This window comes from Cucumis sativus, chromosome 6, assembly GCF_000004075.3.
Source record: "Cucumis sativus cultivar 9930 chromosome 6, Cucumber_9930_V3, whole genome shotgun sequence".
Taxonomy (NCBI): domain Eukaryota; kingdom Viridiplantae; phylum Streptophyta; class Magnoliopsida; order Cucurbitales; family Cucurbitaceae; genus Cucumis; species Cucumis sativus.
In genome coordinates, this window is record NC_026660.2 from 22,726,667 (window position 1) to 23,003,728 (window position 277,062).

The 277,062-nt window shown below is 32.1% G+C and overlaps 36 protein-coding genes, 4 long non-coding RNA genes and 1 pseudogene across 75 annotated transcripts; 21 read left to right on the forward strand and 20 right to left on the reverse strand.

Annotated features, from left to right (window-relative positions):
• Positions 1-10,241: 10,241 nt before the first annotated feature.
• Positions 10,242-14,625, forward strand: LOC101216571 (cytokinin riboside 5'-monophosphate phosphoribohydrolase LOG3). Its single transcript, XM_004143202.3, has 7 exons — positions 10,242-10,648; positions 11,184-11,281; positions 11,489-11,519; positions 12,168-12,267; positions 13,546-13,616; positions 13,765-13,908; positions 14,156-14,625. Exons 1-7 carry the CDS (start codon positions 10,529-10,531, stop codon positions 14,225-14,227), a joined length of 636 nt encoding a protein of 211 aa, XP_004143250.1. The 5' UTR covers positions 10,242-10,528; the 3' UTR covers positions 14,228-14,625.
• Positions 14,626-16,789: 2,164 nt separating this feature from the next.
• On the reverse strand, positions 16,790-18,957 carry LOC116404323. The gene is made up of 2 exons (XR_004217153.1): positions 18,824-18,957; positions 16,790-17,441 (listed from the first exon to the last, which is right to left on the reverse strand). It is a non-coding gene; the product is annotated as an uncharacterized LOC116404323 (long non-coding RNA).
• On the forward strand, positions 17,249-20,246 carry LOC101216806 (laccase-11). The gene is made up of 6 exons (XM_004143203.3): positions 17,249-17,389; positions 17,523-17,674; positions 17,756-18,000; positions 18,560-18,688; positions 18,786-19,709; positions 19,810-20,246. The coding sequence occupies exons 1-6, from the start codon at positions 17,279-17,281 to the stop codon at positions 19,938-19,940; spliced, it is 1,692 nt and encodes a 563-aa protein (XP_004143251.1). The 5' UTR covers positions 17,249-17,278; the 3' UTR covers positions 19,941-20,246.
• Positions 20,247-33,684: 13,438 nt separating this feature from the next.
• LOC101217039 (auxin response factor 18) lies at positions 33,685-37,645 on the forward strand. Of its 3 annotated transcripts, none has more exons than XM_031886495.1 (4): positions 33,685-34,429; positions 34,509-35,659; positions 35,912-36,828; positions 36,930-37,645. In XM_031886495.1, exons 2-4 carry the CDS (start codon positions 34,550-34,552, stop codon positions 36,997-36,999), a joined length of 2,097 nt encoding a protein of 698 aa, XP_031742355.1. In that variant the 5' UTR covers positions 33,685-34,429; positions 34,509-34,549; the 3' UTR covers positions 37,000-37,645. The 3 variants fall into 3 exon arrangements, with proteins under 3 accessions (XP_031742355.1, XP_004143252.1, NP_001295772.1); XM_004143204.3 differs by having other exon boundaries at positions 33,686-34,429; positions 34,526-35,659; NM_001308843.1 differs by lacking the exon at positions 33,685-34,429 and having other exon boundaries at positions 34,562-35,659; positions 36,930-36,999.
• A 4,726-nt stretch (positions 37,646-42,371) lies between these two features.
• Positions 42,372-44,983, forward strand: LOC101217284 (CASP-like protein 5A2). Its single transcript, XM_004143205.3, has 3 exons — positions 42,372-42,874; positions 43,895-44,027; positions 44,585-44,983. The coding sequence occupies exons 1-3, from the start codon at positions 42,660-42,662 to the stop codon at positions 44,774-44,776; spliced, it is 540 nt and encodes a 179-aa protein (XP_004143253.1). The 5' UTR covers positions 42,372-42,659; the 3' UTR covers positions 44,777-44,983.
• A 6,779-nt stretch (positions 44,984-51,762) lies between these two features.
• LOC116404698 lies at positions 51,763-53,227 on the forward strand. The gene is made up of 2 exons (XR_004217707.1): positions 51,763-52,341; positions 53,007-53,227. It is a non-coding gene; the product is annotated as an uncharacterized LOC116404698 (long non-coding RNA).
• A 2,379-nt stretch (positions 53,228-55,606) lies between these two features.
• LOC101217515 (ethylene-insensitive protein 2) lies at positions 55,607-63,797 on the forward strand. Of its 3 annotated transcripts, none has more exons than XM_011659348.2 (8): positions 55,607-55,996; positions 56,908-57,627; positions 58,203-58,289; positions 58,449-58,559; positions 58,638-58,850; positions 59,127-59,309; positions 59,428-62,070; positions 62,620-63,797. In XM_011659348.2, the coding sequence occupies exons 2-8, from the start codon at positions 57,379-57,381 to the stop codon at positions 63,001-63,003; spliced, it is 3,870 nt and encodes a 1,289-aa protein (XP_011657650.1). In that variant the 5' UTR covers positions 55,607-55,996; positions 56,908-57,378; the 3' UTR covers positions 63,004-63,797. The 3 variants fall into 3 exon arrangements, with proteins under 3 accessions (XP_011657650.1, XP_004143254.1, NP_001306890.1); XM_004143206.3 differs by having other exon boundaries at positions 55,608-55,996; positions 59,124-59,309; NM_001319961.1 differs by lacking the exon at positions 55,607-55,996 and having other exon boundaries at positions 57,379-57,627; positions 59,124-59,309; positions 62,620-63,003.
• Positions 63,798-65,208: 1,411 nt separating this feature from the next.
• On the forward strand, positions 65,209-66,189 carry LOC105435881. Its single transcript, XR_969840.2, has 2 exons — positions 65,209-65,335; positions 65,803-66,189. It is a non-coding gene; the product is annotated as an uncharacterized LOC105435881 (long non-coding RNA).
• A 7,524-nt stretch (positions 66,190-73,713) lies between these two features.
• On the forward strand, positions 73,714-77,018 carry LOC101217907 (phenylalanine ammonia-lyase 1). Its single transcript, XM_004143207.3, has 2 exons — positions 73,714-74,224; positions 75,118-77,018. Exons 1-2 carry the CDS (start codon positions 73,830-73,832, stop codon positions 76,865-76,867), a joined length of 2,145 nt encoding a protein of 714 aa, XP_004143255.1. The 5' UTR covers positions 73,714-73,829; the 3' UTR covers positions 76,868-77,018.
• Positions 77,019-83,336: 6,318 nt separating this feature from the next.
• LOC101218144 (phenylalanine ammonia-lyase) lies at positions 83,337-85,826 on the forward strand. The gene has a single exon (XM_031887954.1). It carries the CDS (start codon positions 83,518-83,520, stop codon positions 85,654-85,656), a length of 2,139 nt encoding a protein of 712 aa, XP_031743814.1. The 5' UTR covers positions 83,337-83,517; the 3' UTR covers positions 85,657-85,826.
• Positions 85,827-88,505: 2,679 nt separating this feature from the next.
• On the forward strand, positions 88,506-90,920 carry LOC101218382 (phenylalanine ammonia-lyase). Its single transcript, XM_011659349.2, has one exon. It carries the CDS (start codon positions 88,715-88,717, stop codon positions 90,839-90,841), a length of 2,127 nt encoding a protein of 708 aa, XP_011657651.2. The 5' UTR covers positions 88,506-88,714; the 3' UTR covers positions 90,842-90,920.
• A 1,731-nt stretch (positions 90,921-92,651) lies between these two features.
• LOC101218617 (phenylalanine ammonia-lyase) lies at positions 92,652-95,100 on the reverse strand. The gene has a single exon (XM_004143210.3). The coding sequence runs from the start codon at positions 94,940-94,942 to the stop codon at positions 92,801-92,803; it is 2,142 nt and encodes a 713-aa protein (XP_004143258.1). The 5' UTR covers positions 94,943-95,100; the 3' UTR covers positions 92,652-92,800.
• A 2,259-nt stretch (positions 95,101-97,359) lies between these two features.
• LOC101222092 (phenylalanine ammonia-lyase) lies at positions 97,360-99,836 on the reverse strand. The gene has a single exon (XM_004143308.3). It carries the CDS (start codon positions 99,648-99,650, stop codon positions 97,497-97,499), a length of 2,154 nt encoding a protein of 717 aa, XP_004143356.3. The 5' UTR covers positions 99,651-99,836; the 3' UTR covers positions 97,360-97,496.
• A 1,447-nt stretch (positions 99,837-101,283) lies between these two features.
• On the reverse strand, positions 101,284-103,820 carry LOC101218856 (phenylalanine ammonia-lyase). The gene has a single exon (XM_031888304.1). It carries the CDS (start codon positions 103,702-103,704, stop codon positions 101,587-101,589), a length of 2,118 nt encoding a protein of 705 aa, XP_031744164.1. The 5' UTR covers positions 103,705-103,820; the 3' UTR covers positions 101,284-101,586.
• A 1,503-nt stretch (positions 103,821-105,323) lies between these two features.
• On the reverse strand, positions 105,324-107,781 carry LOC101219091 (phenylalanine ammonia-lyase). The gene has a single exon (XM_004143212.3). It carries the CDS (start codon positions 107,694-107,696, stop codon positions 105,579-105,581), a length of 2,118 nt encoding a protein of 705 aa, XP_004143260.2. The 5' UTR covers positions 107,697-107,781; the 3' UTR covers positions 105,324-105,578.
• Positions 107,782-109,445: 1,664 nt separating this feature from the next.
• On the forward strand, positions 109,446-113,566 carry LOC101219331 (isocitrate dehydrogenase [NAD] catalytic subunit 5, mitochondrial). The gene is made up of 7 exons (XM_004143213.3): positions 109,446-109,711; positions 110,442-110,762; positions 110,841-111,002; positions 111,102-111,176; positions 111,438-111,547; positions 111,623-111,695; positions 112,962-113,566. The coding sequence occupies exons 1-7, from the start codon at positions 109,526-109,528 to the stop codon at positions 113,151-113,153; spliced, it is 1,119 nt and encodes a 372-aa protein (XP_004143261.1). The 5' UTR covers positions 109,446-109,525; the 3' UTR covers positions 113,154-113,566.
• A 1,899-nt stretch (positions 113,567-115,465) lies between these two features.
• Positions 115,466-122,660, forward strand: LOC101222329. 2 transcript variants are annotated; one of them, XM_031886731.1, is made up of 3 exons: positions 115,466-116,392; positions 121,242-121,330; positions 122,319-122,660. In XM_031886731.1, exons 1-3 carry the CDS (start codon positions 115,727-115,729, stop codon positions 122,356-122,358), a joined length of 795 nt encoding a protein of 264 aa, XP_031742591.1. In that variant the 5' UTR covers positions 115,466-115,726; the 3' UTR covers positions 122,359-122,660. The 2 variants fall into 2 exon arrangements, with proteins under 2 accessions (XP_031742591.1, XP_031742592.1); XM_031886732.1 differs by having other exon boundaries at positions 122,322-122,660.
• LOC105436017 (indole-3-acetic acid-induced protein ARG7) lies at positions 119,284-119,912 on the reverse strand. The gene has a single exon (XM_031886733.1). The coding sequence runs from the start codon at positions 119,791-119,793 to the stop codon at positions 119,419-119,421; it is 375 nt and encodes a 124-aa protein (XP_031742593.1). The 5' UTR covers positions 119,794-119,912; the 3' UTR covers positions 119,284-119,418.
• Positions 122,661-129,773: 7,113 nt separating the features above from the next.
• Positions 129,774-138,624, reverse strand: LOC101219571. Of its 9 annotated transcripts, XM_031886745.1 has the most exons (10): positions 138,470-138,624; positions 137,088-137,170; positions 135,914-136,070; positions 135,504-135,556; positions 132,299-132,371; positions 131,906-132,121; positions 131,493-131,812; positions 130,467-130,688; positions 130,332-130,388; positions 129,774-130,143 (listed from the first exon to the last, which is right to left on the reverse strand). In XM_031886745.1, exons 2-10 carry the CDS (start codon positions 137,139-137,141, stop codon positions 129,952-129,954), a joined length of 1,344 nt encoding a protein of 447 aa, XP_031742605.1. In that variant the 5' UTR covers positions 137,142-137,170; positions 138,470-138,624; the 3' UTR covers positions 129,774-129,951. The 9 variants fall into 9 exon arrangements, with proteins under 9 accessions (XP_031742605.1, XP_004143262.2, XP_011657653.1 ...); XM_004143214.3 differs by having other exon boundaries at positions 131,493-132,121; positions 135,917-136,070; XM_011659351.2 differs by having other exon boundaries at positions 131,493-132,121.
• An 811-nt stretch (positions 138,625-139,435) lies between these two features.
• Positions 139,436-150,803, reverse strand: LOC101219814 (putative white-brown complex homolog protein 30). Of its 2 annotated transcripts, XM_011659357.2 has the most exons (14): positions 150,067-150,803; positions 149,915-149,991; positions 148,667-148,948; positions 147,950-148,013; positions 147,709-147,855; positions 147,460-147,494; positions 144,971-145,044; positions 143,616-144,514; positions 142,881-143,177; positions 142,085-142,555; positions 141,445-141,593; positions 140,854-141,143; positions 140,527-140,660; positions 139,436-139,892 (listed from the first exon to the last, which is right to left on the reverse strand). In XM_011659357.2, the coding sequence occupies exons 1-14, from the start codon at positions 150,297-150,299 to the stop codon at positions 139,736-139,738; spliced, it is 3,309 nt and encodes a 1,102-aa protein (XP_011657659.1). In that variant the 5' UTR covers positions 150,300-150,803; the 3' UTR covers positions 139,436-139,735. The 2 variants fall into 2 exon arrangements, with proteins under 2 accessions (XP_011657659.1, XP_031742577.1); XM_031886717.1 differs by lacking the exons at positions 139,436-139,892; positions 140,527-140,660 and having other exon boundaries at positions 140,983-141,160.
• Positions 150,804-153,141: 2,338 nt separating this feature from the next.
• Positions 153,142-155,019, forward strand: LOC101222569 (annotated as a pseudogene).
• Positions 155,020-156,225: 1,206 nt separating this feature from the next.
• Positions 156,226-159,856, forward strand: LOC101220050 (serine/threonine-protein kinase PCRK1). Its single transcript, XM_004143216.3, is given in 6 exon segments — positions 156,226-156,739; positions 157,256-157,638; positions 158,152-158,412; positions 158,491-158,613; positions 158,937-159,334; positions 159,336-159,856. Coding segments are annotated over 5 exon segments (1,272 nt in total). The 5' UTR covers positions 156,226-156,739; positions 157,256-157,260; the 3' UTR covers positions 159,448-159,856.
• A 5,087-nt stretch (positions 159,857-164,943) lies between these two features.
• LOC101220515 (OVARIAN TUMOR DOMAIN-containing deubiquitinating enzyme 12) lies at positions 164,944-170,025 on the forward strand. 10 transcript variants are annotated; one of them, XR_004217209.1, is made up of 13 exons: positions 164,945-165,117; positions 165,596-166,006; positions 166,102-166,241; positions 166,805-166,878; positions 167,061-167,115; positions 167,204-167,278; positions 167,389-167,462; positions 167,558-167,606; positions 168,046-168,130; positions 168,630-168,686; positions 168,884-168,969; positions 169,070-169,170; positions 169,876-169,986. XR_004217209.1 is itself a non-coding variant. In XM_031886643.1 (12 exons), the coding sequence occupies exons 2-11, from the start codon at positions 165,664-165,666 to the stop codon at positions 168,952-168,954; spliced, it is 1,023 nt and encodes a 340-aa protein (XP_031742503.1). In that variant the 5' UTR covers positions 164,944-165,117; positions 165,596-165,663; the 3' UTR covers positions 168,955-168,969; positions 169,876-170,025. The 10 variants fall into 10 exon arrangements, 4 of the variants coding, with proteins under 4 accessions (XP_031742503.1, XP_031742502.1, XP_031742501.1 ...); XR_004217207.1 differs by having other exon boundaries at positions 164,946-165,117; positions 168,872-168,969; XM_031886643.1 differs by lacking the exon at positions 169,070-169,170 and having other exon boundaries at positions 164,944-165,117; positions 169,876-170,025.
• Positions 170,018-171,369, reverse strand: LOC101220759 (transcription factor TCP11). Its single transcript, XM_004143219.3, has one exon. The coding sequence runs from the start codon at positions 170,822-170,824 to the stop codon at positions 170,201-170,203; it is 624 nt and encodes a 207-aa protein (XP_004143267.1). The 5' UTR covers positions 170,825-171,369; the 3' UTR covers positions 170,018-170,200.
• A 1,285-nt stretch (positions 171,370-172,654) lies between these two features.
• LOC116401678 (RNA polymerase sigma factor sigF, chloroplastic) lies at positions 172,655-177,848 on the forward strand. Its single transcript, XM_031886639.1, has 9 exons — positions 172,655-173,048; positions 173,789-173,910; positions 174,495-174,619; positions 174,728-174,934; positions 175,020-175,266; positions 175,369-175,599; positions 176,094-176,234; positions 176,444-176,644; positions 177,224-177,848. Exons 1-9 carry the CDS (start codon positions 172,922-172,924, stop codon positions 177,509-177,511), a joined length of 1,689 nt encoding a protein of 562 aa, XP_031742499.1. The 5' UTR covers positions 172,655-172,921; the 3' UTR covers positions 177,512-177,848.
• A 1,969-nt stretch (positions 177,849-179,817) lies between these two features.
• On the forward strand, positions 179,818-180,295 carry LOC105435882. The gene has a single exon (XM_011659360.2). It carries the CDS (start codon positions 179,880-179,882, stop codon positions 180,108-180,110), a length of 231 nt encoding a protein of 76 aa, XP_011657662.1. The 5' UTR covers positions 179,818-179,879; the 3' UTR covers positions 180,111-180,295.
• A 6,168-nt stretch (positions 180,296-186,463) lies between these two features.
• LOC101220994 (cell division cycle protein 48 homolog) lies at positions 186,464-192,838 on the reverse strand. The gene is made up of 9 exons (XM_004143220.3): positions 192,680-192,838; positions 192,346-192,511; positions 190,066-190,294; positions 188,536-189,302; positions 188,216-188,437; positions 188,060-188,131; positions 187,676-187,957; positions 187,193-187,552; positions 186,464-187,087 (listed from the first exon to the last, which is right to left on the reverse strand). Exons 1-9 carry the CDS (start codon positions 192,706-192,708, stop codon positions 186,791-186,793), a joined length of 2,424 nt encoding a protein of 807 aa, XP_004143268.1. The 5' UTR covers positions 192,709-192,838; the 3' UTR covers positions 186,464-186,790.
• Positions 192,839-194,382: 1,544 nt separating this feature from the next.
• LOC116404592 lies at positions 194,383-195,997 on the reverse strand. Its single transcript, XR_004217520.1, has 2 exons — positions 195,644-195,997; positions 194,383-194,913 (listed from the first exon to the last, which is right to left on the reverse strand). It is a non-coding gene; the product is annotated as an uncharacterized LOC116404592 (long non-coding RNA).
• Positions 195,998-196,256: 259 nt separating this feature from the next.
• On the reverse strand, positions 196,257-198,301 carry LOC101222808 (transcription initiation factor TFIID subunit 8). Of its 2 annotated transcripts, XM_031887557.1 has the most exons (2): positions 197,488-198,301; positions 196,257-197,352 (listed from the first exon to the last, which is right to left on the reverse strand). In XM_031887557.1, exons 1-2 carry the CDS (start codon positions 197,687-197,689, stop codon positions 196,607-196,609), a joined length of 948 nt encoding a protein of 315 aa, XP_031743417.1. In that variant the 5' UTR covers positions 197,690-198,301; the 3' UTR covers positions 196,257-196,606. The 2 variants fall into 2 exon arrangements, with proteins under 2 accessions (XP_031743417.1, XP_011657663.1); XM_011659361.2 differs by having other exon boundaries at positions 196,257-198,301.
• A 1,117-nt stretch (positions 198,302-199,418) lies between these two features.
• LOC101221228 (thylakoid lumenal 15.0 kDa protein 2, chloroplastic) lies at positions 199,419-201,017 on the forward strand. Its single transcript, XM_004143221.3, has 6 exons — positions 199,419-199,784; positions 199,943-200,046; positions 200,140-200,230; positions 200,348-200,416; positions 200,489-200,598; positions 200,720-201,017. Exons 1-6 carry the CDS (start codon positions 199,565-199,567, stop codon positions 200,810-200,812), a joined length of 687 nt encoding a protein of 228 aa, XP_004143269.1. The 5' UTR covers positions 199,419-199,564; the 3' UTR covers positions 200,813-201,017.
• Positions 201,018-201,086: 69 nt separating this feature from the next.
• LOC116404516 (auxin-induced protein 10A5-like) lies at positions 201,087-201,644 on the reverse strand. The gene is made up of 2 exons (XM_031887036.1): positions 201,610-201,644; positions 201,087-201,483 (listed from the first exon to the last, which is right to left on the reverse strand). The coding sequence occupies exons 1-2, from the start codon at positions 201,642-201,644 to the stop codon at positions 201,087-201,089; spliced, it is 432 nt and encodes a 143-aa protein (XP_031742896.1).
• A 2,463-nt stretch (positions 201,645-204,107) lies between these two features.
• LOC101221855 lies at positions 204,108-205,182 on the reverse strand. Its single transcript, XM_004143224.3, has 2 exons — positions 204,676-205,182; positions 204,108-204,587 (listed from the first exon to the last, which is right to left on the reverse strand). The coding sequence occupies exons 1-2, from the start codon at positions 205,015-205,017 to the stop codon at positions 204,321-204,323; spliced, it is 609 nt and encodes a 202-aa protein (XP_004143272.1). The 5' UTR covers positions 205,018-205,182; the 3' UTR covers positions 204,108-204,320.
• Positions 205,183-213,298: 8,116 nt separating this feature from the next.
• Positions 213,299-215,416, forward strand: LOC101221463 (heavy metal-associated isoprenylated plant protein 6). The gene is made up of 5 exons (XM_011659362.2): positions 213,299-213,457; positions 213,571-213,724; positions 213,959-214,275; positions 214,400-214,478; positions 214,570-215,416. The coding sequence occupies exons 1-5, from the start codon at positions 213,449-213,451 to the stop codon at positions 215,091-215,093; spliced, it is 1,083 nt and encodes a 360-aa protein (XP_011657664.1). The 5' UTR covers positions 213,299-213,448; the 3' UTR covers positions 215,094-215,416.
• A 7,484-nt stretch (positions 215,417-222,900) lies between these two features.
• On the forward strand, positions 222,901-225,449 carry LOC101222091 (thioredoxin-like 3-3). Of its 2 annotated transcripts, none has more exons than XM_011659363.2 (5): positions 222,901-223,149; positions 223,235-223,320; positions 224,205-224,515; positions 224,623-224,648; positions 224,954-225,449. In XM_011659363.2, exons 3-5 carry the CDS (start codon positions 224,378-224,380, stop codon positions 225,171-225,173), a joined length of 384 nt encoding a protein of 127 aa, XP_011657665.1. In that variant the 5' UTR covers positions 222,901-223,149; positions 223,235-223,320; positions 224,205-224,377; the 3' UTR covers positions 225,174-225,449. The 2 variants fall into 2 exon arrangements, with proteins under 2 accessions (XP_011657665.1, XP_031742982.1); XM_031887122.1 differs by having other exon boundaries at positions 222,910-223,149; positions 224,356-224,515.
• Positions 225,450-225,850: 401 nt separating this feature from the next.
• Positions 225,851-234,538, forward strand: LOC101202775 (E3 ubiquitin-protein ligase RFWD3). 8 transcript variants are annotated; one of them, XM_031887120.1, is made up of 15 exons: positions 225,890-227,128; positions 227,633-227,708; positions 227,798-227,887; positions 227,976-228,020; positions 228,423-228,503; positions 229,458-229,551; positions 229,739-229,797; positions 230,491-230,595; positions 230,690-230,829; positions 230,923-230,962; positions 231,819-231,881; positions 231,960-232,150; positions 232,808-233,302; positions 233,970-233,977; positions 234,311-234,538. In XM_031887120.1, the coding sequence occupies exons 1-13, from the start codon at positions 226,746-226,748 to the stop codon at positions 233,292-233,294; spliced, it is 1,854 nt and encodes a 617-aa protein (XP_031742980.1). In that variant the 5' UTR covers positions 225,890-226,745; the 3' UTR covers positions 233,295-233,302; positions 233,970-233,977; positions 234,311-234,538. The 8 variants fall into 8 exon arrangements, 6 of the variants coding, with proteins under 6 accessions (XP_031742981.1, XP_031742980.1, XP_004143360.1 ...); XR_004217376.1 differs by having other exon boundaries at positions 225,891-227,128; positions 233,970-234,032; XM_011659365.2 differs by having other exon boundaries at positions 225,891-227,128; positions 232,808-233,298.
• A 1,021-nt stretch (positions 234,539-235,559) lies between these two features.
• On the reverse strand, positions 235,560-237,379 carry LOC101222328 (S-adenosylmethionine synthase 4). Its single transcript, XM_004143226.3, has 2 exons — positions 237,173-237,379; positions 235,560-237,047 (listed from the first exon to the last, which is right to left on the reverse strand). Exon 2 carries the CDS (start codon positions 237,033-237,035, stop codon positions 235,863-235,865), a length of 1,173 nt encoding a protein of 390 aa, XP_004143274.1. The 5' UTR covers positions 237,036-237,047; positions 237,173-237,379; the 3' UTR covers positions 235,560-235,862.
• Positions 237,380-239,002: 1,623 nt separating this feature from the next.
• Positions 239,003-241,999, reverse strand: LOC101222568. The gene is made up of 6 exons (XM_004143227.3): positions 241,463-241,999; positions 240,561-240,658; positions 240,389-240,460; positions 240,183-240,307; positions 239,635-239,707; positions 239,003-239,554 (listed from the first exon to the last, which is right to left on the reverse strand). Exons 1-6 carry the CDS (start codon positions 241,755-241,757, stop codon positions 239,450-239,452), a joined length of 768 nt encoding a protein of 255 aa, XP_004143275.1. The 5' UTR covers positions 241,758-241,999; the 3' UTR covers positions 239,003-239,449.
• Positions 242,000-242,909: 910 nt separating this feature from the next.
• LOC101203013 (protein PTST homolog 3, chloroplastic) lies at positions 242,910-251,716 on the reverse strand. 4 transcript variants are annotated; one of them, XR_969843.2, is made up of 14 exons: positions 251,414-251,716; positions 251,205-251,324; positions 250,885-251,003; positions 250,033-250,806; positions 248,938-249,148; positions 248,708-248,768; positions 248,553-248,603; positions 248,371-248,424; positions 247,303-247,422; positions 246,607-246,731; positions 245,870-245,921; positions 244,920-245,059; positions 243,536-243,662; positions 242,910-243,418 (listed from the first exon to the last, which is right to left on the reverse strand). XR_969843.2 is itself a non-coding variant. In XM_031886553.1 (13 exons), exons 1-12 carry the CDS (start codon positions 251,578-251,580, stop codon positions 244,961-244,963), a joined length of 1,950 nt encoding a protein of 649 aa, XP_031742413.1. In that variant the 5' UTR covers positions 251,581-251,716; the 3' UTR covers positions 242,910-243,418; positions 244,920-244,960. The 4 variants fall into 4 exon arrangements, 2 of the variants coding, with proteins under 2 accessions (XP_031742413.1, XP_011657669.1); XR_969842.2 differs by having other exon boundaries at positions 243,527-243,662; XM_031886553.1 differs by lacking the exon at positions 243,536-243,662 and having other exon boundaries at positions 250,033-250,803.
• A 3,421-nt stretch (positions 251,717-255,137) lies between these two features.
• On the reverse strand, positions 255,138-256,873 carry LOC101222807 (zinc finger protein 593). Its single transcript, XM_004143228.3, has 4 exons — positions 256,667-256,873; positions 256,467-256,575; positions 256,064-256,126; positions 255,138-255,429 (listed from the first exon to the last, which is right to left on the reverse strand). The coding sequence occupies exons 1-4, from the start codon at positions 256,749-256,751 to the stop codon at positions 255,327-255,329; spliced, it is 360 nt and encodes a 119-aa protein (XP_004143276.1). The 5' UTR covers positions 256,752-256,873; the 3' UTR covers positions 255,138-255,326.
• An 865-nt stretch (positions 256,874-257,738) lies between these two features.
• On the reverse strand, positions 257,739-263,635 carry LOC101223046 (histidine--tRNA ligase, chloroplastic/mitochondrial). Its single transcript, XM_004143229.3, has 11 exons — positions 263,208-263,635; positions 263,024-263,119; positions 262,109-262,197; positions 261,774-261,903; positions 261,123-261,215; positions 260,916-260,990; positions 260,687-260,804; positions 260,462-260,604; positions 259,561-259,689; positions 258,142-258,305; positions 257,739-258,062 (listed from the first exon to the last, which is right to left on the reverse strand). Exons 1-11 carry the CDS (start codon positions 263,553-263,555, stop codon positions 257,924-257,926), a joined length of 1,524 nt encoding a protein of 507 aa, XP_004143277.1. The 5' UTR covers positions 263,556-263,635; the 3' UTR covers positions 257,739-257,923.
• Positions 263,636-264,616: 981 nt separating this feature from the next.
• LOC101202774 (alpha carbonic anhydrase 7) lies at positions 264,617-268,140 on the reverse strand. Its single transcript, XM_004143230.3, has 7 exons — positions 267,889-268,140; positions 267,273-267,490; positions 267,063-267,169; positions 266,811-266,925; positions 266,002-266,166; positions 265,019-265,072; positions 264,617-264,936 (listed from the first exon to the last, which is right to left on the reverse strand). The coding sequence occupies exons 1-7, from the start codon at positions 267,971-267,973 to the stop codon at positions 264,850-264,852; spliced, it is 831 nt and encodes a 276-aa protein (XP_004143278.1). The 5' UTR covers positions 267,974-268,140; the 3' UTR covers positions 264,617-264,849.
• Between the last annotated feature and the right edge of the window lie 8,922 nt (positions 268,141-277,062).

A 277,062-nucleotide genomic window follows, 5' to 3' on the forward strand; every position in this document is an offset into this window, starting at 1 on the left:
AGCAAAGCAAAGCATGCATGGCCGAAATTTTGGAAAAGAAAATGTGCTATTTCATTCATCTCCATAATTGCACAAACGCCATCATAAAAATCCATACCTTAATTCAACAACACACATCCATCTTCTAATTTCCTCTCATCCTCCCATTGAAATTATTGAATTTATAAATACAAGGACTTAGAATCAACTCAAATTACTACAAAAACCACCATAAAATATGGAAAAGAAACCACTTTCATATCTACTACTCCCGGTCTTGTCAAAGACAAAAAAGATACGTCTAGAAGAGAAGATGGGTGGACGGATGGAACTCTGTTTCTTGTTTGGTTCTAAAAGATTTTAAAATCTATTGTGATCAATAATTTAATGGATACTTTTTTTTATATATAAAAAGTGAAATTGTGAAGTCTAATAAGTTACGAGCTATTAAGATTTACAATGCAAGGAGTTAATTAGTAACTAGACATAATTCTGACGTCTTTTAGTTGTGAAGTTCATAAACTCGTTGGAACAAACTTCTCTTACAATAGGTTAAATGCAAGATTAGGGCATTTAAGAACTTAATTTTCAGCAAATTAAGGGTAAACTTGAAAAAGATATGCAAGATTTTGAGCCATGGTAAAGTTGAAAATTTTCTAGAAGAATTGAAAATTATGAAATATATATATAGTCGAATTTCTTATACAAATGGTATAAATTATTAATTCTTTATGCAATAAACCCATAACTAAAACAACACCATTTCTTGTGGTGAAGTTCTTCCAAATCTATGTCAAATCAATTTGAATCTATACGAGATCACATATATTTTCTTTTTTTGTTTTAATTTGAATCTATACGAGATCACAACTTAGATTTTCTTTTTTGTTTTGTTGTGTACGTAGTCATGTCTTAACTTCATCTTTGAATCATAGCGAATCTTCCTCTTAACAACTTGTCTATTGGACACAAATACACAAAGCTTTTGGTACCACTTATTAGTACGTACAATAGACACTTCTAATTTTCATATCTCCCTTGAAAAAGATATCATATTTTCTTATATTTTCCTTTTTGCTTTTGATATTTCATACTTAAAAACTTCATATTCTATCAAAACAATCAAATTATTTATATATATATATATATATATTCAAATCAATCCATTAGTAAAATGTATGAAGAGTGTCATGTGAGAAAGTATTGACAAATTAATTTAGTATTAAATTGGGTACCTCATCATGACCAATTTCTTCATGCCTAAATTATGTGCATATAATTTGGTCCTTTTGTTTTGATTTAATTTTAATTCTTAGAGCACTCATTCTCCCAATTCCCATATCTCTTTATCTTTGGTTATAATACTAATTAAATACTTTTCCTTTACTACTACACTCATGTTCTATATATGGTTTTATTTAACATACAATAATAATATCAAATGTATGTATGTATTCATATGTATTCTACACCATAAATTATGATTTAAATTGGTTGTACGGACGAACATGCCCTCCAAAATTAAACAATATGTCTTTTTGCCTTTTTCAAATGGTGGACAAGTTTCTAAAACAAATTATATATTAAAGTTTTCAATCACTTATTTCATTGCAATGGTTTGCTTTAATAATTTTTAAGATGAGTTCTTTGAAGGGTTGGATTTTTTACAAGATTTTACAAGTTTGATTAATTGTTCTATATCGATTAAAATTGAAGAATGAAGATGAATTTCAAATTGATAAAATAAGACAATCTTATTTAATTCACATAAAGCATTTGTAACAATTTAATCAATTAATTAAGTTGAATAAGGGCTACTTTCCTTTTTGGGTGTAAGTAGGTGATGGATCCAAAATTAAAAAAGAGAAGATATAGTAATTAAGAAGAAAAAAGGTTAGGCCTATGGAGTACAAAATAGAGATATTACCTTTTGATGACACTTAGATAAAAAAACAATTAAACAATAATAAGTCAAAAAGAAAGCCTTTAGGAAAGAAAATGTAAGTAATGTAATAAACTCTTTTATATAAAATATTCAAACAAATGAAGCTTTTGAATTAGAAATTGATGTCCCTCTAATTCCTCTTCAAAAGCAACCAACTTTTTATTTATTTATTTTGCCTAAAGGTTTGTTCGTTAACACCATGTTTTGTTTTCACCTTTTTTTTAATCACTTTCTCTTGGAAAATGCTCAAATTTTGCATAAACATAGGCTTTTTATTGAATGCAATTTGGAGTTGGATGTGATGTGACAAAAAAAAAAAGGGCAATTACCCACCTCTAAATAAATAAATAAATATATGAATTGAAATGAGAATTGATAACAAAAGTATAAAATACCAATCTCGATAAAAACATGGAAGTATAGTATTTTTGGTTTACAAAAATATGAATATGAATAGTTAAAAGTGAATTTAAATTGAGTATGGTAGATGGGATATTTGATAATACATGTAAGTTTGAGGGGAAAAAAAAAGAATGAATTAATAATGGAATTTAAAGTTAAAAGAATAGAGAGTGATAATAATTATGGTTATTGGGGTCCAACTCCTAAGTTTTGAAAAGTGAGAGAGAGAGCTTAGTTTTTCACCCAAAGGGCACACCATCATATGACCAACTTGGTCCATATTATGAATCTATTTTACATATATAAAAACTAAATTCATGTTTCTTCTTCACCAACAGTTAATAATGAATTATGTACATTTCTGTTTTCTTTTTCATTTTTCCATCGTTTTAATTCTACAAATACATATTTGATTTCGATTTCGAGTATATGTTGTTAAATTTAGTATTTATTTATGTAAATAAATTATGGATCCTTTTGGTATATCAACGAATTGTTACAATCAAATTTTAATAATGAGTCAGTTTTTACATGAAGATTGTTAATTATTAATAAACATATTAGATTAAACTTAATTGAATAGATGCATTTGTTAAAGTTGTTTCACCTAACTAGTTAATTTTTTTTAATAGAAAGAAATCTGGTCTTACTTTAGTTTATATAAAATAAATGAAAGTTTATGAAATAAAGAGGTAGCTTATTTGAGTACGCTAAGTTCACATAGATGTCAAGAACCTTTCTTTCTCTAAAACGTTTTTTTAAGAGTGATAGTATAAATTGTAAGATGTAAAGTGAAAAGAGTTTGATTTGGTGCAACTTGAGTGAAAGAAAGGGTATATTAAATGTCAAAATTGAAAAGTATATAATGTAAAATGGGGAAAAGAAATAGAGATGATGAAGGTGAGAATGAGTAGAAAGTGCAATGAAAGAAAAGAGGATAAGCAGAAGAATGGATGTAGGTATTTGGGGATTGAACTGACAATGAAAAAGAAATGGTAAAACAACAACAACAATAACAACAACAAAAAAGAAAAGAAGAGAAAAGAAAAGAAAAGGCTGCATATATCATATCTCTTCCCTTTTCTTTTGGACTCACTCTCTACTTTCTACATACTTCCATTTCATTCCTTCCTCAAACAATCACCATTATGGAAATCTCTTTTTCTTTCTTTTTCTCTCCCACTCTTCCCTCTTTCAATTTCATCTAGTATTATATTCTTACCAACTTTGGTCAAACATCAAAAATCCATTATTCATTTATAATTATACTCATTTTCTTTTATATCTTATAAACCTAGAATTAATTGACATAGATAGTGAAAATGTTGAGCATATGATTTTACCAAAAGTTTGGAAGAGAGAGAGAATAGTGAGATATAATGAGTAAAAGAGAAGTAAAATTAAGAGAGAAAAGATATAACATAACGTGGAAAAGAGTAGATTATATAATTACATTAAAGAGAGAGTGAATGGATGGGATATATATGTCTATATACTTTAGTTTTGGACAGACAAAGGGTGGCCTTGCAATGCCTATGGCTTCCAAGACCAAATAATTATAAGAACACATTAAATTAATTATTTACAAACCAAAAAACCAAAAAACCAAAAAACAAAAGGGGCTTTACTTTTACATAAAATTTATACAATATAAACCCTACACAAAGGTCATTTGCCTTCTTTGGTCCCTCTTTTCCAACCAAATTAAATTAAGTTAGTAAGGGGGCCAATATGCAACTTCTAACATATATGTCTTCTTCTTCTTCTTTTTCTCTTTTATCTCTCAGTGGTTTTTGTAATTAATTGAATAATTATATTGTTTGGTTTTGGGTCCTTCATGTTTTTGGAAATTGCATAATTACTAAAAGAAAAAACTTGGGGTGGGAGGGGGTGGAGGTGGGGGTTTATCATTATTGACATTGCTATTTGCTAACTCTCTGTTGGGGAAACTTCCTTTGCCTCTCCCACGTCGGTTGCTCTTATCACCTACTTTCTCTTCCCATATCTATTTATTCACACTTTTTCAAGTTGGCTTCAACAAAACCAAAACAAAACCCAAAAACCAACACAAATATGTTTCTAACTAAGTTTGAGTTTGATTACTCTAATTCATTTTCTACTATTCTTTAAGTTGGGTATTGGAAGAGAATTTTGTTTCAAAGTAATTTAAGAATCCTAAATTTAATGCGTTTCATATATCTCTTGATTATGTCTACCTTAATTCATGTCATGAAAATAAATACATATACATATATGTTTTTATTTAGTTCTGGAAAAAGGAAAAGTGGTATAATAAAACTGAATTTATTTTAGAATAATAATCTTAAAAGAAAGAAAAGTCTTTTTTTCTTTTTCCTTTTTGGAATTTGGAATTATTTTAGAGGTAGGTGTGAATGAAAGAAACACCAATAATTTAAAAGAGAGAATAATAATGTGATAGGGCTTTATTTTAAAATTTATCCACATAAGGATATGATGAATGGTTCCCAATATATAGAGTTATTGTTTAGTACTATTTGTTGGTTGTCCAATAGCATTAATTAGTACCATCATCCACTTCATCCTAACTCTCTCAACCAAAAATAAACCTAAATCATTTTTCTTTAAGTCAACAACAATATCATACCCAAATTCATTCATTAATTAGACCATTCCAATTATATATGTGGATTAATCACATAACTTACCTAATTAACTCCAAGTTCATTTATTATTTCATTGCTATTCCTTTTGGGACATAATTAATTCTCCAGATGTGAATTGTAACAAAATGCTAACATCATTATGACCAAAAAGGGTGTTCTTTTTCTTCTTCTTCAAAGCCCCCAACATCTCCATTTACTTGCTTCACAAAAAGAAAACAAAATAAAAACAATCACTATATCTTGTTTCGTTAAGTTAGTTTACAAATATATAAATTTAAATATGAGTTATTTTTAAATATAACAAAATAATATTTTAATCTATCTATACATATAGTAATTTATTTTGATCTATTGTATCGTAGTTCATCGTAGATATGTCATGATGTTTTATTATATTTTTAATATTATTTTTCTTTAAAGATTGATGAGGTGTATGTACCAAAACAAGATAAATTTCTAAGCATAGCCATTACATTACAATATTCTAAATGAGCATGTTCTTTTTATGAATGGTATTTTTATACAATTATATTTTAAATATATTCTTTTCTTTTCTAAATTTTTTATATCATACGTAAAGTTGAGAATCAACAACTTTAAAATTGACAGTACAGTTGAGTTATACTTATTTACTATATGTAAAGTGGAGAATCAACAACTTTAAAATTGACAGCACAATTAAGTTATACTTATTTGATCATATGTAAAGTGGAGAATTAACATCTTTCAAATTGATAATACAGTTCAGTTATACTTATTTGACCATACGGAATCAATAGCACAGTTAAATTACAATTATTTTGACCTTTTTTTTTTTTGTAAATCGTGTTTGATTTAAGGACACACATCCAACTTTATTATTTATTTTTACTTTTATTTTTCATTTTTTTTTAAATAGAGAACAAACATTTTCTTGAAAGCTTAACACTATGTATATACCTTTTGAACAATAACATTAATAACACATAATAAGTTTGTTCCCTCTTTCTTTGGTAGAGTAATTATAACTATTTTTTTAAGTAAATAAGAAAAATAGGGAGATTTGAATATAAGAATTTTTTTTAATGATAATATACTTATATGTCAATTAAACGAATAAGAATAACATTTTAAAGTTATTTTTTAACAACACTTTCTTTAAATATCTACGATGATATAATGTGATTTTTGCTTAATCCCAAGCTAGTCAAATTCTTTGATCTTTATCTTCCCACTGATGCCTAATGGATGATGAATCTAAAAGGCTTTTTAAAGTCCAATTCCATCAATATTTGTTGAGGCAAATTTCAACTAAATTGTTTATCGATAGCTAATCTTGTCCCTTAAATATATGATATTCTTGATCCTTCCCGGTTGAAATCGTAAATGAATTGTCTCTCCTCTATGATGATCTTTTCTATAGGTCGATCTAGTGTGAGTGGTCAAATATCGACCCAAATTTATAACATTATTTATCGTATCCTAAACTCTAAAAGATATCGGGAGTCTTTGTCATAAAGAATTACACACTATTCATAATAAAGAAGTGAGAAAGTGCCCCATAATATGTCGACCCGTCCTAGTTTCAAAATGAAAGTTTCTATAAATGGTTTCATCTCCAAATTTTAACTAGCTATATCAAACTTAATACTTATGGTATTTCCCCAATAAAAAGAGAAAATTTACTTATCAATCTATATATATAATATATATATGGGATTTTTAGTCTTATGAAAAAAAATAAAAGATTGAATGAAAGAATTAATTAAGATAGAAGAAAAAGGTGGCAGCAACTCAAGAAGAAAAGAAAAAAAAAACATACACACAAAACCATGTGAGTTGCGCATGCAAAAGCTAATGCATGAGGGACAAAACCATAACATAAACCAATATTAATTAACTAATTAAGAGTCTCTCTTAATATATGTGTTGTAATTATGAGTTTTTATAATATCTATAAAAGAAGAAAAGAAGAAGAAGAAGAAAGGCCAAAAGCAGTGAAGTGAAGAGGAATGGCCAGAGAAAGGCCAAATTTTGGGGATTGGGTAACTCAAATTAATTTTTTTAAAAAACAGTTTATATTATTACTTTGTTAATATATTAAAAAACGATATATTATTTATTTAATTCCTGCAATCCAGGCAATGGAATGAACAATAAAAAAAGGATACAACATTATGTTAAACTAATGATTCAATCTGACACAAACCTTGGTCAAAATAATGCTACCAAATGCTCACACTCATTATAATATTTCTTCCACTTCTATTTTTCATTACTTCTCTTTCTTGTATTACCTCATCCATTTATTTAACTCATTAATTAGCTCAGCTCGTCTATATTTAAACTTAACCCTTAACCCTTCTACCTAATGTATAATTACCCTTCAAAATCAACAAATTCCGTTTTGTTTTCCTTCTACATACATATCTCTATACCCCTTTTCTTTTTCTCATCAATCACTTCCGAAGTACACCATATATACAATCAAAATTGGAGTCCAACATACTGTGATTTTAATCCTATGAATGTTTGGAATTAGAGTATTATTAAAATACCATATATGGAAGAAAGAAAAAAGGACCCTAAAATGTTGGAAAAGGGTAAAAATGAATAGAGAGTTAAAAGAGGGGAAGGCATGGGATGGGGAGTGTGGGGACAGAATGGTTGGAGAAGGTGAAAATGGAGGATATGGGGAAGGCCAAAGGAGTAAGAGAGCTTTGTTTTTCTTTCTCTTTTAATAAATAAAAATCAAATGTTTCCTTTGAATACAACATCTTTGTCTACTTACCTATCCTCTCTTAGGGCACACTTTCATAACCCATAACCCCCACATGTTTTTTATTTACTCCTACTCCCTCTCCTTCTGTTTTTCCCTATTTTTATAATATTCCTTTTCATTTTTTAAAAAAAAATTTGAACTTATTTCTTTATCCTTATTACTTCAACTCATACCATGTTTGTATTATCAACGTTTAACTGTGAAATTCAATTCAATTTCATAAACCCATGCATATGAATTTGTGGTTTATTGAGTGTAAATAGCCCTTTAGTTTTTGAAAATCAAAAGCAAACTATTAAAAAATGGCTTTTAAAATTTAGCTCGGTTAAAAAGGTGAGAAAAGAAGAAATATTTATACACTTCCCTTGATTATACCAAATAAAACCTTGATAAAGAGGGTTTAATGGTAAACTTTTGACTAAAAAAATGAAAATGAATGTTCAAAATAGTCATTTTCTGCAAAAGGAAAAAAGAAAAAGAAGAAGAAGAAATGAAATGAAATTCAATGATGAAGTCTCTATTGCACAAAGCTCAAGATGGTATATGATGCCATTGCCATCTGCCCCATAATCAGTCCTTTCTCTCTGATTCTTCCCATACTTTTCCTCAGTTATATATATATTATATTATTCCCTTCATTTAAATTAAAACTCTCTATCTTTTTTTAACTCACTTTTGGGCTCTTCCTCTTCTTCTTTCCATGGATGTAATTAAAATTAAAGAGAAACAAAAACATATATAAATAAATAACATACCACCCATATCTTAATGTCTACCATTACTGCTTTTTCAAAAATTAAAAGAAAAAAAAAAAACTAATTAAATCTTGTTAGGAAAATGGACAGCAAGGAGGCCATGTCCATACTGATCTTCTTAAAAAAAGTTTGCATCTTTGGACAAACAAACAAAACTATACTATCATTTTGGTTTAAACAATAATAATTTTCATTCTATTCAATACACACTTCACTAACTAAAAGTTGTAAACCTTTTAGCCAACTTTGGTTTTTCCTTTTTATCAATACCTTTTTGCTGATCTCTCAAAGAGAATATTCATCCTTTAGTGTTGTTTTAATAATCTTTAGAGGATGTTTTTATGTCTCCTGGATTCTTAATTGTTGCATCATATTTACCTATAATGAAATATTTTGATATAATATCTAATAAAATTATAAGCATATATACATATGCACTATTTAATATTTAAGTCCTTCAATTTGATTCCTCCATAATATTGATACAACCTTTGTTCTTAGAAATACAAGGTCCAAAATATTCTACCCACAATTAATTTGAGATAATTTAGAAAAAAAATAAAAGATCTAAAATTGTGTTAAGTTTTTTTCACAATATTTTTTTTTAAAAGATGATCTTTGAATGTTTAGTATATGGATAAAAAGTTGCTATATGGGAATTCCAAAACAAGCCCTACCTTAATGCAATGAGAGATGAGAAACCCTAACTAACCTATTAAATAAATAGTATACTCTTTGAGAATTTATTCTGCCATATACAAATAAATGTTTGCTTCTAAGTGCATTTTCATTATTACTATTATCATCCTATTTTGGTTTAGTTAATTAAACATTCTATATAAAAAAAAAAAAAAAAAAAAAAAACTCCTAATCTGTTTATGTAGAAATGAGTCAATCAACCATAAAATTTGGTTTCTAAACAGAAAGAAATAATCTCTGGAGACTACAATCATATTCTCTTTATACACCAAAAGCTATTATTTTATTTTCTCCAATGGATAAGAGCAAAGGGGTGGGAGACGATCTCTTTCTAGAACTTTTATTTCCTCTTATATTCTTAAAGGAAAAAATAGGTAGGATTTAGAGAAAATTCTAATTTAAAATATAGAACATCGATTACATCATGCTTTAGTGCAAGGATCAACCACACATGATTGCTTAATGAGCAATAGGGTGTGTAAAGCTTTTTTCTAGCAATGTTGATAAAACTTGCCGCAGTGTTGTGACATTGCCCGCACGTAGACGTTAGGGGCATTTTGATCAACTGGGCTCAAATTAGGACCCCTAAGTTCTCCGTTGTAGCGTGTGAAAACATTTATAGGAGTTGCCTAAGCTCAATTTAAATATTAGATATATAGAATTTTTTAGTTTATACTGTTTATGAATGGAAGGGAATGAGAGATGGTCTAGTTGTTGTAGGAGAAAGTGGAAAAGTTGTATATTTGATAATAAATTAACAAGGAAAAACATAGTTTGAGAGAAGTCCTATAGATATATAAAAACATGAACCTTTGAGATGGGGTCCAAAGAAATGTAAAATAAAAGATGGGTTGTTTTGAGAAAATGGGTAAAAACCAAAAAAGACATCGTCTTTGTGTTTGTGTGTGTGTGTGTGTTTTGTGGTAGTGGGTGGTGTAAATGAGAGGGGGAGAGAGAGAGAGGATGGTGGTCCACGCGTGCGAAGGTGTGAAGGTGGGCGTACGAGCGTGGTAAGGTACTAGCAGTCACGTGCGAGGAAGTTTATATATACCAATACCCACTGAGAAAGGAGAAAGGAAAGAGAAAGAAAGAAAAAAGAGAGGGAAGAGAGTGGTGGCGTAGAAGCAGAAAAGGGTGTGGCCTTTGCCTTTCATATTTTTTTTTGTATTCTTCTGTGCACACACTCTTTGTATCCAGTTGTTGGGGAAACATATACACACAGAACAAACAACAATTTCATTCCTTTTTTTTTTTTTTCTTTTCTGAAAAAGCAAAACCCCATTTTCATTTGTTTTTGTCACTCAACAAAACCAACCAAATAAGGGGGATTTGTAGAGGATTCATGGAGGTTGAGAATGAAATGAGGCAATCCAAGTTCAGAAGAATTTGTGTGTTTTGTGGTAGTAGTCAAGGCAGGAAAAGTAGCTACCAAGATGCTGCCATTGACCTTGGCAATGAATTGGTATTCTTCTTCTTCTTCTTCTTCTTCTTCTTCTTCTTTTCTACTTCAACAAATCTCAATCAATCCTTGTTTTTCATCACTTTTCTCAACTGGGTTTTTCTTTAAAGTTAGTGTTGTTTAGTCTTTTCTGTGTGTTCTCTTTCTCTGCCTCTCAATGTGACTCCTCTGTTTTGCTTTTATTTCTTGTTTTTCTTCTTTGTCAGGAATCATTTTACTTTCATTTTTCGTTTATTTTATTTAACTCATTGTCCTAAAATGGTTGTTTTTATTTTTACCATATTCGTCTCCTTCTCCTACTTCTTTTCTTGTCTATTCTGATTCCTCTGTTTTCTGTCATAACCTGTCAATCAAAACCCTCCTTTAGTTTTCTTTCCTTTTGTTTTTTCTGTCATTTAAATGACTTCAACTTAAACATTTCTTTTTCTTTTTTCTCGGTGGGGAGCTACAAACTATTTACTAACTAACCCTCTGTTCATCCTTCGCTTTTTGGAACTTTCCTATCCTTTTGTATATTTATCTTTAATTTTTTCTGAAGGTTTCGAGGAACATAAATCTGGTGTATGGAGGAGGAAGCATAGGGCTAATGGGTTTGGTTTCACAAGCTGTTCATGGAGGTGGAGGACATGTTATAGGGTAAGTCTAAGACTAGTTTTTTTCTTTTTGAAAATTTTGATAATACCCAGTGAAGAAAAGAAGAGTGAAAAGACAAGAATGATGAGTGATCAAGGAAGGAGGGGAAATTATTATTGAGGTTGTTCTGTTTTTAGGCCTTTGATTTTTTTTTTTTCTTATAAATAAATAACTAATTTTTGTCTTCTTGTTGTTTTTTTCCCTTCTCAGAGTCATTCCCAAGACACTCATGCCTCGAGAGGTATGTCTGCTACTGCTAAAAAACACAATTAACCTTTTCAAATTATACCAAATATATAGATTCAATATAGCCTTTATTACCTCACTTTTTCTCTGAGCTGATGTTTTAAGACTTTCACTAATTTTATTTTTCACACTTTTTTTGTTTGTTTTCAATTTTCATAGCCACTTTCTTCTTCCCCTTCTCGCTGATTGAAACCCTCCATTCATCTGTGTTTTACTCTTTGTTATATTTCCAAGTGGTTTTCAATCTCAAGAATGGTTGTCTCTTTTGTGGGCACTTGTGGCCTTATCTACGTACCAATTCACTTGAGTATTTAGCACCAATAAAAAATGGTTGGCTACAGTTGGAGACATAAATATTTGGGATCTTCTGTTTGCTATTTTGAATGATTCTATGTCAACTCCCTTCGATCAGTTGCGCTAATATGAGTATTTGTTCCATTGTTTTTTATTCCTTGGCATTTTCCTACTTGTGAACATTTTCTTTTGTTTTATCTTCTTGTGAGCTTGAAAATTGTGGCTAGGGAATATCTGACCAAGAAATTATTCCTGCAACACACATCATTACTTTACTGCAAAACTCTCTCTCTCCATTAAAAAATTTTCAATTTCTTTTTTTCTTGGCTATGTTTGTTTCCTTTTGCAGCTAACTGGTGAAACAGTAGGGGAAGTGAAGGCAGTTGCAGATATGCATCAAAGGAAGGCTGAAATGGCTAAGCATTCTGATGCTTTTATTGCCTTACCTGGTGAGTACAATATAATCCTCTCACCATTTCCTTTTGCACTGCAATATTGATGGATATTTGGTAAACATAACGCTCCTCTGGTGTTTCTTTTTTCCTGCTTATCAGAGCATTTATAAGACTTTACTTTCCAATGACAGCCAAAACCAAAACCCTTCTCTAATTTGAACTCTCTCTGTGTTAATTTATGTAAAAGTGGATAGAACCATTAACTGCAAAGTGAATAGTACTCTTCGTTCTTTGATTTTGGATTTAGCCTGTCTTGAAAAGTTCCAGGTGTCTTTAGCTGAATATCTTTGTTCAAAGAGGGTAAGGAAATGGAAAGGGAGAACAACCAAAAAAAGGAGGGGAAAAAAAGGAAAAAAGAGGATTTATTTTGCTTTCGGTGCTAGCACTTTTTATGGTTAAGTCCATTGAAAGCTCTAGTTCAGTCCCTTTCTAGTATTGAAGCAAAGAATCTGTTTCTTTTTCTTTTGTTTTGTTTTGTTTTTTTTTTTCCTTTTTTCCTTTCGTTCTATTTTTCTTTTCAAGTCAAACTGAGCGTTATCTTTTACTTCAATGGCTTCTGTTTGGCTCTAAGCTCTTTAGCTTGCTAGTCATAATTACTCATCAACAACCTCTCACGAACCCCAAGACACAATGATTATTGTCTAGCCTTTCAAACCCTAAACTCTTGACTACTAATGACCCATCAACATCTTACACTGAAAAATAGAGTTACTGAAATCCTCCAATCTCTGTGATAGAATTACTCACCCTTTCCCACATTGTTGTCTCATAACCTTGATCTTACAGTTCAAAATTGTACTCTAATGGCATTTAACCAACAAAAGGCACCTCATCTTACAGTTTAAAGATGTGGATTTTACTTTCAGTCGGTAAGGCCCAGTAAAAATTGGCATTGAATTGATAAATAAATTAAAAATGTTTGATATCTTTTTCTTTTGTTTTTTTGTTTTTGTTTTTGTTGGGGGGAGGGTGGTTTTCCCATAAATGGAAAACTAAAAAGGTGACCAACTGGAAGGTTTGGACCCATCAGATTGTCAAACTGAAAGCTAACTGATACCAAATATATACTAAAAATTATTACCCAAGGATAGGATTCTCCTGCGCTCTATATATCTATATTCCTGTACTGAAATTACTTACCAATTAATGCTGAAGAAAATAATTGAATTTTCAATATGTAGAACTCGCAAGTTGGTAAATAATCCAGCTGTCTTTTTATTGTAAAGTATATTTAATTGATTTGATAATGAAGGATTCAAATGTTTCTTACAGGTGGTTATGGAACTTTAGAGGAGTTGCTTGAAGTAATTACTTGGGCTCAGCTTGGAATTCATGATAAACCTGTAAACTGCACCCTTTGCAAATTTTTTTTTTCTTTTTTTTTAATTAATCCAAATCATATATATCCTTTTTGTTCATATTTTGATGGTTTGGTAACTTCTTCAGTTGGGTGGGGAATTGACAAGGTGCAAATTATTTCAAATTTTGCAGGTGGGTTTGCTGAATGTCGATGGATACTATAATTCCTTGCTGTCATTTATTGACAAAGCTGTGGAGGAAGGATTCATCAGTCCAAGTGCACGTGAAATCATCCTATCCGCTCCCACGGCAAAGGAGTTGATGATGAAATTGGAGGTATTTTCTTTACCTTAACAACTTTCTTTCCAAATCATTTACATTGCTTTAATGCCTGGAAGGGAGTGGTATTCTGCAGTCTTCTTCATTTCTTGGATTAAATGAATATCTCAAGAAAAACATGTTTGTTTCCTAAGAAAAGAAAGAGACAAGGCATTTATACTGTTGTGTGAAAAATGGAGGCTCTCTCTCTCTCTCTCTGTATCTGTCATGTTCTAATAGTAACTGTTGATTGGTTTGCTTGTAGGAGTATGCACCTTGTCATGAAAGAGCTGCTTTAAAGTTGAACTGGGAAATAGAGCAGCTTGGCTATCTCTAGGAAGGATATAGAATGGCAGAAGGAGGAAAAGATGGAATCTGAATTTTGAAGCTCTAAATTTCTATTTTGGGGGATTCTTTTTTTTGTAAATTACTGCAAATTGACCTCAGTAAATGAAGTTTGCTATATTTCCTTCATTATGAAACACTAATTTCCTTTTGAAATTGTAAGTAAACGAGGTTGATGAAGGTTTCCCCTCTGAGAATGGGCTATCTACTAACTTGAGAGAAAAAAAAAAGGAGAAAAGAAGAAAAAGAAAGAAATGTTTTGCAAGTGTTTCATCAATTATTGTTCTCTCCATGTCTCTGTCTCTGTAAGCTAACAGGAAACCTCCATTATCATTTCATTATCCATCTGGGTATTGGTAAGAAATGTTATTGATTTCAGATATTTTGTTATTTCAAGATTGGAACATGAAACATGTCAGTTCTAACTTCCAACTTGTCTTGTCAACTGAAATTATGACATCAACACATCTCTCTTTTAAAATGGCCATAGAAACAGATCAAACTCACATCAAATGACTCTCTAATCTCTTTCTCATATAAGAAATGTCCAAGAAATAAACATTGAAAATAAGAATAGTAAAACTAACCTTAGCATATTATAGGTTAAAGCTAGTTAAGATAGACATATTCTACCTCTTGAATCCAAAAAAGGAATATAAGAATTGTAAAACCAACATAAGCATATCTCAACTAATTAAGATATACATCATCAACCAAAAAGTTTAAATCTCTCATCTTAAACAAATAATTCCACTAAGTGAGAGTTAAATGGTAGTTAGTTAACATAGAAATGGATAAGGGGCCAGTAAGGCTAACAAATGCATCACCTGTTTACATGTACCTGTTTTGAGAGAGTTCCTTAGATGTAGACAACAGAGTTTAGAAGGGCTATAGTGTTGGGTGGGAGAGGCAATTGGTGGGGGTGGGGGGGCATACTCATTGTACCCTCAGACTAACAAGTGGTAGGATTCAGCTCTTTCAAACAAATAAGGTTGTGACATCTGTGATGGTGGGACATGTCAGCAAGTTTTTTTGAGGTAGACATAGGGAAGTGGGTTGGAGCCAATAACACGGCAACAACTGTCAGTGGTGTAGCTCATATCAGCACATCAAACAAAAGAGGGATGATTAGGGAATTAGATGTGTGGAATATTAGATGTGTGTCCCAGTTTCTTTTTTAACACTTCTATCCACAAATTAATTATGCAAACTAAAGGGTTTTGGGTCAGCATAAGGTTTGTTGATAAGTCATTTCCATTAGGACTTTAAATTTTTTATTGATTCCCAAATTCCCCGAGGTGTAAAAGCTGATGATAATGTAAGACCCAAAGACAAGGGATATGCCATAATATTTATGGACTGTCATTTATTTTTCTTCATTTAGAATTCCTTCTTTTCATCCATAATATACGTGAATTTTGTTTTCAGTTCCTGCTTTTACTGTAATTGATTGTAATTTATATGCCAATCCTGTCGATTGAAGTTTTCACCTACAAGAATTGATGGAGCCATATTCCTCAATATTTCATATTAACGTGATCAACTACATTATCATTTATTGTGTTCAGAAGGCACTGTTATTCACAAACCTATTCTATAGTTAACTAATTGCATACATATGAAATCGATCAATTACTATCATAATCACCAAAATTTAGCTCCCCAAAAAGGGAAGAGGAACCAAAGGAAGAACGAAAAAGAACACCATTTTTTTTTTAATTTGTTCTGCTCAAATTTAATCTACACGCCAATCAACAATCAGACATCTAACTGATGCTAACTTATAAGTCTTATCTCAACCTATGGCAATGGCATATTAAGAAAATAATAATAATAAAAAAAAGTAAACTAAATATTAAATATAAATTTAATTTTTTGTTCATTAGAACTGGACTCTCAATTTAGTGTCTAGAAATTCGAGAATTCTAAACAAAAATGTTAAACATTTTGAATATTCAATTGAAAATTTTAAAGATCTATTAGACACCTTCAAAATTTAGAAACCAAATAAACGAAAACGAGACCAATTTAGAAGTTGAAACACGGAATTGTAACTTGTAACTTTTAAAGATAAAAGTATATGATAGAAAATGAACATATCTAAATGAAAAGCCACTAGTTTGGTGTGGGATGTGGATCATCAAAAAGTTCTCAAGGGAAAAGCTTTATTTATTTATTTAAAAGAAGTACGGAAATGTCATAATACTATAATACTATATTGCTGATTACAGCACAAAACCAAGGATTTGATTTGACAAAAAAATTAGTAAATATGTCAACAAAGTGATGATGATAATAAGAAGAGACCCACTAAACTCAATCACATTCATAGCCTTTCACTTTGCACTCTTACTAAGGCTTGACCAAGGCCCAAGGCATAAAATTCAAAACCCAAGCCCATTATATTGAGTTTAGGCCCAAATATTTGGTAGTTGAAGAAGGCTGATGAAATTAAGTAAGGTAGCTGTTGTATGTTCCCTATCACTCTTGTCTCTTTCCGTCACCCAACCCATTAAGAAGAGGAGGAAGAAGAAGAAGAAGAACAAACATCAAATCCAGCTCCACAAATCCAACATCTTACTCCAAAGCAATTTGCATATAGTCACAAATTACAGGAAGGAAGATGTTTTATATGAATACTATACAGCAATGAAGTCAATTCAACATTAACTTAAACACTACTCCAGAGAAGAAAAAAAGTTTTAAAACATGGGGTAGTATTTCACAATGGTTTTCATATTGTTCAGAAAATAAAACTATAATGTTCTAAATCAAAATTAATATATAACAAATGTAATAGTGATGTTTCAACTTCTTACTACAGTGTTGCTTTGAAGCCTTGTTCAAATCCCCCAGTTGTTTTGCTTTCACCCATCGCTAAGTGAAAGCTTCATTTCATAGCCAGCTTTGGCTCTTAACAACTTCCGAAGACCTAACATTTCTTTTCTTTTCTTTTTCTTTTTTTTCTTCCTGTTTTTGCTATTATAAGTAGCAACCATTTTTAAACAGAATATCTGAAGTTGAAGACAAATAGGAAAAAGAAATGGCAATTCTACTACATGGTTCTCACCTGGGATTGCTGTTTCTCCTCACATTCTTTGTTGGACCTCTCCCTTTTCTGGTTGAATCAGCAGTTAAGGAATACCAATTTGATGTAGGGATTCTTCTCTCTTTCATTATGAATATGAGATAGGCAGATTTCACATCTGCATTATTATAAGTTTATAACTGACATTAATATAAATGTAATGAACTTCTATTTTCCTATGTTTCTTGGGATGATATAGATTCAAGTGAAGAATGTGAGCAGGCTATGCAACGCCAAACCAATTGTCACGGTAAACGGAATGTTCCCTGGGCCGACGATATATGTTCGAGAAGGTGACCGAGTTCTCATAAATGTCACAAACCATGCACAATATAACATGTCTATTCACTGGTGAGAACATATATAGACATTACTAGTGATTTTAATTCGTCTTAGAAATGAGAGTGATGTATTTTTTTTGTGAGAATGCAGGCATGGGTTGAAACAACAAAGAAACGGTTGGGCAGATGGACCAGCTTATATTACACAGTGTCCGATTAAGACAGGCAATAGCTACACTTATGACATTACTGTCACAGGACAACGAGGGACCTTGTGGTGGCATGCCCACATTTTGTGGCTAAGAGCCACAGTTTATGGGGCTTTTGTTATCATGCCTAAACTAGGAACTCCATTCCCATTTCCTCAACCATATTTGGAGGCTAATATCGTCTTAGGTTCTTCCTTTCCCTCCCTCTTTCTCTTCTTTTTCTTTTTCGAAAAGGTAGAAGAAAACAAATTAAAATCAGACGTAAAGGGCCTATTTGGTGGCTACTGGCCTTTTGATTCTCTTTTGGAAAATGATGTTTACTTTTTGAAATCATTTCCCTTTTCTGTAGTATACTATTCAAACCTTTCTTCCCCCATTTTAAAAGTTAAATTTAAACCAAACTTGAAAAGAACAAAAACATACTATTGAAAACTAACTTGTTTCTGGTTTTCCAAATTTTGTTTGGACAATAATAATAATGTTCAGAAACCAAGTTACAAATAAAGAACGTAACACACATGCCTTTAATTTTCAATACTCTACTTCTCAGTTCTTGAAGTTGACCCAAAAAGACATATACATTCCTCCCCCCACAAGAAAAGAGAAAAGTTAATAAATACCTTTAACTTTATAAAGAAAAAAAAGTTCTAATAAATTAAATCAAAGATTTTTGTGACAGTTGCTTTTATTTTACTCCTGATATTTGGCATACACAATTGATGTAACCAGCAAATCTGTAAATTCAGGGGAATGGTGGAACTCAGATGTTGAAACTATTGTTAATCAAGCCAACAAATTGGGACTTCCACCCCAAGCCTCCGACGCTCACACCATCAACGGCAAACCAGGCCCTCTCTTCCCCTGCTCAGACAAACGTATTTCCATTTTCCCTCTTTACAAGTTCTACTAATACATACAATCTTTAAACTCACATTACTAGTTCTTGTACATCAATTACCGTTTAATGTTTAGATACATACGCATTGGAAGTAGAGTCCGGAAAAACATACCTGTTAAGGATCATCAATGCTGCGCTCAATGACGAGCTCTTCTTCGCCATCGCCGGCCACTCCCTGACCGTCGTGGAGATCGACGCCGTCTACACAAAACCTTTCACAACCACCGCCATTCTCATAGCCCCAGGCCAAACCACCAATGTTCTGGTTAAGGCTGATCAAGCCCCTGGCAGGTACTTCATGGCAGCTCGACCCTTCATGGACGCACCAATTCCTGTCGACAACAAGACTGTTACTGCCATTCTGCAGTACAAAGGAATTCCTACCACAATCCTTCCTTCTCTGCCAACTCTGCCTCTTCCCAACGACACCAATTTCGCTCTGTCCTACAACAACAAGCTCAGAAGCTTGAACACTCCTCTGTTCCCAACCAATGTCCCAATTAAAATCGACAGGCATCTGTTCTACACCATCGGTTTAGGAGCAAACCCATGTGCCAGTTGCTTGAATGGAACGCAACTGACGGCTTCACTAAACAACATTACTTTTGTGATGCCTAAGACAGGGCTTTTGCAGGCTCATTACTTCAAAATCCCTGGTGTCTTCACTGCTGACTTTCCTGACCGACCAGCCGTGCCGTTTAACTACACGGGTGTGCCGTTGACGGCGAATTTGGCGACGACTTTAGGGACGAGGCTGAGTAAGCTGGCGTTTAATTCTACGGTTGAGTTAGTGTTGCAAGACACCAATATGCTGACTGTTGAATCGCATCCGTTTCATCTCCATGGCTACAATTTCTTCGTGGTCGGTACTGGAATTGGTAACTTCGATCCCAAGAATGATCCTTTGAAGTATAACCTGATCGATCCTCCTGAAAGGAATACGGTCGGTGTCCCTACCGGCGGTTGGGCTGCTATCAGATTCAGAGCAGATAATCCAGGTACGACCAATCAACCTTTCTTTTATTTGACTTTCCATTGTCAAAAACTTTAATTTGCTCATAAAGAATATTGATAACAATATATTAATGATGGGTTTAGGGGTTTGGTTCATGCATTGTCACCTGGAGTTACACACAATGTGGGGTTTGAAAATGGCGTTTGTGGTTGAGAATGGAAAATCAGCTGAAGAATCAATTCTGCCGCCGCCGGCGGACCTTCCACCATGCTAATGCTTTAGATAAATACAACCAGCAACTCCTTCCTTGACGGCTTTATATACTCATTTTTCAATTTCCACTTCATAACAACAAAAAACTGTATCTGCAGAAACAATTGATGATTGTGTGAGCAAGATGTATACCAAACTTAACTTCCTTCATTCTTTTCCATTGTGCTTCATCCCTATACATAGAGGGAACCGAACTTTGAAATTCCACATACATTTTCAAGTAAAATGTTGTTCTTTTTCTGTTTAACTGAAAATGTAGTTTGAGTTCTAAACTTTGAAAGGGAGAAACAAATCGAGACTTATTATATACCATAATCTCAATCTAACCAACTAAATAGTAAATACTGCAAATCACTGATGTTCAGTTAAAATATGCATGACCATAGTTCAAAATTGGCATAGGCATGAACCTTCGTCGTTCGACCAAATAAACTTAAAATCAGTTTGAGATAAATTCTTTAGTTGTCTGCACTAAATTAAGTAACATTTGTTGAAATTAAAAACCCTTTATTTGAGATTTAGAGATGATAGGCTTTCTTAATAGATGTCAAGAGAAAAAAGGTTAAAACTTATTAATAAATATGCAAACTTTGGGTCATTTGGTAAGGTTTTCGTTTGTGATTCTTGATTCTTGTTTCATGTTCCGTCTATTTTTAGAACAAGAAACGTGAATGTGTATAACTATTTTTATTTTTGTTTTATTCATATTTAATTCTATTAAACATCAAACAAAAACATGTGTTTTTTATTAAACATAAATAAAATAAAATTATCAAACTTAGATAGGAAGATTTTCAAGTAATCTTATGGAGAATGAGATGAAGATTGAGATCGGAAGAAAATAGCCAATGAGAAGAAGATAAAAACCCACGTCGAAGAGGAAGATCAAAACCTACGGCAAAGAGGAGACAAAAACTCACGGCTAAAACACAAATTTGACAAAAACCCACAAATTCGTTGAAAACCTACGACGAAAAAACAATTCACTCAAAGAGGAAGAAGAAAACCTAGATCCAGCGAAGAGGAATGTGTCATATAGAGGAAGACGATGAGAGGCGAAGAGGAAGACAACGAAGATGATGAGAGAAAGAAGAAGAGGATGATTATTTGGGAAACACGGTGGAGATAAGAGGAAGAAAAAAGAAACCACGTGGACACTGTTTATTTGGGGAAGAAAAAGGAAATCACAATAGGAAAATGAAATAGAAAAGAAAACGAATTGAAAAGAAGAAAAATGAAACCAAAAAAAAGAATGGAGAAAAAAGAAAAGAATATCAACAAAAAAGAATTGAAAAAAAAAGAAAAGGATACAACAAAAAAAAATCTAGAAAAATGAAACCAATAGAAACCATTGGAAAAAAAAAAGAAACCAATTGAAACAGTTGAAAAAAGAAAAAGAAAACAATTGAAACAATTGGAAAAAAAAAAGAAACCAATAGAAACAATTGCAAAAAGGAAAAAGGAAACCAATAGAAATAATTGGAAAACCGGAGAAACTACTTTTTTTTGTCCAATAATTTCTTATAAAATGAAAAACATTTCTACTTTTTTTAGAATGAGAAACAAGGTACGTTACCAAACATTCCGTTTCTTTAAAAATGAAAACAAAAACAGAAAACAAGAAACGAAAACGTTACCAAATAGTCATTTAATACCGAACATTTATTCTAAGTCATTTAAAAGAAAGGAGTTAGATCCTCCCTTGAAAAGTCATTTCAAACAAGCTCTTAATTTAAAGTTTAAACAATAGCTTAGCTTCCTTAACATTTGTATTTACGAGTAACTATTAAATTTGTGTTTCAAGTACCTCTACCCAATTGTTGTATTAAAAAACATTAAAATTAAATTACAAAACTTAGATTCTTAAACTTTTCAATATTTTATCTACATTTGTATTTACGAGTAACTATTAAATTTGTGATTCAAGTACCTCTACCCCAATCGTTATATTAAGAAAACATTAAAATTAAATTACAAAACTTACCTTCTTAAATTTTTCAATTTTTTATCTACAAGATTCTGCTTAATTTAATTTTTTTTAAAATAGCATATTTATTATATATAAGTTTAAATTTGATTGTTTACTTCCATTTTTATATCTAATAGACCTTAACTTTAAAACTTAATAAGAGTTCAAAGACTAACTTTTAACTTGTATACAAAATTGAAAAGATCAATTAGAACCAATCTCAAACTCAATCACTAATTTTAAACTATAAGAAAAGGAGAGAAGAAAAAAAATACTATTTTTTCCAAAGAGAAAAGAAGAAGAAACTAGTGGTTTATGTTTGGTCCAAGCCCATTAAAAGACTTTAAGGCCCTTAGGGTTTGCCGATTGGAAAGCATGCCTACAGGATAGGGTCCTTAAACTTTTTCAGCCTAAACTATAAGTACCACATTTTAAGGTTATTCTCATTCCTTATTTTCCATGAACATCTCACTCAAATAATGTAACTGAGGGCCATGTTAAACATAATTCAGTTTCTAAGACATTACTAATCTTGTACATATTCAAATTTTAAGTTGAGTAGAAATTAGATGATATACAAAGTACCAACTTATAAGGCATACGTTCCACTTCCATGAGATTACCAATTCAAATTAAGTTTCATCCCCCTATCTCTTCTGCTTAAAAGAAAAATGTAAATACAAATTACTGCCTTATAAAGGTACCTATAAAATGAATTAACATATTATTTTACCATTAATGATTAATTGTTATAATGTCAACTCAACTGAATGGTAATTGATGTTCATTTATTTTTAACATTAGAGGTATGAATCTTTATTCTACCATTGTTGTACTGCAAAAAAATGATAGGGTAGTGACAATAATTCCTACAAAATTTATGACCCATCTGACAAAAAAATTGAAAAAGCAGTCTCAAGCGCTCATTTTCAATCACTTGAAAACTTGACTATCCATTGGATACAATTTGGACCTTAGTTTGGTTTTTTTTAATTAAATTTGTTGGTATTTCAAATTCATTACAAGTGGGCACATCAAAGCAAAGCAAGTCCTCTGGCATAAAACTTCCAACTACTAACAAACAAAATGGGGAAAGTTGTGTGTGTTTTGTGTTCTTTTTTCTTTTTTCTTTTTTCCTTTCCTTCCGCATTAAACAAAAGTCAGACATGAAAAAGATGGGAGTGGGAGCAACAGGGAAAGGGTTAAAAAGACATTAAAAACCTTTGGGAGATTTGTCATCAAAGTTAATGATGTCAATCTAGACTTTACAATGGACAAAATTATAGCGTGGCAATAGGTTGTCAAAGTTGACAACCAAGTTTTAAAGTAAGTTGAGTCATTTACAACCTTTTAGTTTATCAAACCATTTCTAAATTCTAACTAAACAAGCACAATTTAAGGTATTGCTTTATGTGGACTTAACAACTTCAAGGACCCAGAAAAACATTTTTTTTCTACACACTATAGACCAACTTTTACTATTTTAGTAGAGAAGTACCTCGAATTATTAGATGACATAGTTTCCTTCGTTAAGTAGTCCATCTACGTGTTTGTGCAATATGAACCTATTAAATAATCAATCCCTATTTAACATTTCAACGTGTCTATTTTGGACTGAGTCTTTGTAATTTCACAAGTTATATACATACTCAAACCTGTAGATCCCAATACTCATCTCACAATCTATAAATTAACTAAGACCAAATCAAACATCTCCACTTTAACAAGATTAATTAAGACTAACTCCTAGTGATACCGGACAGCCAATGACCAAGAGTAAACCAAATAATTCCAAAGAAGTTATAAGGTCAACAGCTTCAAGAACTCCAAAAGAGGCCCTGCCGTTTTCTTACACGTTGGCTCGAATAAAACATGGAGGACGTGTGTTCAATCAAACCCAACCTCTACAACTTTTTGAGTATCACCCCATTTGATAGAAAAATATTCAAGCTAAAATTTCAAACAATCTGACTAATGGACTGTTATCAACAACCAAACGGCCCAAAAGAAAAACCAATGTCATCATTCAGACATTTTATCAAACACCTTTGGGGTATTAAAAAAAAAAGGAGTAAACAGAACAAACCATGGTTAAATGAAAAGGTTGGTCTCGATATCAACTGTTGACTGGTTGAAATCGTGAATAACGATGAAAAATGAAATTTAAAAGAAAAAGAAAAGAAAAATGGGGTTGGGTAGGGAGACCGAAATACCTCGAAAGGAGAAAATAGAAGTTTCTGTGCGAGGGCATTGTCGGGTGCCCCCAGCATCCATTGATGGGTAATTAGTAAAGTAAAAGACATTGATAATCGCAGCAAAGGGAAACCCCACTTGTAGTTGGTGGGTTTAATTAATTAAAGAATTGAAAAGAAGGGTAGGGTTTAGTAGCGATTGCGAGCGTGGGCGTGTCTGTGTTAAGAAACTAATCAAATGCCTGCGCCGGCACCGCCTACGCTGCTGCTGCTGCATACCTTTTTAAACTCTGTTCCTTCCCATGTGCTTAACTATAGTATATTAATCTAATTAACTAATTAATTAATGACTTCTTAATGTTACAAAATTTAATTATTAATTTAAGTAGAGATGATAGGCTACAGATATCTTAATAGGTCATGATTATGTTGGCTAATGTAAACAAATATATATATTGTACTATTTAATAGTTGGAAACATAAATAATAATTTTTAATTGACTGATAGTTGGATTGTAATTTATGCTATATTTATAATTATTTTAGTTTTTAGTTTTTAGAATTTAAGTTTATTTAACACTCTTAAAATCTAATTTCTTGATTTATTAGTTAGATTTTATTGATGTTTTTTAAAATTGAATTAAGTTTTGAAAATTTAAAAACGTATTGTTTTATTTAAAAGAATGTATAATATTTTTAAAAATTTAGAGAAAATAAACTTAATTAAAAGAAGCTTAGAATAAGATGATTATTATCAAATTTTTATTTAAATTTTGATAATATTGATTTAAATTTTGATTCTAAATGGATTCTATTTAAAAGTTAGCTCAAATAACATAAATAATATTATGAAAATTGTAAAAAGGAATAGTAAATTTGATAAAAGTATTTAAAATATAATTACATTTTTAAATTATATCTATAATAGACATTAATATATATACAACTTTTAATTTATTTTACTATTAAAAGAAAATGTTCCATAAAAGTTCCATTCATTTTTTTTAAAAAAAAATGAGAACATCATAAATCAAATTGAATGAAAATTTGATAGTTTGTGTTGTATCATCCATTTGTGAAATTTTCTTTAATCCTTTCATGTAAAAATAAAATTGTAATAGATAAGATAAGATTAATTAGATTAAGTTAATTTACTTGTAAATTGATTGAATGTATTTGGGGGAATGACGATGGGTGAGAAAGTGGAAGAAGGAGAGAAGAGTAAAAGGGGGGGAGGGAGAAAAACGACAAGTCGGCAATGATCGATAAAAAACGGGAACGCAGCATCGACGTAACAAGCCAACAGATTAGGGGAAGAAACAAATGGAAAAGGAAAGCTGAGGTGGGACCTTCCTACACGTGGCCACTGAATGCCAAAGTGGTGAGGTCAAGTGGGACCACCCAAAGACAAGTAAATGAAGAACCGTTGATTTGGCTGACGGTGAGATGAGATGGCATTTTTCTTATTTTTATTCTTTTATCTTTAATATTTGACGTCAATGTTTTTGCCTCCATTAAATACGTGGAAGAATCTCCTGTCAGACACATCACCGTCACTCCAACAGGTGCGGACAAGAGGATTTCCACTCACACACAACAAATATACACTCACCTTCTTACTTTTTCATTTTTACTACTTTTTATTTCCACGTATTATCTTTCTATAAATGTAACGTTTTTTTTTTTCTTTTTTAATAAATACCACATACATCCTAAATTTTTTGTTGTAACAATATAGTTTTTAAACACTGGTATTTAATAATTTAACCATTATATTTTTAAATTTATAATAATTTAGTCTCTAACATTAAAATCAAAATCAAAATTAGATGGTAAATTTTATTATTTTATGAGGGAGCAAAGTTATTGTTTTATAAAATTAGTAAATCTCTCATTACTATATCACTTTTGTGCAATAATTTTTTGTTATACTTGTACTAATTTTTCGAATATCGTTACAAATTTTAAAGTACAGTGACTAGATTGCTACATAGTACAGATTAAGGACTAAATTGTTGCAATATTTTGAGATTAAATCGTTACAAACAAAAGTTTAAAGATTAAATTGTCATTTTTATCAAAGTGTAGGAAGAAAAATGTAAATAAATATTTTTAAAAACTACAAAAATGTATCAAAATAAATCAAAATATTTATAAATATAACAAAAGTTGGTTGACTACATTTTGTATCACATAAAATTAATCTAAACAATAGTATACCATATTATTATAAATTTATAAATACTACTAGTAGTTTTGCCATTTAAAATAGTTTTCCTTAAAACAATATATACTTGTTTTTCTCCCTAACAATTTAATATACTATATTTACAAATGTTTCGAAATAGTATGGTTTATTTTTTATATTTCACATGTTCTTTATCAATTTTTTTTACATACTGTTGTACAATTTTAAAAGAAAAATATCAATGAAAATGTTGATTGAACCTGAATGATACACATATAGGGTTGTTCTTTCTTTCAATTAAACAAATTACTGTTTACACTATATATTAAAAGAGGTGGAAAATCATATATTTTGTCAAAACTATACAATATATGTAGTTCAATTAATTAAAATATAATTGAAAAGAATGATTAGAGGAATCTCTAAATCCACATGTCAAATTAAAGGAAGCAATAACTCTATAGTATCAAAATTTTCTTTTCTTTGTTCTTTTTTGTTTTTTTAGTTTCGTACTGACTGTGTCATTTCCTAATTTTATATTTATTTATTAAGAAGATGAATGATGACAAGATAATCAGAACTTAAAAAATGATTATACAAAAATGAAAAGACAGTTTTTGTTTTATTTATTGGACTCATATTTAAGACACATCCATAAACACAGGGTTTAACTAATTAAACTATATATATTTAACAAAGTAAATTGGATAATAGTTTTTGTAGTAATATAACAAAATCATCAAAAGAGAATGATGGGATAGAAGGAAAAAGAAGAAGAAGAAGAAGAAAACAAACATTTCAAATTAGAAATATTCACAACCACCTTAAATATGGAACAAAATTCTTGGGTTGGCCCTCCACTTCAACACTGTCTCTCCACATATATTTTTTTCTTTTTAAAAAATAAATTGTTGTTCATAACAAAATTAAGGAAATAATAATTGAAGAAGAGAATAAGAAAAGAAAAAAACACATAATTAATTGGAACATTCATGGCTGGGACCAAAGGTGCTGGTGGGTTAAAGGGCATAGAGGTTTGAATTAGCTAATGTGTTGTCGTTTAATTCAAGTCAAGAAGGACGACACGTCGACACCCACCCTTTTATGAAATAATGTCCTTTTATTTCTTTATTTCTTCCTTTAAATCTATATATTTATATTAATTTATCAAACATTTTTTGTATGGCTTATGGTCAAGTTTTGAAAGCGATAATTCAAAGTAGGTTGAGTTTAATTGTTTGTATTTTAGCTCACAAACATCCCCTTCTTATAACCCTTAATTAATAAGCACTTTTCCATTCCATTCTTTTATACTGTAATTAATAATGAAAATGGTCAAATCTCAAATTTATAAGTCCGGTTCAAAATTATATCATTTCCAATTTATACACTGTATTTAATTTTTGTGGTATGTCTTGTTATAAATTAGTGCTTGTTATAGAAAGGTGTCAATAATTAAAATATCATTCCAAATTAGGAATTGCTTTAGCTCAATTGGACTTTTGGTCGAAAAATCTACATAACCTTGTCTTTAAAAGTTACGGTTTTGGTTTTTGAGTTGGTGTATAATTAGATTAATTTGCTTGAAGTTGACATCCACAATAAAATTTGTCGTTAGAATTCGTTACAAATATTTATATATATTCATATCAATCAATAATATAGTTTAACACATCATATTTTATGCGAACCTAAGCATTTTAAAATACGTGTGAAAAGTCTCAACGTAAACCATAAAAGTTTTAAAGCAAGTTGAAAATATAGTATAGACATTATTTTCTTTTAATAATTTGATTTGTATTTGAGTTTAAATTTTTTTTGTTTAACAATATCAATGTGAGTTGAATCTAGTCGAAAAAATGCGTAATTATTATATTTTAATTTTCTTTTAAAGAAAGTCATACATACAAGGGGAAAACATAGATAGATTAATACAATTAATTATTAATGATAAGATGGCGAAGAAGAAAGAGAGAAAAGGATGATAGTTTAAGATTAAAATTGAGGATGGGAAATCAAGTTGGTGATTAATAATGCATATGTTATGTATATTCCCTAAGATACATATAGTAGAAAGATTAAAGGGGAAAAAGAAAAGAGAAAAAAGAAAAGAAAAGATAGGACAAAAGTGTATAAATTAAATAAAAGGGGGATGGGGAAGATGTTTTATGGTTAGGAGGTCTCAATCAAAAAGGGGAAGAATGGTGACAATAATAATGTGGGCTTAGTGTACAACACAATGACAACCAAATGGAAAGGAACATAAAAGGGCCAACTCTTAAAACTAAAATAAAGAGAGAAACATTGTAAAGTCATATTCATGTCTACCCCTTCTTACCCTTACAAATGTGGACTCCCCATTTCCATTGTCTTTCCATCCCCTTTTAACATTTTTATTTTATATGTAACAATCTAAGTTTAGACAAACATATATGAATGAGTCGATATTATATCTGAACGAGATAAATTCCAATGATAAAAAATATGATTAAGAAAAAAATTAAAATATATATTAAAAAGGTCTACCTTCTTTTCTAGTGATTCAATCATAGAACTCTAAAAGTAAAACGTGCTTAGTTTGGAGCAATTATATATGCATGTGAGTGAGAGAACAAAACATATTAAAAAAACTCGTGTTGGTTTGTAATGACAACTTTTACTCTTAGAAGTATTCAGGGATGTCGTAGTTGGAACACAAGAAAATGTCAAGGGCATCAGGTGTCAAATTGGAATTTTGAATTTTAAGTCTAGGATATTATAGAAAAAATTAGTTAATGGTAATTGGTATGTATGTCTTTTTTATTTTATAGTATATTTAAATTTGGATACTCTACGTGTACTAAAAAGATTATGTTATTCTTTGTTTATGTTTCTTCCTTAACCTCATGGAAAAGAATATGTAATGTGTTTTGATCATTATTATCAAACCTAAGTGGAAGATTGTCATTTAATAACTTTTTTATATATTTAAACTTTGGATTTTTAAATGGCTCAACTTTCAATTATTTATATCTCTAACAAGTTTGTACTTTTTTTAAGTATATAATTCATATGAATGTGGAGATAATTTGAACATGTAACCTATTATGATCGTTGAATTATGGAAATTGATATGCTAACTATTTTGATATAAAATGTATCGGATAAAAAAGCAAAAGGAAAAGCATTTAGAATAAACATAAAAATGGAAAAGAAATAATAATTAAGAAGAAAAGTTAGATAGATTAGGAATAAATTTGTTCGTAATTTTGAAAAAAAAAAGTATGTAGAAGAAAACTTGTTACAAAATATTAAGAGGATAATAAATGCAAATAGGTCCCTCAGCTCCACAAAGTCCTTAAACAGTAACGGAGCGTTACAAAATGTGTGTGAAATTTTAATGTTAGACGTGACATTTTCTTATTTTTACACTTTCTCATCATCACATGTGTGTTATATATCCAAATTTTCTATTATTGTATATATATATATATCAATGAATAACATTAATATTTTTTTCAAACTATAAAAAAATAATAACCGTCATCTACTTCACTTCTACCTATTATTACGCTACTATGAACAAAAAGACTTAAGTATATGTTAATTAATAAATAACTAGTCGTGTATATAAATAATCTTCAAAGGACTAACACAAGTTTAGTTCAATGTGTTAATTTATATGATATTTTATTCTAAAGGTGGGATACTGTTTGATCGGTTGTTTTCACAATTGTTGTAGTTAAAAATAGTCATTTACTTACACTTGAATATGAGAGTAAATCAATTTTGTCCACTATAACTCAAAAATCACTTTCACATTAAAGATTTTGCTTGTTTACTATTTTGACTCATTAGTTATTGACTGACATCCTACTTCACCGAGTTTGAATGGTTTGTTTCCTAAGTTTGAGATATTTTTGTGATTCATCAAGCTAACTTTTCTTCTTTTCCTTGATTGAACCCAATTTTACACCTCACTATGTCATATTTTATTACTTTTTAGAGTTTATTTTTTGTATAGGTTAAACAAATTTCCATTTTCTTAGCACTAACCATTCTCAAATATAAATATCTTCATATTATGTTAAAAAGTTTATAAAAACCTAACGCTAAACACCAACATAAATATTGTTTAAAGTTTAGAGATTAAATAGGCTTTTCAAAAATGAATACCAAAATAGAATTTTTTAGGAAGTAAAAAATATTAAAAGTTAAATGATAGAAAGAAAGGAAGGATTAACAAGGAGGGTAAAATAGTAAAAGCAGAGGGAATATGTAAAAATTAACCCTTGAAAGAAAGAATGTAAATTTGGTAAGAAGGAGTGGATGCTTAGGTGTGACCACCACTTTCCTCACGCGCTGAAGTAAGAGCGTCCATATCCCTTGACGTTTATATATTTATATATAAATAAAAATAAAAGAGTAAAAAACTTTGAAATGGAATCTCAAATTTGAATTAAAGAAGTAATAAAAATAAATAAAGAAAAAAGAAAGAGAGAGAGAGAGATTGTTCAGGTTCTAAGGCCAAGCCGACGCGCGTCAACTCAACAAACTTGGGTTTGTTGTACACCCCAACTTAAATTAAATACAACACGTAGTTTATTTCATTATTGTTCCTTCCTATAAATTTTGGAAAGGAATCAAATTCTAATACTTTTTTCATAATCACAATTCCTTCCTCTTAGGTTTTCCACTATCAATGTTCTTAATTACCCTTTATAATTTAAATTCTTTTATTTCCATTCAATCATTTCAAAAGCTTAATTTCGCATTAATAAATACATGTTGTTTTTTTAGTATAGTTGGAGTGAAGGATGAGATTCATACTACATCCAACCGAAAATAACCTATATTTTATATATGTGTTGAATATAATTAAACTTTTTTCTTTGTCGGTATATTTTAATTGTTATTATTACGATTAGGGACTTTCATACATTGTAATGAAATTGATGGTTTTTATTTTAAATATGTGTTAGTTAAATAGGGTTATAATTTGTATGGATGAATAAAAAGTAGAAAGAAAGAGCCATCCTCAAATCAAGCAGGTTTGTGATTTGAGTCTATGAACAGTGGAAAGTGTGGGAGAGAGAAGATAAAGAAAATACGTTCTGTAACGTTGTTTTAGTTTTCACTATTATTATAATTAGTAATAAAACTATTTTAAATAATGATAAGTTTTTTTTAAAATATTTACAAATATATCAAAATATGTATGTCATTGTAGACATAGATAAATAATTTATAAACAATTTAGTTCATTTTTCTATATTTGAAAATATGTATAACAATTATGCTAATATTTTTATAAAAATAATGTTAACGTTGATGATCAATCGATATATAACTTAATAAATTCTATTGACAGAGAGACCCGAAAATTATATTGATTGAACATCTTTCCAATGCTAAAAACTTGATCGGTCTAATTTTAAAATTGTATGATCTAGTTGGACACAAATCTCAAACTTTTATACACAAGGTTTAATTTAAGTTTTATTCTTTTCATTCTCGAAATAGAAATGGTAAAAGTTAAAGTTGACTAATTGGTAGTAAAAACAAAAACCCTAAATTTTATGCATAGGCTTGGTGACTCAATCCCATTATTATTGGATCTTTATGCTTATATTTCACATAAAAGTATCAATCTTTGATACCCACTTTTACCCACTCTATGGGTAAAAAAAGCTTTGGTTGTGTAACTTTATGCAAAACTTGACCACATAAAAACACCAGCTTAGGTTTTGAAAAGTCACATAGAGTGTCTATATCAAATATTTTTTTTTCAAGAAACAACAACTTAGCACAAGAGATTACATACAAAACAAAAAGTTATAACGTATTAGTTAGCTAGTCATTTTATTATATTCAATCAAGTATGAAATTTCGTCTTGAAAATATTTTAGTACTAAAATAGTATGAGTACTATTCTCATTAACTGGTTGTAACGTTCTAATCTTGAAAGAATGATGTAGGAGTCCAACAATATCATTTAGATTATTCTTGATGGAACAAAAAGAAAATCATATAATATAGACACAGAGCAAGTTAAGGAATTCAAATAGGACGTTGTATTATTTTTACAAAAAAAATGTATTATAGTAACGAGAGTGTAAAATTTTGAGACGAATAGGAATAGGAAGTGTGTACATAGACTAGTGAAAAAGTTGTGAATATTATAAGTAAATCTAGAACTTTGTATGTAAAAATTATTTGTACTTCAAAAGTTATAATATTTCACTCAATCTTTCTTACGTTTCAGTGTCATGCAATTGGAATAGAAAACTTAGACTGTTAGTAAAAAAGTAGGTCATTTGAATACATTGTAATTTTCTTTTAATTTTCTTTCAAACTTTAATCTAAGGCAAGTGTCCTTGTCACACCCCGTTTTCATTCAATAATTTTATTCTCGTTTCAATTTCCTAAATCCAAAAAGCTCCTAAATATTTGAATTGGCATAAGTTGGTAGTATGCACATATTCATGAATATCCTATCGTGATATATAGAAACATTATTATTTTAAAATTTGTTTGATTTTGTCATTTAAAATTTTCTCCTTTAACTTAAAACTCTTTTCCTTAAGCTCCTCATGTGAATGCCCATTTCAAAAGACCATTCTCTTTCCTACTTTTGTACTACATCCTGACCTTACCTAAAAGTTAAAAAGTTAAAACTCACCCATCTTTCTCATTCCAACAAACAAATTTTTTTTTTTTTTTTTGTAAACATGAAATATTTTTTATTTTTGTATAGTGAAAAAATGAAGAACATTTGAGATAGATTCATGTAATCATGGTTCTTTTCGGATTACTCCTCTCATCCCTTTGCTCACGTGATTGCATTTAGCTACAACTTTATCTTCATATCTCAATTGAGAAATTTAAATATCATTAGCTTTTTAGAAAACTTAAAACTTCATAACTTTTTGATGCTCTTGTAAATGAGTTTATATATATATATATAAATAAGTAGGTAATAAGTAGTGAAAATCAGGAGAAGTAATTAATTGGCTTCCATTTTTTTACCATATGGTTTCCCTAAATGAAGCTCTGAAAAGAGAAAACACACCCATCTCTCTCCTTCTTCACATTTTCTTTTAATCTTTTTTCTTTTAAAACCCTTTTGTTTTCTTTCTTTTGAAACAAATCAAAAGTTAAACGACAGAAAGAAAATGTAGAGAGAGAAGAGAGAATTGTAAATTAATAGAATAATAAAAAAGGAAAGAGAAAAAGAAAAAGGATAGGATGGGTTTTAAAGATCTTTGTTTTGGTGGCTCTTCAAGATACACTTCTCTCACTCTCTCTCTCTCTCTTCGGATCCAAAGAAAAAGGTAAGAATTCCCTTTTAATTTTATCTTCTCCTTCTCCTTTCTGTCTTAACATCATCTTAATCCCTTTTTTCTTTTTTTCTTTTTCTCTTTTTTTTTTTCTTTTTTTTCTCTTTTTTACTTCTGCTCTCTGCTTTTGGACTCTTCCATGATTTTGATGATCCAAACCAAAAACCTCTCTTCTCTCTCTTCGCTTCTCTTCTGTGAGTGTCCACGCCTCTTTTTATCTGCTTCTATGTCGGCCATCGACTCACTCATTCAATCTTTGAACAACAACAACAAACACCAAGAACCAAACTACGATTACCTTCTCTTTTTCTCTCTGTTTTCCAATTCTCTCTTCTTCCCTTCTTCTCCTCTCTAGGATTCTCTTTTCCCTTCCTTCCATCAATTCCCACTTGGCTTTCTTCCCTTCTCTTGATCGACCTCACTCTACCCTCCATCTCGATTTTTGTTTCTAACTCTGTTACAGTTGCAACCCCCTTTCTTCTTCCTTTTTAATCTATTTTTATCCAATTTTTGTTCATGGGTTTTGCGTCTGGTGGTATATGAAGTGGTCAAAGCACGGTGAAGAAGCTCCTAGAGAACCCCTTTGAATTTGGTGAATGGTAGGTTTCTGGAGCTGTGGAATTTTGTTGCCATTTATAAGGGGCGAATTCCCGAGAACGGAAGGGTTGTTGGGAAATTTTTGATATGGGTATGGAGATTTTGGAGACGTATTCGTCTCTTCTACCTTCTGCAATGTTCTGTTTCTGAGAATTTTGGAATTCAATTTCTGGATTTTGCTGTTGTTAGATGGTCGACGGGAAGGAGTTATTTATGTTCTACAAGGTAAGAATCTTTTAGGGTTGGGTTGGGTTGTGAATACACTTGATATTCAGTTTTTTTTTTTTTTTTTTTGAAATGTTAGTTTTTCGTGGTTGGCAGAGGAATTAATTGGCTTTGATTGAGATGATTACGTTTATGGATTCGAAAGAGAAACTGAAAGAGGTGGAGAAATGTTTAGATCCTCAGTTATGGCATGCCTGTGCTGGAGGAATGGTTCAAATGCCGCCGGTGAACGCCAGAGTTTTCTATTTTCCACAAGGTCATGCTGAGCATTCTTGTGCGCCAGTTGATTTCAGGAACTGTCCTAAGGTTCCTTCATATACCCTTTGCAGAGTTTCTGCCATCAAGTTCCTTGCAGATCCTGACACTGATGAGGTATTTGCCAAACTTAGGTTGATTCCCATAAATGGAAGCGAACTAGATTTTGAAGATGATGGAATTGGAAGGCTTAATGGGTCCGAACAGGATAAACCAACCTCATTTGCAAAGACACTGACTCAGTCTGATGCTAACAATGGTGGGGGTTTCTCTGTTCCAAGGTATTGTGCAGAAACTATCTTCCCTCGGTTGGATTATTCTGCTGATCCACCCGTTCAAACCATTCTTGCTAAGGATGTTCATGGGGAGACATGGAAATTCAGGCACATTTATAGAGGGACGCCTCGCCGGCATCTTTTGACTACTGGCTGGAGTACTTTTGTTAACCATAAGAAGCTCGTTGCAGGTGATTCCATTGTTTTCCTAAGGGCAGAAAACGGAGATCTCTGCGTTGGGATTAGACGGGCCAAGAGAGGAATTGGGGATGGACCGGAGTCATCCTGTGGCTGGAATCCAGCAGGTGGTAACTGTGCTGTTTCGTATGGGGCATTCTCTGCGTTTTTGAGGGAAGATGACAACAGATTGACGAGGTCTGCTAATGGCATGAATGGAAATGGAAGTCTTATGGGAAAGGGGAAAGTGAAGCCTGAATCAGTTACTGAAGCTGCTAAACTTGCTTCAAATGGACAACCCTTTGAAATAATATTCTATCCAAGAGCTAGTACTCCTGAATTCTGTGTCAAGGCAGCACTGGTGAAAGCAGCATTACAGATCCGGTGGTGCTCAGGTATGAGGTTCAAGATGGCCTTTGAAACCGAGGACTCTTCACGAATTAGTTGGTTCATGGGTACCATCAATTCCGTTCAGGTTTCGGACCCACTGCGCTGGCCTGAATCACCATGGAGGCTTCTTCAGGTAATCACTGTTTTTTTCTCCCTGCCTGAATTCATTGCCAATAATCAATGTATTCTGAACATGGTGATTCAGGACCGAATATATCACGTCTGCAGAAACATAGAAGTTTGTAAGTTCAGTGATTGTCGGGATGATTTGTAGTAGTTGACCTTACCACAACATTTCATTCAGTTTGTGCACTATTGATGGTTCTATGGATTCATGGAAGGTCGTTCGTTGCCTTATCACTTGCTAATAACATATTTTGTGCAGGTTACTTGGGATGAACCAGATTTACTTCAGAATGTGAAACGCGTTAGCCCATGGTTGGTTGAATTGGTATCAAGCATGTCTCCAATTCACCTTGCCCCTTTCTCACCACCAAGGAAAAAGTTCAGATATCCACAACACCCTGATTTCCCCCTTGATAATCAACCTCCTGTGCCATCGTTTTCTAGTTATCTCCATGGGACTGGCAGCCCCTTCGGTTGTCCTCCCGACAACAACCCTGCTGGCATGCAGGGAGCCAGGCATGCTCATTTTGGTCTATCCTTGTCAGATTTTCATGTCAGTAAACTGCAGTCAGGTCTGTTTTCGATTGGTTATCGATCACTGGATCCAGCTGCTGGATCAACTAGACTTTCTGGTAATGTAATGACTGAAAAACCAAGTATGAGTGAAAACGTATCTTGCTTGCTAACCATGGCACATTCTACTCAAGCTTCAAAGAAATTTGATGGCGTGAAGACTCCTCAGCTAATACTTTTTGGCCGACCCATACTTACAGAATTGCAGATGTCTCAAAGCTTCTCTGGCGATACCGTTTCTCCAGTAGGTACTGGAAATAGTTCGTCAGATGGAAATGGAGACAAAATGACAAACCTCTCCGATGGCTCTGGATCTGCTTTACATCAACAAGGTCTACCAGAAGGCTCTGCTGGCGAAAATTTCCAGTGGTACAAGGACAATTGCCAAGAAATCGACCCAAACTTGGATATCGGCCACTGTAAAGTCTTTATGGAATCAGAAGATGTAGGACGCACTCTCGATCTTTCTTCACTTGGGTCTTATGAAGAATTGTACAGAAAACTTGGAAATATGTTTGGTATAGATAATTCAGAGACATTGAACCATGTCTTGTACCGTGATGTTTCCGGTGCTGTCAAACATGTCGGTGACGAACAATTCAGGTATATTTCTTCTTCCTTTGGCAACGTTGAGACATCGTCTTACATTCTGTCATTTCCAATACATATCACGTCTGATTAACGCTCCTCGTTTTCTGTTTCAGTGACTTCATCAAGACAGCAAGAAGATTGACAATTCTAACAGATTCAGGAAGTAACAATGTAGGAGCTTAGAAGGAAGAATAAGAGTTGATTTCAACTGTACAGCTGGTCAATATCAGGTCCTTCATTTCCTTGCTGACCGTTCTCTGTTTCAAATCTGGGAGCTGCTGCTAAGATTCAAGCTTTTTTTAACTATGAAAAAAGCTGATATTTTTCCTTTTCCTTATAATTAATTTTTTTTTTTTCCCAATCCAACTTCTGGAGGGAATGTTTGAATTTTGGAACTTGCTTACATCCCCATGTTCTGTGATGAACTTTGAGGGGGTTTCTTTTTGGGGGTTTTTTTTCTTCTTTCCATTTTAGGTGGTTAGTTCTTATTATATAAGTGGAAGTGATTTGAGAGAGTATTGGGAATGTGTTTGTAAGAGAAGCATTGTGAAATATAATGAGTTAAAGTGGAGTTGTTTCTAAAGGTTTGTGGTCAAAGTAAGTCATAAAAGAAAGGCATTTTGAAGAAGAAAAGACAAAAAGGGCTTACCTTGAAACTTGAGTTTCATTTGTAAAAGTTCAATGTTAATGATGTAGTGAGTTGTGAGTTTGTTGAATTAATGCCATTCCCCAAAAGATGGGGAATTCAAAAGTTTCATAAAAAAGAAAGTGGTTTTCATTCATTGTATGACCAAAATGAATGATGTAAATTTGTTTGGTTGGAAATCTACTCTACTATTAGTCTCCCCCTTCTTTTTTCTCTTTAATTAATTTAGTCTAACTTGGACTTTTCTTTCTTTTTCTTTTTCTTTTTTTTTTTAGTTGTATGAGTATGATTTTTGATCGTAAAGATAAGAGTTTGTCATAGTTGTTATATTATAAAAAAAGAAAAGTAGAGCACGAGAATTTTAATCTTTAGATTACGATTCTATACGAATTCATATAGTCTATGGGTGTATTTGGAATATATTTTTAAGTATTTAATTTTTTTAAAAAAATTATTTTGAAACAAAATTGATTCCTTGGCTTAAAATAGCTTCCAAGGTGTCCTCTACATCTTTTATTAAAAAAAAATTAAGTAAAAAAGAGTTTTCTTAAAAAAAATATTTTTGTTTCAAAATTTAAACATTGATTTTTTTATAAGTGTTTATAGATTTTTTATAAGTGTTTATGTACTTAATTTTTGTTTCTTCTCAAATTTGATCACTTTAAAAGATAATTTTAAAATTAGTCCTTCTATTCCAAGGTTTACAAACACCATGAAGTAAAATGTTTGAAAAGTTTTGTTTTTCACTCATTTAATTTTTATTTCATTATTAGAAATTATATATATATAAAAAGTATGTGTAGAAGGTTAGTTGAACTAAAATGAAGCAATGATTTATATATATAAAAATATATATTGGGGGAGGAATTAAAAAGGGGAAGAAAATAGAAAAAGAGAGAGTGTGGTGTGGGGATTTAATTAGAAGTAATAAATAAAAGGGAATAAAATATAAAATAATTTTGTATAGGGATTGAGGATGAAAAACACAATATAATATTGCTGAGTTGGCATAGAGTTAGAAGCTATGGTACACGTGAGAAGGTGGGACCACGTGGAGCTTACGTGGAGAGGTTTCCATAAAGATTCACGTGTGGACGACGTCATCTTTCTTAGTGCAAAATGGCTCGCTGCTTCAGTCCCGCCGTTTCGTTGAGCGCCCTCTTCGCCTTTGCCTTCGCCTTTGCCTTTCCTTCTACGTTTCCCCCTTTTTTTCTTTTTTCCTTTTAATTCTTTTAATAATTACCATCTTCAAATATTAATAAAGGAATTCCAAAAGAGTTAGACATATATTTTGGGCAAAGCACAAAAGGATTTGTTCCAACATATCCCAATTACAACTGAAGCAATGGGATTGGGAGATAACAATCAGATTCTAAACACCACAACCCAATGTTTAATTAAATCAAATATTTCAAATTCAAATACATTTAAAACTTTTCCCTTCCCAAAATACCCTCTTTTTTTTTTCTTTTCTTTTTTTTGTAAAAAAATGAAAAAATATAACTATTTTTCTTAGTTTTGAGTTTCCAATTGTTTTAGTTTTTGCCACAATATACGGCACCGTTTCTGGAAATAAGCATTAAAAGCAAACAAAAAGACCAACAAAATCATGTGTGTGTCTTTTTATTAGGGTTTCCCTTTGCTTTAGGGTTACGTTTCAAGAACTGTCACTTCTCACTTCTTCTTTAATTTCTCTTTAGGGTTTTTGTTTTGAAAGATCCCAAGTCCTGAAAACAAGGCATATCTCCATGCAAACATCATATTTTATTCTTCTTTTTGTTTTCAGTACAAACCCACTCATAATCCAAAACAAGATCATTACAATCTGCCATAACTTATAAGCTGATCACTCAAAATATATGAACATATCAAAAGCCAATTATTTTTATGGAAACCAACATAACACTCCATTCGCATCAACTTTTACTGTCAACTTCATTCTAATAAAATTATACTTATCAATATTTTAATTTTATATTGGAGATATTTTTTAGTATATATAACCGTGAAAATTCAAACCACACACTTTTCATGGCTAACACATCATATATATCAATTAAGTTATATTCGTTATGAATAACTAATATATAAAATCACATTATATTTTCAATAATTAATATTTAGTTATATATGACCATGTATTTACATATATGTTAAATAAAACAATAACTTAATAATACATAAATTATTTTTGTGTCAATAAATTTCAAACATGTTCTACATGGAAATTTGTAATGTAGAAAAAGTAGATAATTTTAATAAATTAAGGACACAATAAAAAAAATTAAGAATTACATCAAAGATTGTATTAGGGATATTTAAATTTGTATTATTTAATTTAGCATAAAGAAAAAGTAGAAACCCTAAATCACATATCACATGTCTTATTAAATAAAGCATAGATTGGTAATCACTCCACCTTATTATTACACCTTGAAAATCACATATTTAAATAAATGCATGGACTTCGAAAAACATTTTCTTTTTCATCTTAATTGTATATATTTTGTTGCAAAGTTTTGTTCTTCTTTAAGAAAGAAAAAAAAAATTATAATAGTATATTCTCTATAAATAATGGATAGTTGAATATATATGTCTACTAAACTCATCCCCGGTACCAATCTTTATGTGCGTATTAAAGTTCACATGATTTGTAGCCATGCACATGGCTTACAGATCTCTTCTCTCGATCTCTTCCTTCCTTGTACTGCTATATATATAAGTATTTCATAAATACATGTCTCAATTCTTTTCTAAATTTTCGAAACATATAAATATATATATATATATCTTCTTTTAACCAACTTTCTTAAATAATGATTATAAACGGCACAATATTTTCAATGAAAGCTTGTTTTCATGTAATTTTTTAAAATTAAATTTGCTATTTTTCAACTATATATGAATCTTTCAAGAACGTTCGGTCTCTATGAATATTTTGTTTTAATGTTTATTATTGTCAAGAGTTGTTAAAGTTAGTTGTAAACTAAAAAATATATTTAATTAAGTATGGTTTTCTTTTTTGGAAGGACATATATTTAAATTAAATCACTATGCTGTTTCTATAATATAAATGGGAAATTTTTGGAAGATTGAATCAGAGAACCGCTAGTTTTTTCATTTTCGTTAACTTTTTAAATAATTAAATCTTTTTGTTAATTATAAGCTTATAATATAATTTTATTTTAATGTATGAATAATACTTGGTATATTCTTTTAAGTAAAATAATAATAATGTCAAAGGGAAATTGATACAATTATATATATATATATATATATATATATATATATATTTAATTTGTCATTGATTTTATATGTTAATGTCAAGTACAAGGTTGGGCATATCCTAACGCTAGGGCCACCCTAATGTGACAAATGCCCTATCCCATTTGGGCCCATCTAATTTATTGTTTGTTAGTATATATTGACAGTTTGATGGCAAAAATGTCCCTTTCATTTTCTTAATTACAAGATGATGTTGAATTCTACATCACAATTGTTTTGATTAAGTGTAGATAAAATTTATCAATTCATCTAATATTAATTGCTACCTAGTAAATGAATTCCATAAGCTCTATTTTTAATAAGCAGATTTGTTTTAAATCAACACACTACTATAGTACAGTGTAGTGCTGATGTTATTTTTATAATAACAAGTTCAATTTCTGCATGATACCATTATATGAATAGTTATAGTAACAAACGAATAACAATAAGATTGTCTGAACGACTTTGACTAATAAGTCAATATGAAAACTCTATAATTTAATTAGCGGGATTGAGAAATTAGACAATCTATCTACTCAAATTCATATTTAAAAATTGAAAACTCTATCACATGTTTCAACACATATAATCATTTCTTAAATTCAATAATTACAAAGTTGAAAAATCGAATAAAACCAACTTTTAAAATGTAAATTTACTGCACTGTATGATTGACCATCGAGTCTTCAATTACTTTCCCGTCATTTTTAGTGTCAGTTCTTAATTATCTTTTTAATGTTAGATTTTCTACCGATTTTCAATATCAATATTTCGAAATTAAAATAAGTCAATCTAAAATCTAAATCAAATATTTTATTAAGTAGAGCAGAAAGTGACAAAGTAAGTAATTAATTATAAAGTGAAATTGAGATTGTTTGGTAAAATAAATTAACTATTTTTCCCCTCAAAATAATTAAAAGAAAAGTCTCGTTTATAGAGGCAACCAGCTTGAAAATGTAGCAAATTTATTTAATTTCATATATTTTCTTCTTAGGAAAAAAAAAACAACTAACAACCATATTTATGAGCTGTGTCTTGTATGGTTTTGATGAAATTGACAGAAAACAAAACTACACAAAATCATCTTTTAATTAAAAATAACGAAAAACTATTATTTATAAAAAAAAATGGCATTAAATATATAAATGAATAATTAATTGGGAAAGGAAACATTACCCGTGCGGTAGGCCCCACGTTTTTCTGCCAACTAAAATCCAAACGACAGTCACCACTCACGAGTCTGAACCGACATCCCAACACATAACTATGCCGACACTTAGCTCCTTCCCTCCCTCTGAAAGCGACATGTCGCTTTTACTTTTTCTCCTTTTTCTTTTCTTCCCTACCTTTCCCAATATTCAAATACCCTCATCACATTTCTTTCCAACTATATAGATTATTCTTAAATTATTACTTCTACACTACAATAACAATTATAATTTTTATCATTATAACCCCAGAAAAATTAACTTTACTACGCTTCAATGCAAATGTCTTTAGGGTTTGGTCACGCTTTATTGGAAACGAGCCCACGATGAAGTCATATGTGGGCCATTATATATGAAGCCCAATGGGCTTTTAAAATTTTGAAATGGGCCGGCTCATTTACGGCAGACGCGCGAATCTTCTTCCTTACACACCTCTAGCCTATCCATGGCTGCTTTCCCTTTCACGGAGCTTTACTCGCCTTCTTACCAGAAGTGCGCGACAATGGAGAAGATGACGGCTTCATGGACTTAGGATCTTCCCTTCGCTCATCGATTGCAAAGCGTCTTTGGCCTTTACAACTCATAAGCTAAACTTCACCATCTTCCTCCCTCTGTTGCCTTGGCTCGCCTGCGACCGATTAGGGTTCTGAATTGTGGAGTGAATGTAAAACTACTTTTTGTTTAATCCTACTGATTGAGCTCTTGGATCGCTGTACAACGCGATGAACGTGAGCCGGCCTTCGGTGCATCCGGTGGAGGCGCCACCACTTACGGAAGGAGCGGTACACAATGGGCCGAGAGTGAGGATGAAGGATGTACAGGGCATGCCTGGAACACTAGGTGGACTTGCTCTTCGTCTTCTTCAGTTCGTTTTTGCTACGGTTTCTCTCTGTGTTATGTCTACCACCAGTGATTTCCCTTCCGTCACGGCGTTTCGGTACGTAGTTCTTTAATTTTGGTTTTCTAGTATCCGACTTGGAGGAGCTTTTCGATGTTTTGATTGTTATAATCTCTAAACGTTACGTTACAGAGTCAATGAACTGAAATTAGGATGCTGATTAAATAAAGATATGTTTAGCGTGATTTGGACGTCTTTTGGAATATTTTATCGTAAAGAATGCGTGTTTTTTCGTATTTTGTTGCTAATTATTCTGCTAAAGTACAATTGTTTGGTAATTGTGTCTGTATTCTTAGAAATGAAATTTAGCCTCTGTTCATGGTGACAGGGATAGCTAATAGCAATAACTTGTAATCACACTATCGCTGAGGTCTTGTAATTTATATGTGTTGCGAGTCGTAATGGAGCCCCCGGGCATCGACGGAAATCCATATAGCCATGTCAAAACGTTATCGCGTTAACTTTCGAGTGTGTTCTAGAAGAAGAAAACCACGAAATGTGTCATTCAGTATGTTCGTTTAGGATTCGAGTGATTTTATTACGATTTGTGTTGTATTATTTTCCCAACCGAGTGGTTAAGAAGTGCATTCGTAATTCACTCGTAATTGCTATTTTGTTTAAGAAAATAGAGCATTTGTTGTTGCTCGATTATTCATCCCGTAATCAAGTTCATATTTCATATGGAATAAATTGTTTTCCATATGTTTCATATCAGTTCCGTTTTGTGAACAAGATTTGTATTGATTTATAGTTTACCTTTACCATATTTCATCACTCTGTTAATACCAACAGGAGTTTTTCCCATCCTTGGTTGGTTTTTTTAAGTTGGGAGGATATCTTATTTTCTTCTCTCGTACATACGTTTATGATTCCAAAAACTGAAATGTAGCCACTCTTTTGAAAGAAGTTTGTGCTGTTGGCTAATGTTACTCATGGTCAAAACTTATGATTTTAGGGTATTCTGTATGTTTTTTTTACGTGAGATATTCTGTATGTTTGATCCTTCAAATTTGTGTTCAATTGTTCATATGGAATTATTTTGCCTATGATTTCTCTCAGATATCTTGTTGCTGCTGTTGGCTTGCAATGCTTGTGGAGTTTTTCATTAGCAGTAGTTGATGCATATGCCTTGTTAGTCAGACGAAGCTTGCGGAACTGCTCAATAGTTGGTTTGTTCACCCTTGGTGATGCTGTAAGAATATTTTGCTTGCTACACTTTGGAATTCACATAATACATCTGTATGCATCTTAGATTTGTAGCCTGATATATCATGTGCAATGCAGAATCTTGTTAAAGTCTGCACAATGCTCATAGAATAGGTCAAAAAAATCTTTGATTGAAATTTAATATTTAACTATTTTTTGGGTACTAAGATTATACTTGGTTTGCAAGAATCGTGGTGAGAAATGAGAACCGAAGGGAGACTTCTTGTCTAATAATTGGGTGTGCCCATCTGTGATTTGCAATAGAATAAGGGTCGCTGGGTCTTTCATTATGAAGGAACGAACCTAATACTCTAAATTATATCAATGCTTTATTTTTATTATTAATATTAATTTATATGTTATTCTTATCATGATAATGTAATATGATATTTATTCTTATCGATTCAATTATGATAATTTCAATCTATGTTCTTATAATTAAATAAATTTGTTGAACCAATAAAACTTTATTGAAATTAATTTCTTGAGTTCAATTAGTATTTATAATTGTTGATATAAATAAGGAGTCGTGTTGTCCTGCAGGTTACGTCCACCCTTACATTTTCTGCTGCGTGTTCCTCAGCAGGGATTACCGTTCTTATAGGCAATGACCTTAACAAGTGTGGCGTGAACCACTGTGCACAGTTTGAGTCCGCCACTGCAATGGCTTTCATTAGCTGGTTTGCTGTTTCTCCTTCGTTTCTCTTGAACTTTTGGTCATTAGCTTCTCGGTGAGATTCCACTGCCAGAAAATTAGCCTCTTTTTAGTTTTTGTCTCACCAACTACCCTTTGCTTCTAAATTAGTACAAAATTGGAAATTTGATGTACACATGTAGGTTTTTTGCTGGGTTTGATTGAGAATTGAGAGATAATAATATAAGTGAATAAAATCACCTTCGTTTTGATTAGAAATATGTATATGCACTTATTATTTACTCCTAGTGGTGTTATTGTTGGATGTTTGAACCTATATTATTTACTTTCTAACATTTGAGGTTCTGGTGTTATGCCATGTGAAAATTAGAGATAGAACTTCTCAAGTTTGGAGTATTAGGAGGCAAGTCTCTTCCCCTGGCTGATGATGTCAAAGTAGAAAACCAATCCAAACAAACCAAAAGTCTAGGCTTGAATTCTCATTATCATCATGATTCAACTCATCCTTTTTTTGGATTTCACGCCACTGAAATCTCTGTCCAAATAGTTGAGGGGAAAGCCTACAATGATTCAACATATCCTTTTTTTTTTTTTTTATTTCACTCCACTGACATTTCTTTCCAAATATTTGAGGGGAAAGCCTGCAATGATCAAACAAGAGCAAGAGTAGAGAGTGCTTCTAGATTTAATCTTGTAGAGTAACGCTCACTTCACGAATCGTGAGGATATGAAATAATGGTTAAGAAAGATTTAAAAGAATTGATAGTTACTATCTATATCAACAAGATGTACATTCTTTGTTGGTAGCTCATTTATAGCAACACAAAATTCAAGTGTTCTTAATCCTGTAGGGGTGGCCTCCTTAAAATTTCTCAGGAAAACAAAGAACTATACATGCTAATAGGACTTGTATTGGGTCGTAGGACTAGTCGTCACTCGTATAAACAGTACACATCAACTAGCAAGGATGACATTACCAGGTATGCAAGTGAATAGTGTGTCATTGGGTGTAGAATCTGAAGTCCAATCCTGTGCTTGGGGATTTACATGTAGATAGACCAAGATGATTGGCTGAAGTCTTTTCTAATTGATCATTTCATCTTTCTAGTAAAGATCGATCCCTTTTAACAAAGTATATTCTAATATGACTGATTTACTTGTTCCTCTTTTCTGCCACCTCGGCATTGGCCAAACATCAATAGGAATAATTCTTCGAGCCAAGCCATATAGATGTCATTGGTGCTTTCCTTGTTCATGCACTTGCTTCAAGTACATTAAAGGCAAAGCATATTTCATAGAACAATCTTCGTTCCTACAATAAAATTCTCTCCTTATGAATCCAGACAGATACATCATACACAGCCATAAAGCCATAACTAATTCATCTTAAAAGACTAAATACATGAATATACTTCATTGCATACTCGTTCATTTCATGTATAACATAATTTGTTTAGATTTAAAACATGTTTAATTAGTTTTCAACATCCTTGTGAAAATATACACACTTTGATTTTCTAACTTCCACTCTCTAATAAAGAAAAATCTTGTAATCACTGTGCTATTTACAATCACAAAACATTGGATTCTTGACTACAACAATTGCTGACTTATTAATCACATGGATCACACACGTGCATCCTCTTTGTAAAATTTTAACTGCCTTCTAAGTTATTTTTTTAATTAAACACACGATGATGCAACAAACATATTTTGTCTTACTATTACACATTGGCATGATGGGTTGCATAAAACTTTCGGTAAAAGCACTTTTATAATTAACAAATATCCACTTGCATTTTTTTTTATATTTATTATTAAGATCTCTAGTCCAATTAGTAACGTTGATTTGATATTCACGTGATTTCTTTCTTCAAATTTTTTGGAAAGAAAGATTCACACAAGTTAAAATGTGAATTACTCCTTCGAATGTATAGAGGTAGGATAGTTTCCAAACGCCATTATCAAAGAAAATGTTGTTGGCTCAAAGACCAAGCTTAAGATTTTATTCCGAATGTATAAATGGAACTTTTTTAAATGAAGGTGAAATCAACTTTATTGACGAATATATGTTTCAAATAAAGAAGTATATATTAACTTTTTGGTTATATCAAAAGTTTACACGCCAATTTCATGTAACGTCGTTAACTAATATACTCTTTCTTATAAGATGGAAATTTTAAATTATTTTAAATTCCTATTATTGCATTTATCAGAGTTATAAGAAAATTCATAATATTTAACCATTTTGTTCAATAATCAAGTTTACAAGTATAAAATTCAAAAGATTGATTAAAATGGGGAAAAAACTAAAGTTGACGAAAAAGTCAGTTATAAAAGCAAATTTGATTATATATAAAAGCAATGATTAAAATGAACAGAGACTAAGAAAAAAAGTGAAGAAGCCAATGGAAATAAAATTAGAGCGTCAGTTACATGCAAGTTCTACGTCGTTTTTCTTATTTATTGCACTACTAAAAGCTTTGATTATATATGGCAATTAGTTTATGTGAAATAAATGTTTCTAACACTTTTCCCTTCTCTCTCTATCTTTCAAATAAATTTCCGTTTTTTTCCGACTTCATCACGACCTCGAAAATAAGGGATTTGAATACCTTGATCTCTTTCGATAGACATTCATATGGATTAATTAATTGAGTTATAATTAAACTTTTTTGATAAAAGTTATTTAAAATAAAATTTGAAAGTGCTTCAAACCTATATTGAATGAATAATTTTTAAAATTAAACGCTTGAAAAAGTTAAGTAAAGAAATTTATAGCGCAACATAATCCAAAATTTAACCAAATTCATTTTGTTTCCGCTACTTTCAATTCAATCTTATTTTCCATCATTTTTATGCTTCACGATTCCACTCTTGTTTTGCTTGATTTCTCACACTATGTTGATTACATTTCCACCTCAAAGGCTCGTAACCGCTAAATTTTATAACCTAACCGGATGAGCTATGTAAGTTTGTTTATAGAGACTAATAAATTAGGGTTTTAGGAGAAACATAAATAAAAAATCATGACCTTGAATTACGCAATAAAAGAGAATTTTGGATAATAAAGGGGAAAAAAAGGTGATCATATTGTTCATATTTTCTCATGTTTGTGCTAAATGGACGGTGAGTAACGGCACAATATATAACTTGAAATCTCTTTATATGTCTCGAAATTAACGTCATGCAATTCCCTTCCCCATCATATCTTATATTATTTATACCCACAAATGTTACCTTAATTAATTTTGTCGAAGCTTTTTTCAAATACTCAAACAATAGAGAGATCAAGAAGTTAATTCTGATAATATGTCAAGAAGTGTTGATGATGAAAGAAGACTCTATGAATGTGCAAGAAAATACCAAATTATTGTCAAACAGGTAAACAAACAAACAAACAAACCATTCCCCTTGATTTTGCATTAATTGATCCATCTAATTTAACTGTACTGCTCTAACATTTCTTCATTTACTTAATATTGATCTTTACAGTTATTTTATCATGTTTAAAGTTGATAGTACATGTTTGATGTTAGTGAAACTATATACTCATTTTGATAGGCTTTTGATCATTTATATATATATGTTTTTTTTCAAACAAACTGTTCAGTTTGATCAATTGATTGAGATGATGGATAACAAGAAGAAGGCAACAAGATTGTCAAAACGACGACGAACGTCCTCAGTAAGAGCTCTCTCTCACTCTCACATTAACTTTCTAACTTCTAATCAACATTTGGTGGATGACAAAGAAATAAGAAAGTCATTTGAAATATTAAAAAAGAAAAAAAATATTATATATAAGTTTAATTTCCTAAGATGTCAAAGATTCCCTCCATGAGATATTGTTGTTGTTGTTGTCATATGTAGAGCCCAAGAACAAGCAATAATTCATCCACCACTACCACTCAACCAACCTCAAGTAATTTTCAACAAAATTACAATGATAATGGAGCATTTGTGCAGACCATCACGAGATTCCTCCATGAACTGAGAACCGACCCGACCGAATCCGTCGATAGCTAGCTGCTCCATTCGTTTTCAAAACTAAGACGACTTTTAATGTAAAATGGAGGCCATCGTTTTAATTATATACCAAATGTAATTTTGATTTTCGTGTGTTTGCTAGACTAATTTTACAAATAGATTTGAATCGAGTTAGAACAATATAACAAGATCTAGATAATTACTGTAATCCTCCCTTTTAAATCATACATTTATATATATATAGATAGATATTTTGAAAGGTCATATCAAATTAAAGAGAATTGAAATTTATGAGGTTCAATAAAGTAAAGCTAATTATGGATCAATTTGGGAATTAAATGAACATATATATAGATATATATAGAAGGGAGTTAAATGGATGTAAGAGTTGATTTTCCTCCTAATCTGTTATACAGTGTTTATACGTAACAACACAATAAAATGAATTCTCTTTAATTAAGGGAATTGCGCATTAAATTTGTCAAGAGTTATTTCAAAATAATATTATAAAATGAATTTATTTTGGTCACAACACAAAATACCAATTTTAAAAAGAAAAAAAAATCAAACAACAGAATCTCTATTAAAAAATAGTGTTAAAAATAATAATAATAATAGAATAAAAGGATGGGCTAATAACCCAAATTTGAAAAGAAGAGAGAGAGAAAAAAAAAGACATTTTTAAAAATAGTAAAGTATTAAAATTATTTACAAAGTATTCCAAAATAAAAACTGCCAATTAAAGTGTTACATTTGATTTGTATATTAAACATATATACTTATAATTTTCCAAACAAATAATAAATCTTACATAGTAACTAATTTGATTTGTTTCCAAGTTCTAATCATCATTAGAAGATTAATTTACAATTTATCCAAGAAAAAAGTATTTTAAAATTAACAAAAAGAAACTTCCCAACTTTTGAAAGGATAATTAATGACTTCCTTCACACTAACCTAATTAACCCTAATTTTAAATTAAAAAGCCATTAAATTTGTCTAAAGTTGCACATGCATGTTCGTTGATACTGTGTACAAATATTAAATAGTCAAATCCTAGCTTATTGAATCATAGGACCCATCCAAAATGGGTATAATTAAAAATACAATCTTAATTGAAATAAAATAACAATAATAATAATAAATCAGTGTGTGTTTTGTGAAGAGTAATTATTTGAATTAATTATATAACAAAGTACATATATCAATAACAATAATAATAAAGAAATGTTTAATAATCATAATATTAATCATTTATAATGATGCTCTCCAACATGTGTCCTCTGAGTCAGAAACACATATTTTTGTAGTTTATATGAACATATAAAGATACAATGAACCAACAATTAATCTCATCTTATAACAAAAATATAATGAACCCAACTCTGCTACAAAACCCCATAAATCTGAATCCTTTTCAAAAAAATTAAACAAATTACTAGATTCTTGGAGCCATGGTGATCCAAGAAAAAAAATAAAAAGCTAAGTGTTATTGGTAATTAGGTATATTACTTATGATCCTAATATTACTATACTACACATATTAATAGTTATTAAATACTAATTATAGTCCTTAATGTAAATTAATTAGAAACAAATTAAATAGTTGAGCTAGGTGGGCACATGATATATGGGTTTAGAGAATTGTTATTATAATATAAAGTTGATGAGATGATTATTATTATTGGGTATTGAAAATTGGATGGGGGTCAAATGTATAAATATGAATTAATTAGATAGATGTAATGTAAATGAATAAAGAAATATTTGAATGGCTAAAGTTCAATGAACGTGTTGGAGTTTGTTAAATGTTTTTGGTTTGCTTCATTTTAGGGTTGCAAAGCTTACTTGTTTAATCAAAATTAAATAATGCCTCCTTATTCGAATGTTGCATCTCCACCATACCCTTTGGGTCTATTATTATTATTATTGTTGTTGTTGTTCTTTTCCTTTTTAAAAAACACACATAAAAAACAAGTTATTAAATGTACTTTATAAATTTTGACATTAGTCGCATTTCTTTTAAATATTTCATCTCTCCATTAATATAATAAATTCTTAAAAGAAAAAAAAAAAACCATTAAGGACAAAAAATACACTACACACATTTTTGTGCAAATATTTGTTAAACTTTACCATTCATCTTAACAATTCCTAAAAAGAAATTAGGGTGTTTGTTTTTTTTAATTAAAAAATTATTGAAAATGGTGACTAATAATAAATAAATAAATAAATAACTTTATTTTTGTTATATTTAAAAATATCTCTTTTTTTTTTAGGAATTTTAAGATAGTTTTGGTAAGCAGATAGTAATTTGTGAATTGATATATTAATTACCTACTTTAGAATATAACATCCTTCGTAACATAATTATAAAATTATCTCTTCAATACATGATTCCTAATTTTCCCCTTCAAATGTGTCTAATTTTGATTCATTTACTATATTTCATGATTTTGTTAAAAAAAAATTATTAGCATTTCTATTGAAAATATATAGATTAAGAGATTAAATTTTAGATATATGGAAAACAAACTAAAAATAGGCAAATGAATATATGAACAACTTTCACATTTTCAATTATATGTTGAATCACATTAGTGTCCAACCTTTTTAATTGTATAATTGAATTTTCATTATTACAAGTCAAACAAAATACTTAATGGTATGTATAGTTTTCTTTTAATCTAATTCTAATGGATTGAAATGTTGATTGTGACTCAAACAATGGTCGATGATGTCATAACTACATATCTCAATATTTATAATGACATTTTTTCATTTTCTTTAGCTTGATATCAACACAAAGGGTATGTTTATATATATATATAAAATATAAATAATAGAGACATTAACTTATGATTTTATTTTTACAAAATATCACATTAGGTTGAAATTAAAACTATGGTGAGGAGTACAGTATTAATAAGAAAAATCCCAATGAATATCCAACCAGGGTTTGGCTAAGTTACCGTGAGAGTTGGTCCACATAGAAGTATTAAAAATGGTTTGAGTTTTGTAGATTAAAATAAGAAAGAATGAGAAACACCCATTTTCATGGAACCCACCATTTCTATTTCTGATTTGGCTTCCAAACAATTTTTTGCACTTATCATTTAATGGATTTGTATAACGATAAGAGAGGCAAGTTTTAGCCCTCAGATTCAAATATAAACTCCTTAACTCATCATCAATATAATATATCAGTTTCCTTCTCATTCTTAAACACTTTTGACATATTTCCCTTTTTAACTCTCTCTCTCTGTTTTTCTATTTCAACTTTTTTTTTCTGCCCTTTTGATGTGGACCCATTTCTAATCAAACAAATCTGCATTTTGGGTTATCTTCAACTTGGTCAAGTAGTTTCTTGATGGACCTTGCCCCTTTTGCCTCCTCTGCTGCCCCCCCAACTTCTTTTGTTTCAACCTGCCAAATGTTTGATGAAATGCCACACCCAAAGGAAAACCAAACCATCCACTCTAATACCAATTCCCAACTATTTTGCTATGAGCTACCTGAAGCTATATATTACAACAGGTTGGTTTTTTAGATGAGGTTGTCTCATAATAATCATTGAATGTAGATCAGCGTGACGGCGCCCTTAAATAATTACCCTTACACAGTACAAGTGGTGTTTATGTGTGGTACGAGTAAGGTAATAAGTTTGGTTGATCTTTCGGATGTGATAACTATTTGGATGTGAATTTGTAAATCTACCTATGAGGTACTTCTACTGTTTCTTTCATACATTTAATGATACCAGCCATGCTGTGATGACCACCTCAAATTATTAGTATTTTGAATAAAGTTGGCGTCATGTGATTATTTTGTAGTAACAATTAACTATAAATTTGTAACTCTACTTGTCGTTTCTCTCTTATATATTTAAATATATAATGGTATGAAACTGTTAGTCATATTGTAATAGTCTTTCTTTAAATAAATTCTTCGATATGCTAGATGTTGATTTGTGTTATCCATAGTATTTTTTCTTGATAAGAGGGGATATTGTCAAAGTGAAAAATGTTTGTTTCTCTGCACCTATCTAAAGGTTTTTATACTAGCTTTTTCATGGTCCCATTTGTGCCTTGTGTCTTTTTCTTTGACATTTATATATCTGTGCTGCTGCTCTAGAAAATGCAGATTTATTTATTATACTTCTTTATAAAGTATGGGATGTTGAGTCTTATAGGTATGGAGAAGTCTTATCTCTTGAACTAACTTTTTGGGTGAGGGATATCTATCTGACATCAACACTCATTTCCCTTTTTTAAAACCTTCGGAAATTTTTACTGATATGGGATTTGTTCTCATTTGCAGGTAATTTCAAACTGCCAGTAAAAAAAATATGTAAGTCATGGCTAGCTTCATAAACCGGCACCAAATAACTCAATTCACTAATAAGTATTCTTTAAATATGTACATTTTGTTGGAGAATTCATCTTCCTGACTTTGATTTATTAACTCCAAACTTCATAACTCAGTTTACACAAAACATGTCTTTAAGAATGTGCTATCTTGAATTTTGTTTTTGTAAATTTCCTAATATCTTTTGAAGAATGGGACAAATCCAATAGATTTGACACATTCTTTGCAATGATTTAATTTTGTTGACATTGGAGAAGCACATTATCATGAATCATGACAGAGTCTATCTAAACACTGTAGACTTTTAACTTCATATTCATGATAATAATACATTAATCTAACCAATAGAGTATCAAGTCATAAGTGTTTTTATATCATTGTTGAAACTGGACATCATAATCTTACACACAAATTAAAGATATAATATGTTTTCTTGAAAAGTGTCGTTATAGTATTTAACAAATACAAACAGTTATCCAAATTGCAATTTGATAAAGAAATGTGCATTTTGATAAAGAAATGTGCATTTTGACTCAACTTGAGTCAAGCAAGATAATTGGATATAAATATATATAAAAATCTCATGTCAAGAAAAAGAAAACATCGTAATGTTTACTAATATTAAAAAAAAAAGAATATTAATAAAGATAAATTTTTAGTGTGAACGAGAGAAGAGTATGATATTCATGTAATTTTAGAATTTTTTAGAATTATTTGTATAATATATTTGATTCGATTTTCTCTGTCATTTTAGTTTTTTTTTCATGGGTGTTTTTCTAGTGGAGCTTGATGTTGAGCTGTGAGATGGATCCTTCTTTATTTCTTTGTCATATATCATATTTGTAAAATTAGATAAAATAACTTTCTTTTAAAGTGTGATTATTTACACTATACTTTACTCCTCTAAACAACAATCTCATTTCAAACTTTTTATTACTGTTTCACTTATCTCAGACAAAAGTTTAAATTGATAATCAAATTGTAATAGTAAAAACATCATTTTAAGAGCTACTTTTTTATAAATAAAAAAAAAATCAAAATTTAACTATAAAAACCTTCTCAAAAGTAATTTCACAAAAAAGAAATTAACGAATGAAAGTACAAGCACTCTTTTATAAGAACCATTTTTTTTAAAAAAAAGCAACTAAATATTAATCAAATTGAATCACATGGATTGAAATGATTCAATTTATGGAACGAAAGGAAAGAAACAAAATGAAATAACTAATATCAAAAAAGAAAAATGTAACCTCTAAAAACATATGTATAAATAGGAATGGTGCAATTAAACCATTATGAGTAAATGCAAAACAAGAAATGAATAAAAATAAACCATATTAGTCAAATGATTATAGAGTATTGACATAACTAATTAAGAAAGCAAGGAGGAAAATCTCGAGAATTAATAATAATAATAATAACAATATTAACAACAATAAAGAAGAAGGCATAAATGGGAGGAAATCGAGGGAGGAGAGGAAGTAGTGAAAATAAAAAATGAGAAGAAAATGAAAATAGTTGTGCCGACACGTCGTTTGGGATGAAGTTGACCGTACCGTTGGGATAATACGCATTCCTAAAGTTTGCTGAAACAAGGAAAGGTTACCATCATCCATGAGCTGTCTTCACATTTCCAATATTATATTTTTTTTTACTTCCTCTTTCTTCATCTTTAGTTTATCTAAACTTATTTTATAAAATTACTTAAATAAATATCCTAATGAGAAACATACACTAAGTGAAAGATTTTCAAAATTTATAGCTAACAATAACTATAAATAATTTTTCTTTATAAAATGAACTAACTTACTAAATTTAGATTTATTGGAAATAGACTCAAATTTGATGGGAGAGAGTGCATGACTACAATTTTAGGTGTCTACAAATAAGTGGATTATTATTCTACTTTTAACTTATTTAAAACCCTATTTTTAATATAACTTTTATTCTATTTTGGTCAATACACTTTAAATTATTTAAGGTCTATTTTGATTTTGAATTTATTTTCTAAAGTGTCTAGATACTTTTTTTTTTGTTTTCAAATTATAAATACTAAAAATTCAGGTCAAACATGTTCTTGATTTTAGCTAGTTGATGAATCTTAAAATGAGTCAATTCAATTTAGTTTCTTATTGCTTTGTTCTAAAATATGTAGTCTAATGTCTCCTTGAATATATATGCATATAAATACTATTATTCATAAATTTAAGATTTATTGAAATACCTACTATTAATTTATAAATTTATTGAACCTAACATATAAAAACTGAAACAAAGATTCATAAGTTACAAAATTGAAATTTATAATTTGGAGAAAATTAGAATGTAGTCTATATATATATATATATATATATATATTAATTTATGGAATCTCTATTTTTAGAATGAAATATGATGTTTTGAATTTGAATTTGATTAAAAAAGACATGTTAAGTGTTAAATAAAAATACAAAATTTTATTTATGAGGGTGAAATTAGAATTGAAGAAATATAAAAAAGAAAAAAAAATGAAAAGATAGGTTGAGAAGAGAGAAGGAAGAAGGAGAAAAGGGGATGAAAAAAAGAGAGAGAGAGAAATTGGGAGTGTGGAAGCAAAAGCAGTCTATCACTCTCATCAGCTATAAATGAAAAAGGTTAAATTTTTTATTTTTGGGTGTGGGAGTTTCTGCACTTTCTCACACACAAACTCTCTCCTCCAGATGAGCTTCAAAGCCCACCAGTGACTTTTATCTAAAAAATTTCCCTTTTTTCTCTCTCTCCCTATCATCTTTCCCCCTAAAAAAACTCTGTTCCCTCTTTCTCTTTCTCTTTCTCTTTCTATATATAAAGCTTATGCAATTAACTCTCTGGCGTTACTGAAGCATCTATGAGATCTACTGTCCACACTGAATTCATGGATTCAATGAGATTTCCTACGAATTAAGCCAGTACGGAAAACCCAGGTGAATATCAAAAGAAGTAGAACAGCAATGAAATCAACAAACAATTTTACAACCCTATCTCCTTTTTTTTTCTTTTCTTTTTTGTTCAGCTTCATGTGGGTTTCTTTTGTTTATCCATAACCTCTCTTAAAATCTGTGTTTTTGAAGCTTGGGTTTTAATTCCTTTTCTTTTCTTCACCTTTAGCTTGCATCGGATCCGTGGTTTTTTATTCTGATCTTCATTTCTCGTGGCCAATTTCTTTTGGGAGAGTAGGTTTTGGGTTCTGGGTTCTGGGTTGGGCTTTATTTTAGGTGTATGTCCCAATTTTGAGATACCCTTTTGTGTTCGATGAAAGTCCCCGGTATTTTTTTTATTTTTTATTTTTTTTTTTTATAATTTTGAGCTGTTTTTCTGGATTTTGACTGTCTAGGGTTTGAATTGTAATGGGGCTCTATTAATTTTGAACTATAGGTATGCATTTAGGTTGTTGACTTTCTATAAGGAGAAATAAAAAATAGGCGGTAAGGTAAGGCCGAACCAGGATTATTTATTATTAGAATTACTCATGGTAGTTAACATGTAGAATTCTTGTACCTCCCTAAATCGAGTTTTCTTAATTGCTAAACTGATTTCGTGGGGAATTAGCTGCTTTTTCAGTTTGTTTAGTCAACATCTGATTTTGATTCCTAAAAATTTATCCTATGCATGATTTCACAATTTTGTTGTCTTTATAGTAAAGTTTTGATTCTGGACTTTCGGTTTCTACTTTATTATTGTAATTTTGAGATCCTATCATCACCTATTGTTTCTCATAGATTTCTTTTACCAAAAATCTATTATTTCTTTGAATGTATTGCATAAACAACTATTTTGTTCTGCATTACCGTTGTCTCCTTCTCTGATGCTAATGGATATGCTTTCATTGATTTAGGCGAGGGGTGGCACAGAATATTCTTTTCGGAGCAGGCACTAAATTAATAAGTTATCAAGATCACTCTAGAGTGCCATTCAATTGGCATTCATTCTAAGAATGCTAAGGAAGATAACCACAGCTATCGTTCGAGGATTTTCGTGGCGTTAGGACTGAGGGATTGAGCACATATAATGTGCTAGAAGGATATTTGTTGAAGCAAGGATGGATGTTCATGTTATATTTGCACAATATAATGGAACAGGGGTTATTTACAATGGATGATTTTTGTTCTTTTTTCCTTTTTTCTTCGGTTGTAGAAATTTTTACTTTCTAGTTAGTAAAAGAGTGGTAGTTGCAGAGAACACAAACACCTGATGTAAATTGTTTATCTCGATGCTTATTAGGAAGTTTGTAGTTTTCTGGACTTGTTAGCCACGCTTTACACACTGCTCCATTCCGACTATTTTGTGGAAAATCTCCATTTATACCATGGAATCTACGACATTGCATACAACTCATCAGTCGGGTGCTATTCATAGGTTTATACCTTTCATTGCACCTGCACTTCTAGTTTCAATTAGTTATGTTGACCCTGGAAAGTGGGCTGCAACTGTTGAAGGAGGTGCTCGGTTTGGCTTTGATTTGTTTGTGTTAGTGCTTCTTTTCAATCTTGCTGCTATTTTATGCCAGTATCTCTCAGCTAGCATTGGTGTGGTCACTGGAAGAGGTCTTGCCCAGGTAATTTATTTGTTTTCAAGGCTTTCGCATTTTTACTTATGTTGTGTCTATCAAGCAGCTTTTATCTGAAAATCAGTCAATTGACCGATGTTGATTTTTCCCTTTATTAGTTTTGAATTTTTTTTTTATGGGAGAATTTCATGTGTTGGTTGTATCTTGTATTCTCCTATGTGGTTCGTTTGCATCTTTCTCATTAGTCTTCAATTTCGAGGACTTTTTTGTAATTATCTTTTAGACACGAATCTCTATGGTTGAATTCCCTTCTTGTAGAAGGGGTCCCCTGTTTTTTTGTTGGCTTTGTTTTTTTATGCCCGTTTATTCTTTCATTTATTCTCAATGAAAGTTGTTCTTATAAATAAATAAATGTGTGTGGACGTGTCTCTGTTTCCAGTTTGGGTTGATGTTTGATATGTTAGCTTGTAACCTTCACTTTCACTTTATGCCTCTTCCATTTTGGTTTGTTCCATGGGTATAGGTTGATTTTTGTTATTTTTTAAATTACTTGACTGCTAGTTGTTAAATGTTACTGGAGGTTGACATATTTACCCTATTTTGTTTTGTTGATTATACCAAAGATATGCAACGAGGAGTATGATAAGTGTACATGTTTCTTCCTGGGAATCCAAGCAGAGGCTTCTGTGATTCTGTTAGACCTTAACATGGTATTTTATTTTGTTTCTGCTAAGTTATTCCAGACTTCCAGCCAAACCTGTGATTCAGTTTTGTTAAGATTTTTTTTAGTGAAGCATGGTCTAATTTGACCATATTTTAATTCTTCATTTTCATTATAAAGCTAACATGTCATTTAAAAAACATACTAGATCTTGGGCATTTCAAATGGACTTAATCTTCTACTTGGGTGGGACCTCTTCACATGTGTCCTTTTGACGGGTGTTGCTGCTGCTTTATTTCCTCCTTTTGCTGACCTTCTGGTAAATAGAACTTTTAATCAATCATGCATAACTTTCTCTTTGATGTAATTCATTATCTCAAGGGTTTCTATTTTCTAGGAAGATGGCAGGGCAAAGTTCCTCTATATATGTATGGCGGGATTTGTACTGCTCTCTTTGGTTCTTGGAGTATTAATCAGTCAACCTGAAATCCCACTTTCCATGAATCTCATGCCGACAAGGTTAAATGGGGAAAGTGCCTTTACTCTTATGAGTCTTCTTGGAGCAAGTGTCATGCCACACAATTTTTATGTGCATTCTTCTATTGTGCAGGTACTTCTCGTTTCTTCTATCGCCATTTGTATTTGATTGAGCATAAAACTGCAAATGTTTTACTTTTCTTAGTCAATGTGTATGTGCAGACAAGGAAAGTCCAATGAGATGATTTTTGCCTACCAATATCTTAAGATTAGGATGTCATTCTAGGCGGTTGATCAAGTTCAAAACTTCTGGGATTCAAATGTTTTAATCATTTAGATTTCTTCATAGTATAAATTTGGATATCCTTATGTGCTTTATAATGATTTTCCTTTCTTCTTTTTGCAGCAGCACCAGAGTCCACCAAATATTTCCAAAGAAGTTTCGTGTTATAATCATTTGTTTGCTATTTTCTGCATATTCAGTGGAATTTATGTGGTGAATAACGTTCTCATGAACTCAGCTGCAAATGTATTCTATAGCAGTGGTCTTGCTTTGCACACCTTTACAGATGCATTGTCTTTAATGGAGCAGGTGTTCTAGAGTCCCCCCCTCCCTTTTAAATTTATTTATTTTTGTTTACTTGCTCCTTAACACAGTTTTACTGTAATAAGTATTGATTTTATTTTCCATTTCCCTCCAAACTATGCAGGTATTTGGGAGCTCAGTGGTATATGTTCTCTTCTTACTTGTTTTGTTTCTATCAAATCAAATCACAGCTCTCACATGGAGTCTTGGTGGTCAACTGGTTCTGACCAATTTCTTAAAATTAGATATTCCTGGTTGGCTCCATTGTGCTACAATTAGGATTATTGCCATTATTCCAGCACTATGCTGTGTCTGGAGTTCGGGTGCTGAAGGGATGTATCAACTTCTTATATTTTCTCAGGTTATGGTAGCTCTATTGCTTCCATCTTCTGTGATTCCCCTCTATCGTGTTGCTTCATCAAGAACAATAATGGGTGCCCTCAAAATATCGCAGCTTGTGGAATTTATAGCAATTGGTATCTTTATTGGAATATTAGGACTGAAAATTATATTTGTTGTAGAGATGATTTTTGGTAACAGTGATTGGGTAGTTAACTTGAGGTGGAACATGGGGAGTGGTATGTCAATCCCATTTGTGGTTCTTCTTATTACTGCTTGTTCATCGTTTTGTCTGATGCTATGGTTGGCAGCTACCCCATTAAAATCTGCTACTACTATTGCCCAATTAGATGCTCAAGTATTGAACTGGGATATGGCAGAGGTTAGACCCGATTCATCTGAAGAGAGGGAAAACATAGATTTGGGGAAAAGTTCATACAGTGCCGAGCCTATAGAAAGTCATTCTGACCTATCTTCAACAAAGTTTGATTTTAATTTGCCTGAAAATATTATGGAACCTGATCAGGTTCTTGGTTCAGTTAATCAAAACGAGAATCGATCTAGTACTGTAGTTCCAAGCTCCCCAAAATATGTACAAGAGGAACTTGAATCCACTGAGGAGTTAGTCTCATCCTCAATTGTGACTCACGATGTTCCTGATTCAACATTGGCTGACAAAAAGGTCTTAAAAATAGAGTCAGTGGAGGCCGTTGAAAAGACTGTTGGACTCGATGGTGATTTGCGTTCTGAGAAGGATGATTATGAGGTTGATAACTGGGAGGCTGAAGAGTCACTGAAAGAGATCTCTGGGAATATACCATCCTCAACATCTGAGGGTCCTGGTTCTTTTAGAAGTATTGGTGGGAGAAGTGAAGAAGGTGGGAATGGAACTGGTAGTCTTTCAAGGTTAGCTGGCCTCGGGCGTGCTGCAAGGCGCCAACTTACTGGAATTCTTGATGAATTTTGGGGACAATTGTATGATTTCCATGGGGTGCCTACTCAAGATGCAAAGGTTAAGAAACTAGATTTGTTACTGGGTTTTACCTCTCTGAAATTGGATGCTGTTGGTAAAGATTTTCCTCACTCATCACCTATTGGATGCAAAACATCCGATCCAATTTCTTCTAGTTTGTACGACTCCCCCAAGAGTCAGAGGGTACAAAGTGGGTTAGAACCACCCTATGGGATACAAAAGGGGCACCAGCCATTGTGGTCTAACCACATGCAGCATTGGGATGCATATGTGAATAATTCTAGCCATAATGCTCTGGACTCTGGAGTGAAGCGATATTCTAGTTTGCGCAGTTTGCCTTCTACTGAGAGTTGGGATTATCAGCCTGCCACAGTCCATGGCTATCAGTTAACTTATCTGAGTAGAATGGCAAAGGACAGAAGTTCTGGTAATTCGAACGGTCAGTTGGATTCATCAGGCTCTAAATATCATACCTTGGGTGGTGGTGGTGCAGGCTTGCGAGACTCAGTTGCATTTGCAATGGGGCAAAAGTTGCAAAATGGCTTGGGTGCTTGTCAGCAGGCGGCTCCCCCAGGTTTTTCCAACATCACAGTATCCAGGAAACCTTCTTCCGAATCTGAAAGGAAATATTATGATCATTCTCTTTCTGGAACTGGTGAGAATTTAGTGAGTGTATCTAACACAAAGAAATACCATAGCTTACCGGATATTCACCGTGATCAGCACACATCAGATAAGAGTTCTCAGTGGGATAATGTGAGTGGTTATGGAACATCTATTGGTAGAATAACAGCTCGTGGAGTGTCCACAAATTCTGGATCAAGATTAGTTTCTCCTTTAGCATTTGATGAACTATCTCCTGCAAATGTCTACAGTGGTGCATTATCACCACAAATGAATCCTCATCTGGATTCTGGATCTTTCTGGCATAGACAGCCTTCTGAGCAATTTGGCTTGGACAAAAATAGCAACTCCGAGAGTAAAGGAATTGGGAGGCTGCATTCAATTAGTCACGAAGCTTCTTTTGTTGTTAATTCAGAGGCCAGGCTTCTCCAGTCCTTCAGAGACTGCATTGTCAAACTTCTGAAATTAGAAGGATCAGACTGGTTATTTGGGCAAAGTGATGGTGCTGACGAGGAGCTAATTGATTGTGTAGCTGCCAGGGAGAAATTTCTTTATGAAGCTGAGGCAAGGGAGATGGGTCGGGTGGTCCGCATGAAAGAATCTCCTTCATTTTCTCCTGATAGGAGACCAGGTTCTGGAATGAAGAATGATACAAATTTCTCCAATGTTTCTATTTCCTCTGTACCTCATTGTGGAGAAGGCTGTATTTGGAGATCAGATTTGATTGTAAGTTTTGGTGTATGGTGCATTCACCGTATTCTAGATCTCTCACTTATGGAAAGTCGGCCTGAACTATGGGGAAAATATACCTATGTACTCAATCGTCTTCAGGTAAACATTGTCTGTTTGTCTTTGTATCATTAGCATATAACCTAGTGTATCAGGTAAAAGTCTCTTACTGAAAATACCATTGGTCTTTGTTGAGATCACATCCATTTACATAAGTTGAGAGTTCGATCAGTTGCAGGGCTGACATATTTTGCAGTCAAAATGGCTAGTAGTTTTGGATTATATGAATTACAGATATTCTAATGGGATCAATTGTTTTATGCATCCGACCTAAGTGTTTGGGTTGAGAGTTTGTATTGTTTGCATACGGATATTTTCAGAATATGTTGATTTTAATCTCTTCTGCCCTGAGTGTTTGGGTGGTTTTGATAATGTGCTTACTGGCTCCATTTAGAGTCAATATGAAAGATACAAATAGTAAGGAACATGCTTTTCCATCTTAAGATAATATGCACAACTTGTATGTGCATGTCGTAGGAATTGTAATCAAATTTTCCTTTTAGATCGTCATGGAAGATTGTGAAATGAGGGTGTACTGTCCACTGATTTGCTTTTACTCCTTGTGAACTCTAATGGCAAACATTCTTTCAGGGTATTATCGATCCTGCATTTTCGAAGCCTCGTATACCGATGCCACCATGCTTCTGCCTCCAAATTCCCCAAGCATTCCAGCAGAGGTCAAGCCCACAAATTGCAAATGGAATGTTGCCTCCTGCTGCAAAACCTGGCAAGGGAAAATGCACCACTGCTGCAATGCTTCTGGATATGGTCAAGGATGTGGAGATAGCCATCTCTTGCCGAAAAGGTCGAACTGGTACAGCAGCCGGCGACGTAGCTTTCCCAAAGGGGAAGGAGAACTTGGCTTCAGTCCTCAAACGCTACAAGCGCCGATTATCCAATAAACCAGTTGCCACTCACGAAGTATCATCTATTTCACGCAAGATTTCAGCAACATCCGTTCCTTATAGCTCATAGTATTTACCCAAAAATGGTGATCAAATCACCCAGCTGTTTAATTTTGGAAAGCAGCTCATGGTTTGGAACGAGATGCCCTCGTCTTGGTCTTTACTCTCTCTCAAAACATGTATCAAGGCTCTTTGCTGCGAATTTTCTTCTCACATGTTAAAATATGATTAGGATGTGACTCAATGGACCCTTAGTTGCAGCAAAACTCAGGAAACTGGTGCAAACACACATGGAAAGTTGATTGTTATGATGGTTGCACTACTTACTTGTATCAAAGTAATTGCTGGAGGAGAGATCACAAGGTGACTTTGAAAAGTTGAAAAAAAAATGTTAGTATATAGCAGACAGAGCTAATGTGCTGTATATATTGTCTGTGCAAAACTTTCTGAAACATTTCAAATCTCTTTCCACAAAAGCTATTCTAGATCTTGCTGTTTGTTGTTAGATCATGCAGAAACTTTCTTCTGTTGCCCGTTTCGGTGAGTCAAAAGATAACTACATACTCTAGGGTTTTTTTTTACTGTGTTTTTGTCAATTCAGATCATCTGAATTGGTTCATATCTAGATATTCTATGGTCGGTTTCTGGGTTTTCTTTCTTTGGGAACTGAAAAGTTGTTTGAATGTTTCTAGGTAGCCACTACAATGTTTTGTGGTTAAAATTTTATTATTTGGTTTATCATTTTGTCAATGGAATTGGTTGATGGAAAATGCAGAAAACAGGCCATTTGGGAGTTTCCCTCTGTTAAGGAGACATTGTATTAATAATGGAAGTGAACTTCCACATGGAAGGTCTCTGTTTTCATTTGCTGTTTGATACATGATTTCATTTATTATTGTATAATAAGTCTATAAATGTCCATCTTCTGACTAATCAATCATTATCCTTTCTTTCTTTTCACAATATTTGAACCTCTTACCTTTATATTTCTATTTCTATTTTATTTGTGGATGGGTGTACTTTTTTAAAAATAAATCAAAATATCTTACAAACACCTTTTTGTTATATATTAATATATACAAACAATTGCAGAGATAATATTTAAGAATTGTTATTTTTGCCAAAAACAAAATTAAGAATTGCTCCATGATATGATCGTGGGCCGTATCTTTGACTTAAGAATTAGCCCAAGTTCAACAGCGATATGGGCCTCCTCCCCCATTAAAGGCCGAAAATAAGCCCTAAGTGATCTTTCAAATACTAGAGGTGTTTGCTTGTAAGAATACAAACATTGGAAATTAGCTTTAGTGGTCATCAAACAAATATCTAACTTCGACCTTTATAGTATAAGTTTATATACGTTGAAGTTTTGCTTATGTCCGCACCCATCTTTTCTTTACGACAAATTGCAAAAATCACCAGTAGGATATGATAGTTGTAATTACACCTCCCAATTTTCAATGGTAAAATTGGACACTTAAACATTTTCAAATATGGATCTTCAAACTTACATAATAGTATAAATTATATAACATCAGTTTTTAGGCTCACTTTTATCATTTATAAATCTAATTTTTACCATTATTGTAAGCTTTGAGAGTCCAATTTTAACACTTTGTAGAGTTTGGAAGTTTATCGTTTACAATTAAAAGTTTGATGTAATTGCAACTACAACCATACTTTATGATTGATTTTTGTAATTTAATTGCACGTTCAAATCCTAGAAATCCAAAAAATGGAAGAAAAAGAAAAATCAAACTACACTCGTTTGTGTTTTCTTATATTTTATATTTTGTTTTTCCAGTTGGTTTCATATTTTGTTTTTTTTCCTAGAGGGTAAATAGTCTTTATTATTATTATTATTATTTTAAGTAGATCTATTTTAATCTTCCTCTAAAAATACATTTTAACCTTTTCTTTTACCATTTGGTTTGAGTTACTTTATAAAGAAAAAAAAGAAGACATATACATACAATTTTTTTTTATTTTTTTTTTGCATAACCCAAAATGAAAAATATTTGTCCACCAAGATATTATTAATTTTCAAGATGAAAAGTATTTAGAAAAATCCCATCTTCTTATTCTCACTACAAAAATTTCTAACATATTTATTATTTACTTTAATTGTGATTGGATGAATAAAAGAAAATAAAGAAAAATCGAACATTTTGAAACGTCAAGAAAACCCTCACCTCACATGGCCCCTCACCTTTAGAGTTATTTACAAAATTGCCTCCACACATATTTTATATATTCTTCAAATTAATATAAATAAATAATATAGTATATAATATATAAAATTAGAAATTTCTTTTTCTCTTCATCAATTTCTCATCTTCTTCCTTCCAGCTGGGTCTGTTCTTGCTAGGTTTTGGTGAAACAAAACAAAACAAAACAAAAAGGTAATCTTCGATATCTTATTAATCTTCATCTCTTATTTCTCAATTTTTAATGAATTACCTCCTTCTCTTTCACAATTTTTATTTTATGGTTTTCTTCTTCTTCTTCCACTGATTCTTATTACTCTCTCCTTTCATAGCATGTAATTGTCCACAATTCCCCTCCCTTCTCTTTCTTTCAATTTAAACAATCTATACTATATCTTACTTTTAATTTCTTTGTATTCTTCCTGAAATCTCATCTTCAATTATCTAATTTTGAAACTATATATATATATTTTTTAGAATTAAAGATAAATCGGTTCTGAACAATAACTTAGTAAAGGTAAAGTTAACAGTGAACGACTTGATTTGGGATCTTTTCTTATAAAATAAATATAACAAACAAAAATTGATATATTTTATTATATGTACAAGGACAAAATTATAAAAAGAAAATTTAGTTTGCTAAATTTTAAAACAAATCTTAGGATTGATGGGGTACGTTGTGATAATTCCACTATGGATGTTGTTGTTCGTTGTGATCGTGGGCCTTACTGTTTACCTATTAGTAAGGGCCCGTAGACGAAGACAAGCAGCCCAACTTCCAGTTTATTATGGGCCTCCAGCTCCCCCACTTGGGGCCCAAGATAAGCCCAACTGATTTATCCAATACAATGCTCGTACTAGTAAGTTGTGTGTGTGTGAATTTTCGAGAATGTTTTTTCTTTGTTGATACTAAAGTTTTATTTTGGACTTTTAGTATTTGTATAGAATTAAATAAATGTATTTGTAATTTAGTTCATATTGTTTGAGCTTATTGTTGGCATACATATAGACATTTATTCAGCTTATATATCTACGTATAGAGTTCCAAACTTTGTAGGATGTGAGAAATTTAGGAACTATCAATAGTGATGATATTTAATTAAGTTGAGTAACATCTTTCATGTTAGGCGCAATACGTCGTGGACTAACAAGTTTTGTAAACCAATTTGAAGAGAGTTGTTTGTTGATTGTGAATAATAGTCCCCTACTACAACTTATAACACTTCAAACATTTTTCTATATCAAAAAATTTAACCCATTACAAAGCTCAATAATAGTTAATTTTGAATATAGGCTTGGACATCCAACTTTTCATATGTTACCACAATACTTTTAAAAAATCAATTTTAACCCATAAAGCTCAGTGGTAGCTCAAAATTCTTTCTAGTCTTTTAACTTATAATTACTTTTACTTTATTCCATTCAAAATGAATTTATAGTTACTAAAACAAACATAGAACTGTGTTTTACAATAAGTGTTAGCTAAAGTGAGTTTTGGTTAAGTAAGTGACATAAGAAGTTTGACTTTTATTCCTTCAACTATTTCGAGATTTTGTTAAATTGGAATGCATATCTTAAAATAGAAATCCATCGACATCTTAAGATATTCAATAATAATTTTAAGATGTCAAGCATCGTAACAATGTTGTTAAACAAAAGTGATGGTCTAGATGTCTACACCTTGAGAAACTAGCACTACTACAAACAATCAACAAACTTGATTTTTTTATGGTTAAAATATCTCATCAAAAAGAAAACTTCAATATGTTTTGTCCATGGAGGAAACTTAAAAGCCTATCATGAAAAACATATTTTTTTCTTTTTTCACACCCACCTTAGCTTTACGAAACCTTTTGTCCACAAGTACATAAAAGTGTTAGATGAGCTAAGCTCATGTTAGCTAGTTTCTACTGCTTCTACAAATTTTAAAACTCTTAATTACAAACGTTCAATTTAACTCATTAAAGTTGTAAACAATAACTAATTTAACTTTGATAAAGTCACTTATTTCAATCGAAATATAACTACAACAGTTAACTTTTAAAAAAGTAATATTGTATTATTTATGAATATAAAGTAATAATTGGAAAAAAAGTAGTAAGGAATTAAGAATCTTATTCATAAATATTATGTTTTTTTAGCCGGGTCCAGATTTTGTGCTTCGTGCCCATCATTTTTTTAAACTTCCGTCTTCACGCCGCACCTCATCCTCTCTTTCTCGTCTCCGGCGTTCACCATCTCCTTCTCAATCTTCAACGTTCATCATCTCCGTCTGAATCCGACAATCCAATCCAACCTATATTTTATAAGTTGGATTGGATTGAAAATACTATTTAAGTTATTTGAGTTGTCAATCTAACTAACTAAAAAATATAGTGTCTCCGAACTCATTTACACGCGTAGATTAGGCAACAATGAATGAAGAGAAAGAAGTAATTTAATAGATATTTTATTTGTTAGTATTATTATTTTGAGCACATCCCAATATATATTATTGTTATTGAGAAAGAAGGAATGGTGGTTGACGTGAGGTCGTCGGCTACCAAGGAAAGCGTGGATCCTGAGCGTTTAAAAATGTTTGGTAGGTGAAATGAATGGCAGAGAATTCAAATGTATTTAATTTGTTGAATGAAAGGGAAATTGGATTCTATTAATGCCACAACATTCCCTTATACAAATTTTGCCAAATTAACTTCCCTTCCTCTTCAACAACTATTAGAGATGTAATCAAGTTTCCGAACCTCATTCATCTTCCTTTCTTTCTACTTCTTTTCTTCTTACCAATTTATCATATTAAATTTTCAATTCTCCACTTAAATATTTATAATATATATACAAACTATTTTGAACTATATACTATCAATATCAAATATCAAATATAGTATCAAAGTCCATAAAATTTAAATGTGTTTACGAACTACCAAACCACATATTATCCTGTACTAATATTTTACGTTTAAAATCAAGTTTATAATATCAACTTTTATCTATAAATTTTTTCGATTTATCATCTAATTTTTTCTTATTAAAGAATCAAATCAAGATTTAAAATTTTCATTAGGAATACAAGAAACATAAATTATAAAATAAAAGTTGGACATTTAATTGTAAATTTTTTTAAAAAATTAAAATGACACAACTACTTCAAATATTTACAAGTATAACAAAATATTATAATACCATTTGTGTCTATTATTATATGTAGAAAATAGACTATAATATTGAAAATTTGACAAAAATAGTACATATTTTTTTGAAAAATTGCATTGGGTGATAAATTCTTTTAGAAAAAATAGTTCATAACATTTCTTTTATATTGTAAATTTGACAAATACGACGGTAATTTACTTTTAAATTTTCTATTTTTGTAATTTTAAAAATGTAAGTGACATGAGCTCTATTATCATAATTTTTTTTTTTTTTGCTATTTTTGCAAACTCTCTTATCTTTTTATGATTTTATTTTTAAAAGTAGCACATTTTTTAAAAATCATAAAATTGTTTTTCTCTGCTCATCTCAAACAAATCAACCACCGAGATTTTCTTAAAATGTTAAAAAAATTCAATTTATTGATTGTTTTGAGTTTTTCGAGTACTTCCAACTTATCAATTGTTTTGGATTTTACCATGATGTCCATAGACATTAGATTGATTCTACAAATTTTCAAATCTTTTCAAATTCTATTGTTTTTTTCTTTTCAAAATAATTATCAATTTCCAACTCTTACACCAAACCTTAACTAATTGTTTTTATCTTTTCAAAAAAAAATTACGAATCCACGTTCATCTCGGCAAAAATGTACCGAGAAAGTCTAAGAACTTGATAATCTCGAATTGTACCAAAAAAGTCTAAAAAATTGATACTTTTGGACTTTTTTGATTAAGCAATAAAGCGAGATCAACCAAATCTTTTGCCTAACTCTCATAACAAAAATTTAATCCTACCAAATTTTATATAAAATTGTGGTGTTAAATAAAAGTTTTATGATATTATTGTCAACATAATTATGGAACACATCAATTAAAATAAATGATTTGAAAAATTATATGAAGAGATATTTATGGAAAAAATTAGTTAAAATTTGACATAAAATCGGGAAAGATTAGTTAATTTCAAATTAGAAATATTTGCATAAATCTATGTTTTCAAATTTTATCAATAAAAAAATTATGTGAGATTTGAGAAGATTTTAATAAAGATTTGAGATTAATAATTTTTCAAATATTCCTAAAATTATCTGAATTTAGGCTTTCTCGATAAAATTAGGATGAATCGAGATCATAATATTTTTGAAAAGATAAAAAAAAATTAGTTCAGATTTAGAAAAGATAACAAAAAATTAGTTAAAATTAAAAAGAATTTGAAAAAATCAAAACAATCTATAAGTTGAAATTTTTTAATATTTCACAAAAACCTTAGGATCAATTTCATCCTCTAAGAAAAACAGTTTAAAAAAGTAAGCTACTTTTGCTAATTTTCTTTATAATATTTTGTTATTGTTTGATTTATTCTATACATGGATATGGTGGAAAATAGAAAAATTAAGAAACATTAACCATTTATAGAAAAATTAAGAAAACATTAACCATTTATAGAAAAATGGATATGTAATAATATTTTTCCCTTAAGCGGTTTTTTTCTATAAAGTGTGTATACACTTTTTAATCCCTTTTTAGAAGCAGAAATCTAAAATAAAATGTTATGAAAGCATTAAACTATTATATTCTGGATCAATTACCTTAGTTTAATGAAAGCATTAAACTATTGTATTGTATATTAATTAACTTTCCTTTCATATTTTTCTCTCTCACCGGCCCCTGTCATTATTAGTCATGACAAACAAGAAAATCTAAATTTTGTAAAATATTTGTCACAAATCTCGCCCTTAAATTCAATCCAACAAGTGAGAAGAACTCCTTCCCATGCTATAAACAATCTTTTTTTTTTTTTTTTTTCTAATGGTAAAGGGAACGTATAGATCTGAAGTAATAAATTATAATGCTTTCAAAATATAGTAAAATATTAACTTGTTGTTTATAAGATTCTGTTATAAAGTATTTTATATATATATATATTCCCAAAGGCATTGGACCCTTTTCTTCTCTACGTAATGACCATCAGGGACGAAAATTACAATCACTCTCGTTTTCGATCACATATTATAAAAACATTGGTTACATATTTAGTTTGTAAGAAATAATAAATTAAATTAGTTCATACAATGCTGTATATTAGATGAATTATTATTGTGTTTTTCAGCTTTATTGTTTAATTTAAATTTGTATAGTGAAATGTGTGTTTGGCTTATATATATGTATTGGGATGGGGTAGTGGGGAATTTTTCCATCATATTGCTCACATGTTGTCTCGAAATATTATAAGTGTGGTTGAGATAATTGTTAAATATATATTGTGGTCCTAATTTTGAGATTTCAAATTTATCATAATGAAAGGAAAATTATTTTATTAAGCCATCGTCAATTTAATATTCGAATTATATAAAATTCAAATATTTCTTTTAACTATATAGATAAATTGGACCCAATCATAAATTTATTTTAATGGAGAAGGGGATTAGATTGCATAACAAAAGAATTATCTTTACATGGGTATGGTAGTTGCCACACCCTTAGTTTTGATACTCACGTTAGAAGAAGTTTAAAGTTTTAAATCAAACCAAACTGTAAGGAGAGAAAACTTACTTACCTTTCGCATAACATATTTATAGACTTTTTTTGATCTAATCCCTTTAGAATTACGTTTTTCAATATATCTTTGGAGAAAACTTTAAGTTTATTAGATCATTTAACGTGTGAGGAATCGATCGTGGATCAAATTGATATGGTTGTCAACCTCAACTTTTTGAAATGGACTTCGACCCATTTTAGTTGTTTTATTTGATAGTTTTATTATCCACAAAAATAATAAAAAAGAATTAAAACTTGATACATAATTTTCATGATTACAGGCGCTGTTATTGTATAAAACAATAAATATAAGATTTTTGAGATTTAGCTAGAGAATCAATGGATGAATGAGTTTTTAATAATACACCTGAACAACATTAATAATATTATTATATTTAAAATAAATCAAACGTGATATAATTTAATTATATATATATATGTTAGGGCGGGAGAGAAATTCATTAAAGAGTCGGATGTTGGGCTAAAAAACAAATGTTATAGGAAAGAATAATTAATTTAAAAGGCAAATTTTATTTGGTGGTTAATATAAAAAATTAAAGTGAAAAAAAATGTACATCTCCACTCCACCAACCTACGTCCACTAGCAATCCACTTGGATGCCACGCTGCATGATTTTTAGCCGCTAGATAGTGTTTAAAATATGTTGAATCTAATGGCCAAGATTGAATTTCAACTAATCTCCCTTGTGGGGGTCTTTCTGCCACTATCTCACCTACCACCATTTTGTTCCCTAATTTCTTTTTGGTAAATTTGGTGATAGCTCCAAGTTACACTTCCAAACCTTTAATAACACTAATCAAATCAATACCTACAATTTTAAATCTAAAAAGTGTTAATATTTGGATCCTCAAATTTATAATAATTACAAAATTTTTAAGTCCTTCACTATTGAAATTTTGAACTTAATGTTTTAATTTTGTTGTAATTTGATACTTACCATATTATTCTTTTAACAAAGAGTTACAAAACTAGGAATGTTCCTTTTTTATCTTAGATTTTGAAACTTGTTATAAAAATATGAATAAAAAATTGTTTTGAATTTTGTATTCTAGAGTTTATTTTACGTTAGTTATGATAATTTTAAATACCTAAATTTAGAGTAGAAAAAAAACGTTTTCTTCAGGAATTCATTTTTTATAAAATCATTTAAAATGTGTTTTAAAAACTATTTTGATTGGTTATCATTTTTTTAATTTAAAAAAATTACTTATTTCAAACACATTCTTTAACCCATCTTAAATTTACGTTAATTGTTTGCAGTTGATTTTTTTAAAAAAAGAATTTTTCATATATGTTGGCATTTTAACTCTGAATTTTGAAGTGAATTAAAAGTGTAGACATTAAAAATGAATAAGGTAAAAGTATCCAGTCCAAAATAACATTTTAAGCTATAAAATTTGTAAAATGATTTCTTTTGTTACCTAAAATAATAAAGAGACAATTAATACATAAAGTTTAAATATGTATATGTGACATCATTTATAATAACATTTGTATACTACCTTACTGAACATGACATGTTATATAAATTGTACTACAATTATGTAATTGAGTTTTAAAAACAACAATATGATTCATATAAATTTCATATAGTAAAAGTGTAAAAAGTAGCTACATCAACAATTTTAACAATATTTTTATAAATAGATGGTAACAACTATGATAGTCTTCTATATAGTTGTAAATAATAGTGTGCACCACCAATAACTTTTACACATTAGCTATCACACCTATGTTTGTACTCTATCATCTTAAAAAAGAAAAATTAAACAATTGAGGGTAGTTTTGGAATTTTCTTTGTTTAACTGTTAATTTTTAAAGAGATTTTAATATCACCCACACTTTTGTTTCAATAATACATTTCTAACTTTTATGTTGTTTGAACTAGTAAATTTCATATTAAAATCATATCAACATGAGCCAAAAAATAATGATATCCAATTAAATCAATTAAGGATATTCTATTTGAACCCACCAGATTTAAACCATCAATTTTTTGGAAATATGATAATGGATATTTGTGACAAATTAAATATTTACTTAACACTAAAATAAGAATGGTACAAATGCATAGTTTGACTCGTGAGAGTATCTCTTCGCATTCCATTTTCTTAGTAGCCGTTGTCTTATTTCAAGAGAACGGTTGTTCTTCTACCAAGTGGCTTTTTAATAATTATTAGGTAATTATATATTTTTCTTTCCCTTTCTAAACAGAACTAAAATAAAAAAATAAAAAAAAAGTCACAATCAATAATCCATTTTGGACAAAGGATGAAGTAGGGTAAAACAACTCTTAGGACCATGTATCCTTCAAATATATTTGTCACGTTCTACTAGTTAGGGGAATGAACCTTTCGAAATATTTCAACAATAGTATAAAATTGTCCACTTTGTTGACATGAGTTTGCTTTTGGTGTTTTTTTCAAAATGCCTCGTATCAATGAATATAATAGTATTCACTTAATACTTATGATTATCTCTAAACTAATCTAGTTGAAACTTTGGTTGTATTCTCAAGAACAACGAGGTTGCACCCAATCTAATGTCCTATTTTCTTTAATTTTTGCGTATTAATGTTTAATAAAAAAAACGTCTAGACAGCGATCCTCAAGAACAGCGATTACTTTTGTTTACATCAACTATAAATAATAAAAAGCCTAACTCTCGAATTAATTCAATCCGTATTGAATTTTTTTAAAAAAAATCTCAAAACTTATTAATTTTGTTTATAATTAAATAAGTGGGAGGGTAGATTTGTAAATTTGGCAATAAAACAACATTCTAAAATATAGTGCAAAATCGAGTGGGTAGGGGCAAGATCGTAATTTAACAAACGTTATTTTCTATTTAAGCTTCTCCGACGTCCATCGGTAACTCAGGAAATCCAAATCTGAATTTAAAGATTTCATTTCCTCCATCAAACAAAACTCCCTTCTTCTTCTTCATCTTCTTTTCTATATCTTTTACAATAATATTTTCTGATGGCGGAACTCGGTCACCAAAATGGCGTCGAGTTTTGCATCGGCGGCCGTAATAACATCAATAACGATCCGTTGAATTGGGGAGCGGCAGCGGAGTCGTTGAAGGGAAGCCATTTGGAAGAAGTGAAGAGGATGGTAGAGGAGTACCGGCGGCCGGTGGTGAAACTTGGAGGAGAGACTCTGACGATATCTCAGGTGGCTGCGATCGCCTCCAGGGATTCCGGCGTGGTGGTGGAGCTGTCGGAGTCGGCGAGAGGCGGGGTTGAGGCGAGCAGTAAGTGGGTGATGGACAGCATGAATCAAGGAACGGATAGCTACGGCGTCACGACCGGCTTTGGTGCCACCTCCCATCGCCGGACTAAAGAGGGCGGCGCTCTGCAGAGGGAGCTCATACGGTAAATATTCATTTTCAGCGTTGTTTTGAATTTTTACTGCCAAGTGAGTTCTGACGTATTATAGACTATTTGGATGTGTTCTAAAAGAACATATATTATAATCTATAATAAATTTATAATATATTATCATAAAATTATAATGTATTTTTATATATAGTATTATAATTATTACCATAGTCACCTCAAAGCCATTATCAGACGAGTTGAAGTATCAATGTCTTATATAAGTTTTTAGGATGTGAGGGTTAACTTTAGGTTAAGTTTAATTTGAAAAAAGAATTAAAAAGAATTTAGTTTCTCTAGGTCGGGCAGATTAAAATTAATCTAATCTTAATTTTACTCTAGAGATTATTTAAGCGCAATTATTGTGTTAAAATAAGTAAATTTTTTAATAGATAAAATGTCGCTATATGAGATTTTTAGATAATAATTTTGCATACATGTTTTATTTAAGATAGAAATTCCAACGTCATGTTATATTCATTATTTATGGAAAGCTATGAGTTTAAGATATGTTGTGAAAAAAAATGTTGATCGAATATTAATTTTAAAAAAATATTTTTGGTGGAAAAGGGGAAATATTTGAGATAGGTGCATTCTAATATTAGAAAGATACAATCTTTAATGTCATCTTTGAAAGCTAAAATTGTAGCTCGTTTTGAAATAGGATAAAAAAAAAAAGAATCATTTTAAAAAATGGCAAAATATTGAAACTAATTGCAAATTCATCCAACTCCAATAATTTATTATATTTTGTGAATAGTTTTATTTTTGTACTATCCATAACATTTTCTTGTAAAAAGTATATTAAAACTACATGTTTTTTTTATTAATAAATTTGAGATATTAAATTAAACGTTAGTCACATTTTTATTGCTTTTTTTGTTATGTAGATTTTTGAATGCGGGAGTATTTGGAAATGGCACTGAATCGAGTCACACTTTACCTCATTTAGCAACAAGAGCAGCCATGTTAGTTAGGATCAACACCCTCCTTCAAGGCTACTCGGGTATTAGGTTTGAAATCTTGGAAGCTATAACCAAACTTCTCAACCACAACGTCACTCCATGTTTGCCTCTTAGAGGAACGATTACTGCTTCTGGAGATCTTGTTCCTCTTTCTTACATTGCTGGGTTGCTTACTGGTCGATCAAATTCGAAAGCTATTGGTCCAAATGGAGAAAGTCTTGATGCAAAGGAGGCTTTCAAACAAGCTAGTATTCCCTCTGGGTTCTTTGAGTTGCAACCTAAAGAAGGATTGGCTCTTGTCAATGGAACTGCTGTTGGTTCAGGGTTAGCCTCTATTGTGTTATTTGAGGCAAACATTTTGGCAGTTTTAGCTGAAATTATGTCTGCTATTTTTGCTGAGGTCATGCAAGGTAAGCCTGAATTTACCGATCATTTAACTCATAAATTGAAGCATCATCCTGGTCAGATTGAGGCAGCTGCAATCATGGAACACATTTTAGATGGAAGTTCTTACATGAAAACGGCTAAGAAGTTGCATGAAATGGATCCTCTCCAAAAGCCCAAACAAGATCGCTACGCCCTTAGAACTTCACCCCAATGGTTGGGTCCGTTGATTGAAGTTATTCGATTCTCTACAAAATCTATTGAGAGGGAGATTAATTCAGTCAACGACAATCCTTTGATTGATGTTTCAAGGAACAAGGCTTTACACGGAGGTAACTTCCAAGGAACACCAATTGGAGTCTCGATGGATAACACTCGCTTGGCCATTGCTTCAATTGGTAAGCTCATCTTTGCTCAATTTTCTGAGCTTGTTAATGATTTTTACAACAATGGCTTGCCTTCAAATCTCTCTGCAAGTAGAAACCCAAGCTTAGATTATGGACTCAAAGGTACCGAAATTGCTATGGCTTCTTATTGCTCCGAGCTTCAATATTTGGCAAATCCGGTAACAAGTCATGTCCAAAGTGCTGAGCAACACAATCAAGATGTTAACTCTCTTGGTTTAATCTCCTCGAGAAAAACAGAAGAAGCAATTGACATTTTGAAACTCATGTCTTCAACATTTTTAGTAGCACTTTGTCAAGCAATTGACTTGAGACATTTGGAAGAAAATCTAAAGAGCACAGTAAAGAACACAGTAAGCCAAGTGGCCAAGAAGATCCTTACCACTGGTGCTAATGGAGCTCTTCACCCGTCTAGATTTTGTGAGAAGGATTTACTCAAGGTTGTTGATAGAGAATACATATTTGCTTACATCGATGACCCATGCAGTGCCACTTATCCATTAATGCAAAAGTTAAGACAAGTTCTTGTGGAGCATGCACTTTCAAATGGAGAAGATGAGAAGAACGCCAACAGTTCAATCTTTCAAAAGATTCATGTTTTCGAAGAGGAACTAAAAGTTGTTTTACCTAAGGAGGTAGAAAGTGCAAGGTTTGCTTATGAAAATGGGAACTCTACGGTTCAAAATCAAATTAAGAAATGTAGATCATATCCACTCTACAAGTTCATAAGAAAAGAGTTAGGAACTGAGTTGCTTACAGGAGAAAAGGCAAAATCTCCCGGAGAAGTGTGCGAAAAAGTGTTCATAGCTTTATGTCAAGGAAAGATGATCGATCCGATCTTAGAGTGTTTAAAGGAATGGAATGGTGCTCCAATTCCTATTTGCTAATGTGACTATTAAGACCATGAAAGTTGAAAACGAAAGAGTGTTTTGTTATGTTTGTTATTCGTTTTTTCTTCATGTAATATGAATTAGTTTTTATATTTATGTTTCTTTCTACAATGAAATAGTATATATTTCAAACCTTCTCTATTTTAAATGTTGTTTTGTGGTTTGAACCTATGATTTTAATATCTTTTTATACCATATGTGATATATATAAAATAGGGAGGGATAATTAATTGAGGATACCACTTGGTGTTATTAAGACATTAATTACCATTTAAATGATTAATGATTTTTTTAATCTTCTACCCTATAATCCTTGAACTAAAATTCTATTTGAGAAAATTAAAAATAATCTATCTTTGTCGACCACACACCAATATTTAACTCAATCCTAATATTTCTATTTAGAACCTAAACTCATTTTGTAATATTTATATTTAGGTTGGGTTCGTGAATACCTTCTCGATCCAATTTGTTATATTTTAAAATAATTATTTTTATAAATAGAAAAAATAATTATTTTATTTATGCATTTAAAAATTTGAAAATAAAATAAAAAAGAAGAAATTAATTTTGTTAATTACCAAATAAGAATACAGTAATGAAAGTATTTCTTAAATAACAAGAAACATGTAGAAACAATTTTTAAATGCTTAAAAAAATTACAAAACCCACTTGTTGATGATTTGAAAATAAAAATTAAACCAAGGATAGAATAAAAATATAGGGAAAATCAGTCGGTTTTGATGAATACGTGTGTTTGATTTTTTAGTTTTAATTTTTTCTTAAAAAAACTATATTTTTAATTTATAAGTTTCGAACAATATGTAATTTTGGTTTTGAGTTTTAAAAATGAATATTTTTTGTCACTAAGTTTATCAACAATAGACTCATTTGGTCTTCAATTTTTCAAAACGTACATTTTTAATCTCAAAGTTTATAAGAATAGACTCATTTGACCTCCAAATTTTAAAAATGTAACTTTTAAGTTTTTGAATTTTTAAAGATAGGTTTAAAAGATTCCTCGAATAACTTTATTGTTATATTTTAAATAATTATAGAAAAAAATAATCATGTCATCTTCAAAACTATTTTTTATTTGAAATATCATATAATTATTTTTAAAAATATCAAACATCAAATATTCTTACAAACTTAGAAACTCTTTTTTCATTTCCTATTCAATCCTCCAATATCCTTTATGAAAAGGCCAACTCGAACATACTTTAATTAATTCCAACACGTATTCTTAACAAAAAGAAAAAAGAAATCAAAACTTTATAAACAAAAAAACAAAAAATCCTTTTGACTCTGAAATTAAACCAAAAAAAAAAAAAAGAAAGGAAAGAAAAGTAGTTGAGAATATTAATATAGAAAAAGACTTTTGTGGTTTGGGAAAATGGGTGGGAAGGAGTAGGTAAAAATGTTTAGACTTCGTCCCACATAGGAAAAGCGAGATCATAAAGGCCCATTGCTTACACTCGGATGCTTGGGGAATCATAAAGGCCAATGCTTAGATTGGTGACCTCCATTGCACTACGAGGGAGAGTGTCCGTATAAGGTCTGCCCAAGGTGGTGGTAGAGGGTACCTCATAGCTTGTAGTGGGGGCCTACGTTCGCGTGATCCGTAATAAATTTTAACTTATATGAAGTTAGCCAAACACAATATTTGGTTTTAAAGTTGGCAAGTGCATGGTATTTTTATTTTTATAAAGAATATGATACTAATATTTAAGTAGGTAGTGTTTTTAGTTTGATCGTTTGATTTTTTATATTACAAAGAAAAGTTGATATTAAATAATCTATTCATATGTTAGAAGAAGCCTGTTGATCTAAATCAACAAAAAGAAAAAAGGAAAGAAAGAGAAACAAACAATTTTAGGCGTAATAATTAATTAAATTAAACTCACTTTCATAGAATATTATCTTTATCTTCCAATGGATAAAATGAATGAAAGGAAGAATTCAATAGATGGTGAAGCTTATTTATATGCACAAATATGCAATAACAACTCACTTATTCACACATCTCATTTTGCTTAAAATAGATATCAATAAAACTTGACTTTACCACTTATGGAACTACATTTCCCTACTAGGAATGTGTCACAACTCAAATTACATAACACTTTTTCCTAAAAGTATTGTTATTTGGTTTCATTTTTCACTAAATATACATTTTCAAACAATTTTTTATTTCTATATATTTTTTTTTGTTAGTTATGTGTTTTACCAATTGCTAATGGGAACATTGTTATAACGTCCGTCATGTATTTTTGTTTGAGATAACCACGAGAATGACAAAATATTGGATAACAAATTGAAAAAAGTAAATCCTCACAATATTAAGATTAATGGCAAAACTGTCGGCTATAGACCTTTTTTATTTTTTTAAAATTAACTATAGGATATAGATAAAGTTTCTTTTCTAACAATTAACATATCATAAGTTTACGGATACAGTGTATTTTCAAAAACATTTAGTTTTGAAAAATCTTAACTAAATATTTATTTTCGGGCTGGATAAGACTGCACCAACATCTCCTATATTTATGCTTGCAATTTATACTAGATTTTTAGATTTCAAATCAATTGATTAAAAATTTATTTGTATAATTCATAATATATATCCACTAATAACTATTTGAATTCAAATTTTTTTGCTACCCCTAGAATGATGACTAATATAATTTCATCATTCCTCGTTTCATAAAGTTCCACGTAACATTTATTATATAATACATACATATTTGTTCTATTTCAAATAAGAATTTAAATTTAGATTTTATAACAATTTTGAATTTTTTTAGACGATTGTATTTCTAAATAAATGACAAACATAAATTCAAAATTTAAGGACTATTTATTTGCTTTAAAAATTTATAAAAAAATATATAGTTAATAATAATTTGAATTTAAAAATTAGTCGTGTTAAGATTATTCACTTATTTTATTAAAAATTTTACCATCCCCTAAAATCCTGCTATTTTGTTGATATCGTGAAATAATGGAAAACATAAATTCAACATTTTCAAATTATTTATATTTCAAAATATTTATATAAAAATTGAATTTAAATACCTCATAAATATATATGTATTGTTAATAACCATTTGAAATTTGAAATTGGAATGATCAGCTTTAGTATTTTTTCATAACAACCATTTAGTTTGATATATATAGGAAAACATTTCTCAATTTGTTTTTACAATTTCCAAATATATTTATTTATTAACAAAAAAAATTAACAAGTTCAATTTAATCCGAAATATTTTAAAATTTGTATAAAACAATCCAAAATAACTAAATTTAAAATAATAATTTCATTGTTTTGAGACTAACGGTTAATGTATTTTGATATAAAATATATCTTAGAGATTTTTCAATTTACTCAAAATAATAATTTTGTTAATTTGAAATTCAATTAAAGTAATCGGTAAACAAATCAACCATGGGAATTCTTCCAAATTTAAAACAATAATTTGTTTATTTTTAGATTCAACCAATTAATGTTATTTTCATATAAAATTTATCATTCTCCACTTTTGAAAAATAATAATTTTTTAAAAAATTTTAAAATTCAATTAAAGTTATTTTGAAATAAAATCTAGAGATTCTTCAAAATGAAAACTAATAATTTGGTTATTTTGAAATTAGTAAGATTGAATAAAGTCATTAAAATGTTAAACCAATTAGTTGAGTAGATATAAGGAATAAGTCATATTGATATGAGTTGCTCTATCAGTCGAAAATAATTAAAAACGTGTAAATGCATAATATAAATTAATAACAGTTATTTTATAAATTATTATGTATGTGTAAAAAATGTCATTTGCTAAAAATCAAAAGAAAGAACGGTTTTGCCATTTTCCAAAATGACCCATAAAAATGTTGCTGTATCCCTTATTATTCTGTAGTTGAGATAAAATGGTAAATTTTAACCAAATATATATATAATCAAATTTTAAATATTTAGACATTTATTTATTCATTTGTTTATATTTAAAAATGTTACTTTAGTTCAAACTATTAGAAAAAAGAAGATTTAAATGACAATTTTAGGCCATAAATTTTTTATTTTGTAGTTTATAAATTACTGAACTATAAAATGTTTAATAGGCCTCCAAAATCTATGTCAGACTCGTTATTTTTTTTTTCAAAATTAATTAGTCTATTAACTTTAAAATTAAATTTATGTAAATATTTAAACTTTGAGTGTTTTGTGTTTAATTAATCCATAAATTTTTTAAAATATACCGATAGCTACTTATTCCTCTATTAAACATAAAAAATCGACAATTGCTTTAAATGACAAATATTTGTAGAAAAAACGGTTTACAACACTTTTTCATGTATATTATAAATTTAGCAAATATGACGGTAATGAAAGGATAATAAAAAAAATAATATAACAATATTTTAAATTTGCTATTTGTGCGTTTTCAAGTGAAACTCTATTTTCGTAAATTTATTTTTTCTACTTTTACAAACTCTTTAAAATTCACAATTAAAAGATGATTTGATTAGTTCAAAGTACAAATGAACAAAAATTTAAAAAGTTAAATTATTGGTTATTCCTAATTTTTTTAAAAATTTAATTCATCAAAATAGTAATTCATATAATCTGTTTTTTAACGGAAAGTTTACAAAAAAAAAAAAAAAAAAAATTTATGATAATATAGTCCATGTCACTTACATTTTCAAAATTACAAAAATAACAAAGTTAAAAGCAGATTACCGTCATATTTGTCAAATTTCAATATGCAAAACAAGAGTGTTATGAGTTATTTTTTTTCTAAATTTATTTTATCATCTAATACCATTTTTCTTTTTTAATTATCACGGTGCAATACTAGAATTGAGTCAATGTGAAAAGGTTAGTTGAATGATAATCTTTTTTGACGACTTTGTTAGTTAACTAAGGATGTATTCATATTTTGAGTTTAAAAATTTGAAACAGATTTATATAAAAGAATAAACTCAATTATTTTGATAAATTAAAATATGTATTATATAATAGTAATAATCAACTATAAGAATTATAAACATATCTTAAAATTTTGTTTAAATTCTAATTCAATTTCTAAACGCTACGACACAACATATACAACTTTTTTTTTTTTTTTTTTTTGAGATTTCTCCCAAATTCGTGAACTAAAGAAAGAGTAATTACTTAGAAAAATAAAGAAAGAAAACATAATGGTCTTTTGCTTTACTTCTACTACCAACCCTCCAAGGGAAAAAAGAACTCCACCAACCATTAAATTCATCTCACCAACTCCCTCCCTCTCTAAATTATTGCAAATTGACCCCAAAAAAGGAAAAAAAAAAAAAAGGAAAAATAGAAAAAGAAAAGAAAAGAAAAAAAGCCTTAAATTATTCTCACCAACTCCCTTTCTCTTTCACAATTTCCAAATCCTTTTTGGAGGCGCAAGTTGATGAGCTTTTTAGGTCAAATATTATTCACTCAAAATTAGAAGAGTTGATAATGTTTAATAATATTTGGTAATTACTTGATATCACGTACCACTTCCAAATAAATTAAAATTTAATTTGGGTTGAATTCAACTATGACATGCATCTTTATATTTTCTCATTCAAACTTTTACACAATACCAAACAAAATTTAAACGAAGTATTTTTCTATTTATATATTTGAAGTAACGTTTTCAAAACTATATTTATAAATGTGATCTACGAACATAATTAAACTAATACAAAACTATTATTGTTTTAGAAATTTATATTTAAAAAAAAGCCTCATGTGATTCTTATTTGTTTTTTCTAATTTCTTTCTACATTAAATATATATATATAACCATTGAAAAACAGGGAAAAAATATACAAGTTTTTAACATATTCTTCCTTTTCTTTTTTGTATTTTTACACTTTTTACATTTTACAATATTTAGTTAGAAAAAAATTAATGTATGTCTTGATGGTATATAAATTAAAAATTTGAACTAATAATTATATATATATCAATTGAAAATGTTAAAGTTTTATGCAAAGTCAAGTAATAAGTACTAAAAAAAGATTCAGAAGAGAAAAGAGCTATAGAAAAAACCTCTACTACGTAAAGGAGTCAAGGCATTTCACTCTATCCTTCAATCTAAATTTAAAAATAAACATTTTTTAAGAAATCTAAATGAATTGAATTTAAAAGGTTTTAAGATTTTAATTAATATCATGATATGATTTAAGGCTTTTTTTTAATGGGTTAATTAAACCTACAACAATTAAAGAATGTATGTATGAATTTAGTAATATATATTTTCTCCTTTGATCTTATTTTATAATTTCATACTTTTACCTAAAAAAAGTCATCAAATTTGACGTTTGAAAATGAGAGAAAAAGTTAGGTAATGTTGATGATTTCAAATATAATTTATTTATAAGATTATTGTTTTTAATATTATTTCCAACTACCACACCCGGCCTCTTCCACCACGCTCCTTACTTACCACACACAAACCCCAAACCCCACCATTTTTTCTTCTTTCGCTCTCTCCATTAACAATCTTTCTATTTAAACCCTTCTCTTCTTAATCCTCTTTCTCACAGAAACCAAGAGATACATCAATATCTCATCATCTTCTCAAAACACTCTTCATTCTTTTTATTCTTTTGTTCATATATATCCTTAACATATGGCACCCATTGATCAGACAAATGACGACAGCAGCTTTTGCACCAATACTACTCATCCAGACCCACTCAATTGGGGTTTGGCTGCTGATTCCCTCAAGGGAAGCCATCTTGATGAGGTGAAGCGCATGGTCCAGGAGTATCGAAGGCCTCTTGTCAAGCTTGGTGGTGAAACTCTTACCATTTCTCAGGTGGCTGCTATTGCTACTCGGGATACTGATGTTATTGTTGAGCTTTCTGAATCTGCTAGAGCTGGTGTTAAGGCTAGCAGTGATTGGGTTATGGAGAGTATGAATAAAGGGACCGATAGTTATGGTGTTACTACTGGATTTGGTGCTACTTCTCATAGAAGAACCAAACAAGGTGGTGCTCTTCAAAAGGAGTTGATTAGATTTTTGAATGCTGGGATTTTTGGAAGTGGAGCTGAGTCTGATCATACTTTGCCTCATTCTGCTACGAGAGCGGCCATGTTGGTGAGAATCAACACTCTACTTCAGGGCTACTCGGGTATTAGATTTGAGATTTTGGAAGCCATTACCAAACTCTTGAATAATAATATTACTCCTTGCTTGCCTCTTCGTGGAACCATTACTGCTTCTGGAGATCTTGTTCCTCTTTCTTACATTGCTGGATTGCTTACTGGTCGTCCAAATTCTAAAGCTATTGGTCCAAATGGAGAAAGTCTTGATGCAAAGGAAGCTTTCCAACAAGCTGGTATTCCATCTGGGTTTTTTGAGTTGCAGCCAAAGGAAGGGTTGGCACTTGTTAATGGCACTGCCGTTGGTTCTGGGTTGGCTTCTATCGTTCTCTTTGAGGCAAATATTTTGGCTGTTTTGTCTGAGATTTTGTCTGCCATCTTTGCTGAAGTTATGCAAGGCAAGCCAGAATTTACTGATCATTTGACCCATAAGTTGAAGCATCATCCAGGGCAGATTGAAGCAGCTGCAATCATGGAACACATTTTGGATGGAAGTTCTTACATGAAAACAGCTAAGAAGTTGCATGAAATGGATCCTCTTCAAAAGCCCAAACAAGATCGCTATGCCCTTAGAACTTCACCCCAATGGTTGGGTCCATTGATTGAAGTTATTCGATTCTCTACAAAGTCTATTGAGAGGGAGATTAATTCAGTCAATGACAACCCTTTGATTGATGTTTCAAGGAATAAGGCTTTGCATGGAGGCAACTTCCAAGGAACCCCAATAGGAGTCTCCATGGACAACACTCGTCTGGCTATTGCTTCAATTGGAAAGCTTCTTTTTGCTCAATTTTCAGAACTTGTCAATGATTTCTATAATAATGGGCTACCCTCAAATCTCTCTGCAAGCAGAAACCCAAGTTTGGATTATGGATTCAAAGGTGCTGAGATTGCCATGGCTTCATATTGCTCTGAGCTTCAATACTTAGCAAATCCCGTTACTAGTCATGTCCAAAGTGCCGAGCAACATAATCAAGATGTCAACTCTCTTGGTTTAATCTCATCAAGGAAAACAGCTGAGGCCGTTGACATTCTAAAGCTCATGTCGTCCACATTTTTGGTTGCTCTTTGCCAAGCAATTGACTTGAGACATTTGGAAGAAAATTTGAAGAATGTAGTGAAGAGCACGGTAAGTCAAGTGGCCAAGAAAGTTCTCACCACAGGTGTTAACGGTGCACTTCACCCATCAAGATTTTGTGAAAAAGATTTACTGAAAGTGGTTGACAGAGAATACACCTTTGCCTATGTCGATGATGCATGCAGTGCCACTTATCCATTGATGCAAAAGCTAAGACAAGTTCTTGTTGAACATGCTTTGGAAAATGGTGAAGATGAAAAGAATACAAACACTTCCATTTTTCAAAAGATTGGAGCTTTCGAGGAGGAATTGAAAGCCATCTTACCAAAAGAAGTAGAAAATGCAAGATTGTCCTATGAAAATGGAACGTCCACCATTGAAAACCAAATTAAAGAATGTAGATCTTATCCATTGTACAAGTTCGTGAGGGAGGAGTTGAGAACTGGATTGTTGACCGGAGAAAAGGTGATATCTCCAGGAGAAGAGTGTGAAAAGGTATTCACAGCTCTTTGTCAAGGAAAAATGATCGATCCAATTTTAGAGTGTTTGAAGGAGTGGAATGGTGCTCCAATCCCCATCTGCTAGTTATGTTACTGCCAAACCGAAGGATCCAACAGTGATCGTGATGATAAAGAAAAAAGCCATTGGCCTTAAATATTTTGTTCTGTTTTTCATTTTTCAGTTTTAAATATACATCCATGTGTAATATTTGGGAAAATTTTCCCTAAATTAATATTTAACGTAAATTTCTTATATTTGTTTTTGTACTAAACAAAAGTTAAATTCTCTCTCTTTTTTTTAACGATAATCTTTATGTAGACTACTTTTGCATTTTATATTTTCTATATACACTTTAAATCTAGGGTTTTTCTTTTTCAAAAATAGGAAAAAAAAAAAAAAAAACCCAAACATTTACCAGAAAAAAACCACTAAAAGAAATTTCATTACATAAATTGTAAATTGAAATTGTAAATATTTTGTCAATGTTTAAATATATATGATAAATCCCATAAACTCACAAAAGTTAAATTTAATACTGTGCTAATATATATGTATATATAAATATATATACGAAATTTAAATGGTATATAGCATTAAAAAAAAAAAGATAATACATACTACATAGCAATTACTAATGAGCAATGCTCCTTTTAATAAGTCATAATTATAACATATTATGACTAATAATTGGTATTCAAAAGTCAATTTCATACCATAAAAAAGAAGAGGGTTTTTTAAAAATAATAATGAAGAAAAAAACAAACAATTTACATTTACACTAACACTTTAATTCTTTTATTAAGTGTAAATCTTTTGTCCATTTATTGTTTTTGATAATTTTCCATGAAAAATTTCTTGATGAGAACTTATTATATTTTTTCTTGATTAACAAAGAAAAAAGAATGCTAAATTTCAAATGAAACTCTCAAAAGTTGAATCTAAAAAAATAAGACAGCAACAGTTATCTACCAAAGATGGTAGATGATATTTTATCAAATTAAGCACTTATTCATATATGAGTTTAATCTTATATATTATATTATGATTTATAATTACGATTTATTTTAGTTTATCTATAAAGCTGTTAGTAACTTATTTTAAGTTAATACTTAAAGTGTCAAAATAAACTTTAACTCTACAATCATGGTTAATTAACATGATATTTTAGGTAGTTAGTTCGATCACTCATCCCTATAATTGTTGTATTAGAAAATTTGAATTAAAAACTGAAATATATTGAATCATTCTGTTATATTTACAATAATTTTTTATATACATCTCAATTACTTTTTACTTAAAGTGGTCGACGAGAATGGTTGAATGTGTTAATAAAGTCAAAAAAGAAAAAAAGAAAACATACAAAAGTCGTTTAATGTATTTTCGGTTTCAATAGGTACATTTTCTGATTAATGAGAAATGAGAAACGAGAGATATGTAAATTAATTTGTTCTTAATTAAAATTAGTTAGGAAATTACATCAAATTATGTAAAATTTATAATATGATTGTTAATTATCGTGCTTAAGTAAGGTTGAGTTGTCAACAAAAGCATGCAGTCCCCAATTTGCTAATATGAAAAATCAGCTGCACCTTCCTTTCTTTTCATCTCCGCTTTCCTTTGCCTTTCAACCAAGCCTTGACCCTCACTTCTTTTCCTCTTTCTTAACCCATTTATATAACTCAAATATTTATAACAACATTAAAAATATATATGTATATCTATAAACTTTTGATGAGTGCATTAATTTAAATTCTTAAATTAATTATATTCTATTTGGACAAACGTTACATGGCACATATACTTGATTTTATCGATCAAACTCATAAACTTTAGAAAAAGAATAAATTTAGATTTTTAATTAATATTTTCTTTGAAAATTGTCCATATGCACGACTCTAATCGCCTATTTTATTAACTTGACATTTGAAGAATTCTACCCTCGTGTAAGAATGGAATGCATTAGTGATTTTTCAAATATAATACTTAATTTAATAAGAGTTCTAAATTTGATTCAATTGTAAAAGTTTAAAAATTTAATTGAAAAATTAAATGTATGCAAATTAATGTAAGAGTTCAAAGTTTAAATTTATGATGTCCGTTCTAAAATTGATAGATGTAAATTAAAATTTTTCCAAAAGTAGGGTAGGTATTTTCGTGTGTTATTTAAATAATACTTACACAATTTAGAGAAGAAAATTGTAAATAACTAATGGGTTTATTTTATTTTATAATAGAAATGATGATGAAGTAAGGTTAGGCCCTAATACATAATATATATGTATATATATATATAAATGTTTGGTATGACTAACGGACGTCGGGTTGGTGAGATTTGAAAAGTAACTAATATAAAGTTTGGTGAGAAAAATATGAATACTTGATCAAACTATATTATATCCTGTTAAATAAATATGGGCCATTCAATTTTCCATGATCCAGCTTAAATTTTGAAGATATAACACAGCACCAAACTTAGATGTTATTTGAGATATATTGACTAGAAAAAATAAAATCTAAATATATGGTGTAACTCAATGTTAATTGATATTTTATTTTCATAAAATGTTGTACCAAAGAAAAAATCAATCAAATTTATTATATTTTTTTTAGGATTAAGATTGAAATCACATTAAATAAACACATTTTTTCTTCTGATAAATTAACTTAAATTTATTAAAGATGAAGCATAATTAAAAAGAAAAAAAAAACCCGAATAAATTGAAGTCTATAATCACCCAAATTTGACCAATGAAAACAAATAAGAAATACATGTTAATTATTATTATGTAACTTCTTTGCACCAACCACAAGACTTGATGATGAACTTTCGTTTCCTATTGGTCTCGCCCACCACAGCGCACCTACGACTAAATTGAACAATATGTGTATATATAATATGCGCCATTGTATTGTATTCTACTGCTTACTTTCACTATCTATTTCTTTATCTTCACCAACCCCACCAATTCCCCTTTGCTTTTTCAAAATCAGATCACACACACTAACCATTTTCCTTACCCCTATTTAACCCCTTCCCTCTTCTTCTTCTCCACAACCCTCACCCACCTCCCAGAATCCTTTCACACATTAATTACTACCTCTGTGTTTTATTCTTTCTTTCTTTCATTCTTTCTTTCTAACAATGGCTTCTTTCCAAAACATTGAAGACAACTTGTGCCATACCCATAGTGATCCACTCAATTGGGGGGTGGCTGCCGAGTCTCTCAAGGGAAGTCATCTTGATGAGGTTAAGCGCATGGTGGAGGAGTACAGAAGGCCCCTTGTTAAGCTTGGAGGTGAAACTCTTACTATTTCTCAGGTGGCTGCCATTGCTACTCGAGATTCTGATGTTATTGTTGAGCTTTCTGAGTCCGCTAGAGTCGGTGTTAAGGCTAGTAGTGATTGGGTTATGGAGAGCATGAATAAAGGCACTGATAGTTATGGTGTTACTACTGGATTTGGTGCTACTTCTCATAGAAGGACCAAAGAAGGTGGTGCTCTTCAAAAGGAGTTGATTAGATTTTTGAATGCGGGAATTTTTGGAAGTGGAGCTGAATCTGATCATACTTTGCCCCATTCAGCTACGAGAGCAGCCATGTTGGTGAGGATCAACACTCTTCTTCAAGGCTATTCGGGTATTAGATTTGAGATTTTGGAAGCCATTACCAAACTCTTGAACAATAATATCACTCCTTGCTTGCCTCTTCGTGGAACCATTACTGCTTCTGGAGATCTTGTTCCTCTTTCTTACATTGCTGGATTGCTCACTGGCCGTCCAAATTCTAAAGCTGTTGGTCCAAACGGAGAAAGTTTTGATGCAAAGGAGGCTTTCCAACAAGCTGGTATTCCATCTGGGTTCTTTGAGTTGCAGCCAAAGGAAGGGTTGGCACTTGTTAATGGCACTGCTGTTGGTTCTGGGTTGGCTTCTATCGTTCTCTTTGAAGCAAATATTTTGGCTGTTTTATCTGAAATTTTGTCCGCCATCTTTGCTGAAGTTATGCAAGGCAAACCCGAATTTACTGATCATTTGACCCATAAGTTGAAGCATCATCCGGGCCAGATTGAGGCAGCTGCAATCATGGAACACATTTTGGATGGAAGTTCTTACATGAAAACGGCTAAGAAGTTGCATGAAATGGACCCTCTACAAAAGCCTAAACAAGATCGCTATGCCCTTCGCACTTCACCCCAATGGTTGGGTCCATTGATTGAAGTTATTCGATTCTCTACAAAGTCTATTGAGAGGGAGATTAATTCAGTCAACGATAACCCTTTAATTGATGTTTCAAGGAACAAGGCTTTACATGGGGGCAACTTCCAAGGAACTCCAATTGGAGTCTCCATGGACAACACTCGTCTAGCTATTGCTTCAATTGGAAAGCTTCTTTTTGCTCAATTTTCAGAGCTTGTCAATGATTTCTATAATAATGGGTTACCCTCAAATCTCTCTGCAAGCAGAAACCCAAGTTTGGATTATGGATTCAAAGGTGCTGAGATCGCCATGGCTTCATATTGCTCTGAGCTCCAATACCTAGCAAATCCTGTAACTAGTCATGTCCAAAGTGCTGAGCAACACAATCAAGATGTTAACTCTCTTGGTTTAATCTCATCAAGGAAAACAGCTGAGGCAATTGACATTTTGAAGCTCATGTCTTCCACATTTATGGTTGCTCTTTGCCAAGCAATTGACTTGAGACATCTAGAAGAGAACTTGAAACACACAGTTAAAAATACAGTAAGTCAAGTGGTGAAGAAAGTCCTCACCACTAACTCAAATGGCACACTCCATCCATCAAGATTTTGCGAGAAGGATTTACTCAAAGTGGTTGATAGGGAATACACCTTTGCTTATATTGACGATCCATGCAGTGCTACTTATCCATTGATGCAAAAGTTAAGGCAAGTTATTGTCGAACATGCTTTAAACAATGGAGAGGGTGAAAAAGAACTAGCTACTTCAATCTTTCAAAAAATTGGAACATTTGAAGAGGAGCTGAAGGCTGTTCTACCCAAAGAAGTGGAAAACGTAAGATTGGCTTACGAAAATGGAGATGCTACTATTGAGAATCAAATTAAGGAATGCAGATCTTACCCACTATATAAGTTTGTGAGAGAAGCGTTGGGCACTAATTTGCTAACTGGAGAGAAAGTTATATCTCCAGGAGAAGAGTGTGAAAAAGTTTTTACTGCTTTGTGTCAAGGAAAGATGATTGACCCAATTTTGGAATGCTTAAAGGAATGGGATGGCGCTCCAATTCCTATATGCTAATACCATTAAACGAAATTAGAACAAGCACAACTATAGAACATAATAATAATAATATCATACTTTTTGTTATTTCTTTTAATCTTCATTTCATTTTGTATCAACGAAAGTTCAATTAAAAAAAATTTACTTGTGATAATTTTCAATTGAATGTAGCTGTTTCAATATATAAATTAGTGACAAATATTCTTAACACAAAATAGAAATAGTCTCAATTTTTTCTCCACGACGATTAATTGCAAATAAAAAGATAAAATTTAAAAAAAATCAGATCAAACAAGTTGTAACAAATTGAAATTACTTAAATAACATATATCAATGTGACAATTATTTCAATACAATATATAATGCAACAAAACTAATTAAATGGGAAACAAAAAGTATTTTATTTAACCCATTTGAAAGTGGTTTGGTTTTGTATGATGTCCATTATCCAACTTTCATTTTAATGCCTATCTTTATTGATTTATTTTATGTTTTTAATAAAGCACTTTTTCCTCTCCTCTTGTCTTAGCTAATATGTCATCAATTGATGATGTTATCTTTATCTTTTTAGTCCTCAAGGTAGGTTAAAAGCAATCATCAAAGTACCATGGCACATACAATAAAATGATCAAATTATATAAATAATACACTTGAATTTTCTCATTTGTTTGAAAAACGCACACCACTATTATTCGATCTTTACTAAAAGTTGCACAACATTACACACTCGATTATGATTTTCATAAACATTTCAAAATTATATTTCAAGTTGAGAACTTTTTAGAATGTTGGATGAAAAACGGACATAACATTGATGAGACGATGTGATGATAACTAGGGGTCTATAACACTTGCTCAGCTTGAAGTTGAAACAACTTTCAGACACCTTCATTTTCTTTAATGTTTTTTCAACTCTTACGATGATTTTATAAATATTTATCAAGATAAAAAGTGATATATAATTAATCGAAGAATTATGAAAATAACTCTTAAAATAATTTGACAAAGTTTAACTTTTCTTAACGATTTAACTAACTTTTCTTCTTTTACATGTGTGATTAGATTAGAGTGAGATTCACATTTTTTTCAAGACTCACTCTAATAAAAATAAATTAGAAAACTATATGAACTAATTAATCATAATAAAATTACAATTAGATGAGACAAAAAAAAGTATATATATCTAAAATTCATCGAAGTATTTTTTTTTCTCGATATCCAAATTCATCAAGAGAATTTTTGCAATGAAAAATGAATATTTGGACGGAGTTATATATATTCACGTAGAACTCTTTTTGCATTTCAATATAAAAATGAACAAACACATAACAAAATATTTTTTTAAAAAAGAAATTATTGTGTAATTATTTGACCTTGTTTTTTAGGTAATTATTTGACTTTCTCTTTTTGGAAAATAAAATTTAGAGATTAATAGAATTATAACGTAGCCAACTATCACATGTTTTATTTGATTTTGTTACTATATAAAATAATGCCTCGATCTTACCTTAATGAATTTGCAACCATTGGCCTTCCAATGGGTTTCGTTTGAGAAATCTTGACAAAAGATATATTTAACACAAAGCTTCTAAAAGGAAGGCCGAGATATCGTTTTTCTTTTTGTTAATATTTTGAGTTTTGAAAAAATTATTCATATCGTTAATTTAATATATATATATTTTTATTCTAGTAGATCTTAATTTTTGAATTTAATATAATATCTAACACGTTAATACCAAAATGATTTTGATTTTGATTTTCCATAGGAACTTTTGTTATAAAAACCATTAAAAAAAAGTAAAGAAAATTACGGTGGAATACACAACAATTTATCAAATAGAAATTATGTCTTTATTGAATTTAGTTAAAATAAAATAAGATGGGAGGGGAAAATTAGAAGTACAAGTTAATCGAATAAATATCTTCATTAATGTTGAAGGGACGATCTGGTGGCTATTTCCTGTGCTGCAAAATGGATTAGCAAATTGGAATTGGAGCACCGTTCCACTCTTTCAAGCACTCTAAGATCGAGTCTATCATCTTGCCTTGACACAAAGCTGTGAATACTTTTTCACACTCTTCTCCTGGAGATATCACTTTTTCTCCCGTTAGCATTTTTGTTTCCAACTCTTCTCGCACAAATCTATACAATGGATACGATCTACAATTCTTGATTTGATTTTCAATTTTAGAACTTCCGCTTTCATATGCTAACCTTGAATTTTCAACTTCTTTTGGTAATACTGCCTTCAGTTCCTCCTCGAAAGAAGCAATCTTTTGGAAGATTGAAGTGTCTACCGTCTTTTCATTATCACCATTTGCAAGTGCATGTTCAACGAGAACTTGTCTTAACTTTTGACTCAATGGGTAAGTAGCACTGCATGGATCATCGATATAAGAAAATGTGTACTCTCTATCGACGACTTTGAGTAGATCTTTCTCACAGAATCTTGAGGGGTGAAGTGTCCCATTAGAGGATGTGGTTAATACTTTCTTGGCTATTTGGCTAACAGTGGTTTTCACAGTGCTCTTCAAGTTTTCCTCCAGATGCCTCAAGTCAATTGCTTGGCATAGAGCAACTAAAAATGTTGATGACATGAGTTTCAGAATATCAATAGCTTCAGCTGTTTTCCTTGAAGAAATTAAACCTAGAGAGTTAACATCTTGATTGTGTTGCTCAGCACTTTGAACATGACTTGTAACTGGATTTGCAAGGTATTGAAGCTCAGAGCAATATGAAGCCATGGCAATTTCAGCTCCTTTAAATCCATAATCCAAGCTCGGATTTCTACTAGCAGAAAGATTAGATGGCAAACCGTTATTATAGAAATCATTGACGAGTTCCGAAAATTGAGCAAACATGAGCTTTCCTATAGATGCAATGGCCAATCGAGTGTTATCCATAGAAACTCCAATGGGTGTTCCTTGAAAGTTGCCTCCATGTAGTGCTTTGTTTCTTGAAACATCAATCAAAGGGTTGTCATTGACCGAGTTAATCTCTCGCTCAATAGATTTTGTAGAGAATCGAATTACTTCAATCAAGGGACCAAGCCATTGAGGTGAAGTTCTTAGAGCATATCGATCTTGTTTAGGCTTTTGGAGGGGATCAATTTCATGCAATTTCTTGGCTGTTTTCATGTAAGAGCTTCCATCCAAAATGTGCTCCATAATTGCTGCCGCCTCAATTTGACCAGGGTGGTGCTTCAACTTATGAGTTAAATGATCGGTAAATTCAGGCTTTCCTTGCATGACCTCAGCAAAAATAGCAGAAAGAATCTCTGACAAAACAGCCAAAATATTTGCCTCAAAGAGAACAATAGAAGCCAATCCTGAACCAACAGCAGTACCATTAACAAGAGCAAGACCTTCCTTAGGTTGCAATTCAAAGAACCCAGAAGGAATATCAGCTTGTTGGAAAGCTTCCTTGGCAGTAATACGTTCTCCATTTGGTCCAATGGCCTTGGAGTTGGGTCGCCCAGTGAGCAATCCAGCAATGTAAGAAAGAGGAACAAGATCTCCCGAAGCAGTAATGGTTCCACGAAGAGGCAAGCAAGGAGTGATATTATTGTTCAAGAGTTTGGTTATGGCTTCCAAAATCTCAAATCTAATACCCGAATAGCCTTGAAGAAGAGTGTTGATTCTCACCAACATGGCCGCTCTCGTAGCTGAATGAGGCAAAGTATGATCAGACTCAGCTCCACTTCCAAAAATTCCCGCATTCAAAAATCTAATCAACTCCTTCTGAAGAGCACCACCTTGCTTGGTCCTTCTATGAGAAGTAGCACCAAATCCAGTAGTAACACCATAACTATCAGTTCCTTTATTCATGCTCTCCATGACCCAATCACTGCTAGCCTTAACACCAGCTCTAGAAGATTCAGAAAGCTCAACAATAACATCAGTATCCCGAGTAGCAATAGCAGCCACCTGAGAAATGGTAAGAGTCTCACCACCAAGCTTGACAAGGGGCCTCCGATACTCCTCAACCATGCGCTTCACCTCATCGAGATGGCTTCCCTTGAGAGACTCAGCAGCCACACCCCAATTCAGTGGATCGTTAGAGCCAATGCACAAACTCTCCACTGAACCGTTCTTTTGTTGGAAGTGAGCAAATGCCATTTCTATACAAAAATGGATTAGAAAGAGAAAAGGGTATTAGAGATGAAGAAGTACTAAGCTTCTTTCTTTTGGTTTAGATTTAGAGAACTACTGATTTCTGTGAGTTGTGGAGATTGGTAATGGAAATTTGGGTTTATATAGAGATGTTTTTTTTTCTGTAACTAATTAGCTTGTGTTTATATAGAGATTACGATAATTTATTTCTATTCCTGGGGTGTGTTAGGTATATAAGTGTCAAGGAAAAGAGGAGGAAAGAAAGAAGAAAGAGCTTGTAAAGTAGTTGGTAGAGTCCACATGGTGTGAAAATGGTTCAAAGAAGAATAATATAAACTTTTCAATTGGTCAAAGTTTTTAGGCCCTTGGTGGTTATGTGTGAATTTCTTGTTCATTTCTTTCAAGAAAAAAAAATATCTTTACTTAGATATTAACTTTCTTCTCAGGATATCATTTTTCTAAAATTTATTTCTTTTTCAGTTCAATAACATGTGAAGTAATTTAAATATGGACTAGTGATATTTTTAGTTTCAGGATATATATTTTAGTTGAGAGTTATAGTTTGACATTTTATTTTATGTTTAAATATTGTGGGTTTTTTTTTTATGACAACCATACTTTTGCACATTTGAATTTTAAGGATAGACCAATAAATTAAATAAATAAATTTTTATTAAGTAAATGTGAAGTTTTGGTGTATAAAATTTTCAACTTCAAAGAATTTAAAAAAGTTTAGATCAGTCAAGCTACTGAAGTTTATGTGAACTAGTAATTCTTTTTCTAAATAAACCAAAGTTTAAATATTATACCACCCTCCCTCTCTTGACTTTGGTTTACTTTTGTATTTTTAACTTTTTAAAATTATAATAATTTAAAAAGAACTATGTTAAAGAATATATTGAAAAGAAAAGAAATAATTTGAAATTAATACGAAAGACTAAAATCACTTGATTTTTAAGAGTATAAGAATTAAATTGAAAATTTTAAAAATATATGGAACAACAACTAAAGAAATTTAAAATAAATATTATTTTCAAAATACATAGAACAAAATTAGTATTTAAACATAAAAATAAAATTTGAAAAAATAGGAGATTGATTATTAGTTGTGGTGACGCAATAATTGGCATTCCATATACCCACAAAATTAGAAGTCTATATAGACTACACATAGGAGTTTGGTGAGAGTCAAATTTGTCATATTTGCTGTGAATATATATATATATATATATTGTATGGTCGTTGAATGTGAAAAATAATTGGAAGTCTCATCTTTGAAATTCACAATAAAGTTTAATAGATCCAACCCATTAAATATTATTATATCACTGAAGTAACGTAGACCATAGCCTTTTTGAATTTCTTTGTAAAATACGAACATAATAATTAGAAGAGAGATAGAGAGAGAGACCCAAGGGGTTCGTCAACTTAAATGGATGCTAATTAATATTGTACCTAAGATTGGTTTTATCATAATTAATTAACTTGGTAGATAATTTGTCATATGATAATGATACTCTCCTATTTATACTCATAACTAATAATTCAGTATTTAATTTGGTTGCCAAAATGAAAAAATATCAACCTCTTCAATTCTGTCATCCTAACAAAGAAAACCCAAACCCTTCCTTGCTCTCATATATAAGACAGAAATAGTGTTCTTTTCAAGGGTAATTATAATAAATAAATTTTAAAAATAATAATTAAATACATTTAGTAACATATTTAAAAAGTTATAAATATAACAAAGTGGTTGCATTTTTTTAAAATATGCTATATGTGTTAATACTTGGAGAGAATTTGACGTTTGGTTGCAACTTCCTATCCAAAGTATTAAAAAAACGCATTTGAATAGTAATATGTCTTAATTATCTATAAGTTATATTTTGGAGTATAATTAATTGTGCAAGTACACACTAGAAAATATATAGTTGATTAGATTAAGGAAGCAACAAAACTACCTTAAGTGTGACTTTTTATGAACGACTTTGACCATAATTATGATTATTCAATATGTTATAAACAATAATGATGAAGAAGATAGGTAAGTTTTGATTAAGTTAATTTTTTTATGTCAGTTCAACGTGCATGCAACCAATGCACTCAATTTCTTAAAATTGGTACTTCAATAACCTCTCTCTCTACTACACATTTTTTCAGTAAGAAATGTTCAAAACCTGTATGTGATCAATGATTCTCTTATACTCAATTTTAGTTAATTAAATTGAATTAAACCCAAATTTAAAATTATTAATCAAAGTATATTACTACCTATAGTTAAAATCAATTATGCAAATGCTTCAAGGGATAAGAACACTTGAAAGTTCATAAATAGTATCTGAAAGTACTGAAAATGAATAGAAATTCTTTGCTAACACTCAAAGCGACTAATTAGAAAAGGGTAAGTTTTAGAACAAAGGGGCTATCACAATAACACAGTATCTTATTTTGCTAACTTTTTGTTCATTAATCAAATTAACTTCTTGAAATAAAAATGTGACAGTAAAATTAAAAAAAAAAAATTATAGTAAAAGTGTAAATTTAATCTTATATCCTTATTCTAACATATAGGAATGGGAGCCCCGTTCCACTCTTTTAAGCACTCCAAAATAGAGTCGATCATCTTTCCTTGACACAAAGCTGTGAATACCTTCTCGCATTCTTCTCCTGGAGATATCACTCTTTCTCCTGTTAGAAGTTTTGCTCCCAAGTCTTCTCTCACAAATTTATATAATGGATAAGATCGACAATCCTTTATTTGATTTGCAACTTTAGAATTTCCGCTCTCATATGCCAACCTTGTATTTTCAACTTCCTTCGGTAAAGCTACCTTTAGTTCTTCTTCAAAAGCAGTAATCTTTTGGAAGATGGACGTGTTCATGTTTTTTTCATTTTCGCCATTGGTGAGGGCATGGTCAACTAGAACTTGTCTCAACTTTTGCATCAATGGATAAGTAGCACTACATGGATCATCAATGTATGCAAATGTGTATTCTCTGTCAACGACTTTAAGTAGATCTTTCTCGCAAAATCTTGATGGGTGTAGTGTGCCAATGGAGGATGTGGTTAATACCTTTTTCGCTACTTGACTCACTACACTTTTAACCGTGCTCTTCAAGTTTTCCTCCAGATGCCTCAAGTCAATTGCTTGGCAGAGTGCAACCAAAAATGTGGATGACATGAGTTTCAAGATATCGATGGCTTCTGCAGTTTTTCTTGAAGAAATTAAACCAAGAGAATTAACATCTTGGTTATGTTGCTCAGCACTTTGAACATGACTTGTCACTGGATTTGCAAGATATTGAAGTTCAGAGCAGTATGAAGCCATTGCAATTTCAGCTCCTTTAAACCCATAATCCAAGCTAGGATTTCTACTGGCAGAAAGATTAGAAGGTAAACCATTGTTGTAGAAGTCATTGACAAGTTCTGAGAATTGGGCAAACATGAGCTTTCCAATTGAAGCAATGGCCAAACGAGTGTTATCCATGGAAACTCCAATCGGTGTTCCTTGGAAGTTGCCTCCGTGCAATGCCTTGTTTCTTGAAACATCAATCAAAGGGTTATCATTGACTGAGTTAATCTCTCGCTCAATAGATTTGGTGGAAAATCGAATCACTTCAATCAATGGCCCAAGCCATTGTGGTGAAGTTCTAAGAGCATAACGATCTTGTTTAGGCTTTTGGAGAGGATCAATTTCATGTAGTTTCTTGGCTGCTTTCATGTAAGAACTTCCATCCAAAATGTGTTCCATGATTGCGGCGGCTTCAATTTGACCAGGGTGATGTTTCAACTTGTGAGTCAAATGATCAGTGAATTCAGGCTTTCCTTGCATGACCTCAGCAAAGATAGCAGAAAGAATTTCTGATAGAACAGCTAGAATATTTGCCTCAAATAGGACAATAGAAGCTAACCCAGAACCTACAGCCGTGCCATTAACAAGAGCAAGACCTTCTTTAGGCTGCAACTCGAAAAAGCTAGAAGGAATACCAGCTTGTTTAAAGGCAGCCTCAGCGTCAAGAGTTTCCCCATTAGGCCCAATGGCCTTGGAATTAGGACGACCCGTAAGTAGCCCAGCAATATACGATAAAGGGACAAGATCCCCCGATGCCGTAATTGTTCCTCGTAGTGGCAAACATGGAGTAACGTTTTCATTGAGAAGATTAGTAATAGCTTCCAAAATCTCAAATCGAATGCCCGAGTAACCTTGAAGCAAAGTATTGATCCTCACTAACATGGCTGCCCTCGTAGCTGAATGAGGCAAAGTATGATTCGACTCAGCTCCATTTCCAAAAATTCCAGCATTTAAAAATCGAATCAACTCCTTCTGAAGAGCTCCACCTTGTTTTGTCCTTCTATGAGATGTAGCACCAAACCCAGTAGTTACACCATAACTATCAGTTCCTTTATTCATACTCTCCATCACCCAATCACTACTAGCTTTAACACCCGCTCTGGCAGACTCAGCCAATTTCACAACTACATCATTATCACGAGTGGCAATAGCAGCCACCTGAGAAATAGTGAGAGTCTCACCCCCAAGCTTTACAACAGGCCTTCTATACTCATCCACCATCCGCTTCACCTCATCAAGATGGCTTCCCTTGAGAGCCTCAGCTGCCACACCCCAATTGAGTGGATCGACAACGTGGCTTGTGCAAAAGCTCTCCATCGAGCCATTTTGGTGAGCAAATTGTTCCAACTGGGCAGGTGCCATGAAGAAAAATATATGGGGTTTATTTTTCCTCTTCTTTTAGGATTATTGATGAAGGAAATGAAAACAATTTGTTGAGTGTTGAAGCAGTGGAAGCTGAAGGATGGTTTAAATAGAGGAAAGCTTTCAAAATTAAACCACAAAACAAAGACTAGAAAGTGAGTCTGTCTTAGTATTAGGTAAGGAAGAGTGGTGGAAATAGCCACTCAACACAACTTGTGGTTTTGAAGACGGAACAAAATGGGTAGTTAGAACTTGAGAAAGAGAAAAATGGGAAATGAAACTATATATTAAAATAAATGAGAAGTGAGTAGTGATTTCATATTGAATGGTCAAAATTGAACGATTCAAATAATAATAACAACAATAATATATATATATATATATATATATATATATAATATATATAGTACTGTGTAAGGGTGGGTGGGTGGGTGTGCAAAGTAATATGTGTATGTGATTTTACGTGGGGAAGTTTGGTGAATTCGTAGAAGATGGGCGTTGAAGAAGCCACGTAGCGAAGGGGAAGTCTATTTTGTTTGTTTTGTGGTAATAGAATATTATATGTATATTATATGGTTGCAAGAATAAGATAACAACCTTCAATTGGAATGGACCCAATGGGTCTTTGTTGGCTTTAGCCTAGCCTCTTGTGTTTCAAATCTCAATTCAATGTGTTTTGGTGATTAATTTGTGCAATGTTATCAATGTCCTCTGAATTAATTAGGTTGTCTAGCTATTTTTATACATTCTCTTTAATGATAAAAGGAAAAAGAAATATAAAAAACTTATTAAGCAGTGTATATCTATATATATATATATATATATATATGTGCAAGTTAAAAGCCATGGTCTCCTTGGTTTTCAATTATCAACTTATAATTGGATATTTAAGTGGACGATAGAAAAATGATTACAACCCCAAAAACGTATCCAAATCTTTTTCTTAGTTACTGTGTACTTAATCGTTGTGCAATTTCATGGTTTAATTTGGGAAAATGATGGGTTGAATCATCATATTGACGAGACAATGAGAAAAGTATTAGACATGAAATAGTAATGACCCTCCAAATTAAATTCAGTGTAAATGGTCTTTAGTTTCAATTTTACTTTTAAAATACAATTAACTCCTGAATTTGAGATAAACAACAATTTTTTTTGTAACATAAGAAATATATTTTTTAGTGTTTAATTTAAAAAATAAGTCATATTTGTGGAGAAAATTAGAGTATTTTGCAACTCATCATAATAATTGATTTTTAAAATGTATATTAATCAACTTTCACCGAAAGAGTTTAAATAAAAATGAGTTTTCAACCAAAATTATTTTTATTAAATCAATTTAAACGAGCACGCGGTCAAGTTGATATGATGTGACCGTAGTACTTAATTTTTGTAGGTTAATATTTTTAAAAATCAAAATTAGTTAGCACAAAACGTTAAACATGAATAACTATGTATTATATTAGTAATAATATTGGGCTGCCCGTCAGTTTTGTGTTAAAATCACCCCTTCAGAAATTCAAAATCAAACTTTTTTCTTTTTGTTCCAATACGTAAATATAGCAATACTATGATCGTATTTTAAAACATAAGTGACCAAAATGACACCTAACAAAAATATAAAGACTAAATATTGTCCCAAATTCGTTACACTTTATTTTCTATAACAAAATAAATGACCTTTGAAAAATGATCAGAATGGAAGCCAAAAAGATTAAATAAAGTATCAAACCCAAAATAAAATTTAGAGAGATGAACACATTAAGCACATATTCTCCAAATTATGTAATTAATTAAATTGTATTTTTCTTCTGTATATATAATTGAAATGGGACTGATACCAAAAAAAAGATTTAAATAAAACACAAACACACAAGAAAAAGCCTTTCGTTATCATGAGAGGCTATGGATCCTTTGGACAAGTTGTGAGGGTGACCTAACATATGGGAATGGGAGCTCCGTTCCATTCCTTCAAACATTCTAAGATAGAATCAATCATCTTTCCTTGACACAAAGCCGTGAATACCTTTTCACATTCTTCTCCTGGAGATATCATTTTTTCACCTGTTAGCAAATTTGTTCCCAACTCTTTTCTCACAAATTGATATAACGGGTATGATCTACATTCTTCAATTTGGTTCTTAATGGGTGCTTCTCCACTCTCGTATGCTAGCCTTGTGTTTTCAACTGCCTTTGGTAAAACTACCTTAAGTTCCTCTTCAAAAGTAGCAATCTTTTGGAAGATTGAAGTGCTTGTGTTCTTTTCATCATCGCCATTTGCAAGTGCGTGCTCAACAAGAACTTGCCTCAACTTTTGCATTAATGGGTAAATGGCGCTGCATGGATCATCTATATAGGCAAAAGTATACTCTCTGTCAACAACCTTTAATAAGTCTTTCTCACAAAATCTCGATGGGTGAAGTGCACCATTAGAGGTTGTGGTCAAAACTTTCTTCGCTACTTGGCTTACAATAGTTTTAACGGTGCTCTTGAGATTTTCCTCCAAATGCCTTAAATCAATTGCTTGGCAAAGAGCAACTAAAAAGGTGGAAGACATGAGTTTCAAAATATCAATGGCTTCGGCTGTTTTTCTTGAAGAAATCAAGCCAAGAGAGTTGACGTCTTGGTTGTGTTGTTCGGCACTTTGGACATGACTTGTGACCGGATTTGCAAGATATTGAAGCTCAGAGCAATATGAAGCCATAGCAATTTCAGCACCTTTAAACCCATAATCCAAGCTCGGGTTTCTACTTGCAGAAAGATTAGAAGGTAAACCGTTGTTGTAGAAGTCATTAACAAGTTCTGAGAATTGAGCAAACATGAGCTTTCCAATTGAAGCAATAGCCAAGCGAGTGTTGTCCATGGAGACTCCAATTGGAGTTCCTTGGAAGTTACCTCCATGCAATGCCTTGTTCCTTGAAACATCAATCAAAGGGTTGTCGTTAACTGAATTAATCTCACGCTCTATAGACTTTGTTGAGAACCTAATAACTTCAATCAATGGACCCAACCATTGCGGTGAAGTTCTAAGAGCGTAACGATCTTGTTTGGGCTTTTGGAGAGGATCCATTTCATGCAACTTCTTGGCCGTTTTCATGTAAGAACTCCCATCTAAAATGTATTCCATGATTGCAGCTGCTTCAATCTGTCCAGGATGATGCTTCAACTTATGGGTTAAATGGTCAGTAAATTCAGGCTTTCCTTGCATAACTTCAGCAAAAATAGCTGACAAAATCTCAGATAAGACAGCTAAAATATTTGCTTCAAAGAGAACGATAGAAGCCAATCCAGAACCAACAGCGGTACCATTGACAAGAGCAAGACCTTCCTTTGGTTGCAACTCAAAGAATCCAGAAGGAATACCAGCTCGTTGAAAAGCCTCGTTTGCATCAAGACTTTCTTCATTTGGACCAATGGCTTTAGAATTTGGCCGACCAGTGAGCAATCCAGCAATGTAAGAAAGTGGAACAAGATCACCAGAAGCAGTAATTGTGCCACGAAGAGGCAAACATGGAGTGACGTTATGGTTCAAGAGTTTGGTGATGGCTTCCAAAATCTCAAATCTAATACCTGAGTAACCTTGAAGAAGAGTATTGATTCTCACCAACATGGCTGCTCTGGTAGCCGAACGAGACAAAGTATGACATGACTCAGCACCATTTCCAAAGATACCAGCATTCAAGAATCGAATAAGCTCCTTCTGAAGAGCCCCACCATTTTTTGTCCTTCTGTGAGAGGTAGCACCAAAACCAGTAGTAACTCCGTAACTATCAGTGCCTTTTTTCATACTCTCCATAACCCAATCACTACTAGCTTTCACACCTGCTCTAGCAGACTCAGAAAGCTCAACAGTAACATCAAAATCTCGAGTAGCAATAGCAGCTACTTGAGAAATGGTGAGAGTTTCACCACCAAGCTTCACAAGGGGCCTTCGGTACTCCTCTACCATGCGTTTGACCTCATCTAGATGGCTCCCCTTGAGGGACTCCGCAGCCACACCCCAATTGAGAGGATCATGAGTGAAGCTCTTGCATGTGGTCTCAATTGGTGCCATTTGTAAGTATGAAAGAAAGAAATGGAATGAAATCCAAAAGAATAAGAAAACGAAGAATGAAAAAATTCTTGTAAGTTATTGGAATTAGAATCTTTTTGTGTAAGATTGAGCTATTATGGAAGAAGAAATGGTGCTTAAATAGGTATAGTTGATCAACTTGAGAGAGGAGTTGGTGAGGAAGGCTGGTGGAAGGAGAACAAAAAGGAGAAAGAAAAGAAATTAAACGATTGTTCAAAAAGGTCAAATTTGATGACTTGACTTTTATTGTTATACCCAAAAGCACTTCCTCCCTAGCCACTAAACTAAACATGTGTTTAAGTTATTTATTTGGGATTTTTTATAACAAATATTTTACTCTTAACTTTTGAATCATTATCCACAACAAAAATCATCAAAACTACTTTCTTTGATGGTAGTTGGAACTTGGAAGGAAGGTGGGCAATTATAAATTTCAAAAATCAGAGAAAATATATAGTTAGAAACTCAATGTGAATGGTTGGTTCGATCTTATGCTTTTTCTTTTTTTAGTTATTATATTTTGAATTCAACAAGTGACATTGAAATTGGTAGGATATATATGATATTAGTAAAAGATCCATAAAATTTGAGAAGTGTAAAGTCCATGAACTTTTAATTTGATAATCATTTCATTTTTTGTTTTTACTTTTTAAGATTAAGTGTATACTCTATTTCCTCCTCCAAATTTGTTGATGTATTATCTATATTTTACCAATAGTTTCAAAAACCAAACTAAAATATGAAAACTAAAAAATATAACAATTTTTTTTTTATTTGTAGAATTTTGCTAAAAAAATCAATCATTATATTTAAGAAAATACAAATTATTATAAAAATGAAGAAGAACTAAGCTTAATTTTCAAAAATAAAAAAGAAAAACGAGATGGTTTCAAAATGGAGCCCTTAATTATTTAGATATACTTTTTATTCTTCAATTAATTTCACATTCCCATATTCATTAGGTTAGATTTTTATTTTTCTTCTTGGAATTTAGATAAAGATTTTGGTTGGAAAATCATTTTAAAATTTCAAATTGCTACCAAAATTTACAAATACACACAAAATTTAAAAAACTGTGATTGATAAATACTAATAAGACATCTATTCTCAAAATGGCATATAAAAAATGTTTTCTACTCATTTGCTTTAGAATGTTAAGCCATTAAATTTAAAGATTTGGTATGTTATATGCAATATACATTTAGCTGTTTTCCCACAGACAAAAAGTCATTAGCTATTTTCAAAATCACTTCTTCTATGTGGGCTTTCTATCCAGTTACCCAAAAATCTTTTCTTCCCTTCACTCACTTCTAAGTTCTATTTCTTTTTCTTTCCCAACTTGTTTTTGTGATTTAGCTACTTGTATATTAGTGGTATATATATGTGTATATATATAAGAAAAGTTGTATCTCAATAATGGACATTTTCCCAAATTTTCAAAGTTAATATTCAAATTTTCCAAAATGGAAAAGGCACAATAAAAATAAAAAAAAAAGATACAGAGAGTTAAACACATGAAGGATAAATTTATTCAGAATATGTTATTAAATCTTTTTACTAAAAATATGTTATTAAACTTACTGTATTGATTTAAACATGTATTTATTGAAACAAACATGAACCGTTAAATTATCATAAAATATATATTCTTGATCGAAAGGTTGGATATTTGAATCCTCCGCTCCAATCATAAAACTTACATTTATTGCAAAAAAAGAAAAGAAAAAAAACCAAGAAAGACCCGGACATGTAGGAAACAATTTTTAAAAGCAAAGATAAGAAAAACATGACGATAGCTTTGTGGATCATCTTCAAAGGAGGGTCACAAGCATCCTTCAAACAAATCACGTAACATACTAACATATAGGAATTGGAGCACCGTTCCACTCCTTTAAACATTCTAAGATAGAATTGATCATCTTTCCCTTACACAAAGCTGCAAATACTTTTTCACACTCTTCTCCCGGAGATATCACCTTTTCACCAGTTAGCAATTTTATTCCCAACTCTTCTCGCACAAATCTATATAATGGGTAAGATCTGCATTCCTCAATTTGGTTCTTAATTAGTGCATTTCCACTTTCATATGCTAACCTTGTACTTTCAACTTTATTTGACAAGATTGCCTTTAATTCCGCTTCAAAAATAGCAATCTTTTGGAAGATTGGTGTGTCTGCATTATTTTCATCATCACTATTAGCAAGTGTATGCTCAACGAAAACTTGTCTCAATCCTTGCATCAATGGGTAAGTAGCACTGCACGGGTCATCTATATAGGCAAAAGTGTACTCTCTATCGACAACTTTCAATAAGTTTTTCTCGAACAATCTTGAGGGATCTAGTGCACCATTAGTGGATGTTATCAAAACCTTCTGTGCTACAAGGATTATAGTGCTTTTAACAGCACTCTTCAAGTTTTCCTCTAAATGTCTTAAGTCAATTGCTTGGCATAAAGCAACTAAAAATGTAGAAGACATGAGTTTTAGAATGTCAATGGCTTCGGCTGTTTTTCTTGAGGAAATTAAACCAAGAGAGTTAATATCTTGGTTGTGTTGCTCAGCGCTCTGAACATGAGTTGTCACTGGATTTGCAAGATATTGAAGCTCAGAGCAATATGAAGCCATAGCGATTTCAGCACCTTTAAACCCATAATCCAAGCTCGGGTTTCTACTTGCAGAAAGATTAGAAGGCAAACCGTTATTGTAGAAATCATTGACGAGTTCTGAGAATTGGGCAAACATAAGCTTTCCAATTGAAGCAATGGCAAGACGAGTATTGTCCATAGAAACTCCGATTGGAGTTCCTTGAAAGTTGCCTCCATGCAAAGCCTTGTTCCTTGAAACATCAATCAAAGGGTTATCATTGACTGAATTAATCTCTCGCTCAATGGATTTTGTTGAGAACCGAATAACTTCAATTAGTGGACCAAGCCATTGAGGAGCAGTTCTAAGAGCATAACGGTCTTGTTTTGGCTTTTGAAGAGGATCCATTTCATGCAACTTCTTAGCCGTTTTCATGTAAGAACTCCCATCTAAAATGTGTTCCATGATTGCAGCTGCTTCAATTTGTCCAGGATGATGCTTTAATTTGTGGGTTAAATGGTCAGTAAATTCAGGCTTACCTTGCATAACTTCAGCAAAGATGGCCGACAAAATCTCGGACAATACAGCCAAAATATTTGCTTCAAATAGAACAATAGAAGCCAATCCAGAACCAACAGCAGTGCTATTGACAAGAGCAAAACCTTCCTTAGGTTGAAACTCAAAGAACCCAGAAGTAATACCAGCATGTATAAAAGCCTCCTTTGCATCAAGATTTTCTCCATTTGGACCAATAGCTTTAGAGTTTGGTCGACCAATAAGCAATCCAGCAATGTAAGAAAGAGGAACAAGATCTCCAGAGGCAGTAACAGTTCCACGAAGAGGCAAACATGGAGTGATGTTATGATTTAGAAGTTTTATAATGGCTTCCAAAATCTCAAATCTAATACCTGAGTAGCCTTGAAGTAGGGTGTTAGTCCTCACCAACATGGCTGCCCTCGTAGCTGAGTGGGACAAAGTATGGCTTGACTCAGTCCCACTTTCAGAAATCCCAGCATTTAAGAATCTAATAAGCTCCTTTTGGAGGGCCCCACCTTGTTTGGTTCTTCTATGGGATGTAGCACCAAATCCAGTAGTGATGCCATAACTATCAGTTCCTTTATTTAAACTCTCCATAATCCAATCACTACTAGCTTTAACACCAACTCTAGTAGACTCTGAAAGCTCAACAATAACATCAGAATTCCTAGTAGCGATAGCAGCAACTTGAGAGACAGTGAGTGTCTCACCATCAAGCTTGACAAGGGTCCTTTGATACTCCTCTACCATGCGCTTCACCTCATCAAAATGGCTTCCCTTGAGGGAATCAGCAGCCACACCCCAATTGAGTGGGTCATGAATGGAGCTCTTGGAAATGGTCTCGACTAGGGCCATTTTTAGTTGAAGAAATTAGAACTATATTCTTCTCTCTGTTTTTGTGTGAGTTGTAGGAGAAATAAAAATGATGCTATTAATATAGAAATTTGGATCAACTTTGTGTGGGGTTGGTGAGGCAAGTTGGTGGAGAGCAAATGATTCAAATAAGACAGTTGGGTTTTGTTGGAGAGTGTGGGAATGATTTTCAAACGTGGAAGTTTATAACTATACTCACATTACCTCCCAAATATTGATTTTTCTATCAAGAATTGTTAATTAATATCTAATTAATACTATATCGTATGTAGTTTATTAATTAATTTTAATATATATAACTATCTTAAGCTAAACGTAATTTATGAGTTGGTCCGATCAAAATACACAAATAATTATAAGTTGAGTGATATAAAATTTTAAGATCATGTCTAAAAGATGATCAAATGTTTCAATTTTGTGTACTAATAATTATTCTCAACTCTAAAAAAATAATAGTTAAGTTTTTTATTTTTCAATTTTAATTCTAACACATTTGCTAAACATTTAATTTGTATCTATGTATTAGCACCTTCATCTATTAACAATTTTTTAAAAAAAAAATCAACAAATATACTAAACACAAAATTTCAAGTTTAGCGTTTAATCTCGATACACACAAATTTAATCTTATAATTGATACATACATTATCATATTTAAAATATTGAAAACATCGTACATACAAATTATATACGAAATAAAAAGTTTGATTATCTATTAAAGTTAAAAAGTTTATCGAAACTGATTCAATTTGAAATTTGTTTCATGGATAAAAATACTAATTCTATGTTTTAAAAATGTTATTATACATAAACATACAAACTGGGGAGCCAAACTTAGAAACTAACACAAAATCAAAAAAACTCTGTTGAGTAGTAAGAATTTTCTTGGGTGATACGGTTGAAACTTGGGTAGGAAGGAAAGGAAAAAGTTACATTCATTACCAAAATTCAATTTTGTATTCATCAATATATGAAGTTTAGTGAGATGAGAAAGTCAAGTCAAGTGGTCCTATCGATTTGTTAATGTCAATGGTTGGTTTTGAATTTGATATCTCTCTTAGACAATGATATATGATTTTAAGTATGGTTTACATTTTGATGCTTTTGTGTTTAATCTTTTTATTTTTAAATATAAAAAACTAGAAACTTGTATTTTCATAATTTTGTGTTATTTCTTTTTAAAATTGAAATATCAATGTATGAATATTCTTCGAAAGTAAATTGCAAGACAACCTCAGTGTTAAATCGTTTCTTGCTCATTATTTGAAATTAAATAGATATTTATTGAAAGATAACCCTGTGCCTCCATTTAGTGCATCGTTTGAAATTAGATAAATAGTTTGTTTTTTTCAAATAAAAAATTGATAGAATTAATTGTATGGACAAAAAATCAGAGAAGGAAATAATCCTAAACAAAATTCGATTTTTAACAAAAAAAAAAAAAAAAAAAGTCGATTCTGATTTTTGTAAGCAATTAGCCAAATTATATTTATGGTATTCGATCATTCAATTATGGATATTTTAGAAATTATATTTAATAAATAAGAGCACAAATTTTTATTCAGACAATTCTTTTCTTTCTCTTTCAGTTATGGACATTTGTTCTTCGTTTGGAGTCCAAAGTTTAAATTGGGCCTTAGTCCAGCCCAAAAGCCCATGAAGAAGCTCAAGAATCTTCAGCTTTTTTGTTCATACGGCCCGTTTTTGTTTTATAATTTTTTAAAAAAGAAAAACTTATTGTTATTTAACAAAACATTTTTGGTTAAGACATTCTCTTTGATTATTTTTCCTTCAATTTTTCGTCGTCAATCATGGCTTCGCAGCTCCTCAAACGCGCCCTTAGAAGCCAGTCTGGTCAGATCTTCTCCCTTTCATCTAGCCTTAACTCTTCCTCTCCCTTTCCTTTTAGGGCTTTTTCTTCCGCAGCTACTCCGATCCGAGCCACTCTCTTCCCCGGCGATGGTATTGGTCCCGAAATTGCGGAGTCCGTCAAACAGGTATTGCTTTCTTTCCATGATCTCAATTCTGTTTAACTACGATAATTGTCCCGTTTTTGTGTACCTTTTGAGAATTTCCCTTGCAATAACTCGAGACAATTGATCTGAATTTGTTACTTCAACGTTTAATCGTGTGGTGTTGGGGAGTATTTATTTTGTGTTTTATTTTATGAGAATTTGTTTATTTTGTTCATGTCGTTGAGTTTTTTTGTTTCTATTATTAGATGATGATTCAAGAGTACTGCCGTTTTTTTATCTTTCCAAATCGTAGTAGTGTCTCAATTACTCTTGAAAATAAGAGGAAAATTACTTGCGCTTACCATTTTACGGAGCATTAAAAACAAAGACCGCTAGATGATATAATAGTAAATTTTCCTTCATCCATTAGCTAGGGTCAATCAGTGATTTATGACTGTGTTTGATGATATTATACTAGATTTACTTTAGTCCTTTGGCTTAAGCTATTGGGTGGATGGTATCAGGGCAGGAGGTCCTTTATTTTGGTACGTTATTTTTTTCGTAATTAATATTGATTTTCACTTGTTGGATCTTCTACATATTCCAAGTCCAGGTGTGTGTGAAAATGTTTGACTATCTAGTAGTAAAATTATCTTCATCCATTAGCTTAAATTTTTTGGTCAATGGATAATTTAAGAGTTTTTTTTTCTCTTTTTATCGCCAAATGATATTCACGGCGTTGTGTGATGTATTTCATTTTTCACATGTACAGGTGTTTAGAACTGCTGATGTGCCCATCGAATGGGAAGAACACTACGTTGGGGACGAAATAGATCCTCGAACTCAAAGTTTCCTCACATGGGAAAGCTTAGAATCAGTGAGACGTAATGGTGTGGGTTTGAAAGGACCCATGGCCACACCAATTGGAAAAGGCCATCGTTCTTTGAACCTTACCTTGAGAAAGGAACTTAATTTATATGCTAATGTGAGGCCTTGCTACAGCCTACCTGGTTATAAAACTCGATATGATAATGTAAATCTTATCACCATCCGTGAGAACACAGAAGGGGAGTACAGTGGACTTGAACATCAAGTAAGCATCTGTTATTTCTATCAAGGTAATGGAAAACAATCTCAATGTGATTTACATGTAGGCTTTCTTGCGTGCTAGGTGGTGAGAGGTGTGGTTGAAAGCCTTAAGATCATTACCCGTCAAGCAAGTTTACGGGTAGCGGAATATGCTTTTCACTATGCCAAAACTCATGGGAGGGAGAGAGTCTCTGCAATTCACAAAGCCAATATTATGCAGAAAACTGATGGTCTTTTTCTTAAGGTGCAACAGAATTTCAAACTATTAACTCTTCTCCCATATGCACTTTTCACTGGGTGTTGGTGTCCTCATCTAAAGTATTCTTCGTGTCTTCACTTTCAGTGTTGTCGGGAAGTTGCAAAGAAGTATCCTGAGATAAAGTACGAGGAAGTTGTCATTGATAACTGCTGTATGATGGTATGGGTTACTTTATGTTCAATAATCATAGCACTTGTAGGGGAAATTAATTCCTATAGTTGATGAGGAGGTCTGGCAGGGTCAATCTACAACTTCTAGTGTATTCTCCAGAATGTGTTTCTGATAATTAACTGATTTGATGATGAAATTTGGGTTCATAAAAAGTGTTTTCGCAGAATAAAATTTCATTGAATTATGACTTTTGTTATGCAAGTGTAAGTCAGATGGAACTGGTCTTCATTGTGTGTCTACTTTGTGCAGCTTGTGAAGAATCCAGCACTTTTTGATGTATTGGTTATGCCGAATCTTTATGGTGACATTATTAGTGATCTCTGTGCTGGTCTGATTGGAGGATTAGGGTTAACACCAAGGTAATGATGCCTCACTTTCATTTTTTATGGTAAGTTTTCAGATTATCTAACGTCAAAAAACATTATATTATGCAGCTGTAATATTGGTGAGGGAGGTATTGCTCTTGCTGAGGCTGTGCATGGTTCAGCACCGGATATTGCTGGAAAGGTTAGGCTTCATAACTTTAAGATCAATGCCTTGCATGACTGCACGGTCTTTTATTTTCTTTTCTTTGATCACATTTCTCTGATCTAGAACCTCCATTGTTTTGTATGTTACTTGTATGTATTGCTATTATTTATTTATAGGTTTTAAACTATTTCTAGGTTTTAATTTGCATCATATCATAGGGCTTAGCAGTGTCAATTTAGTTCTTGCCCTAATAATTTGTTTCAAATTCTTCTCTTCTATCAATAATCTTGACAAATGTTAACATGTCTTATCAACCTTGGAGTTCGATGTTACGTGACTAATAGATGGCTTTCTGACATGGAATTGCTTGATGTTCATGTGAAAAGAAAATCATGAGAATATTATTTTATTTATGAAATTAAATGCTTGAGACAGATGGATTACAATTTTGGAATTGCTTGGCTATATTAGATTACAATTTTTCATTTGTTGAATGTTCATCATAAGTTTTGTCTTTAAATTATAGAACCAAGTGAGTATTATTAGTAGGAAATGATATTAAAATTCATTCTATTGTTTAAATTGCAGTTAAAAGTTAAGATTAAAAAAAACAAAAAAGAACAAAAGTTTGTAGACTTGAGATTAAAAAAAATGTAGAAAAATGCAGTGCAGAGTAACAAGAGAATGTTTGTTGAAAAACCTCTTCCTAGAGAAAAAAAATTGCTGAAATCTCTCAAACTATTTTTTTAAAAAAAAAATTAAAACAAAAAAGAAGGGATAGAAAACACATGATGAAGAATAACCACTTTTCTCTTAATCGTAGTTTTTTTTTAGAAACCAACTTAACACCCTTGATAGGTACCCCCTATATATCAGAATCAGGAATAAATTTTCTTCAGAGGAAAATGGAGAGCAAAGGCCTGAGGAGCACGTGTAGTGTTCCAATAAAAAACAAAACAACAAGAAAACACATTAGTACAAAATGAATCTCAGGTAGCATTCATGGGAACTTAGATATTTTCCTTGACATTTATCTTCAAATTTCATTCATAGAGTCATTTAGAAGTTTAACTCGCAGTTAAACCTAAAAGTCCATACCAAAACCAAGATAGTACATTCTTTTCTACCTTTTCTAATGAATCCAATTAACAGGAATTCAAATAGGACTTTAAATTCACACACTTTTCCAAAGCTCGATCAATATAAAAGTAATTGACGAGGTTGAATATATGTTTTGATAAATGCACTTTCTTTATTAGAAAGTATTTTTCATGTATCTGAAAACTGGTTAAACTTGCACAGAACATGGCAAATCCAACTGCTTTGCTTTTGAGCGCTGTCACGATGCTTCGACATTTAAAACTCCAGAACAAAGCAGATCGAATCCAAGATGCCATCCTCAACACCATTGCAGAAGGGAAGTATCGAACAGCCGACCTTGGTGGTTCATCATCAACTACCGAGTTCACCAATGCAATCTGTGATCATCTTTGAGGAATGGTGTACATTTGCTTACATTACATTGCGGTATTGTCTCTGAGGAACCTTTGTGGAGGCTTTCCTTGATATCTTTTCATAGTTTCTCTGAAGAGTAATAAGTTCAGATCATATTGATGACTCTGAAGTAGCTTTATCCCAAGGGTGCTACTATTTTTTAACCATTGATCCTTTGCTGGCCATACCAAAGGAAAACTAAAATGGCCTTGTTCATGTAATCAGCCATACAATGTCAGATGATTGAGATCTGTTAAATTTTATTTCTACGAAAACATGGCTCTTTTTTTTTTTTTTGTTCCCATTTTTTGGTCTATGTTAGTCTTCATCACTATAGTTTGTAAAAGACGAAAAAGAGCAATCTTATTATCCTTGAAGCTTTGCCATAATTGTATCACGTGCAAATTAATTTATGATATGTTTTGATAAGCTGTTATTTATTAATCTATATCATGTTTTTTGGTGTCATTTTTGGGCAACTCTACTTCTGGTTTGTCAATAAGTTTGTAAAATTCACAATTAAAAAAATTGCCAATTTGATAACTCTTTGGAGTTCACAACTCCAGGTAAATATGTAAACAGTGATGAGGTTCAACTCGAGCTTACGCTTTTCATTTTTCCAAAGAATCTTAGTCCTTAGGCTTAATTGAATGCGGTGGAGGGTTAAAATTTCAACACGATGATGACTTTGTTCCAACTTCTTGCAATTGCACTCTTCCATCATCACATCAGAATATCCATAAAGAGTCATTTAGACTCATGGGTATTGACCTTGAAAAATCCGACTTTTTCATCCAAATTTTTTATGCTTTTCATCCAGATTTTTATATGGCAAGAATTTTCTATCACCCATAGCTCTTGCAAGTTCATTACTCCCAACTTTTCGTCACACTCCACGAGCTCGGTATGCCATCCCAAAAAGAACTATTGTTTTTTCCTGTATTCTCACACTCATTAACTAGAGTCTATGGAATTGCAATTTTAGACTCGGCAACATCATTTTTTATCGTTGCTATTGGAATAAGGGTGGCATCATTTGGAACAAGGGTGGAATGCTTACCAATTTTTACCTGGTCAAAAGTAATTTGTAAACTCTTATCAATATGGTAGTGTATCGACAAGTTGGGGTATCAAACCCAAGGTAATGGAAAAGAAGAATAAAAGAAATTGCAACAAAATTAAGGTAAATTGTGTTCAAGCAAGAAAGGGATAGACAATTTGTATTAGATTTTCAATTCAAAGTCAAGGATGTGTAAAGATTCACTCAAAGGATTAAAGAGAGATAATTATTGAAGAAAGAAATAAATCATATATCAAAAAAAAATTTCAACCCTAAAATACAAAAACTGATAATGTAAGAAGGCATGTGTTCCGTTGGCTCTTTAATAAATTTGCCGTTGTATAAAACTATGTGATGGTATCACTATTTGTTTTTTAAAAAATATATCTAATTATTTAAAAGCAATCAATATTTGTATAGTGATATGCCTCTACGTTCAATCATATCTATGACACATCATTTTAAATGAATTAAAAGATATATGAAAAGAAAAAAAATCGAATTGTATCAACTTTTAAAATATGTAGAATATAGAATGGAACAACCAAATGACAGTAGACCAAAAATTGTGTTGAAGTTTTGAATTTCTTTATCAGTAATTATGACTAATTTGTGTGTTGATCAAATACAATTTTGTAAAAAAATGATTTTATTAAAATCAGTGAATTTATAGAAAATTATATTGTTTTGTTAAAACAATTAGTAAGGTCATTAGCCAAAATTAACTAGAGACTAGAAATGGTAAATTTTGTTTTATCTTAGTATTGGAAATAAATGTACACAACAAAATTTTAATACTCACATCCTTGAATATATATATATATATATGTATAAATTTAGAAAGTTATTTTACACCATTAAATGTCATATTACCATCATGTTCATGAAATTTTCTAACTTAACTTGATAATTTTGATCCTTAAAATTTGAGCTTCAATTTAATTCTTATCATTTTAGTCTACCTTTGACGAGGGCTTAATTTCTATTTTTTTTCTTCTGTAGGTAAGTTATTATAACTCAATCTTGTACCCTAATATATCCAATTAATACAAATTAGCTTAATTGGAAACATTAACCCATCACCAAATAAATTATGTATGGGCTAATATGGTAGTAGTAAAAATGAATGGTTAAATCCCACTAAAAGAAATGGACTACATTGGAACATTTAAAACCATATAAATTAAATAAAACTGAACTAAATTCAAATTAAATAAATCTGATTAAAGCACTAAATTAAAACTATATTAACAAAATAATTATGTATTATACTATGAAAACTAAAATGGTAATTTACTGTTTCTTTCATTTTCTTTTTAGTTTACAAATCTCAACGAACCACAAAGAGGAATTGGGAATTGGATTCAAAAGAGCGCGTCATTCACAACCGCATAAATAGCGCGTGGGTGGAAAGAACGAACCGTTGGCTTGACCGATCGTGAAGAACTCGAAATGTTATGCGCCACCGCAAGTCTCGCCAGAAGAACGCCCAGCAAAAACTCCGATAACCGCCATGACCGATCATCTTCACCGGCTCCGTTCAACGACCCATCTCTTCAAACAGGCTTCCTCCTCCTTCTTCTCCAACTTCTTTACTTTCCTCCTCCTCTCTCTTCTTCTTCTCTCCTTCCGCTTACTCGTCGAAAATGGCACCCACCGTGTCACCTCCTTCATCGACCATGACCCCTCTCTCAACGCTCTCCTCTCTCGCCTCGACCCTCCTCCTAACCAAAGTCACCGCGTTGGATCTCTCGACTCCGCTCGCCACTTCCGCCGCCGTCATCCCTTTCTTCACTTCAAACGCGTCGGAACGCTGGACGACGACTTATTCTCCGGCGACGGAGATGAAGATCGCAGGCTCTTTGGCGCCGGTAATGGGTTTTCCCCTAATCGCAGTTTTGTGATGTTCACGCATTTTGACTCGATGTTAGGGTTTTCGGATTCCGTGGTCGATAATGGGATTAGCGTTTCGGAGGTTGTTCGCCCTGGAGTTACATTCAAAGCTCGGATTACGTCTTTGGATGTGAATGAAGACGGTTCTAAAAATCAGGATGAAGGGAATGGAGATCTTGAGAGGGAAAATGTCGACGGCCAACAGGATATAAACCGAGTGGTCAATTTACAATTTGTTAAAGGATTGGAGCTTGATAATTTGGAAACAGCTGCCCTATTCTTTATGGTGAGTTTCTTGTCTGCGGTGTATGGATGGGTTATACTTAGCTTTACTCTTACATATTCATTGGTTTTAGGGATGGTATTTATTTCAGTTGTTAATGACCTAACCGGGCGGTTTAGTTCACTGGTTGGTATAATTTGTGATGGAACCATGCTGGGGCTCAAACGGCTTTCTGGGTTTATTATCATGAAATGGGCAGTGAGGGATGCATTAACTCAGCTTCTTGGACTATGGTATTTTAGTGAAATTGAAAACAAATACTCATTTTTCAAGCTATTTGTGAGGTTAAAATTGATGCCATTTTCAATTATGTCTCCATGGGTTCAAGGTTTTGAGAAGGAGATATCTGGATTCATATCCACATGGTTTTTGATGGATTCACTTCTAGCTTTCCTATTTGCTGTGGATGCTTGGGCAGTTCTTGCAGATTCGAGGCGAAGTGGAAGAGAAATAGTGAAGGAAGGTTGCTATTTGTTATCAATCATGTTGAACCAAGCTGTCCAAATAAATTGTTTGGAAGCTATTTTTTGTGGCCCACTAGTGAGGGCGGTTATAGGTCGAACTTTGGGAAAATATGTTGCCATGGCTTTCCAGTCGGTCGTGGAGGTTTATTTTATGGTTACTTGGTTGGTGTTCTACCTCTCAGCTAGATGTAGAGATGCCCACGTACAGGGAAGGAGATTTGGTCAGAGAGAACTAGAGGGTTTAACTGATGGACTTAGGTAGTATTAGATAACTCTACTGAGTTTCAAATGCAGGCTCCAATTGGACTTTAAAATTAATTCACATCGATCTGTTACCCTTGCTGATGGCCCTCTGATTGAGATCACTTTTGTTCCCTGTAGTCTACAGAAAATTGTTGTGCTATTTTATACAAGGTTAGATATACTATTGTATATTTGCAATGAAATCATTTCTTTTGTTTGTAGATCGCATTCAATGGTTTGTAGAAGATATTATGTTGCCATCTATAAAAAAAGGAAATTGAGGATCTTGGTTTCTCTCGCCGTAAATTTGTGCATTCTCATTATGCAAGAGTATCTGTTGTACTTCTAAATTTTATGGTGGTAGACTGAAACGGCTACAATCGTAGTTGACTTGTTAATTGTCCGAAAAATACTACGCAGTTTTTTAACTTTATTTGACATGTGTTTACTTCCCACTAACCTTTGGTAAAGGTATAAAAAACCTTGAAATTGTAGTGGGTTTAGTATGATAGAAAGTCACGGGTTTTTCCTCAGAGGTCAGAGGTAATTTTTCTTTAGTGAAATTTTAGGTCCACTCACAGTCAAGTCGTTTGAGAGCGTGGATCTTTGCTTTTCTTTGTACCATAACTCTTGTATACTTATGCAATGTCCAACAATTTGGCCGTTTCTTTATTTTAGAGAATGTAATGGGGTGTCAATCACTGTTGCAGATTTTGCGTGTGGAGTTGGTTATCTGGCATTAAAGTAATTGCAATTTATCTGACTTTTAGAAGTCTGTGATTCTGTAGTTTAGTTGCTGTTGTTGTTCGAGATATGCAGAAAGGTTCTAGATCTATTACTAGGCAATTGGGCAGAAGTGGTCATTGGTCAAAGTGAGAGTCGAAAATTTTTCCTGGAGATAAAATGTTGCCAGCCGTTATGGCCCTTTTAAATCACATTTGTCCTTTGTTCTTGGAGGTCAGAAAATGGATTATTTCTGGAGCTATTTTCCTTTACCTGAAATATCTGGAACAAATCAAGGCCTGTTATCCTGCCACTGTTTTCAAATAAATGTCAGTCCTTACCTAGCTCACTAATTTAGACATTAATGACCACAATTGGTGATACTTCGTTGCTTGTTATAAATGACTCGACACTTTATGATGATTTCCTTGGAATTTTTACATTTCTTCCATTTATGGGTAGCATTTTTCTTGCTTGTAAGAATAAGACAACAAAATATTTACCATGTATTTCGATTTGCATCTTATGAGATATCCAATCCAAAGTTCCCATGAACTTATTTTAAATTCAAGTTGGCCAATTTACGTTTATTAGTCCTGATTTAGTACACTTAGGGATGGCATAATGTGGCTAAATTTGGGTAGGTCCATTTACGTCTATCAAAATTGGTGTCTAAATTAACTATGCATCAGAAGTAATCTTTACTGTTCATTTGTTTTGGGGGGGTTGACCTGATCACTAGTTATATCTGGTGATTTAGAGGCCCTAATTTCTATTTAATTCAGTTCAATTACTAGTCAAGGTAGTTCGAAATTTTAGATTGAGTTGTATGGACATAAAATGGATATGCCTTTATATATTATTTAGATCATGTCTGGTGGGACAAGTTAGTGACTTTAAGTAGCTTTGTATATGAATAAAAATATGACGTAGGCAAATTTTGTTTGGTGCGGGAAGCAGTAAAAGCTGTCATTTTGAACTTTCATATGCATAATTGAGTTCATAGCTCTGAGAGCTTGTCAAGTCCAATATAGACGGATTCATAGATCTAGTAGTCTAGACTAGGAGGGACAGTGAATGGTGTTCACTATTTTCCCATTTTCTTACTGTGATCAAAGATGATGGTTGGAGCTTGTTGGGAATTAGTTATGGAGGATAATGCAAATAGCATGCAAGCTTTAAAAAATACTATAAAACATCATTTGCGGGATTGTTATTATCATTAATACTTGCAGAAAATGTTCCAGATGAGACTGATTATGTGAAAGGTGTGAGAGAAGGATGCAAAATAGGCTTGAATAGTTCCATTTGATTGCCGGGTTGCACAAGTCAGAGGAAATTGTTTCGAGTGACTTGTTGAATATGATGAAGCATATGCAATATTTGGTGGTAACTGATTTGTTGTTGCTGTGAAGGACTTTCAGCAACTTGCTGCTAAAAGCACTATTTTCTTATAAAGTGGCATTAGGACCCAAGTGATAACACTACTTTTTTAATCAAGTTACATTAGTATACAACAAATCGTGGCTAAATACATATCAGCATTCTCAAAGAGGATTTAGATCTTCAGAATAAATGAAATTCGACAACAACCTATCTTCAAAGACGCAAAGGGATTTGCCGGTTATCAGGTGCGCTAGCGCGATCGACAACACTAAGGAAAAGGTTCTCATCACAAGGAATGCAGAGTTTGGAGTTTGCAGTGAAATCAAACTCATCTTGTGCTTGATCCAGCAATGCCTTGAACAGAGGGTGATTGAGAAGGCTAATTTTGATTACAAACCTTCTCTTATTCTCACCCACATAGACAACCAAGTGACCCTTGGGGACGTCTCGCGGGATGAAGCAATCCTCATGCAAGGGAGACCACAAAACCCATTGGCAGCAGTGCTCACAGGCTGTGCAAGGTACAACTTTACTCCCTATCTTCCTCCATTTGTTTGCACATGCTCTTATAAACCTCCCCTTCTTCATATTCAGTATGTAGCTGTAGCTAGTGAATTTGAGAGAAAGAGAGATAGAGAGAGAGGTATGGTATTAAAGAGAAGCTGATAGGTATATATAAGAGTGGATGGAGAAGACTATTAAATGGTTGACATGATAGATATAGCTAAGCAGTGGGCTTCGTTTCTGTATGGCATTTTCTCTTTGACAGTGCATTTTATATTATAGTAGATGCACCTTTGCCGTGCTGTACCGATTTACTTTATTATATTATTGCATCTCTAAATGATACGAATTGTACGAACATTCATGGCATAGTTTTGAGATGAGAGATTTTATATATTCAAATATAGAAAAATATTATACTTTCCATATGGGGAAGAGAGAGATAGATGGATCTGCCATATGAAATCTCTTTCTTCTTTTGGCAAAGCATGGTGTAATGGTTGACTGATTTTTTTCCCCAAAGTTCTTGTAGTTAAATTTGTAATGGACCCACATGATTGGAGTGGACAAGAGATAAGATTTGAAAGAGGGGATGGAGATAACTTTCTTGGGCTTAGTGGCGATCCCACTTATTTCTATGACTTTTAAGTTTTAAGCTTGGATATTGTAGAATATCAATTTGTTCACACTCATAGAGGTGATTTCATCTCTTCTAAGCCACTTTTTATTGATAAACTTCATGCATTATTGCTCATGGAAGATGAATTTTCATGGTAGATAACTTTTTGGATAACTGTATGATCATTGTTATTGACCACTATGAGTGCTCATCTTTATTTGGTAGTTGCTTTGATTTTAGGCCCCAAAAACTATGTTTCTCGTTGAAAAACAAGGGAATTATGGATATTGATGTTTATTCAAATTATCTTGGTGTTGGGAGCACTTCCTACAAATTTTTTTGTCTGAAATAGAAAAAGGAAATGACAATGTACTACATAGTAATAACTGCAACTAACTTTTTGAAAAAAGATATCACTGTTCTTTCAAATCTAAAAAATTAGTGGGATCTATTATTCTACAGTAGAAACAAACTACAAAATAATATACATTTGCTTAGAAATAAACCCCATAAGAAAGTAGACACGCTCCTATACCATACTTAGTAAATAGCCTTAGCCAAGTTTCATTCTTTTGCATAACCATTTCAACGTAGTTAATTTGACAATATTGATACGTCAGAATCAGCATAAAGCAAAGTGTGTATATCTTATGAAAAAAAATACATCATCACTTGTCTTATTCATCATAGCTCTTGAGTCATATTTAAATTGTTGCTCTTATGACTTATCTTTTTTTTTTTTTTACATATTTGGATTGATTTGAGCGCACCATGAGATGTTAAGTACTTCATCAGAATCTTTATATCTATTTTATTATGAAGAATTTGGTTTTGGTGTACTATAGCCGTACAGTTATGTTTATTTGAAACAGTACCTTATGGCCTATGGGATTCTTATCTTAATATTATGCAGAGAAAGCAGCTGCATCCATTTTTCTTTCATCTGCCGCAGAAGGTTTTGTTTTGGGATAAGCTTCTCTGCAGCATTACATCTGGGTGCAGGTGATGGGCCACTCTCACTCATACATAACTTTTATTTCAGTTTTTCAAACCTCTTTCTTCTTGAACTTCAATAAATTTTACATATATTTTTGTTTGTTTTCATATTGAAGTCTAGATTTGGTTCCTTTCAGAAATCAGTTCCTCGTATCTGGACCCTTTTTTTAAATTTTCTTCTCAAGTCTGTTCGTATATAAAGAATGAAAGCTGAAAATATTCTCCTTACGAGGAAAATGTAGTCCCATTTCATAATATAATTTTGTACTTTGACTCAGTCCTTTGTACTCTTAATTTATTAAAGTGGATAAGACCTATGATATAGAGTTCTAAGTTTGATCAGAAGGATCCTTCTAGTAGTGTAGCTTCAAATAATTATATAGAGCTTTAAACTATAATTTCCTTCAAGTTGAACCTACAATCGTTTCCTTTGTTCGTTATTTCATTAAAAAAAAAATTAATTTGTTCTCATTTCATATTATTCCCTTTTATGTGCATAATGAGATGAAAACAATACATGAAATAAAAAAAAAAGGACTGAAATGCTCCCATTATGGATTGATGGGACTTGCGTTTCTAGCCAACATTATTTTAAAATATCTTTTCTTTGCCTCAAGTGTGTTGTTACTGGATAAAAATGATCACTCTGATAATGTGTTTGTCCTCAATGCCTCCAAATTTTCCTGAAGTAGTCACTCAACGGTCTTTGATGGTTATACAGGTATCCATAATACCAACGAGATGGATGTTGTGTTCCAACGACTTCTTAAGTTTCTATGATCCTAATAAATAAAATGGATAATTCATAGCAAGATATCCATGTTATCTTAGTACAATTGCAAGGATAGAAAGAATATGAGACCAAACTTTCCAATTCAAGGAAGGGAATGCATGTCAATTATCATTGAAGTAAAGTCGATGTGTTGTTGATTCTTAGGCATAGTGCTTCATTTTCCTTCCCTAACTTTTTTTATATAATCTTCCTTTATCTTAGAAGTGTGAAGATAGAGAGCATATTATTTGGAGCAATCTAACATATGGAGAAACTCTGGCAACAAGAGGAGACAAAGCAAGAGGCAAGTCATGAAAGATGAAACATGCTAGAGGAATAATGAGTTTCCCTTTTTTCTTTTTCTCTCTTCTTTTGGTAAAATAATGTGTTGAATTGAAACATACAAATGAATTTTTGGGCATTATGATGATAAAAGTGTGGTGAAAAGGTAGGATGGGCAATGCCCCCCAATAATTTCATTGTGATTCCAACCTAATCCTCTATGCTCCCATATACAATATTCTGCTTAAAACCCTCTTTACTGTGCCATGCCTTATGATTTTATTTCACATTATTTCTACTTTGCAGAATATTCAAACCCACTTTTTCTTAACATCTTTTTATGCATTCATGGTAATGATATTGATAATATAGTCACACCATTCAACTCTTTCAAAACAAGAAAGCAAATAAAATTTTCTTTTGAACTTTCAATATTTTGTCATCTATCGCGATTTTCTTCTTCTAAAAGCTAACATATGAAAGTGGAGATTCAAATCTTTAATTCTTCTTCTCTTTTGATTTAGCAAGTATGAGTGAAAGACTCAAGTTATAACCATGACTATTAGTGTCAATCATTAACAATAGAATCTAACTTTTTTTTGCTATATTTTATAAATATTTTATGTCTAAATTATCTTTAATTAATTCATGTAGTTCAACATTTGACACGTCAATAAATACAATATCAATTTATTTGATGGGTCTCACGTCATTCTTACGGGTTGTTACAATATAGTTAACAATAAATAGCGGTAGGTATAAGATATTTCCATGCTATCATAGTATTATAATTTTTTTCTATATCAATGAGTACATTTCTTCTAATTTTGAAAATATATTCACATTGTTTTATTACCAAATCTACAAGACCAAGTTCAAAATTTATTGAAAAAATGAAAATAGGTTTGAACAATTTTCTTTTCTGAAAAAATTGGTTTGAAAATTTATGGAAATGGGGGATTGGTTTGGTTTGGTTCATTTAATACATATATGTATGAGCATAGGACAGCTCATTGATTCATCTCCCAAGGACGAGAATGAAGTACTTTGTGGTTTCTTTTCATTCTTCGAAAATCACTTTTCCCTTTCACTCATTTCCAAATGCTTCTCTTCATGCAAATCTCTATAAACTCCCAACACATACACATAATTGTCACTATCATGTACAACTTTGCAACCACGAAAATTACCAAAATTAAATTAAATTAAATAGTTGGTGCAATCTTGAATTGTATTTATTTCATGTCTAATTCATTCCGATAGTAACTTTTTCTTTTTAAAAGTGAGAAAGTAAGTTTCTTTTATAGAGTTATTTGATTTACGCTTATCTTTATGTTGCGAGGTAGTTATTCAATAAAATTTTATCGATAGTAAATATTTTTTTATTGTATAACAAAAGAGAGACGTATGGACGAAATTCTACTATCATATACTATTTGTTTATGCTATAAATTTTTATTGATAAATATTTGTAGAACCTACAATAATGTCAACAATCCTACTTTACTTTAAAATCGCGTTGATGTGACACAGAAGAAGTTTTTTTATACAAACAACGGTATAGAAAACTTTATAAACTAGATTGGACCTAATCTTTACACTTTGTTTAATAATGCTTTCATGGGTCACCTGAACAATCATTACCACTAAAAGGCCTCCTTTTTTCTATCTGTTTCATTTTTTTTTTCAAGACATGTACTTTTGCAATAATGGGAAGGGAGAGGAAATCAAATTTGCAGTTTATAAGTTCATCTCTCTCTCTGCATTAAATAACATATTACATTGTAATAATCTGATAGGATTGAGAACTTTTGAAGCAAAGCAAAAGATAATATAATGAAGGTTATATAAAATAGAAAGATAAACTCCCAAGAAGCCTTTTTGTTTTTGTTTTGAAGTGGGCAAAACCCTTCCCCACTTTCACTAGCAGATAGCAAAAATTATGGGGTTCTAGGCACTGAAATGAAGCACATGAAAGTTGGGCCACTCCAAAAAAACTCAAACTCTCTCTTACACTCGAAGATTCTTCTTGAGTGAGTGAGTGAGTGAGTGAGTGAGAGAGAGAGAGAATAGAGATGTACCTTAGCTTAGCTATAGCTAAGTTGGCATCCATGGAGAAAGACCCCATGTTTAAAACACCATGGACCCAAAATATCCTTATCTCCATTTTTTATATTAAAGCAGTGAACTGAAGTCAGTATAGCTCCAAATATAACCAAAAAAACGCGCAACACAAATAGAATTGACACTTTCAATATGCATTACCTTTTGATTTAATCATTGTATGGTTGTATGATAATTCTGAACTCATTTAATTCACGACTGTTTTGATTAGTTTAATCATATAATATTTGGGTATAAGCAAGCCTATAGGATGTTAAATCTTATATTAGTGACTACCACAAAGATTGAACTCCTTTTTCCTTTATCAAATTCAAGTTTTTTTATTTACAATTACGTCAACTCAACCATGAAAAACTTTGGATAGTCAATTACATATCCATTGGTTGTATACAGCTTAATTGTCTTATTTGAACCAGGGTTTGAAACCAAACCTCTCCTTAAGAGAATAGATGTGAGGATTAAGGTACATAAAATCCAATGTAGATTATATTATATTGAAGTACTTTGTACACACTTTGTCCAATCCAGACAGGCGTGGTCAAAAATTCACGTGAAAAAGAGAAAATTTGAGAAAGGAAAATGGTTATGAATTAGGGTAAAGATGATTGGGTTGAGATGAATGTGTTGTGTGCACGTGCATTGCTCAGTTCTAACAAGCTGTACTTTGTAAGTGATAACATACCCTGCAGGTCAGGAAGCTGCCATTTTTTTTTCTCCATTTATAGTTTTGAAACTTTATTTTTTTGTAGTTCAAATATATTAATTTGAGGCCCTTTGTTCAACTACTTTTGCCCCATATCTTCCCATTAATAACTTCCCATGCTTCCCCCTTGGAAGCATATGTTTTCCCCAATTATACATATATGTATTCTTCTTCATCTCCCTCTTTAATTTCTTCTGCTTTTCACTTTTCTCTTCTTCCATAAATCATTATTATTCTTTCCAAATTTATTATCAGTCACAGTTAAACTATGAAGTAAAATTTGACTTCATTTTTATTTCTATACATGTTGAGATTTTTTATCTCGATTTTTTGTGATTTTTTATGGTGTTGATTGAGTTGCATTCAACTAGCTAGTTTATAATATCATTCTTTTCTATACCGACAGTACATTGAATACATATATAATATAGAGTGAAGGATATTTAAACTACCAACTTGGATTTTTTGACCTACAAACACAGTAAGCATATGCATGAACCACTATTAATAGCATACACACAAATATTCCAAAATCTTGATACAGTTAGCATTTTGGTTATTCTAGTTAGATAACTACACTCCATAGAAGATAGAAGATATGCACTTCCATTATTGCATATTATTAAGTAATCATAGCTTTCTATATATGAATTTTTTATCTCTCAGTGAAGAAAAAATTAATATTTCTATTCCAAGGTCCAAAACATTATTTTCAAGATTCGGTAGGTAATTTGTTTGAGAACAATGTAACATGTTGTACATTCGTTTTTTAAGTATAACTATGAGGTGGAAGATTAAACATTAAACCTTAGAGAATAATGTCATATCAATACTACCAAATCAAGCTCACTTTGACTACAACACTTGTATAAATTTATAGATTATGTTCTGAGTGTCTAAATAATGGCATTGATCACATATAATGTTAATATATATATATAATATTTTTATAACATCATCGAAAAATCATTTGGTTTTTAAATTTTTTAAAAAATCGATTTGATTTCAAAATTTAAAAATTAACTTTGAAAGTTAGCCAAATCTTAAAAATGAAAACCATTGTATCGTGAAAACAAACCAATATTTTTAAAATAATAGGAAAGTTATCAAACGGACCTACGAAATCCAACTCCCATTCGTAACACGATTATATTTTATCATTACTTACTCTTGATTTGGCAATTTTTAATTTATACTATTATTTAGATCACACGTGTTGATAAGAAAAAACAAAAAAGTTAATATCCCCCCAACAAACAATCCATCAATCAATCTATAACATGCACGGTCCTACTTTTTAATTCAGAAACTATATCATAAAGAAAAAATGCAAATGTCAATTCTCATAGAGTGGAAGCCCATGAGATAATGTTTCCCCATAGATTAGAGACTAAGGTTGTCCATAACCTAAAGTGCTAAATGAAGATTTTGCGACAATTAAAAAAACAAAGATTCTTCCTAAATTTCTTTTTTTTTTTTCTAATCTTCATTTACCATAGCAAATTATTTACAGTTAAAGCTACTCCTGGAATGTGTTACATATTGCATAGTTGGGATGAGGTATTTTGATTTTCTTGAAACTCCATGTTGTTTCAACCCCTCAACGTTGGCTCCAGTTTTCCAACCCAATATATTTTAATGGGCAAGTCAGTTAAGAATAATTCTAACCTATTATAATTTCAAACGATGACAAAACTAATCTCTAGCTCGTGTTAACTAAAAAAACAAACCAAAGAATATATCATTAACAAACCATTATGAACCATTTAGTGGTAAAAATGGAGATAGTCTCAATATCTAAGAGGGCGTTTGGCCGTAGGACTATGGGGGTGGACTCCACGGTTGAGAGAAGGATTGTGGAAAACCTATTCTTCCTCTCTTTTTCACCATTCCACTCCTTCTCCAGTCCTTTTCACTCCTTTCTCAAGCTCTCCCAAACACATACTGTCATAACAATACTATCATAATTCTTTCATCAAACACATACTATCATAATACTATCTATCATAATCCTTCCCCCGAATGTATTCTATCATAACACTAGGAGTCTATGACTATTATAATATTTGGATTATCACAACACTAACTCTTTCCTAAATCAACTCTCCCTCAAACGCACCCTAAGAGATCATGAGTTTAATCCATAATGACCACTTATCTATGAATTAATTTCTCATGAGTTTTCTTTGACACCCAAATGTTATAACGTATGTAAATTTATATTGTAAATTTATATCATTGGTTACATATTAATTAATTTCACATACATTATGTATGGGCCAGACTTTGGTCCAAGCTCTTTATTGATGGATAAATGTGGGCTAAGGATTTAGGATATGTAGTACACATGACTTGAGACTGACACTATAATGAATATAATGTTGAGGTTTTCATCCCATCAATCGTGCCCAATTATACTCTCAAAATCATGATTTGATTATAAGAATTGTGAAGATAATACAGCATGTTTTATACTTCTGGAGTTCCGAAACGTGCGTGGTTGAAATGGTAATTAATATCCTTCTCTCTCTAAGGTATATCATCAAATTGACATACAAATGATTATCTCAAACCCCAACACAACTCTTAGAAATTTTATCAATTCTTTACCAAATCCAGAACTTTGGGGTTACTAAATTCAACACCCACTAACCTCCTTATTCTAAAATGCAAGAGGAAACACAAACCTTAATTAACACGATCTTCCTATCTAGAGTTCAGAGCTCAGAGGTCAGGTTTGATCTCATCTTGTAGGTGACTTATTGAGATGTAAATCTCAAAATTCAGTTTGTGGCTCCACGACATGCCTAATAACAGTCAAATGAAGTTATTTGTTCCAAACCATTTTCATGACTAGAATGAAGCAGTTCTATATATTATAATTTAGAGGACTATGAAAATAAGATGGAACATGTGTACTCATTCTAACAAAAATAATAGAATGCATGTCACTGGAAATCTCACGGGAAAGCTAGCTGAAAATCATTGGCTTTATATCATTTACTAAGATCCTGCTAAAGACCTCTATGAAGCTTTACTTTGGCCAACATTTCCTTCTCTAAAAGCACTTCAACTGAACAGTTCCCTGTTTTGTCTAATCCAATTCTGCTTTCACTTTCTCAAATTTCAATAGGTGCACAAACTGATAGCACTAATGAAAGGTTGCTTAAGCATGATATTTTATTTGAAGTGGTGATTGGCTGCAGAACATTGTGAGAAACTACTGTTTGTGTTTGTAATTTATAAACTGACATCACTAAGCAACTCAAACAGGGAACATCATTATGCCTAACTAACTTTTAGGTCTTCGTAAATATTTCCATTACGAAGGTGGATGTTCCCTGTTGAGGCTGATAAAGTAGACCAACAATAACATTTCAACCAAACTCATTCATTAATTAAAAATACATATAAGACTTTATATCTTGTCTTAGTCTTCTGGTGGAGACTCCATACTTCAATTTTTAATACTAACTTTTCAATTATAAAACCACTAGGAGAAATTTTTAATATTATTCATCAAATCTAAGAACTTAACAACTGTCCTATAAATGCTGCAGCCTTATTCTGACGAATCTAAGTCTACGATACTCAAAACCCCAGGATGAAGTTCTTGGTACTTATCTTATCAATGATGATATTGAGCTACACTTGCTCAGCGACTTCAAGAAGGATTGCTTTGGGAGGACTTCATGGACAAGGAAACCAATATTTCTTCAAACAAGCACAAAAAGTTGAAGAAAATAACAGCAGAAAGAGCAATTTCAAGCACCCAGAAAGTGGCGTTAGCAACCATCATTCATTGCCTCGAGAGTACTTCAACAACTCACAAGGAAATGACAACGATAATGGCAATGGCGGAAGTGGGTAACTATTGCAAATTCAGAAGACCAATATATAATAGTTGATATATTGTACCAGAGAGGTCCGAGTAGTTCTTTATCTTCTATCTTTCAGTGTTCCTGTGTTCCAAGGAGTAGGCAACCAGGTTATGAGGGTAGAGGGAGGTGGGCTGTCCTACTGTAATCGATACCATCTGTCTAGAAAATCCAAAGAACTAATGATGGTAACCCCTTAAGTGTATACAAGGGTCTATGTTTATGCATGTGCATATGAGAGAGCTATTAATAAGAAGGCACTGGTGCTAAATGATACATTATGTAAACAAAAATCTAAAGAAGTCAACTGGCATGTATGTTGATTGAGACTTGAAAAAATACATACTTCGAAAGAACTAGAGTAATAATCAATTTGCAAAACATTGCATAACAAAAGTAAACTTACCTCACCCATGTGTGAGTAAGAATTAGAAGAAGATACAAGGGTGGTCGTGTTCTTCAGTAGAAGTAAACATTAGTAACAATGGAGATCGGAGATGAATACTTAAGATTTATGCTGATTTCTCCTTCATCTGAGCAATTAGTTCCAACTTGAACATGACTTCCTTTCCTCTAGCTTCTCGAGAATTAACAATTAGTATTAGGAAACGTATATGATCTAATTTATGACTTACCTAAAAAATCGAACATTAGAAAAAGAGGAGGGAAGAGAAAGGATCATACTGGATATTTTCAGTTAATTAGCTCCGTGGCTTTTATAAAAGATTTTCTTCCCAATTTCAAAGTGCATATCACCATTACAAAAGGGTCAAAACAGAAACAAAGATCTTTTTACATCCAATTATAAGTATTACTTAGACTTCAACCTCCGACTGCAAAGGAATTTCTGCTGCTTCCAAAGTTGATGTCAGTCATACTTCTTCCGCCCCCAATTGAATGACAAAGAGTTACTTTCAATAAGATCCATGGGAGGTGTAATTTCTTTGACTGATTTTGGACCGCGCTCCTTTGGGTATGGATAGATGTTGGCCAGTTCATAAACACGTTGGAGCAGGGACTTTGGTAGTGGACGTGAGGCATGTGTCTGCTTCCCTTCAATCTGTATAATTAAAACAGTATGGTAATTGAATACCTTTTCAACGTACTAAAAGCATGCTAAAAATGCTTTGCATACATAAAATTCACTAGAGTTGGAACAAGAACAAAAACATCATTAAAAAGTCCATTTATGGCATAAACAAATTCACATTCACTAGAAAGGCAAAGCACAAAAGACAAAGGGCTCACCCCTTTTTTGTTCTGTATGTTAACACAGCTAGCTCTCAGAAGATTTCGCCATTTGTCCTGCAGGGAGGTCGAGGTAACTAAAACTCAATGGATAAAAGCGAAGTTAATCAGGATGGATAGAGTATGGACAAATACCCTGAGATCTATAGGTGTACGATGAGGAGAAGATGCAAATAGATGCTTCTTAATATGAGTCCAGCGGCCAGTTCCATACTCGGCGATTCCATCAACTAATCGCATTACTTCAGTAAGGGTCCACATCTTCTGGCGCCTCCTATCATACTTTTTACATCTTTTAGCAGATGAATAAACATTCTTACACTCAGTTGCAGACAATTCATCTTCGGATAGAAATTCCTGAGATGTAGAATGAAATAACTTAAAATTCTAAACTACAGTAGAATTAGTTCAATGTATTTGGGGTCTTGAGCAAAGACAAACACATAACGAAAAAAGATACAGAGGATAGGGAAGGCGGAAGATAAGCAACTGCATTAGGGAGAGGTGAGGGAGAAGACCAGAAAGTAATAACAGCACAACAGAATCATGCATTTCACCAGTCAGTAAATCAGGTCTGTAATGCCCCGGATGTAAACAAATAAAGCTTCAGGGTCAAAGCCACTCAAATTACCACAAAACTCAAAAGGTTTACAATTCTAGGATGAGACCCGTTTAGTCCATTTTTTACCCACCCCATATTTGAGGTCAGACTATTTCAAAATCGATCAAAATTTATAATTACAATATATTTTGAAGTTCTAATTTTATACTCGAATTACAGTGATGAATATTGGCATCTGAATTAGAACTTAATAGGAACCTATCAAAGATGTGCCTACACATATACAACAAGATGATGATAGGAATGGTTCAATACATGGTGATTGGCAGAGGTGGAGCAAACTTTGAAGTTACTGCAGGAAGACACAAAAATTTTCCATTTATAACTAACGTGTAGACGGACAAAATTGTACAAGTAAAAAAAACAAAAAGACATGCATGCATGACTTCGTTAAGTGGTTTCAGCTCTAAATCTAAAAAGGCTTGGGGCAAATGAACCATTAGAAAAATGCATAATACATAAAAGGAAAATACGCCCAAGAAATCTCAATGATATTTATATTGGCAGTATGAACAGATATCAAGAGGAAACTCTCGTACTGAATCTGGCACATGCTTCTTTGGATGTCTTCTTTCAGATTTAGGCTGCACTGGAACAGACGTACCACATTGTGAATCACTTCTAGGCGTCATTTGTACCTCATGTCTAATGTGATTGGATTCTTCAGTAGACATCACTTTCAGGTATTTATCTTTTCTAGGAAGTTTTCGCCTTCCCTTGTTATGTTCAGACTTTGAATCTAAAAGTTCTTCGATGTATCTTCGTGTAGGCTTACGCAATCTCCTCTCCCTTGAACAACTGGCAAGTTCGTTTGCCACAATATCACCCTTCACATTTTCATCAGATAAATCGCCATTTTCTATATAGTTTTCATTAGTATTGAACTTATGGATATTTCTATTATCAAGTATTGTACCACAGATGTTGCCTTCAAGTGGTGTTACACACCTACCTTTGGTCCCCAGACCTGGGGACAACTCATGAGTTAAACCCCTCTCAACAGGTGTATTACTGAATTCAGCCTCCATTACCATTGTTGCTGATAATTCTGATATTCCAAAAGCATCAGTATCAATCCTGCTTGGTCCCTGAGATTCCCTCTCTGAACTTGAGTTTTCCAATTGAAATCCCCTATTCTGTCTGAAAGAATTTTCAGCAACTTCGGCATCTGTGCTTTGAGAATACATAATCAAAGATAAGGCAAAACAGCGGTAAAGAAAAAAAGAGAGGGAAAACAGAGACTCAAGATTATTGACAAGATAAACCACGTATAAAATTTGTTAACATACAACCACACAATACTAAGGTAAAGTTAAATATTATATGATGAGAAGATAAACTTCACATGTATTTGGCAGATTGTTTGTTGCATGGAATTCCCCTACTTCATTGGCATCATCCAGCAGTTGATCAAGATCCTAGAAAATTCCATCTCACTTCAATCAATTAAAGTACAATTGTATAAAACTAATCTGAATCAGCGTTATGACATTTTCAAGTTTAAGCTTTTTTGCATTTCTTTTTCCTTCCTCTACAGGAAACCAAAAGGAGGAATAGAAAAAAGCAGATAAGAAAACTCCTACGGAAACCAGAGGTTACTGAAAGGATCCTAACTGGCATAAATCAAATAAGTGTCATAGTGACAAAAAAAACTTGGAAAGAGTACACCACAAAGAGTAAAAAATCAAACTAAATTCTGAAAAACATTCAAGAAAATGTGAGAGTTCTAGAGTTCTTTCTTATTGCTCCCAAACAAATTTTTACGTAGTAGCCTCAAGGAATAAACATTCAAGAGTCAATCATAAGAATATTTTATAAAAGTGATAAATTGTATGCTTCCAAAGAAGAGCCTTAACAGATGCTAGCTTTTCCCCTCAAAAGGATTTCTGTAAAAGAGCTAATCACAGCCATCTTGCAGCTCATGAGAGCATGTTTGACCAGAGGTACTTGCCAACCCATTCTAAAATAAAATGTTTGGCAATGGTGTAAAATCCATTAACAAAAAAGAAAAAATCAAAAGATAAGGCCATTCCATTTGAAGAAAGATCCACACCCACGACCTGATTATAATTTTCCATTTTCCCTAGCCCCCGAAGGGAAGTCCTTCCCTTTTTGGTCTGTCATGGGAAGCGTTCTCTTTGGATGGAAAATGTAAACATAAGTGATTTTGAGAGTAGTATATCATGTGTGATTTTGGAAAATTGATTGACAGTGAATCTATAAAATAACTATAATTTTAAATATCAAGAGTACCCTTCTGTTTCACCCATTCCAACCTTAATTTTGGGAAAAACTAATCTCTCTCTATAATTTGACCGTCCCTCTCTAACTTTATTTATCTCTAATCTTTCACTCCAACTTTTCTCCACCTACAAATTTTTGCTCTCTCTAGCTTTTTTTCTATATGAAATTCTTGGCACTCCATCTTTCCAGACTCTCTACCCAAAAATTTATTTACTCTAACTTCCATTTTCTCTACCAAAAAACATTGTCTCTCTCTTCAAATACCCATGCCTTTTTCCTTCCTTAGTAATCATCCACACTTCCATTGGCTAAAACAACGACACATTGATTAGGACCAATAGTGGGAAGGATACACGTCTCTCATCTAGTCTGACACAAATAGCCCAGGAGATAATATTGTAAAGGCTTAACAAATAACAACCAACTAATGAGAGAAATTTGAAATCTTGGAGTCCCCCAAACAGAGGTCCCATTAAAATCCACAAATCAAAAATACCATTTTGAAGGAAGTCAAAATACCTTGAGATAATAATCATCGCTATTGATATTTTAATACTTTTTTTTTTTTAAGAAACCAAACTTCCATTGAAAAAAGAAATAATACAAGGGCTTCCAAAGAAACAAGAGTTTAATACTAACTACAGAAAGGGCACCAGTCCAAAAGAACAAACAAGACCAATGTCATAGCTACAAAATGATCTATTGACCAAATCCCAAGAGGAAGTATTAAACACACCAATTCCCAAATCTCCTCCTTAGGTTTCCAACATCCCTAAAGATCTGACAATTGCTTTGTCCTCTCAAGCCAAATACCCCATAAAACTCATAAGGAACTTGCATAACACAACATCTTTCCCTTTCTCCCTGTGAGCACCTCTGCCAACAAAGACTGCCCATGTTAATTATGATACCCACTAACACCAAAAGACCTCCACAAACAATCTCAAAGGTGGCTCACGAAGCGATGCACCCACAGCAAATGATTCAGATCCCCGTGCTGCCTCATACAGAGGATACACGATTGCTAGAGTGAGATAAAGGACAAATAAATTCAGACACAATCCAAGAAACTGAGTGTAATAGAGAAAGCAAGGTCATGGTTCTATAGAGAATGCAGCGTAATTCTCCCTCAAAGATCTTAACCTTTATTGAAATTTTAATCTTCTCTCCTATAAAGGAGAGAAGGTTGAAGCCTCCAAAGCAACTGAATTAAGGTAGGATAAAAAGGTCCAGGGACCACAACCTAATTTCCCTCCTCCCTAAAATAATGAATCCCTCTCGAAGAATAAAGAGGAGATCTGCCACATCAATTGCCTTTCTGTCAGATAGGGAAATGCAAAAGCCCAAAGAGATCAAGGAAGAAAGATCATAAGAAAGCAACACGAAGACCACAAAATGCAAATTATTTATTGAATAAAAAGTCTAGATGAGGAAATAAGGCACATAAAGATCTTTCCTTCTTAGATTTTAGGCTTGTCTTTTTGTACATGCTCTCCCTTGATTTTGTATTCTTCCATTTTCACTAAATAAAGCTTAATTTCTCATAAAAAATTAAAATTTAATAGTAATGACAATTTTGTTTTCTATTCTCTATTCCTTTCTCCACAGGATTATTCTTCCACATTTTTTTGGGTCATTCACGAGTCTTAAATTCTTATTGGCAATCAATGAAGCCAGACTACTTCATGTAGGATTCATAGGGAAAATAATTTCATGTAAGATTCCTAGGAAGAAAAACTTGGGCCCTTAGGGTTCAAAAGAGGAGAGAAAATTTCTAATAAGATGGAGGTAAAAGACTAAGAAGCAACCATTAGGCACACAAACACCAATATCGATAGTCCTCTTATTTGATCCTGAAAGGTTGAACCTTGCTACCACATCCAATTTACTAAGAGAAATCCCAAATTCTTGGAATAGGGAAGCATCCTCATAGTCAAAGAAAGTACCTTTTTGTTCACTCAAGTAGGAAGGAGAGCTCCAACCCCCCTGTATTTTTCAATTAAACTCGCCTTTCTTTGACATAATTAGAAGTTTGAGGGGAATAGATGGTTTGACATGTCCAGAGCCATGGAAAGGCAAGTTTTATCCTTTGTTGAGCAATCATTGGGTCTAAAGGGGACTGAGGGGAAGTTAGATGTACAGAATTCCAATGGGATTAGAAATTGGCTGTTGAACGATAAAAAACCAAAAGGCAAGTACCAAATGAATCATTATCCTTGTAACACAATATAGGCAATAGACCCGTTTTATGACATGAAATGATCAATTGGCAAGACATGAAAATATCATTAAAGATAGAAGCATACTCCAAATTTAAGTTCATGTTCGCCTCCCTGCTTGCTATTAGAATCCAATCCACCTTATAGATAATAAAAGAAATTGGCCAGGATTAGATCACTTGCTACTGTAAAAAAATTATTGGAAAAAAAAAATTAAATGTCTATGCAGTCTGTGTTGAACTTGATAGTTGGCATCACTAATCTGGATTTGTCCACATACAAGGAAAGGTTTCCAGAACATATTCACCATCACCTCAGACCAATTTAGAGTCTCAGACCCTTTTTTATCTTGAACTTATTGAGAAAATAGGATAAGACTACAGTTTTCAACTAATGCTATAGACGAAAGAACGTGGATGGAGGAAGCCCAGAGAATATAGTACAAATTAGCACCAAGCCACCGATAAAAGTATAAGGAATAGATCATAAGAATTCACCACCGTTTGTTTGTATTCCATAGCCAAAGTCGCAAGAGAAATCTTGAACTCTCAAACAACTTCCTAAAACATGCTCGCTTTTAGACTCCACAAGTAAATCCTCAACTTCATTTGAATCATTTAGTGGTGTAGGAAGAAAAGGTCTCTCCACTTTTACCTATGAAGAGAAAATTGAAAATGGTTGCAAGTCAGAAAGGTAATATCTAGACAAAAACAATTAGGCGAAAATTATGATTATGCAGAGAAGAATATCTTATTGTACAAACTGTCAATTTGGAATTGATGAAAAATCACCCCCAAATTCAAAGATTTTAGTTGGAGCAATTTAGAGAGGAGACGTGTTAAAAGAACCGCCATTCAACAAGAATCAAAATGGAAACTCACAAAAAAATAGTAGTGATACTGAGAACGAACAAGTTTTCCCAAACCTTCAAGAGGCCTAGACCATCCCATAAACTTACAAACTGAATGAAAGTTACCAAATTATAGTATTGAAATGAAGATGGAAGATTGCAAGTTTTCCAAGCACTTCAAGAGGCGTGAACTCTTCCACTAACTACTTCCAAAATTGCTCTACCAAGTTATAGCTTCCTCTACTTATAATTATAAGTTATAGCCACCTAAATATTCTATGGCACATTTATATCTGCATTCTCTCTCTATCTCATACATACATTGCGTACATACATGCATTTATACCATATATATATATATATGATGCAGGAAAAAAAGGAAATAAAATTGATATTGGGATAAAAATTGTTGAGGACCTACGAAGGTGCTCAAACTATCTTTGCTCTATCTCTACATATAGGAAACAGAAACATTCATTGGTATTATGAAATGTAATACAAATTAACAAAATATCGGAAAATAATTACAAAGAAAATCTTCATCATTTAACAAGGACAGACAAGTAAAGGTACTCACAATATCATGTAATCAAAGGTCATATATTTCTACGATACAAACATAATGATAAAAAGGAAGCTTGGAACCATGATTGTATTTGTCCTCCATCATGACAAAAATTCTCCAATAATTTAGACTTAAAATCATTCACGCATGTCAATGTTTGAAGGATGAGGCAAGCAATATAAGGTATGCATTTAAGGTGTCCAATAAATAACATTTACATGTAAAAGTTCTTTCCTGATAATAAAAAATTTCTCACCCAATGAGATTTCATATTTGTGAACTTCTGGCAGAAATGCACTTCTTGATCCATAATTTGTTTACTTTTAAGCTCAATCAATCCTACATGTCCTGATACGAATTAGTAGCTCTAACACAACAAAAAAAGGCATATGAACATAATTATTGCTGTGAACGAGCATCAACTATTGAGATAAAACACTTCATTGAAGTCTTCTACTTTCTCGTTCGAATATGTTAGGACATGATACCTTCAGAGATATTAAGTTGAAAAGGCACACTTCAAGTTTGTTTCTTTCAAAATGATGTAATTCACAAGTTACACTTGAAGAAGTTTCTCATCTTTTGGACCAAACTTCCAGGTACGACATTAAGGGATAGAGACTTTAAAAAAATAATCACTAGCTAGTAGCTGGCAGCTGCTGCCTACTATTCTTTTTAGTTCGACATCAACTATTACGGAGGTAGGGATCAAACCATCGAGGAACTTTATCCCCTCATCTATGCTCTAATTAGCAATCATTAGCTACCATTGATAATGAATAAAGTAAACTACAGTTAACACTACAACCAGTCACGCCACATAACTAAAGATATATCTCCCTAAAATCCTTCTAGGTAACCACTGAACCCACTCCTTTACTTATGTATGCCTCTGCTTTCACAATTACCATACAGAACATGTTGACCCACAACATGCAATTTCACATATTTATTTTTTAAAAATAAAATTTGAAGAATTTAAATGTACCAACTTGTTAAACTAAATCGGTCATCAATAATAATAGTAACAATAAAAACGCAACATAATCAAATAAAAATCTTCTACCTTTTATAGTCAATAAGCACAATAGACGTCTTCAAAGTAAAATAAAAATAAATAAATATCCTAATTCCTGCATTAGCTGGATAACCTTCAAATAATCATGAAATGCAAAAGAAAATGACAACAAGAAACTAAAGATTGACCAAACTTCACTAAAGATTCACAAAAGAAATATTCTCGGACAGTAATTGAATATAATACAGAAAGGAAAAAGACAAAGTTCAGACAGAATAGAACTTCAAATTTCGAATTCTAAGGTCAGGAAAGTGAAGTATCAGAGTGTGGAATTAAGAATAGAAGAAAGGGCAGGTAGAATGCAAGGAGCTATTACTAATAAGCAAAGTCAAACCTAACGCCATAGAATAGGGAAACAGTACAGAAAGGAAGCAGTTATGGTCTTCAATTTCCACCAACATCACCCAGAAGCCAAACAAACAGTAAACTAAAACAAATTACAAGTCGCCAAAGAGTCCACTAACTAAAAACTAAGAATCATTAAGCAGGTGGCAGAATCTAGAACAGGGTGTAATAGAGAAAGCAATAAACTCGAAATTCAGAGAGGAGAAGAGAAGTACCAGCACGGAAGGTGAAGATCCGAGCTTAGGTTGAAGAGAAGATTTGGGGAGAGAATGATGTTTCAGAGGATCGAAACCGGAAAAATAGAAATGTGGTTTTTTAAAAACCGCCAAACTGCGGAGGAAAATTAATTTTAATTTATGCGGCGTTTTTTTGTTCGCCGGAATTCAAACGTTTTCTGTTCCGGTTTCTCTTACCCAATTTATATGCGTTTGAAATCCGGTTCCAATACACGTGGATCTCGTTAGCGGTTTTACGGTTTGACTTCGTCATCTAACGTAACGTTACCGTTTTGACGCCGTTGGGACCGTTGTGGACCGGTTTAATTTAACACCACTTTAAGGTCGCCGCGTCGTTCCCATTCCGTCCGGCATTCCCGTCTCTTTTTTTTTTCTTTTTTTTCTTTTTTGTCTTTTTTTTACTTAACAACTTTGAGGCCATACATTTTTTAAAAAATATTTAAATATGTAAAAAATAAATAAATAACAATATTGAAATGTGTGATGTTTAGAAATTTTGTTCTTTTAGACAGTTTGGAAAATTATTTTAGGACTTTTACACACACTGATGCTGCACGTAAGAGCTTTATGGTATTAATTTCTCAATATTAACACATTTCAATCTCTCTGTTGATCCCATAATTTTAGAGTCAATTCTAAAATTAGAGATAGGCAAATTGTATTCACAAAGTGTCACAAAAGTGACAAAAAAAAAAGTGTCAAAGTGAGCACAAAGTGTTTGTATTATTAATAGTAAAATTAGAAGATTAGTTATTCCTTCCCATAAGAAATAAATTACATAACTAAAAATCTTCAATAGAATGGATAAATTTATAGAAAATATCATAGAATCTATCATGATTCCATTGTAGACAAGCTATGATATTTTGTTATATTTTATAAATGTCTTTTTATTCATTTATTCATTTTGCTACATTTGAAGATATTGATTGAAGAATACACATGTGAGAGCATAGGAATTCAACCTCCAAAACTGAATTCCAAGCTTGATCATAAGATTGTTATTTCTTACCAAAAGCAATAATACATTACATGGTAATAATTTGGATTATTTCATGTCAGTTGGGTGTTGTACCAAGAGATGGACATTAAGCTACAACAAGTAATGCCCTATATAATCTATGTTGATAGTGTGCACATCTAATCTGTACAAATCTTCTACAGTTTTGGCCTTCAATTTCTACTGCTAGTAGATTTTCATTCATTACAAATGAAACTTTAGGAAAATAAAAGAACTAACTAAACTCATTTCTTTTTGAAAGTGATCATAAGAAAGAAAGCAATTGCACGACTGAGTAAGCCAAACAAAATGAGCATCACTAAACAAAGATTCCAGTCATGGAGATCGTAACCATTTTCCATCAGTGAAGTACAGCGCGTAATCAACCATACACCAGAATACCTGTGGAAGATAAGGCAATTCAACACCAAGTTTTTCAATGGATAATACAGCATAATCATTTAAATCAGAGTGGTTTTAGTTTTACATTAACATGAAATCTATAACCAAGATCAAGGTCATAGTTCCATAGGAAACAATTAATTATATTTAGCTTAAAAAAAACCATTACAGAATTCATCCAATAGGAAAAAGTAAAAACTTTACACAGTTGAGTTATTCTTATCTGATTTCTATATGAAGCTGCTTTCGTCTATAGCTATATCAATCAATGTGCCCAAGAAATTGAAACAACGATGATTGCAAAAATTCTCAGGCAGAACCTTGATATTCCCAAGTCCATTTTAGAAGTAAACTTATAGTGTGGTTAAAATTATTTGATGTTTCTGAACTTCTGAACCAACTGATGATTTTTATTACCTATTTTCAAGACAGTCTAGTATTTGTTTTCAATATAGATATTATATATTGATCTAGTCACAATGACAATATTGACTGGGGGTACATCTTGAATATTTCTTACTAGCGTTTTTGTTTGTCAAGTGCAAGTTGAAGTATGCTAAATTGACTGCACTTTAACAAACATGCTAAATAGACTATATTCTTACCAGAACAAAATGATGAGGAAAAAAATTACCTTTCTGCGTTTGCAATGACAAAGCCTTCGAGTGCCCACTTAGTGTAGCAAAACTTTCCTAAATATTTGACTATTGGACTATCTTTATCTTGGTTTGCAATGAGCGTCAAAACTACAGGAAGAAGCACTGACCACTGCAAGAAGAGGAATTACGATATAGTTAAGGAGAATCAACTTTTTGTTCTCAGACCAAATAATGAGCAGTTGAGCACTATATATGACACCCAAAAGGCCAAAGCAGGAATGCCTATTGCTCAAAAAAAAGATATAATGTCGCAGTCCTACATCGCATGAGATTAGTTGGCATTGTAAGTTAAGAGTATGTACCAATTGGGCAGGAGCCGGTTGAAGGTAGATAGCAAGTGCATAGGCCATTCCGGTCACACAGTACACCAGACAGACTAAAACAACATAGTTATCTGTAAAGGATGATCTGGGATTATTGAAGAAATAAAACATAGACAGATAAACCAGTGGTTTGATGATTGTATTGAAAAGGTCAAGTGTGTCTTTTGCGAGAAAATGTGCCAGACTGCTAATCCCCGATGCACTCTCTCTCCAGTACTGTAATTTGTCAAGAGAAAATGATCTCAGTGCTGCGATCTTGCATAGGAGGGCTGCAAAAAGAGTAGGGCTGCAAATAAGCAAAGAGCATGTGACATAAGACATATAGTGGGATGAACTTCCTAATGGACATTAATCAAGCATACAGACTATGCATTGTCTGACTTGTGATCATGGAGAAGTTATTACTTGCTATGGCATATAATCAAGTGATCTTAACTATTAAATATACGTTTAAAAAGAACAAACAGGACTATGATTAATCCAAGACCACTTCCACCGGTGCAATAATCAAGATGAACAGTAAATTTAAAGGCAATCTACAAGCTATTTATTTCACAACTGGCAACTCACAAATAGCAATAACGGTGAAAGTATAGCCAAGGGAACCAAATGTTTCATCATTCACTTTAGCAAGAGTTCCTAAGCAGGCTCCCGCAAGTAATAACATCAAGTAATCAGCCAAGTGAATTCTAGCTTCTCGCAGTCGTTGCTTGCTCACCCTGGCAAAACAAGAAAAACCATATACAGAACAATTATTACTTTTAAAGAGATTAAAAAAGATACACACGCACACACAAACATAAAGAAGTCTACAGTTGCAAACTCTCCAACAAGACAAACCAACAGGAAAGTTTCAAGCACAAATTTGAAATATTCCTGTACAATTCCACATTTGTCAATGTTTCACTAAGCATCTTTGCTAGTAATTTTAGAAAGTGCTTTTAGCCCAAGTAATTTAATTATAATTACTTCTGTTAAAAAATGTTTGCTACAAAACATTTTAATGTTTGAGTTTCATGCTTCTAAAATCTTAATTGTTTATATATTTATCTTGAATGATTAACGTTTTTTAAAAAGTGTTCTTTGAATAATATGATTACAAGTCTTGAGTTAGTGTAAGAATATGATTATAAACCCGAACTCAGGGCTTATAATTATCATACTTGAGGCATACAAAGTAGAATGATCCAATAGTACATATAATCTTTACCTTCCCACGAAATACCGATACTGCCGAGCTATACCAGGAGTTCTTCGGTTAGATAGATCCTTAGAACTTAAAAAGTTCTGTTGTATATGATCACGCTGCATTTCAACATTAAACTTCATGTCCTGCCATAAATCTCCAGCAAAAGATTGTTCTTCAGCTCCATCACCAGGTTTTCCATGAGTTGAACCGCTCGCAGATGTATCAAAATCGCATAATTTCAGCATGTCGGGAGGTACTGGATAACCATTATGAAGCATCCACCTGATCGGAAGCTGTTCGTGAGTCACCCCTTTTGGCTTCACCAGACCCTCAAGAATGTCAATGAAATGGTCTGGAGGATTAACACGATCTGGCACTGTGATCCCTATGCCAGCAAAGTACTCTTCCACTTTCTTTACAGATCCATGATACGCAGTAAGCCCACCCTTGGCGAGAAGTATCAAATCATCAAACATCTTAAACAACGAATAGCTGACTCCACAAAAATGAAAACAAGTTTATTCATGATTGTAGGACCAAATAAGGCAAAGTAAAAGTAATATTGAATTAACAAGTTTTTTTTTATTAATAGGAATTAGAAGGGGAGAAAGGTTTTCTCATGGCAAAACACGAAGAAGAGCCCATTCAGTGGGAGAAGAATTGTCTATTAGTAATCTATAATTTCAAGGTTTGATGTCATGAAGAAGAAGAAGAAGATAAATATGCTCAGATATATTTTATGGAGTGTTGAACAAGTATCGCGAGGAATAGCAGTCTAAAGTTCTGCATAGGGTTGGTGAAGGGATGCTATACAAACCTAGGTTGGTGAAGTACCATGCAGATGTTCACACCTTCAAGGGCTTCCCGTCGAAGTGCACGAAGAAGTAACTGAGAGGATGCACTGTCTAGACCAGTGGTAGGCTCATCTAGAATCAATAAGGAAGGTTCCATGACCATTTCAATCCCAACATTAACTCGTTTTCTTTGACCTCCAGAGATTCCTCTTTTCTCCACTGTTCCAACAAGCGAATCTCTGACTGCTTGTAGTCCCAAGGACTCAATAACTCTTTCTACCACAAGAACTTTATCAGGTTTTGGCATGTCAGCCGATAGTCTACAAAGTAAAGAATAGATCAGTATGGAAAAAATCAATACTTAACCAAACATTCACATTTGTTTCTTCAACAGACCCAACCCACTGGTGTAAATTTATATTTTTGTAGAGGGTGAAAGGCAGTTACAATTGAACATTATCATTATCTGAACCATCACCAGTTATTTACAGTTAAATTACACAGAGCATTCAATCAAGAGCAACAGTGGAAATTAGTTTTGGGTTTCAAAATGGTGATAAAGCTTATAGATAAGAAATCCAAAAAATAAATAATATTCAGGACAATTAGCATCCAATGAAGTGCTGGGTCCTGACTCCTAAAAACTGCAAAACACTCTAGTCACCAAACCATTCATGTTATAGTGCGTGCAGTATACGAATATGATTTGATATTTAGGTCAAAAATGGTAAAGTTCTGAATAACAAAAATTCACATACCTGCACCTAGCACTAAATCGGAGGTTCTCCTCAACTGTCAAATTTCCATGCACTATATCATCTTGTGGTACAAAACCAATAATTTTCTTATATGAATAGATTGACTCGGGTTTTCCATTTATAAGAACTAAACCAGTCATAGTGCACCCGGTTGACTTCCCTGCCAAAGCGGTAAGAAAAGTTGTCTTTCCTGCCCCTGATGGACCCATGACTGCTGTAACCCGACCTGGCATAATCTTCCCTGTGACACACCTCATTAGATGCTTGCTTTTCCCCTTCAATGTCAGAGTAAGATCTTTGAAAGCTATTTCAATCACAGGTCTAGTCTTAATCTCAGTATCAGTGGCCATCGAAATCACTCCTGAGAAAGTCAAATTTTTGTTTTGCTGTTGCATTGCTTTTTCCTTCTCTAGCTGACCATAAGCATACTTAAAGATTTGACTGTGAGTATGTATTTGTTTGCCTTTTGGTGCATGCTTTTTGATATTTTTATCTCCAATCTGCAAATTAAAGCCTTCATTGCTATTTGGATTACTATCAATGGAATGCATCATTTTTGTGAGGTTATTTTCCTTTTTCTTTCCTTTTGATGTAGCAGATTGTTGTTCCGGTGCACCTGAACTCCCTGGATGCACAGGTGGTAATTGACCCAAACCTTTCAGCTGGTCTGGCAGCCTCGATGATTTTTTACGAGAAAATGTTCTTGACAATTGTTCTTGCAATCCCGTTGCATGCTTCTTAGCAATATCTTTCGCAGATTTCCACCTTTCACGAGCTTGTGCTGTTTCTCGAGCATGTCTTGCAGCAGCTTCCCTTCGTTTTGCCTGCCTCCTTTCCCGTGTAGTAAGAACTTGGTCAGAACAATTATAAATGATCAGCAGCAGAGTACTTAATGCAACCTACAAAAATGTGAGCAATATCAAAATACATTGTTGCATATCATACAAAAAGTAATTTCTATTAAATAAGCCAAAGAACATGCGTAATAAGAGGTTTTGACAATGCATAAAATGGTTTCATAAATGTATAAATTAGATATTCATTTTATGCCAAGAAGCATTCCAACCTATAACTAAACCAAATGTAGAATGATCATGAATGAAAATAGTCACCGAACACGACTGAAAGAAAGGTTATTAAAGTGCAATGTGAGGAACATATATAGTTCTAATCTTAGAAGAAAATTAGTATGGCATCCAGAATTACAAATGAGAATGATATCTACCAACTCAGCCAAAACAGACTGTATCCAATCAAGATTTGATGTCAGCTTAAATTGCAAAATATACCGGGGGAGAAACCAAAAACAAAAAAGGAAAGAAATACAGAAAGAAAGAAGAAGAAGAGTTACTTACAATGAGGATAATCCCATAGGCATGTATATTTTGGTTTGCAGTATTTGGATTGCAGGTTGCCAACTTGAAGCATGCTGCAAACCATTACTAAAGATAATTTATTGTAATCGAGTGAAATGTTCAACTCCTTGTATGCATACAATGTGATTTAAGATTTATCAAATAAAAGCTAAGAAAACTTTAAAGAAGAACAAGTTTAACGAAAGGTCAGATACTCAGTCAACATTTTCTTCAAATTTATGTGAAGTTTACAAGTTAGGCCAAAGTTCGTTTATTCACATATAGCATTGTTATGTCAAATTCTCAAGCTGGTATCCAGATCTTGGGGATGGATTAAATGATTTTAGATATCCAAAAGCCTCCTAGTTAGAACTTTTGAAGCCTTAATGAGTTTCTAAGGAAATTTGCTAATCGTGGATTTTATTATTTTCCATATACAAGTTATTATAGAATAAGCACAATAAATCCTTAACAATGAAATTTGAATATGGAACAGAAAAGGAAAATATTATTATTGGAATTAGTTTTGCATTTTTGTCCATGGATATTACTTTGGGGATTTCTTTAATATAATTCTTTCATTCAAATTTCTAGTTATGTATGTTACATGGTTTTGGTTGGCTCTTTGAAAATGTTGAACGTAAATAATATGTTACCGTTGGGTCATTATGTTTCCCACCTATATTCATATCTCTCAATGTTGTACTCAATCTTGTCTATTCTATTTGTCTCAATACCCTATGTCCAGCTATCATCTAAGCTAAGTGCATTACCTCACACATTATATGGCATGCATTCTTCTCTATTACCAAAATGAACTGTCCTGAAACCAAAATTTGAGGGATAAATATGCAATAAAAGATGAAAACCATCATATCCTAACTATGCTACCTTTCTTACTAGACACCAGATCAACAAAGTGAGATGTAAACCTTGTTAAAACACCTACTCTAAATGATGTCTCACCAACTTAATGTCAATACTGTACAACTCTACTAAAAACCATAAAACAGGTAGAGCCCTCCCTACTACAGGAATATAAAGTCAAACAATCACTAACTATCAATCACTCTTTAGAATCCACTTCATTAACTTTGCTATGCTTTGTCCACTGTTACCAGAAGTACACTTGATAACCAAGACATCTTGCAACAAAGCCTCTAGCATCATGTAAGCAAGCAACAAATTAGCATCTAGAGAAATTTATATGAGTTTGCAGATGCCTAAATACTTTAATTTCATAATAGCATCTAGAGGGCCAGATAGGCATCCCCCTCTCCCCCTTTCTAATCATGATGATTGTCAAAGTCCATTGCGCACTCATAGTTAGTGTTGGTGATATATAATTAAATTTGCCTTCAACCACTAGCTTAAGCTTTTGGATGAATCGGTGGTTTAATATGGTATCAGAGCAGGTGGTCCAGGAAGGTCCTGTGTTCAAGCCCCTGCATTGTCGTTTCTTCCCCAATTAAAATCAATTTTCACTTATTGGGCCTTTCAAAGATTTCAAACCCAAAAGTGAGGTAAAATTGATTCCACTTGTTGGGCCTTTCAAATATTTCAAGCCCACAAGTGAAGGGGAGTGTTGGTGATATATAATTAAATTTGCCTTCAACCACTAGCTTAAGCTTTTGGATGAATCGGTGGTTTAATAGTTAGAACTAAGGGAGACATAGGAATCATAAAGGGTTTTAAATGGTTAAATAAATGGTTGATCTCAACTGTCTCCAATTCATTTAATATATATACTATCTCTATCCAAATTGTTTGAAAGCCACTTTCTGTATAGGCCTTTTTTCAACTTGATCTTAGCCTTCTCTACTTCCCCCACTCTCCTAAGGCTTAGATTGGCATCACATTCCAATCCAGAATAGGCAAGGGTCTGAGGCCCTTTCGTTTTGGAAGAGAAGTCAGCCGCTGGAGTACTTCGTAAATCCTATGTATTCTTCTCTTTCTACAATTATACAGATCAGCATCACCAAAAAAAATTCATTTCAAATTCTACTTCCCACCAACTTCATGTCTTTACTTTTACAGTTATATTTCTCCTGTATCATACATCATATTTAAAAAGGGTCATCCCAATGCAACTTCCATTACAAAGAACCCACAATAAATGTTATGCAGTAGATCAACTAAAAGGCGACACGTACTTCAACAGAATTAGCTTACTATTTAGTATTTAATATCATTTCAATTTTCAAGTTGATAACTGTTAGAATTAGGGGCCTATTGGATGTTGAAAGCCCAAAGATTTTTTTAGTCTTTTATGTTGCCCTAATTATCTTTCATTATTTTAATTAGGCTTCTATTGCCTATAAATTTATTCTCCTCTGCGTCATTAGTTTTATAAGAAGATAATAAGAAAGATTTGCAACATGGTTCTTCTCCTTAAACTAGGGTTTCCACGTAAAACTTATGTTTATTCTTCGTCTATACTTTTAATAATAACAAATGGTACGCCACAAAAGTTAACTTGCACTACTTACGTTGTTGAGAAGTGGAACCCATCCGGCAGTAATGCCTAACACAGAAGTAGGAACAGAGATTAGAACGACACTATGAGAATGACACCAAATATCACATACTAATGTAAACTAGATACTTGGAAGTAGGTAAATATCACATACTAATGTGAACCTAAGCTGTTCTCTGATTAAGATTTTAGACCCTTGCAGATATCAATTCAAGATGAGATATATGACTAATAATGACAGTTCACAGATGAGAATTAATACCCACTACTGCAAGAAACTCTGCTTGTGGTAGAAGGGCAGAATGATCCAGGAGAACAAAAAATCTCACTGCTGCTTCCAAGATCGGCCCACAAATCTGCTCCTCCACATGTATGATTAGGTTGTCCAGGGGGTATCTGGTAACTATATCTACAGATCATATCACAAAGTTGAAATACATAGACTCAATATAAAATTAAGTAATTTCATCAGAAAACAACTTTGACAAGGGATATGAACTTACGGATCACATGTTCCAGTTGTATTATTCAGCTTTGCAAGAGGACAATAAGATCCCAACGGGCAAGCTTCATTTGATTTTGGGGGGGAAAAAAGTGAATGTGTTAGGTGCTAATTCAAATATTTCATTCAAGATTTTTGGACCAGCTAGTAACTCAATTTATAACGTAACCCATAACTGAATTACCATAAATTTTAGGAAACAAACTGAAAATAAAATTATAACTTATAAAGAACAAACTGTCAGAAACATTTGGTACAGATTATATCAAGGTATCCTCCTGGTTAGGGAAATATAATGTAGATAAATTTTTAGTTCAAGTTCTTCTATAACATAACCTGCATTTTTAGCTATGAATCAAATTAGAACATAGCCCACAATGAATCATTAAAAATACTGGCAAGAGCTTGAAAGTTAAATAACAACTTACAAAATAAAGTATAAAAAAATTAGTTCAGGGTACATAAAAATATTTTCCTGGTTAGGGAAATACAATGTAAACGCAGTCTCAGCTCAAAGTTTTTATGTATTTGTTCACAAAATTACTTCTTTCAGTATGTATTATACTCCTTATGGTTTCTGGTTATATGATCCACAGATAGTAAGGAGATTGTGGAAAACTGTAGAGAAAGAAGTACTTCTAGTAGACAGGACTGTTTCATCAAGATCAGAACAAGGAGGGTAGAAAAATAATAAGAGGTAATTTAGTCACATACTTACGTATCATGCATGTAAGTCCCTGAGGACAAAAGAAACCCTCACAACAAGATTGACAGTCTTCCCTTCTAGAAGGAACATTTGTACTTTTAAGGTCAACCTTCTTGTTTTTGCCAACACTGCAACTCCAACCTGGTTCACATCCAGAAACCCACGAAGTTAAATTGCAGTTCTTGTTAGGTTTTATGTAAGTGTACGTGATTCCTGGACTCGCCCCCCTCGTGCCAAAACTTCTGAAGAAGAATCTAAGCTCAGCTGCAGTACATAGTCTCTTTGTAAGATCTCCTGTTAAGAAATTAATACAGAGGAAAAGTTGTAAGATGTATGGAAATGTTGCCAAGTAAGGAATTAAAATAGAAAATAAAAATAATATAAGTGAATTCAATCAATTCAACTAGCTTTTTCATTTGTATAATGTGGCCTTGAAGATATAAAGAGACAGCCACTGACATCTAAAAGAGAGGGATATGTCATCTACATTTTAGTGTCATAACTATTATAGTACTTATTTTTTTATTTTGAGTTCATTGGTGAAATATGGAGCATTATCCCCAAAAACGATTCAACCTATGCCAAGTCAGGTTCTTGCATTTTTGTTCAATTTTCAGTTTCGCTCTTACAGTTGATTATAGTTGTTGTGCCCACCTCTGTTAAAATTCTCTCTCTCTTTTTTTCCCTTCTTTTTTAGGGATGTATTGTATGCACCCCTACTGTCTCATTTTTAGTAATTCATGAGCCTATTTTCTTCTACGATGAAGATCATTAAAACAAGTAAGAATACCTTATCTGTGGAAAAAGGAAAAACACATGAAGAAAGACAGATTAACTACACTAGATTGGATATAACTATTTTTTTGTTATCCCAATTTCTTATAACCTGGTCAACTACCACTCAACCAAGATATCTCTATGCAGTTCCTCTCACTACAGAGACAAATGACATTAGATGATATAATCAAAGATTAGAAAAGATTTAGTGTTTACCCCATAACTTCTCTTCTTTTCTTTTCTTTTCTTAATTTTTTTATATCCGTTGAGTGTCCAACCAGCTTATGCAAATAAGCTTACGACACATGCCCTTACAACATTTGAGTGCCAAAAAAAACTCCTCAAATATTAAATCCTAGGGGTCACCGTGGATGAACCCATGACCTCTTAGCCCTTTATCAAGGTGATGTTCCTTCGTCCTTGTTTACCTTATAACCTTCTTATAAAATCAAAATAACACAAACTGAATCTAGAATATCGTACCTTTTGTCTTCTTAATACACGAAGTCAAGAAACCAACGTTGCCCTGGTAATTGAATGCACCATTCCAGTCGGAGTCCCTAGTAGAAAGCAGAGGAGACTATCGAGTTAAGAACTCGAATATAACAAAAACAATTAAAACAATGAATACGCACAAATCCTTTACACAGAACCCCCAATTCTTGCCAATGTCATTGCTCATAATGCGTGTCATATTCGTGATCTGACCATTAACTATCTGAGTGACCGAAGAAAGCAATGCCGGGTCACCATTCTGACGGTAATCATCTTCATCCACACAACGAATGGTCGGAAATCGACTTAGAACAATGACGATAAACAACAACATACGAAATACACAGCACCCAATTATCTTCCTCACACGCATTTCCTATAGCTAAAAATTCCCCACTAAAAGTTCGCATATACAGCTAAAATTGCGATGAATCCAAACCATGGCAATGAAACAGATACTCCCACTAGATTTTCATCGCAATCAGCAACGCAGCGAAGAGGAGAAGATTCCGAGTAATGTATAAAGGGAAAGGGGAAATTAAAAAGGGTAGGATTATGCAGGTAATGGAAAGAGATCCATAGTGGTTGAGTTGAGAAAAGAGGGAATGAAGTTATGGGTATCAGAAACTGCAATTGGGTTGAGGAAGAAGAAGATACGGAAGTTGGAACTGCAATGGATGTAGAGAAATGTGAAAGACTTACTGAAATTAGGTCAATGGAAGCCATGGAAATTCCAAAGGAAGTCCTGATTTGGGGATGAAGAAATGGCGGGGAGAAATGGGTGGCTAAATTGATGGAGAGAAGCAAAACTGCTCGAGAATTTGAGAAGAATGGTTTTTCATTATTATTATTATTGAAAATACAAATAACGATGTTGTTGATGCAATGTGGCGCGCGATGAGCAACCGCTAGTTGGATCATTATAACCGCCAAAAACTTACGGTTCAACAACTCCGGTCTTACCCGACTCGGTTTTTCCCGATAAAATTACATATTAGACCTTCAATCTTCACATTTATGTCTATGATATTTTAAAAGTATATTAAATTACAACTTTTTTTTTTTAATTTTAAATTTAGTCCCTCTAAAACTATAATTAGTATTTGAAAATCTAGGTTAGTAAATAATTAAATTTAATTAATTTACCCAACTAAATGTTTTTTTTAGTTCTTTTAAGTTTTAGGTTTAATACTTATTTGGTTTTCATATTTTAAAATATTATACATTTAGTTGAATTATTTTAGTTTTTAGTTTTTATTTTTTAATATTAGAGGACGTTTTTTAAAATGGTAAAATAAATTAAAATATTTATCACTTATAGTAAAATTTTGGATTTTATCAATGATAAAAACAGTTAAACTTCTATCACTGTCTATCGATGAACTGATAGAAGCATATCAATGTTTATTATTGATAGAATATAAAATTTTGCTACATGTTGTAAATATCTTGTCAAATTTACTATTTTTATAATTTTCCAATAATCTAAATCTATTTATTCAACCTTTCATATAATTGTTTGCTTTTCTTAAATGTAATAATTGTATTTTTACCTACATTTTAAAAACAATATACACAATCTTAAAAGCTACTTTTTTTTTTTCTTTTAGTTTCAAATTTTGGCTTGGATTTTTAAACCATTAATAAAAATATACAACAAAAAAAATAGATTAGAGATGGAAGTAGTATTTATATGCTTTATTTTCAAAAACAAAATAAAATGGTTATTAAACTATAACTAGTAGTTAAATCTTGAGTTTGATGTAAATTTAGTCTCTAGATTTTAAAATCTTACCGTTTTATTATCGAAATTTAAGTTTTGTTTAAATTTTGTATCTAAAGGATGAGTTTGATTTTTCATTGAATAATCACTTTTTATCTTTAATGTCCAATATCTATTAATTATTTCAAAACAATTAAAGTAAGTACTTTGGGTGGTTAATAAGGTTTAAATATTTTTCATCACTATTAAAATTAACTTACGATTTTACTTTATAATTATTTTAAACTAATCAATATGTATTATGTAAATTTAAAAGCAGGTGCGTATTTTACGGAAAAAATTATAGATTGAAAGTGTATGTCTTAAACAATATATATCAAAATGAAACAAAACTCAAATTTCAAAAATAAAATTTACCATTTTTTTAAACTTATAAACTAAACCGAAATTAAACTCAAAACTTAAAAACTAAAGATAGTTTGGTAACATTTTTTTTGTTTTAATTTTAAAATTAAGTTTATATACACTTAAACTTCTAATTTTCTTAATTTGTTATCTATTTTTTATGAATGGTTTAAAAAACAAGCAAAAAAATAAAAAATAAAAGAAGTTATTTTTGTTTTTAAAATTTGACTAATAACCCACTCGGTGAGAATTATTTAATATATATATATATATATATATATATATATATATATATATATATATTATATATATATATATATATATATATATATATATCAAATGAGCTACATAATAATTTTACTATATTTTATACACATTTTCAATTTCTTTGTTATTTAAATAATGACAAAAAAAGTTAGTCTAAACTTTGTTATTTGTTTTTAAAATGTATAACTTATTTCAAAAATTACAATTTTAATAGAACTTTTATAAATAGTTAAAAATGCATCAATTAAGTAGTGTACTGTCACAAAATAAAAAAAAAAAAAAAAAATTGAACTTGTAACTGATGCTTATCCTATAATTTAATTTGCAATTTAAATGGTTAAATTAGGTGAAAATGTTTTTGAGAATACAATTTTAAGTTGGAGAAAAGAAAAGGTTACAAAAAAAAATTGTTATTATTATTTATGGAACAAATATAAATACAATTATATACGCAAACGACTTAATTATCTAATTATCCGTAATCTTAATCTCCTATTTAGACACGTTTTTGATTTATGATTTGGAAACCCTTTCCTTAATCCTAATTCCTAATTATATTTGGAGTTATTAGCCTATTTATTCTACCATTCACCCTATTATTTTTCATCCGTACTCCAATCTCTTCTATTGCTCTCCATCAACCATACTTGCTCAGCTACGTACTTTTGCTAATACTTGCTCAGCTACGTACTTTTGCTAATACTTGCTCAGCCACGTACTTTTGCTAATACTTGCTCAGCTACGTACTTTTGCTAATACTTGCTCAGCTACGTACTTTTGCTACTCTTCCATTATTCTTGGCTCTTTATCAATAACCACCATGATGGCCGGTGGCGGATTCGAGCCAAGCGGCGGTCCGGTCAAGAACTATCCTAGAGAACTCACATTTTATGTGCTGATGACCTGCATTGTTGCTGCCATGGGTGGACTTATATTTGGTTATGACATTGGTATCTCAGGTGGTACTACTTACCTTAAGTGTCCTTAAAATCTCTTTTTTTCTCTATCTACGTTTTGTTTTTTATATCAGTTGAGTTAAACTCTTCTGGGTCTCTCCACGCATTTTACTAACTTTATTTTTGTTTTTTCTTGTATTAGGTGGCGTCACCTCCATGGCTCCCTTTCTACAATTTTTTTTTTCCATCAGTTTATCATAAAGAAGCTCTAGACACATCTACCAATCAATACTGCAAATTTGATAGCCTTACTCTCACTTCTTTTTATTTGGCTGCACTTTTGGCCTCTTTTGTAGCATATTGGGTCACCAAAACCTATGGTCGTAAAAAGTCTATGCTTATCGGTGGTTTTGTCTTCTTGGTTGGTGCTATCATTAATGCTGCAGCTCTAAACGTTGCTATGTTGATCGTTGGTCGTATTTTTTTGGGTATTGGCGTTGGATTTTCACTCCAATCTGTTCCACTTTATGTTTCAGAGATGGCTCCGTCTAAATATAGAGGTTCGCTTAATGTTGTTTTTCAACTATCAATTACCATCGGTATTTTAATAGCAAACTTTGTCAACTATGGTATTGCTAATATTCCTGGTGGATAGGGGTGGCGTGTAAGATTGGGCGGTGCAGCAGTGCCTGCATTGTTTATAACAGTCTCAGCTTTGTTCCTTCCTGATACTCCATCATCAATGTTGGAGAGAGGTGGAGTTGAGAAGGCAAGAGTCATGCTTAAACGCATTCGCGGTGTGTCTGAGAATGATGTAGATGCAGAATTTCAAGACATGGTGGCAGCAAGCATGGCTGCTAAAGCAGTGAAACATCCATGGAGAAATTTGAGAGAGAGACAAAACAGACCACCATTGGTAATGTCAATTTTAATCCCATATTTTCAGCAATTGACTGGTATCAATGCGGTCATGTTTTATGCTCCTGTGTTGTTCAAGACTATTGGATTTGGAGACAACGCTTCTCTTCTTTCATCTGTCATTACTGGTGGTATTAATGTTTTGGCCACTTATGTATCTATTTATGGTGCTGATAAATGGGGAAGGAGGATTCTCTTCTTGCTAGGTGGAATCATCATGTTCATTTTTCAGGTGGGTAACTTTTTTCTATAGCATTTCTTGCTCTATCTGATTCAATTCTAATACAATTGACATTTATATTGTAGGTTTTGGTAGCTGTGTTCATCGCTTGGAAATTTGGTGTTTTTGGCGATGTTGCTTATTTACCCAAGTGGTATGCTGGTGTTGTGGTGTTGTCTATCTGCATCTATGTTCAAGCTTTTGCATGGTCTTGGGGACCTTTGGGTTGGTTGGTTCCTAGTGAAATCTTCGCACTCGAGATTCGATCAGCAGCTCAAAGCATAACAGTGTCAGTGAACATGTTGTTTACCTTTATAATTGCTCAGATCTTCCTCATCATGCCTTGTCATATGAAATTTGGACTGTTTTTCTTCTTTGCTTTCTTCGTGGTTGTGATGACCCTATTCATCTATTTCTTCCTATCGGAGACAAAGGGTGTCCCCATTGAAGATATATCATGTGATAGGAGACAACACTGGTTTTGGAACAGATATATGCTGCTGCCTCAACAACTCGTTAAAGTTCGCCCCCAAGTTAAGGATTAGAAGCCTCAGCTTTATTATTACTGAAATAAGTTGTTTCTTAGTTGCTTAACCTTTTCATTTTTCTATTATTATTTCCAAATTCTTTAGCATAGGAAAATCGTAAAAAATATAACATTTGAAACTTCATAGAAAAATTAAGTGTAATAAAGGTAAATAATTGGTCAGTTTTTTGTATTTTTGAAAAAAAAACTTTTTTTATCCTTCAGAATAATATTCATTTTCGATCCATTGAAAATTAAAAAGAAAAAATATATATATGGCACAGCTATGTGTTAGCAATCCAAGAAAATATATGATTCAAATCCTTCTTTACTTTCTGAAACAAATCAATTTTAAGTTGACTTATTGATACAAAACTTGGGGGTTTAAGAATTTTTGGTATAAAATAAAAACAATTAAAGATTTGTTACACAAAATCAAGTAAAAAGCTATTGATTTAATAAGTATATTTTAAACTATTTATAGGTTCATTTAATACATTCAAACTGTTGTACTTCTTAGTTTTATTTTATGATATATAGGATGAAAGAGTAGAAGTTGCTAATTATATAAACCTTATATAACATATGAAGTAGACGGTTTAATTTTGAAGATTTCTGTTTTATATACATTTTTTTCTTTAAATAAATTGTGATGGATCCAAAAAAAGTGCAAATTTAACAATTAAAAATTTTATATTTAATTAAAAAGAATACTAACCATCAATATCAACTTCCAAAGATTTATAAATTTTTCTTTTAGTTGCCACAAAACATATTTTAACTTGATTATGATGTTGACAAGAATGGAAACATTTTTTTGTTTTTTTAAATTGTGAAAGTATTTATAGTTCATTTTTAAATTATCATAAATAACAAAAATGATAAAAATACTTAAAAATGAAGTTTATAAAGAAAAAGGAAAAAAACTATTGAATGAGAAATAATGACATACGTAAATCTTCACTTTCTTTTTCTAGTAACAGTCTCCTTCTAAATGCTCATTCGTCCCAAGAACAACTAAAATGAATGTTATATTAAGGCTTCTATAATTATGGCATTTTTAATATAATCGGGTGATATAATTAGTAGTTATTGTAGACAATATGTCATGGTAGCTTTGTGTTTGATTATCAAAATTTAATATTTAGTATGATAGGAAATAGTAAATGCAATAACAAAAGCTTTCAGACGGTAATTAATGGTATAGTTGAAGTATGACAACCACCCTTGAATTTTGAGTTCCAACTGCCTCTTACTTTTCATCTATTTCTTTTAGCATTGGGTATAAAATTCTCGAATTTGTTCCATATTCCACGAGCATAGCACGAATTACAGAAGTGAGAAAATTCACCGCCAAAGACATGATCCAATCCACTTTCACATTTACTCCAAAAATGGCGAAAAGGCGAGAAATTTTTGCTTTTGGGGTCGGTGAAGCACTTACCTGGCTCCTTCCACGGCTTTAATTCTGGTTGAAGAGTACCCCATTCACTGCCATGGCGGGCCCTAACACTTGGTCTTGCTTCCCATTGATTTCATCCCGCGAACCTCATCCATTGACTTCCCATTCAATTTCCCTCGGCCATTCTTCACTTTTTAATCATCTTTATTCATCTCTTAAGCCCATATTGTATAATTGTCCTTTCGTTAATCTCGGCTCGTTAGCTGACCAGACCGATTGACTTTCAGCTGCCGTGTAAAGACTCTCAAAAACATTTACTGGGTCGTCTCCTGTCCATTGTACTTTCACCGGTTTCTACGTTTTTTGGGCATTTTTCTATCTGGGTTTTTTTTCAGAAATTTCCTAAAGAAGTTCCGATTCATGGCTGCTGCGATCTTGTGAGAAACGTAGCAACAGGTTTGGGTTATCTGATTCTGACTGACCCATTTTTTGCTTTTTGCTTTTTGCTTTTCTTGGATTGAAGTTACTAATCTGGGTGCTGCTAACTTTTTGAATATCTTCTCATGTTGTTCTGTTTAGACCTGTTTCTCTTTTTGTTACAACAGATGGGTTGATTTTGATAGTTACTTTAGGACTAAGAGAAATGTTCTTTTCTTAATTGGTCATTTCTAGGGTGATTTACTACTAGTTTATCATTTGAATTGTCATGGAGAAATGAAAATAGAAGATCTGGGATTCTGCTGACTCCATTTCTTCTTTAATGGCAGAATTATAGACAATTCTTCCAAGTTTTACCCTGGATTTTTTCAGTTTGTTATGTCCTCTTTTTTCCCACAAATAACTTCAACCTCTTCCTTTGAATTATAGTTCATTTCCCTGTTTGTTCTGGCAATTTGGCATTGTTGTCCATGTTTTCTGCTACGTTTAGATTGGTAACTGATAGCTGAAGAGTCAATGTGTTGTCTATTTCAGGAGTCATGAGTTGGTTTTGCTCACTCTGTAATGGTGACAAGAGGGAAAAACCAATGAACTCGACACCAGTTATGTCGATCACTTCCACAAATGCCGACATTGAAGCTGGAAGGTCTGGTTCTGAACTTAATTCGCAAAACGTTTCGAACAGTAGCTCAGAATCCTCAAGGAGAAATTACATACTCAGCATGTCTGAAAGAGCTAGCAACCTCAGGGTTTTTACCGTGTCTGATCTCAAATCAGCTACTAAAAATTTCAGTCGAACTTTTATGGTTGGAGAAGGTGGTTTTGGATGTGTTTATAGAGGGTCAATCAGGAGTGCAGATAATCCGTCACAAAAAATCGAAGTTGCTGTCAAACAGCTTGGTAAAAGGGGATTGCAGGCGAGTTTTCTGCCTCTTGACATTAACTAGCAAGCTATTTAGTCTTTGATGAAAGTTCTAGGCCAACTTAATTTTTTCTTGTTCATTAATTTCATTTGAAAATAGCTTAGTGAGCAAAGTACATTGGCAATTCCATGGAAGTTAAAGATGGTGGTGACTGGTGTGCTGTTTTATCGAGGGTTTAAAATTTTTCTTCTCTACTTTCATGGGAGATCTAGAACATTCTTTTGTACACATTTTCAAGTCTTATAAATATAAATTATGCGAGACAAATTTTGTGACTGAATGCATCATCATATATGTCTTTCATACATCACATCAGCAAAAGTATGTTCTAAACCCAAATGTTATATGGCAAACAATTACAAGCTATTGTGAACTTATTATTCTGAAATATAATGTCATAGACTCATACTATATTCTTCATCACCGTGATTTGCATTTTGCATGATCGCTAGAAATCATCCAAGGATTAGTAGTTTTCATATTGAGATTCCGCCCTCTTGCTGGCAGGGTCACAAGGAGTGGGTGACAGAAGTGAATTTTCTTGGATTTGTTGAACATCCAAATCTTGTTAAATTGATCGGCTACTGTGCCGACGATGATGAAAGAGGAATACAGCGTCTACTGGTTTACGAGTTCTTGGCAAATGGAAGTGTGTTGGACCATTTATCTAGTCGATCAGAGACAACTCTTTCCTGGGCTATGAGATTAAGAATTGCCCAAGATGCTGCTCGAGGACTAACATATTTACATGAAGAGTTAGACGTTCAGGTATTTTTCATCCTTTGGGAAGCAACTTTTCCTAGGCTTTTGGATGTATGTATCTTTATTCTCTGAAGAACTTTGCAGATAATCTTCCGGGATTTCAAATCTTCGAACATTCTTCTGGACGAGCAGTGGAATGCAAAGCTGTCAGACTTTGGACTCGCTAGGTTAGGACCTCCAGAAGGGTTTACTCATGTCTCAACAGCGGTATGTTCAAACAGTACCACCCATTTTACTTGATACCAATTGAACATTGCTCAATTCTGACCACGAAGACCGAACAAACTCACCTGCACGCACATACATAACAACCCAACAGTTTTTTTTCCAACTGAACTTCATCATTCCTGGCTTCGAACAATCTTTTTCTGCTGTACTAATCTAATTTCTCAAACTCGTAACACGGCTGGTAATAGGATTGTCATTGTAGAGCTCAGTTTTGGCTTTTGAGCCGCTTTATTCCGGTAGTTTTGTTTAGAACTTCTTATATTTTCTTAGCACTCAATAAATATGACAACAATGTGCATCAGATTGTTGGAACGATGGGGTATGCAGCTCCTGAGTATGTCCAGACTGGACGTCTGACATCCAAGACCGACGTATGGAGTTACGGGGTTTTCCTTTATGAACTCATAACAGGTAGGATTCCCATAGACCGAAACCGCCCCAAGAGTGAGCAGAAGCTTTTAGAATGGGTGAAACCATATCTGTCTGACACAAAGAAGTTTCAGCTAATACTGGATCCAAGGCTGAAAGGGAAATCACACATTAAATCTGCATATAAGCTGTCGAACGTTGCAAACCGTTGCCTCGTTCGAAATCCAAAAAATCGTCCAAAGATGAGCGATATTTTGGAAATGGTTAGCCGGATTGCAGAGACATGGACAGAAACAGGGAACTCTCAAACACCCTTAGCGCCTTACACCATGAAAAACTCCCAAGGCCGCCCAATCAGGAAATGCTAGTAGAACCGTAGATTCTCAACATAGAGATAATGGTTGGTTCCTATATTTACAAGCGAAGCTTTTGAGGACACAATGATTGAAGTAACAGTCTATGAGCTTGGCCAATCGATTTCAGCTGCCAGGTATCTTTGATGATATATGACACGGATGATGATCTTGTAACATATGCTTCCGTATTGTGCAAATAAAAGTAGGTAAAATAGCTGCTTTTTCATGCACTAAATCCAGAAATTCTTTCCCCTCTTCTTCTTCTTGTGTTTAACAAATTGATGATAAGTTTATCATAGTTGTTTCACTGAACTTGGAAGCAGTGAAGATTTTATTGTTTTAGCCAAAGATGGCTAGATTGCTCTTTCTTGGCTTTTGCACAACTCCATGTAAGGCATCTAAGACTCAAAGTCTGACTCATTGTAAACGGTCATATTTGTTTATCATTACAATATAAAAGTTTTGAATACAAATTATTGGAAAGACTCTTTTGATAATGATGGTAAATTATAAGTTAAAATTTCATATATATAAAGTTTAAAAATGTTGAAATAAGTTTACGACGGTTTCATGAGATTTACTTGACAAAAAATGATAATCTACACAGAAAATAGAAAGAAAAAAAAGTTGAATAAGATAAGGTATCGATGATTAATGTCAGAAAATTTGATTTTTATTATTGATTTATATAATTTAAGTATTTGATAATTGTGACTGTTCTACCTATGTTGAAAAAATATGGGTGATTTTTTTTTTGATGATGGACAAGTGAATTAGTTGTTAGTTATTTTGGGATGTGGGCAGTTTGCCAATATCATTGGTAGGTACCCATGTGGTGAGGGAGTTGGTAGTTATCCAAGTTAGTGGTGAGTGGATAGTTACCTATGAGAAGTTTCCTATATATTGGTATATATACATAGTTCTTATTTAGTTAATGCTCTTTCTCAAAAACAAAAAGAAACAAAATCTTTGCGTGATTTTCTTTCGTTTCCAAAATAATAAACACACGTAGGTCCATCAAAGTTTAATTCGTTGAATTACACAAGAACTTATATCATTGAAGGGCGTTTTTAGGTTGTAGAACATTGATCATAAAGAATTTTTGGATATTCATCGAGGACTCATCAAGTGTTCATTCTTTTATAACATATATTTTGGTTGATTTAATTATCTTATTAGATCCGTTGGTGATAATCGTTTTCGCGTTTGAGTTTAATATGTGCTAATAATTAAGAATATTTTTACTAGTCTATTATAAGAATCGGTGTAATTGTAATGAATTCACATTCATGCATCGATCATAGCATAACTCAACTGTAAATGTAATTTGATTGCGATTGAGTTTGTTTACTTTCATCATCACCATTTAGGACTAGTTGACAATGTTATCTATAATAGTATAATAGTAACGACATTTGTAGGTAAAAATTAAAAATTCGTTAAAAAATATCTATAAAAAAAAAAATCTTTTCACATCATCTTCAAAGGAATCAAATTGAGTCTTAGCTCTACAAATCAAATTGTGTTGATTACAAATTTGTCTTGAACCCCACATTTCATGACACAAGTAAATAACAAACATAATCAAACAATATCTAATTAGTACAATAAAACAAATTTTTAAAATCTATAAATTTTACTAGATATTTTTTCACGGTTAAAACTTTAGAGACTAAATTATAATTCTCACGAACATCATTTTATACTTTTACAAAATCATGAATTCGGGATACTAATCATGTAATAAAATATGGAACTAGTAACAATAATAACACAGAAATGCCAGTGGACCTAATACCTTGTAAAACAAGAAATTAAAGTAATGGGATTTATAATATGTTCAAGCTTTCATTCTAGACCAAACAAGTGTTCATAATATAAAGTTAGATGGTTAAAATTCAACTCCAAGTAATTGAATGTTTCTAAGTATATATGAAAATAATAGTATGGGATATAAAATACATTAATACAAATTAACCTAACAAAGTCAGTACTATCAATAACCTAAAAATTGTGGGATAAAATAATTTATTTAAAGAATGTTTATAACTATCGACAAATTCTCTTAAATATGCGTTGAAACTTGTACTGGACTATTCGACAGAACTTGAAGAACAACAATTGCATTGAAATCAAACAACAACAATGTGTTGAAAGCTAGAGTTAGACTTCAAGAATAGGATGCCTAGAAAGAACAATTTTAGGCGTTGAAAATTGGACGCCCGAACAGAATGCCTGACCTAAAAGTTAAACGACTTGAGCATGGATGCCTAATGTGGTGCAAAAGCGTTCAGATGAACGAATGGAAGCGAGCAATTAAATCTCGTTGCCGGTACATAAATATTACTTCCACCTTCAACGTAACTTTCTTCCTTTGTTAATTCTATATTCTACCAATCATTTAAAAAACCAATTGAAAATTTAAAAAAGAAAAACTTTCAAAAAAGTTGTTTTTGTTATTAAATTTAAATCAGAATTCAATTATTATATTTAATAAAAATGTAAATCATACTAGCATAAGAAAAAGAAAGACTTATTTTAAAAAACAAAGATCGACATAACCAGCAAATCAGATCCTCAAGTTATCTAATAAAACTAAAATAATACAATTTATTTCGTTATTCATTCACTCCATTGAATCATTATTCACATACAATCCCCCACTTAGACAACATTCATTGATTTATGACACATCATTCTCTTGTTAACAATCAACATCCATTTATGAGAGAAAGATAGAGAAAGAGAGAGAGAGATAGGTTAAAGAACTTTGCTTGTTAAAGTTGTACAAGTATTTTGCCTATTCTTACAAGCACCATTTCATTGGACCATAGGAAAAAAAAGAAACTATGACTTCTTGCCTTTCCACATTTGATATGTGACAAAAAAGGGAAGCAGATGGTATAAGCCCACATGCTAACTTATTTTACACATTAACATTGTCTTTTCCTAAGATTCCAATTTTAGTATCTAATTACTATATATATATATATATCATAAAAATAATAAAGCTATGCCAAGTTGTAATATCATCTATATATATATATATAATCCTCTTTTCATCATAAAATTCCATTAATTAGTCCACGTCAAATTCCGTCAATTGTGCTCAAATTGTTAAATTTATCCAAATTCGATGGCTTTGAAGAGTATATAAGCGAAACTTCATCCATTGCTTTCTCTCATAAATCCACTTTTCAAAGTGGCTTTCATTTTATTTAACTTTTTAATATATATCATTTAAATCAATTTTTATTGTACAACTATTACAAAAATAAAATTTTAAATTTAAATTTTTTACTTCACGTGATCTAAATTAATTTAGTTGTTCTTCAAAAATAGTATACAATTTTCTAATATCATCAAATATGACCTTAAAAACATGGATTTAGGTTAGAAAAACTACATCAAATGACAACAAAATTTAAAGGAAAAAAAAAGTATATCATACACCTCTATTTTGCATATTACAAATATAATAAATATGACAATTAATTAGACATATCAAACGACTATAAAAAATTATTAGAAGATTATTCGCTTTTAAATTTATTATTTTTATGTTTTATAATTTAGAAATTACAGTAACATAAATCTTATTATCATAATTTTAAGTTTGTACTTTTAGTGATTAATGATCATAAAGAGAGGTTGTAATATTAATGATCATTTAGAATTTCATCAATTATAAAAATAATTAATAATAATAATAATGGCAAAACTTTCACGAATCGAAATGCTTCGTCATTGCCACGTCATACTAGGAAAACAATAGACAGTTGTATTACAAAGTTTATAATAATTTAAGAATGTGTAATGTTTTTTGAAAAAGCAATTCTTCAATGGACCATTTAAATTATAAAAAATAAAAAAGAAAAAGAAAAAGAAAGGAGATTATTCAATGGATCACGCTGCATGTCGCACGTGTCAAAACCGTACTCATTTATCCTTGGTTCACACGTGTGTACACCAAACAAATTCATGAAAACGTAGTCGTTTGCCTCTTTAAGAACATCAAGTCTTTGGTTGTTTCTTCGTCATAGTGAATGGCCAATGGGCACCTCTTCCTTCAACCTATTTGAAATTGTTATATACTTTTTTAATTCAAAAATTATCCAATGACAAATAAACCATCCAACTTTGAAAATGATTATAATTATATCTTATTATTGAGTGGATTTAATGAGATGGGTCAAATTCGAGTTTAGAAATAAAGAGGTTTAATTTACTAGCGAGCTTAAAGACGTACAGGTAGAACTTAAAAGACTCAGAGAATCTAATAGAGTTCAAATTAAAGGACTTAGGAGGGAGAACCTAAGTATTTGAAGAACTTATGTGTAGCTTAAAAAGAATTCATAAAAAAAAAAAAGTCAAATACCACCCATGGAGCTTGAAGAACTCATAAGAGAGCGTAGTAGTATTCATAAAAACGACCTAGGAGTCACATATGGACATTAGAGTACCATGAAAGACCCTTGCAACACCTCTAGATAAATTAAGAGTCACATGGAGAACCTTGAAAGACTCATGAAAGACTTATACAAGACTTCTGAATGACTTTTGCAAGACTCTCAAAGTGATTGAATTTGAAATCGTTTACTTTTTCAAATTGACGTTTCAAAGAGAAATTGTTGAATAATTGAGTTGGTGATGAACTTAAACATCAATTGCACCCTTAAAATGGTAGGTATTGTTACAACCGAAGAGTATGAACTCAATGATTTCGAAAATTTAATACAAACAATTATGAGTCTTGAGATACATTACTATCATAAATAAACGACCATGTAATTGGTCGAAGATATACCTAAAACACCATAATATTTGATACTGTTAAGTAACTCATCAACTCAAGAATTGACTTGAACAGTATGTGTAGCTTAACACAACATGAATGCTCAATTTCTTTTGAGAATTGTGAAAGAATACAATGTTTTGTTTAGTATATTTGTTAGTATATATTAACACTGCCATTTCTTCCATGAATGGACTGCCCTGGTTTCTACATGAAGATTAATACACACCGTTTCCAAAATTGATTAATGGCATTGCGACTTTCAAAATGCTTTAAAATAAATTGATTTCTATTCGATGCCTAAAATTTTTGCTGCTAATGTATGTTATTTCAAAATTTTAGAAATCAAATAAACACCGACACTAGTTCAAATCCCAAATTTATAATCCAATCTTATTCCTCACATTTATGGAAGCCTCAAATTCATTTTTCTCGAGAAACAAATATCAATAATTGTAAGATGAATTATTCATAATAACTAGGCATGTAAATGTGCATCAATAGAGTGGGTCTCTTTAATTGGTTATTACTTATTATTACAATTTATTTTATAGCCTGAATTTTTTTTTTCAACTGTTGTGAAAATTATCACATAATTTTATTGCCTACAAAATTATAAAATAGTATTTATTTTCAATGTTTTGGAGCCTCAATTATTAACGTATCATTTATATTTTTAACTTTAAAGTAAGAAATTCGATTTTCAAAAATATAATAAAGGGACGAGATGGTCATTTTGACAACACCTCAACCGCGCGGTAACTGTATATAAAGGGCATGAAATGTGCCTTTTTACAAAAGAAAAAATTGTCGTCGTCATCAATTGCATCCGTATGCTGCTGCCTATGCTTCTTTAAATGTGCAGTCCTCCGCGACTTTCTCTTCTTTTTCTCACACATTTCTTCGATAGGAAGCTTCATCCTTAAACCTTCTTGATCGCTTTCGCCTTTGATTCAACTGCCGGTGAGTGTTTTTCTTTATGCTTAATGTCACAACGATTTTCATTCCAATATGCAATTGATTCATTGATCCACTACCAGCCATTGTTTTAAGGTTTTCTTCTTTTTCTGTGATGAAGTTTTAATCGTTCTTCTGTACGTTTTTCAGTTTTCTTTGTCTTCTTCTTGTTGTTTATACGAGTTTGTTGTTTTTTGTTTGATTCAAATTCATCGACTCTTGGAAGGTATGGATTGGCTTGTAATTGCATGGTTTTTTTTATCGGCATCTGTAGATATAGATGCTTAGAGGTTTTTGTTGTTAGATCAATGTCAAATATGTTCGCTGTTTGTTATTTATTTATTGAACTTAGATGTTAGAAGGTACAGTTCGATAAGTAATTACTAATTTCCACTTTCCAGACATGAACGGGAACTTTGTGTTTCTTGATTATTGGTGTCGTTTAGTGTTTGTAATTATCAGTAGTTCACTCTATCCGTTGTAGGTGAGATTTCAGAGGTCTCTGGTGGAGGTGGTGAAACTACCTTTAACTTGTGTAGTTGCTACGAGAAGATGGTCATGAACGATTATGATTCTGATGCGATTCGTTGGGGTCTTCGTTTTTTCAATGGGGACTCAAATGGGGACTCAAATGGGGACATGCCGTACAGTACCGAGTACTTGCCTGACACGGCACAACATGATGTCAATTTCTATGAGCATTATTATGGAAATAATTACAATAATGAGGTTAACAATGTGGAGAACGACGAAATTATTGCACACACTCTTCAGGAGGAGTTTTCCCAATTAGAGATTGCGGAGGCCTCAGGATATTCAAATGTAGAAGATCCGTCCCAAGCATCGAAGTTTGCGCTTGGTTGGAACAATCCCTCCTCAAGGAACTACAGTTCAGGTTCTTGCTAATACTGGCCACCTTTTTGTTTCTCTATATATCTGGGATCAGGACGGTTATCCTTACATGGTGCGTGAAATGTTTATTATCTGCAGAAAATGATTCTGTTGAAGATGAAGTTGAAACTGTGGAGCCTTCTAGTTCATGCTCTAGTCCAGGTCAAGGGGATAATTATTATCCATATGGGCATGATAATCAAGTAGATTGGAGAATGGATCAAATGATTCCAGCACCTGTGAGATTTTCTATAGTCTCATCTTTTTATGTTGGCAGAGCACTTGAAGTAAATTATAGATTCATTGCGTGAATTAATATTTACCTCCTAGGCTGATAAATTTATTATGGAGGATCCTTTTTTGCAGGACTTGTGACTGCTGACATCTAGGAATACTCTATATCTGCTTAGAATATGGAATTGTTTTCCTCATGATTGGAAAGTATTTTGTAATTATTTGCGTAGGTTTTTTTTTTGGAAATTTTGGAAGATATTGTACTATTCTTTCATCATTTGTGCATTTTTTGTCAGTCCAGAATGGTTACTGGAACCTTAGGGGTATTGTACATTTGGTAGATGCTTTCTCTGTGAACCATTGACTTGTTTATGTCCGCATTTTTTGTTCACTATTTACTTAATCTTTTGAAAGCGAAGCAAGGGATCTTTTGAAACTGTACAGTTGCAAAAGCCGATATACTTCTCCAATTTCTGTGCTAACATAAGTATGTGGGACCCATGATAATTATCTCTGCATGTCTGCCTACTACAAAGTTGCCTTACAACTTCTTATGTCATGTGTGCAGCATGTCCCAAGAATTAATGGTGAGATTCCTTCAATTGATGAAGTAACTTCAGATCATCAAAGGTTGCTGGATAGGTAATATCTGGAAAACTCTGTAGTCTATCTGGATAGTTATTTGATATGGCTGAATCTGTAGTCTATTGTTCCTTTTACCATTTTTAGTCTGCTGTTTGGTGTCTTTTCCCTTGGAGCATGATTTTTGACATTGAATTTTGGGTATCGATCGTTACAACTGTCCGCTGCCTTTTCAATCTTAGGTTGAAGGTATATGATTTTGTTGAACGCAAGGTGAAAGGGGATGGTAATTGTCAGGTCAGTAGTTTCTCAGGCATGCGGATCTGGTCACAATTGAACAGTTTGAATTGACAATGACACACTCATATCAGTTTTCAATTCTCAGTTCCGTGCTTTATCAGATCAACTATTTGGAACCTCTGATCGCCACAAGTTGGTGAGAGAAAATGTTGTGAGTCAGGTTTGTCATTGTTTCTTAGAGCTTTACACTTGTATATTTTCGTATGTATTGGATTATAACCCATGTAACATGGAACTCTCTTCTCATTTTCTTTTTTTCTTTCATACCAGCTCAAATCACATCGGGAGATTTACGAGGGATACGTTCCCATGCCATATGATGATTATTTGGAAAAGATGTCCATGTATCGTTTGAACTTCTTCTTCTTTTTTAATCATTTTTAACCGCATTTTCTTGTCTTGTTTGGATAATTCATATTCTAAATTCGAAATTTTTTAGGAGTGGTGAGTGGGGTGATCATGTAACACTACAGGCAGCTGCAGATTGGGTATGGTCATTGCAACACATTGTCTCGGGCTTCGAATTGTTTTCTTAATATAGTGTTGGAACTTGGAAGTTTAAAATATTTATGTTGTTCTTTCATGCAGTGAACCCAAATTTCTGAGAAATAAGAATGTTAATATCTGAAATGCCAATTAAGCAAACTTGTGACAGTGATTTGAACGCTGCTAGTTCAGCCATTTTATTTTCATTTGCTTATTTTTTTATTATAATTCAAGTTAAATGGCCATTGTATTATGCATCTTGGGAAGCGTAACAATGTTCTGCTTATGATGTAGATTACTAGAATGAAATTTTTAGATTGATTGAAGATGTAAAAATTTATATTTTTCTTATGGTTTATAAAAACTGACTATTCACCCCCCAGCCTCCAACAAAGACTATGAGTGGAGCTAATCGTGACTTATGCCTGTTTTACGCTGCAGTATGGCGTCAAAATATTTGTTATGACTTCTTTTAAGGAAACCTGTTGTATTGAGATTCTCCCTAATTTTCAGAAGAAAAAGCAAGGTAAATTCTTAACTTTGATTTTTATATTAACCCGTGTATCTTTTAAGTTTTTTGGTTCTTTCTACACGGTTATGGCCTTTCCATGACTCATGACTCATTCTTTGGCTGATTTATTTGGAATGGCCATATTTAGTGCAGTGCACTCCTTTTTTCTTTATGTAGTTAATCTTTCACCTGCATATATAATACTTTCATTTTCTCCTCCTTCGTCCATCTGTTTTTTTTCCTTTCCACAGGATTCATGCACTGTTTTCCAGTTCTTTTTGGACTCATTTATCGTATTCTGTATACTGCGAGACCATTATCTCTTGTGAATAAACCAAAAGCAAATCCGTTTTTACAACAAAAAGAGGCAGTTTCCAACATTAACTTTATCGATTTGCTCCTATTGTCCTCCATTTTTAAAATTTCTATTGATCAATAGAATATCGAATCAATGTCTCATGTATGTGATTTTGTTTGCAAATAACTTCACATGTGGTCTTTTGTGAACATGCAGTCATTTTCCTGAGCTTTTGGGCAGAGGTGCATTACAATTCAATCTATCCTCAAGGAGGTAATTACTTTACTTTCTATCCATAGTGAACCTAAAATTACCTTATGTTAAATTTCTTGAATTGCACCGAGCTCCTTGTCAACTTCATTGGTTTAGCTTCAATATTGATTCTTCAGTGTTTAAAATTAACCGCAATTATTAATGCCATGACTATTAGTCCATAACTCAGTCCCACGTTCATTCAGGTGTTTCCTCAGTTGCAGATGAGCAATCATCAAATGACTCAAGAAAGAGGAGGAAATGGTGGATTTTTGGAAACAAGCATTAAAACTCCGGGCAAAAGGTGCAATAAGCCCTAACCTCTACTGCATCTTACACTTAGATACTCAGTGGTTTTCTATAAATTTCAAGAAGATTATTTTTTTCAATAACTCCGTCTGCAGTTTATTATACGAACAAAGAATTCGAGGGAAGATTCCAGAACATTCATACTGATTTCAATGATTGGACTTCAATCTTTTCAATTTGTAACCACAGAAACTCGGTCTGTTCTGCTCTGGATCTTATTTACAATTTTATATAAAATAGATCAATAAAATTTATTAACAGGTCTCTTCCTCTTGCACTTTATTGTGACCCTTGCTTTGTGCTTTGCTGCACAAACTTGGACTTACCTTATTATAGTTCCATTCCTAATACATAGTTTTTCTAAATGCAGCATTTTTGCATCTTATTCTTCTGCGTTTCTGAACATAATTATATGAACTAGCCGCATATTAGCTACCATTTCTATGACCGTTTAGATAATTATATTAGATATGTACCTTAGGAATACAACTTACAAATCCTTCCAGCTTCATAGCTCTTTCAAGAATTGTAAATTTCGTCTATGCTGCATCAGTTCTGATTGACTCCACCATCTTGATATTGTATGCTCTTCCATTTTCTTCCTGTTCTCCATCCATTGGTAAGGATTGTTTTCATTCGAGTATTAGTACACTTTACTTCAATTGTATACTTCTATCTCTCTTTGTTGACCAAAGCCAGCAACAGAATAACATAACAAAAGTGGTATTCCCTAAAGGATTTGGTTCTTTCTTTCATAAGGATGGAAGATTATCTTCACAGAAAGTATTTGATGTTTAAAATCTCAACCCATCCTGATCTGAAAAGTTCCTTTCTTTTACAGTTTTTTAATTATTTTAGTTGACAAAGTAAATAATTATTATATTTTAATTTCCAATCCTAGGAATGTTCCTGATTCTGTCCCCAATTCCATACCCCACTGAAAAATCTAATGATTGGGAACTCATAAGACCATGTTGATAATGGTGGGTCCATTCAATCAGAAGACAGAGAAGATATTTAAATGTAAACGAAAAGAAAAGGGGGAAAAAAATCGAATTTCCATAGCAGTAGAAGGTTTTACAGTTTCTTCTTCCCTTTACAAATTCCAGTCATGAACAGGACGAGAGGAAGGAGTACGAAGAAGAGCTGAAAAAAGGGTAAAAAAAATCTCCATACTGCAATTTTAGACTCCTATCTGTGTCTGTTTTGATCCTTTCAATTTTCCATTATTCTCTAAAAACCTCCTCCTCCTGTCTCTCCTCCGTCTCCTCCGCCGTCGACGGCTGCAACAACAGCGCTGTGAACGGCATGTGGCGGTAATCATTCCCAGCAGCAGAGTACTCCATCCCGACCGGCTGGCATAAATCCAGACGGCAACTAGGCGGTGGCATAGCGAACATCCCCTGTCCACTGCCGCCCACCGTCACTGGCTGAACCCTACAAGAAACAGACCGACCGGAAGAAGCCATAGCAGAGGAGACAGTGGAGATCGGACCAGAAGGAACTGTACCAGTACCCGTGGCGGCAATGATGGAAGGTTCAGCCTGACGGAGAAGCCACTCGATGGTTTCACCCTCGGAACGATGACCAAGTTCACGCGTTAACTGAAAGATGCGAGCAGCACAGAGGGCGGGCATACGGACGCGGCGCCCTCTTCCGTTGACCTTGATGTGGCGATCCTTGGAAGAAGAGGAGGATAAGGGGGTATTTGACTTGCGAGGGAGGAGGGATTGGCGCGTGATGGTGACCGGAGAGGAGTTACTGCCGACGACAGAGTGAGAAGCGGTGGGGGGCTGAGAATGGGGGTCGGAAGAAGAGGGGAATTTGTGTAGAACGATGTCGGATCCCATAGTTGAAAAAAAACTGTGCTTTGGATTGAGAAGAGGAAGGAGAGAAAGGGGAGAAGAGAAGGTAGTTTCGAGGGTTTCAATCGGAGGAAGATTTTAGGGTTTGAGAAGAGAGCTGAGAGCTGACTGGTGAGGAATGAACAGAGGGAGAAACCGATGAGGAATTAACAAATTTAAAAATGAAAAAGAAGTGCGCACACACATACATAACACAGTCTCCCTCCCCCGGGAACGGAGTGGGGACGCATGGATCGGTTGTGAGGTGGGGTCCAATTTACTCTTTGGGCCCATGAACCCGCACAAAAGTGGGCCCGATCGATTACTTCCCATATTATACTCTTATTCTATTGGTTTAAATTACGACCCGTTATTCTTTCTATATTTTGGTTTCTTGAACTACTTCAGTTCTTGTTAGGATTCTGTAGTACTTTAACAAAATCAGGAAAACCCTAGATTTTTTGGATTGAATGTTTAGTCCACTCATCCAAATATACAGTTCGTGTTTTCTAAATTCTCATTCCTCTATTTACATTCTTTATTATCATTCCTCTTACTTACATTGATTGCTATTCCTCCCCCATCGTTGCTTTTTTATTTTAAAAAACAACAAAAAGTTGTTTGTTTCTCATTATTTTTTAATTGATATTTTTGCAAGTGTCATTTTATTACCATGTTAATTTTAAAGGATAAAAACACCCCATTTTATTTGGTCTCCCATTTTAAAAGCAAAGAACGTTTTTAGAAACTAAAAGTTGAAAGGTAGTCTTCTTCTCGTGTCATCTTGATATGCTTTCTTTGAATGTGACAAGAAACGAAGATGGCAACAAATTTTGCTTCCAATAGAAAATTTCCTAAGCCTCGTGTCTGGTAAATGCAAATATATAAATATTTTAAGATAATTAACTAAATTATAGAAGATAGAAAGTGAGGAAAAAGCTTAATTACCTGTAATTGACAAGTTAAATCTCATATTCTAGCACTAAGTTTCATTTCTTAAATAAAATTATATTTCTCTTGTTATAACAGCCAACGATATTTGTAGGCTAAATATTAAAAATCCCCATGAAACTGTGTTCGTTTCAATTCTACTCAATAGTCCATGGTCAATTTTGTGTCCTACAACTTGATTCTTTTGTCATTCTTATATTTGATTTAGTTCGATAGATTCTTATATTATTTATTTGGTTATCAAGTGAGAAAAAAAAAAGATATATATGTTAGGTGTGCAAACAAAGTCTCATATTGGTTAGATATATATGTTAGGCGTGCAAACAAAGTCTCATATTGGTTAGGAAAGGAAATGATTAGTAAAAACCGTTATCTCAATTAGTATGAGGTCTTTTTGATGATACAAAAAATAATGCTACAAAAATTTACGCTCAAACTAGATACTATCGTTGAAATTTGTTGTCCAAATCGATATGTAAATATGTTTTTTATATTAAAAATGCTCTTTTATATGATAGACTATAATTTCAAAAAGTGTACGAAAAGTTTATTGGGCAAAGTTTGTATTTTGGACAAAAAAAAAAAAAAAAGAGAGATATATATTTGTTCTCAAGGTTTTGACTAGTAAATATTGAAATTGAGGACTAAAAGTAATACTCAAAATTTAAAAATAAAATTGTAACCTTTGATGAATTAAAATAAATAAATCATAAATTCCAAAAAGAGAACAATGGATGGGCCTGGACTTGAAAGCTATTGGGCCTCGCTTATATATCAATCAACCGACCCAGCAACAGCTGAAGAGACAAGAATCCCCCAATCATTTCTTGCATAAAGAAATTAAAATACAAGAAATTCCTGAAGTTTGCATATATAACCGAAACCTGATCCATTTGAAAATATCAAGTACCGATTCTGAGGTGTGAATTACTCTGCCAAACTACTGAAGAACATCTTCTTTATCTAAAAATCCCACCGAAGCCCATTTCTCCCCAAATCCCTTTGAACGAATCTGCAGAAAATGAGGACCCAGATGCTTTAAAGTGATTGAACGCCAGTAAATTTCTCAGTGAACAGTCCCCCAGGACACTTTCATGTGAGGAGAGACTCTTAGCCTTTGTATTACTTCATTAGGAACTGTGAGATTTTACTATGGAAGCTGGACTCAATTTGCTCTCTTCTTCATCGCCCTTCATTTCAAGATGCCACCCGAGAAGTTTCCTTGCTCCTTCTTGTTCTTCTGCTGCTTCTCCCTCCTCCTCCTCTTCTTCTTCTTCAGGTAGTATTTGTAGTTTTATATTTCGCTCATTTTTGTGCTTTCTATGGGTTTTTTCCTGTTGCATTTAGCTTAAGTGTGAAACTCAGAGTGTTCTGGTTTAAGTATTTCGAGATGGGTTTGTCATAGTTTGATTTTATTCCGCTTCAAATGGCAATTTCTCGTTCAAATTGTGGGAATTTGACTATGTAGGATGTTATCAGAAATGAGGCCTCGTTGGGCTTGTTAATTCATTTATTTCCCTTTCTAGAGTGATTTATTTTTAGGAGAAGCTTTTGTTGCTTTTTCCTCTATGGATACTCCAAGTGCTCTTTTATTATTTTTGAATTTTGGAGGATGTAACTCAACACCACAAAATTTTGAAATTTATTTTTAATTGGAAAAATGCTTATAAGAGTCATCAATCAATGTTGATTTTTCTGTTAGATGATATAATATTAAATTTACCTTTCACCCATTAATTTAAACATTTGGGTCGATCAATGATTTATCATGATATGAAAGAATGCGGTTGAAGGGTTGAAATTAATTGATTTCTATTTATTTGGTTTTTTTTTTTTTTCATATTTCAAGCCCAGTGAGGGGGAGTTTAGATGACATGATATTCAATTTACCTTCATCCATTGGCTTTAAATTTTAGGCCAACTGGTGATTTAACATTTAATTAATTTTCTACATTTACATTCACGTATAGCTAGAAATGCTACATCTACTCAGGTACATGTTTGTTATAAATCCTGCAGTTTATATGTTTCCTGAGCAAGCGTCTCCTGCTCGATACTTTTCAACCTCATTTCTTTCACAAGAACAGCACCATGAGTGTAGACCTCAATCGCAAATACTCAAGGATGATAGATCATCCCAGGTTAGAATTATTGTAAACTTATGCATTTAAATTAGATTATTTTATTGTACATAGGACTATATTACCATTTTGAGATTTTCTCAGTAACATGAAATTCTTTCTTGTGCATTGACTTTTATTTGTGAATGGTTGTATGGAATTTTAGGACACACACTCCTTATTGTTCTAACCAAAGTGTATCTTGTCTAAGAGCCTCTTTGGAACAACTTTTTAAGTACTAAAAAAGTGTTTCTTAGTGCATAGCAAGTCATTCCAAACATGTCTCTAGTTGCACCAAGCAAACTCTGGTTGATATTCCATGTATCTTTTTAAGGATAACTCCTTTATTGTCTTAACAGCTCTATTGTGATTTTTCTGTTAAAATGTGTAAAGTCTTTTTCACTGAGCATACCGATACTCTGACTATAACTGTATGTCAGCGCTAATGACCAGTTTCCATTTGGACACATGCTCTATCTCTCACTCCCTCTCATATACACTCACAATTATACATAGTTAAGTCTTTATATCATTATATGTATCTGTGTGTGCATACCTGCATTTTGGAATTCTAATTAATAGTTCATTTGATGCCCATTGTGAAGATGACTCTAGAAAGGAGGCTGATCGAGAGGAGTGTTCCAATCGATGAAGGCAGTCGAGATGATCATGACCATCTGATCTGGGAACTTAAGCATCAAGCGGTTGAGTGGCCTGGTTTATTATCATCGTAAGATGAACTAAACTTCCTTCTCCTGACTCTTTTTTATCAATACATAGATGACAACCCTTGTCTGTATCCTTTCTTTTATATTGAGTAAATACAATTATTTTGCAGATGGCCACCCGTACAAATGGAGGAATATAAGATCTCATCAATCGAAAAAGAATCCTATAATGCTGCTGGGGAGATGCTTGTTAAAGATGAACCTGAGAATGTCATTGCCCTTGCCAAGAAAGCTTTGTCAGCTTCAAAACAAGCAGCATTATTAGTTGACGAGACTGAATTAGTTGGTACTAGTCTGGACTATAGTTCTCTTGATGAGTAAGTTATATTTTTCTATTCTTATGGTAATATAGTCTCATTGCAACTGTATTCTTGCTCATATTTCCATATATTCATTGATTAGTTCTCTAAGCAAGGAGGGGAGAACTGTAAGGTCAACTAGACTGCAAGATAGACGATCTAAGAAGAGAAAGGTGCCAAAACACGTAACAACTATTGATGAGATTTCTAATTTTAGGGGAAAAGATTCACGGAGAAAAACAAGTGAAAAGTTTGATCCTAATGATCCTCTACGACTGTTCTTATGGGGTCCTGAAACAAAGAAGCTTTTAACAGCTCAAGAAGAGTCTGAGTTGATAGTCCAAATCCAGGTATGCTTGTGAAGGCTATCTATTTTCCATTTTCAGTTGTCATACGGCTTCTACTCATCAGGATTATTGCAGATGATTCTTGATCAAGTAACCTTTTAACAGGATTTAATGATACTGGACAACGTGAAAGCTAGACTTCAATCTCAGTTTGACCGTGAACCAACTTTAGTTGAATGGGCTGAAGCTTTAGGGATTACTTGTCAACACTTACAGTCACAGCTTCACGTCTTTCAAACCAGTCGTGAAAAGCTGATTAATGCAAATTTGCGAATGGTAGTTCACATCGCTAAACAATATCAGGGTCGTGGTCTCAGCCTTCACGACTTATTGCAGGTTATGCTCTGAATATGAGGCATGCATCTGTGGTGCAAAGTCTTTACTCTCTTTCCAGTCAGTAGATGAATTGAAAAAAGTTTGTAGGCCACTGGACACACGCGTACTGAGCAGTGCTAGACATGTATTTCTCAAACCTTCTGCTTCAGGCATCGTGCTTATGTTAGACATTTTTCATTTTCTTGTTGGTTTTAGAAACCTCTTGTTTTCTGGTTTATCCAGCCGTCTGTCTGCCTGTCTATCTTATTTAACATTTTTCATTTTCTTGTTCCTTCTATTGTATGGCTGAAACCCTTAAGTGGAGTCCTGCTCTAAACAGGAACTATACAAACCTCTTAATATTAAGCTATTTGAGCCAAGGGATTTGGTTCAGAGTTCTAGTTTCTTATTTCAACGTTTGCGTTTTCTATTTGGAATATAATCCCTATCTAATATGTTGGGATTCATGAATGGGCTGCTGAAATTTTTTGGTTCATTTCTTTATATTGTTTTAGGTAGGAAGCTTGGGACTTATGAAGAGCGTAGAAAAGTTCAAACCACAAGCTGGTTGCCGCTTTGGCTCTTATGCTTATTGGTGGATTAGGCATTCAATTACTAAGGCAATATTCCAACACTCCAGAACAATTCGCTTACCGGTAATGACTGTTCTTTGGTCTTTGGGTTCATTCTTGAAGAAATATAAAGATTAAATTTTATTGTTGTCTCTTATAAAAAAAAAAAAGATTAAATTTTATTGTCCACTTAACGCTCTTCTTTTCTCTTTATTATGTTGTCCTTTTTTTCGTGCTTAACTGGTTTTCTTACAAAGGTAACAAGTAGAGAAGATTTGCGTTGACATTTGCAGGAAAATGTATATGCCCTCCTTGGAAAGGTGACAGAGGCGAAAAATTATTTTGTTCGAGCAGGGAATTATAAGCCATCTAAAGAAGAGTTAGCAGCACGTGTTGGAATTACAGTGGAGAGATTTGATAAGTTAATGTTTATGTCGAGAATCCCACGTTCCTTGCAGCAACCTGTATGGGCTGACCAAGAAACCACTTTTCAGGTATCTATCACTTCGTCTCTTGACTTTTAACCAACAAAATAGGACAGAAAATTGAACAAAGATAGGGTATGACTTTAAACATACTGCTTATTGAATGTAAGATTTTAGATTCTTACCTTTCACAAAGATTGCTAATGTGGTTCAGAGAAGTGGAACACTTATTCAACCTTGCGGCTTTGCTAAATGCTGGTTACTAATGAAATTCACTTTATAATGGTAATTATCGACAGGGAAGCCGTGTTAAATGTGAAAGACGTCAGGAATAGAGATCAGAGAAATATATACCTATTATTGAAAAATCCATATTGCTAAGTTCCATCATTTTGTCTGTTGCCCAAGGGTTGGTATTAGTTTGTCACTGGACAATGATTATAAGTTGCTTTGCTGGTATCATTTGGAAATATAATTTAGAACTAGTTGCTACCCTTTAATAATGAAAACACAGAAAATGCATAGATACATTCATGATTTTACCAGGCGCGTTAGATAGAGAGAGTCGATCCATAAATGCATATGATAGATTCACTCTAACATCATACCAAACCATAATCTGAGAATGCATTCTGAATTGTATTACAGGAAATAACTGCAGACTCTGAAGTTGACACACCGGATGTCAGTGTGGAAAGGGAACTTATGCGAAGGCACATTCGGAATCTCCTTAGCATTCTCAGTCCAAAAGAGAGACGGATAATCAGACTACGATTTGGTATTGAAGATGGTAGAGAGAAGACACTGTTGGAAATTGGCAACATGTTTGGTTTGTCCAAGGAGAGGGTACGACAGCTTGAAAACCGAGCCTTATACAAGCTTAAACGATGCTGCAACAGCCAAGGACTCGGCGCATATGCCGATTTACTGACTTGAAATCATATGATCATTGCCTTTTGTATTATATGCATCAACTTGATCTGAACATTTCATCTTCCATATATCAGAAGCTGTAGTTTTGGGCAGTTGGAAGGTCTCTTTCAGAAACTCTGCCAGAAACAAACAATAACTTTTGTAAGTTCCAACAGCTATGTATTGTGTGTATATGAAGCTCATTTGTATTTTTTTTAGGTGTAGTACAACCTGGTACTGCTCTTCTAAGATGCTTAGCAATTGATACTGATGAAATATGCTGACATCTTAAAGTGTATCTTTTAATTCATTCCAGATATGATATTCAATGAAAATGAAGAAACAATACTTTTTCCCGGAACTGTATCATATCGATAAAAAATTTCTCCCCCGGCTTGCTCAGATTTAGATAGTCATTCTATTTAAGAAATGGAAATCTTGTTCTTCACCTTCTTTTTGTTTGACTGATGGATGGGATCAAGCTTAGATTCCAAATGCTTTGCCTCACTTTCATTTTGGTAGAGAAAAATTAGTGAAAAGTATTGTTAGGAGAGATTTTTTTATAAATATCATAAAGAGAAAAAAAACATAAAGATGTAGAATAAAAATTGTAGCATCATAAATAAATAAATAATACAATCTTTTAAAGGAAAACCAAGTTAGAAGAAATGATTGTATGGATTGTGAAAGATGGAGACCCATCATTCAAAAGGGCTTTCCTAAGATCAAAAAGACCAACTCATGCTGGCTCACCACATGGCAGGCCCCATTTTAACACCACTCTCCAACTTTTTTTTCTTGCGTAAATACTATATATATATATATATGTGCTTCACCTACTTTATACCATTTTTATAGGATTAAAAGTTTTGAATTTTTAAATTTGCACATTAGATTTATGTAAAAATGACGTGGGATTGCTTCCATTTTTTTTAATAGAATCTCATCTAGGGATCAATCACAAATTATCATTTGACAAATTTTTTATTTTAAAAAAATTAAAGAAAATGCAATGGATGGACGCATCGAAATATTGCCCATTTTATAATATTAATGATTGTATCTCATTCTTTACTTTGGCTAATGAATGATTTTTAAGGTACATGAATTATGAATATGAATATGAAATTCCTCCATTGTACATTGAATTCATTAATGGACGAATAGATATCATTTCTCCTTTCTTTAACCATTTCTTTTTATTCAAATCACATTTATTGAATATGATATTTTTATTAATTTTGAATATTTTAAAATTTTCAATATCACAAGGGGCAAAGGACTATTGAAATTTTGAACGATTTTTGTGCCACGAAAGTCTATAACTTTATCTACAATACTACAATTTTGCATATTAAAATTGATTCCCTTTTCTCTCTCTATTTAAAAACACATTGGGACATTCATAGATATTAGGTCCTAAGATTGTCGTCCTAACATAACATATCATTAGAAATGGAATACTCGACAAAATTTGGTAGTACTATTTATTCTTCATGTTTTTCCATCTAATACTCATCAAAATGCTTATGGATATCAATCTTTAAAATAATAAGGAGTATGTATCTAATTATTAAAAAGGAAAAGTCTCCCACCCATATATTTAAAGAGAAAGAAAGATCCAAAATGCACAAAATTACCACTAGAAAATGAGGTGAAAAAAGAGGGGGAGAGGGTGTGGCAGAAGATTGGCCTATTATTATTTGTTTCATGTGGTGGGTTGTTCATGAAATGGTGGGTTCCCATTTATCAACACTCAAATTACACACACAATCCATCTGTTATTTTGTTTTTGTGTATATTACAATAAACTTGGTTTTGAATATTTGAATATAAAACACCAAAATTGGGATGAGGAGTAGAGAGTGAATTTAAATATTTATTAATTGATGAGTTTGATTTTAGTTTGTTTAAATATAAAAATACCACTTCAACATTTTGTTCGTTGTTTTCAAAATATTCATTTCGATCTTCTTTGTTACTTTTAAATTTAATTCATTTTGATATTTTTTTTAATACAAAGAACTACAAAAATTCATGCGATGAAAAAGTCAAACCTATTATTTTTTTTCGTTGAGAAGTCATGTCAATCATCGTTAAACTAAGTTCTTTATTTTTTAAAAGTGAAAGTTGGTGTTATTTACTGTTGAACCAAACACTTTTTTACTTTCATTTTTGTTTTTTCACTTATGAAAGTGATTGTTTTAATTCAATTATGAGAAGAGTGAAACAGACGAAAGTAATCACTTTTTCAAAGTACGAGTATGAAAGTAAAAAAAAAGTAGAAAGATCAAAGTAAACTAAAAGAATGGAAGTAGTATTTAAATCTTATATTTATAAAAAAAAAAGTAGAGAGAAAGGAGAAAAAAAGAGTAAAGAGTAGGTGTCTTGAATGGAAGGAGGAGTGAAGAAAGAAAAGAAGAGCAGTGGGAGGAAAAATTCAAATTCAAATTCAAGCAATTTGAGTAAAATAGAAATAGGTGAAGAGTATCCAAATTCTTCATCTTCATCTTTCGGCCAAAAATGTAGCAATTTGGTTAAGAAACAGCGCACTAAATTCTACATTCTCCGCCGCTGTGTTGCTTTGCTTCTCTGCTCCCATGACCGTCCCGACCGCCCTTGATCGATTTCCTCACCCGCCGCCGCAACCCCCGCCCCCGGTCTGCTTTTTTTCTTCATTTTTGTTCATAAAAACCAATTAAACTCTCTTCCCCTTTTCTTCTTTTTTAATTAATAACAATTCTCTCTCTCTTTCTCTTATGATCAATAATGTAACTAATGAATAAATGGGTTTCTTTTCCCTCTTTATTCTTCACTGTTTCTTTCCTTCAACTCTACACTAAACCGCAGAGGGGAATTTTTCTCTTCTCTTCTCTTCTGGAATCGAAGGACTCCGAGGTTTGAATTCTTTTTATCTTTTGATTTAAAGTAAATACTCAAACCACTTGAAGGATATTCATATTCACAAATAAAAAATATTCGGTTAGTTAAGAACGACCATAACATTCTCTTTGGTTTAAAGCACTTTACGGAAGAAATAAAAATTTTGACCTAAAATGTTACTTACGTCCATAGAATTGCTTAATTAGAGGTCGTGAGTTTATATTTTTTGAACGTGCAACTTCTTTTTTGTCACGTCATACAATTGTAAATTTAAATGATGTGAATCTTCAAATTCTTTTTTTGTCATATCATCCAACATGCATGATTTACACGTGAAAAACTGTATTCATGATATCTTAAAAAGATTGAACCCATTGAATTTCAAGATCTATAGGTGATTTTATTATTACAATTCAAATCCAACTTCATTTTTAATACAATATCTTCGAAACCATGATAGAAAAAATTACAATTTTTCACTCAGTCACTGGTCTAAAGTTCGTAAAAAAGTACCATCATCTCGCTAGAAAATAATTTAGAATTTGATTAACGAAAAAGAAGTGGATAGAAGTACAACTTTCTATTTAAATCAAAACAACCAAAGAGAATATACAGTTATAGCCTAACTTCAGTTTGCCACTTCAATAACAATAACAATAACAATAATAATGTATATGTGAATTGAATTATATAGTATGATTATATAGTCCTCTAATGAAAGATTAAAGCCACGAATGAGTTGATTAAAGATTAGAAGAAAGTTGTAAAAATGGGAAATGATTTGTCAATTCAGACAATCTAATCAGTAGGGGCCTTTTGCTAAGGAAACATGAGACAAGAAGAAGCACCCATTGTTGTATTATTTTCTTTGCTCTCCTAATTTAATATAAAAACATTGTCTTGTCAAAAACCCCATTCTTTTTCTTTCTCTTTTTTTGCTTTTTCTTTTTCTTTTTCTTCAATTGTATAATAACTTTGATTCACTTTTGTATCCTCCACTTCATGTATAGCATTGTCTTGTCCATCTCCCTTCTCCTCGAACATCTTTTAAGCTAAACTTTGATGCGACAATACTAAACGATCATCGTATCAAAATTATTCCTATTGTTTGTGACGTTATGTTTGTTATGATGGTTGTCGATGATCTAATTCTTAACTTGTTTTGAAATAATTGATTCCCTTTTCATTTGAAATTTAAGCCTTTGTTGAATCTAGTTTTGATCTTTTATTTCTTAACTTCTTTTGTTGTATGTCTCTCATACATACATACATATATATTTTGATTAAACATGAAGATGAAATTTCGAGCTCTGTCAATCGATTGTTGATAGCACATATTTTAGCTAGCTAAATTATGCTACTTCAACGGAACTATTTTAAGTTAGAAATTGGTAGCATTTTTTTATAGTCAAAGTAAATATTAATTTAACTAAAATTAAAAATTCCAATACATCCACGAGAAGAAATTATTTTATAAGAGATCTCATCTCCCTAGCATTTTAAATTTATTTACTTTGGTTTTTATTTTTAAAAAATATTTTTGTATTATTGTCATTGTAGAAAAAGAGAAGCTTGAAAAGTACATGCATAAAAAATTCTGATAATAGAGTTCATGTCACTATATTTTCTAAATTGCAAAAATAACGAATTTAAAAGTTGAATAATAGTCCTATGATAACCCTTTGATTGATGTCTAATAGCCATTTATGATACCACTAATTACTTACATATTTGACATATTCGCAATATGAAAAAAAGAAAAGTATAAAAAGGATTATGGATCGAAATAGGAAAAATTGAAAAGATTTAACCTAACACACAAATAAGTAAGTGTCAGGTCGATATGAGTTTAGATATCCTAAATGTAAGTAATTATATAACGGGACTTAATTTCTTGTGTGTGCTTACCTTAATTCCCATTGTAAAATGATAATGATTTTGCTGTAAATGAATAACAATAATGAAAAAAAAAAAAAACCAAAATATTAAAATATCAAAACGTGTCAAAGTTTGAAAAGTTTCATTTTAATTATTAAATCATTTATACCCAATACAAATACAAAGACATATGATGTGGTAAAGCCATACATTATTCTCATTTCGATTTTACAATAGTAAATTTATAACAAGAAAAAAGAGAACATGTAAATAATGATGATCAAATGATCAAAATTCAAAATTCAAATTAAGGCAAACGTTCTCGTATATATGTGATATGATTTTCTTAATCCTAACAAATTAGATAAAAAATCTAATTTAGTGTTCTTATCTTACCTTATCTCTTTCTAATGTTCCGCATAATTGTATCGAATCCAAATTCATCTACAACAACTTAAACTAAACTTCATCAAACAAACTCAAATCATCACATCTACATATATATAATTAAAAAAGTGTGTATGATTTGCAATGGATTGAAGAGTCCGACAAGTAGAATCGTTGGGAGGAAAGAGAAAAGAGAAAAGAGAAAAGAGAAAAGAAGTGAAAGAAATAGAAAAGGGAAAAAGAAGAGAAGGAGAGGTGAGTGAGTGAGTGAGTAGGGATAGCATCTGCAGGTTGTTCTGACTTTTCAGAGACCCCTCGTGCGGCCCTCTCCTCTCCTCTTTCCTCTCCTCCCAAATACTTTTTCACCTCTTCCCTTCCTTTTCTTCAATCACCTTTTAATTATCTATCTATCTATATATATAATCATAATAAAAACATAGTTGAATAATTCAAGAAAACTATATAGTTGAACCATCAACTTTTCTTAATTATTATATATAATTGCCGTATTTAAATGTTTATTGAATATAGAATTTGATTCTTCATTTCATCACACAAAATAATATTATCTCCATCAATACAAGAAAAGGTTAAATATATATATGTGTGTGTATGTATAGGTTTGTAATGTGATAAATGCAAAAGATGACCCATTATATATATTATATATTATATAATAAATGATGGGTCTCAATTTCTCATTACTCTTTTACCATTTCAACTAGACATTGGTTGGGGATAGAAATAGTAAAAATTTAAGGTGAATAGGGGAAAACTGTTTTTTAGTTTTAAAAAATAAACAAATTAAAATAGGATTATATTAACTATTTGAAATTTTTATATCGGATTAATTAATTTAGACGATGTTATTAGAAATGCGATTCAAGTCCCACGTTGTTTAGATAAATGAAGATGTATTTCTAAAATGGACAATATATATCATTATATTGTGAAGATATTTAGAGGATATGTTGTCCTAACAAGCGGTATTATATTTAGAGCTAGTCATGTTTATAACTTAAACATGTCTTTAGAAATAATCCTCGAATGTTGAATAAAGATGCGTAGTAAAGTTTCGAAAGTAGAATATTATTTGAAAGGTCTATTGCTCTATCAAAGTTAAAATCCGTTCGGGATGAAGAAAAATGGAGGAACTATATTAATATTGTAAATTTTTTATAACTTATTGTCTTTAATTAACACTTTTCATTATAAACTTAAAAAATATATATATTAAAATTATGTTTCTTTGCCTAAAAACTAGTGGGATTATCTAATCAAATGACTTTCAAAAACTAGATTAATTAAGATGATGTACTAAAAAAAAGTACAAGAACATTTGAAATTGCAATGATTAAAATGGAAGAAAGAAATTTCAAAAAATTAAAAAGAAAAAAGGGGAAGTCCAATAAGGAGAAAAAGAAGAAAAGTGGTGGAGAAAAGAAAAGGTGGTGGGAGACAAAGAATGTGAAATGAATAGAAAATTTAAAGGTAAGTTTTATATATAATATGATGATCAAATGATGTGGCTCCCATAACCCATCATAATGATAACCAATTGGTATATGACATGATTTGATGTGTATTTGTTACCATTATGGTACTCTCTTAATGAAACTTGTTTCATTCATTTCTTCTTCCTCTTCTTTTTTTTTAAATCTATAAAATAAAAAAATAAAAAATAAAAAGTTAATTTGTTTTTGTGCACAATCACATATTTCACTGCCAATTGCCAACTCAACATGTCCCCTACTTCCTACCACTCTTTTTCCTTTTAACTTTTTTCATTCAGCTTAGGGTATAAAAAGAGAGATATCAACCAAAAAAAATTATCTTAAATAACAAAATTGTTGTCTCCATTTTTAATTAGAAGTTGAGTTTTATGATTTTTTTATAAAATACTTTTTGCCATTTATATTTATGATTTTTTAGAAGGTGTGATGGTCATGCACACTCTCAGACTTATTATTACATCTATATTCAAATCTCATCTATTAAAAAAAAAAGTGATCTCTCAGTATAAATAGTTATAAAAGTATATTCCTTGTATTTATAATAATAAGGTTGAAAATATTATAATATCATTTTAAGGATTACCATATTTTTTTCTTTAATAAAAGGAAAGAAAAAAAAAGTTGGCATTTTCTTCCTCATATCTATTTGTTTAACCAAATTTTCCATTGCAATCGTATTGCAAGAGAAAGCATGAGATTTTCATCCTATATGGATCAAATTTGATATAATGTGACATCACATTTTTAAAAAATAAAAAACTGAGGAAGGATATTAGAGAAAATCATTTAAAAATCGATACATTTTCAAATATAAAAAATAAATGTAAAGATTTACAAAATATAGCTAAATTGAATTTAAGTTCGAATTTGATCACGATAAGTACATTTTTTTTAAAGTTTTTTGTGTATATATATATTGTAATTATCTCATATAATATAGCTTCTAAGTAATAAAAGTTAAACAGCAAAAGGGACCCATAAAAATGAATGTATTTAGAGAAATGGGGCTTTGTCATAAAAGTTAGGGTTAGTCTAATCAAATAGGGATCAAAATTACCAAATTGAAGGGACATGAATCCCAAAACTCCTACATTTAACAACTCGGTTTCATTGACACACTAAATCATAAAGTTGACTCGTTCCCCAACTCACCAACAACTATTCCAAATAAGTCCCAAACATACCACATTTAACCTTAACTTTCCAATCTTATTTGCTCCCCCAACCATTGGCTTACACTATGTTTCAATTATTTAATTTCCATTATGTGACCTCTAGAGTTTTACTAATTTTGTATCCTTTCTCCCTTTTCATTTTTCTTTTTGGTCCCTACAATTGTCACTCTCAATTTACCTTTAGCCCCTCCCACTTTGACAAAGGAGAGACATGCCTTTTTTAACATTGTCCTAAAATTGTTCTTCTTGTTTGTAATTCTTTCTTCAAATATGCTTTTCAATATTGCTTTCTACTCATATTTTGTATAATGTTATTAGGTGAAATAAAGCAAGCTTTTTGTATGGGTGTGATTGAGGATTTCTTACAATATGTCACTTTTTACCGTTGATGGCCATTTTCCTTTTTAAAGATGAAATACAACTTTATTTAACCCTTTGAGTATCTACTCACATATATATGTTGAACTAAGAAATGCAATTTATTATGATGAACAAATAAATTTTTACACAAGAGGAATGGACTTAACAAATGAAAATCATATTTAAATTATACAATAACAAGTGGCAGTGTCATGTTTGACACGAACATATCCCATAAAAAAGGGTACCAAATATGTACAAATTGTAAAGAAACTTAAAAGTAGATACTGCACTATATCCATCTCATTATATTTCTACTCAATATGTCTACTTTTTTATTCCTCTTTTCTTCTTTGATGTAACCTTTCGATTTATCAGCAAATGAACTTTGTGAAAATAGGCACATAAATTTACAACAGTGAATCAGTTGACGCTTTTTCCCCTTTTGAAGAAGAAATATGCATGTGGGAATTGAGATAAAGCATGTTATGGAGAACAAGCATCTAAAAGAAAACTAGTAAATCTACCCACCAAAATATTACAACAAACATGAGTGTTTGTTCTGTCAAACTCGAAACTAGAATTTCAATTCTCCTACCTTATGTATTTTATTTTTAGAAGGAAACGAGAAGGTGTAAATATATAAATAACCCTTTGGAGAAAAGCTAATGCGAGTTGGCTACTTGAGAATGAGATTTCAATAAATCAACAAAACACTGACATTGGTTTCTAAAGGTCGGGAGAAAGGCCTCATTTGACAAACCAACTTGGGCAGCATCTTAGAGAGAATTATAGGATTCATAATTCATATTCACATCTCTTAAGAAGCAAATGGAGAGAAGGAACTCAGTAGGGAGCCAAACAGCAGTCTCATGGTGTTCTAAAAGTAGTATTCGTTTTTAAAGCAGTAACAGGAAATAACAATTTGATCAGGTCTACATTATAGGCAAGTATCACTAACCAAGGGGACAAGCTGAAGCCATCCTTGGGACCAAACAGCCCTCCAACTGTAGGCTTCTTCTCCCCAACAGAGATCTTCATATACGAGAAAAAGACACAAATTTTCAGTATTAGAAGTGTTCTAAACATACATGACACATGGAAACCTAGTTGTAAAGATCATCATCATCAGCCCCACCACCAGCTGAAGTTGCAAACGGGTCAGCTGCTGCAGTTCCAGAAGAAGGGTTGTCTGAAAACCTGAATTCTGAACCAAACCCTCTCGACTGCTGCAGTGTTTGAGCAAATGCCTGGTATTTACGAATATCGGCGTCACTCACACTTCTGCGAGCAAACTTCATCGACTCCTCAAAATGAGCAGCCTTAATCTCTGCCACCTCGTCCTCTACATCCTCTTCCATAGCCTCAGGGTTATCTCTTCTCCTCCTCTCCCTCTCAATATCCTGCAGTAAAGAAGATTTTTCATCGTGAGTTTTCTCTAATACACGTGCGTAACTGAAATTTTGTTACACATGAGAGACAAGAAATCAAGATGATTAGGATTTTACTTTCTCAATATTCTCTCTGATAGCATATTTGCAAGCACGCTGGCAGATCTCTGTAATATCAGCACCACTAAAACCTTGAGTGTACTTGGCAAGGGCTCTAAGGTCAACATCCTTTGATACTGGCGACTTCCTCAAGCAAGCCTTGAAAATTTGGTGTCGAGAATCCTCGTCAGGTAGAGGAATATAAATCAATTGATCTAAACGTCCTGGACGGAGAAGTGCAGGATCTATAATATCCGGTCTGTTGGTTGCCCCAATTATAAAGACAGTTTTCTTTGCTGACATTCCATCCATTTCTGTCAGAAGTTGGTTCAAAACTCGATCAGCAGCACCTCCAGCATCTCCCACGCTGCTGCCTCTCTGCAGATAATTCAAAGAAAGGACAATAAAACATTTGCCAGAATGAGTTTAATTACACTTCAAGGATTGCTTACACAACACGACAATAATGTTGGAGAGTTACTCAAGTATGACAATACAAACCTGAGTGGCAATAGAGTCAAGCTCGTCAAAGAACAGAACACAAGGTGCAGACTGGCGAGCCTTGTCAAAAATTTCACGAACATTAGCTTCACTTTCTCCAAACCACATTGTAAGCAATTCAGGACCCTTGACACTGATGAAGTTTGCCTGGCACTCATTGGCAATAGCTTTGGCCAGAAGAGTTTTTCCACATCCAGGAGGCCCATAAAAAAGAACTCCCTTTGAGGGTGACATTCCAAATTTCTCAAACTTCTCAGGATGTTCCACTGGATATTGTACAGTCTGATTGAGCAACAGAACAAAATCAGATCGCGAGCGAGTTAAGAATTAAATAAACACAATCTCCTCCAAATGAAGGAGATCATTCCTCAGCAGCATCAATACCTCTTGAAGTTCTCTCTTGACATTCTCAAGTCCTCCAATGTCTTCCCAGCTGACGTTAGGCACTTCAACAACCTGGAGCAGAGCAATTTAGTCAAAGTGCACTAGAAAGGAAACTACAGTTGACGCCATCTGATCCAAGATTACACAAGCACTTACAGTTTCACGTAGAGCAGATGGATTACTGGTCCCAAGAGCAGTTTGGAAGTGCTCATTTGTGACTGCCATTGAATTCAGAATCTCCGCATCGATTGTTTCATCTTCCAAATCAATAACATCCATTTTTTCTCTAATGCATTGAAGTGCAGCCTCGGTACAAAGAGCTGCCAAGTCAGCTCCAACATACCCATGTGTATCCTTGGCAATTCTTTCCAAGTCAACCTGTGATATCCAACATAGGAGCCAGTGTATTTCATTGACAATGCAGTAACAAACATGCAAAAGCAACTACAAATAAATGTAGACAATAGAAATCTTACATCTTCAGCAAGCTTCATGTTCTTGGTATGGATACGAAGAACCTCAAGTCGCCCAACTTCATCAGGAACCCCAATATCTATTTCCCTATCAAACCTTCCAAATCGTCTCAAAGCTGGATCAATGCTGTTTGGCCGATTTGTAGCTCCAATAACAATGACATGGGCACGAGATTTTAACCCATCCATTAGTGTCAAGAGCTGAGACACAATCCTTCTCTCAACTTCTCCATGAGTTTTTTCTCGCTTAGGAGCAATCGAATCAATCTCATCAATAAAGATGATAGATGGAGCATTCTTTTCTGCCTCCTCAAAAGCTTTCCTAAGGTTGCTTTCACTCTCTCCAGCCAACTTTGACATAATTTCTGGTCCGTTGATACAGAAAAAGAAAGCCCCAGTTTCATTAGCTACGGCTCTGGCAATCAAAGTCTTTCCAGATCCAGGGGGGCCATAAAGCAGAATTCCCTTTGGTGGCTTTACTCCGATGGATTTAAAAAGCTGTGGATGTCTCAGAGGAAGTTCTACCAATTCACGAATTTGTGCCATTTGTTTTCTAACACCACCAACGTCATCATAGCCAACCTCATCTAATCTATCTTCGTCCTCTCTTTTAACAGGCTCCCCATCACAGAAAATTTCAGTATCAGGGGCAACCACACAATATTCAGGAGGATCAGTTTCAATGACCTTGAACTCGACACTTCTCATTCCTCCCCTCACAAGGAAGAGATCACCCTTCCTCACTGGGCGATAGGCTTCCAAGAAATACGCTGCAAAATATTAACAGTGTAAGAATTAAGAGATATCCCAAAATCCCAAAATGTATAAATCTAAACTTTATCAACCTTTGTAGCAGGTAAATCTAAACGAGTATACGAAGAACAGACAATTATATACATATTATCAGTTAGAACTTAAAAACAGTACATTAAAAGTTCTCAAAATCAAGAACAACCATCCTACAGCTGCTGCTAAAAAGTGTCCTCTAGGACAAACCATTGGTCGCGTGTAGATCCAACTCACTTTATACAATACCTGGCACTGTCATGTAGATGTTGTTGAACTTGTTTCTACTAAAAGTTTAAAAGAGATAAGACACATGAATGCAAACAAAGGATTGGAAAGGACAAAATTGGTTTACACCATTTTTAGATGTATAAAGGAACTTCTCCAAAATTGAACAAGTAGTGAATAGTGATATTCAAACTTCTAAACTTCCTTTTTTTAGAACTAAAAAGTGTCTGGAAATTCATTGCATGCCAATAATAAAAATAAAAGGAGCATGGATCAACTGGTGAACAGAACTCACAGGAATAATTAAAACAAAAAAAATACACACACGCATGCACACACATTAGAGCACATGCAATATCAAATATCACACCTACCAACCAAAATGTCTCCATCCAAATATCTGAACAAGCCGGATGAAAGAAAACTTACGAGACAATGATTATTTCTAATTTCTAGATTAGTCATACAAGAAGCAAGAGACAAATCAAGAGAAGGAATAGGTCAGGTATAGAATCTCACGTTTCAAGTATGCATCAAAAAGATTCCCGGTGACACCTTCAATAGTGTCATCTACTGGAAGAATGTGTACCCGCTTTCCATACTTAACATCAGCACATTGATGCACGGAGACAACATCTCCAAGCCTGACGCGAAGGTTGCTTCTCACAACCTTGTTCATTCTTATTTTTGGCTCATCACATGTTTCATCGGCAAGAGCAATGCAGATTGTATCCTTCCTTTTTTTCCCCTGAAATCCATAAGGAAGGCAAATGACACAGTTACAAACAAAATATGGCAAGCAATTCAAGATCTCAAGCTGTGAGTATGAGAAAACTGCATCTTTTTTCTAAGAAGAAATTCATTAAAATTAAAGTAGACAAGAGAGGGAGGGGGACATGCGCCTCACTCAAAATGGATCTATGCCTTGCATTTAAAACAACTGCCACAAGAAAAAGACAAAACCCTTTTCACAACAAAGAGAGAGCCTGAATGAGTTGAAATTTTGCTTCCTCCACCTCCATGCAAAATTCTCCACTCTGTTTAGAATCTGATTTTTTTTTTCATGACAGGATTTTTCCCAAGAAGAGTTAAAAAGAAATAAGGTTTTTTTAACAAATAAGTGAAATTATCTTAGTCCAATTTGACGGTATGGACTATTACTGCTACTTAAAGACAATCATTAAGTTACACTCAAACTAAAGAACTGACGGTGCACATGGCCAGTGTAAATCCATTAATTCAGTCATGGGGGAAAGATCAGTCTTGCAAACCAAACAAACACAGCTCAGAGCAACAGGATGTGGCCTCTCTTCTTTCCTTACACAAAGGGTTCTCTGTTACAGAGGGGAGGAGAGATGCTCGTATTTGGATTCCTAATCCTAGTCTGAGATTATCTTATAATTCTTTATTTGGGCTGTCGGTGGACCCAGCTCCTCCTAAGAAGTCGGTCTTTGATGTGATTTGGAGGAAAGGTTCCGAAGAAAGTTAGGTTCTTTATCTGGCAGGTCTTGTTAGGTCAGGTTAATACTATTGATAGGCTTGTCAGAAGGAGGTCTTCGCTTGTTGGGTTTTTTTTTTTGTTGTTTGTTGTGTTAGATAGCGGAGGAAGATCTTGATCACCTTTATCGGGAGTGCCATTTTGCAAGGTCTATGTGGTGCTCTTTCCTGCTGGAGTTTGGTGTTAGCTTTGTCATCTTGAGGAGCATTAGAGCGACGATTGAGAAGTTCCTCCTCCATCAGCCTTTCAATGAAAAGGGTGGCTTTTTATGGTGTGTTGGGGTGTGTGCTATTATTTGGGATATTTGGGACGAAAGGAATGATAGGAGTGTTTAGGGGTAGAGAGAGGGGGCATAGTTAGATTGGCTTGTTGGCTGGATATCACATGTCTCTTTGAGCTTCGGTTCCGAAGATCTTTTGTAACTATTCTATAGGCAACATTTCACTTAGTTGGTCCCCCTTCCTTCAAAAGGGTGGTTTTGTGGGCTGGTTTCTGATGCCTTGTATTCTTTCATTCTTTCTCAATGAAAGTGGTTGTTTTCAATATAAAAAGAAAGAAAAAACAGCTCAGAGCAACATCAAGCGAATAAAATTTCTGAACTGGCCCCTAAATATATACATAACAAAATTAACAGTGTCAGTTGCATTAAAACTGTGTTCATCCTGTAATCTGGTCGGATAGGCATATATTTTACAAAGCAGGTGGAGTGAGAGAGAGAGAGGTTAAAAATTTGAGGGTATTTGGGGTAAGAGTTTGGGATTGATAAGTATGGTTTTTGCAATAGAAACTCTATTACAAATGTGAGACTTCACTTAATACATGTTGCTAGCTCACGTGCTGAAATAATAAAATTAGACTGGTTTTTGAAACTCGTCTTCTAAGCTCCCTAGTCCCTACAACATTCATAAATCTCAAACTCACGGGTCAGAAATGAAAGACGAGCTACATAAAAATAACTCGTTCATTTCTTCAGTATAAGCTACGTAAACCCAATTCAAACTTTATAAAAGTCCACAAAATCAAACTCGCTAAACCCGTCAAGCAACTGCCGCCTAGACGAACTAATAACGATATCTAATGCACAAATCAAAACTTACCCAATTCACCAATCCTAAATACCAACTGGAACGAATTCAAATTAGATTTAAAAATAAACGATTCCCACTATCCAAAACGGAAAGACCAACCCTCCCCGAATTCTATATAATTTCCCAACATCACTTAGGGCCAAATCATTCTCAAAAACCTACCTCAATGAACAATATATAAGACAAAGTAATGATAAAGAAATAACAGCAAACCTTGATCAAGATCGTGTCGCCACGGAAGAGTTGAAGCTTCTCCATAGTGTCAGGGTGAAGCGCAACCACCGAGTTATCATCATTAATGGCCTCATCAACAACAAGCCGGTTGGCAGCTTTCTTACGTTCTAGAATCGCGGTACTAAAATCCCTCTTGGGACCCTTACTGGAAGAAACAAAAAAATAAAAAAACGCATTGAAAGCAGGATCAAGCAACAAACGAACAATGAGAAATGAAAATACTCATCAGAAGAAACAGGAAGTGGAAAAGGGGAAAGAAGTATTAGAAGAGTTAGAAGAATGGGGATCTGGGAAATCTGAGAATAGGGCTTACGAGTCGGAGGATTCAGCTTGATTGGCCATGGCGATGGCTAAGCAGAAGACAAGAGGAGAGTGAGAGAGACAACAAAATCAATGGCGAAAAAACTATATCTGTAGAGATCTGAGTATAGAGAAGTTGGGGATATGATATTTAAGCCATTGGTCGCTCCTTTTCTTGTTAAGAAAGAAAAGATTTATTGTTCTTTTCTTTTTTTTCTCTTTATTACTTTATTTTTACTTCTTACTCAGTTCTAGAATATTTCATTAACTAAATTACAAATTTATATTAATAACTATTAGCTTAAAAACAAAAAATCTATAAAACATCATTCTCATAAGTTCTATGGTTTACATTATAACAATTAGATCAAAATATTTACAATATACTAAGATAGATAATGATGGATAAATATTGTAAAAATAAACCAATGAAAAATCTAATAAATTCATAAATTTTTTATTTTATTTTTCTTAAAAACAAGCTTTTAATTTTGCCTATTAATTCATTTTAAATTTCATAAGGTCAGTGGAAAAAGTTTACAATCTCTTGTCAATTTTATAACTTATATATAAACTAATTTTAGTTCATTTTTTGAGCTTGTAGGAGACTTACACATGTGTAATACGATTAAATAAACAATTTAAGAAAATCAAAGCCAAATCAAGAATTTATGTTCGTACAAAATTGGTTTATTTTAAAATAAGAATTAACGTATAGATTATTAAATGCAAAATTTACAGTCCACCTGAAATCTGTCAAGGATTAATTGATTTTTGAAAGATAACTAAAGTTATTAATTTGAGTATAAAAGAAAAATTACAATTATAATACAAAACCATTACAAGAAGGTCAAATTTTACATTGTGATATTTAAGAAGTCACAATTATATAAAATTACAAAGAATGTATGCAGGATAAGAAGGAATCAAATTATATACATATTAGTTTTATTTTCTTTGATTTTTGTGTTTCTAATCGCATTTTATGCTCTATTTATTACCAAAAGATACACATTGAGATTGTCTTTTAATTACATTATACATAGCATTTGGTGGATATGTAATTAATAGTCTTGAATCATAAGTTGATATCTTTATTATGTATAAATATATGTGAAATTTTATTTATTACCTTAATTTTAAATTAGCTTTATTATCACCTTTTCCACGTTGCTAGTTTTGTGAATTTTTGGAATCATCCATTTGGACATCTATAAATAAAGTCAATTTTTTTAATAATAATAATGTTAATAATAATAAAAAGTATATATATATATGTATGTATTATTATATCTTATCTAACCAGTGTTCAAGAATGATGGCACGTCCTTTCATGCATAGGATTGAACTCCATAGCTATAACTTAATTTTTGTTTCTGCCATCTATAATTTCATTTGAAAATGTTTCCCACCAAAAGTTTGTTATGTTTCAAATAAAATAATTTAATTGATATATTTACAACGATGAGATGGTCGATAATCATTACATTTTTATTTTAATTCGTGAGGGAAATAACTTACTAAATTTAGTTGGATAAATTATTTGATTTTTAATTTAAAAAAAATTGTTCATACCTTCTTATCTTATACTTTAATAACCAAAATTTCTATCTAATAAACAGATATTATAATTTAAAAAATTGAGTATTAAACAGGACATCAATGATTGTCAAACGAGAATTTTTAAGAGGTTCCTAAGAAATTCATAGAAATAACTGCTGTATATAAGCTTGATTTTTATAGTTATCTAACCATAAATACGCCACTTTTAACTGAAACTTACAAAGGTTCGTAACTCTTTTGAAGAAACGTGTTCAATTGTCATCAACAGGCATGCACATACAAGCCATAGACATATCAATGTACATTTAACATTTCTCGTTGATTTTTAAGACAAAAATCAATAACTATGATCGCCAGACAAGATCAGATCAGTACCTATGATCAGCAGGCAAGCTCGAAAACTAAAATTAGCTCAAAGTCATCAACCAGATATCATAAAGGATACAGAATCAGAAGATTGCCTACTTGAAACCTGAACAAATCTGGCACCTGGGTTTGCACACCAAGGCCAAACTTTACTTCCAGCATTCGGCTTGGCATCTCGGCATCTTGGCATCGTGGCATCATTCAGTAGGGATCGACAAGCTTGACCACAATGGCTGTGTGTATTGTTGTGTTGGTCCAAGGTTAAGAAACGTTTTATAAGCTCATTTTTGCTTCACGTTGTCTAGAAGTGTGTTTGCCCTACAGAATATACAAATACATTCCAGCAGGATAAAGGATCTAGATAACAAACCATAGCCACATGTAGGAAGAGAAATGTCAATTGTAAGAGCTGTGAACAATTAAAATAAAACAATAAATATATGTGCAAAACATATTTCTTGCTTTCATGAGGACCTTTTGAAATTTGTGTGTATCAAATGCTTTACTCAACCAATATACAATTATTCAATCAATAATCCATTTCCAGACAACATGAGATGATCAATGATAAACTTACAGACAACAATTATAATGATGGTCTCGTGACTATATATGTATTATTTTGATAAGAATAAAAATGAAGTATCAAAAGCTACAAAAGAGAGTCTGGCAAAGGAAATACAACAGATGCTTCGACAGCCAAAGCTCATTTTGGCACTTTTTTCTGAACAAATGTGGTAAAGATTTAGTTTCGATCTATTCCCCATGCATTTATAAAGTACATTCATTACATCATCTTTCTTTCACAATGCAGGTCTGACGTAGTTTGTTTACTTTCAGCCCCTGCAGCTTAACGTTTTACTCTTAAAGACGAACCAAACCATTCAAAAACATCGTAAAATAAAGAAATAGAATATTTTCTTATCATATCTTTACCATGAAGAAATTAAGAAAGAATTTGATCTTTAACTTCAAGCAGGAAGTCAGACAGACAAGAAGATATGGCCAATTCAGAATTTGTGAAGAATGGAAACTTGCCAGTACTTACCTTGAAAAAATAAACCCAGTGGATATTTTATTTCCTTAAGATTGACTTGACCAGACCATTTTCCTTCCTTCACCTATTTCATGTTGCAAGTGCAAAGAAGGAATTTGGGTTTCACTAAAAAAGCATTCTAAGCATCTACCAAAAGTTTTAGTCTCAGATATAAAGGTGATTATGGTCGCATAGGTAGTAACCACTACTATAAGCGTTCATTATTGTTTCACGTTATCATTTACCATTGTAGAAAAACTATTTACAACATGTTCATCAGATCGTTGTCCATATTCTGACCAACAGAATCACATCAGATCCTACAAATCAAAGGAACAATGAAGTTTAGCTCAAAGAGAGATTGAAACACACCTGGTTTGATCCGCAAGCCAGAGCCAGCAAAAGGAGTGATCATCTACATATCCTGAGCAAATTTAGTTCAAAAGCACAAATAAAAAAATAAAGCCAATTTATCCATTTGCATAAAATGGTGTTGTGGACTTCGTTTCTTGTCAGCAGTATGACGACCCTATTTGAGTAATCAAGAAAAGCGGTAGTACAAATGTCTAAATTGTTGAAAAACAAACAAAACAGAAGTATTGCTGGACCCAGACGGCAGTCTTAATTAGCAGAGCAAGGAGAAATACCTCTTACATTTGCAATTAGAACTTGATACTCCCATAGCGAAGTTCACAAATAAGAGAGCAAAAGAAGATTCAATATCACAACTTAACAACAGAACAAACAGTTCAAACACACCATGAGAGAGTTGAAAAGAGACGTGAAACCTTCTCAATAAATTTTTCACAAGCATTTGCATCTCTGAAAAATTCCTGAGTGGAAATACAAGAAACTCAATGTAAAATACAAGAATGGCCGTACTACAAGGAAGATATGTTGTAAACTAAAGCAACAATTGCACCAGCTAATACCAAATACCTAGATTAAATTATGAACGCCAGTCAATATATTTATTCACAACTGATTGAGTTCTTGCGGATTCTCCACAGACTGTCTAAGAATGTATTCAGCTCTCCGTTTCTTATCATCCCTTTCATCATCCCGACCAACCAAGTACACTGTTCTACCCATTCCCTTCTTTTGAATGTTCAAATCCAAAGAATCACCAAGAAGCTTCTTCCCAGTTTTGAACTTAAATTGAACAAGAGGCCTAACAATGGGAAGAGCCTTCTTCACACCCTCTTCATCGTCATAAAAACCACTTCCTTTAACCGCTTCTATGGCCGGAGCAAATGCCTCTAACACATGACTGCTATCATCAAAATCATTATCTGAATGTTTAAGAGAGGATTTGACCACAGAAACAACATTTTCCCTCGGTTGCAACTCTATATCATGGGGTGTGTTACTATCAAAACTAGGTAATTCTTCCTCTAGATTGCCAGTATTAACTACTAATCTCTGCTGAAGACTTAACAATGACTTCTCTGCCTTTCTCCTCTGCCTTGCTTGCTCAATCTTGTCAGTGCGAGGGTCTGTCGTCCTCTTATTCCACACCGGCGTATAAATGTAAGTGTGGGGATCAGGAAAAGCAGGTAGCCAATTGGGTATATGCTTGCTAGGAGGTGTTTCCCTCATTTGAATGAAACTCGGCAGTACCTTGCAGCTCTTGATAATAGGAAACCGTGGTACCGGCTGAGCAAATGGAATTTCTTGCACTGAATTCACATACTCAAAAATTTCTTGAATTGTACGTGAACCTGCAAGACAACGGCTAACCTCAGCGTCTTGATGAGACGACCCTGGTGCTTCTAAATCTTTAAATCCTCTAACAATGTCAAACACATTACACTCGGTTCTACCAGCTAAGTTAGAATAGAAACTCGCCATCTTACCCAAATCACTAAGGTACACTATTACAATTTCCGCAAGTGTGTCCATGGCAGACTCCTTCGATCCCTGAAATCCCAGACTCTGGCATATCTGTGCTGCTGCAATCTTCGACACCTCTCGCCCGAAATCATCACCTCCACCTCTCCTAAAACGATCCACCTGATTTTCATTCTCTCTCGTAATGTTCCCACCTCCATGGCTCATATTCAAATCCTCGTGTCATTTAGGTTTAACTGGGACTGCGAGATTCACCCCATTAATAACCGCCAAAACCAACCATCTTCCACAATCAAACCTCAACTTTGCTAAAGAACAAAACGCTCATTCTAGCCTAGTCATAAGAAATTGAAACAGCATGCCTGAGACGCGTAATTGCAGAACTTCTCCCTCGTTTTCTCGTCCAGGGACCGAAGGAAACAGGTGGGTCGGAAATCTTGAACAAAATTAACTCCAAACAGAACCCTGTAAGCCTCAAGAAGCTTCAAAATTGTCCAGGAAATGCATATACTTCCACAAGATTTCCAAAAAGTGAAATGAAATCTACAATAAAACACGGAGAATTCAAAGGTGAGGAGACACCAGGATGAAGAAACGAGATTGAAACCCTAAGAAGAAGATTGTTAGGGTTTACAGAAAGGTGAAGCCATGGAGGGAATCCAAGAATTCAAACACAAATTGGGAAAAGAAAATTGATGATGAAAAATGGATAAACCTCGGTAAGACCCTTGAGATCGAAGAGGAAGGGAAATTTTGGAAGGAAAAAATTGGAAAAAATAAAACCCCCCAAAAAATAAGGCTTGAAAAAACGAGATCGATGAAATACGGAGATGTGATGATGCTTCTATTTATAGGGGCGTCAAAGCAATTTTCTTTTCTTTTTTTTTCTTTTTTACGAAGTTTGTCCGATTTCTTTTCATTTTGGGCCTTCCATATGGGCCTTTTAAAAGGGCCCATTAAGCTTCTTTAGTCCAACTTTTTTAAGGGTTTTTCTTGTTGGGCTCAACTCTCAAATTACAACTCTATCTTTGTAATACTAAATAAATATTTTAGAAAGATTCAAAATTAACTTCTATTGTATATTAAGACCAGATAAGAATAAGAATAGTGTAGTGTACTGTCTGATCATGTTTACAAGTTTTAATCGTCCACTTAACAATCTCAAAATGAAATATGACGTATGATTTTAAAAGTTAACTTCTTACGACATTTTGTTTTAATAATGATGAAGTGTAATTATTGAACACTACCATCGATTTTTTTAATCACTATTGTCACGGTTGGATATTTGTTTAACATATATTCAAGTTGTCTTTTCCAAGCATATTGAAATTGATCCTCATGTAATAAAAAATTTTAAAAAGATGAGAACATCATTAAACAATCACAACAAGAATGGAAAAACATAAGAAACCCAGCAAGAATGGATAATGAGAGTCAAGTGAAAACACGAAGGTTGATTTTGCAATCTTACACTAACCAACAAAATATATAGCAAAGTATCGAAAATACTTTGAAGATGAACTTCTATATTAAGATACATACCAACTGTGTGTAGAACCTTCTTGATCTACTCCTTCATGCAAACTCCGTATGGCTAGGGGATATAACTCACTTGGTAAAGTTAGAAACATCACACCTTATATAAAAGAGGAAGAGTGCGACGCTCAAAGTGTAGGAAGAAGACGTAAAAAATGAACTAATATCTCATATGAATGAAAGAGATCACGATGACATGAAAAGAAGATAAGTGAATCAACTCTACTGCTCTAGGACTCAAACGGTCGAATAGGAGATGTCAAATCTTTGTGAATAGAAGCCATTTTCATACACCTAAGTTCTCACTTTAGATACCGTCGTTGTAACCCCGCAATTGAATACATAGATAGAAAATATGTCTAATTGTATATATATAAAAATAAGCCGCCGTACAAAAGACGTTGTGAATTAATGCGCAAATCCCCTATCCAATAGATTATCCAGAATCATCTTCTCCCCCCCACTCTCTCTTTTCCAAAACATAAATTTCATCCGCAAACCAATGGCGCAAAGCCAGCAACAACAATCTGGAGGAATTCAATAATGGCGTTTATGCATCTTCATCATCATCTCCCATCTCCATCTCTCTCATTTTCCAGACCTTCACCGCCGCTTTGCAGATCATCATCTCGTTTCTCTCCCCCATCATCTCCACTTCCCTCCCAAAAATACACTGATTTCAGCCACCGCCTTCTTCATCTCCCCCAAAAATCTCTGAGTTTCGTGCTTTCTGGGGCTCTAGCGCTCGGCATAACTCTCTCCGGTACTCATTCTTCCCAATTATCAATGCTCATTTCGGTTTTATGCTGATTCGAGCTTGAATTTTTAGGTTCTTATAAATTTGGATGTTGATACTCGAACTCTACCTTACTATAGAAATTTCATAATTTAATGAAATGCTAACAGTAATTCAGTGAGTAGGAGTTGGATTTGCCGATGCTAAAGTTGGGGTTAACAAACCGGAATTGCTTCCCAAGGAGTTCACCTCTGTCATTGATGTCGCTGGGTTTTTATCTGATGGCCAGGTATGGTTGGTTTGGTTTCATTATCTGATATGATTTTGGGTGTTCGATTCATGATCAAGTGGCCACTGCTGATTCTGATTTTCTGTGAAACAGGAAATTAGACTCAAACAGGAAATTGCTGACATTGAGAAGGATACTGGATATAAATTGCGAGTTTTGGCCCAAAATTATCCTGTGACTCCAGGTTTGTTCCATGTTTTATCTTCTTTGTCTGTCAGCTATTTCTTGTATAAAGGAGGATTAGATCACATTTCTGTTGTCTTTAATCATTAGAAACAATCAATTTCATGATTTTTTTCAGGGCTGGCAATCAAAGATTTTTGGCAAGTGGATGATAGAACAATCGTGTTTGTTGCTGATCCTACATTTGGTATGAACAGTGTTAGTATAATTTTTTCCTCCTATGCCTGTGATGACATTGATTGATGATATCTTCATTTAGGTAACATATTGAACTTCAATGTTGGAGCGACGGTGGATTTAGATATTCCAAGGAGCTTTTGGAGCCGTTTGGCTGGAAAGTATGGAAACATTTTTTATTGGAAAGAGAAGGTAACGTCTCCATTGATACTTCTGTATAACGGTTACTATTGTGAGCTTTTGCTTTGGTCACTGGTCAGTAAAATATGGTCACGATCATCATCTCATATGATCGCTCTGGTGACTTAAACAGGGTGAAGATTCGTCTATTGAATCAGCTGTCATGGCAATATCTAGTTGCTTGAGAGAACCCGTCGGTGCAAATAACTGTTCCGAGATAAAGTAAGAGCTTACAGCATCAAAGAATTTTGTTATGTATTTTTAAACTTGATTTGTATGTTCTGACAGTGATACATAATATATAGTCTTCTCTTGCTACAACCTGCATGTCTTAATTGTTTGTTTTTCTGATTCAAGAACTTAGCCCATGTCTATTACTTGAAAAAGAAATGGCAGTAGTGATATAGGAAGGTAAAAAGGAATTTGATTAACTATGTGGACGTTTGTATTTCAACTGTGCAGTAACCAAGAAAAAAAAAAAGAGGTACATTTTTAGTTGCTTAAAAGCTAGTTATGATATGAACACTAGATGCAATCCACTCCCCATTTTTCTGTTTTCTTCTTTCTTCTACAATCTTCTGTAGTTCTTCAGGCCGACAAGGGACTGTCAGAGCTCCCTTTTGTTGGAATCCATATTCTTCCTTTGCCAGCTCCAATAGCCTTAAGAATTCAGGATTAGACAAGAACTCCAAATTAATGACGAATCTCTTTCTCTCATCACCATCCACTGCAAATACCACAAAATGGCCTTCTTCCACGTCTTTTGGCACCGTAGCTGCTGCTTCGAATTCTTCATAGAAACTTTCGTGTCTGGATTCTTTAGATAGCAGTGGAGAGAGGCTCTTTTGGAGCAGAGCGATGACTAACCTAAGCTTCATCAGGACGAACTGCCGAAACCTGTATCAGTATTTCCCTTTGTTCCCACTATTTGGCGTGATAAACAAATGCTTATGCGAACTCAAGAGGATTCGGATAGAGCCAAATGAGAGCCGGGAACAAATTTATATGAAGCTAGGGACGTACATCAGAAATTGCTCTGAAGCTTCTTCAAGGGCCATGTCTGAACCATTCCATGTGGGTATCATCAACATACCATTTAATACTGACTAGGTCAGACAACTTTTCTGTCTCAGAAAAATCATAGTCAGCCTTAGGTTACTAAACATAAGCTAGACAATTTGGGATGAGATTTGATCACTTAGATGTTGGTCTTCTATCTGTGGAAAAAAAAGAGGAGAAAATTCAGTAACTTCCATAATTTCAACCCAAAAAAACACGTTAAACACTGTCTCAGTAAAGTTGTAAATTATTGTTCCTGCTAAATCTTTGGTTTCACACGTTCATTTATTTATAAAGTGAATAGGCCCTACTATTTGTTATTAGATAACAAAAAAATTATGTTTGGAGAACTAGAATGTAATCAGGATTATTGGTAATCATAATAGTATTAAAAATTAAGCATGGGTAATCAAAGACAAAACGAATGAGAGCATAAAGGGTGAAAATAGTGAGAAAGAGGATTGATTTGAAAACCCTTAGAACGGAAAGGGTTTTATATATATTACAAATCGAGTCCAAAACGTTCAATCTAAATATGAGTTTTGGATTATATTATATTACAATTTTATCCCATAACATCTTCAAAGTTTCATCTCACAACAAATTAACAATGAAAAAAGTGGCCGGTTCTGTGAAATCCTTAACAAGTATGGGAAGGTCGGATAAATGAGATCAAAATGTTTAGAATCGTTATCTTTTCATCTTTTTAAATGATTAGAACTTCTGTATAAGAATTAGGTAGATGCTAGTGCTTGGTTTTTCCATTGCCATCACTGCATTTAATGCAGTGTGGAGGAGGTTTTGAAGAGTCCAATCTTTTGAACAACCGACACCCTTTTGTTGACCAAGAAATTTTCTTGCAATATCTTTTAAGTCTTTGGGTTTAACTTAGAGATGTTGAATATTGGACTATGCCGACGCCTAGTCGCGTAAGGAAAGGTACAATTGCCAAGTGCAGTTTTAGAAAGAAACTTCAGGACTTCCTTCAGTTTTCTTTTAAATTCTGAACTGCTAAATCATCAAACTAATCTTGTCGTATGCGTGTGTTTTTTTCTTTACTTGAACTTGACTTCATCAAATTCTGCTTTATATTATTGTAATTTTTACCTTAAATTGGATTAAGTGCTGCAATTTTTCCGGTTTCTATAACCATTCATTTGACGATTCGTGAAGGAAGATATTTTCTTGTATATTTAATGAATGTGAAAATATATGTCTGATATTATTGAGGCTTCAAACACCGACTTGATCTATGAGGATTCTCTCTCAACATTATGCTCCTTATATATATATGTATAGTCCACGATGTCTCGTAGTCTCCTATAAATCTAAATTCAAGTTTCACTCCTTACCATTTTGTAAACTTATCATCAACAACATTTATCGAATATTAAACAGTAAATTTGTGAGTTTCGAAAGATTTTTTTGTCCTATGTTCATGATTATACCCATCAGTTTTTTTTCTTTTTTTTGTCAGATTTGATTGTTGTAATTAGAGCTTCTTTTTCTTTTTTGAACTATTGTTTACCATTGACATAACTAAAGCATCATTATGGAATAAATTGCATAAATTACTACGAATTAAATCTATAACCATGTTAGTTATTTCGTTGTTAGTTCATTTATCTCAAAAGTATTTTTTGTATTGATATTTGAAGAGCCCATTTGTGTTCTCTGTCAGTGCCAAAATGTATCCATTAATACAGATTGGGTATTGCATTTGACGGATCTCAATGGTTCTTCTTTTTCTTTTTAAAAGAAGTTGTACAAGAGTTTAATTATGCATGAATAGCTACCTCTTAAATTAAGCTTCACTGATATTTTATCATATCAATAAAATAAGAGATGAATATGTTAGGATATATAGCTTCACTTTTATATGATCGATTGTTTGTATACTTACTTTATCATTGATTTGTCATATTAACATAATAAGAAATGGATGCATTTGAAAGTTTCTTAGCCAAAATTGTTAAGTTATTAACATAGCATTCTCAATTTGAGCTAAAATATAAAGAAAGATTAAAGATTAAAATAAATAATAATTATCCAACACAAAGAATTAAAAGAAATGGTTAAGAACCAAATGATACAAAGTTGAACTCTTTCTATGATTTAACCAATCAGTACTAGAAAAAAATCACCAATTTAAACTTTGAAGATACTACTGATAGGTTATACCATAAATTTTTATAAAACATCTTTTTAATCAAAACACCACCAAAGTTTAAAAACTATAATATTGTTTCTCTTCCATATATATATATAGTTGTTTTAAGTATCTACCTAAACGACTAATCTCACAAGATAAATTATTAAAATGTTAATCTTTAAGTAGATGATCATTTATATTAAACTTATACCTATAATCTTTTTAGTTCGTTATTAATCGAGATTATATCTCTTTTATATAATCTCCATACAGGAGTGACGTCTTGTTTTGTTCTGTTCAAACATGGATATGTACCCTAAAAGGGACTAATAATATGATAATGATAGCACTAACAATTTACAAGTGATTGCTATTTATATATATTTTTAAAAAAGTTCCACTGCTTTAATTTCCTTATTTTTTTTCTTCAAACAAAAATAAATAAACGACCCCAAATGATTAAGAATTCCATTCTCTCTTACACGAAGCCATTCCGGTCGGTCGGTTCCACATTCACAATCAATCACGCGGTTCGTAAGCGCTCAAACCCGGGTCCTGGGTCATCGGAGCTAGGAAAAACCTGAAATCCGGTCACCATCGCCTCCGGCGGACCACGCCGACACCGTTGCTCCATTTCTGTCACCGATTCAGGGCGGCCGGAGAAAAGCGCCTCAACGGATCCATCCCTCCGATTCCGCACCCATCCTTTTAACCCTAACTCAGTAGCATTCCCCACCGTCCAATCCCGATAGAACACTCCCTGAACCCTACCCTTAATCACAACCCTAACCTGAAATTTCCAAAACCCTAATTAATTACTACGAAAATTCAACACTGCATCCATCACCAAGCAAGAGAGATCAAAAAGCAAAACTCACCGTTTTCGTTGGATTAGAATGTGGAGTCTCCGGACCGGCTTGATCAGGAACTGTGGAGGCCATTAATGGCAGAGGATATCGAAAAGAAGGTGAACGAGATCGGAGCAGAAGATGAAAAGGAGGATGAGGAAGAAGAAAACGATGACGAATCGAAAGAGAAGGAAGAAGAGGAGAAGAGCTAGAATAATTGAAAAGGGAGAGTCGAGAATGAGAAGGAGCATCTTTGAAGCTCCATTTATGGTGAAGGTTTGGACATGGAAGGAATCTGGTAGAGCGATTGCGAATGAGAGGGCCGATTGCAAAAGCTGCTGACGATGATGAAGATGCCGATGCGGATGCCATTCATTTCTTTTCTCTTCGTTGGATTTTCTGGTGATTTTCAATAACGTTGAAAATTGGGGTTTTATTGTAATTTCGAGAACTGAGGGGACTTACTTCCATTTTCTCAGTAAATTAAATTTGGGGAATGACGTGGTCACTTCTAGAAAAAGCCAACACGTGTCATGAAGTTATTTGTGAACTATTTACCATGCAAATATTTCAGATAACAAAAAAGTTATAATATTTACCTAATAATCTCCGTTTTAAATTTATTATTTTTACAATTTTAAAAATGTAATGGACAGTTCATTAATATTTTTGTTCGCTATATTTACAAACTCTCCTATTTGAAACCTAATTTTTTTAATATTTATGTTAATATTTGTACGTTTTATTGATGAATTACATATATGTAAAGACAAATTGTTAAAAATATAAAAATCAACCAATTATTTCGTTAGTTAAATTTAGGTGACAAATTCTTCCACATCCTTGTAACTATTTATATATAAATAAAAAACAAAATTAGACCATCATATAATATTTTAATTATGAGATAATTTTAAATATAATAATTATATTTAAAAGAATTAAGTACATGACCATAGAAATTGTAAATATAAATTATGAGAATCTCTAATATCAACAATAAAATGTTGGTATATAGTTAATAATTATTGATGTTACTTGAAAACGAAACGGCCAATGGACCATGAGAGTTATGGGGGCGAATGGAGAAGTGTAGGCCCAATAATAATGGGCCGAGATGTGATTGGGCTGTAGCCCGATTAAAGAAGAAGCATACAATGGCTGGCCTCATAATAAAGACGTCTCGAAAAAGTTGAACCAAACCTTATAAACTTATTGATTATGTACATATTCAACTTTATGTCTCCAATTTTTGTTCTCTTTTCGACGTTTAGGATGGTGAGTTAGCTATTGTTGTTAATTGATTATATTAAGTGTAATTATTTGGGCTACCAACTATTGATGCAAATATGGAGGTCTTAATTTAAAAAATAGTTATTGAAATATGGAATTCAAGGAATGTTTTTGAAAAAAAATTATAAAAACAAAACAAAAAATAGTTCAAATGAGTAAATAAACAATATTATTTTTAAATCGATAAACATGTATTATTTATATTATATTTAAATCAATGACATTTTAGGAAGTGCTTGGGATATGAAATGAGTTATTAGTTATTAAAATTAGGTTATAATAATTTGTGTTGAACTTGTAGAATGTAGATTGTTTTGGTTTAAAATGAAATAGTAATGTAGTAAATAATAAAAGACAAATGAATATCAAATAGTAGAAACTGGAGCAAATGGTAAATGTTGTAGCAAACAAAGTTTTAAAATAGTGTTTAACTAAATTTTTTTAAATAATACTTAATGAAGTTATGAGTGATGGTTATAATTATAGTCTTACATAGTCCTCTCCCGAACAAATCCTTAATATTTATTTTTTTGTATTTCATAGATTCTTCTATGGTATAACTGAAATATCAAGTCACATAAAAAGACTATAAAATGGTGTAAGTGAATCCATTTGTGATGATTATGAATACGTTAATCGTGGCAGTTGGATGTCATCCTATATTCAAGCATTTTGGACTTTTCAACATACCCACTCAATCAAATTAATGCAATGGTGGCATCGAGATGCCATCTCCTTGGACTATTGGATTTCATCTTCAATACTTCGTATGCACACATTAGTAGAATCAGTGCCTTGATCAATTCAACCATCTCTATCTAGAATAGATGCATGTAACTGACATCTATTACATTTTGAATAGTCCATTCCATCGATATAATTGCAACTACTGGAACTAACATTTTATTTCTTAAATATATGTATTTATTTTATGAATTAATTTTTTTTAAAAATAACTTCCATTGTTTTTTACTAAAAAGATTACAACCATGCGACACAAAATAGTACGTGAATTCATGAAAATTACAACGATACGTAAAAGGGGAATGTAAAGATTCTTCCAACATAAAATCGTTTTATATACAATTTAAATTTATTTATTTATAATTATCTTTAGCTCTTGGTTTTAAAATATATGAACTAATTTTTATCACTCTCAGATCAATTTAATGTTCGACTTTACAAACTATCTATGATAGATCACAATAATTCAAGATAGATCATTATCTATCTCTATCACTATACAAATAAACACATGTATTAATATATTATTCATTCTATCGTGAATATACTTCTTCGTTAATTTTCCTACTTTTGAAAACAACCGTACCTTTGTTTTAATTTTATAAAACGTGTATTTTGACTAAATGAGTAAATATTCACTTCTTAAAAACATGTATATATAAAAATGATTTTGGTCCCTTTTTTTCCCTTTTACTACTTGTTTTTTTTTAATAAAGAAATGAAACAAATTGTTTGAATTTATTGAAAATAGAATTGAAAGGACCCTTCAATCACAATAATAACAATGAATTAAAAAAAATTAAAATGTATGCGACCTCTGTGTAATTGGAAGAGCTAATTTGATTAAAATGTCCTTTTTGTAGTATCATTATCAAAACTACCTCTCTTCTACTTCTATATTTGTGTTCATAATTAATACATATAATATAATTTTAACCTTTTGCATGCATGGATGGCCACACCCACTTCTCTATTTTATTCAAATAATCAACTTCTCAAATGTCAATTTGTGGGTTCTCAAAATTAGTAATGCCCCATCTTTTACTAATTTAATTTTACTCTTTTGTATAAACAAGAATGTCCCTATTAATATATAATTGATGTTTTAAACCAAACCAAAATTAAAATTCAACTTGATGTATTTTTTTTAGTTAATTGATGTATTTTTGCATTTTTTTTTTTGGTTGATTGTTTAAATAGCCATATGATGTTTAAAATAAAAATAAAAAAAGTTTTGGAAAGACAAAAAAATTATTATTTTAATTTGAAATGTCGTATAATTATTTAAAATAAAAGTATAAAGTTATTCGAGAATTCTCAAAACCTTAGAAACTAAAAATATTTATTTTAAAATCAACTCATCCTTCAAATCCATATATTCCAAAAACTTAAGAACTAAAATGTAATTTTAATTATTTGTATTATATTATCTTGGTTTTTTTTGGCTTCATCTCTGCTAACCCAAAATCCACTCCCCAACCCTAGTAAAGATGCAAAAATACTATACATAATTAAGAAAAATAGGCTTGGTTTGCAAAAATTTTAATAGAAAAAGTTGTCATAAGTAATTTTACCAAAAGGCGAGATGTTTTCCACGAATCTTATATTAACTATAGTCTAATACGCACCTAACATAATGTCGCTCATTTCATTGTATATTAAAGCAAAATAAATTATTTTTAAAAAATATATCTATTACATTAAAAAAGAAAAAATTGATCATTGTGCCTAACTACATAAATATAGGAAGAAAGTATCTAAAGCTATCTAAGTAAATATTATATTCATTCATTTTTTAACACATCAATTTACTAATTTAATAAATATTTATGATGTGAATCCACGCGATTCTCGATAGTTGCTTAGATTGGCCAACAATAAATTAACGTAGTATGAAAAATAAATTCATACTACCATAGTACTAGAATTTTATTGTTGTAGGAAAAATATTCACTGCTATGATAGTACATATTATCGTTTGTAGATTTTTTTAACATGTTAATTTTGATTTATTAAATATTATCGATCATACTTGTTAAAAGATATATGTAAAGAGGTGCTTAGGTGGGTGGGTAGTAGAAATTTTTGAAAGTGCACTTAAATATTGTTAGTTTAGAAATGAGATAGATAATTGAAGGTAGAAAAAGAGAAGTGAATGAAGTGTGGAAGAAGCACCAAAACCCAAACACACAAGTCTAATTAGGAGAAGTTGAAAGGAAAGAGAGTTTAGTCTCTATGGAGAAAGTGGGTCCAAAAAGAAGAGTCAATTTTCATTATTGTTGCTTTTTTAGGGTTTTAGGGTTTTAGGGTTCATCCACTCAAATGGTAGGGTCTCTAATTAGGGAAGGAAATATCAACGAATTGGGTTCCAAGGGAAACTAAATGGCATTTTCAACTACACATCAACCAACTTTTTCTTTTCTTTTTAATTTCTTCCTCTCCTTTCCTTCCCCCATTACTTTCTTTGTTTCTCCTTGTATGCATAAATTTCCAAACAATATAATTTACACACATTTGTTTCTCCTTTTAAAATATAAGTTTGAGATTTAAATTGATACAATCATGTACATTATTAAAGATGACTATTGATGTTTTTCATTATCTTAATGGAACGAGAAAATTTATGCATTTGAACTTTCTAAATTTTATTATTAGGGGGTTTTATAAGAATTTATATATAGAGAGAGAATATACACTACACATGGTCTTGTCATATAGTGTAAATATTTTGTCATTTATTACAATTTTTTCATATTATTATGTCTAATGTAAATTTTCGTTAATTAATTAAAAATAGGTCAAATACTAATTTATATTCCTAAACTTTGGGAGTTGTGTCAGTTTAAACTCTAAATTAGTAACTTTATAAATTTGAATTTTGTACTTTCAAAGGTCTACCAATTTAAATCATAAACTAATGGATGTATTAATTTAAAGTTTGATAGATACATCATTTTAAAACTTGTACTTTCATATATTTACAAATTTAAACACTAATATAGAGTTTAATTTGATAGATTCATATAATGTAAATGTCTAAATTGATAAACTTTAAAAAATTTAGAAATACAATAATTATTAATTTAAGATTTAAATTGATATAAAATTATAAATGTAAAACTTCATTGAAAAGCACTTAATAATTAATTATTAACAACGGTTAAAAGCTGTAATATGTTGATGGCATTTAATATTAAATGTCTTGAAATTTAGAAACTTCCCTTTTCTTTCTTAAAAAGTGCCTTTTCTTTTTTGTGCATTTATAAAACTTCTCTCCCACGGCCTTATTTATGGCTAAAAGTGTGATTTAAGAACAACAAAGGTTTAAATTAAATTGTGCTAAACATTTTGTAAAAAGATGAGGATGGACAGTTTGCCTTTTTTTTGTATAATATTTTTTTTTTCTTTTATAAAAGATAGAAAGATTTTGCCAATCTTTTTATTTTAATAAATATAATACTTACACCTCACAATAAAAATCATTAAAAAAACAAAATTCCACAACACTTGAATGAAATTTTCAAAAGAAAAAAAGAATGAACTCTTTAAATTGACTAACATTTTGATCTTTCTTTTTCCAAATGGAAAATGATGTTCAATATATAGTGTAGTACCTTCAAGTTCCTTGAGTTACAAGTTGAGAGGTCGCTACAAATTTCATGAAAATGATAGTCGTGAACTTTTGCTAGTCCTTTAAAGATAAAAGAAGAAAGACGAAGAAAACTAAGTTTTATTTCAAAAATAAAATAACAAAAAGTACTTTGATTTATAAGAAAAAAATAGTATGCCAACAAACAACGTACGGTCTAAAATCCAATTTGTAATTAAGATAAAAAAAACAATTGAAAAAATTATGTTTGTATTCTTCATGTTTTAAAAAATATAATCGTTATTAATATTGAGTTTTAAAAAATAGATTTAGAAAGTCTTTTAATTCAAATAATTTTATAATAATAGAATATTTAGAAAAAAAAGTAAAATAAATCAAAATATTTACAAAGTATCTATGAGTGTTACACTTTTACAATTCATCTTTTATAATTGTATTTAAATAATTAAGATCGATCATAAGTATAAAAATAGTCTCATTCATTTGTCAAGATCAATTAGAGGTCCCTGTTTATGCTATAATTGATTTACTCTTTTATTTATTTTTCTCTCTAAAGAAAGGAAAGATTGGTGCATACCATGAATCATTCAAATTATATAGTTTGAAAGGTCAAATGTATATATCTATATTCCTATGGTCAAAAATTAATATATATAATTTTTGTGCCACTTTTTTCTTCAATTATGGCCCTCCATGTATAATGACCTATCCTACTTTCATATATAATCTAACTACCTCTCCTTTTTCCAACCTTTCCATCTCTATAAAACAACTTTCAATTTGGTTCTATATGATTCTTGAATTTTTAAAATTCTGTTTATCTTAGTTTTTAGACTTTTAGAAAAGATTTCCTTTCAATAGAATTGTTGAAGTAATTAATTAAGAAAAAAGAAGAGTTGGTTTGTTTTATAAATGGGAACATATTTGGTTTGACATTATATGCTCTCAAAACTGTCTTTTTGCTATGAGTAGGTTTTGATCTGAACACTTTTATTAATCCTAATGAATTACTTGTAATTGTAATTCTGACCTTTCAAAAGTACAGTAAAAATGTCACGTTGAAGGAAATTTATTGCATTTAAGACTTCTATTCATAAATTTACTCTTTGGTATTTATCCTAATAAATAGACAATTAGTTTAAATTATATTTTGCTAATTTAATCTGCCTATAAAATATATTAAAATTTTAGATTATTTTGGTGTATATTAATACCATTATATCATATCATGCATACCTCTAAAATTCTTTTATATCTTATAAATATTTTGGTTCATTTTATTCTATCAACCTTCTTTGTAAATGATGAATTAATGTTATTTTTTCATATAACTTCTCCTAAATATATTGTTTTAAATAATTGAGCCAAAAGATAAAAACAAAAAACAAAGAGAAACTTTTAAACAATTTTTTTTAATATAGAAAATTGTTTAAATATAAAAGAGGATTCTTTAAATTAAATTTTTTTTTTCTATCCATCCAAACGGAACATAGTATAAAACCTTAATTAAGGAGATTATCTAATGAATTAGATTTATGTTAAAAAGAACTGTGTTTTCAAAATAACAATAATAAAAAGCAATTCATTTACATTTCATTAAAAAAAAATCACTAAAAGGCAGAAATTTAAGATTTCATCTTTCTTTTTTTTTTTTGTGCATATCAAGATATTTAGTCCACTTTTGCTGTTAATTTTGGCAATTTCTCGTAAGAAAAAATAATTAAATATTGATATCTATCTATCTAAAAATAGAAGTTGTGTTAGAGAAACATAACAACTACTTTAAAACTATAAAATTATGTATAATAATAATAATTATTATTATCATCATCGTAACATTTGCATCACTAACTTTGTATTTAATGTTAACAAAATTCCAAAGGAAAAATCTTTGCATTGACCAATCACTAGTATTCTCATAATGGAGGTTGCTCTAAGCTTCGAGAAAAATAAATAATATACATTTAGTTAATAATGTCGATATCTATAGAAAATTCCAAATAAGTATATGTATATGGTAGCATAGCATGCATGGCTACGACTCTTTAGTGGTATATTATCATTCATACATAAAACATATCGAAATATATATATATTACATAAAAAATTGGACCATAGTAATTTTAATTTATAGGATGAAATGAGCTAATTTGGAATAAGTGAAAACATTATTATAAACAAGAGGATAACTAAAGCTAGCCTAACTATATTTTAATGGTACATTTGTTTGAAAATTTATGTGGTTGGATTGTCAACAAAAATGTGCATTTAAAATTAAAAGGGTATGGATGAGCTTGATACGAGGGTAAAGATCTCATTAGGTCATATTATATAAGATCGAATTTAATTTAATTTGGTCCCTACATCAATTCAATATTTTATATTTTTATCTTCAAATTTTCATTAAATCCTCGCTAAATTTAATTTCAAATGGGATGAAAAGAGTGATATGTAATTAATTATAACTCGTTTAGTTATTTTAAATTGAAACAAAAAAACAAAGGTAGATTTTAAAACTTAAAAATTAAATCAAAATTGAAGTTAAAAACTAAATATGTAATATTTTAAAATTTAAATACTAAATAAAAACTAGAAATGAAAACAAAGCTTTAAAAAGACGTTTAAAAATGTAGAGAAACCGTAAAAAGTAAACAAAATATATATAAGAATTTTTATTTTAAAATATAATATATTTTATAAAATATTTATATTCCATAACAAATTTGCTGTATTAATAAAAGACTAATATTTTAATTTATTTTACTATTTAAAATAAGATGTATTAAAAAATTCCAAATTAAACTAACTAAAAATTTAACGTTGCCTAATAATATTTAATGCATATTAAATAAGGAAAAATGATATTTTAATGTAACAAAAAAGGAAAAAATAATAAAAATTGAAGTTCTTAAGCACGTGGGGTCAAGTCAAAGGAGCAGTCTAATACCAACGGAGTCTAAATGGACGGCCATAGCCATAGCCAATAATCAACTAACCTTCTTCATTCATTTACTTCCCATAAACGGACCATCGTTACATTACATTACATACATTCATACATTCATTCATTCAACCTTTCCTATAAATACCCATTCAATTCTCTTTTCCCTTTCTTCAAGCAAACCAAGTTCATACATAGACTTCAACACATAACAGATGGGTGAGGTTAGTTACAGACCCCAATTATCTCTATTTGCTTTACGCTTCTTTTCCTTTTTCCTCATCAATTCAATTCTACGTTTTTCTGTTTTAATTTTTGCTCTTCCTTTCCGTTTCAGAAAGTTGAAGCTGCTAAGAATGACGGGGAGAAGAAGGCCGCCGCCGATGCCGGTCAGAAGAAAGACGACGGTGCTGTCACTGCCGTTTTTAAGATCGATATGCATTGTGACGGCTGTGCTAAGAAAATTAAACGAGTTGTGAAGCATTTGAATGGTGAGTATATTCATTTGACTTTAACGATTTTTGAATTTTTCTTTTCGTCTACTTGTGCTCTGGAAACGATTTTGAGAAACTTCTCCAGGAATATTCTGCGATTTTTGTATTTTGATTGTTGATTTAGTCAAATAGGATTTTGGATAGGGATTTGTGTTGATCGATTTGGTATTTTAATTCTTTGGTTTCGTCTCTGGTTGGTTAATTGATGTAATTTACACTCTGATTTTGTAGGTGTGAGTGACGTGAAAGCGGATCCTTCATCTAATAAACTCACCGTTACCGGTAAAGTAGACCCTGCCGTAATCAAAACGAAACTGGAGCAGAAGACGAAAAAGAAAGTTGAAATCGTCTCTCCTCAGCCTAAGAAAGAGGGTGGTGGCGATAAGAAACCGGACGAAAAGACCGAGAAGAAGACCGACGAAAAAGCAGAGAAAAAGACTGATGAGAAAGGAGATAAGAAAGCCGACGGAAAGTCAGAAAAGAAAGCTGACGAAAAAGCCGAGAAGAAGCCTGAAGAAAAAAAGACCGAAGAGAAAAAGGCCAAAGAGGTAAAATTACGAAAAGCATTCAACACGTTTTCATGGCGGCGCGTATTAACCACTCGCGAGATGCTCAGATCTTCGAATTAGCAACTAATTTTTCTCGTTTAATTTCAATTTGTTTGTGGAGCAGAGCACTGTGGTTTTGAAGATGCGATTACATTGCGAAGGTTGCATTCAAAAGATCAGGAGGGCACTCATCAAATTCAAAGGTGAAGTAATTCATCTCTCGTTCAAAAATCAAAATCAATTACACAACACGACAATCCAAAGTACTAATTATTCATCTCTGTAATCTTACAGGAACCAATGAGATTTCAGTAGACGCTCAGAAAGATTTGATTACAGTAAAAGGCACCATAGAAGGAAAAGACCTTCAAAGCTATCTCAAAGACAAATTCAACAGATCCGTCGAAGTAATTCCTCCCAAGAAAGAAGAACCCGCCGCTGGAGGCGAGAAGAAGGCAAAGGAAGCCGGAGGCGGCGGTGGTGAGAAGAAAGAAAACGACGGAAAAGCCGCCGCCTCAAGCGGTGGAGACGGCGGTAGCGCAAAAGTAGTGGAGGTGAGCAAGTACGAGTACAGCGGTTTCTCATATCCGCCTTCAGTATTCTACTACGACGCTCCAGCTCATTCTCACACTCATCAGTACAGTCAGGCCATGGAAGCTCAGCCGAGCTATCCAATCTATGGCTTCGCAAATTCCAGCGGCTACTACGCAAATCCAAACTACGTTCACCAAGGCTACTCCACGCCGATGAACGATCATAGTCACGCGTCTCAAATGTTCAGCGATGAGAATCCAAATGCTTATTGTTCCGTGATGTGAGTAAACAGATATATCCATGAAGGTTCTTCCTAACGTAATACATACGCTGTAAATGAATTAAAGCTATAAAAAAATACAAGAAGAAGATGAAGAAGAAGAAGAAGAAGAAACAGATAGCTTTTTTCTTTCTTTCTTTTTTGTTAATTTTGTTATAGGTCGGCCGGCCGGTACCGGTCGGTGAGCTGCCGGCTAGTTAATCCAATTCAATTCATTGGGGGAGTTGGTCGTTCTTTTTCTTATTTTATTGTAGGCTTTTGTTCGCTTCAAATATATTACCTCATAAATAGAGCTCTATTATGTTACGTCTAATATATTCTCTCTTATATTCTTCTAAATTTTCTATCACATTTATTATGCAAATTTATCATTGTTTTGAATTAACATTTTCTAAAATAATATCGGAAAAATATTTCAATGTAACAATCAAAATAAACACAATTAGGAAAAAAAAAAAATCAAACTTGAGCTATAGGGTTGTCAAGTTGTCAAGTTATTAGATTTCACTTCAAATGTTTTAATTTCTCAACTCCTTGCTTTAATGATGTAATATCTCTACAAAAGAAAATGATTTTGAAAACACTCTATTATATGAATTGTAAAAAAGCATTTATAAGTATGATATTGATTGAAATCAAATGACATTAGAGCTCTTTTTTATTATTTGTGACGAAATTATTTAAGAGTTAATTTGTGAATTTGTTAGTCTTATTTTTATTTTGTATTGAAATTATTGGGTTTAGGGAGATTTACACATTGAATTTTGTTAGAAGCAGTGGAGAAATCAGTGAAATTTGAATAAAAAAGTTGAAGTTTTTAATCTTTTACAATAAATCATAATCTACACAATTTTAAATTTTTATACATTTATATAACCTAAAATTAAAATTTTTAAACTTATCATCCAACACTTTAAAATACCAAATAAGTCAAACTCAATATATATATATATTAAACTTATAATTGATCAAATGAAATACAATACCACTTAACAACTACAAACCATCCAAATTCATAGCCTTCTTAATTTGACAATATATTTGTAAGTTTGTAGCAGTAGCAATAGCAATGATTGTCAACGATGGTTACTAATCTCTTTCTTCTATTATATATTTAAAATTCTTTGACATTATCGAAAACGATGCTTATCTGGATAATATATATCCGATTAATCAATTAGTTCGTCGGTATTTTTAATAATTAGCAAAATTAATCCACACAAATATTCCATTAAAAAAAACAAAACACATGTTTATTCCTTTAAAAAATGGTTGACGTTATATAGTGCTTTGAGAGTACCAAACAAATAAAGTAGGACAAGTTGAGTGCAATTCGAAAAAACTCTCTATCATTTTTTTATTGAAAATTTTGAATAATAACTCAAATTAAATAAAAGTTTAATGTTTTTTAAAAATGGAAAATATAATATACTTTTTTCCTTTTTCATCGAAATAAATTAACAATAATATACAAATTTTTAGTGTAATAATTTTTTGTCTAAATATATTTTTTTCTTTTCTAGTGTTTCAAATGTAGTTTAAAATTCATAGATTAAAATAATCGATGCATTATTTAGGAAAGACTATCATAGATGGATTTATTGGTAAAAAAAGAAACAATATTTTGATAACTAATAAATAAAAAATGAATTCAATTTATTTGGGTCTTTACTGATTAGAAATATAATTGATTTTCTATAAGTTTATTTGCAAAATCAAGTGGGTTATTGCGTATTAGTTGAGAGGTTCATAATCTAATTTGAATACTCACACTATTATATATATAAAAAAGAAAGTTGTAAAGAATTGTTTTGTGTGTGTATATATAAAGAGGAATTTATTTAATTAATTTGAGAGCAATATTTGAAATCATTAAACGAAGGAAAAAGTTAGATGTAAAATCATAATCTAATGAGGTCATGGAAATTTCTTTATATATATGATATAAATATGAAATTTGTACATTAAAAAGGTTATATTGAAGATCGATGACCTCATCATCCTCTATTATCATTGTGTATTTAGGGTTTGTATAATAAGGACAATATTCCCACGCCTCTTTCTTTAAAAAACTATATAATTCTTATATATATATATTACATAATTTAAGATAACGACTATCTATGTATTGAAAAAAGAAGAACATTTTTTATTGAAAAAATGGGATTCATTATAATATTAGTCGACTCCCTATGTTGAGTAATAAATAAATAAATATCACCTCCAATTATATATATATACTACACATTGGATGGTTTATAGTCGTAAGGTTTTGAATCTCCTGCATCTTTTGTGACCTAATAACATCATTCTTATTTGTTTTAAAGATTTACGAGTTCTTTCAGCATGTTTTATTCTCACTCACATGTATTTTAAGAAAAATTTCAAGAGATCGTCTAATATAGAATTGCTCCAAACTAAACACGCTTAACTTTTGAGTTTCTATGATCGAGCTACCGAAAAAGAAGGTGCACATTATTAGTATAGACATTAATTATTAATTATTTTAAATATTTTTTAACATTACTTTCATATGCTCAGGATATCTCTAATTCATATGTGATATTAGTTCATTCACGTTTCTCTTATAAACTCAAGACAATTTTACCATTATATCAATTATTGTTATTGATATTGTTTTAGTTTATATATATAATACAAATAACATAAAATTAAGTAAACTCGAGTATCCTAAATGTTGTTATATATATATATATATATGAAAACAAAGAAGTTGAGTCATGTTGACGTGTCCTACAGTAATATGAGTCGGCATTAAATACCAAATCAATAATTAATTAGAGGAAAAAATGAAACAAGAAAAAGTGGCTCTTCATTATTGTGATGTTTAATGCAATCTGTTTCTTCTTGTTGCATCTACTTCTCATCACCATTTTTATTTTTATATCAATTTCTTTTCTGTGAAAAAGAGAAAGAGAAAAATCTTCATAATTATTTTTTAAAAAATTCTTAAAAAAAAAAAAGAAAAATTGAAGTAGACCAATTAATTATACTACTATATCAAAACCACCCTTCACGTTAACTCCAAGTTGAAAACTCAATTATTTTAAAAGAAATAAGAAAGAAGAAAAAAAAACCAAAAATCAAAACATGATATTGTAAAGGACAAAGTTGTCACCTCCTACGTGGTTTGTGATGACAAAATTAATATAGTGGGAGCTGTTAATGTGATTTTTCACGTCTCAATCACATCACCAATCTTAAAAGTGGTTCAACTTTAAAATTTAAAAACTAGTAAAAGAATCATACTGAGTCGGGTTAATAAGTCGTGAAATTAATATTCTTTTATCGTAGATTAAAGTAAAGTTTAAGAATGTATTGAATCACATGTTGAGAGAATTCGTTAAACGTTAATACTCAACAATGACGATATTTAGAGGCACTGTATAACAAAAATAAATAGATGTAGTAGACAAGATTCAAACCGAGCAAAATGTTAGAATTTTGAATGAAGCACAACCATTATACCATAACCAAAATTTAGTAGTAATAAAATATTATTTAATACATTGTAATCTAACATTTTAAAATTAATATTAAAATACAAAAAACTGATGAGGGACACGTGCCCTTTGGCAGGGTAAAATCGGATCAGGTTGGGTTGGTAGACATTCTCCCAACCCATATTTTCTAACCCAACCCAACCCCTATATTTTAAAAGTTGGGTAACTTTTTTTTTTTTTCGTTTGTTTCTGATAATTATAAAATTTCAAAATGGTTACATTTAAATTTCAAACATATATAATTCAAAATTTCATACAATGAATTCAAAGTTTATGTACTGAATTTGTTTTATTATTAAATATATATATATTATTAATTCGGGTTGCATTAGTTTGAACCAATTTTTTTAACTCTCAAACCCGATACCTAATCCAACCAGATTTTTTTTTTTTTTTAAAACTCAATCCAACCAATATTTTAACCTAACCCAACTCATCTTTTATAATATGAGTCGGGTAATTCGGGTTATTTATATTCAACCCATATTTTTACATCCATGTTCGCTGGTCCATCCACCCTGATACTCAATTCCTACTTCTTGGACCAAATGTGTCTTTAGAAATTTTTTGAAAATTCATGCATAATTTAAGAATAAATTAAGATGCAGTTTAATATGATATGTTCAAATTGTTATTGAACGATCAACGAATAATTAAGGAAACGTTTCAAAACTATTATATTAGTTTAGTCAGGTAACTAAGAACAATCAATTGCACATTCGTTAATTTTTCAAGTGGACTTAAATGAGGATTAATTTTCATTAAATATTGAGTTAGTAAGTTAATTAAGCTAACCAGTAATATATATTCCTCTTTACTTAAAAGCATATCATAAGTTTTTATTTTCAGTGGTAACAGTTACAAAAACGAAAAAGTCGAATCATTAATATTGAAAAATATATATCATATGATTTTAATTGTAATTAATGATAAAAGAAAGATTTGAAATGCGATTAGTTTGAACACTTCTGGGAAGTGGTTTTATGGGAGAGTATTAGTTTGAAAGTGGTTTTGGGTTTGGGAATCTTCCAATAAAGCAAACAAAAAGTTTCACTGGCCCACTCAACTCCACTCTACAAACGACGCCGTTGATGACCTTTTCCATATCATCTGCCACGTCATTTTCCTCTTTTTAAATAGCAATGCTTTATATTTATATAATACATCCTTTGTTTGTTATTATCTATAGTTCTTCATTTTTCAAGTTTAATAATTTACATTAAATCTTTCAATAATGATTTAAACAATTTTTAATTAATAAATTAAAATAACATGAAAAACCACGTGTAACTAATTTTCCATAGTTCGAGAGATTTTTAGGAGATTGGTGAGATACTTGCAAATATAACCATTAGATTAAAACTAATTAAGTATATAACAATATTTTGAAAATTTTCAAATATAATAAAATTGTCAAATATTTGATCTATCACTGAAAGATAGATAGAAGTCGGATATGTTTTACTATATTTATAATTTTTCTAACTATTAATATATATTTAATTATTATTCACCTCAACTATAATTACTCTTATTGAAAATAGAGAAATTGTAAAAAAAAAATTGATAAAATATTTATAATAAAATAAACTGCAAGCGAAAATTTGAAATTTAATAATTTTTGTAGGCATAGTTTGTTTTTCTATTATTATTAGAAAAAACTCTTGAAAACACATGGATAAAAATTAAATAATTGAAATAGATATAAAGTCTTTGAAATAAAATAATATTTGTTAACATTTGGTTAAGCTCATCCAACCATTAAACTTACAAAGTAAATAATGTTCAATTTGGTAATATTTGCACGCTAGTCCAAACAAAGAAGAACCTATTTATTGATTCATACCCTAAGTTTTGTAAAGATTGGCAGATCAATTTATGAACTTTCAAATTTTACTATAGCCACTAAAAAAATGTTTAATAAATAAACTTTTAATATTTGATGCAGTCATAAAATTCTAAACACGCTAGTCTTTGAAAAATGCGAGAGTTTACGTCAAATGCCCAACTAACCTAGCTTGGTTAAAAATCTTTGATAGAGACACTCTAGGTTTTTTCTATACACGTAAATCATTAAAACACTACAAGAAATAGGTTGTTTTCGTCCCAAAACTATTGCTACAAATAGCCTTTTAATTAAATGAAAAACAACAAAGAGTAAAAAAGTTTTTACGAGTTATGCATTATGTTTAGTATAACAAATGCAAAATAGATTAAGGACTGAACATTCGATTTCTAATGACAAAATCACGTCAACATCACTTAGTTAAACTGAATACAAACATAAACTAGTTTCATTTTATGTATACGTGAACATCGATAATGAAATTTGTTTTTATTTTAGATTTTTTGAATATATATATACATATAACTTTGGACCGACGGCGGATTATTGTAGACTGTGATTCTTCAAATAAGCGAACGGTCAAATTGAACCAAAAGTCTTCACAATTTGGATCCTTAAATGAAAGGTCTTTTCAACATTTGAATAGTCAAATTTATTCAAAACTTCCTAACCCTAAATTGTCTCAAATTCAATTCCAACTTCCAACTCATTTGTTCAAAACAAATACACTTTTTTAGTTTACAATAATGTATTCAATCTAAAATCTAAACACTTTCACACTCTCTTTACTTAATAATAATAATAATGTATTCAACTCAATTCAGTACATACACGTGTTAGTCGAGTGAAATTCTTATTGATTTTTAATGTATATAAAATTGATATATGTCATCTTATGAATTGGTCAATATTTTAAGAGTAAAAAATATATTTGAAGAATTAGATTTAAAATGGGAGGAATATTTTATTTGATGGAGTAGATAAAAAGTGAATAAAAGATAGGATGAAATTGTAATGGGTGTAGTTGAATTCAAAAACCACGAGCCTTTGATTTTGAATTTTGCTTTTTTTTTTTGTTTTTTCAATTCATCCTGACTAATAAGCCTAAATGGATATATAAGGATTATTCATGTTCTTCTTTATTTTATTAAGAAATTTTGAATTCAACTATCCTTTTAGAAGATATATAAATGTTATTAAAAGAAATAGATATAAAAATGGAGAATTGTTAGCCCATTGCAAATTCTTTTAATAAGTTTTATGGTTATATTTTGTAAATAATTTTAATATTTTATTAGTTAAAAAAAATTATATAAATTTGAGAATTTAATTAAAAAATTACAAATTATAAGTATGAGGTTATAGACAATCACATACCCGAATAGAATTGACAAAATTCAAGATCGAGTCTCTAACCTAATCAAAACAAGAGTTATACCTTGTGTTGATTGAAAATGGACCAAATCGAGAACCTTTTTAGTGTCTCGTCGTGTAAAGGGTATTTCAGTCCAATTTATATTAAAAGTTTGGATTTAGTCTAACTAAAGTGTTCAAGCCCAAACTCAACCCTAATAACTAAGATCATAGTTTTTTTCCCCTTCCTTTCTTGTTAATATATTCTATTTTTAGGGTTATTGTGATTAGTGTGTACGATTAAAGGTGTTAAAAAAATAGTTGAAAACCAAGCTGACTGATAAACTGAACCGCAACCAAATCAAAATCGAATGCATGTGGTTCAATTCAGTTTGTGTTAAATTGGAACTATTTCTTATGCGGTTCAGTTCGGTGTAAGATATTAAACCGAACCAAACCGTTTTGTTTTAAGAAAATAATTAAATATATAAGTATAACTTAGGAGAGGAACTAAATTGTTTTAGATTGCAAATCAAGTATAGAGACAAAAATCAAGAAAAAGTTGTCTTAAGAAAGTTTGCATGAGTGTATAACTTTTATTTATGTTAGGTGGACTTTCAAAATTTAATGTCTTGTACTAATCAATCACAATTCAACTTTTTTTAATTTTTTTGTAGAACTTTTATTTATGTATAATGTTCGTAAAAGATCTCGATTCTAATATTATTTATGCACAAAGATGGACAATTTGATTAATTTATTTTGTCATTTTGACAATTTCACGAAAAATCTATATATGTGCAAAGCATATGTTAAAATATTATTACGGTTTAAAAGTCATTATTAAGTACCATGGTTCCTACGTTATGTTACAAAGTTTTTGTGAAATTAGATATCATAAGATTTTATTAAATTACAGAAATAAAATTAAAATCTTAAGATTAGATTCATAATTTAATAATTAAAAACGAAGACAATACCGTTGTAACATTCCTCTTAATTATGAATTATAGGGTTAATTGTCGTCTTAATCTTGATATTTAGAGTGGAATGGGATGATTTGAGGATTTTAATTAGTTTAAGGGATTGCGCTTTGACTCTAGGGCTTGACCATTGAATTAAAAAAAAAAGGGAAACTCTATCTTCACTGTCTTCTCCCCATGCTCACTTCTTCCATTGCCGCCCAACCAGTCCCACCACCCACCGTCGCTCAACGGTAAGTTTTATTCGTTCTTTCCCATTCGCTTTCTCCATTTCTCTCACTCATGCCCACCCAACCGTAGCAAGCGCCAGATTTTCGCCCAACTTCGCACGCCGTCTTCGCATATCCGCCTTTGGTTGGTTCCGATTCCCTTCCCTTCTCTTTTATTATTCACTATCTATTTCACTATCCATCTCTCTATCTTCATCTTCATGTTCCAGCCCAGAATTTCCGCTGACATCTTTCAAGCTCGTCGCTGCCGGGGTAACTTCTTGTCGATTGCGGGCGCTGCTTGTTCTCGTAGTAGGTAAGAGTTTCTGACGGATTTTTGGGTTTTATCGGCAATTCTTGATCACCCACTAAGTTTGAACAAAAACTTAGGTCACTCGTATTGTTTTGATGTTAAATTATAGGGATTAGGCGCCTAGATTTGGCTGTTCAATGACTTGTTGTCATGTATTGCTTTCTAAAATACTTTAATTGTTCTTGAAGTCACTTCTAATGGGTTTCTACTTCTTGTTGTTTATGCATCAGTTTGAATCATTTTGTGTAGTTTTGAAGTGGATTTGGACTAACCCACAATTTGGATAAGTTGTTTAAAGAGACGGATGAATTTATGTTTTGGAATATGAACAGAAAGGTTGGAGTTGTTTTGGCTTGGGTTTTAGGTTTGGAGTGAGGTTTCTCTAAGTCGAAAGAACTCTATATTGGAGTACCTATGTGCTAAGCCGGAATTATATCGATATTATTTTTCGCTGGGTAAAGCAAAGGGAAAATTTTATTCCAAATGCCAGTTATCCTTTACAACAAAGAGAAGCCTTGCATTTAAAGATTTTCCAAACCAACTAACTTGCTGGACATGAAAAACAAACTTAAAGGCCTAAAAGGCGCGCCCTAACAAAGCAAGGGCAAGAACAAGTCGGGAAGGCACGAACCACATCATTGGCCTTGCAAAAACAAGTTTAGAAAGCTTGTTTGTTTTGCTTTTACTGATTGATAAAAATTTATAAGCATGCTATGTAAATTTCATGTGTTATGATAATTGTATTGTGGGACCCTATTAGTTATTGCATTTTGTAGGCTAGATCATAGTTACTAGTAGCTTTGTACATACCAGTTTGTGTGCCTTAGCGCGCATCTAAGATTGGGTCGTTTTCATCTGATTGCAATTTTCAATTATCGTGCATGTAGTAATGACTTCAGTTAGAGGTCTTGGACAGTTGGGTAGTTACTATGATTCTCGAATTGGCACGACGTGGAATGCCTTTAATGGAAATCACTAGCTAGAAGCCTAGAAAAGGAAACATAATTCACTTCTTCACTACTCAAAATTTGGAAGCAGTAGTCGCCGTAGCCAAAAGAAGATGGAGGACAAGGAGAAGAAGGGGCTAGAAGGTACTGGTTTGTGTCTTCCAGTCAATCACCATGGCAACTTGAAGAGTGCTTCGAGCGATCAAGATTTCAAGGATGTTCTTCTTCAAATCAAGTCCTCCAAAACCACTGTAAGCTTCCCTATAATTCCCCATCAAATTTTGTTGCCCCTTTCCCTAGTTTTAAGGTTTTCTTGGGTACTTGATTGTTTGATTTTCGTTATTCAATTACTTTTCAGGCAGTTATCAATTATGGAGCATCTTGGTAAGTCCAAACCTTCTTTAGAGGATTGAACAGAGTGTTTAAGGTTTTGCTTGTATGTTAAATATCAAAAGACTCGTAGAGAACAAAAAGAGAGAATTGTAAAATTTGGTTCGATGTACACTGGTAGAAAGACGACTTAAATTGTGGGATTAATGTTATAAAACTGATCGACAAAGCTCTGGTTTCCATATCAGGGTGGTTATTGCTTGAATCTGGTGCTAAAATTTGACAGTTTGGATTGGCTTGTTGATATATTTATATATAGTAAAATCCAGGCTTATTAGGTTCCTTCTTGTTGGTTTCAGGTGTCGTGTGTGCAGTCAGATTCTTCCAGCATTTTGTCGATTGAGTAACAATTTTCCGAAAGTTTCCTTCATCTATGCAGACATTGATGAATGCCCAGAAACAACTCAACATATTCGTTACACTCCGACATTTCATTTTTATCGCGGAGGTGAAAGAGTGGATGAGATGTTTGGTGCTGGGGAGGAACGACTGCACGACAGGTTGTGGTTGCACTCTTAAAGACAAGATAGGTTGAGCACCATATTATTATCCCTAATTATTAGGCACTATATAGCTACATTGATAATGGCTTTGTTTTGGTATTTGATCTTCAGTGACCGAGCTTGTTTGTTGACCAATTTCATTTTTCTTGATAAACGCAATGGTTTGAGCTAGTAGTGTTAAAAGTGGGTCAAATTTACAAATTTAAAACTAATAACAGCTGTTACGGTTGTTCATGTTGATTATAAGTTTGTTCTGATTTCTATTAAGTTGCTACATACTCCTCAGATCAAAGTCAAGTTCAGGAAAAACTCATATCTATATAGTAAATTTCTAGCAGGTACGTAGTTCTGTCTTACATTTGTTATTTTTTGTAACCTTTTTTGTTACTAATGTCAGCTCGTGGCAGCATGATTGTTAACAGTATAAGCATTGTGTCAATTGAGGTATGCTCATTTTGACGTGATAGAATGTTTGTTATAGGTGAATTGTTTAAGCAAAAGAAACCAAATAAATTGTAAATAGGAAATACATATTGCAAATGAAAAAGAATAAAATAGTCTTCTCACTTCGGTTAAAAAAAAAAAACCTTATGTGGAAAAAAATTATGTGAAAACAACTTTTTATTTTTATTTTCCGGTCGATGGTTTTTAGCTATTATTTTAAATTTCTCTTCATTGTCAAATTAAACTTTTGGATGGTAATTTAAGATAATATTATGAGAGTAGGTGGTCTAGTATTTAAGCTACTACAGTTAATTTTATTTTTACTTATCAACTTAAATTGTATGAATAATTGATGATTAAGAATGATGTTTGATAGACATTAAATTGAGTCAATTAGACATTTGACTAGAGAAGCTTACCATAGGACTAAAGAAGCTTTTATAGTTTTCAAGTGAGCTTTGCATCAAGTTTTGTGGATTAGTCATTAATTATGCAAGTTTTGTGGATTAGTCATTAATTATATTTTTATCCATATTATTAGGAGGAAGTTAAAATTTATATATTTGATTTATAATTAGGCTAAATATTTTCAAAAGTTTAAAAAATACGGTAAACATAAGTGCTCATGAAGTTTGAAAAATAAAGCACTAGTGACGGTTGTTGTGTTGGTTTGGTAAATGTTCAAACTTACTTCATGCCATGAAAGAGTACAAATCAATTGTCGATTTAAGCTTTTGAATAAATATAAAATAAACTATGTGCATTTTCAGGTAAAAGATTCACTAAAAACAAATTTCATTATAATGAAACTTGAAAGTGTAAATATTTTGGAAATTTGTATATTTTTTAGATTTCCCATTTAAAAATTGATGTTTATGATGGAAGAGAGCGTGTAGTTTAGGCGTTGTTCAAAACTGAAGATAGAAATTCCAAGGGCGCGGGAAAGCTAATGTGACAAAAGTCTTCCTACTTTCCACCGATCCGAAACGCCTTCGCCTTCCACAAACAAAACGCCATTATCGGCCGAACCACAATAGTTTCCGTTACAGAATTAGGGTTTCATAGCTCAGAAGTCGGATAGGGCTTGAAGGAGCAAACACATCAAGCCGATTTCTCTTCGTTGTCTTCACATTTTGAGTCGTCAATGCCGGACTCCGACATTCTGCATGTTCATTACGAAGTCGAAGATGTTGACGACGGGGGAGGAGAAGAAGAACAAGAACAAGAAGAAGAAGAAGAAGAAGAGGAGACTGACGACAGTGAGGAAACAGTAGAAGGGCACGCGGAAGAAGAAGTTGATTATGTTCCTGAGGTGTTGCAATCGCCTAGGGCTTCACAAACGGGTACTCCTGGATCTGCTCAAGCTAGGGTTTCGTTTTGGGTCGAGGAAGAGGTAGACAAGCGGAGAAGGACCGAGGGAGGTGAAGCGAGTTCTTCGCAGAATGAATGGAATCGGAGTGAAAATGATGACATGATTTGCTCTATTTGCATGGATGCGTGGACCAATTACGGTGAACATCATATTTGGTGCGAACAATTGGCCTTTATTCTCTCTTGCACTTCATACGCGTTTGTGTCTCTTCAACGAAAAGTTCAGTCAAAGACTAGAATTATTGGTTGATAATATGTCGGTTCTGTTTTTCCACTTCGTCGGCGATTGGCTACAAGATAGTTATGAGGGGTGTATAAAGTAAATTGTTCATGCAAATTTGTACATAGTTTAGATTTGAACTTGGGATTGCGTAGCCTATACTTCAGAGAATTATCTGTTCAATTAAGTTGTCCTTGTAGTCTACGATATCAATTGCTTCTTCACGATACTGTACTTTTGACTTCATGGTTTAATGATTTACGGGATTGTACTATTTTCAGAAGATAGTATGTGTAGTCTCTTTTGGTTAGGTCTTTTATTTTGGCAATTTATACTTTCTGTTGAAATTGGTATAGTCAGAGCTAATAACTTGTCAATGAGCAGATCATTACCCATTTTAATGTTCTTTAAAGTCGTCTAATTGTCTCGTGTGACTGCAGTTGTCTTCCTTGTGGGCACTTGTATGGCATGTCTTGTATCAATAGATGGTTGCAACAACGTAAAAATGCAGGGAAGGTATTTGTCGACACAATGATTAAGTTCTGCATTTTGATAAACTATGATTAATTTACACCAAAGTTAACCTTCCCTCCCTCCAAAAAAAGTGTCCACAGTGTAATAGAAAGTGTTCCACGAAGGATGTCAGGAAAATTTTTGCACCACGAATTGTTGCTGCTGATGGAGAATCTCAAAAGGTTTTCCTAAATTCTAAGTGTTGATGTGCGCTTTTAAGTTTTGAGGAAGCTAATCTTGATTGGGATTCTGCCTCTCTTTCCTTTTCAGAGAATCAAGTCACTTGAAGCTACTTGTGCCTCTCTTGAGAAGAAGGTCCGTGAAATTATCCCTTTAAAGCAATTTATAATATAAATCTTCTAAATTTGCTCTTAATACATTTCAAACTTCCGTTTCATTTTTTTCTCTTAACTATCTTAAAAGGCGTGGCCGCATCTTTCTCTCCTTTTCTAAAAAAGTGTTAACTTCTTTTATTAAAAAAAAACCTCTAAATTTTAGAAGTTTTGATATCTTATTATTCACAATATTACATCTTTTCGTATATGAGAAATTATTACGTTTTCCTATTCCCTGCCTCAGAGAGAGTAAGGGAGGGAGGGAAATCATTTTTTATAATTGTGCTTCAGTGCACATAAATACCAATATGTAAATGTGTTTGTTTGTGTTTGTTATTAATTTCAAACCCTTATATATGTATACACCTTCAATTTGATTTAGGAGGCAAATTGGTGTAAGAAAGAAGTTGAATGGAAAAAGAGAGAAACAGATATGCAATCTAAACTTCGAGAACTTTCTGAGGTATATTTTTAATTGCAAAGTTCCATATAGTTTTCTCCTCTTCGTTGCGTAATTGATTTTTTGAATAACTTAATTCGAATTTAGAGATGGCATCTGTTGTATCTCGAAGCATCCTTCTCCCTGTCCTTTAAATTTTTGTTGTGCTTGGTGATATACATCCCATTCTTGGATTTTGACTATTTTCTTTTATGATGTTCGTTTTCAATTTTTGACCAGATATCGTTTCTTATATGTATTGTTTCAAATTGTTTTCATCTAGTAGTATTTTTAATATTCAATTTGTCGTGCCTTGCTTTTGTATAGGTGACTAGGTTAGGTCTTTAAAGCTGGTGGATTTTACACACTTCCATGTTATGCAAAAACATGAGATGCAATGAACCATATAAAAATGACAGTTTGGGTTTCCAAAGGTCATTATTGCATGGTTTTAAACTGACTTAACGGTAGATATTTGATTTCCTATTGAGTTACTACAGTTTATTCTCACCTGTCGCCACGGAATAGATTTATAATTTTCATGTATAGAAATGTAATTATGTAAACACAAGTATAAACAAATACGGATATGAACAAGTACATTTTATTTCCTTGTAATCAGAAAACATTGAGGATTGTTCTAGGTGGGCTTGTCCTGCTGGGATGGTTGCATGGCTGTCTGACAGAAGCCAACTGTTGAGAAAAAATCTCTTTGACTAGAAATGCAATTACGTCCTCCTGCATTCTGTGTCTAGGAAGGTGGAGGAGAAATGCACATAACCTCATCCTTTTTTTTCTAATACATTCGATGACATCCATTTACTAATTTTATCTCTGGATAATTAGAAAAAGAAAAAGATCTGTAAAATTTTTTTCTTAATGAATTCTAAACTAAGGCAATACAATTATTGGTTTTAAACCATGCTTGTTTGATGTATGATGTTTTTTCTTAAATAGTCAATATCTTATATTTTACAGAGGACAAATTATTTGGAGCATTTATTAGAAGATTCACAGAGAAAACCTGTGCTAGCCAATCTTGATTGCACCTTTCAGGGGAAATCTGTATCTGGTACTTGCAGAGTTTAGTTAGAGATATCATCTGCACTTTGGAATCTTTGTTGTTTCAATTGGATCTTGTTTATCTGGAATGCTTGAGCTCCTGATTTTATCGTAGATAGTTATCCATTCCCATGTCTTTTGGAATTAGTCTTTAATAATGATGAGGACTGCGTCTTATTAATTTATATTTTGTGCAGAGCATAACTTTGGCTTAAGGTTTAGCGGCCAGGTTTCTTCTTGCAGTTTCATATTAAAGGTACTCTATTGGTTATTTTTTATTGTTATTCTTTTCTTCTTTGACATTCCGTTCCTAGCTTCCTTCCTAGAGTTAATTTCGAAATAATAGTAGAGTGGGGTAGGGTGTGTGGAGAATTTAGAAGGCCCGGCCTTCTTGTTTTCGGTTGACCTTGGTTATTTTCATTTTAACTTTGTATATGTTGTACCCAACAATCATACGAAACTGTTATGTGTGATCATCATTCATCCATAGTCAGTTTACTTTTTAAACTTAAACTTCTATTGGTTATTGAAAATTGAAATGTGATTGCATGAGTGGGAAATTATTAAGCCATGCAGTAACTATATACAAAGGCTGTTAACTGGCAGTAAAAAAAATTAAAACAGTTAAATACAAACCTTCATAAGTTAAGACAAGGGTAACCTGTCTCCACCCGAATACAAGGTATAAACCAAGAACTAACAGGGAAGACTAAAAAAGAAAGAGAGTGACCTAAACATGAGCATGTTTCAACATAACTAAGAAGGAATTATTAATTAGAAAATATACCAGTATATAATTGGAGTGGAGACTGAGTTTTGTTTAGTCCCAATGAGATCTCTAATATAAATTATAATATATGTTATATCTGGAAAGTTCATTGAATTGTGTCAGTTTTCTTCTAAAAGTTATTCACTCATATAATCCTGACGTCACAGTTTGGTAATTTAGAAAGAGCTTCTGGTGGATGGTGCACGATTGATCGATGTAGATGCCTCTAACCAAATTGTTTTGGTTGCAAGAAGGGGTTTTGGTGGGACACATGTACTTACTAAGGTATGGCTTCTGGTTTTTATCACAAACTCAACCATTGTTGGCATTTAATATTGGAAACCGATGGTGTTTCTGTTTGTAAATATACCTTCTTCAGATAAGCTTAATGTCTCCATATGAAAGGGAAGATATAGGAATTCCCTTTTGTACTAATGCTGTAAGGGACTTGCATATTTCTCCGGCTGCTAGAAACCTTGTGCTTTTTTCTTCATTAGGGAAGAAATTAGCTATACTCAGGTAAATTAGCTTCTTTAAATTTTTAAAGTTGAATATATTGTTCTTCATATATGTTTCTCCACTTGACTTACCTATTCTATGAAATCATTGCAGTATGGAAAGCAACCATATCATCCTTGACTATGATTTACCGGTAAAGTTTTCATTCTTTACCTAGATTATTGTGTTAAATAAATACTAGTTAATTTTTCTTGTAAAAGTAGTAATGTAGCAGTCTCAACTTCTACAGAACAAATTATATAGAAAGGTTAAAATTGATAATTTATGAGATCTTATTAACTTATCAAGGTGTACTTCTAAAATTAAATTTTAACTTTCTCAAAATCATTTTTTAAAATAATAAGTTAACCAACATTTTTAGTTAATTTGAATTTGCAACAAGGCAAATTATAAAAATAGTAGGACTTAGAAGGCAAATGGTGTTCTTGGACTGGCATGGCATCGTTTAATGGACAACACCAGCTAGAGAAGGAAGCTAAATTATCTTCTTCATTACTCAAAATTTGGAATTCTAGTTCTGGTATCATGCTTAGACTATGCTGACATTTCTGTGATTTGAATTTAGAATGCTGCTTGGTCATGTTCATTAAATCTTTCGTAGATTTTGACAATGTTTCTGTTTGGTTTTAAGTCTATGGTATAGTATATATCTAGTTCACAAGTCTTACTGCAATGTTTCTATTTGTTATTTTGTTTTCAGTCTTTTTTCTGGTATCATGCTTCTTAAAGAGTATGTTATCATTTCTATATGGAAGGTTTTTTCATTGGATTTGAGAATTTATAAATTAAACAACATGACTACAAGGTTGATGCTTGGTCGTGTTCATGGGGCATTTGTGTTTGGTTCTGTCTGCTTTTAACTTTTAAGTCCGTAATATATTCTATCTCAAAATTTGAAGTTCCACTTCGAGCTCTTTAGTCAAACATAGTTTATATGAAACAAGAACTGTTTTTTGTGTTATGTATAAAACTGCTGCTTGTGTCTTTAGGATGCTGCTTGGTCGTGTTCATGGGATCAGAATAGTTCACACCATGTTTATGCTGGATTGAAGGTCAGTCCACTGTCCTATTCAATTAAGGAGCTTTTATTGAGCCTATGATTGTTTATTTAATAGTTCCCCCGCTTTCAGAATGGATTGCTGGTGATGTTTGATATGCGACAAACTGTGGGTCCCCTGAAAATCTTGCAAGGGTTGACAAACAATCCAATCCATACAATACATTCTCTTTCAAGTCACTCAACTGTTTCTAATGATAAATCTGTTTTATCTGCTTCTGCATATGGCATATGTCAATGGAACTTTGATGCATTAGAAGAAGGGTAAGTTGTTCTATGAATCTGTGCTCCAGTTTTTACTGTGCTTTATAACCAAAGCTTGTAGAGTAATCATATTCGGTCCTTTATCACAAAGGCTTTCTTGAGGTATCGATTCCTTTCTTGTTAATGTAATGCGACGTCACTTTATATGAACTTTGTTGTTACTATTCAAGATAATGTATCGTGGATTTATTATGTCACACATGATAGTTTGTCTCCTTGTGGTATATTAGTTTCTATTTCTATCTACCTCAGTCAGATGGTACCACCTTGGTTGCTAAAAAAAGGCGACGTACTAGTTTGTGCCACATATTTTCTAAGTCAGATACAGATGTGAGACATGGATAGGACACACCATTTTTTAGAAATCACGACACATCAAAGTATACATTTTAAAAAATATGTATCATTTCTATACTAGGAGAAAATTCAAACTAAATGGGTTGTTTGATGCATTCTTTGTTTAAAAAATTATTATGTATTTCACAATCCAATTTATTATTGTTCATATATGTGTCTTTTTAATATACTCAACAATTGTTCCATGCATGTGTTTCACTAACAAGTGTCAAACACACAACATGTGTTGGACATGGATATACTAAAGTGTTTGTGCTTCTTAGCATGTTTCTAATATTGTACAATTGGCATTCTTTGAAGGCCGTTTTTGATTCCAGAAACAAATCAAGGAGTTTGTACGTCTCTTGCCTATTGCTCAAGTAGAGACGAACTTGTTGCTTCGTACCGTCCCAAAGTTGGAATGTCCAATGAGATAGTTTATTCTCAGCCTTCACCTTCCCCTTCTCATACTGCTGGACATAGAGTTGATGGCTGCCACGTGGCATTTAAGAAAGAAGACCATCACCAATTTTCAAAGTTGGGTTCAGCACATGCCAATATAGACGCGATACGCTTGCCGAAGTCTACCATCATAGATCTCCCAGACTGCAATAGCTTGTTTGTATCCGCAGATGCAATAATGGGTGACTTGATCTTGCAAGAACTGCCTTCTTTTAGGTCTGTTCAGCATCTTAAAGTGCATAAGCATCCTGTTCGTGATGTGAAGTATTCGTATGGCTTCGATGGAGGATTGCTTGGTTGTTTAAGTGATGATATCCTTCAACTTTTCTGCACGAAAGGCTCATGAACAAGTAGGTTGGATTTATGGACTTTTTATGACTTATGTTTATCCTAAATATGATTTATATGCTATAGTCATCTGCATTCTTGGTATGCCATGGTTCCCTCCCTTTTGACATTCATCCGAATTCTTCCATCATGGCAGTATGATAGAACTCTAGATATATGTTGGTACTAAGAAAATTTCAGAGTTGTTCATTGAATATTAATATTATTTTGGAAAATTGCATTAGAAAACAAAAATTAAAAAAAAACATCTCATAATACCTATTTTTTTCGTATGGTAAATTTGACAAATATGACAGTAATCTGACATCAAACAGTAATCTGTTTTTAAATTTGCTATTTTTGAAATTTTGAAAATTTAACTAACATAGGTTTTATTATCATAATTTTTTTTGTTATTTTTGTAAACTTTTCTATTACTTTAAGGGGCATTTGCAAAAATAGCAAAAATATTTATGATGATAGGACCCATGTCACTACATTTTTTAAATTGCAAAAGTAGCAAATTTAAAAGTCGATAATTCAATGATTATCGTTTGATAGCCTTTTGATAGCCTTATGATTATTATCTGATATGACTAATTTTGCTATATTCGCAATATGAAAAGAATAGATGCTATGAGTTGTTTTTTTTTTAAATGTTTGTCATTTTGATGCAATTTTTCTTATTTTATAGATGTGAAGGTGGGAGAACATCACTTCTGGTCTAATGTTTTGTCATTGTTTCAATTTCACCGTGGTAGGAAATTCATACCTTTGCTCTATAGAGAGATAGGTTATGTATTTTTTTGTTTTGAATAAAGCACTAGTGGTTGGGATCGGTAGGTGCACTCGGGAAAGATAAGTTATGTATTAATCAATTAGGATAGGTCTTCATTTTGCTTGCTTTTGAGTTATCCATTTCATTTGATTTCTCGTCATAAGAAACACGACAGTGGCTTTGTTCTTAGGCTACGACTAACTCACAACTGTTTCAAAATACCGAAACATTAATGTTCATTTTGTTATTCAATGCAGGTTTTATTTATTTAGTTGGCACAAGCTGCAAATATAAGAGATAGGCATAGGCTCGCATACTCAGATAAATACGAGGCATTTTGAAAGACCTCGATTTATCTTCGGATTGGTCTAACCTTGATTGTAGTATTGACTACATACATTTAAATGGGTCGCTGTTTTAAGGAAAATATTGATATACAATACAATTATTTATAATGTATGTATTTATAATTTACATTTTAGACAGTTTTATGGTTTAGAGTTGATTAAAGAAAATAGTATTCAAATCATACAAACCAAATTTTAAAATTTTTTAAAACTGATTTAAGAGATTAATACAAATTCAGAGACTCATCAACAAATTTTTTATCATTGTGATAATTAAAGCACCTATTCAATTTGCAACCAAATAAACTTGGTCTCAGTGATTTCGATTGCTATATAGAATAGCGTATTTACGAGAGGTTCTATCACCAAAATTTTAAAATAACAGGACAGAGATTAAATTTGAACTTTCATAAATCCAAATTTATAATTTAACCCAGATTTCATTCGAATTAAACACAAATTATATAACCATAAAAGTAGTAGGATCTTTTATAAATAAGCTTGTTTGTTATTTCCCTTTTCTAAGTTCTTTATTGTTTGTTTGTTTTTCATACTGTGATTGACGTAGTGATGTATTGATAATATGGCGCATTGTTGATGTGTGCGTGATGTATTAATAATATGACTGTTGTTCTTGTGTGTGCACGTGCATGAAACCGTTACAAATAAAAAAATTGGAAGTGTAACAAAATATTTGTAACCTTCTAAAAATGTTTCTATACACATTATTATTTTTAAAATTACTATCATTTACAATAATCTGATTGGATCAACCATTTTGTTTATTTAGTAACATTTGTTTATTTCTTCATCTATGCAAAGATTGATGAATGCCTAGGAGCAATTCAACACATTCTTTACACTTCATTATTTCATTTTTATCATGACAGTGAGAAATAGTAGATGAATATGTGGTTTAATATTCCTAAAAAGACTAATATATGTATGTTAGGCCCAACATTATTGTCGCGAGAAATTTGAGCCTCACTTTGGTGAGCAATTACAGTTGTGAGAATCAAGTCAAGGAAGAATGTCATACCAACATGGGAAGAATGTCATACCAAGATGGGTAGATTTACGATGGATACTCAGTTTCAAATCAGTTTCTGTTGTTAATCATCATGTGACAGATTCCTTTTTATTCAAAAGGAATAAAAAAGAAGTAAAGATATATATAAAATTTTTAATTGAAATTGGGAAAGGAAAAGAATAAAGAACATAGAAGAATTCAAAGTTGTACAAACTCAGGACAGGGCTGCCTCAGCTAATCAGAGAGCTGGCAAATCTCAGCCACGCTTCTCACTTGAGTTTACAATAAACATTAAAAACACAACAAAAAAGAAAAACAAATAAACAAACAAAGCTTTTTTTTTTTTTTTTTTTCTTATTTTTCCTGCAAGCACACTGCTCTGATGGTTGTGATGACCACTTGCAGATATTAAAATTCGATTTGAGAGCCAATTTAGGCATTTGGTTTGAGCAGCTTTACAGTTTCCCAAGTGAAATCTGTATCGTCACGGCCGAAATGACCATAAGCAGCCGTCTTCTGGTATCTAAAGTTTCCTCCTCTCTTCAAGTCAAGATTGATTGCAATCATTCCAGGCCTAAAATCAAAATTCTCCTTAATCAAAGCAAGGATATCTTTATCTGGGATTTTTCCTGTTTTGTAGGTGTCTACAAACACTGACAGTGGTTCTGGTACTCCTATTGCATAAGAAACTTGCACGATACAGCGACGAGCAAGTCCCGAAGCTACGATACTTTTTGCTGCTTGTCTAACAATATAGGCACCACTTCTATCTACCTTGGTTGGATCCTTCCCTGAGAATGCACCACCACCATGAGCACCCCACCCTCCATAGGTATCGATGATAATCTTCCTTCCTGTCAATCCTGCATCACCATGAGGTCCTCCAATGACGAAACGACCGGATGGGTTGAGATGGAAGATTGTCTTGTCATCGAGATACTTTGCTGGTATGACAGGTTTAATGACATGCTCTTTCAGATCTGCTGCAATCTGTTCGTTTGTTACGGTTTCGTCATGTTGGGTTGAGATTAGAACAGTATGGACTCTGACAGGGACCATTGCTCCATTGTCATTCTTGTACTCGACGGTCACTTGCGTCTTACCGTCCGGTCGAAGCCACGGGCAGGTTTTGTTCTTCCTGACCTCAGTGAGCTTAGCACCAAGTTTTGTAGCAAGGACATGGGTGAGTGGCATGAGCTCTGGGGTTTCATCTGTGGCATAGCCAAACATATGGCCTTGATCACCAGCTCCAATCTCCTCAGGTTTCTTGGTCATGTGTCCATGGACTCCTTGGGCAATGTCAGGGCTTTGTTGTTCAATATTGACAAGGACCTTGCAGTTGTCGGCATCAAGACCCACATCGGCGGACACAAATCCAATCCCTCTGCAAGTATCTCTAACTATTTTTTCATAGTTGACATTGGCCTTGGTTGTGATCTCACCAAACACCATAACCATATTGGTTTTGGAGCAGGTCTCACAAGCAACCTTGCTCTCCGGATCTTGTTCAAGACAGGCGTCGAGGATAGCATCGGAAACTTGGTCGCAAAGCTTGTCGGGATGGCCCTCATTGACAGATTCAGAAGTGAAGAGGAAGGTATCCATTATTATAAACAGCTGATGATGATACAACAAATGAAATCAAACAAACATACATTTATAATGACCGAAAGAACACAAAACAAAAACAAAAACAAAAACGGCAAGGAGAAGATGAAGTAATTAAAAGAAAAAGTGACCACCTGAGAATTGAAGATAAGGCCTGTAAGGAATTATTGAAAGCGATAGAATGAGAGGAGGAAGTTGAGAGAAGAAAGTGGAAAAGAGAAGGATTTTTATAGGTTAGGTTTAGAGGGAATGAATGCATTAAAAGACTCGGAAGAACCGTTCTTCATTCCCATTTTTCCGAAACCTTTCAACTAACTCATCACTTCTCTTCCACTCTTCCATCTCATTCTTTCTTTTCAATCAAACCATTTTAACTCTCTTTATTTGTTTATATATATATATATATTAATTTTACCGTCTATTTTACATCAATGATATAAAAATGTAGCGTAACAATAAATTTTGTATAGATCGAACCTCTCAACTCTTTGTTTGCTATATATAATTTTACGTCTTTCACATGAGTAAGTTATCTAATTATTTTTAGTTGATTTTCAAATAGATATTGTCATCTTAAAAGAAGTTGTACTATAGATTTATTATTGTATTAGAACATAAAAAATAGAAATTAAGAAGACTCCTAAAAATCTTATTGACCTGTGTTGTATGTTAGTGATAAAATGGCTATACTTTTATTAATGGAATCAGTTACATAGTTAAATTTAATCAATTCTAGTTAAATTTAATCAATTCTTGTATGTCGATATTTACATGTTTTCTTGGATTTAAAGACGTAAGGGTGAATTGATATCTCAGTTGTATCATAGAAAAATCTGTAAAAGTAAAAAAAAGACAAACAAAATGTCACTAATGAAAGCATAGTATAAATGATAGGATAAAAATCATAAAATAGAGATTTTCTTATGGATAGCACATAAAAACGAAACTACCTACAAAAATATAGGAAAAAGTACTTAAATTAACTAGAGAGAATAATAAATTTTAGTTTAAATACTTTACTATTTTTTGAAAATGTTCCAAATTTATGTACGAATATATATATATATATATATTTATAATTGTTGTAGAAATATCCATAGAATTGATATTCTATTGATCTTTCATTGAAATTTTAAAACCTCAATATTTCTGTGATATTTACATTTAGAATCTTGCTCATAACCTCATCTAAAATATTTTGAAAAGTGGTTGAGTAAAAAATGAGCAAACGACGGAAATACGCATTGGTTTGAGTGATGTTGGACAATATTGCATAATACTTTAAATTTGGTGGAGTTGGTGAGTGAGATGAAATATATTTGATGGCAGGTCACTTCATATAGGTTCAACCATCAAATTTGTCAATTCCATCTAAAACATTATATAAGTTTAGACCTAAACTTTATGCAAGGTTGTTGAAGACTTCATGCAATGTCTTGTTCATATATTTTAACCTAATTAACCCTCTCAAATTTGATGCTAGCGTCTAATCGATTTTTAAACTTTAAAAAGCTTAGTATGTTTAATTTTAAAAGTATTTAATAACTTGGTATGTTTGTGATGTGGTCGAACTCATCCATGTTTTAATATTAGAAATAAAATTGAATTTGTGCCAATAAATTAGTGATTTAGACAAAGTGTTTTGTATTTCTCAATAGCCAACAAAAAAAATACTTTTGATACAAACCTAAAAGTTAAAACCCTATTTAGTAGCCCTTTATTAATTTATTTTTAAAAACTGTATTGTTCACAATTTATTACTAGTTTTCATATTTCCTAGGCAAAATTTTACAAGAAAAAAAGAGCCAATTTTATTAGTGTTCACATTTTAATTTTGGTTTTGAAGAAATTGTAAAATGTCAACAACAAAACGGTATTTAAAGTTTATAAACTTAATAATAAAAAATAAGAAGAAGAAAAAGAAAAGAAGCCACGATATAAACTTAAGCTTGTAACTAAACCAATTTTCGAACTCTTCAACTTTTGTAGGCCTTCTATTTTGTCTTTATGCAACTTTGCATTAAGGAGAGGAGAAAAAAGGATTAAGTTTAGGAATATCTTCTTTTTTTATTGACACAGCCAAAACAACTTCAACTACACTTTGGATATATGATTGGCTGTATCAATGTATAAATGCAATTAAACAAACAAGATTAACATCTACCACCGAAACCAGCAAGAAAAAGAACAGGTAGCAGATAAGAGGCCCTTACATAAATTTGTAAAAAGGAAGAAGAAAAGGGGGAAATAATGAATAAATAGTGGACAAGAAATATAATATGATACCTGAGGAAAAGGCAATAAAATGAAAATTTTTCTCATTGGGAAGGATTGTGCGGAGGCATCTTCGTAAGGATTGCAGATTGCATGATGACGAAGGAAGATTGTTATTCTATATTAGCGGTTAAGATTTAGTAGCTGAGGCCAAGTTGAAGTCCAAGTGCGGCATGGATGAGAAACAGTGTCATGATTCCACTACCCAAAATACCATGAACATTCCTCAGCCCAGGATTATCCTGCACATCAGGATAACAATAAGAGGACAGGTATTAGGGAAAGGAAGGGTAAGCATTGATTGGTCGATGATAGTTGTTACCTCAAAAAGTGAAGGCAGAAGAGTTTGTACAGTCAAGAGCGTGAGACCAATGAACCCCGTTACAGCATGCGGACTAGAGATAAGATGGAACCAAAAATTAAGATACTATCAACAGTTGCCTTTTGGCAGGTCATTATGAAAATAGTTGAAAAGCCTTCATGAAAGTGCTTCATATGAAAAAAAAAAAAAAATTTGCGTTTGAAACCTAATTTTTATTGAAAGGAAAGAATACGAGCACAAAAAAAAAGCTAAAAAACTGGAGTCCCACACTAACTATAGAAGGTATTCCCATCCAAAGAAAACCAAAATCCTAAAAATCATACTATTACACTCGGATGAAATACCCTCACAATAACAAAGATTGCTTGCTACAACATTTTGCCCTTTTCACTAAGGGAGGTGCAAAACCAACTCCAAAATTGTTCATAGAAATAACCGACTTGGGGCAGGCGTTGAAGTTGATGAAGTAGTTCTGAATATGGACACAATGATGACAATTGAAACTAAACAGAGGGAGAAAGGGTAGAAAAATTGGTTTATCATTGTACCTCTCAAGTATAGGTTTGTCTGATGTAAGTAGAGAAGTGACTCCACCGGTTGCTCCAAGAGCAAAAAAGAAAAACATCCCGCCTAGAAGCTTTGGATGCAAGTCTTTGGCATAAGCCTTCTCCTCCTGCATCAGTTCAAATACACAATGTAACAAATGGGAACTTATTTTGTAAGAGTAGAAAATGTCTGAAGCTAATATTCATACCACATCGTCAGAGTATCGGATTCGAAAACCTAAATATGTTCCATAGCCACCCATGGCAAAGAGCACAACAGCCTGATCAGAATACAATTCAAAATAGGAAGTTATTGCAACAGTAATTTGAAATTGGATCTATAATATTACTACATTAGAAGCAAAACAAAAGAGAACTTACCATGTTTCCTGGATGGCCCCAATGTACCAGCCATTCAGGAAGATTCCAAGATTTAACAAGCTCAACGAAAGGACCAAAGAGTGACCTCACAGTTCCCGCTGTCATTTAGGTATTCAATTGAAATTCATGACGAGTAAACAAAGATTGCATCTCACCTCAATTAAAAGAAAAGAAATGAAAATAAAATTTTCATCTATTTATGATTTATGTGCATTGTCTAAGATAATAAACATTTTACTACATATATACAAAAGGAAGACGAATCGTTCTGTGAAGAGATGCAAAGGGAGATGTAGATTTCCTATAGATAACTCCTCATTCTTCAATGAGCGAAAACCAAAAAAAGGGCTAACTACAAGATGCTTTGGCTACGAGTAATCTAAATCCAACGACTCCAAATGTTTCTTTTATATTTTCACATGCTCTTATATTTGGTTCCATCAACGTCTGAATCAGACCGAAGCTAGTCCACCAAATGGATTTCAATCTTGCCTTCTTTACTTTGAAACCGCCAGCTGAAAAATCTAGTTTTGAGAAACGAAGGGGCCAACAAATGAAGATAAAAGGTTTTGTGAAAAGAGCAGAATCGGTTCAAAATTAATTGTACTCGAAAACTGAACACAATGCTTCCTTCCTTATGGAAGTGCACAGACACAAGATTCAAACAATGTAAACAAGATTAAGTCTAAACTGCATATCAACGTACCTCAATTCATAAATACAACCATAATGTAACTTGAAGAACACATAATTCATAAATAAGTTCAAATTCACTTTTCACGCGCATGATTTATACTTAGTGTGATCAGCGATACAAGTTTCAGAACAAACCCTTGCAAAAAGTAACCAATCACTCAAATTGAACATAAAAAAGTTGAATAGCGAGAGAAGTGAGTGAGTACCTCCAGGAAGAGCAGCAATAAAGAGTAAAGGAAAAGGCGAAAGAGAATACAAACGCATCTCGCTCGTCTCCTCCTTCGTTTCCTCAAAATCACCGAACTCGTCGTTCCGAGCAAAAGAGGGATTGAACCGAACGCTTGTCCTTAAAGGCAGAGGGGAAGCAAAAGAGAAAGAAGAAGAAGAAGAAGAATTGCGAGGGATTTTGGGGAGATTTAATGAAGTGGAAGGCAATGGGGGAGATACCTTGGTTAAGCAGATGTAAGAGAATGAAGAAGAAGGTGCAGTTAGAGTAGCCATGGAGATGGGGAGAGAGAGATAAGGATGAAGATTGGAGTGTGGATTGCAGAGAATTCAATGGATTTTGAATGGAAGAGACAGTGATGAGTGTGAGAAGAAATGGAGGGAAAGGTCTAGAAACCGACACGCTCATACTTCCTTTACATTCTATCAACCATTTTTTCTTTATTCTTTTTATTACTTTCATCTTTCATGTGCAAATTTGTGACCACCTTTTTCTTTTTCTTTTTGATTATATGAAGGTTAGTCCAAAATGAACTAAGGCTTTTGAATATACAATTTTGCATGACATGCTTCTGTTATTATAATTAAAATTAAGTTATAATAATAAATATTGTAACAAATATTCGAAATAGTAACTAAATTTTTAAATAGCATTTAATCTTTGTTCTAAGTTTCAAATACTTACCAACTTGACTTAACGGACATCAATTTGAATATCTTCCCATCTTAATTGTTATACTAAAAAAAACTTTTAACAAAACTTTTAAAAGTGATATACACAAATATCCCTTCTGCTGAAATTAACCATAGCTGTACTTTATTATTTAACCAAATTTTTGCTCTCAACTTAGAAAAATGCTATATTTATTAACTAAACTATTGTAAAAATAAAACAAATAAAAAAGGCCATGTGATGGAAATTGACTTGATCCTTTTAATGTTATTAACATAGAATTTCTAAATACATATATTTCATTATCGAATTAATTCCTTTTTAGTTGTTGTCAGTCACAAACTTTGCTCCAACGAATTCAAGACGTCCAAAGAGCAGGCTGCTGAACTCTGAACATGCCTATTTCTATTTAAAACCTAATGATTTTGTAAAAAGTCACTTATTTTCAATAATAAGTTGAATTCAACCCAAAAAAAAAAAAAAAAAAAACAGAGTCAATAAGAAAATTTGCAATCCATAAAACCAACAAAAACATTTGAGTATTCTTTTCATTTTTCATTTTTCAGTTTTTGAAAATTAAATCTATTCCTCCCCATTTTATATAGAATGATGAGTCATTCTTCAATTTCGTGATTGAATTCTTTCACAAATTCTAAAAACAAAAGCAAAGAAAAGTTGGAGGAAGAAATGACACCTATATCCCATAGGCTTAATTTTAAAAAACAAAAATAAAATAAAATAAAATGATTACTAAATAAGACTAAATTACTTCTGCTTCTACCATATGTGAAATTAGATTAATAATGTATCTAACAAAGTAACTGAAACTAGTTTAATATTGCACCCTAATTCTAAAGTATAGGCCAAAAAGACATCCTTTTTTATTTATTTAAAAAAGGAAGCTAACCTTAAAATTGGGAATCAAAGAATCTGGGTGTCTGGCAGTTGTATCAACATTGCTAAAGACGTACTTTCCTTCATATGCCCATCTTATTGATGGCATTGGCAACATTCATGGATTCTACCCTATTCTTGCTCAACAGATCATGCACCTTATTAGAAAGTAGCTGCTATATACAAGCACATACATGATTGTATTACAAACTGAATCCTATGGAAGTCGTCCGATTCAACCGACGATTACAAATGTAGCCTCCAGAAGAAATAAGGTTCATGTCCCCCACGTGTGAGTGTCGGTGAGATACTGAGCTAATTCCAGTTTGACCGTGCACGACTTTGTGGTAGTTTGTTATTGGATATGCAACTGAGGTTAAAGTAATGAAAATGTCACTACATATCAGAATGATTCCTACATTATTCAATACTATCACCATTCATTACGACCATGCTTAAAGAGGGTCTGTTTCTATACATTGTACACCTGTATCCATGACGAGTTCGAAACAGTATGCTGACACGTCCATCTATCTAGTCACAAATGATATGTTGAAATGCCTCAAGGGATATTGGTAGGAAGATTAATGCCAATAACTCTTTTTGTTTGGAACCTATTTAAATAAGAAGCAATTGTTTAACTGATGTGAATTACATACAGAAAAGCTTTGAATGGATCACAAAGAACTTTGGGCAGACGGAAGTAATCGAGGATAGAGCAAATTACAAATGACTTCAGAAAAGAAAAGGTCTATTGGACTTCACCCTCAATAAACGTAATATTTTTCAGGAAAAATTCTACAAAATAAGGCTCAGACTGCACTAAACCCATAAGACTTTTGCTTCTTAATTAGAATGGAACCACAAAGAAGTAGCTACCAAGGGTGAGCTTGAGATATTTCCGAGATGGTAAGAAATGTTTTTAAACTAGTAAAGGCACGTTTTAAAATGTTCACAGTAGTTGGTTAGATTTTGAAAATGATGTGTGCTTCTTCGTTACGCACCCAACCTAATAAGAAAATACTCAAGAATACAAAGGATAAACAAGAACAATAAAAGATAGAATTATATGAAAATATATTGATATATATTAATATAACAATGTAACCCAAAGGCTAGACTCTCCCAAATTCCCTCACAAGGAAACCCCACTACAAAATTCTTCCTCCCTTACTCCAACGCCTCCCCTTCTATTAATAACTAAAATTCCTAACAAACCTAATATCTAATCACCCATATGCTCTTTCTAAACACCCTACCAATATTCTCCTAATACTCCTATTAATTCTATAGCTAGGGGCCTAGTCTTCCAAGACTTTTTAATATGAAAAACGAACATAATGGAAAGACTGCTATATGAAAGAGAAGGATTTGTTTTTATTAGCAAGTAATAATCCAGAACTTGAAGTAAAAAATAAAAGAATGAAGCTCCATAAAAGGGATCTCTCTCCAGTTATAGAGTAGATTGATGACAGATTTGAAGGTAATTTAATAGTTAAAATCACTCGTTATTTTCAAGATCAATCCGAAGAATGCCTTTCATCATTCAAAACCAGATCTAATAGCATGAAAACAGCATTTAACTGTGTAAAATTGAACATTAAATTGATTAAAGGTATGTTTTGGGATGATTTTGAACATAATAAAAATGGTCTTTAACAATTTAAGAAATACTTCCAAACATGCCCTAACCGTCAACTTATTGAAGATACATATAAAGGAGGAAAAAAGAGAAAGGAAGGGATTCTAGGGGAAGATTTTAAAGATCCTCATCAAAATTTATGACTTTTATGCCGAGTGTAAGAAAGATATGAAATAATAAAGCAATTGAATTGATAAGGAGCTGAAGGAAAAGGTAGATAATCAAATACCTAAGGCGCCAATTACTTGATGTTATTTTCCATCATTGTATTCATCTTCCAACCCGGAGAATGTTGTTACTTATTGCTCCCTTGGTCAAAGACTCTCTGTGAGGGTCAATCTTCCAGTGTCCATCGACGACAAATTTTATCTATAACAAGTTGTAAAGAGAAAATTAGTAGAGTTATCAATCAAATATGTGGTCCCCAAAAGGTTTTCAACTCATAACCTGTTACCAAGTTGAATTACTCTCAATTAATACACATACATGATGCAAGAATATAGAAAGCAAAAGAATATATTACGATAAATTGTTATAAAAGGAAAAATAAGACCTCTTAAATTGCAAAACATATTATAGAAGATATTTCTATCATAATAGAATGAAATAAAAGATATGCAAAAATCTAAACGATTAGACATTCTTGAACCACCAGAAGGAAAATTTTGAACGCCCCCACAACAAATACAGGTATAGCAAAATGGTCAAAACAGAGAGACTATGCCGAGTTTCACTGTGTTCATTTCAACAATAAAAATAACGTTAGGAAGCAGCTGTACATACAAAGGACTTTACAACTCTAACAAACAACACGTCTTACCAAATAAAAAGTTCGGAACAATATATAATTAACAGGCAATTAACAAATAAAGAGAAGATTAACTAAGAAAATAAAAAAGAATCAGAATAGCAGGTTAACAATAGGTAAAATAGTAATAAGCACAAAAATTGATCATTCAAGAAACACAATGCAGAATGGACAAAAATACACGAACGATATCACACACAACATTTAAAGCACAATACTTATCCTGTGTGATTGTGCAGAAAATAAATGTGCCTATTAGACACAATTGAAAATTTAGGAACCTATTCAGAAACATTTTAAAGTCAAGAGGCCATATTAGGCATGATACTAAGGTTGGAAGTTCAAGATTTATTAAAGAAGGATGTTCTCACCTCATAAACTCCAGGATAAAGCCACAGCACTGTAGACCAATGCCTGTGTTTCCTGGAACATTACCATTGTCAGCTTATATGTTATCCAAGGGGGCATAAAGATGAAAATATTTGACAGGCAAAGGAATACTTTATCCCTAAAAATAAAATCCAAGTCTAACAGTTGAATTTTGTTCCTGGTTGTACAGATAAATTACAAAAGGGGGTCAGCCAAGTTATCCCTAATAATGGAACAAAGCCAAACGAAATCAAGTATTTGAAAGACTGAAATATTGCCCACACCTGAATAATCCTTTTGTATTGAACCAAGCTACCCCAACCCACCTACCAAGACCCCAACAACCAAGCAGGAGGAAGTAGGCGCAAGTTTAGCATTTGATGGCACCCTAAGCATTTGAACTTAGTGGCAACAGTATTTGACAGTAGAGAAAGCTAGTTAAGAAAATCATGACCTTATGCTTTGTAAACAAGATAAAACTAAGGAAAATTAATTGGTAAGACTTCAGGGAAATTGACACAGAACATCTAACTTCTAGAATTCTTGCCTTGGATTTTCATTTTGATGTCTACAAAAAATTAGAGTTAATAAATTGAAGTACTAAAGAATTTAGGATCAGTCTTAAGGATGATAATCCTTTCAAATCATATGTGGACTATATTATGATGTCATTCACTTGCATTGACACATTTGCAGGAACGCCTTAGAGAATCAGATAAAAGATGAAAATTCACTGAACTTTGAATTAACAGAATCCAGATGATTGGACGACGGCTGTGGGTCCATCTTAATCTTATGATGCCAACCATTGAAGCTACCAGCTACCTCAACAATTTCTCCTTCCCCACTGTAATGGATTTGAACCTGATAAATCAGATATCAAGTTTCAGTCAGCAGGCATTAGGATCATATAAAGGAAAGCCTAAACCATATTTACATCTTATGTTCAGCTGATAATGCCTTTTGTTTACAGAAGGAGCTGATATTTCTAATAATAATTCTCACTCTCTCTCTCTCAACAACGTAACAACAATCAAATGAAAAAGTAGTTTTCTATGATACACGGCTAATTAATATTTAATCATTTTTTTTCTTTTTGATTAGAAACAAGAGAAGTATTAAAAGACACTAGGAAAGGGAACAGCTAGGCTAGGCCCCCAAGAAGCTAATAGAGCACCAAATTTTTTTTACCTACTACAACAAAGAGAAGAATTTTATCATTTAAAACTTTGCAGATTTCAGTGTCTTGAATTTAAACTTAAAAAGAAACTTTGCAGCACAACAGGCAGTCTGTGATTGTTTACTCTTTTCCATGAAAAAGAAAGAAAAGAAAAGATAGAAGAAAAAAGTATTATGAACGGATTAAAAGCACCGTACACAGTACCAAGATCTGTGTGCGATCTTGAACATTACAGAAAAGAAGCAAGATATATACCTCCTCCAATCCATAAAGACACTCTTCAGCAGCAACTAACTCTGAATCTCTTTCTAAAATGAGTTTTTGGGCCAGGCTGATCTCTGCTTCAGCCTTGCTTTGCGAAGCAGACAAAGCAAGCTGACAGTGGAATAAACATATAAACAGAAAAATTAAATTGCAATTAGTGAAGAAGAATCAAGAGCGGATGCAAAAGCATCAGCACGAGATAAAATCACAAGAACTGCTAGGTGAAACAATCTCTTCCAATCTTGAATACCGTGGATACCTAACAGATTGACAAACTAGCTTAAAAGCAAATCAAATAAATTAAATATTAAGAAACCCTGAGACCATAAGTTAAAAGATCCGTGACAGTTGACCACTCAATGACATAGAAAATGCAAGAAAAACACATCTTACCTTAAATAGTGTTAGACACAGAAATGATAAACACGGTTTAGGAAGACCGGTTAAAGAAAGTAAATGTAAGACCCCCAATCATTCACATTTACAGAAGAAGGGGTAAAAAGGGAAAAGCACCAAGGATATTGAAGTAGAGGGACAACAAATTTCAGTTGCAAATGTGGGGATCAGGAAGAAAGTTTATGAGGGCTTTGCACTAAAGAGGAGGGTGTGGAATTTCTGAGCTGTGAAGCTTCGGGAGAGGAGGGGAAGGCACACTAATCAAGCAATGTGTCTACAGGAAGGATTATCCCAGTTTCTTGCTTGTTGGGTCTACATGAGTTTGGGAAATGCATTTAAAAACCTAACAGTTATCAGTTAGGAGGAGAGCAATTATATAAAATTTATCTAGCAGGTATTTTTATGTTAGGCTTTTCAATTTTCTAACCCTACAAATTCCTTAACTAACAACTACGGAAATTGTTCACAACGTTTTTTGATGCACAAATAGAACAGTAAGTTGAAGTGAAACCTTTACAACAGAGATTAAAGTCAAGTATCCAAAGTGAATTGCCCCCATCTATTGGTATCCAGAAATTGTTTAGACGAACTTTATTTGAATGCATCACATTATGAATACTTTACACTAAACTAACCATGAAGAAGAAGTCAAATATGATATACCTTGTCCCTCTCAATCTGTTCCTTCAGCTGAGACAGTTCCAGCTCCTTCTGATGCTATAAACAGAGAAGAAATGGCGTTAAAAGATGGAAGTGAAACCCAATACCAAATGGGCAGAACTTCAGACATCCTTGAATTAAGTAATAACAAGATATTTGAAGCAGATGGAATATAAAATCAATACCAACATAAATTTGAGACGATCAATCTCGACTTGATTCTCAGATACTTTTATCTGTACCATAGAGAGACAGAAATCCTTTTTTAAAAAAATGTCAAGAAACTTAATTGATTGAGTCTAGCAATATCTTAATAAAACACTGAATAATGTTAATGTACCTCAGCACCTGACACCTTTTCAATTTGACCATTTAAAGCTTCAGTTGACGGTTGATTATCCCTACAAATAGTCTCGAATGATATGGATTTAGAAAGGTGATGAAATGGTAATTCTGATGAGACTTGGAAATTATTTGGTATGAAAACCAATCATTTGGGCAACCACGAAGACAGCAGGAAATAATATAAAAGACTTTGAATACGGCAATCTTACTGTTTGAATTACTAACCTAATTAATTGACCAACAGTTGTGGTAGACACCTTATCATCAAATTCAGATGCACTCCCATTTGATGCCATCAAAGAACCTCTACTTGCGGTGGTATCTTCTGAGAATGCCTCAACATGGAAGTTTATTTCAGATTCTTCTGCATTTGTCGCTGCAACGGATCCATTGCCTTTTCCAGCACCACTCTCGCTTAATGTGGCATCAAAATTATCTGAGCATCAACGCATTGTCACGTGCTCAACTTCAAGTTTTCAGAAGCACCAGATTATATAAGGAAAAACAGGATAAAACTTATTACAAAACATGTTTTTATCAATGCAGAGAGAGGTTGAAATTAGTGGTTTGAACTGCAATGGCACTTGAAAAAAAATGTGCACAACATAATATTCAAAGAGGATATGAAATGATCGCTAACATAAAATTCCTGGAAATACAGATCATAAATTTTACAAAGACGTACATACAAGAATCAACTATCACTACAACAAAAAATACAAAGTCATTGTCAATCACAAGAATCACAGTGAAGCTGATCAACTGCAGTAGGTGAGATGTACAGAAAATTTTTCTCTGACATAAAACTTTGCAATAGATTGAGTAATTATATAAATCTCTATTAAACAAATAAAAATCTTTTATGAAATAACTGAAACTGAAGAAAATTAAAACATTACAGTTTACAAAAGAATTTGTAGCTAAAGTGAAAAATGAAATAAAGACTTCACATTTCAGAACTATCAATATGCATCTAAATGACAACAATAGTAGAAATAACAAACTAAAAATATAAAATGTAAAAAAGGTTATTGATTTGCATCAAGTGACATCGAAAAGTTTGATTCCAAACATAAACATTAAGGCACTGTTTGAATTGTAACCACAACACCATAGATGTTGAGATAAAATTTCAATTCTAGAAAATAAAACTCTAATCGTTCTAAATGTAATACTATCCAGCCTATTATAGTTGGACCATATGGTTCTACACATATACAGCATGCTAACTAACTTTCAAACGGCATTGACAAAATATCTGCACCATTTATATAGAATTATATGTTGGCAATCAAAAAAATAATAGTCAATGTAATTTACCATCTACTATATCCAGATCTCCATTTTGTATAAATCTGGCCACCTTCTCTGCTAGGGATAACTCCTCTGAATATTTTACCAACTTGTCACTAGAATCTTCATGTGCAAGAGCCCTATCAATATTTAAACCACTAGATCGGTCATCTATGATAGTCATTTCTGCTGATAAGGAGACACCGTCCACACAGTTATCTTCTTTCTCGACCTGTTCATTTGAATAATACAAGGCCTCTTCCTTTGAAGAGGAACTAGGTGTCAAAAGTAGAGGTCCTTCATCATGGTCATGCATGTCAAGATATTCATCAGCTGTGGAATTTATCAAATAATTCTCTTCAGAAATAACTTCAAGTGACCAGGAAGATTCATCGTCCTTATTATTTGTTACCTCACTTTGACATTCCAATGAATTTTCATCATTTTCTACTGATAAATTTTTTGAAAATTCAATTAGCTCCCCAGTGCGGTCACTGCACGTATCACCTAAACCAATATCTGAACTAGTAAAGCAATCTTCTGATGCGGCAACTTCGGTTTTCCTGGATTTATCAGCTTCAACTGTCTCGATGTTCTCATCATTTTCTCGATATGATGCATTGTATTCATCATGGCATATTAGATCAGTTGACAACTCTTCCTCCTCTGATGAATTGGCTGTTGTCGTAGGATCCGAAATGCAGTCTTCAAAACTAAAAACATGGTTGGTATTTGAACTATGAGAGGGATTTTCCAACACCAGGTCTTCAACTACATCTTCTGCCTCGCCATCCTGGCCTTCTAAGAAATACAAGGTTATCAATTATTCAAATGAGAACCCCAGATTTATTAACACAGATTGAAGAATCGTGAATTAACCTGTCAGAGTAATGTTCCCCAAGTCACAATCACCTTCAACCGTAGTGGTTGAATTAGCAAGAAGAAGCTCTCGCATATGTTTGTGACCCCTTCGTCTTACAATATTTGCCAGGTCGGTCCTGAATGCATTCCAAACGGAGCATTTAATCATCAACTAAGAACAGTACTCCAAACGAGAACACTACATGTCTACCCTACAATTCCACCTTCCAAATGTGAAACAGTTACACAGGAATTAAGAAACCTTATAAATCCAGTTTCAAAACATGCAATTCCATTTAACTCGAAAACGATAACACTAAAAAGACGAAACAAATAACCTTCCGTGCTGCGAAAGCTCCTTTGTAGAAGGTACATGATCCTCCGGAAGTCCAACCGATCTAATGAACTCGCGAATGTCGTTGCAGAGCTCCTCATTACTCTTCTTCCTTCTACTAGCCCTGAAACACAAAATTCCACCACAACATCAAACAAAATACGAAAAACACAATATACACATGAAGATACAAGAAACGACGAGGAAATCAACCTGGAATTACTGATTGAACAAGTACAGACGTAAGACTGTCTTCTTGGATGAAGGTGGCCTAAACAGTGAAACTTCGGGTGATGATTCTGCGTATGTAGTTGGTCTAGGAAAGAGAAATTCCGAGAAGAGAGAGAGAGCAACGAATGAAAATGAGAGAGCGTAGCCATGGAAAAAGGAAACTCTCACTACGCGCGAATTCTCATAGTGAGCTCTAAGCTTAGCTTTTGTGGAGAGGCGATTCTCGTTTATGGCGATGACGAAGAGAAATGAATGAAAGTTGTTCGCGAAATCACCACCATCACTATTTTTATGAAGAAAAGGAAAATCTTTTTATTTTTATTTATTTGAGAGGATATTTAAGAATAATGAGAATCGTTAAAAAATGAAGTATAAGAACACGTGTCACATGGCATTGATTTCCTTAATTATGTAATAGAATCTCGTATGAACCCCACCATAAAATATCTAAACCAAAGTTAACTAAGCATTTTTATTACAAAAAAGATGAAAGAAAAAGGAAAAACACACCAAATTAAGGAACTAAAAATTGATGTAATATTAAGCTAAGGTAAACAAAAATATATAGTAATATGAACCGTGGGGAATCCACATGTGGCATATGTGCACAATGCATGCCCCTCAATTGGTCATAAAACTGTCTATATATATATTTACAATATTACTACTCCCATTATGCTTTTAAAACTTTGTACGAAGCTCAATGATACTACTAGGACTTTTTAAATAAAAATGGTACTTTCAAAAGAAGTAGAAAAATATTATGGTCATTTCCCATAAAATCCTATTTCTCTCAACACAACACAAACCCTCGTCCACTCCACCACCATGGATGATCCAACCTCCGCCTCTCTCCGTGTTGTTGCCAACATAGTTACTGCCTTCCTCCATCTCGCCGAGTCTCTCCACCTGTCGACGCTATGTTTGCCTAAATCCAACCACCACGTGAGTTTCTTTCTCATAGTTACGGGCTTCCCGTCAATATGGTTTGGTTAGATTCAGCATGTGCGAGTCTAGCTAATGGCGTAGCGACAACTCAAAGAAGGCATTCACAACAAGACGGTGGTCGTGAATACACAAATGGATAAATGGGTCGATTGAGTTTATTTCAAAAGAATTTATATATATTCGAGTTATTTCACATATAAGTTTATTTCGAATAATCTATATATATCTGCTCTGTCTCGCATCTGGGTGTAGTATCAAGAGGACCACTACGTTGAGGTCTCTTCTCTTTGGGGAGAGATTGATTTCATCTGGATGAGTATGCTGGAAGTCCAGAGAGAGGGAGTATATATGCCTCTGAATAGCGATAGGATGAACATACAATTTTCAATTACGAGTAACATGATCTACCTTTGTTTTAATATATAATGTTATTCAATTAAAGGTAATATGAGATATTATTGTAAATTCATATAGTTTTTGTAATATAATATATGATATTGGTGGAGGTCGCCCATTCCATTGTCCTCCTTGGTCCTTTCTCCGTGGAAGCTGGGGAGATTAATGATTGTTCTTATGGGTTTGAAGTTTGTCGTTGACATGGATTGCGTGAACTTCTAAGTTCGAATCTGACACTGAGGTTGTTGCGAAGAAGATTCAATTGTTGAACTTTTCTTTCTCCCAATTACAGGATTATCTACATTGTTGAAGTTGGTCTCTGCTCTTGTGGTTGCCTTAAGTGCTAGAGGATTTAATTCTATGTGTTATTTTCATTGGCTTGTTCATTTTCTGATTGACTTTCCCAAATTGGATTTTCTAATTCATTGAAAATAAATTATCAGGAAGTTGTAGAGAGTATAAACTTGGTAGTCCTTTTCATCATACTCAAGTTGAAGTTAATTAAACTTAATTGTCAAAGAGAAGCTTCTCTATATGAGAAAGCTATGTGCATTTTTCATTATGGATTCGAAATATAAATCCTATATGCTTTATAGACGTAATTATGTATGTGTTGATATTTTAGTGCAGACTTTTAAGGTAGGCAGTAACATTATTATTGCTACCGTTAGCCTTACTATTAGGTTGAAAATTGTGTGTTTCTTATAGTTGATTAAGATTATGTATGTATATGATATTTTGTAAATAAGCATGTTGAATTTCACACTAAATAATAGTGCATGCAAAGAATATGAAATGTAGTGTTCAATTTTGATCGTACTTGTATTTTAGAACTTAGATTGATACATTTTTCCTATATATGACTTGTAAACCATACAAGTAACGTAAATTCTCAAGACAAGTTTACGCATTCAAAAAATTAGATAATAAAAAATTTAAAGGAAAGTATAAATACTTAAAGTATGTTTAGGGCTAGGAGTGGAGTTGGCTACAATGATCAACTTATTTGTTTGGAGTAATATTTAGTTTCAATTGGAGATTAGGAATTAAAATGACTCACATGCTTTTACTAGTCTTTTACTCCAAGGGTATTTGAAATTCAAGGTTGGAAAGTTCGTCGACCAACTTTCGAACACCAAATCATTGTCGGTCAACCGACTATCGCCACTAATCAACCTTGAAATTTTTAATAAAAACATTTTTAGAGTTTAGACCAATCTCCAGTGATCGTCACCAGCCAATCTCCAACTACCTCATCTAAAGAACTTCCAACAACCAGGACTATTATTCGATAGTAAACTATATTACTTTCTTTACATGTTTGTGTTAGTTTGAGTTTGATTTGAATCACAGTTATCTAATTTTGTATTCAAGCATTATATACTTAAATTTGGTTAACCACGTTTCAACATTTTTGTGTAGTTTTCTTATCTAGAGATTCTGACTCTCACTTAATCTAAAACATAATATTAGAACAAATATGAACATTATTTTATTATTTAATTGTTAAACTTATTAATAGTCTTAATATGGAAATTGTAGTTAAATTTATTCAACGAATCTAATAAATTATTTTTATTATTTACTTGTTAAACTTATTAATAGTCCTAATATGGAAATTGTAGTTAAATTTATTAAACGAATCTAATAAACAAAGTTCAGTTAAATCACATATCAATTTTTATAAAAGATGTATATTTTTATAAAAGATGTATAATCTAGTGGAGAGTACAATTCCAACTACAGATTTCATGTATCTAATATATGTATGCTAAAAAACAACGTTACTATGTATCTAATATATATTCTAAAAAATACAGATATAACGTAGACTATTAATTTGCACTTCCAACACAAACTATAACAACTAAGACTATTAAAACTATAACCTAAAGTCTGCCTCTCATACTTCTAACCATCACGTAACATCATATTTTTAACGAATTTAAAACATTTCCTCAAATCTTACGTGTTGTTTCGTTCTAGAGTTTTTCTTTTTCATGAAAATGGACAGAGATTTTTAAATTATTATATCACAGTTTTCAAATTTTTGCTTGGGAATAAAAGATTCCCAGGCATCCTTGTGAGTTTTTTATTCCATTCCAAAACCGTGAGTTTACTCTTTCTATTAATTCGGCTTAGTAGTAAGGTTTTTCTATATTTCATTACGATATAATCAAAAAGTTTTCATAAAAGAATTGACTTCTCTGCCAAAATCAAAAAACCATATGGATAGCAACAGAGACTAGCCATGATTAGAATTCATAAGACGCTAGGATATATATTTTTCCAAATGAGCACCTCTATATGTACAACCTTTCCCCTTTTTCCCTTCATGGCTTAAAGAGCATGGTGGAGTATGTTGATCTAAACCAGCTGAGCTCAAATTGGCCTACTTTTCATTCAATTGATTAAAAGAACTCTTCAAATAAAATACATGGCCAGCAATAGTATTTGACAAAATCAATCTTGTTAGTTAAACGAGAAACACACCTCACTATAAGCTCTTTACACTACCAAAAATGTTTAAGTTGTATAACAAGTAATAAGCTCACATTGCCATAAGCTTTGGACCATTATCAGGCATGCCCATACCAGCAGCAAGCTCGGCGTCCAGTTGCGTGTGAGGTGCAGGACCCAACATTTGTTTTACCCTGCAACATTGTCATTGTGGTACAGGAACATAGTTAACAATTGCAGTTCAAACATTCTTCTTTAGTACAATCTTACTAACTTCATACCTCACAATCAAATGAATCAAATATTATAGTGAACAGTTGCATTTCCTATATTTTTCTTCAAATACAGTCATACTAACTTTACACCTTACAACCAAGAAATCAAATACTATAGAGAAACTAAGGTCAATGGCTATAAATGGATATAATTAAAGAATCAAAAGAAGATTATCAGTTCAAATTCCACTGGAGTTCCAAATTTGGTTTCACCTTTGCCGTTATTTATAACAAATTAAGACTGAGACCAGGTGAAGGAACTCAAGAAATTTAAACTCAGTTAGCACTAAGACAAACTCCAGTACCAAGTTCAATATTCCAATTCCAAGTTCATAATTTCACACAACCACCCAATCAAAGCACCAACCGAATTAGGCAAACTAAAAATGTAAATATAAGAAACAAAAGCTGATAAGGTTAATAAAACTAAGCGTTCTCAACATTTAATAATTTCTCCAAGGAGAATACGAGATGGATTTCTTTTAAATATATGAACTTAAATGTGCAAAGGATGCCCAAAAAATAATGAGAGGTAAAAATTGACTAAGCTCACCTCTTCCTGTGACGCTTGGTCTTGAAATGCTCATCCCTCACAGACACATTCGCAAAGTATCGGCTGAAACCATACCATTAATTGATTTTAAATTGTAAACTTTAAAATCGTACATACTAGTTTCATCCAATGTAAGAATCATAATACTTCACAAACATCTCAGCCTCAGATAACACATCAAAAAAATATTCAGCCCTAAAGATGAGTAAACCATAGCATTAATTGATTGATTATAAACTCTAAACTTCAAATTTCATTAAAGATAACCAAATCATAATACTTGACGAAATATTCAGCCCTAACCATTAAAATTGATGAATTCTCTACAATGAGAGAAACGGTTTTCTATAGAAATTTAGAGTAAATAAATTTAACAAAAAGAGTAGCAAATGGAAGAACTTACTCGCAGTGCAGGCAGTAGTACTGCCCCATTCCAGGCAAATCTTCATCGACAGGAAGAGAAGGCCTCTCTACCTCAGGTTTCGCTAATTCATTGTAAACCATATCATCCCGTGATTCATCGATTCATCAAATTAAGGAAAATCCATAAACATAACGAAAACGAAAAACGAAATAGAACAATGAAGTGTAAGAAAAGGATATCTTTGACAAGAAATTTCGTTCGCCTAGCGGTCTTGTGTGAGTATCTCCGCTTCTTTACGCTTCTGTGAGGACACTTTCCTCCCATATTCTTCAATCTGGAGCTCAAGTATTGCTAAATCGGAGTAAAATTAGGGTTTTGTTTATTGGCGGTTGTTCCACCGGAGCCCTAGGGAAAGAGGAAGGGATGCGGGAGAATGTTGTGTGTGTGTGTATATATATATGTGCATGAAAAACGACGTCGTTTAACTTGAAAGTGTCAACGTGAGCTTCCGTCCCTCTCATTTGGATCTAATTTTTTTCAACAAATATTAATCTCTTTTTCTGCCTCTAAATTTTATTTAATTTAAAGCATAAATTAATAATGGTATCAATTTCAAATTTTTAAAAAATACCAATTTCTGCCTCTATATTCATTTCTTATCAATTCTCTCTATCTCTTTTTGTTGAAATATGAGTGTTTAGGAAAGAAATCTGTATTATTTCTTATATCAAATTTATTATGTTAAATAAATGCATTTTCATTGTATAGTGTATAGTACCAATTACCAAATACATTTAAAACAATTATTTAAATTAGAATTCAAGTAATAAATATGCTACCAAACACAAATATAAAAACATAAAATATATTTATGTTTTCAAATTCTAAATGTTTGAGAATCTTAACCAATTCCAACAAAGTACATGAGTTCTTTTCTTCATAATTCAAAGTTTACGGATTGGACTAAAATAGGGCCATTTGTTTCCTTTCATCTACTAAGGAGTCCCAAAAAGCATAAACAATTATATATACAAAAGAGTTCATTTTCAAAATTGAAAATCCAAATAACCTTTTTTTTAATCACTTTCCTTTTTATTTACCTTTGAATATTGCCAGGTGATATCCATTCTTTTCAAATTTAACCATATGATTGTTTCCTCTACAAATTAAAAAGAAAAAGAAATTTATTGATAATGAAAGATAAAAATTTATGAGCTTCTTACAAACCTCTCTCTAAAATTTAAAAATCTATTAATACAAAATTGGGAGTTTAAGAACAGATAATAAACCCTTTTAAAGTAAGAGGACCGATTGAACACAACTATCAAAATTCAAAAACTAAACTTGTAATTGAACATAGCATTGATGTATCCCCATCAGTAACCGTTTCAATACACAATAATCTAAGAATGGAAAATGTAAAATTGAAGTTTTGAAACTATTTCCCTAAATAAATAAATCTACAGAAGAAGAAGAAGAAAAGAATGAAGGTTGAATTAGTCGAGTTCATCAAGTTTGACATCACGTTGTTCGCCTGAGGAAAGATCTTTAACTCCGACCATTCCTCGTTCCCATTCTGAACTTCCAACTAGTATCAACCGGCGAGCGTTTATCCGCGTCGCTCGTTTGAACACCCTACAAATAATTAAGCAAAGCAGTGTGGATAAGAAAAGTGATAATTTTGACGGAGTCGATTGAGTTTTGTGAATGATACCATTTGAGAGGTTTGTTCTCCAAGACCAAATCAACAGTTTGGCCTTTCTCCCTGAGAATGGTAGCAACTTTCGAAGCCGCACCTTGAAGATCAGGATCCAAAGCACAAACTATGTTCTCTACTTCAGCATTCAGTTCCGGCAGCAACTTCTTTTCCTTGAGCAACTACAACCAAATCCCACGCCCAACAGCAAAACCAAATTTATCAAATCCTACCTATAGAGAAGTATGGACAAAAGGTGTATGTATTTGTTGAAGAATGTGATTAAAATAAATCCTTTTGTCCAAATCAGTTTACGCACACTAATCTCACAAGACAACCCGTCTAACACTACAATATTTGAGTGTCAAGAAAACTCATAAGATGTTAATCCTTTGGTAGGTCGTCATCATGGATTGAACTCATGACTGCTTAGCCTTGTATTTAGATTAATGTTTTCGATTTTACCACTAGGTCAACCCCTGATGGTTTCCGCGTAGAGGTTTAAATGATTTGGTTCTTTCCTCGGACGATTTAAATAACTTGAACCAACAAACAGATACAGTTGGCAGTGGGTGGAACCAACTCAGTTTCATTGCTTTCCTTGGTTTCAACCTAATTAGAAGTTAATTCTGAGTGTTCTTGTGGTGGGACATAGCAGTTTCGGCAAAAATGGTTGTTTGTCATTTCCCAAACAAAAGAATATAATATTATCAGCGAATTGGTACATTGGAGATGGGAGAGAGTCAATTTATCCTTACCCACTTCAAATCCCTTCAACACGTTTGAAAACCACTTTGCTTAAAACATCCACTACGACCAAGAAAAAGAAAGGAGAGGTTCCCCTAGCTTAAGACCTCTTGGAGCAAGAATCTTATTTTTAGGACTTCCATAATTAGGTAAAAAAAATTTAACCATCCAGGCACAACGCCTGACCTAAGTCCTCAAGAATTTTGCCCAAGAAATTTCAATCCATGTGATCATCAACCTGTTCAATGTTCTAAATTTCGAGAATGTATTGGTTTCACCCCTTGTTTGAAACTCAATGAGACAAAATTGGAAGTTTACTTCTGAATAAAATTAACCTCCCCAAGTAAAAGAGAATAAAATTTTCCTACTTTTCGAAAGCATGTTATGTGAGTTAATCATTAATGTATGCACGCAACTAAATCTACCAAAAAACCAATGACTCCTAAAAGATTTGATATCAAGAAGTTAGTGTGCTACATATAATACATAAGATAAACGGCCTACATGTTGAACCATAAGATTCATAACTATGGGCCACTTCAAGGTGGTCTGGTTATTAAATAAATAGTCAAACAGAGCTGATCATAAAGCATAACATTAATAATTGAAGTAAGAAAACTGCAGCACAGGAATAATGTGCCGTAGAATTTTATGATTGTGTAAAGATGCAAAGATCAGCTTAAAACTTACCTCTACAATAACAGCATCACCAAACCCGAAGCCACAAGCAGGAATATCATCGCCACCAAATGTAGAAAGCAAACGATCATACCTACCTCCACCGCATATGGCTCGCAGCTTACCCCCTCTGTCAAAGCCCTGAAACAGCGTCTTTATTATTAAAATTAACCAAAAGAGCAATTTTCATGACATTTAGCTTTTCTTCAATTTAACTGATACAAGGACAAAAGAGGGAAGACAGAGAGAGAGCTTTTTATCACTTTACCAATTATTTCCCTTAAACAATAAGCAAGAAATAAATGTAACTAAACTTTTAACTAAATGAAGAGAGTTTAAGAAGAAATATTCACCAAAGAAACAAGGAAAAGAAATAGAAGTGAACAATAATGGATGCTCTGGAAAAAAGAAATTTGATGAAAGATATAATTTTATTCTCTATTTATGTGCGAATGCAGCAATTCTGCTTGATAATATACTACAAAAATCATGAAAACATATACTGTTACAAATCCATTCCTTAGCCACATATCAGATTTTACTAGCAATTACATAAACATATTACAAAATATTTGATGTACAAATTTTCATATACTTTATAGCATTAGACTTCCAATTGGGGATTGTGGCTATTTAATGAGATGATTTACCTTTATTTATTCCGTTTACATGCTGGTATAAAATTAACTCAGGAAACAGTTACAGATATAATAGCTGTAGTTTTTTTCCCTTTATTTCTTTAATTTATTATAATGAGAATATGTAGCTCACTGTAGTTCAAAGTGTGGGACGTGGCATTATTTCAGTTAGACATATAACATATGTTAAACCTATGCCAATGAAGACAAGTCAAATAAACAAGACAAACAAGTTCATGGGAAAAGTGAACATCAATACTAACAACAAAACTAACCTCAAAAACAATACCAGTGTAATAGGCAAGCCCACGAACAATGGAAGCATCAAATTGGATCCAGTCAGAATAACCAAACTTTTCAGCAAGGGAAAAAAGCTGCTTCAGATCAGACAACGCTTCACCACCACCTCCAAGTACCTCTATGCAAGAATAACAATCACACTCCAATTTGAATCCCTTTCAACTAATTGGTCAAAGACTTAACCATTTGCAGAAAATAACCTTCTAACTTTGTCAAAGACTTTACTGAAAGAACTTGCAAGAGCTCCTCAATAGCATCCTCTGATACGCCCACAACCTTCAGTTCCTTCTTCATCTCATCCAATGGAATTTTCTCTATCTGTTAATAAGATTAAGAGCCAGAGGGAAACAGAGACAGAAGAAATAATTACATCCTGACGCACTGCAAAAGCAAATAAAAGTTAATGGAACTTGAGTAATCGATACCAACCTTGTCTATGATGATGCAAACCTTGCCAAACATATTTTGAGGTATTCCATAGCATTTAAGGACATCTTGCAAAACCTAACATCAAACTAAAAACATTAGGCATTTACAGCGACTGAAACTACAAAAATCTTTGTTCACTATTGAACATTCAATAACTACATTAGTACATTTATTGGAATGATCACACAAGATGCACGGAGAAAATACCTTTCGACTGGAAACCTTAAATCCAACATCTGATGCTGTAATTCCAACTTTCTTGAAAAACGTAACAATTGAAGATAGCAGCTCTGCTTCAGCCTATAAAAAGATTAGATCAAAAATAAATGAACGAAGATAATGAGCACACATATATATTTGTATGCAAAGAAAAAGGTACCCTACCCTGTTCAAAAAAGTTTTAACATTCAATTCAAGCCAGGTACCAAAGAGTAAACTTTATAACAACCAGTACCAGACCATGTCAAGATGACTAGATGGCTAGATGACTTCAAACAAGTTATATATTTGTTTTGTTAAACTAAATTGCATCCTCTGAACCCACAAACACTTGAGAAGAGTGATAGTCTGACTAACAAAAATATCCACAGAAAAAATGACTAAAAATCCCATTTGACAAGTACTTGCTATCATCTGCATTGGTGCTCGAAAAAAAAAAAACTAACTCATCAAACACGATATTTTTATGAGAAACTGTTTTCTATGAGAAACCTTCATAAGCTATATTCATTTCACTAAAATCTAGAGCCCAAAGCTGCTGCCTAAGAAGGCAGAAACTTCTTTCAGCTATAAAATACACACACATATATTTTTAAAAAATTAAAAGAAAACTAATGCCATATACTAAAATTCTCATACCGTAACCCCAGGTACACCAAGGATATCCATATTCCATTGGTAATGCTCACGACGCCGACCTCTAGTCATTCTCTCATACCGCCAGCATTGCCCTATGGCAAACCATTTTATTGGAAGGGACAAAGATTTTCTGGACAGAAAGAAAGATGGAGATCAAAATCTGGCATCTGTACCTGGATGCAAAGATAATTTAAACAAATAAATAGACAAATATTAAATTTACACACACGTGATTATAATTTTTTTCCCTTCTAAAATAGACAAAAAAAAAGTGGTAGAATATAGCAAACACGTTCCAAGATAAATGGAAACATGTTGCTTTTAAAGAAAAATACCCTTTCTGGATCACCAATCTCGCCAAGGAAGGGGTAAGCTCAGGCCTCAAAGCAACTCGACGATTCCCCCGATCTTCAAAACAATAGAGCTACAAAAAGAAAGAGCACAAATTAAAGACAATTTGAAAAACATGTATAAAGTGTAATGCCAAAAATGTCCCTTATGAAGAGGCAAAATATGAATAGGGTGGAGGTAGGAAGAAGATGAATGTGCACAGGATACAAGCCCAAATAGTTTGCAACATGTATAAAACAAACTCCAAAATGCTGTATAATCTAGATTTCATGTAATTGTCAGCTTTAAGTCAAAGATGGACAGTGTAAGATAACATGTTAGTAATGTTTGTTAATAACTCAATTCCAAAAAATTTCGTTGCTGGAAAACACTGTTAGTATAACTCATACTATTTTAGAGAATGGGTTCCATTTCAAAACCAAATGGCAATGAGAGCAGTCCATCTATCATATAAAGAGTATGAGTCCCCTTGTTTTTCCAATGTGGAATTCTCAAGGCATACTACCGGCTACCCTATCAAACTCGCACCAAACATAAATAACTTCAATAGTTTAGTTTAATGCTGCACTGACTTGCTTCACAAATCGTTAAACAGAAATGGGAAAGAATATTATTTCTTTCATTTAGTTGTTTTGATCTAATAATGTAAGAATCAGATATTGGGATTTCATTTGGTTCTTTATAAATTAAGTGCCCTCTTCTTTGTATAGTTTGCGTAAGGAATATTCTTTTTGAATTCAAGCAGGAAATTACAGCCGATTACTCATACTCAATAAGTTCAAGAATAAATTACAGGCGCCGTTCTACTCATTCTCTTTTTCTTTTATTTTTTCTGAAGCATGAAGATTTTGGGCTAAATTCAATAAATTAGTTTAAGAAATTAGTATAGGGATTGAAACCTGGTCTCTTATTTCTTCACCAGCTTTCCTTATAAACAGCGCCTCCGACTCGAGAACCGGATAATCAACCTCCTCAAATCCATACACTCGCGAAACCTAATCAACGACAAAAACTAAAAACGAATGAAAAAAAGAAGCAAAAATCACTAACCAAACTACAATGCGAAACAACAGTATATGCAACCTCTCTGAAATTATTGAACAGCCAGTTACGGAGTCGCATATCTTCAGGTGGAAAATCCCTGGTTCCCTTGGGAGGGTTAACATCGATTCTCTGCAATTCTTCAGTGGTCGGCGCCGGAGAAAGCGCCCCCGATCTGCCGCCAGTGGTTCCGCCGTCGCTAACAGACTGAGCGGAAGAGACGGCGGTGAGAGAAGAGTGAAAGTTGCGGTTGAGGAAGAATGAGGGTTTAGGAAAGGGGAATCTGAGAATGATACTGAAAGCGAGTGATGAGGAAGAGAAAATGAAGGGTTTCAAACGAAGATTGAGGCTAGGTTGGAAGATAAGGAGTGAAGAAGGCTTCGCAGCCATGGTGGTCGACGATGGAACGAAGCAGCAAAGTGGCGCCTAGTTGTGTTATACTTACAAAAATGAATTTACAGCCCTTTTCCTTTTTCTTAAGATTTAATAAATTCAACGTGTAATTTGAAATTTTGTTACATGATTAATTCAATTAAGACGTTGTCACGTCAGAACATTCGAACCTTTTGTCTTTTAAAAATTATAGTTTATGTAAATTAAGTTTATTTTGTAATTGTCTTACAACAAGAATCAAATTCAATTCAATTAGAAATTAATATCTGCTTAATTTAAATTTGTTTAGTGATTTTTTTTAGAGAAATATGAAAATGTTCTAATATTGATAAGAAAAAAATATATATATTATTTGTGTTTTTTTAGAAAAGTTGTTTATTGGAGTTTAAGAAAAACAATAAAAAATAAAATAAACTATTTACCATGCACTAAAAAAACTAAAAACAGAATGAATAACATTTGGTCATTTTTTACCATTTTTCTTTCTATTTTAATACCACCAAAAATTGTGAATGTTTGTCTATTGTTTGAAGTTTTTTTTTTTGGAGAAACATCAGTTTAAATAAAAATAAATCATCAAAATTGAATTTATCGGTAAAAAGACGCCCGATAGTCTTTAAAATTACAGTTTTTTTCAATATTTGGAAGGGAAAAATTCCTTTACAAATTTTGAAGGAAATTGTGAGGCGTAATAAATCATTGAGTTCCTTAAAAAATAGAAAAACTCCTACTATTTAGATCTATTTATTTAATCTTAAAATACATGGTTATTATTGTTTGCTTTTACTAAAAAAAAAATATCAAATAACCAATATTGGTTTTAGGTGGTGATTTATGGTCGTCCCTTTCTAAACACTAGCGGATTTATTTGAGGCTTAGATTAAGTCAAATGACTAAAACTACTATGATAAACAGTGATATTTTCACCAACATGTTTATAAACATATTTATAAAATAGCATATCCAGACATTGTTTAGGCTATGATGTTCAGAACAAAATATATGTCATCAAAGTCCAATCACTGAAACTAAAACAATATTGTTTAACTCATCAAAAGAAAAGAAAAACAAGAGTGAGAGAGATGATTGGATAAAATTTCATATACTATCGCAGTATAATTATCATTAACGAATGGCCACACCGACATCCTTTTGAAACTGTGGTGAGGTTCACCACCGTAAAAGAAGTATCTACGAGGCCAAAATTACACTATGAACAAAAAAAGTACCATACCCCAATAGTATAAGAATTTTTTTTTGAGACATAGTGAAAGAGGTGATATCTAAATGATCAAGATCTGGTTCTTTGAATTGGTCGATAGAGACCGATTTCCCGACTATTGAGTGGCTGCAATGGCCTTGCATTGAACTCTGCATACTGCAAAAAAATACAGCCCAAAATGTTTCAAGCAACAAATTCATCAAAACTTTGTAATAAAAGCAAGAAGTGAGCTTCTTACATCATGAACAGCCTCTCTGAGAAGTCTCACTTGCTCCCTTGACACTGTCCTAATCTGTTGCATTACCATTTAAAAATTCCAATAAGATTCAATGCTAGTTGAACTACAATCGAGTTGAAAAGATTTTAACAAACTCGACAAGATGAGAACTAACTTCAACGTATTCAATTTGAGGTATCAAACTCATTTTCATTATTTGTTAGCACAACTAGGACAATTCTACTCTAACCATCGCAGCAAACAATCGTTTATTAGTTTGATATGAATATGTTTGACTAGTGCATCTTGACATAGTTAATAAGGACTATTGTAAGATTTTTTTTATAAATATGAAATTAGTTTTATTTTTATTAAAGAAAGATAAAATATCTCTTTATGTTTAGGATCATTTATCAATATCTTTTAATAAGGAGTTAAAAGATCTTCCTTAAATATCTCATTTAAAGAAGAAGATATTTATCATATTTAGGGATATTTTATTGTAAATTATTCTTTTTGGCTCTTTAAAGAGCACAAGTTCCATTAATGTAAAATTATTCTTCACAGTTGTGATTCAAAAGTTCATATTTTTTTGTAAAGAATTTGTACGAAAGTAAACTGATTACCTTCTACATTATGACAGATTATTGAAGATAGTCAAGGGATTTGACAGGGTATCAATTGATAAGAAATAAGAATGAAGGCTGCTGAGATAATTGTCTTACGGTCAATGAATTCAGATCTTCGAGGAGATTCAAGTTTACCGTCAGGAGAGCCTGAGTTTATACGGTTAAGTTATGATGATAAATTATTAATGTAGGTCGTATTTGCCAAACTGGGTTATCGAAGCAGTGTTGTTTTTGTTATGTTAGCTATTCCTGAATTTAATAACGTTAGTCATAGTTGAAGGATATTATTTATCATTTCACATATTTTTCAACTATCCAATTTACTTTTGGTGTCCATAGTATCAAATTGCTTAGAGTAGATAAATTCTTAGTTACCTTCTTGTTCATGGTCCATATTACACCTTCAGTACAAGGAGGAACAGTGAGGGAACCAAGGTATCTGTAGTACTTTTTTCCACCAAACTTGATATCTGCGGGATTCATCACTCCCACCTTCTTTTCATGCTTCCGATCAACCATGCCAAGAATTTCCCTACTCAACTAAACGTCAAGAAAAGTTGAGTTTGTACTTTTGATAAATAAGAGAAATGAGCTTTTTATGCAATGAATGTTTGTTATTAAAATTAATAAACTCCTTTGAACCAAATGTTCAAATCTAATACCACGATATTTGAATTGGGATTGTTTGAGTACTTCATTTAAAACTAAACCGTTTGAAGAAATAAAATAATAGTTGTCATAGTCATTGAATTTATAGACAAATTATCACAAATGTCATTCAACATTATATTATACTTAATGAGACATAACATCTTTGCTTCAAGAAAATAATGTTGGTGAGCTAAAAAGAACAGAAAAGAATCATACATTAAAATCAATTTTCAAGAGACACGTGGATAATTAACTACTCTAATCGTGACGATGGATCCTTCTGCTTAATAATTTGTGTTAGTTCGAATTGTAACAAAAATTAATTTTTGGAAAATCTAGAACTAAACCACAAAAAACAGGAGTTGAAATCACTACAACCTGTACAAGTTTATAATTGAACTATTTGAATTGGATTGGATTACTAAACCACAGAAAACATGAGTTGAAATCACTAAAACCTATACAAGCTTATAATCAAACCATTTGAATTGGATTGGATTAAGAATATGGTATTATGTATAGAGGTGATTTACCTGTGTGATAAAAGGGTCTGGTTGGCCAATTGTATAGAGTTGACCAACAACAGCAATCTTGTTCTTCACGGTGGGATCAGAACTTTGGTGAACCATGTGGAGTTCCAAGTCATACCTGATGGGTTGACGATGTTAATCATCAACAATTTAGAATCATATGATGGGTTTGTTTTGTAATATCCTTTTTACTAATTTCAGGGTCAAAATAAGATGGTTTTGTTTTGTAACATCTTTTTTATTCAAAAGAAATACCTTCTTCCATTGACGGAATGCTCTGAAGGCGAGTGCCAATGGGATTGTTGAAGATCATAAACGTCCCCGTTTATCTCAATTGATCCTGGCTTACCATACCAATATACCTGCATCCACATTCCACAGCCACATTAAGCAAAAGCAGAGGGTTAGGCAAATTAAACAATATAAACATAGATAAACAAAGAAAGGATCTGTCAATTTTCTTACAGAAATATCATGGCCCCTATTTTTGACGGTTGCATTGCAAGGATAATAGCTTCTCTTTAGCTCTCCCAACTGAGGAACAATCTTCACTCTCTGGCTTGATAAATCTATGGGAGATTGCAAATCCCCATTATTACAAGCTTCCCACTCTTTCTTTATCTCCCCCCAATGTCCTGGCCCTTTCTGACTCCCTTCTGCATAATCAAATTCTCTCTCGTCCTCTGCAACCCAACGATTATGAAATACAGATGTCAACATTTAAGCCCAACTCTAGCTTCCATCTCAAGATTTTACAACTAATTTTACAAATCTTAACAATTCAGATGAAAACAATACGTCGATTAAATAGAAACCTAAACATACGATCTAAACACAAGAACAGAAATCAAAACAATGTTGCTGCAGTGAAGAGTTGACTAAAACGGTGTAAATAATCAATCCAAACAAACTACATCTTCCATCTCAAAAAACCTAACGCCGATTCTTACACAGTGAAATGAAATACATACACCAAAAGATTCAGAAGACAACCGCCCTCATCGATTAAGAAATGGACAGAGTCAGCAATTACAAAATCCAGCAATGTAGACAGATATAGGGGTAGCGGTGAATAGCTTACCAACTTCTTGAGCTGAGATTGAAGATGAATGAATGAAATACAACAAAATGAAGAAGAAAACGATGGGTGTACTACAAAATTGCATGGTTTAACAAAATCGATGAGATGATTAGGAAGATGAAGGAGTGTGGAATCGTTGTATTAGATTATGAGAATTAAATAAAGATGGGAAGAGAGAACGGTGGGGAAATTTCTAGGGAGGTTCAGAATGAAAGCTTAAAGTTGGTAATAAAAAGGAAAAGGAGAAAAGAAAAAGGAAGAAAGAAGAAAGCGGGAAGCGCTGATTCTGTTGGGACTTTGGTAGTCATTTTCATATGCTTTTTTGACTCCTTTTGCTTTTTTATCCTTTTTATTTTTTCCTATTAAATAAATTTGGTTAACCTCTACCCAATATTATTTCTAACACTTATCCATAATAAAAAACTTTATTTCAACTCCAAAATTCATCTTTTAAGAAAACTTTTTAAATGGTTATCTTTTTAAAATATATACAAAATATAAATATCTATGTTAAAGTTTAATATATTTTATTTCATGAGTTTAATTACTTTTGATGAACATATTATTTGTAGAATTTAAAGATAGTCTTTGTAGTTATATCTCATGTTAAAATGATATTGGTTTACCAATTATTTATTCGAGGGAGGAAGTAATAGAATTGATTAAGATTTTTCTTAAATTTAATTACTAATTATTTGTTTCACTTCCTTTTTAACACATATATTTTGTTATTTTATTAATGTTGTTTTTGTTTAAAAGCTTTTGTTTGTGTACAATTTTGACCCACTTCAATTTTTTTCAACTCGAAAAAAGAACTGTGACATGAACTAATTCCTCAAGTTTGAATATGAAATATAATAATTAGAAGAACATAAAGAACGAAGAGAAGGAGATGTAAGCGTGCAACCTTCACGTTTACTTGTAATTTTCTTTTTCTAAGAATAATTTATAAAATAATTGAGGTGGGTCAAATTTTCTCTTATGTATTAAAAATAATAATAATTTAGAAAGAAAATTGACAACTTTATTATTAAACACTAAAATGAAAACTGACCATTTAATTGAATGTTAACGTAAATTTAAAAAAAAATTATCAAAAGTAAAATATTTATCTTTCTTTAAACTTTTTATTTTAGTAATTTTGTTGTATAAAGAGTAAATAGTTGATTGATTGTTTTAATTAGATTTAACGAATAATAATTAACAAAACATTTAGAATTTAAAATGAAGAAGTTGGTGTCAAATTTATTAAATGATTAAAATAAAAGCATAGCACACATTGATGCATTTGGTAACAAAATTAATGATGATGGCTCTAAATCAAGATTAAAATATTCATCCAATTAGAAATGATAGCGAATCATATATTTGGTATAATTCTTCCTTTTTAAAGCTGGTATAGTGACATCAAATATCTTAATTTTCAACCTAATTAAAATTTAATGCAACTAAAGTCGTCTGTGTATCTCAGATTTTCACATTCTAATAAACAATACTTCTCTAAAATTTTATATTTTATTTATTTTTCTAGAACTATTCGAAACTTATCAGTAATGTAACATTTTAAAGTTTGTATGCATAATTGAAACCTATAATTTACTAATATACTTTTTTTTATGGCTTTTTAGTTTCTGTTTCAATTTTTTTACTTCATATTATTCAAATTTACTTTGTTTAAATTGTGTATTAAGTTCATATTTTTATTGTTTTCTAAACAAAGTTTATGTATATTTTACTATAATGTGTCCTTTGTATTTAGTCCAAAAGTAAATTATTCTTTGAAACATTTGTGTTTGTGAGAATATATATATCAAGCTTCGTAGGAGTAAAAATTCAACCATTCTAATCAAGAATCAAAATATCTTGGTGACGATTAAAGTTTTGTAATCTCAATTTTATAAAGAAAACTTCAACAAGTTAAAATATTTATTAATTATATTATATATATTGCTTTTTTATAAGAAATTTAAAAATTATATATATAAAAAATATTTACAGTATAATAAATAATTTGTTGATGTCGAGTACAAAAAAACGTAAACTATCAATAAAATTTATGAAAATAGATTATTTCAACGTGTGTGAAATTATCATTAAATATATTAAATAAAATATTTCATTTTAGATAAATTACATCGTAGGATAAAAACATTTAGAAAAAAACAACTCATTGTACTTGAGTTTTCGTAACATGAGTTTTTTTTACATGTGAATATAGCAAATGTAACAAGTAATTAGTGATATCAGACGGTTATTAGACGACTATCATAGAGCTATCATTAGGGGTGTTCACGGTTCGATTTTCAAGCTAAAACCGCACCGAACTGCAAAATGCAAACAAAAAAAAAACTCATACGAAACCAAACCAAACTGCATATGCGGTTTAGTTTTGGTTCTGTTTAACTTCTAGATAATCTTAGGCCACCAAAGCATCGAGTTCGATAACATTTGTTTTTTTGTTTTAAATTTTGGACAATATCAGGCCACCAAAGCACCGAATTCTATAAATTTTCCCAATCTATTTTAGATTTTAGTGGATCTCGAGTTAACATATTCAACCGAGTTTTAGAAACAAAACATTTATAAATATATATATATTTTTTTAAATGAAGCGGTTCGATTCAATTTTATAATCAATTTAAAACATTAATCCAAACTGACCGCATAAGAAGCAATTTCAACGTAACACAAACTGAACTGAACCGCATACAATCAGTTTCAATTAGGTTTCAACTCGGTTTTCAAATATTTTATAAACACCCTAATTATCACGGGCTATCAAAAAATTGCCAGTTTTAAATTTTTATACTCTATTATCATATCGCTATTTTTGCAATTTAGAAAATTTATTTTATTTCGCATGCTAAATAAAATATTTAAAATGATTGGCGTGACAAATTAAAAATCTAATTTTGTTTATTGTTAGGAATGTATTATATTACAAAGTGGGGGTGCACTTGCTCCTCTCAAGTTTCTAGAATCTTAAATTAATACATAGAATAGAAAAGAGTTTTACATGGAAGTTAGGTTATCCAACGCGTCAACATTTGCAAGCTAAGACAAGACAAGACGATGGCGTTTTGAGCCTTTGAATACATTTTTTTAACAATTATTGATTATTTGGCTTCTTCTGATTAATAATTTGGGAATAAAACTTTTCTCATTTATAATTTTATATATTCAATCCAACAATATTGGACTTCTCTTTTTCCCAAAAGTATTAATATTGGACTTAGCTTCTAGAATATATTAGATCCTCTTTCTTTCTTCTTTCCTATTTTATAATTTTTAAATATAAGTTGTAGGAAAAAAGAGCCAGAAAGCATGCAGTATAGTATTAAAATACCAATCAATCTCATAAATAACTTGTAACGTGACCAATGTTATGCAAAAGACAACTAACATATGCTAGTTTAATTAATAATATTTCTATAGCATTTTTACATTTATAGGTCGATTTTTAAATTTATTTAGACTCTAAAATTAAAAAATATGTAAGTGGAGTTTGATATGTAATTGGTCTCGTTTCTCGTTTGTTTATTTGTTTATTTGTTATGTTTGAATTGAATGGTTTTATAGTTTATAGTTTATAGTTTGTATTTATAATTTGTGTAAATTATAGTGGATTAATTTCGATGATTAAGAACTTATTTCTTAGCTATATTAACGTGGTTTTGATGAATTTAAAATAACTTTCAAACATTCAACGTTTAATTGGTGAATCGCTAATTAAATAAGAGAAAATTTGAGTTTAGTCTGTTTGGAAGGGTCTAAATTTGAAGAGGGTTGAGAGTTTGAATTTTTTAATATTCGTAAGATACGATGATTGATTGAAAAAAAAGCAAAAGATAGAGGGTGAGAAAAAAATATAGTACAATAATTAAATGAACAAATCGAACAATTTCATTTTTTTTTAAGATGTCATGTTTTCAATCATACACCGCGTTGTTCTATTTCCAATCACATATTATTAAACAACATGTCAATTTAAAAAACTATTTAAAAGAAAATTATGTTTTAAAATATGATGAACTAAATAAGCATTAGATCCAAATCGAGAAAGAAAAATATATTTTATCCTAACTTTTTATTGATTATTTACTTCCCATGTTATACTTTGACCAAATGTTACTTAATATAGGGGTCAATTGGATTTATGATTAGGGGGAAAAAAGTGAATTTAAAACAATTTAAATAAAAAGGTAGAATTTTTGTTCTTATTTGAGTGCGTCTTTGGAAGATACGAACTATGCCTCTTTTCTTTCCTTCTCCTTTTAAATGTTTTCGTAACATTATTTTTATTCTGTATTTTAAATCAAATTCATTTCCATCAAACTTTAAAATAAAAATTGGTTTTAATGGTTTTTTATGTGTTTTTTTTTTCTATTTTCAGGTTGAATAAGAGCAATTTTTTTTTCAGTCTGTTTGTTAAAATTTTAATTGTTTTCTGATTTTTACTCTTTTTTTTTTTTATTGTTTCGAATGTTAGGTATGAAAAATATTTTTAAATTATAGATTAATAAAACTTCAAAAAATATATGGTTAAAATGTTTCATGTTACATGTATTGTTATGAATTTATTGATTTTACGTTAGTTTTTTGATCGGTTAATTTAGGAAAATTTTAGAATCTACTTAGCACGTTATTCAACAATTAACCACTTAAATTATGTCACGTCATCACTGCAACAAATAATCATGATTTGATTGAGTTTGAATAATTAGGTTTTCTCAAACCCGACCCAATTCAGGCCCTATATATAGAAAAGTGAGCCAAACAAGGATAATGAGCCTAAGCCCAAGTTCAACCTGCAAATGGATCCAAAGAAAAATAGAGCCCAAGCCCACTTAAAGTCCATGAAATTTCTTTATAAATGAGACATTTGCCATTAATTTAAGGAGATGTTGGATTAAAAGAATAATTGAAGCTCTAAATAATTGAAAATTCACCCTTCTACACCATTCTACAAGCTCTCAAGACACTCTTACAAGCGACGTGCAAGTCCATAACAACCTCGAGATTGACATCTTTTGAAATACTGAAGAGTTTGAAGATTAAACTTACTGAATATTTTGAATATTAAACTTTCATTGGATTATAGAATATCGAAGTACAACATCCCGAAGACCGGAGACTAAAAAGTTATAAAGTGTTTATCTTGTATTCGAGAGAAAACGTGAAATGAGTAAATACTATAAAATTGTGATGTACAAAATTCAATTCCACAAATTACATTTATTCGAAATCTCGAGCAAATACACACTAACTTTTAAATAACTAACCAATCATAATTGATTGCAAAGTCTTCATAAATCTAACCAACTGTCAAAATATTTACGACATGTATAACAAAAACAATTTTTTTAAATTCAGTTTGTCATTCCTTATCATCCTTCTTCTTCATGGGATTCACAAGTGTAAAAGACACGAACTAAAAATAGCAAGATATAAACTATCCTTTTTCAAATATATTGATAAAATGGTTGAGATTTGGCTACCAAACTATGTGTACAAAGAATCTTGAATAAATCGTTAACAAACTATGTGTACAAAGAATATTGAATAAATCGTCCCAAATGTAGACTATCATATTTTCATTTTCAAAATTGGTGTATTTTTTAAAATACACCTAATTTGTTTGGTGATTTAGTAGTTAAAATAGCTAATTAATTATAACTAATTCAAACATTGTGCAAGCAAAGCGAAGAAAATACACTTTGTTTAAAACTCTTAACCCCTCAAAATGAGGGAGAGTCTATGTTATTTATAAAGCTTTCTGATGGGCTTTTGTGGATTTGGACTTGATTGATCCACATAGCCTTTTGACCCAACTAACTGGACTTTAACCTTTATTTTGTGTTTGGGCCTAAAGAAGCCTATTTTTAGGTCTAATAAACCTCAGCACAAATCTTGCTATTTTTAACTTATGTTGGATTTAATTATTTGTAATAGCAACAATGTGTATTGTGTATATCTAAGATTTAAACCATGATTCCACATAATAAATGTCAATTTCATTGTTGATAGTTGATTTTTATTTTCTAAAACAGTAACAATCAACAATGACATCCTTTCTATAAATTTCATCATTGACAACTCACCTTTTTATCATCAATCCAAATGATATGAAATATTGTTACCTTGGAGTATAGTAAATAAATAAACTTCTAACTTCTAACTTGATATACAAGTGTTAAAATGATTGATATAATTAAAATTTATCCTAACCTTTTTGTCAACTCTAGTCATTGGATCCACTGAAAATTTAATACGCTTTATAACCACTAAAAATAAAATTTAAAACCCTCTAAAAGTGTATTTTAAACATTTTTAATAAAATATTTTCAAATATAACAAAAATTAAAACTATTAATAAAATATAACAAAATTTATCCAATTTGTACAATTTAATTTTTTTTTGCTATATTTTGTAAGTATATATATTTTTTATTTATAAGAATTTTTCAAAATCAAATAGTTTAAATAGACATTAACCTCAATTTTACGAGATAAAATTCTGAAAATAATTACTTTCAAATATAATTTTTTTCTGGAGACTATTAATTCAAATAGTCTCTCCCATTTCCAACAATAATTTATGCTTCTTAAATTAATTATGTGTATTATCAATTCATTAATACACGCTTAGCCAAAAGAAATGATCTTTTAAAGAATTCAAACGACTGTATTAAGCAAAGATACTTTGTTGACAGTTTTAATTCAATCATCTTTCATTAAAAACAATTACACCAATCTTCATACCCCACAATCAAATAGTATAAATTCTATACCAAAACAACAGCTAAGAAATGGTTTTCAATTCTAACTTTCCCTCAAAGTTAGACAAAGAAATATTAAAATGGGCGGTATAAGAAATAAGAATATTAGTTGAGTTTCAATATCACAAATACTTTTAATAGCGTTATTTTTATGTTTTAACTATGTTTTTCCTATATCACTAAAAACTAATTTTCATGTGGCGTAAAACATGAAAGATGTTGGAATGCGTGAGAAATCGATTATCGAAAACAAAAACCATTCATCTCAACTCTTGGAATTTATCTCTCTCAAATATTTTGGTATAAACATACCGTTAGTTTCTTCCATTAATCTCACGAAGTCAAGTCATAACAAAAGGCCAAAAAGGTAACCCTAACAAAGAACAAATGCTTAATAAATGAGAGGTTGTACCTTTGTTTATATATGAATGTGTTATCCTTAACTCTACTTTTCTCTCATTTTCTTTCCTATCTCCAAGTTTGAACTAAATAAATGTTATCCCTAACTGTTAATTTTTTAAGATTATTTTTATTGAATCGTAAAGCCTCTAATGAACAAAATTTCTATATCCGACACGAGGAGTAAGTTACATTCTCTAGAAGGGATTTAAATGGGTAGCAACATGAGAGCTTTGGCATTTGGGGAATTTCAATTCTGTTTTGGTTTTTGATAAAGTGAAGTTTAGGAGAAAGAGAGAGAGAGAGAGTAGAACAAAGGAGTGGGCAGGTTGTGGAAGTCATTATTAATCCAAAACCAAATTAAATACTTTTTTCTTAATACACTAACATATAATTTGAAAATTACCTTAGACAGAAGATACCAATTGAACTATGTTATTTAATCAAAACTTAGGTATCCACAATCTTAAAAGAAAGGCTATGAGTGAGTGAGTGAGGTTGCTGATCTCCACAATCTATGTAAGAAACACATTCAAGGTATGGCCCTCAATAAGGTAAGGTTAATTAATTAATTAAGTAGTTTTGTAAGACCAAATTCAAACATAACTTTAAGAAATTAAAGAATTGAATACATAAAGCAAGGGTGTTGTAATAGTGATTTGTGTAAAGCCAAGAATTAAGGCTGTCTTTGTTTAAGCATATTCCCACCTCTCTCTCTCTCTCTTATCAAGGAAGACACAACACAACACAACGCTATCATCACCATCATCACATTTTTTAAATAACAATAATCAGTCTCTTTACTCTTTATCTACTAAACATTGCCCCTTACACACACCACCTTTCCTCTTCACATTTTGATACTTAATAATAATGATAACAATAATTTTAAAAAGTATTATAGGATCTTTATTGGATCGAATTTGTTATATTTGAATATATTTTAAATATTAATAATATTTTAAATAAGATATTTAGGTTTAGAAAAGGGGTGAAAATTAAAATGGGTCCATGAAAATTGAAAATGTTATCTGTTGGCAAATAAATGGAAAGATAATAATAATCAATTATTTGGACTTTTTCTCCCTGGGTAGGAATAAAGACTTTTGGTGCATAAATCTCTATGATCAATTATCATGTATGTTGTGAGATTGAGATCCTGAATTAGTAAAATTGGAATATAATATATTGTATCGTAGTATAGATTATTGTAAGAAAAAAAAAAGTGATGAATATAAAATAGTAAAAACTACTAAAATTTATTTTAAGTTTGTTTCTTAAGCATGACATTAAATGTGTTTTGGAAAGAAACTGAAATGTGTGTAGCATTAATGGAAGCATATTAATATGAAATGTGTATTGAAATCACTTACATGAGTTTATTTACAAAACACGTTTCCAAATTATGACAAAGTAAATAGACCAATTCTTTAAATTACTATACAACTCAAATATCTAAGGGTAACTTTTCAATTAATGGAGAATGAATTAATTAGACAAAAATGAGAAGATTATAGGGATTTGTTTTTTCTTTTCCTTTCTTTTTTTCTTGGGGGTTTAGGCTTAGAAGTTGTGTTGGATCATGAGGGATAACATTATTTGTTGCATATATATAATTATGAAGCTAATAATTGCTGATATCAATTATTTGTCACATGAGAGATTGTTACCCATTTTCAAATAAAATGTGCTCCAAAAGTTGGAAAATATATAAAGACACAACACTCTCTCTCAACATCATATCAAAAGCAAACATTATTGATAATAATCCTACTTGTTTTGTGGTGTTTTCAAAAGATTGTAAGGAAATTACAATAAAAGAAATTAAAAGTAGTCAAAGATTCAAATATATCAGTTCACACACTGATGTTAATATAATTGTAAATAAATTTTAAACGTTAATATAGATTCATCGATTTATCTTATAAGTTTCTCTAAAATTAGAAAAATTAACGTAACAAGATGTATTAAGATACTTTAATTGATTGAATAACAA

What these genes read in the sequence shown, in the direction of transcription:
- LOC101216571 (XM_004143202.3), top strand. Translation starts at nt 10,529, where the DNA reads ATGGAGGTTGAGAATGAAATGAGGCAATCCAAGTTCAGAAGAATTTGT. An exon ending in TTGACCTTGGCAATGAATTG is followed by an intron (nt 10,649 to 11,183) that starts GTATTCTTCTTC and finishes TTTTTTCTGAAG; the next exon opens with GTTTCGAGGAACATAAATCT. An exon ending in TTGGAATTCATGATAAACCT is followed by an intron (nt 13,617 to 13,764) that starts GTAAACTGCACC and finishes CAAATTTTGCAG; the next exon opens with GTGGGTTTGCTGAATGTCGA.
- LOC101216806 (XM_004143203.3), top strand. Translation starts at nt 17,279, where the DNA reads ATGGCAATTCTACTACATGGTTCTCACCTGGGATTGCTGTTTCTCCTC. An exon ending in GGAGGCTAATATCGTCTTAG is followed by an intron (nt 18,001 to 18,559) that starts GTTCTTCCTTTC and finishes CTGTAAATTCAG; the next exon opens with GGGAATGGTGGAACTCAGAT. An exon ending in CTTCCCCTGCTCAGACAAAC is followed by an intron (nt 18,689 to 18,785) that starts GTATTTCCATTT and finishes TTTAATGTTTAG; the next exon opens with ATACATACGCATTGGAAGTA.
- LOC101217039 (XM_031886495.1), top strand. Translation starts at nt 34,550, where the DNA reads ATGATTACGTTTATGGATTCGAAAGAGAAACTGAAAGAGGTGGAGAAA. An exon ending in CACCATGGAGGCTTCTTCAG is followed by an intron (nt 35,660 to 35,911) that starts GTAATCACTGTT and finishes TATTTTGTGCAG; the next exon opens with GTTACTTGGGATGAACCAGA. An exon ending in GTCGGTGACGAACAATTCAG is followed by an intron (nt 36,829 to 36,929) that starts GTATATTTCTTC and finishes TTTCTGTTTCAG; the next exon opens with TGACTTCATCAAGACAGCAA.
- LOC101217284 (XM_004143205.3), top strand. Translation starts at nt 42,660, where the DNA reads ATGAACGTGAGCCGGCCTTCGGTGCATCCGGTGGAGGCGCCACCACTT. An exon ending in CCTTCCGTCACGGCGTTTCG is followed by an intron (nt 42,875 to 43,894) that starts GTACGTAGTTCT and finishes GATTTCTCTCAG; the next exon opens with ATATCTTGTTGCTGCTGTTG. An exon ending in TGTTCACCCTTGGTGATGCT is followed by an intron (nt 44,028 to 44,584) that starts GTAAGAATATTT and finishes GTTGTCCTGCAG; the next exon opens with GTTACGTCCACCCTTACATT.
- LOC101217515 (XM_004143206.3), top strand. Translation starts at nt 57,379, where the DNA reads ATGGAATCTACGACATTGCATACAACTCATCAGTCGGGTGCTATTCAT. An exon ending in TTCTGTTAGACCTTAACATG is followed by an intron (nt 58,290 to 58,448) that starts GTATTTTATTTT and finishes AAAACATACTAG; the next exon opens with ATCTTGGGCATTTCAAATGG. An exon ending in ATGTACTCAATCGTCTTCAG is followed by an intron (nt 62,071 to 62,619) that starts GTAAACATTGTC and finishes ACATTCTTTCAG; the next exon opens with GGTATTATCGATCCTGCATT.
- LOC101217907 (XM_004143207.3), top strand. Translation starts at nt 73,830, where the DNA reads ATGGCGGAACTCGGTCACCAAAATGGCGTCGAGTTTTGCATCGGCGGC. An exon ending in CTGCAGAGGGAGCTCATACG is followed by an intron (nt 74,225 to 75,117) that starts GTAAATATTCAT and finishes TTTGTTATGTAG; the next exon opens with ATTTTTGAATGCGGGAGTAT.
- LOC101218144 (XM_031887954.1), top strand. Translation starts at nt 83,518, where the DNA reads ATGGCACCCATTGATCAGACAAATGACGACAGCAGCTTTTGCACCAAT.
- LOC101218382 (XM_011659349.2), top strand. Translation starts at nt 88,715, where the DNA reads ATGGCTTCTTTCCAAAACATTGAAGACAACTTGTGCCATACCCATAGT.
- LOC101218617 (XM_004143210.3), bottom strand. Translation starts at nt 94,942, where the DNA reads ATGGCATTTGCTCACTTCCAACAAAAGAACGGTTCAGTGGAGAGTTTG.
- LOC101222092 (XM_004143308.3), bottom strand. Translation starts at nt 99,650, where the DNA reads ATGGCACCTGCCCAGTTGGAACAATTTGCTCACCAAAATGGCTCGATG.
- LOC101218856 (XM_031888304.1), bottom strand. Translation starts at nt 103,704, where the DNA reads ATGGCACCAATTGAGACCACATGCAAGAGCTTCACTCATGATCCTCTC.
- LOC101219091 (XM_004143212.3), bottom strand. Translation starts at nt 107,696, where the DNA reads ATGGCCCTAGTCGAGACCATTTCCAAGAGCTCCATTCATGACCCACTC.
- LOC101219331 (XM_004143213.3), top strand. Translation starts at nt 109,526, where the DNA reads ATGGCTTCGCAGCTCCTCAAACGCGCCCTTAGAAGCCAGTCTGGTCAG. An exon ending in ACAGTGGACTTGAACATCAA is followed by an intron (nt 110,763 to 110,840) that starts GTAAGCATCTGT and finishes CTTGCGTGCTAG; the next exon opens with GTGGTGAGAGGTGTGGTTGA. An exon ending in TTGATAACTGCTGTATGATG is followed by an intron (nt 111,177 to 111,437) that starts GTATGGGTTACT and finishes TACTTTGTGCAG; the next exon opens with CTTGTGAAGAATCCAGCACT.
- LOC101222329 (XM_031886731.1), top strand. Translation starts at nt 115,727, where the DNA reads ATGACCGATCATCTTCACCGGCTCCGTTCAACGACCCATCTCTTCAAA. An exon ending in CAGCTGCCCTATTCTTTATG is followed by an intron (nt 116,393 to 121,241) that starts GTGAGTTTCTTG and finishes AATATTATGCAG; the next exon opens with AGAAAGCAGCTGCATCCATT. An exon ending in AGCATTACATCTGGGTGCAG is followed by an intron (nt 121,331 to 122,318) that starts GTGATGGGCCAC and finishes CCTTTATCTTAG; the next exon opens with AAGTGTGAAGATAGAGAGCA.
- LOC105436017 (XM_031886733.1), bottom strand. Translation starts at nt 119,793, where the DNA reads ATGAAGAAGGGGAGGTTTATAAGAGCATGTGCAAACAAATGGAGGAAG.
- LOC101219571 (XM_011659351.2), bottom strand. Translation starts at nt 137,141, where the DNA reads ATGGATCAAGAAGTGCATTTCTGCCAGAAGTTCACAAATATGAAATCT. An exon ending in TGGAATACAAACAAACGGTG is followed by an intron (nt 135,557 to 135,913) that starts GTGAATTCTTAT and finishes ATTATCTATAAG; the next exon opens with GTGGATTGGATTCTAATAGC. An exon ending in ACATACAGAACAAAAAAGGG is followed by an intron (nt 130,144 to 130,331) that starts GTGAGCCCTTTG and finishes TTAATTATACAG; the next exon opens with ATTGAAGGGAAGCAGACACA.
- LOC101219814 (XM_011659357.2), bottom strand. Translation starts at nt 150,299, where the DNA reads ATGCGTGTGAGGAAGATAATTGGGTGCTGTGTATTTCGTATGTTGTTG. An exon ending in TTTCACCGTTATTGCTATTT is followed by an intron (nt 141,144 to 141,444) that starts GTGAGTTGCCAG and finishes CTCTTTTTGCAG; the next exon opens with CCCTCCTATGCAAGATCGCA. An exon ending in AACCGGCTCCTGCCCAATTG is followed by an intron (nt 140,661 to 140,853) that starts GTACATACTCTT and finishes CTCTTCTTGCAG; the next exon opens with TGGTCAGTGCTTCTTCCTGT.
- LOC101220515 (XM_031886642.1), top strand. Translation starts at nt 165,664, where the DNA reads ATGGTCATGAACGATTATGATTCTGATGCGATTCGTTGGGGTCTTCGT. An exon ending in ATCAAATGATTCCAGCACCT is followed by an intron (nt 166,242 to 166,804) that starts GTGAGATTTTCT and finishes TCATGTGTGCAG; the next exon opens with CATGTCCCAAGAATTAATGG. An exon ending in AAGGGGATGGTAATTGTCAG is followed by an intron (nt 167,116 to 167,203) that starts GTCAGTAGTTTC and finishes TTCAATTCTCAG; the next exon opens with TTCCGTGCTTTATCAGATCA.
- LOC101220759 (XM_004143219.3), bottom strand. Translation starts at nt 170,824, where the DNA reads ATGGGATCCGACATCGTTCTACACAAATTCCCCTCTTCTTCCGACCCC.
- LOC116401678 (XM_031886639.1), top strand. Translation starts at nt 172,922, where the DNA reads ATGGAAGCTGGACTCAATTTGCTCTCTTCTTCATCGCCCTTCATTTCA. An exon ending in AGTTGATAGTCCAAATCCAG is followed by an intron (nt 175,267 to 175,368) that starts GTATGCTTGTGA and finishes ACCTTTTAACAG; the next exon opens with GATTTAATGATACTGGACAA. An exon ending in GCCTTCACGACTTATTGCAG is followed by an intron (nt 175,600 to 176,093) that starts GTTATGCTCTGA and finishes ATATTGTTTTAG; the next exon opens with GTAGGAAGCTTGGGACTTAT.
- LOC105435882 (XM_011659360.2), top strand. Translation starts at nt 179,880, where the DNA reads ATGGAAGGAGGAGTGAAGAAAGAAAAGAAGAGCAGTGGGAGGAAAAAT.
- LOC101220994 (XM_004143220.3), bottom strand. Translation starts at nt 192,708, where the DNA reads ATGGCCAATCAAGCTGAATCCTCCGACTC. An exon ending in ACATGAAGCTTGCTGAAGAT is followed by an intron (nt 188,438 to 188,535) that starts GTAAGATTTCTA and finishes TGGATATCACAG; the next exon opens with GTTGACTTGGAAAGAATTGC. An exon ending in TCAGAGAGAATATTGAGAAA is followed by an intron (nt 187,088 to 187,192) that starts GTAAAATCCTAA and finishes TCTTTACTGCAG; the next exon opens with GATATTGAGAGGGAGAGGAG.
- LOC101222808 (XM_011659361.2), bottom strand. Translation starts at nt 197,689, where the DNA reads ATGAGCCATGGAGGTGGGAACATTACGAGAGAGAATGAAAATCAGGTG.
- LOC101221228 (XM_004143221.3), top strand. Translation starts at nt 199,565, where the DNA reads ATGGCGTTTATGCATCTTCATCATCATCTCCCATCTCCATCTCTCTCA. An exon ending in GCTCGGCATAACTCTCTCCG is followed by an intron (nt 199,785 to 199,942) that starts GTACTCATTCTT and finishes TTCAGTGAGTAG; the next exon opens with GAGTTGGATTTGCCGATGCT. An exon ending in TTTTTTATTGGAAAGAGAAG is followed by an intron (nt 200,599 to 200,719) that starts GTAACGTCTCCA and finishes TGACTTAAACAG; the next exon opens with GGTGAAGATTCGTCTATTGA.
- LOC116404516 (XM_031887036.1), bottom strand. Translation starts at nt 201,644, where the DNA reads ATGGCCCTTGAAGAAGCTTCAGAGCAATTTCTGAT. An exon ending in GCTTCAGAGCAATTTCTGAT is followed by an intron (nt 201,484 to 201,609) that starts GTACGTCCCTAG and finishes ATACTGATACAG; the next exon opens with GTTTCGGCAGTTCGTCCTGA.
- LOC101221855 (XM_004143224.3), bottom strand. Translation starts at nt 205,017, where the DNA reads ATGGCATCCGCATCGGCATCTTCATCATCGTCAGCAGCTTTTGCAATC. An exon ending in ATTCTAATCCAACGAAAACG is followed by an intron (nt 204,588 to 204,675) that starts GTGAGTTTTGCT and finishes TGGAAATTTCAG; the next exon opens with GTTAGGGTTGTGATTAAGGG.
- LOC101221463 (XM_011659362.2), top strand. An exon ending in AAGAGAAAAAGGCCAAAGAG is followed by an intron (nt 214,276 to 214,399) that starts GTAAAATTACGA and finishes TTTGTGGAGCAG; the next exon opens with AGCACTGTGGTTTTGAAGAT. An exon ending in GGCACTCATCAAATTCAAAG is followed by an intron (nt 214,479 to 214,569) that starts GTGAAGTAATTC and finishes GTAATCTTACAG; the next exon opens with GAACCAATGAGATTTCAGTA.
- LOC101222091 (XM_011659363.2), top strand. Translation starts at nt 224,378, where the DNA reads ATGGAGGACAAGGAGAAGAAGGGGCTAGAAGGTACTGGTTTGTGTCTT. An exon ending in TCAAGTCCTCCAAAACCACT is followed by an intron (nt 224,516 to 224,622) that starts GTAAGCTTCCCT and finishes ATTACTTTTCAG; the next exon opens with GCAGTTATCAATTATGGAGC. An exon ending in ATCAATTATGGAGCATCTTG is followed by an intron (nt 224,649 to 224,953) that starts GTAAGTCCAAAC and finishes TGTTGGTTTCAG; the next exon opens with GTGTCGTGTGTGCAGTCAGA.
- LOC101202775 (XM_031887120.1), top strand. Translation starts at nt 226,746, where the DNA reads ATGCCGGACTCCGACATTCTGCATGTTCATTACGAAGTCGAAGATGTT. An exon ending in TACGGTGAACATCATATTTG is followed by an intron (nt 227,129 to 227,632) that starts GTGCGAACAATT and finishes GTGTGACTGCAG; the next exon opens with TTGTCTTCCTTGTGGGCACT. An exon ending in GGACACATGTACTTACTAAG is followed by an intron (nt 230,596 to 230,689) that starts GTATGGCTTCTG and finishes TACCTTCTTCAG; the next exon opens with ATAAGCTTAATGTCTCCATA.
- LOC101222328 (XM_004143226.3), bottom strand. Translation starts at nt 237,035, where the DNA reads ATGGATACCTTCCTCTTCACTTCTGAATCTGTCAATGAGGGCCATCCC.
- LOC101222568 (XM_004143227.3), bottom strand. Translation starts at nt 241,757, where the DNA reads ATGGCTACTCTAACTGCACCTTCTTCTTCATTCTCTTACATCTGCTTA. An exon ending in TATTGCTGCTCTTCCTGGAG is followed by an intron (nt 240,659 to 241,462) that starts GTACTCACTCAC and finishes CCTAAATGACAG; the next exon opens with CGGGAACTGTGAGGTCACTC. An exon ending in GACAAACCTATACTTGAGAG is followed by an intron (nt 239,708 to 240,182) that starts GTACAATGATAA and finishes TCTTATCTCTAG; the next exon opens with TCCGCATGCTGTAACGGGGT.
- LOC101203013 (XM_011659367.2), bottom strand. Translation starts at nt 251,580, where the DNA reads ATGGCTACGCTCTCTCATTTTCATTCGTTGCTCTCTCTCTCTTCTCGG. An exon ending in GAGCTTTCGCAGCACGGAAG is followed by an intron (nt 251,004 to 251,204) that starts GTTATTTGTTTC and finishes GAATGCATTCAG; the next exon opens with GACCGACCTGGCAAATATTG. An exon ending in AGATCTGGATATAGTAGATG is followed by an intron (nt 249,149 to 250,032) that starts GTAAATTACATT and finishes GTTGATGCTCAG; the next exon opens with ATAATTTTGATGCCACATTA.
- LOC101222807 (XM_004143228.3), bottom strand. Translation starts at nt 256,751, where the DNA reads ATGGGAGGAAAGTGTCCTCACAGAAGCGTAAAGAAGCGGAGATACTCA. An exon ending in TACTACTGCCTGCACTGCGA is followed by an intron (nt 256,127 to 256,466) that starts GTAAGTTCTTCC and finishes GTATGGTTTCAG; the next exon opens with CCGATACTTTGCGAATGTGT. An exon ending in ACCAAGCGTCACAGGAAGAG is followed by an intron (nt 255,430 to 256,063) that starts GTGAGCTTAGTC and finishes ACAATGTTGCAG; the next exon opens with GGTAAAACAAATGTTGGGTC.
- LOC101223046 (XM_004143229.3), bottom strand. Translation starts at nt 263,555, where the DNA reads ATGGCTGCGAAGCCTTCTTCACTCCTTATCTTCCAACCTAGCCTCAAT. An exon ending in AGATTGGTGATCCAGAAAGG is followed by an intron (nt 261,904 to 262,108) that starts GTATTTTTCTTT and finishes CTTTCTGTCCAG; the next exon opens with AAAATCTTTGTCCCTTCCAA. An exon ending in GTGATGCTGTTATTGTAGAG is followed by an intron (nt 258,306 to 259,560) that starts GTAAGTTTTAAG and finishes ATTTGGTTGTAG; the next exon opens with TTGCTCAAGGAAAAGAAGTT.
- LOC101202774 (XM_004143230.3), bottom strand. Translation starts at nt 267,973, where the DNA reads ATGCAATTTTGTAGTACACCCATCGTTTTCTTCTTCATTTTGTTGTAT. An exon ending in AATCTCAGCTCAAGAAGTTG is followed by an intron (nt 267,491 to 267,888) that starts GTAAGCTATTCA and finishes GTTGGGTTGCAG; the next exon opens with AGGACGAGAGAGAATTTGAT. An exon ending in TATGGACCATGAACAAGAAG is followed by an intron (nt 265,073 to 266,001) that starts GTAACTAAGAAT and finishes GTAATGCAACAG; the next exon opens with ATTAGGACAGTGTCAAGGGA.